Source organism: Salvelinus alpinus, chromosome 29 (genome assembly GCF_045679555.1).
Source record: "Salvelinus alpinus chromosome 29, SLU_Salpinus.1, whole genome shotgun sequence".
In the NCBI taxonomy this organism is placed as follows: Eukaryota; Metazoa; Chordata; class Actinopteri; order Salmoniformes; family Salmonidae; genus Salvelinus; species Salvelinus alpinus.
The window spans coordinates 37,600,413-37,823,757 of record NC_092114.1 but is presented as its reverse complement, the minus strand read 5'-3'; the positions used below and the strand labels follow the sequence as shown (position 1 = coordinate 37,823,757).

The window sequence follows — 223,345 nt, the reverse complement described above, 5'->3', positions numbered from 1 at the left end:
GTTTTGTTTGACCCATTCATTGATTGTTCTGTTTACGGTGGTTTTTATGTTTATTAAACGACACCGTTGTAAATCAGTTTTCGCTCTCCTGCGCCTGACTTCTGCCGCCAGTATGCACCACGTTACACCTTGTGGGGTTTTCATTCAAAAGGGTTTTCAGTACATGTATCTTAAGCCATCCCTTTTAATACGGTGTCCCTTGTTAGATTGAATTTTGTCGACAGGATCAATAGAATTGAGAGAACGGGTTTAAAATATTAGGGATCAATGAAAGAAAGCGAACTATAGGCTATGCATAGGCCTATTCGTATCCTGTTGAAAAACAAATGATAGTCCCACTAAGCCCAAACCAGATGGGATGGAGTATCGCTACAGAATGCTGTGGTAGCCATGCTGGTTAAGTGTGCCTTGAATTCTAAATAAATCACAGACAGTGTCACCAGAAAAGCATCATCACACCTCCTCCTCCATGCTTCACGGTGGGAACCACACATGTGGAGATCATCCGTTCACCTACTGTGCGTCTCACAAAGACACAACGGTTGCAACCAAAAATATCAAATTTGGACTCATCAGACCAAAGACAGATTTCCACCGGTCTTATGTACATTGCTCGTGTTTCTTGGCCCAAGCTAGTCTCTTCTTATTGGTGTCCTTTAGCAGTGGTTTCTCTGAAGAATCTCAAATCTCAAATATATTTTGATTTATTTAACACTTTTTGCTTACTACATGATTCCATATGTGTTATTTCATAGTTTGTCTTGCCTATTATTCTACAGTAAAAATAAAGAAAAAACCCTGGAATGAGTAGGTGTGTCCGAACCTTTGACTGGTACTGTACCTGTTTAGGCTTCTTACAGTCAATTTCCAGTCTACAAATTATTTGTAATTATGTTCCGGCCCCCGACCAACCGCTCAAGAAGAAATCGGCCCCGGGCGGAATCTAGTTGATGATGCCTGTTGTAGCCTATACCAACTAAAGGGAACTAACAGTGAATTGGCAGTTTAATATGTATTATTAGGCCTACTGACGGTCGATACTGATAGAAATAGGAAACAGAGAAAGTCGGGGTAGCCTATAATTAAGAAATTTGAGAGTGCCCATCCCTGCAACTTCAAAGGCCATACAATTGAAATTCTGCATAATGGCACAGCATTTTATAAACTTTACTGTGGGAAAGGTGATGTGTTGATATGTTTGAGTTTGCTGCCATATGACTGGCTTCACATTTGTCTCCAGAAATGATAGGGTAAAATATATCCAAAACAAGTCATTTACAATGCCCTTATCCAAATGGATTACTAATTTACCTAGCTTTTATCATGTTGTAAATTACAGCGCATGTAGACTGGTGTTATTTCTATCTGAAAAATAAATAGGATTTTTGCACTTGGAACCGGTAGGTTCGCTAGACCATATTCATGGTTTCCTTGTGCGAAAGGTGGTGGAATTATTAGGGAATTAAGTCCAGGTCAGAATACGTCGTATTTGTACACACGTCCATTTATTCGATCGCCACCTGAACAAATAGCGGGTGAATGGCACGCGATTGTCATGCTTAAATTCAAGGTGTCACACCCTGATCTGTTTCACCGGTCTTTGTGATTGTCTCCACCACCCTCCAGGTGTCGCCCATCTTCCCCATTATCCCCTGTGTATTTATACCTGTGTTCTGTTTGTTGCCAGTTCGTCTTGCTTGTCAAGTCAACCAGCATTTTTTGTCAGCTCTTGCTTTTCCCCAGTCTCTCTTTTCTCGTCCTCCTGGTTTTTGACCCTTGCCTGGCCTGACCCTGTACCCGTCCACCTGACCACTCTGCCTGTCCCTGACCGCCGTCCTGTACCTTTGCCCCACCTCTGGATTACCGACCTCTGCCTGACCTGACCCTGAGCCTGCCTGCCGTCCTGTACCTTTGCCCCTGTTGCTGTAATAAACATTGTTACTTCGACACGGTCTGCATCTGGGTCTTACCTTGATACAAGGTCAGAATACGCATAGAGAGAAAAGGGCATAAAAAGGAATTACGTTCCAACTCAGGTCGGAATTGGGCCCCTAATAACTTGGTTTACGTACGACAGGTGCCACACAGTTGTATGAAGTATTTGACACACATACAACATGCATTTGAAGATCATTTTATTAGATATCTTTAATTGTAGCGGACATACAGCTGTGTTTAATAGAACTCAGGAGCATCTGGGGCATAGTCCACTTGTAAAAATAAATGAAATCACCATGGAGATGCAAGTGACTGCTGGTTTGCTATATTTACAAAAAAAGTAAACCTCATTGGTCAAGTGAGTGAGGGGTATGATACATTAATAAGATTTTAGATGCATGTCAGAGAGCATTCTTCGAAGGGATTTTTATAGCAATTGAAAACGCATACATTGCATATAAACTCAATATTGGCATTCAGTACTCAAATGTAACCAGTTTACATTAATCTATTCTAGCGCCCGACTCAACTTTTTTCTGTCAAGGTGGCCAGATGAGGGGATATAGATAACGTGGTTTTAGTGTTGTAGGCATTTCATGACGTGTCTTGCAATTGACATTAGCATTGAATTATTTGATATTTCTGTTCAACTTGAGGCAGAGAAGGTGCCAGTGCTGTGCACACACTCAATCAACTCACTTGTTAACCTCAACGTAAAACAAAGTCTTGGTTCCTTGCACACACAGACGCTGCAGGTGCTATTTCTCTATTTAAAGGAAAATTCCACCCCAAAACTAGCTTTTGGTATTTGTTTCATTAGTCCATTGGTGACATATGCAAACATTTTGGGACTGTCAGCAATCAAGTTAAGCTATAACTTTAAAAACACAGAAATACAGCCGTATGAACTTGATTGCTGACATGCAAAACATTTTGGGGACTAGATCAACAATAGACTAATGAAACAAATACCAAAAGATAGTTTTGGGGTGGAATTTTGCTTTTACAGTAATAGCAAAGAAATAACTAAACCTATGGGCACTGTTAGCTCACTGTAGGCATCACTTCAGGCATCTTCAGACACCTACAATCCTGAGCTTCATTTGAATAGCATACTTGTTGGACCAGGCAATCATCAACCATCCAGCCCTTCTTGCTGCATTTTCATTTGCAAGTCCCTCAGCCAGCCTCTTTCGCCCCACACTTGGGGCTATATTTAATCCGCATTGCGAAATTCTGCTTTACAGCGTGATTGAAATTTAAAAGGCAATATTCCCGCTTTAGCAGACACTGCATTCACGCTGCGCATGTCGGCTCAACGGGAAATTACCTTAACAACTCTATCGGAATCGGTAACGCTTCAGCTTTACAGACTGAATAGAGCCCTTATTAAATACAATTTCTTTGTAAAGCAGAGTCATGCCTCAGCCTATGTCCATACCATTTCAAACATATTTGAGAGCTCTTTCAGAAACATGACACTGACCTAACATGGCTGATATACTTTCAGATCTACTCATCTTTTCCATCTAGCTCCTTTGTCATTAAATATACAGTATATAAAGAAGCCTAAAGAGCATGAAACAAAAAAAAGACGAATGCATTTAAAAAAACAAACAAACAACTGTCAGCAGAAATAGAACCTCTGATATGGAGTCCGTGCAGGAGGACAGATTTTAAATGAATTTGTAATGACAACAGAACGATGGAGACAAAAACATACTTTTTTCCCCCTTTTCCACACCACATTATTAAATAAGGCACACATTAACACATACAAATCAAAGTTTGGCTAGTATTATTCCACAGATGCCTTTATTTACAACAACATCCACAATGTTAATAGCAATATGGTAAACATAATTACTGACTTTATTACACAGTTATTAAGGGCTTGTCCATAAGAGGGCGCTATGTGCCCGTGAGTGATTTCTTGGGGCTCTGCTTTAAGACTTGACTTTTTAAATATAATTTTATGTTGCTAATATAATACATAGCCTGAATGATTGCACCTCAATGTGGAACCAATTCTCACTAAGTGTTAAGGATGAAACTAATTATTTTCGAGGTTGCAGTGCACTGCATCCTCTTCTTGAATGACAATGACAATCATATAGAGGGCTTGTTAAATTCCTCTGGAGTTATCCTAGCATTTATGTCCAAAAAGTAAAAATTCCAAATGCAGGGCAACGATTCTCCTAACTCATCAGGCCCCGAGGCGGCCTCCTATCACAGGCCAGCCGAGCCCCCATCCACCAGTGACAAACATAATAGTAACGCTGTGATGCATGATGGGTCTATACTGACGCCATGTGTCTCGTTCCTCAGCATCATTCCACTAATACAGAATTAATAATTTTCCAAGCATTATCAAAGTGGTCTTTTCTTATGGTATGCTGCAAGAAGTATAATACTTACCCTTATATCAAGGGGTACAGTTGATACTTAACTACACAACGGTAAGTTATTGCTTAATCCCTTGTCGAGGGATGTTTATACCGAATGTGTGTACTGAGTGGGGCCTCCATGGTATCTCTGTCATAAGACGGTTAAGAAATGGCTAGGAGTTGACCGTCTCACCACAGTCAATGTAGCTGCTTCATGGTTCTGCCCTCTGGTATCTTAACATGAAGTGCATATACATGTATACACACACGCATACAGTATACATACATTACAGGCAGGATGAGCACTGTTTGTGTCGTGAGGTGCTCTCTTAAGTTGAGGCCTTGGGTCCAAGCTAAAGCAGGCATTGTTCCCAGCTTTGGTGGCCGACTTGCGATCTGTCCTTTACATTGAGTTTTGGGCCCGTTACTTTATTCTTTGGCCTCAAACGAGGGTACAGATCCTCCAAGTCAATTTAATACTACCACATGTTCTATATGCTGTTAATCCATCACTGTCCTGTGATCAAGTAGCATTGCAATAATACCAATATGGTATAAGGACATTCATCAGGTGTGGAGGCTATTGTCGGCAGTCTCGTCAAAAGATATGCCAGTCCCGGTTGTTGCCCCCTCGAACCCCACTCAATCGCCCCCGTCGCCGGGAGTTGCCCTAACTCTGAGAGGAGCGCGGTTACATCGTCTGTCGTTTCGGAGCCTCTCGGTCCGACTCCTAGCTCTCAGTAGTTATAATTGCCTTGCTCGTTTACAGGCGAAGTGGCGGGCAGGAAGAGGGGCTTGGGGGGTACCTGGGGCTTGAGGGAGGCCGTGCGGCGTACGATGGCGGCGCGGTGGAGGTGGGGCGGTTCGCTGTAGCTGTGCTGCCGTGTCAGGCAGGCACTGGGGATGAGTGGCCGGTGGGCCTCAAAGCCAACCCCTCCCCCGCCACCACCTCCAGAGTTCATCCGGGTGAGCAGCTGGTGGGGTGGTGGCCCAACCCCGCCCTGTCTGAAGCTGTGCTGGCGCGGGACGGCCCCTCCGTTGCCCATCTTGATCATTAAATGCCTCTGGGAGTGGTGGCGAGTCACTGAGCTCCGCTCGGGGATGGACTGCTGCTGCAGCGGGGTGGCGCCAGCTGAGGAGGTGGCAGCAGTGTCTGGGGGCACGTCCAGGCGGCGGGTCAGACTGTCCCTGGGCAGGGTGGAGGAGCTGTAGTACGGGGCCAACTCCGTCTCGGGGATCTGGGGCTGGGATCTGAAGCTGCTCTGGCTGTGACTGTGGTTATGGCTGGAGCTGGAGCTACCCGGCAGGGGAGCACACGGTGAGGTCAGCACAGTGATGCTGTGGCTGCCTGAGGCGCTGACCTCGTGGATGTGCTTGAGGAGCTCGTCCAGGGCCGCCACATCCACCACCGTCTGCGGGTAGCAGGAGGAGGACTGGGAGGCCGAAGCCCCCTTTGCACGCTCGTCGTTGGGGATCTTCCTCTCCTCGGGCAGGTGCCCGAGGGCTTGGCCATTGGTCAGGCTGTGGGAGAAGGGGAACACCTGCTGGGTGACCCCCGAGCTGGACCTCGACGAACCCAGGCCGAAACCAGTGCCAGGCGGTGCCTTAGACTCCTTTGCGTTGTTGCAGTTCTGGTTCCTCTCCCACTCGTTCCGGAAGGCCTTCATGTTCTTGATGGGCAGCTCCGGGGTGGAGTCCGGGGTGGGCAGGCCCGAGAGGTTCTCCCCCTGGGAGAGGTTAAGGTCCGGGTCTCCCAGGGACATCCCGTGCCTGCCCGGAGTGTGCTCCTTCCCGTTGGGAACGAAGGAGCTGTACATCTTGGGCGTAGACACGTCCAGCTTTTCCTCTTTCAGCTGGCCGTCCAGCAGGCCATTTAGCTTGGCCAGGCTGCGCAGCGAGAGGGCGGGGTGGAGGGATGCCTCAGGGTCCTTGCCAAGCCGGTGGGCACGGCGGGCGTTGTGACTGCAGTAGCATGACACCAGGAAGCCGGAGAGGATGGCGCCGAGGAAGAAGGCCACCAGGACACAGGCGATCAGGAGCGTGTAGTGGATGCTGGGGCTGGGGCTGGACTTCTCCATGTCAGGTAGCCTTCGGACACCTAAAGGAGAAAAAGAAAGATAGTGAGGTCACGACTTAGCCCATACGAAAATAAAACCGTTACCTTGTCAGATCCTGTCACGACATAAAAAGCATTTCACATTCAACCGTCCCCCCTGTTGTGACTGTAACAGCATGACTCATCCTAAATCAAGTTCCATCCGTATTGCAGAAGTACTGTGGAAGATCCGCATTAACACGTAAAGGTAATTTCCGATTGAGATGACATACGCAGCATTACCGTGATTGCAGTCTCTGCGAACGCGGGAAGATTGCCGTTAAATTTAAATCGAGCTATAACGCGGAACTTCCGCGATACGGATTGAATCCAGCCTCAAGTCAGCGCTTCTTCCCTCCGTCAAACACGGAGCACTATCCTGCCAAGTACTCTGCTGCCACTCTCTCAGGAGGCTGTGACAGAGAAGACAGTCTACTCATTCATCATAGCAAACACCCAAATAAGCCCAGACTCTAAACACAGAGCACAAATAGCTTAGAAGACCCCGGGAAAGAGAGAGTTTGAGTTCATACTTCACTGCAGGTGCATCTGGCTTCTCACACTAGCCAAGATCAACACTTAGATATCCAGAAGCTTATCAGGGCTCAAACTGGCACACTGCAGCCAAGTATTGAGGCTCGGTTATGGGGAGGCTAAATGAGAACGGTGCCCTGGCATATTCAGCATAGCAGCAGCTGGAGTTGGGTTTAGCCCAACAGAGGTAATGGTCTGTGTGTACTCTCTGTGTACTCTGGGGAGCTCCATTAAAATGTCATCAGAGGGATTAGGAGGGGTGGATGAACGTGCTGGACTGAGGTAACTAAAGAAATCGTAGCTTGCTGCTTCCTGAGAAAGGTTGTGGTCAGTCACTTTTCATTAAGGTACCATGTAGGTTCATGTAATTTTGATTCCTTTGAGTAATTGCACAGTGTTAAAGTGTAAAGTATGAAATAGTACTTGGCCCGTGTCCTTGCATCATATCAACAGATTTGTATAACTGAAAGTTCGAGGTAGAACCATACATAATAATGATGTACTTTATGCAAAATAATACCGAAATAGAATGCACACATCCACCCACCACTAATATCATCTGCCCCTGGTGAGCAGCAACATGTTCCGCTTATTTTCATCTCATCGTTCTCTTTTTTTCTCCAACATTAGTTAAAAATAGGATGGGGCGAGAGACACAGATATGGTAATTCGACTCAAACAAAGCGACTGTCTTTCTCTCGAAAGCCCTGTCGAGTAAAGGCCCTCCCATGTGGTTCTCATATAGACGCAGAAGTAGGTCACAGAGTTGCAGAAAGAGTGATGTTCCCAGAGGACTCCTTGCCTCTAATGGGAACCAAATGCATGGTAAGCCTCAGATTTCACTACCGGTTTGAGATCCTGTGCTCCGAGCGATTATGATGGCACTGCCTGCCAACTAACCTTAGAGTAGCAATCAAGGGTTAAAACGTTGGGATCTGCTAAGTGAGTTATGACTTTTGTTGTTGTCAAAACAGTGCTGTATGTGTGCGGTACCTACCAACTCCAGTAAACAGCTATTACACGGAAAATGATTGGCTTGGATATGCTCCAGATACCATTTGACAACAAAGAAAAGTCAATATACTGTACAATATGTCTTCTGCTCGTCACTAACTCAGAGTACAAATTACTTCTATTAGAAACCAAGCTATCACAAAATCAAAGACATGAAGCCATTTTATGAGAATGATTCAGGGGAAAGAACAGAGGAAGGAATATTCAGGGACTGAATATGTAAGCAGGTACAGGGACTCCAGCACCGGCATTAGAATCCACTCATAGGCCGATGCATTGGCATTCACGCACTGCGAGACAAGGGATGTTGACATTGCCTATGTTGCGGCACCCACTGTCCGTTGATAGTCTTCCTTAAAGGTCACGAGCAGCTGACAGAAATGAGAAACTGTTACCTTAGGCCTAAGAGAGTGTGGTAGTGGTGGGTGATGGGTTAGGAGTGTGACACACACACACACCGACTTGTGTTTTGAATTGATCTGAGACACTCTACAGAATAATAATCTGTGCATACTCCTTAAATTCCTTTCAGCGACCAACTGTCTTGGCCATTAGCCAAGTTTGATAGATACACAGTCCCAAGTAACGTGCACTTTATTTTGCCTTTTATCACTGACCATAACAGTTATGTAAAGCATAGACTGGTTAATATTTCAACCAATCAAAATTGACCGTTTGATGCTTCACTGCAGTGTTACTTCTGTTGGCAGGACAGCAATGCTACTGTATGTAAAGACAAGAGATACTTACACGTTTATGAAGCATTCATCTTGGCGGGATTTTGACACGATATGGCACAAAGTGTAAGCATTATGGCTAGTGCTAAAAAAGGTTGTGATCATCCCACTGTATTTGGCTTGAATGAACAGGACATATGCATATCTGCAGGGAGTGTGAGGTTTCCAGATTTCTCTGCTTAGTGCCAATGGAGGCTAGACCAGGCCTCAGGACATGGCAGGTTGTGCCTTTTGAAGGATTATGGAACTGCCAGTGAGCAAAACATGCATCAGAATGTCTACCCTGCCTTGATGTGTTTTTGTGAACAAACACCCTCTGGCAGATACAGGTAACTGCCAAAATAATGGAAACACGTGAGTAAACGAGGGATACAAAGCACAGTATATTGGAAGCAGGTGCTTCTACACAGTTGTGGTTCCTGAGGTAATTAAGCAATTAACATCCCATCAGGATTAGGGTCATGCATAAAAATACTAGGCAGACCATTATTTTGGCTACCATGGCTACGCCCCCATAGGATGACAATGGACCCACACACAGGGCACTGAATGGGTAGATGAGCATGAAAACGATGTAAACCATATGCCATGGCCGTCTCAGTCACAGAATCTCAATCCAACTGAACACTTAAGGGAGATTCTGGAGCGGCGCCTGAGACAGCGTTTTCCACCAGCATCAACAAACCACCAAATGATGGAATTTGGCATGGAAGAACGACACTTGTAGAAGCTATACCAAGGTGCATTGAAGCTGCTCTGGCTCGTGGTGACTCAACATCCTATTAAGACACTTTGTTGGTGTTTCCTTTATTTTGGCAGTTACCTATATATACATATTGTTGTAGCCTATATTGCATACATTGTTGTATACATCCCAGTCAAAAAGGTCATAAACGGTCATTTAACAGTAGCACAGATAGAGATAAATCAGGCAGACGAATAAACATTTAGCACTGGGTGGAATTGGAGTTCCCATCTCTTTACTGAACTCCAGATATTATTGTTCCGAGTGTTATTAAAACGGTGTATATGCACGTTGCCTTAACATATTTAAGGCATTTTGGGATTAGTGGTTGAGGGGAAAGGCATTATCACTAGAGCCCGCCAGGGAACATAATCGGAAAAGTCAAACAGTTTGCATAGTATAATACGTTTCCTAGTTATATAACTAGAAAATAGTGCATTTTCACGTATCCAATTCAAATGGGGAGCATCTGGTATTTTCAGCAGGTCTTTAGGTTCAGCAGAGCTCTACTTCTGGTTGCCAGTAATGTATTTCTGCCTGGGTTTATAGTCACACATTTATCTTCTGAACTTGGTTTTATGAGTACCCTTGAGCCAGGACAATTGGAACATTAAGTAATACAGAAAAATGCTGTATGCTGGAGAAGCTTGTGATTTGTTAAAATAATCCACATTTTAATAAGAGTATTGGGGAATCTCTTTAATAAATCTTCTATGAAGACAGGTCTGTAAAGCCTTTTAGTGAGAATGCTAAAAATGCAATAACTAAAGCTTTAGTGAAAGGTAATTCTTTGTCATTCTTGTTTTTACTAAATATATGAATATATATATATATATATATATATAGTAAAAACAAGAATGACCTTGAAAATGAAAATATTTTCAGTTAAAATCTCCACCATCCCATTATTAAAGTGAATTCACCCCCAGTCCGGCAAATCTCTGCTTCCGACCATGACACATTGATGTTGGGTCTGTACAACGCCTCGCCTATCTGTAGGATAGATGCCACTGGAATCATTGGCTTTCCCATATGCACACTTCGCTTGACGGGCAGGAAATTCATTATCTTGTTTTGCCCGTTTCATGCGGCGCACCCTCATGGCTGCAATGGGGGCTGCCAAGCCTAACACGACAGCGCTTCCCTTCAGGATTGATGTTACCTTCATGAATGTGCCTGGGAAATAACTGCGTCAACAAGTAAAGCCACTAGGCACCCCCAAGAGAAGCTGAATACATGAAAACCTGAGCGTGATAAGCAGCTATAATGACTCACTCACTCTCAGGGGTTAATGGAGGTCTGTGTTGTTCTTAGTGGTAAGAAAAATTCTATTCAGCCTGGTCTCAAAAGACCAATCTTCTCTTTGGCTGACTCAATCTGAACGTCAACACCAACTGACGATTCAATCATTTCCCCAGCCTTTTCATTTATTTACACATAGGCTTTTCAATACGGCGTAACACCTACTACAATATGATTCTCTTTATGCCGTGGATTTCCGCTAGGTGAAGACGTGTGTGTCGTGTGCGAGTGTTATTGATAGGGCCCCGCGTGGTGTATACTGTTACAAGGTGATAATAAGCCACAGGAAATACACGTTAAGCTGTTGTAAAAGTAATTAGGAGGTCGGCGTACCACGTGGACGTCCACATAATGCATGCACATGAGACAATCTGTTGTGATTTCTGCTACGTCTCGGCCCCATAATTGCATACCACCACCCGAGCGGACGATCCAACGCGAGTTCCTAAAGTGTTTTTAACGAGTTGAAGCACTTACAAATGGAGTGTCTCTGTGTTATCTTCCATGCATTAAAAAGGGAAGGTCTATGGCATCGGTTACTGCCAAATAAGTCAAATTGCAGGTAATTATGTTCATTTGCGCAGCGTTCGACTGCAAGACCTTTTCGAAGGCCTTATACGGGGCTCTTGTTCCTTTTAAAGACCTTGTCGGGCTTTCGGAACAAACCAAAGCCAATTTATGGACCGGACTGTTCGAGCCAGCTGGCAAAGTCAACAGAGATTTGTTCAATGTTCTACAGCCGCAGGACCAATCTCTTAGAACACTGCGGTCCACTTTGTTGAGTAATCATAGATGGGCACAAGGCCACTGTCATTTATTATATGAGCTGCAGTTCGATAACTAACTCTGCATTCACTATGTCCTATTGATGCACTGTATGTCTCTACATTATGTATAAAGTATCCATTTTAGAAATAAAGCTAATATGAAACAAGAAGTCAAAGATTTGGGCAGGATTCATCCTCATAACTTATGTAGGATAAATCTACAATGGAGATGATATACTCAACTATTCTAGAATCAAAGTCATAATCTATTAAATACTAGTGTCATGGAAAGTTGTCATATGATATTTCCATCCCCCGGCTCTTAACTAGGATCAGTAAAGCATTGCCTTCATTAAATGGATTTGTTCCAATGTTTGTTTCAAAGGCATTCGGAAATGACAAACAGTCACTATGTCCATTACCTGGCAAAATTTTGGCATGCTCCCTACGCCTGTTCAGTCACTGGAGTCCCGACGTTTCTGCGTATTCATCAAGACCGTTTCAAGGTCTTTGGCATTGCCAGTGTTTCTGAGGGGTTTCAGTGACCTCCGCTATGTTCCCTGTGCTCGTGGAGGGCCACCTTGAACCCTGTGTGCTGCTGCATGATGGGATTGATTGCTAATGAGGCTGCGGAGGCGATACTGCCATGATTTTCCACACAGATTGCACCTGGGGGCTAGTTGAAAAGTTCACTCACTGGAACATGTTGTTCCGTCAACATGCCATCTGTGTTGACTTGATTGTACAGTTCATTGCAGCCACAAGATCCAAGGGGGAAATGTGCCCTAATATAAATGTGTTTTAAATGTTACTTTTTAACTAAGCCACTATTCCCAATTTGAAACTAAATTGGCATTACCAAAATGGCAGTATCCAGTAGGAATTGGGCTCTTCCACCAATTGAGAAATCACTCCTCTGACATGGACCTTCACGCTTGGCTGGCCTGCGCCAGGAGGTTAATGCCCAACGTGCCTGTTGGCAGCTGAGGCTAGAGTCTCCATTAGCCTCTAATAGTGTAATTTACTCCATGGGTTCATCACAGTGAACGGCTAAGGCTGGGATTATATTACATAATGAGGGTCTTCCCTGGTGTGAGGCTCGCTCTGCGATTAACAATTACGACGCTCAAGTATTATTAGGCCTACCTGAGGGGTTTATTGACTTGGGCATGCCCAGTCATGAATTGTGAGATTAAAAGAACATCACCTATCGGTTACCCAAGGAGATCCATTTCATCTTGATCTCTTGGTTTAAAAAGTGTAACTGATCTTACTCATGAGCTTCCATTTCCAAAAGCAGCAACATATGTTTAATCTTCTCTACAACATGTGGAACTAGAGTAATGTTTGTAGCTCTTAATGAGCGAACCGAACCTGTTCAAAACAAACAATACTTTGAATTACAAGTAACCCAAAACCTATAATGGTATGTATGGTCTCCAAGTCAAAAGGTTTAACAGACACCGAAAAGATTTGTCTATTCTTTCATTTTCAAGTTGTCTAGTGTGAAACCTTATGTGAAACTACAAATTGCCAATAGATAATGCAAATTCATTGCATGTAACTTAATTAAAAGTGTTTATGCTCAGTCATACTGCAATAAAACAATGTGGAACCCAACACAGGGAGAAAGGAGGGAGAGAGACTGGGGGAAAAATGGAAACTGACCGTAGGCTGAGTCTGCCGCGGAGTTCTGGTTTCGCTTGGTCGCCAGAACATCTGCTGATGGGAGCAAAACACAGCATTACTACCGAAAACAAAAGACGGAGTGAATTACAATACCGCTCACAAAGACATAAGAAAACAAATGGGTTTTTACGGTCGCGTGACATGCAAGTAGCTTGGACTGCTCTGGATATTTCCAAACTGTGACCCAGTTGTGGATTCAAGTGTCATAAAATACTTTTTAGATGTGCTGTTTTCTCCCCAACAATACTTTTCTCCTCATATTCTTGTAGTGTAGTAAAATTGTTGATATAACTTTCGTGTGTACCTTAAGAACATACTACTTCAATGTTAGCTGGCAGATTGACAGGTAGCAAATGAAACATTGTTACATCAATTAAATCCATAACAGAGCAAACAAAAGGGGAGAAGGTATTTGGTATTACACCATGGAAGCCTGTGAAATCCATTCTTCCATGTACGGAAAGTATTTAGAGCCCTTGACTTTTTCCACATTTTGTTATGTTACAGCCTTATTCTTAAATTGATTTTTTTTTTTTATCCCCCTCAATCCCTACACAATACCCCATAATGACAAAGCAAAAACAGGTTTTTAGACGTTTTTGCAATTCTCCCCAGAGATGTTCGATTGGGTTCAAGTCCGGGCTCTGGCTGGGCCACTCAAGAACATTCAGAGACTCGTCCTGAAGCCACTCCTACGTTGTCTTGGCTGAGCTTTCATCAAGGATCTCTTGGTACTTTGCTCTGTTCATCTTTCCCTCGATTCTGACTAATCTCCCAGCCGCTGCAGCTGAAAAACATCCCCAAAGCATGATGCTGCCACCACCATGCTTCACCGTAGGGATGGTGCCAGGTTTCCTCCAGACGTAACGCTTGGCATTCAGGCCAAAGAGTTCAATCTTGGTTTCATCAGACCAGAGAATCTTGTTTCTCATGGACTGAGAGTCTTTTTGGCAAACTCCAAGCGGGCTGTCATGTGCCTTTTACTGAGGAGTGGCTTCTGTCTGGCAACTTTACCATAAAGGCCTGATTGGGAGTGCTGGAGAGATGTTTGTCCTTCTGGAAGGTTCTCCTATCTCCACAGAGGAACTACGGAGCTCTGTCAGAGTGCCCATCGGGTTCTTGGTCACTTATCTGACCATGGCCCTTCTCCCCCGATTACTCAGTTTGGCCGGGAGGCCAGCTCTAGGAAGAGTCTTGGTGGTTCCAAAGGCCACTGTGTTCTTGGGGACCTTCAATGCTGCATACATTTTTCTTCCCAGATCTGTGCCAACACAATCCCGTCGCTGAGCTCTACGGACAAACCCTTCAACCTCATGGCTTGGTTTTTGCTCTGATATGCACCGTGGACCTTATATAGACAGGTGTCTGCCTTTCCAAATCAATCATATGTTGTTTTTTAAAATAAATTTGCAGAAATTTCTAAAAAACCTTTTTCATTATGGGGTATTGTGTGTAGATTGATGAGGACTTAAACATTTTTTATTTATTTTTAGAATAAGGCTGTAACGTAACAAAATGTGGAAAAAGGGAAGGGGTCTGAATTCTTTCTGAATGCACTGTACTTCCATGAAGGAATAGACTCTCTTTTTACAGGGCTTATATTTAGATGACTAGCCTGTTGCTACTGTATGGGGAAGTTGATGATCGCTCACCATGGCAGTTCTCAGGGTACAGTGAGTGGTCTCCCTCGATGTCCTGCTCAAAGCCAGCCCTGGAGAGAGCAAAAGAGAAAGAGTAAAAAAGGTTCATCACCTGTTTTCCTATTTGCTGCCACAAGCAGCCACCTACCCAACTGTAATTGGGACTTGTGTCATTTTTTATTTCACCTTTATTTAACCAGGTAGGCCAATTGAGAACAAGTTCTCAATTACAACTGCGACCTGGCCAAGATTGAGAAAAACAGTGCGACACAAACAACACAGAGTTACACATGGGATAAACAAAAGTACAGTCAATAACACAATAGAAAAGTCTATATACAGAGTGTGCAAATGTAGTAAGATTAGGGAGGTAAGGCAATAAACAGGCCATAGTGACGAAATAATTACAATTCAGCAATTAAACACTGGAGTGATAGATGTGCAGAAGATGAATGTGCAAGTAGAGATACTGGGGTGCAAAGTAGAAGAAAAAAAATAACATGGGGATGAGGTAGTTGAGTGGGCTATTTACAGATGGGCTATGTACAGCTGCAATGATCGGTAAGCTGCTCTGACAGCTGATGCTTAAAGTTAGTGAGGGAGATATACAGTTGAAGTCGGAAGTTTACATACACCTAAGCCAAATACATTTAAACTCAGTTTTTCACAATTCCTGACTGATTTAATCCAAGTAAAAATTCCCTGTCTTAGGTCAGTTAGGATCACCACTATATTTTAAGAATGTGAAATGTCAGAATAATAGTAGAGATAATTATGTATTTCAGCTTTTATTTCTTTCATCACATTCACAGTGGGTCAGAAGTTTACATACACTCAATTAGTATTTGGTAGCATTGCCTTTAAATTGTTTAACTTGGGTCAAACGTTTTGGGTAGCCTTCCACAAGCTTCCCACAATAAATTGGGTGAATTTTGGCCCATTCCTCCTGACAGAGCTGGTGTAACTGAGTCTAGTTTGTAGACCTCCTTGCTCGCACAAGTTTTTTCAGTTCTGCCCACAAATTTTCTATAGGATTGAGGTCAGGGCTTTGTGATGGCCAGTCCAATACCTTGACTTTGTTGTCTTTAAGCCATTTTGCCACAACTTTGGAAGTATGCTTGGGGTCATTGTCCATTTGGAAGACTCATTTGCGACAAAGCTTTAACCTCCTGACTGATGTCTTGAGATGTTGTTTCAATATATCCACATAATTTTCCTGCCTCATGATGCCATCTATTTTGTGAAGTGCACCAGTCCCTCCTGCAGCAAAGCACCCCCACAACATGATGCTGCTACCCCCATGCTTCATGGTTGGGATTGTGTTCTTCCTCTTGCAAGCCTCCCCATTTTTCCTCCAAACATAACGATGGTCATTATGGCCAAACAGTTCTATTTTTGTTTCATCAGACCTGAGGACCAAAAAGTATGATCTTTGTCCCCGTGTGCAGTTGCAAACCGTAGTCTGGCTTTTATATGGTGGTTTTGGAGCAGTGGCTTCTTCCTTGCTGAGCGGCCTTTCAGTTTATGTCGATATAGGACTCGTTTTACTGTGGATATAGATACTTTTGTACCTGTTTCCTCCAGCATCTTCACAAGGTCCTTTGCTGTTGTTCTGGGATTGATTTGCACTTTTTGCATCAAAGTACGCTCATCTCTAGGAGACAGAACACGTCTCTTTCCTGAGCGGTATGACGGCTGCGTGGTCCCATGGTGTTTATACATGTGTACTATTGTTTGTGCAGATGAACGTGGTACCTTCAGGTGTTTGGAAATTGCTCCCAAGGATGAACCAGACTTGTGGAGGTCTGCAATTTTTTTCCTGAGGTCTTGGCTGATTTCTTTTGATTTCCCCATAATGTCAAGCAAAGAGGCACTGAGTTTGAAGGTAGACCTTGAAATACATCCACAGGTACACCTCCAATTGACTCAAATGATGTCAATTAGCCTATCAGAAGCTTCTAAAGCCATTACATAATTTTCTGGAATTTTCCAAGTTATTTAAAGGCACAGTCAACTTAGTGTATGTAAACTTCTGACCCACTGGAATTGTGATACAGTGAATTATAAGTGAAATAATCTGTCTGTAAACAATTGTTGGAAAAATTACTTGTGCCATGCACAAAGTAGATGTCCTAACAGACTTGCCAAAACTATAGTTTGTTAACAAGACATTTGTGGAGTGAGGGGCCTACCGGGTGGCGCAGTGGTCTAGGGCACTGCATCGCAGCGCTAGCTGTGCCACCAGAGTCTCTGGGTTCGCGCCCAGGCTCTGTCGCAGCCGGCCGCGACCGGGAGGTCCGTGGGGCGACGCACAATTGGCCTAGCCTCGTCCGGGTTAGGGAGGGTTTGGCCGGTAGGGATATCCTTGTCTCATCGCGCTCCAGCGACTCCTGTGGCGGGCCGGGCGCAGTGCGCGCTAACCAAGGGGGCCAGGTGCACGGTGTTTCCTCCGACATATTGGTGCGGCTGGCTTCCGGGTTGGAGGCGCGCTGTGTTAAGAAGCAGTGCGGCTTGGTTGGGTTGTGCTTCGGAGGACGCATGGCTTTTGACCTTCGTCTCTCCCGAGCCCGTATGGGAGTTGTAGCGATGAGACAAGATAGTAATTACTAGCGATTGGATACCACGAAAATTGGGGAGAAAAGGGGGTCAAATTTATTTAAAAAAAAACAATAAAAAAAAAAAACTATTGTGGAGTGGTTGAAAAATTTGTTTTAATGACTCAAACCTAAGTGTATGTAAACTTCCGACTTCAACTGTTTAATCTCCAGCTTCAGTGATTTTTGCAATTCGTTCCAGTCATTGGTATCAGAGAACTGTAAGGAAAGGCGGCCAAAGGAGTAGTTGGCTCTGGAGGTGACCAGTGAAATATACCTGCTGGAGCGCGTGCTACGGGTGAGTGCTGCTATGGTGACCAGTGAGCTGAGATAAGGCGGGGCTTTACCTAGCAAAGACTTATAGATAACCTGGAGCCAGTTGGTTTGGCGACGAATATGAAGCGAGGGCCAGCCAACGAGAGCATACAGGTCGCAGTGGTGGGTAGTATATGGGGCTTTGGTGACAAAACGGATGGCACTGTGATAGACTGCATCCAATTTATTGAGTAGGGTATTGGAAGCTATTTTGTAAATGACATCGCCGAAGTCAAGGATAGGTAGGATAGTCAGTTTTACGAGGGTATGTTTGGCAGCATGAGTGAAGGATGCTTTGTTGTGAAAAAGGAAGCCGATTCTAGAATTAATTTTGGATTGGAGATGCTTAATGTGAGTCTGGAAGGAGAGTTTACAGTCTAACCAGACATCTAGGTATTTGTTGTTGTCCACATATTCTAAGTCAGAACCGTCCAGAGTAGTGATGCTGGACGGGCGGGCGGGTGTGGACAGCGATCGGTTGAAGAGCATGCATTTAGTTTTACTTGCATTTAAGAGCAGTTGGAGGCCACGGAAGGAGTGTTGCATGGCATTGAAGCTCGTCTGGAGGTTTGTTAACACAGTGTCCAAAGATGGGCCAGAAGTATACAGAATGGTGTAGTCTGCGTAGAGGTGGATCAGAGAATCACCAGCAGCACGAGCGACATCATTGATGTATACAGAGAAAAGAATTGGCCCGAGAATTGAACCCTGTGGCACCCCCATAGAGACTGCCAAAGGTCCAGGCCCTCTGATTTGACACACTGAACTCTGTCTGAGACGTAGTTGGTGAACCAGGCGAGGCAGTCATTTGAGAAACCAAGGCAGTTGAGTCTGCCGCTAAGAATGCGGTGATTGACAGAGTCGAAAGCCTTGGCCAGGTCGATGAATACGGCTGCACAGTATTGTCTTTTATCGATGGCGGTTATGATATCATTTAGGACCTTGAGCGTGGCTAAGGTGCACCCATGACCAGCTCGGAAACAAGATTGCATAGCGGAGAAGGTACGGTGGGATTCGAAATGTTCGGTCATCTGTTTGTTAACTTGGCTTTCGAAGACTTTAGAAAGGCAGGGTAGGATAGATATAGGTCTGTAACAGTTTGGGTCTAGAGTGTCACCCCGTTTGAAGAGGGGGATGACCGCGGCAGCTTTCCAATCTTTAGGGATCTAAGACGATTTGAAAGAGAGGTTGAACAGGCTAGTAATAGGGGTTGCAACAATTGCGGCGGATAATTTTAGAAAGAGAGGGTCCAGATTGTCTAGCCCGGCTGATTTGTAGGGGTCCAGATTTTGCAGCTCTTTCAGAACATCAGCTATCTGGATTTGGGTGAAGGAGAAATGGGGAAGGTTTGGGCAAGTTGCTGTGGGAGGTGCAGAGCTGTTGACTGGGGTAGGGGTAGCCAGCCGTAGAAAAATGCTTATTGAAATTCTCGATTATTGTAGATTTATTGGTGGTGACAGTGTTTCCTAGCCTCAGTGCAGTGGGCAGCTGGGAGGAGGTGCTCTTATTCTCCATGGACTTTACAGTGTCCCAGAACTTTCTGGAGTTTGTGCTACAGGATGCAAATTTCTGTTTGAAAAAGCTAGCCTCATTCACCTACAGCTCAAAGCCCATTTACCGCCATCCTAATACAGAACTTGCCCAACCTGCCAGTCGTCGATGAGAGAAGATTTTTCTTAGCCAGTACATTCACAAGCTGAGAGACACATCCTGCACATGGATATGACGTCACCATCCACAGACAAGGTGGTCTAATCAGGAAAATGCCATGAATGGAGAGAACATAAATTTTGCTGGCACCCTAACAAAGTTGGTCTGTTCTCCCCTTGTACGCTGTCCAATTAGAAACCAGCGTCACGACTGATAAAAGGTCAGATGATAATCTTCCTATCAAGTGACAGGGGGAGCAGAAGTGGCCAGGATAGCCTGCATCAGTTAGGAGAAAAAGGTAGCAAGGACTAAAGCCAAGGTCATTATCCAGACCCTATTCAAACAAAATATGGAGCCAGACCTAGTGTTTTGCTTGTGCATATTCATTTTACATTTACGCTATTTAGCAGACACTCTTATCCAGAGCGTACATATTCATACTAGTCCCCCGTGGGAAATCGAACCCACAACCCTGGCTTTGCAAGCGCCATGCTCTACCAACTGAGCTACAAGGGACTACTATATTCCAGAACACTTTTGAGGGATGTGAAACACACGAGTGCAGGTTTAACTATTGGGGGCTGTATTTAGGGCCACTCTCCCCTCCTACCCATGGAGAAAAGGGGGGTTTCAGTATTCATTCTCATTAGGACTTTTCAATCAGTGCATGCCACTTGCACAGACAGCCATCGATAGATTTAGATCCAGAACGCCCGTGAATGAGAGAAAGGTCCATACACAACCAGATACATTTAGAGTGGCTGGAAGCTAATGGAATGTGGGGTTTGAAGGCGGCACACAAGTGTCCATTAAGGGAAGGGGAATGAATATGATTAAATTGGATCCCACTTCTGACACCAACGGGAGCTCATTCTCATTCACCCTTCAGCCCTTTCCGTCTCTGTGCTGCGGCGTCCTTGCTTTGTGTACATTTGTTTATTTTCGCTTTTTCTCTCCTCTCTCCATTTCTCATTCACTCACTCTCCGTGTATCCATTTTCAAAAGTGTGGGATGCGTGAGTGCTATTCATTTCCCTCACTCAGAAACTTTAACGCTCTTCTATTTACTAGCAATGAATGAGGGGAAAGGACTAGGAGACATACATATGAAAATATGAAAATGCTCAGAAATAGTCTCACTGACAAACGCAAACTCGAAAAAAACGACCTACCAGAGATGCATACAGGCAGTGAGACTGATATAAGTACGTTTATACAAATGCTTGCTAATTAAAAATCATAAGAAAATAGTCACCCACTCACATCCAAATAAGGAGGATTCAGTTTAGGAGAAGGCCTAATTAGAGGTTTGAGTTTAAGAAGACAAACATCATATTTTAAACAGTGGTGGGCCAGGCTGCAGAGTTGCTTCGGGACTGGCAAAGCACTTCAGCTCCATTTTGTTTTTCACCGGTCGCCTCACTTGGGAGCTCTTTAGAGCATTTTGCCAAGATGGCCCGGTCTGCCAAAACGTCTGTCGCATTCACCTCTGGTCTGGATCAACCCGTTCGTCTCCAGGGAAACCACTGACTCGCTGCCACAACAACAAGGCCCATCTGCTGCTCATCTTCGGGAAGTGGCTGAACCACAGTGTTCTGGATAAGGTGTTTCCAGAACATTCTTCCTCGTCCACTGAACTCTAACTCTCTAACCAAAACAGAGATATTTCACTGAGATTTATACTTTTGGAGGTGGAACTTTATGGAACTTGCAATAGTCTCTCAAAGTTCATGAATCCCCGTCTTAAACCACCAATTCCTGTCCTGCTGGGATTAGGAATGTCCCCCAAAATCCCATAACTATATAGATTACCGTGTGTGCCATTGGATCCATATCGACAACTTTGACATTTAAACTGCAAAATGACTTTTTTCAGCATCTAAAAGATTTAATCAAGGCCTTCTACTGCGGACACAGCATGACAAATCGCGCTAAACCGCCAACCCTGGAAGCGCCATGTCGAAAGTCACAGGATGGAAACTCAATTCTGCAGCAGTTAAAACAGACTGCTTTCCGCTATTCTCCTTGGTTCCACAAATCTAAGGCCTTCGCTTTTTCCCCCCTCGACACTCTGGGAGATTTAGGGAGATGTCACATATCAGCGAAAGAACGACGGGCAAATGAGTAGGAGAGGAGACAGGAGAGGGAGGAGAGAGATGGGGACCCACTTTGGCAGCTTGCCAAAAGAGAGGTGTGAGAGTATGTGTGAGCCACAACCTTGTTCTTTAGCACCACTTCACCAAAGGGGGGGGGGGGTGCTAGCCCTACACGTGCAGAGCCGCAGTACTGCTGGTTTCTGTCCCCGACTCTGCAATGAAACACCGGATTCAGCTAATCAAGGTGTTGACAATTTGTTTGATTAGTTGAATCGGGTGTGATGGCACTAGGCCGGGACAGAAACCATGAGCAGGATAATTAATCACTGCTAGGGAATGGGTGGGGTTGTAGAACAAAGTGAACTGGTGGCGTGGCCAAGTGAATCCCAGTAAGCTCTTACACAGCAACCTTTTCCATAGCACTGGAGAGCAATGATCATGAGTCAGTGTCAAATGACCCCTCTTCAGGTCATGAGAACTGATCGATGGCAACCAATCAGTTGTTCAGTCATTTCCTTTGTTCCAGAGAATTGAAGAGACTATATTCATTTTCAGGAGGTCTGGGGTGACAACATTTTTTATTCCTGAGAGATTGCAGTATCTGTCAGCTCATAAATAAATCAATGGACTCAAGCCATTGTGGCTCAAGTGGTTGATTGTTCCTTTCACTTAAAGTGCATTACAAAAGTGGAAGCTGGCCCAAAGCCAGCAGATATAAAGAAACAAATGGATGCATATTAGCATTAACTGCACAAACCGAGTTCCAAAGTGTATAATTTGCTGGTGTAAAGAAACTGACTAGCGGGAAAACTCATCTTTGAAGAGCGGTCCTCATCTGCAGTACAATGATGTCACTTACTCAATACATTCTTCCTTAATATGACTTTCAAAGAGTTTCGAGATTTATTTCCCTTATATCTCCTTATACACTCTCTACTCTCCTCTGCTTTTATGGGGGCCAATACTGATGGCAGATATACGATCACGCTCTCAAACCTTTATTACCTTTCAGATTGATGCCTTTCAGCGCGACAGGAAGGAAAGTGACACTTACTTGAACCCTGGCGCCATGTTGGCACAGCTCCCGGTCCGGAGCCAGATGCAGTATGGGTCGCGGGAGGACAGACAACTCCTAGAAAATGACGAGGCAAGAGACGGTTAAATCCCTGTATGATATTGCTCCTTGGCGTGGAGGCAATGGGCGCCCGACTGTGTCTACGTTGACAAAGTGACACGCCACACACACACTTGAGGCAAGGACACTGCTGCGGTCTAGTGGAGCGCGGTCTGTTAGGGCTATTCCCCATCTGGTGTCTGCAGAGCGAAACTGGCCTGCGTGTGAACACAGAGAGGTGAATGTGTCTGACAGTGTTTTAGCTCATTCTCCAAGATGACAAGTATGCCTGTGAAAGACCTCATAAAGGACAGGTGTGTGCATCTGTTTCTAAATATTTCTGTGTGTGTCATGACGGGCAGCCTGGAGGAGTGAAGCCAGTTATCTTAGTGACAGGTGCCCCTCAGTCTCTCTCCCCCAGCCGTGGAGACACGCTGACAGCCAGGACCACGGGGACTGAGGGGGTGCTCCGAGGGGAGGAATAGGGGAGGGGAGGGGGGGGACTGTCATACACTCGCCTAGGGAAGGAGGAAGAGAGGGGGTTGTCTTCTTTGGATTTCTCACTTGTCAATCAGTGCTCTATGTTTTCATGAAACCCTGCCTCCCTCACGTCCCACTAGTAGGAGTTTATGCACCCGGCCTCTCAAAAGGTATTGTGGGCTGACCCAGACTGTGTTTGTATGCATGCACATGCGAGTGTGTGTCCGACTATGAAGGAGGCAGTGAGTTTTTTTGTTGTTGTTTGAATGTTGATAAATTCCAATGGCAGGATCAGTCAACTATAATGATATTCTTGATGAGGTATTCTGTGCTAATGATATCCTGAAACATTTCCAACATTTACGGGCTGTTAAAATATTGATTCCAGGGGCAATTAAGCGCCCATTTTTTTGGTTGTTTGCCAAAATATTCAAACAGGCTCTTTTAGAAGCTGTGCCAAATACATTTGGACAATTTGGTAATTTCCTCATGGCTTCCCTGTTCTCTCCTGCTCAATTATCTGACAAATGACTAGAACAAATATAAATATTTGTTGATACTGAAATCACTTGACCACAATTTGACATTTAAAGAGCTTGGTATACAGAGACTAAGTATTTGTTATAACACATTAGAGTAAACAATTTTGAGCAGTGCAAAAGCACAAAAAAATGCCAGGCCCCATTTTTTTCTAGGTCACGTAGTCAGGGAAAACTCGGCCCTAACAATACTGTATATCCTCCCATGTGTATTTTCACACAATCGTTTCCGACCTTGTTGTAACTCACTTTTTACAGGCGCCGTGCTCAGTGCAGCGGCTGAGTGGTACTCTGATGACACAGCTGGTGAAGGCCACGAACAAGGCATGATGGTCCTTATCCAGCTCCATTCCCAGAATCCTCCGGTCCTCCTGCCCCTGAATGTTACACCTGTGGGAAAACATGGTCACATGACACGTGAGAACACTTAAAGCACAACCATACTAACGGATTAGAGTTAGACCATAGACATGTGAAACACAGTACAATGAATCAGTCACAGATAGAAATGGGAGCCCCAATTAAAGCCTATCTCTGTAAGAAATGTTCATTTAGGAAGTTGATATACCATTTGAACCCCTAATATAGTGTGGAAAATAAAATTACTCTGCTTGTGAACTACCATAGTAAAGATTTGGACCATTTGGTGGAAGTAATAGCATTATAATGTAGGTTACAGCTTTAAAGCAGGTATAGACATTCATTTGGAGATTTTCCAGTCTGATATTACAGTACTGTCACAATGGGATGCTTATACAGCAGTCAGGTTTTCATGCCATAACCAACTTTTGCTTTTATTATGACCTATTCAAAAGTGGTTACACACTTACTTAAGAGGGGTTATAGACTGACTTATAGAGGTTTTGTGCTCACATTGAGGGGTTATAGACATCTATGTCCTCCAGGAGCTGGGAGCCAAAGGAGGCGTTAGGATGAGTGCTGGACAACACCTTCAGGACCCTGCCATCCTCCGAGCCCAGGAAGACCACAGTGCGGTCTTTAGACGGCCCGGCAGAGGTGTCCACCGCAATCTGAGTCAGCTTGTACCTGGAGAAGTGAAAAACACAGTTAGTGCTGATTGTACATCCGGAACTGGTAACTCGTCAGCCATAATGGGTCAGTCATTCAGAACAAGTGAACCGCCATGCCTGGCATTGAGAGACACAGGGTTATAAATGAAGAATTTTTCATCCCTTAAAAAAATATTTTTGCTCAGCCTTTTTTGTGCTTTTCCTGATTTTAACCAGTGTGATTTTGTAATTTTCTGTGCACCAAAAGATGGAGTGGAGAGTCCACTCAAATGGGGAAAACAGAAGAGCTAGAGTGCAGCTGCTCTGAGAATTCACTTCTGCTTTAGGCTACTTTCTGGGTGAGATTTGGCCCTTTCCGAATGGCTTGTGTTGGTTCCCTAGCAGCATAGCAGCTGTCAAGGAAGGTTTTGTAAATGTACCATGATTGTCTCCAGAATGTACATGTTCTCATCTTTGTGTGTTTACACATGCATATCTAACGCCAGTCATCTCAACTGGCTGCTGAAGACTGAATCATAACCCCTGCATGTCATTTTCAGTTTAATAATAACCACTACGCTATAAAATGTTATTTCCTCGGGTTCATGAATGCAACACAATCGATGAGAACATCCTATGATTTAAACCCCATTTTACCGCCAATATTTCCATGACTTCACTAGGACTTCGGGATATTTCACTAGGAGGTTTCGTCTCAGGATGTTTCGAGCAGTGTGAAATAACATGTTCCCTGTGCCCCCCTGGCTTCTGTTGTCATTTACCAGAGTATCACATCAGCTTCCTGTGGTGAGAAGCAGCAGGCCGGGCACCCAGGGGGTACGGCAGGCAGACTCAAACACCTCATATCACCTCTGCACCGCCAGTAAATGTCAAGCTTTGTGGATGAAGCCACAGTCTCCGGTCAAACAGAGAAGCAGTAGCTAGGCTGAGGCAATTTCTGAGTTTAGCTTCTGAGCGAGGACTCCAGTTGCCTGGTTTGAGTAAAGTGTCATTCATTGAGTCATTTGACTTACTGTACATGGTTGCACAAAAACTTTGCTGTCATTTTTCATACTGCTGATATGTCAGATTTGTATAACATTGTATACTACAGTGGGGAGAACAAGTATTTGATACACTGCCGATTTTGCAGGTTTTCCTACTTACAAAGCATGTAGAGGTCTGTAATTTTTATCATAGGTACACTTCAACTGTGAGAGACGGAATTTAAAACAAAAATCCAGAAAATCACATTGTATGATTTTTAAGTAATTAATTCGCATTTTATTGCATGACATAAGTATTTGATCACCTACCAACCAGTAAGAATTCCGGCTCTCACAGACCTGTTAATTTTTCTTTAAGAAGCCCTCCTGTTCTCCACTCATTACCTGTATTAACTGCACCTGTTTGAAGTCGTTACCTGTATAAAAGACACCTGTCCACCCACTCAATCAAACAGACTCCAACCTCTCCACAATGGCCAAGACCAGAGAGCTGTGTAAGGACATCAGGGATAAAATTGTAGACCTGCACAAGGCTGGGATGGGCTACAGGACAATAGGTAAGCAGCTTGGTGAGAAGGCAACAACTGTTGGCGCAATTATTAGAAAATGGAAGAAGTTCAAGATGACGGTCAATCACCCTCGGTCTGGGGCTCCATGCAAGATCTCACCTCGTGGGGCATCAATGATCATGAGGAAGGTCAGGGATCAGCCCAGAACTACACGGCAGGACCTGGTTAATGACCTGAAGAGAGCTGGGACCACAGTCTCAAAGAAAACCATTAGTAACACACTACGCCGTCATGGATTAAAATCCTGCAGCGCACGCAAGGTCCCCCTGCTCAAGCCAGCGCATGTCCAGGCCCGTCTGAAGTTTGCCAATGACCATCTGGATGATCCAGAGGAGGAATTGGAGAAGGTCATGTGGTCTGATGAGACAAAAATAGAGCTTTTTGGTCTAAAGTCCACTCGCCGTGTTTGGAGGAAGAAGAAGGATTAGTACAACCCCAAGAACACCATCCTAACCGTGAAGCTTGGAGGTGGAAAAATCATTCTTTGGGGATGCTTTTCTGCAAAGGGGACAGGATGACTGCACCGTATTGAGGGGAGGATGGATGGGGCCATGTATCGCGAGATCTTGGCCAACAACCTCCTTCCCTCAGTAAGAGCATTGAAGATGGGTCGTGGCTGGGTCTTCCAGCATGACAACGACCCGAAACACACAGCCAGGGCAACTAGGGAGTTGCTCCGTAAGAAGCATCTCAAGGTCCTGGAGTGGCCTAGCCAGTCTCCAGACCTGAACCCAATAGAAAATCTTTGGAGGGAGCTGAAAGTCCGTATTGCCCAGCGACAGCCCCGAAACTTGAAGGATCTGGAGAAGGTCTGTATGGAGGAGTGGGCCAAAATCCCTGCTGCAGTGTGTGCAAACCTGGTCAAGAACTCCAGGAAACGTATGATGTCTGTAATTGCAAACAAAGGTTTCTGTACCAAATATTAAGTTGTGCTTTCCTGATGTATCAAATACTTATGTCATGCAATAAAATGCAAATTAATTACTTAAAAATCATACAATGTGATTTTCTGGATTTTTGTTTTAGATTCCGTCTCTCACAGTTGAAGTGTACCTATGATAAAAATTACAGACCTCTACATGCTTTGTAAGTAGGAAAACCTGCAAAATCGGCAGTGTATCAAATACTTGTTCTCCCCACTGTATATTGCATTATTGTATATTTGTCTATGGTGCCGTTTGTCCACACGAAGATAAATAATTATATTGTATTGCATGGTACTGCTCTACAGTACCTGCTGGTGGTGCGGGTGAAGCAGGGCCGGTCGTTGACGGAGGGCACCGCCTCGTCCATCAGAGGGTAAGACTTGATGAAGGTCAGCGTGTCGTCGGGGAAGGTGGTGGACGACTTGTAGGCAGAGGCCGGGCCGTCACCGGCACAGGAACCAGGTCTGAAGTAGAAAATAGAGATTTGAGAAATTACATTTGGCAACTCTTACTCAAACAAAACATGGGTATGTACTGTGCTAGCCTAGCTGGTCCCAGATCTGTTGGTGCTGTATGGCCAACTCATATGGTTGTTGTCATATGTAGGCTAGTGTTTCCCCCCTTTAGAAGGCAGTCTCATACCTAGGCTTGGGCACCTGTTCCTCTGGTACTGGGGTCCAGGCTGAGTCACTGGTTTTCTGCTCCTTAAACTTCCCATTAAAGGCCTTCTCTATGTCATCCATGTAGAAGGCACACACTGCTGAGCCAGGGATACTGACGAGGGAGACAGACGCAAAGAGCGTGTTCAAAAAAGAGCCTTGTGGGATTGAGTTACTGAAAAGGTTTGTTGAAACATGGTTGGCTGGTCAAACAAGGCAAACATTTTTTTATCCGATTTCTATCTGGTGAGTGTAGAGCTCTGTGTATAATTCCAAATCAATATCAAGAAGTTTGAGGTAAAACTAAAATGTTCCTGTGCAGTGTGTGAGTGAATATCCAGTTTTTCTAGTTTTAGTGATGTTGCATATTCTTGCAGTGTAATACCCATTTCAGACAGAAGATGTGGTATATTACCAGTAAAACTGTATAAGGCAATGTTTATATGACCCCCTTTCATACATATCAGTGGGTAACTGGCAAATTAGGAGAGGTAGGGGATATAGTTAAAACATTAGGGTAGGGATGGGTTATACTGTATATTGATTTCATTTAAATGTATGTTTTAGCGCGACGTTCCAGATGCCTCTAGGTTTTTAGTTTATTTTTTACTAGCGTTCTGTCTTTGGTCTTGCCTCCTTCGCTCCTTACGTGCTATGCGCACAGTGCAACTTCCCACTCGCACATAGACGCCAAGCCCCTCCCCCTGCCGCTCATAACAACAAAAGACGAAAGATAACTTCTTCCTCTCTGACAACAAGCAGTTTAAAAACTCGCCATTTCCATTTGAGGTTTGGTCCAACAGAATCGGTCATATGGACACCGAAACGCGTACAAACATTATTTTACTGTAATAGACAAGAAAGTTAACTTTCTAGCGATACCCTTTTTTTAACTCCCAAAATGTAAAAAAGATAAGACCCTACTGAAACGAGAGTATCAATGAACTTGATTGGGGAAGAGGTATGCTCAGTTTTTAACGTGCGCAGCATTGTGGTACCACGCACAGCTAGCAGCATTTTAGAGACAGAATGTCACGCGCTAGCTTTCTAGTCTGTGTTTTATAAATGTGCAATGAGCATAAAAATACACATGTATATAAGGAATTGGAACCTCTCATTCTGAGAAATAAGCATATTATCCAGGTCGGCCACTTGATTTCAATATCTAAACAAAGTAAACAGTTCAAACAGTTGGACAGGAGGGTGTGTTCATAACAGTTCAACTGTTCTACCGCGTTAGCAAGCAAATGCAAGTTGGCTAGACTTCAAACATAAAGATGAACTGGTTACTCACTAGCACGTGGGCTTGTGCTTGAGAGATTGTTCATGAGACCTGTATTAATTTTCTATAATGTCTGTTACAAGACGTTGGTAATTATTGGTGGATGTGCATGGTTCTGGTACATTTTTTAACAAAAAGGGCATTTTCATAGACAGACTTGGAAGTCAGATCAGTGATTATTGCAAAAAATAGCAGGTTAAACTATTTTGATAAAATAATGTAATTTATTAGTGGGTCATATGGTTGTGGAAGGCTTATATTTAGTCTAGGTATAATGTTACAAGCCCTGAATTCATTAGATTATTCCTGACTGTTTGAAATGCGGTGTATTTACCTTTAATTGTGCAACAAAGCTTATTTAGACAAAATCGAGATATATATCATGAGTCGCCCATAAGTTTGAAATAAATCGATATATGATTTTTAGGCCATATCAACCCAGCCCTCTGTTTGCATTTCAAATTAGGGAAGTGTTGAACAATGGAAGTGTTAATGAATTTACCTGCAAAAAAGCTGAGAACTATTCACACTGACCTAATAGGTGTATTTTGGTTACAGGGTCTGTGAAAATGCAGGAATCATGACTAGGTCTTTAGGTGGGTTTAAATTGTCCATGTTTTTTACCCCCTACCCTTTTCAGAAGTACAACAAAGCAGGTAAAATGAAGCAGGCACGGTAAAATCGTAGGAACTTTGTCTGTGTATGAAAGGGGTATAAGAAATGTATGGATATTGGCTTTGATGGAATAGTGCCCAGTCATTCACCACTACTTTCTTGGCCACTAGGCTAACCTGTTAGCTTGCGTAGTAAACACTCCCACCACCGTGGGGCGCTGGTTGATCTGTAGCACGTTGGTGAGCGACTGCAGCACGTCGAAGTAAAAGAACGAGTCGCCGGGCACCGAGCAGTTGAGCCGCGCCTTCAGGAAGGAGGTCCAGTAGCGCTCCAGCACCCGAGGAGAGCCGCCGTTGTCGTTCTTACACACCCGTGCCACACGAGAGAACACCACCTTGGAGCAGAACCAGAAAATTATACAATATTATAGAATGGTGCTTTATTATCCTTGGCACTCTTCTCCCGACCCCTTGAGACAACAAACATGACTTAATAGGCTTGAAGCAGCACAGGATCAGCCACAGTGCTGGCTGTCTGGGGTTAATACGTGCCTTGCTCAAGGACACAACGGTAGTAGTGAGTACTGGAGATTCTGTCACCAGCTGCCCTCCGGTTGTCATCTCATTTTCAACTTCTCGATGCTTCACCATAGGATTTCAATCCGCAACCCTCTGGATGCACTTACGCCTATCTAACCTCCAGACTAACCACCACAAATGGATGTTATTTCCCATTCGTCATAGCTCAGTGGTTCTGGGACATGAGGCTGCAGACCTGTCATTATAGCTCATATCCTATGTCCAACCATAATGGTGCCTTCATCTTGTCAGAATAAATCGATCACCCATCTCAACTAGTCATGATACATCTGATAAGAGTACATAGAACATCAGTTGTTTAATCTTTTTTTTCTTTATGATTTTGTTCAGTTTTGAAGAGAACAAAAAGACCACCAGGAATTCAGCTAAAACTTTGATTAATTTAGGAAATTTGTTCCCAAGTATTCTCACAAATAAAAAAGTGACACGTGACTGTGTCTCAACGTAATCAAGGTATGAAATGACTGTTATTTTTCAATACAATCTCTTTTTGGGCTTAGTTGTGGTCAATTTGCAGTGTACAAATTATTAGAATTATGTTCTGGGCCTCCGACCATCCGCTCCGACAAAAATCAGCCTCTGGCTGAATCTAGTTGCCTACCCCGTCATACATCAATCTTACATAAGTGACACCCTCTTACCTTTCCCAGGGTGGTGTACTCCACTGCAATCTCACTGAGGAAAAAGTAGACATAATTCCCATACTCGATCGCATGGTGGAAATGGGGCTCTGGGGAGGCAAGGAGACACACACAAGAGGGGAAAAGTGAGAGTTGAGATTGAATTAAAGTCATTATGGTGAGTCATACTTTTCTGGAGTGTATCAGGGATGGAGTCACTGCTGTTCAGGCATTTGTTCCAACCCAGTACTAACACCTGATCCAACTAATTAAGGACTTGATGACGCAGTGATTGGTTGAATCGGGTGTCTGGGCTGAAAGAGCTACACATCCCCAACCAGGACACTGATCGACACAAAAGTCATGTGACCAACCTCGGAGCCACTTGGAGTCGTACTTGACGGTCCGCAGGACGGGGCTGTCGTCGCCAAGACTACGATAGATGACAGCGTCGCTGGCCAGGAAGTCGGTCATGGTGGCAGAGTAGAAATCACCGCCTGAAAAATAAAGTAAGTAGAGAAAATATAGTAATTAATAAGTACGATAGTATAGTAGTAATACATAAAGTCATAGTAAAATACTAGAATTCATATGGACAAGCTTTATATATATATATAAAAAAAACATTTTCATAAATAATGCTATAAGAATGCTCAACTGATTAAGCTAATATTTACTATAAGCTAGGTACAGACTTATGACTCATCGATTTAGCCATAAGACTAGGCTTCCGTCTAGACCTGCCTAAAAGGTCTTACATTCAGTCTTTGGACAACATTTTATTTGCTAATGGACTACGGACAAAACCATTTCATTTCAAATTCTACATTTACAAATTGAGCCACTCACCAGCAAAGAGGCCGAGGTTGGATTGGCCCGACTCGAAGGGACAGCGCGCCTGACCCACCACCTCTTCGCCAACCTGCTCCAGGGTGGTCATCTGTGGGAAGGAGAGGAGACTGTTAGTTCTCTGTTGCCATTGTGGCTCTGGGCATGGACTGAAACCAGCACTGCACGAACCGCTTTACTCCTTTACCTCTGCTGCAACATTAGCTGAATTGCTAACACAGCCATTGCTATTGCTAGCACGGCTGTGGACGTTTAGCCCCTCGCTGGCGCTCATAAATTACCTGGCTGCCTCTCCAGTCCCTCTTGGGACGGTCTCCTATTTGTGGCTAAGCAGGAGTTGGACTCCCTGCTCCCCCACACACACACACACACACACACACACACTAGGAAAAACAAAACAACATCTGTCTGGTTGGCTTCACCTCTCTGCCTTCAATGAGCTCCAATTAAGTAGTTTCTAATGTTAAATGACAAGTCCTCTTTCTTGCCTTTTCAACATAACTTCACACTATTGCATGTATGCAAATTGAAATGGTAATTGTATTGAATGCGAAAAACAGACAAATGTGTAATGTCATCTTGACTTTTATTCAATTGTGAGTCATGAGTGAACAAACCGACTGCTCGGAAGCAATTATACCTTCTCAATGCAAGAGGATGGAACACACAAAGGCTTAGCACTCAAGAGGAGGTCAATGAAGAGCCAAACTGTGGCATTGTGATAATGACTAGCTCGTTGTCTCTGCATGCCCGCCAATCAGCAATCACAGCTTTATAATTGGAGTGACATTAACAAACGTCAATCATGGCTCTCTCGAATCTAAAGGTTTGATGAAAGAAATTAACAGCACACATCAACACCTAAACTCACACAATTGGCTCATTCATCCCCCTCCTCTCCCCTGTAACTATTCCCCAGGTCGTTGCTGCAAATGAGAACGTGTTCTCAGTCAACTTACCTGGTAAAATAACGGTAAAAAAAAATAAAAAAAAATAAATAAAAAATAAAAAACACGTACCTTGTAGTTACGGCAGGTGGGGTTGAAGGCATTAGTGCCGCAAGCAAACAGGGTCTCGTCGTTCCGCGGTACCAGCACTTTGACATAGTTGTAGCATTCATCCTGGAAAAACACATAGGCTCATTCAGTATCACTGGGAACTCATGTACTATAAATACATTTGGAATAAGAACAGGCTGCCATAATAAAATAGCGCTGATGCATTACTCGGCCTCACAAGAGAATTATGGTGCCTTTGAAACCATCCAATTATGTTATAGGATGCACTTACATTGTTTTTATTTAACCATTATTTATCTAGGCAAGTCAGTTAAGAACAAATGATTATCTACAATGACGGCCTACCCCGGCCAAACCCTAACCCGGACGACGCTGGGCCAATTGTGCGCCGCCCTATGGGACTCCTAATTGAGGCCGGTTGTGATACAGCCTGGAATCAAACCAGGGTCTGTAGCGACGCCTCTAACGCTGAGATGCAGTGCCTTAGACCGCTGCGCCAATCGGGAGCCCCCCATTTATGCTGCTAGGGAGAGTCGACTCTACCACTGAAGAACGCCAAGCGGTAGCTAGTGTGTTCTCCCCTGACCTTAACGTAGACACACATAGAACATGGTGGAGAAAGATACTCACGCTGTTTCTACCCCTCACGGTACACTTGGCAACATCCTTGGACCTCCATGTCAGCTTCTGCAATACATGAAAGGGGGGGAAACTAAATATGACACCACACCATGCTCTAGACCAGGGGTGTAGAACTAATTTTGCCCCGGGTGGCCGCATTCGGTCTTCAATAAGGCCCGCATTGAAAATTGGTTGTACTTCCTCGCCGTCAATTTGCTAAAAATGTTCCTTTGTCCCATAGCTTTCATTTTGGTGATTATTAGCGAGCTGGACACAGTCAAGAAACGGTATGAATATAGGTCCATTATCATTTATACACAGTTTCCATTTGGTTTTAGTCATTTTAAAGTATTATGAAAAATCACCGGATTGGAACCCCAAATGCCGGATTTGGCCCGCATGTTTGACACCCCTGCTCTAGAGAAAGCGCCACCACACCACACACAGAGTTACATGAAAGAGCCTGATGCAATCGCAGAGTGCGTTCATGTGGCCATAACCGGTCAGAGGCCTCTCTGTGACCTTTGGGTAATCTTTGGATCTGCCTGCTGAGAGCTTCACTCGACTTCGCAACCCCATCCGGAGAAGTTGTTTCTGGGAAGCTGATATGAAAAGGGGCTTCCGTGTAGAACTACTGGACCTCTGCCATATTGGGGTTATGCTCGAGGGTCCTCCAGGGTGGGGAGCAGCCAAGCTAAGGGCCATTGTTCGCAGGCTAGTCCATTAGTGAAGAAAACTCAGAAGAGGCCAGGCTACGGTACTTCTAAAAACAGATATAATTCACATTGCAAATAAATGATGGGTACTTTGGTGTTTAGAAGAGAATAAATGGATCAAAAGTATGCAGTAATAAACCACATGGTCATGTTAGTTCCTGCTTGTATTATGTTGTATTACATCTTGCATAGCCATGTGAGGTTTGATCGAGTGTTTGATTATGTAACTTACCAGCTGGGGGACGAAGTCGTCACCAGCTGTGGTCAGGTTTACTGCAAAAACATGGTCCCTGTGGGGTAAAGATTAAGATTTAGTGTCATGGTGTTCTGTGCACAGTCTCATAAATAAAAGCAAACTATGGGTTGGTTTCCCAGATTCTGCATTGAAAAACCTTCAGTGTCTGGGAAACAGACCCTAGTTTAGTCAGTCTGGTAGTGATGTTTTATTGGTTGTGATTGTTAACATGTGGACCAGAACGGAGGCAGTGAATTGGCTGACTGACCTGGCAGCGATGTAGAGCATGTGGTTGATCCTCAGCATCCTCTGGAAGTCCAGGCCTAGTCTGAATGTGTCGTTGTCCGACACCAGCCCCTGGAACCCTGGGTACAGGTAGGAGTCTACAAAAAGAGAGAGACGTTGAATATAAGAGTAGCTGAATTATCACATACATGTCAAGATTTTTCCAATTCATGACCCCAACTCCTAGACTGCACAGCTTTACGGGAATGACTACTATTTCTAGTTGTCATTTATAATTGGTAATCCTGCTTGGTAATCCTAATTGGTCCTGAAAGGCCTCATTCTGGTGTTTAAATCTTTAACTACGTAGTATTTGTTGTATTTTCAGTTGCTTGTGGCAATAAATGGATACAGTGTAGGTTTGCAGTCGCTAAACTAAACCAGTCACTCTCTGGTCAGACACGCTCCCATTCTAGTCATATCCTGTTCTTCCTGTGAACTGTATCCAGGTTCAGGAGGCCTGGCCTGTTTCTAAAAGGTCAGACTAGGGGGAAGTTAATGAACAGAAACCTCTGCTAGTCCCTGCTCTCCTGCTCTAGCCGTCTGTGTCCAGTCCTGGGTCTTGTTCATTAAGGCACGAAAGAGAAAACGTGAGGGTTTCTTATATTGTCTGTTTTCTTCCGTTTGGTGCCCAATGAACACAACCCTGCTGAAGGGTAAATAGAGGTTTGATAGAGGCATAGTATATTTGGCTTGGGATGAGTGAGCTAAGATAAAAAGTGTCTGCTATTGTATTTCTGTCGTAAGCAATTTGCATAATGGCAATTATTAAAGCATATACTGTAGCTGTACGATTAAACTCAATTCATCTGCCGAAAGGCTTTGTTTGGACAATACAACAGCAAATCTGATGACTAGGCAAAAGTGTTCATTAAATGATAAGACTGTTGGCATTTCGTCAATGGCAAAGAAGGCGTCAGCTCGCAACCTGCAGAGTGAGGAGCCAAATACGCTCTAACACTAAACAAAATGCCCTTGAGAAGTCAACTCTCACAGTTAGTCTAGGTAGGTCTGATGGTGTCGTTTCCACTGTTCGATATGACAGGAGATATATCCGCAATGGATCTGTTTCAAGGTGTTACCTACTACATTCAACAAAAATGAGATGATATCAGTCTGAAATGTTCAGCATTTTACCTCGACTTTGATTTGTGCATACCGGTAGCACACTGTAAACTCCCTTTCGTTCTTTGTCCCCCTCTCTTTCCGAGATTCCAAGCTGTTGACCTAGCAAACCAACACCCATTTAATGCCATGGTGCCAATGCCTCAGCGACTCCTTCTCCTTCGCCGCTCTTTATCCTCCTTTCTCACACCAATAATGTATTAGACCTGTCCGGCTCATTAACTATCATGTAAACCATACCTCCTGTAGCCGATAGACCCACATATAGTTGATTACTTTAGTTGAACAATGCCCAACACCCACTCAAAAATCAATGATGGCCATTTTGAGTGTACATCTCTGTTCATAATCTTATATTGTGTTTAATTTGCACAAGACCATTCATCCACACTCATCTCCTGTGCAGGCCAACTCTACAGACTGAATTCCTGACTTTGGTCCATCAATATTTTAACAAGGTAGCATTAGGGCTCTGAGCCAGCCTTAGGCAACGCAAATAGGGAATCTGTTTCCTTGCGTGCTGCTGGAGACAAATACCACAGCAGTCTTCCTCCCCTAACTCAGTGGTAGATCTATATGTCACATCATATTAGTGCACTCTAACTACCAGTCTCGCGCTACTAAATGAATCCCCTTATATCACTGAGGAAAAATATGCAACATGGCACCACTTGGCCTTTTAAATCATTCTAAGCCAATCAGGGGGCTGGTGGGACTACTCACGCTCCCATCGGACAACATTGATTGGCTCCAGGTCTTTGGGGAAGGGCGGGGCCGTGGCTGAGGTGGACAGTAGACAGGAAGTGAGTGTGAGGACTGCCAGCAGGAGGCGCCACCTTGTCCGTTCCGGAGGGACCATCTTCAATGAGGAGAAGGGGGGTGGGTGGGTAGCAGCAAGGGGGGCTTCAGCAAGTCATGGTGTGTGGCTCAGATCCACGGGAGCCCTGTCTGTGGAGGGTAAGATGGAAGGAGAAGAGAGGAATTCAGTTCAGTCAAATGAAAAGGGGTCAGAATACAAATACATGTTATCAAAAAGAAAGGAGGACCAAGGCACTCTTCATATAGTTAAAATGCCTTTATTAGTATGGCATGTTCAATAGAAACAAAGTTTTAAAAATCCAACGTGTTTCGGCTGCATGGCCTTCGTCAGGGAGTACAAAAAAAATAATACAATGTCCTCTTTTGAACAGCTTTTCCAATTAGCCCTAATTATAAGAGGGAGTGGTTACAAAATTGATTGGACACACCTAGTAAGCAATACTATACCCATTAAAAAGTGAAATACCGTAGCTATGTTATCATAAAAATACAACTCCAAGCTAGAAGTATCAGGACACTTAGAAAGGTAGTTCTAACCTTAAATATGACTGGGAGAAGTGTCTAGAATAAGAAAGCAATATATTCCATAGTACACTAGAACACAGCAAAACATGAACAACAACAGTCTAAACATAGCTGAGGGCAATTGAGCAAAATGTCCACGAGATGACAGCAAATGGACCTATCACAATCCTACAGGAAGGGTGAGAAATCCATATCTTCATTTAAACCAGGGTATTTAGTGGCCTGTAGTCTGTAAATCCCAAAACGTTCCCTTTGGTTTAACTGTTTAAGACGGTCCCCTTTTCTAATAGAGGCCGAAATATGATCAATACCCATAGCTTGTAGGGAGGCAGGGTTGCCATGGTGTAAGGACTTGTAGTGCCTTGCCATGCGGTAGTCTTCATTGCCTACCCGTATGGCGTACTTGTGTTCCGCTAAGCGGTCTTGAAGGCGTCTCTTTGTCCGTCCAATGTAGAACACCTTGCACTGTGGACATTCCAATCTATAGATGACATGAGTGGTTTTGCAGTTACTTGAATGCTTGACGTAATACTCCATTTAGGAAGCTGTGTCAACAAAATACTTATTCTGTGCAATATTTCTGCAATGGTTACAATGGTTACATTTAAGTGAGCCCTTGGTTTTGTGGTCAAGCCAAGTTTTTTGAGAGTCACCCGGAAGATAACTGTGGACTAATTTGTCATTCAGGGTAGGACATCTCTTAAAGCTTATGACTGGTGGCTCAGGAAAGACTTGGCGTAGTAGCGTATCACTTTGGATGATTCCCCAATTATTTTTAATGATTCATTAACATAAACATTAAAAGAATCATTAAAAATAATTGGGGAATCATCCAAAGTGATACGCTACTACGCCAAGTCTTTCCTGAGCCACCAGTCATAAGCTTTAAGAGATGTCCTACCCTAAATGACAAATTAGTCCACAGTTATCTTCCGGGTGACTCTCAAAAAACTTGAGAGTCCTTACACCATGGCAACCCTGCCTCCCTACAAGCTATGGGTATTGATCATATTTCGGCCTCTATTAGAAAAGTGGACCATCTTAAACAGTTAAACCAAAGGGAAAGTTTTTGGATTTACAGACTACAGGCTACTAAATACCCTGGTTTAAATGAAGATATGGATTTCTCACCCTTCCTGTAGGATTGTGATAGGTCCATTTGCTGTCATCTAGTGGACATTTTGCTCAATTGCCCTCAGCTATGTTTAGACTGTTGTTGTTCATGTTTTGCTGTGTTCTAGTATACTATGGAATATATTGCTTTCTTATTCTAGACACTTCTCCCAGTCATATTTAAGGTTAGAACTACCTTTCTAAGTGTCCTGATACTTCTAGCTTGGAGTTGTATTTTTATGATAACATAGCTACAGTATTTCACTTTTTAATGTGTATAGTATTGCTTACTAGGTGTGTCCAATCAATTTTGTAACCACTCCCTCTTATAATTAGGGCTAATTGGAAAAGCTGTTCAAAAGAGGACATTGTATAATTTTTTTGTACTCCCGGACGAAGGCCATGCAGCCGAAACACGTCGGATTTTTAAAACTTTGTTTCTATTGAACATGCCATACTAATAAAGGCATTTTAATTAATTATATGAAGAGTGCCTTGGTTCTCCTTTCTTTTTGATGACCAATTTACCCCTTTTACCAAAGAGCACCTTCTGTCTACCAAAACGTACTATTGTGTACCTTAGTAGAAAGAGGAGGAAGGGAAGCGCTACTAACACATGTTGTTTGACTCTACATGATGAAAACCCATTTCATATCTCATACAGCAGATATGTAAATGTTCTGTCAAATCTGTAATTGCTCAACTTAGGACATTTTCTCAAATGGCTAGTGGTTTTCACATATTCATCGACTTGATTTAATGAACACATTGAGGAATCGATGTCTATTAATTGAATGATACAATTTCAGGACAAAATATGCATTTTTAGCGTGCAATATCTAAGCAAAAAGTTACCATTATGATTCATCATAGCCTAATGGCATTTAAAGGTAACACATGAGCTCAGATCTGGGCGCAAAACAAAATGGATTCATCATTACAATTTGGAAAGTAATGCACAAATATAAATCTCACAGGACAATTGATTCATGTGATTGTGTCTATGTTCTGGTCTATCAACTCCTGACACCGGCAGCAGTCCAGAACTCGTCAAACTAAATTAAATGTTAACACTAATAAGTAAAAAAAGATATCCAAGGTCAGACTGACACCAGGCTGTTTTGGTCAGAAATATTAACGATCGACTTCAGGCTGTCTGCTTTCGTCAAAACGATATCAATGAGGAACGAACGGTTCGGGCTGGAATCCAGATGGTCTTAACGGCTGCTAATGTCAACATCTGCCTCTTAGAGCGCTAACACACTAAGACACACAACCAGAGTGATGGTGGGAAAGGTCATTCTGTCGGAGATACAGTACACATCAGTCCAATGGACCATAGAGATGCATTCATCTACATTTTGAATGAGTCAGTTCCACATTAAAAACCAAGTAGATTTCACAGAGCGAGATATACATGTTTTACAATTACTAGGGTAACGTACTTGGGTAGCATCCTGATTCTCTGACTCTTTCATGAGGAATACTGGGAGGAATGCTGCGAGCAAGAGGAAATGAATCCTTAAGTTAGACCTGACTCTACACACACTAGAGACAGGAGGTTAGCATGCCGCGCTAACTACATACCCTCCCAAAGTCAACAAACAACAGGAGCACTCGCCATCAATATCAATTAGCCTACGCCATTCTTGTTTAGATTCCGAGCAGGTGTTGTGCTTAGCCGCGAGGTCAGCCAGTCATGGCCCCCCGTTATAAATTATAAAGATTAGCGTCTAGTCGTGTTTACAGTGTGGCTCGCGGTAGCCTCTCTACTCTAAAGGATTACACCCACTCAGACACTAAATACCTACTGCTTCACTACTGTCAGACTGTAGAGAACGTAATGGATGATGAGGCAACCTGAGTTGTCATTCAATCGATGTTTGGAGGAAGTAACATGGGAAAGTAAGTCTGAGGTAATTTTTGTGATCACATTACACATTCCCCCTGACTAGCATAATCAGTACGATACATCACAGGTACTGTAGTAACTGGAATGTTGTTTTCCAGACCAATATCATTTTACCTGGGTAAGCCAAAGGTCATATAGGGCTCCCGAGTGTCGCAGCAGTCTAAGGCTCTGCATCTCAGTGCTAGAGGCGTCACTACAGACCCTGGTTCGATCCTGGGCTATATCACAACCGGCCGTGATCGGGAGTCCCATAGTGCGGCGCACAACTGGCTCAGCATCATCCGGGTTAGGGGAGGGTTTGGCCGGGGTAGGCCGTCATTGTAAATAAGAATTTGTTCTTAACTGACTTGCCTAGTTCAATAAAGGTTAAATAAAAAATATATAGTATGACTGTGTGAGCTAAGGCCCAGCTGCTTTCAGTCCACCTTCAGCTGACCTCGCCAGCGACTCGAGGAGCTAAAAGTGAGAACATACATTCCCATCTTCTCCAATAGAGTGGTTGTTACAGCGCTGTTAAGAGCTCCCAGCTGGGAGAAATAGACCCCGGAGACAAAAACTCACTCTAGCTCTTCAACTGGTTCTCTATTGTGGTGGCGCCTGCCTGGGTTGTGGCAGTCACAACTGTGGGGAGATATTGCTGTCAAGAGGCAAGAGATCAGAAGTACTGTATGAAGCCGCAACAGGAGACGGCCGAAGCCATCTTGGATTGATTTAAGCGGTTTGCTTCTGTTTGGTATGCTAAGTGTTCTAAATGTATAAAAGACCTGTCACCAGAGATTAAGAATCAAAAGTTTAGTATTTGGTCCATATTCCTGACTAAATAAACTTTGTGACTCTACAAACTCTACAAATATAGGACCAAATACTACAGTTTTGACTACTTTAATACACTAAGTAAATTTGTTCAAATACGAGATACACCATATATACAAAAGTATGTGGACACCCCTTCAAATTAGTGGATTCGGCTATTTCAGCCACACCCGTTGCTGACAAGTGTGTAAAATCGAGCACATAGCCATGCAATCTCCATAGACAAGCATTGGCAGTACAATGGCCTTACTGAAGAGCTCAGTGACTTTCAACGTGGCACCGTCATAGGATGCCATGACGTGGTAGGCTACACAAGCTCACAGAACCGGACTGCTGAGTGCTGAAACTCGTAAAAATCGTCTGTTCTCGGTTGCAACACTTACCACCGAGTTCCAAACTGCCTCTGGAAGCAACGTCAGCACAAGAACTGTTCGTCGGGAACTTAATGAAATGGGTTTCCATGTCCGAGCAGCCACATACAAGCCTAAAATCACCATGCGCAATGCCAAGTGTCGGCTGGAGCAGTGTAAAGCTTGCCGACATTTGGCTCTGGAGCAGTGGAAACGCATTCTTGGAGTAATGAATCACGCTTCACCATCTGGCAGTCCGACGGACAAATCTGGCTTTGGTGGATGCCAGGAGAACTCTACCTGTCCCAATGCATAGTGCCAACTGTAGAGTTTGGTGGAGGAGGAATAATGGACAAAGCGAGGTCCATACAGAAATGGTTTGTCGAGATCGGTATGGAAGAACTTGGCCTGCACAGAGCCCTGACCTCAACCCCATCGAACACCTTTTGGATGAATTGGAACGCCAACTGCGAAACAGGCTTAATTGCCCAAACTTAGTGCCGACCTCACAAATGCTCTTGTGGCTGAATGGAAGCAAGTCTCCGCAGCAATGTTCCAACATCTAGTGGAAAGCCTTCCCAGAAGAGTGGAGGCTGTTATAGCAGCAAAGGGGGACCAACTCCATATTAATGCCCATGATTTAGGAATGAGATGTGGTGTACTTTTGGCCATGTAGCGTACATAAAAGTGCTTTCATTCCTAAACAGTAAAACAGATATGTATGAAAATACCCTCAAATAAAAGGTGACATTCTGTACCTCACATGAAACATTTTTTATAGATTTAGTTTCTTTGGTACTTTTACCCTTTTTCTTCCCAATGTCGCGGTATCCAATTGGTAGTTACAGTATTGTCTCATCGCTGCAACTCCCGTACGGACTCGGGAGATGCGAAGGTCGAGAGCCGTGCATCCTCTGAACCGCAAACCAACCAAGCCGCACTGCTTCTTGACACAATGCCCACTTAACCCCAGCCAGCCGCACCAATATGTCGGAGGAAACACTGTGCACCTGGCGCCCGTGTCAGCATGCACTGTGCCTGGCCCGCCACAGGAGTCGCTAGTCCGTGATGGGACAAGGACATCCCTGCCGGGCAAACCCTCCCCTAACCCGGACGACGCTGGGCCAATTGTGCGCCGCCCCATGGGTCTACCGTTCGCAGCCGGCTACGACAGAGCCTGGACTCGAACCCAGAATCTGTAGTAGCACAGCTAGCACTGAGATGCAGTGCCTTAGACCACTGCGCCACTCGGGAGGCCCGAAACATTTGATCTCAAATCCAAAATGCTGGAGTATAAAGTTAAATGTTTTGCTTCACTGTCCAAATGCATATGGAGGGGAGTGTAACTAGAGGTTCTTCTTTTCAAGCAAGACGTTATCTCCCCTATGTGGAAAAGGGACCAACTGCAGGAATGAACTATGAAGCAAAATCCTGGAAGGATGTGCAGGCTTTAAACAGGAAGAGGAGATATGGCTCTCCCCCTGACATTCCACAAGAGGCATGGGTGTCAGTCACCCTACCGCTCAACTTCTCAACCCTCTCACTGTGGTCACCGGCGCACACCAGGGGTTTTGGAGCAATCGGAAAACGCCACTTAAGCTGAGACTGATTTTGGTCCATGAAAATCACTCCGCACGCATCCACCAGCTTCACAACTACCGAAACACATCATCTCTGTTAAGTACATCATAGTCCCAAAACCCCATGCACTTTTGGTTTGTCAATGCATGGGAATGTGGCTCCTCAAACAGTGTGTCATTTCTTTCGAGGGACCAGTCCAACTTGTTTTCAGATTTTTTTTACTGTACTCTCTGCTCTGTGAAAAAAAACGATGGAATTTGGGGAATAAATAAAGGATCGTTTCCCGCAGACTAAAACGGTGCCTTGGTTAAAAAAAGTTACAATGACCCACAGACAAACAGTCTCCAATATACAGACCACAACACGGGTCGATGCCCTCATGTTTGTTATTAGATCTAGAGACTTTAGAGTTTAGTGAATTGCTTCATTTCCTCTCATTTGCGACCCATATTACTGCAAAGGCTGAGGGTAACACCTGGTTTGAAGTCAAAGGCAAAAATTATAGTAGGGGAGGGCATCATGTGACCACACTTCATGAAGGAGTCACGGCATTTGTGAGTTTGTTAGTTAGTTAGAGAGGGGAAGAGACAAATTTGAGATCCGCATCCGGCAAAAACAAAGACAAACTTCGGGACAGGCAGTCTTCCTATTTGACTAGCTTGCCTACGGTGGGTGTGTGTCATTCCATAGCATTAGATTACTCCCTGCTTTGACAGCAAATGTTCATTCACACGTACATTCTTCACTGTTATTCACTCGTCAGCTGCAGTTTTTCTATGCAAACTCTACAAAACCCTAGAACACCCCACATATCTAAGCTAGCGTAAACAAAGCACCTCAGCACATGCAATGCTATCTATACCTAGAGGGTCCACAATGAAGTTCTGTAAGCACAACACCAAGACTAACTCTTCACTGCTTGAATAGATTCAGGCGAGCTTGAAAAAAACATTTGTAATTCAATTTCTGGGACCTCTGGGTTGTAGTGAATTGAGGGGGTGAAAGGTTCTTACAATGCAGGAGCAAAGGAAGGAGAATGTGGGGGCTTTGCCACTCTATTGGCTTAAAGACCTTGGGGAAAAGCTACATGCGTAAGTAAGGTAAATCTTAAATCTGATTTGTGGTGATCAGGGCTTAAGTACATAATCTTAAGTGGGAGAGGGACAGCTTGAGGGTACTGTAAAGTGTAAACAGAATACCTGTCACTATCACTGGTTGGAAAGACCACCTTGAGGCTTAACGTAATCATTGACCTTCAATTGGCCAATTTGCACCTAATGCCGTGACCTATTTTAATACTACCAAGGCCTAAATGCTCCTTATCTTCTAGTCACAAAGCATGTCGCCCAAGCCTAGCTTATACAGTTGAAGTCGGAAGTTTACATACACCTTAGCCAAATACATTTAAACTCAGTTTTTCACAATTCCTGACATTTGATCCGAGTAAAATTCCCTGTCTTAGGTCAGTTAGGATCACCACTTTATTTTAAGAATGTTAAACATCAGAATAATAGTAGAGAGAATGATTTATTTCAGATTTTATTTATTTCATCACATTCCCAGTGGGTTAGAAGTTTACATACACTCAATTAGTATTTGGTAGCATTGCCTTTAAATGGTTTAACTTGGGTCAAACTTTTCAGGTAGCCTTCCACAAGCATCCCACAATAAGTTGGGTGAATTTTGTCCCATTCCTCCTGACAGAGCTGGTGTAACTGAGTCAGGTTTCTAGGCCTCCTTGCTCGCACACATTTTTTCAGTTCTGCTCACAAATGTTCTATAGGATTGAGGTCAGGGCTTTGGATGGCCACTCCAATACCTTGACTTTGTTGTCCTTAAGCCATTTTGCCACAACTTTGGAAGTATGCTTGGGGTCATTGTCCATTTGGAAGACCCATTTGTGACCAAGCTTTAACTTCCTGACTGATGTCTTGAGATGTTGCGTCAATATATCCACATAATTTTCCTCCCTCATGATGCCATCTATTTTGTGAAGTACACCAGTCCCTCCTGCAGCAAAGCACCCCCACAACATGATGCTGCCACCCCTGTGCTTCACGGTTGGGATGGTGTTCTTCAGATTGCAAGCCTCCCCCTTTTTCCTCCAAACATATCGATGGTCATTATGGCCAAACAATTCTATTTTTGTTTTATCAGACCAGAGGACATTTCTCCAAAAAGTATGATCTTTGTCCCCATGTGCAGTTGCAAACTGTAGTCTGGCTTTTTTATGGTGGTTTTGGAGCAGTGGCTTCTTCCTTGCTGAGCGGCCTTTCAGGTTAGGTCGATATAGGACTTGTTTTACTGTGGATATAAATACTTTTGTACCTGTTTCCTCCAGCATCTTCACAAGGTCCTTTGCTGTTGTTCTGGGATTGATTTGCACTTTTCACACCAAAGTACGCTCATCTCTAGGAGACAGAACGCGTCTCCTTCCTGAGCGGTCTGACAGTTGCGTGGTCCCATGGTGTTTATACTTGCGTACTATTGTTTGTACAGATGAGCATGGTACCTTCAGGCGTTTGGAAATTGCCCCCAAGGATGAACCAGACTTGTGGAGGTCTACAATTGTTTTTCTGAGGTCTTGGCTGATTTCTTTGGATTTTCCCATGATGTCAAGCAAAGAGGCACTGAGTTTGAAGGTAGGCCTTGAAATACATCCACAGGTACACCTCCAATTGACTCAAATTATGTCAATTATCCTATCAGAAACTTCTAAAGCCATGACATAATTTTCTGGAATTTTCCAAGCTGTTTAAAGGCACAGTCAACTTAGTGTATGTAAACTTCTGACCTACTGGAATTGTGATATAGTGAATTCTAAGTGAAATAATCTGTCTGTAAACAATTGTTGGAAAAATAACTTGTGTCATGCACAAAGTAGATGTCCTAACCGACTTGCCAAAACTATAGTTTGTTAACAAGACATTTGTGGAATGGTTGAAAAACGAGTTAATGACTCCAAGCTAAGTGTATGTAAACTTCCGACTTCAACTGTACGTACGGTCAATCGAGAGCAGGGGTTGGAAGCAAAAATATTTTCCAAATAGTTTTGTTCTGAACAGAACAAAACTATTTAATTTCACTGTTCCGACCAGCAAAATAAAGTTCTGAACAGGCCCAAACAACAAAAAATTTACATTTTATTTATATAGTTCCTCTGTTTGTTTTTTAAACCTCAAATCTTTCTTTTTACATTAAGATTGACATTACATTTATTCACGAATCAGTGTGGATAGACACAAGCTATAGCCTAGTTGTTTATATGCGTGATGGACAGACAAGTGTACGGCGCGAGATGTGACTGAAATTTTGCGGTTGGGGAGAGAGCAAGAGAGGGTGAATGAGGAGGCTTGGCTTGAAGCGTTAGGCATCTTGTTATGACATGCATTATCTAAATTAGGCCAACAATATTATACAATATTATACCTACGGAGGAGCGGCTTCTATGGACAAACTTTGAATGTCTTTGTATTCCCGAGAGTTGGCTTAACATTAGACCAGAGCTAACGATAACAAGCTTGTGTGTGCAGAGCAGCACCAGAATTAAAAATATGTCTTATCTTTTTGTAGTTAATAAATCCAATGTCAAACGTGATAACTATAGTATCCTTAACTAGCATTGAAAAAGTGAATCCATTCTTCTCTAATTAAAAATCTCTCCCTAATGTCTTAATCACGCTTGTAACGTCGCCAGTAGGCTATAGTAACCGTTGCTTCTGAGGGGGAGGGGCAGGTAAAATATACACACTAGCAAAGATTTCCAGCTGGCAGGTAGACACTGGAATAGATTTCTGAGTGAGAGTGAGGGCTTTGCATAGGCACTTTGTTGCGTATTTTGTGGGACTGAAAAAAAATGCCCGGAATGTACATTTTTTATATTAACCGGTTCAACTGATTTTAAAATCACGGTTCTGTTCCGTAACAGTACAGATCACTCTCGGTTCTGATTCTGTTCGTCAAACAATTTTGTTCTTTTACGGTTTTCTGTTCTGTTCCCTGAAACGGTTCCAACCCCTAGTCGAGATTTTTTTTTTTTTATCTCACAAAGCAATAGTTGGGATAAAGCAGAAAGACAGAATCTGTGTCATGTGACAAAACAAAGTAATCTTCTAATACGGTCTGGTGTATTTCTCTTGCCCTTAGTTCCCTGTGGCAGAAAGTCCAAGGAAATCTTTCAACAGCCTAAAGGTTCTGTGAAAAGCTGTGGTGGGCCCCTAATGGTGCTGGTGGCTGCTAACATGAGTGAACTTTACGGGACCCTGGCAGACACTGTGGCTCACAGATTAGCAGAGACGGGGGTGTGTTGACAAGACTCTACCCGAGCAAAACGCAAATTAGCCTTGGAATGGTCAGATCTCAACTGGCAGAGACATAAATGAAAGGATAGGAAGGATAGCATTGGAATGGTGCTGTTAGCAACAGACTCTTACGGAGTATGAAGAGGAGTTTTAGTCTGTTCCCAAAGATGTCTAATTATCTTATCTAGTCCTGTGTGTGCGGACATATCAAAGCATTTCGCTAAATTAACGTAATGTCCTGTAAACGGTTGAGAATATCAGTGGAAAATCTGAAGCGAGCATTAACATATTACACTCAGGGCTTATCAAACACGCACACAGCAAAGCAGCAAGTGTGTGAGAAACTTGGCAATCATTCAAATACACGTTTGCAACTGTACTGGGACCTGTAAACCCTAAGTGCACCAAAAGAAAGTGTGCCATTGACATATTGACTGAAATATCCAAGATCCAGGCATATAAACATCATGTTTAACATGTCTAAATTGCATGGGTACATTTAACGATGGGTTTAATGAACCTGAGCCTGAAAATTAAACAAATGCTGTACACGTGCCCTGTGATGTCATCTAAATGCACACAGTTGCATTATGAGTGGTCATTAAAATAACTGATGGTATTTCATACGTCAATTGCTGCATGTTCTATGCAAAACAAAAAGTATTCTTTCGACAGGAATACTGATTAGATGGTATTGACCATTGCTCGTGTTGAACTTGAGTAACCTTCATGAATGAAGCTTGAAGTACCTATTTACTGCTATAGGTCAGTTTTTGTGTGTGAATTGATGCAAGGGGCAGCTATCTGTGTGTGTGTTACATGTCAGTGTTCAGCTCCATGTGTGTGTAATTTCCATGTGTGTGTCTTGCACTGCTTGCACTGCTCTTTCCCGGTCTCTGATGATCCGTAGGACATGGCTATCCCCTTCGCTAAGCAAGTCAGCTGCCAATCTACTCCTAGCCAGTCACCACCCACCTGCCAAAATCCAAGTATCTGCTTTGGCGGCAGAAACAAGATCTGTCACGGAACCCTGGCACGACCTGGGAATATCCCAGTGGTCAGCGGCTTTGGTGGGCGGCGTCTCCTTTTGTGCTAATTCCTCCGTTTCCTCCCCACAGAGGGCCGGTACCCAGCCAGGCAGCCTTCAGGGATCATTCGGAGGCCCTTTAAAAAGATGAGCGCCAGCGTTTTCCTCGGAGCATCACAGCGTCAGCTCCACCACGCACACCTGAAACCGCCAGGTCCAGACAGGATCGTTTTAGGATAATGTGATGTCTGTGTTTTGTCTTGTGCGTGTGTTTTGTTTTTCTCTCCGGGTCTCGCTTTCTCTTTCTTTGTTTTTCTCAACGGGTCTGTTTCTCTCATTCTGTCGCTCTCTTGTGTTATCCTTGTTTTTCCATAAACACTTAAAGCTCAAACAAACACTGAGCGATTATAAATGCATATTTTCTCGGCTTCTCTTTCTCAGCCATGCTTGTTTGGTGTTTCACACTTAACAACGCAAGGCTTTTGTGCTCGGCAACAGAGGTATTTGCCTGTTCTGTCATAGAAATAAATAGCCTTGAAACCAAATCTAGTAAAACATGAGATGAAAGAGGGAAGCCCATAAAACACATTATGTTTCAAAAGATGGATAATCACTTTTTGCCACACATTAAAATAGAGAAATGGCCTGACCACTGATCTAACAGAGAATGTGAGAGCAGGGAGGGTATGGAGGAATCAAAGACCAGCCATGGCTGAGTCTGTAGTAATGTACTTTCACAAAGAGGCTTTGGAGAATCTCAAAGGCGCCATTAAACATCTGTACAGACCGCACTACCTTTCCTCCAGGATAAAGAGGTAAAGCAGAAAGGAGAGGGTTAGGTACAAAGCAGAGCTCCCTGCTTCCTGATATCCTCCTGACACAATAGAATGATCGCTTTGTACGAGTGCTTTTCCATTTTACCGCAGTCTATGCAAATTCACGTTATGAATCAATGGGATTTATCTGTGCACTTCTTAAGCCCTCCATTTTGAATACGGCGCTAGGCAGCGTAAAATGCCACGGCCTCGCCTGCTCGCTTCCTCGCGCTCTCCGCTGTGATGAAATACTTCATCATTGTGTCTGCTCTTACATTGTTGTAGCATCTTACAGACTTTACAGGGTACCAACTGGCAAGGCATGTTGTTAACCCGAAACGCATAAGACTGTTTATCACGAATGGTCTCTAGGTGAGAGGAAAGCCAGGTAAAAATGGCTGATCAGAGTTAAACCTGATTAAAAAATGCAAGATCATCCCTCTGGCTCAATAGGCCTAAAATGAATTTGAATTTGGTGGAGCCTACAGATATTCAAATTCAAATTGCTTAATTTGCATGAGAAACATTGCATAAATATTGCCAAAGCTTCAATGTATACAATATAAAAACAAGAAAGTTAACACAAATCATATCAGTTCAGTTGTCTTGATATACAACAAAGGAATGCACTTTTCTTTGTGAATGCTCGCTCTTAAAAGTCCTTCACAGAGAGAGAAAGTGTTAACTTTCTTGTTTTTATATTGTATACGTTGAAGCTTTGGCAATATTTATGCAATGTTTCTCATGCAAATAAAGCAATTTGAATTTGAAAGTGTGTGTGTGTGTGAGAAAGAAAGAGAGATAATGTGTTCACTCTAAAATAGAGAGTGCCTTGAAACACAGCACTGGACCGTGAGAGAAAAACTGGGATAAGCTTTCATCATGATAGCTAATCCAGCAGCCATCTTTCACTGCGTGTGCTTGGTGTCACGCTGAAGGACAAACACCAAAAGAACCTTCTCTTCTAGAAAAGAGACACAGAGAGGAAAATGGGAGAGAAAGGAGGGATGGAGAGATGGATGACGAGGATATAAAGAAAGAGGAGTGCATTGGAGAGAGACCACATGAGAAAGAGAGAGAGTGATCATCAACAATGAAGACAGTACACTCCCAACCACACACACAGCTGCAGAGAGACGGCGGAGATAAACAGTCCTGTTTGTAGCGGGCGGCTAGCAGGCGTGGCGCTAAGCCTTGGCAGAGGGACCATTAAGTGTGAGCATGTGATAAATGCACTCGGCTCCACAGACCTGAAGTTCTCATTACTCTGTGTGCAGTAGAGAGCTGCAGAGGCATCGCTCATGAAGGATGGGGGATCCATTGGCTGTGTGTGTGTGTGTTTCTGAGTGCATGCGTATGTGTGTCTGTGTGCATGCGTAGGCGTATGTGTGTGTGTGTGTGTGTGTGCGCGTGTCCACCTGTGTCCAACACAATGCTATTCATATCAGTCATTGACTCCCATTCATATTTCTTCGGCACCGGAGGGCGTAGCCTTTAGGGCAATAGGGTACAGTGAGAGGGGAGGTGGCGTGGTAACATTAGCCTTCTGTTATCGGGCCTCTTGGAAACACACTTTATGGTCTTAGCGTCTCATTCCATTGCCCCTCCTGAACTCTATTTCTGCCCTTCTCGTCTCTCTTGGCTGCCATCTGTGGAATTTCCACAGGCGACTCCAAAGTCGCCAAGTAGAACCACTTTGGGGACCAGGGAAGGCTGCATCAGACAAATAGCTAGCGGAAAGAAAGAGCCTACGTTGCCTGGAGGAAGGAGGCGAGGGGGGTTTTGACATTATATGAATTAAATATTTGTAGCCAGTTGCCCTCAAGAGAGCCAAGTTAGAAGCGAAAGGGGATACCTCGTCAGTTACACAACTGAATGCATTCAACCGAAATGTGTCTTCCGCATTTAACCCAACCCTCTGAATCAGAGATATGCGGGGGGCTTCCTTAATCGACGTCCATGTCCTTGGCGCACTAAAGACACTCTAAAGTGTCTTCCATGCAAATGTAAGAACAGTGCGAGAGCAGGGCCCAAGAAACGATCAAGTCACTATGATTCAGATTTATCATTTCATGATTATTTTATGAACTTTGTTTGGGGAAGAGAGAAATAATTCCATTTTGGAAATAAAAGGGGGACCTCTTTTTGCATCGCATCAGTCATTCCCCTCTTCGCTTGTCACAGAGAAAACATAAAAAAGGGAGGGCAAGAGACTGTTAGTAAACTGTTTGAAAGAGAGAGAAACTCAATGAAAACAAGGATGCCGAACAACGAGTGATGGTCGCTAAAGACAAAGAGGCGAAAGATGAACGCCAGAACTCCGAGGAATGATTAGACAGATGAAGGGTTTTAAAAATAGCCCCTCACTCATCAGGGAGAGATGAAAAGCAGGACTGGAGGGGCCCTCGTTCTCCCCCTCCCTCCTCTTATTTTCCCACTTTCAGCTTCTCTGACATTTTTCTACCTCCCCCCTCTCCCACTGCTATTTCTTCTGCTTCTCTCTCTTCAATCATCCTTCTTTCAAATTCGGATCATTCCTCAACGTCTCTTGAACACAAATTGCCAGTCTTTTTGGCTGTACTTCTGTTGTTTTTCTCTCTTCTCCCCATGTCACTTTGCTTTCTCCCCTCTCATTTTGACCTACAGCCTGCTGCTTTGGTCCACTTCGTTTGATGCCTTTGTACTCAGAACAGCCTATAACACCACGCATGTCATACAATGTTATGTTATACAACCCTGGCTTCTGATCCCAGGACAGTTCTAAACACATTGATCCTCCTCAGAGGAGCCAGCTACTGTACCAGTCTCATCTAGGGCATATTAACTCTGCCAACAAAGGATGACATTGTCTTTCTGTACTCAGCCAAGCCTCTAACCACGAGTCCATAAAACACTGTCTGTGATAGTAGAGCTATCATAGATAGGTAGAAAGGATTGAACGTCCTCATTCTCTTGAAACGACCGACACCCAACCGATTCTGCAACCTTCCTGAAAGTGCACGTCTCTGAGCCTTACTGTTTGTGAGAAAGTGTGTGTGTATCGCTTTGTGTATAGCAAGTGTGTGTTTGTGTGAGCCCATAGATTGCTCCATTTTCGTATAACTTTCCGCATTCATCAGTCTCCTTTCACAGTTTGTCAGCGTGTGTCTGCAAGCAGATAGGGACAGAAGCTGTGGCCCCATTTGTTCTAAAAATAGACCAGTCTTTAGTGTCCCTAACACTCGGCTGGACCGGCTGACGCAGCGATAATTGGGGGGAGCTGAAGGCAACAGTGAGACATGGGAGTGATTACCGAGCAAGAGGGCTTTGAATCACAGAAGTGCTTTTCTTTCTGGGCTCTGCTCCCTGGTGGACATGCCACCTAACAACAAGCCCTGTCAGACTTTAGCAAGATTTCAAGTGATTGGTGTGTGTCAGTGTGTGTTTGTGTCAGAGCAAGTGGATGTATGCATTTGTGTGTGTATGTATGCATGGTGTGTGTGTGAGGGTTAGTGTGGTTGAGAGCCTCAGTCCCTCTTCTGCGGCACTTTGAGAAAAAGGTTGTGTCATGCCCCGTGGTGAGGACATCCCAGAGCTGGGTTTCTGTGGTTACTCTCTCCCTGGACAGCCGGCTGTTGGGGAATCGATACTTTGACCTCCAGTGCTGTTCTGTGCCAACGTAGAAGTGCATAATGGGAGTGCTCCAGGTGCTAGAGTGTGAGAGCTAAGTGCCTGTTATCACCAGAGATGTCATCTTGCCACCTGCATTGGAAGCCGAAACGTGACTGCTCTCTTCTCCTTTATCGCTATACTATTGTATAGTCTCGTTCTTTTTCTCTTTCGGCCTTTTCCACTGTAAGTCATCCTCCTCTTTTACGCATTGCTATTTTGTGTTAGCTCTGCTTACCATGGGCCGGATTCACAAAACATTCTTATGGAAAAAAATAAGAAGTTCATAAGATAGTAAGTGCAATTCCTCAAAATGTTCTTAGGAATTCATTGTTTTCTTAGGAACTTCGGAAATATCTTTCCTAAGAACTTTGGAAATATCTTCTTATGTGGCATTGACATTAATGACATGCTTGAAACCAATAAATAAGCCTTTTTGACAGAGATGATAGGATTTGGCCCACTATAATAAAGTGTTGATATTTACATTTTATTACATTTATTTATCTGCTTTATGTCTCAAGATTTTTTTCTCTCACACATTATAGCCATCAGACTAGCTATATCAAAAACAAAAATGGATAACCAAGGAAAGCGCAATAAAAACTTCAGCAAACAAGAGCTTGAAGTGAGCTTGAAGAAAAAGATTGCTGTTGGGGACACTCGAAAACTGCGGGGTCCCTGCAGTGACCAAAAAGAGAGGATGGGAGAGTCTGTCTTTGACGTCGGGGGTATGGCAAGGGACAGTGACTCCGCCGTAAAGAATAGTGGTCCGACATTAAGTCGGCAGCTAAGAAGGGAGCTGAGAAACCATTCATGTGAACCAGCTGGAGTAGAAGGTGTTGTCCATGATAGGAGAGAAGGTGGTAGACTGTACGACTGGTAAGTTACGTACAGTAGCTACGTTAGCTATTGTAACGATATTATAGCCAACATAACTACGATATATCGGTGAACATATCGGAATTGGCTGATATTAGATAAAAATGCCAACATCGGTATCTGCCCGATGTCTAGTTTAACGTTAAATTATTATGTGACGTGCAGTCATATTCAGGTCCTGATTGGTCAACAAGCTTATTTGACACGTCAAATAGTGTTATTTGACGTGTATCTATTTTGACACGTAAAGACCCAAACGGAGTTCCATAGAAATCCTGGTTGAGAATGAAACGACTGAACAACGAAACAGCACAGCATATACGTGAAAGAAATAGGTTTTGATGATGTTTTACTTGTGATGGGGACATATGTAAATGCCAACAAAATAACTTTTTGGTCAGTGTGATGTGTGTGTGTGTCTGTAACCTTTATTTAACTTGACAAGTCAGTTAAGAACAAATTCTTATTTACAACCCGGACGACGCTGGGCCAATTGTGCGCCGTCCTATGGGACTCCCAATCACGGCCGGATGTGGTACAGCCTGGATTCGAACCAGGGACTGTAGTGATGCCTCTTGCACTGAGATGCAGTGCCTTAGACAGCTGCGTCCGTGTGTGTGTGTGTGTGTGTGTGTGTTAACTATTTAACTGTACTAGAATGCTTAAAAGGCCGGTAAAATGTTAAATATCAGTTATCGGTATCAGGTTTTTTGGCAAGGAAAATATCGGATATCGGCCAAAAATGCCATATCGGTGCATCACTATTTAAAACTGACTCTATGTTAACCACTCAACTGGTTGTTAGTGAGGAAAAGCTACCCCTGCAATTACATTTGAGAATCATCTCACGGGCTTTTCCAGTGGCCTGATTTAGCGTCAGCACAGCTAAAAATTCAGGTGAGCCAACATTCTATCCAAATACTGACAAAAATTAATTGCTGTGGCACAATGGCTGACAACTCGTCAACACTCTGGCCCAAAACTAACAGGGTTTCCCCACACTTGGGCTGAATGGTCTACCCATGACTCTGTTGAGTGTTACCGTGTCTATTTTCACCTTTACTCTCAGCGACCTTCCCTGTACAAAGCTGACCTCGGCACACCTATAAGTGCAGCAGTCTCATTCAAACCCACACAAAGGGTTCTGCCAACATGGCTGATAGGAGGACAAGAGCCGCGAAGAGACCCGTCTGTCCGCAAAAAGAACCTCTCCACAGCCCGTTAGCTAACCAAGGCCGTCTAGTCACTCAAACGGACTTAACGAAGGTTGAGGGCAATGGCGTAGTAGAGCTGACATTGAAGTGTGCTGCTTTGTGTGCCTGTGTCATTGGGCAGCCACGTCCCTGCGTGTGCAAACTAGTGATGGGGGGGGGGGGGGAATCTATAGTTACATGTCAGGATATAATTTTTTACGATATACCGTATCATTTTGACAATAATCGCAATATTATTGTGCGCTAGTTGGTTGCACCAAAACTCCAATATTTTTCTTTCATAGCTTGTTCTCCATCTTCTTTTTAAATAAGGCGGCAATTTGTTTTAAGCACTTTTATTCCCATGGCTGATAAAAACTCGTTTTCTCATGGCTCTCTCTTTTCCCTCCGCAGCAGACGCATGGTGAGCAATATGTTTGGAACATCGAATCGCAATAAAATCACAGTATCAAATCGCAATACATACAGAATCATGAGAATCGCAATACATATCGTATTGACCCCTAAGTATTGTGATAATATCGTATCGTGAGGTCCCTAGGCAATTCCCAGCCCTAGTGCCAACTTTGAGAGAGATCAGAGTAATATCGTTAGGGCCACACACAATGGACTTAGCTAACCATGTCTCCAGAGCTTATACAAGTACTACCACTTTAGATATTGTGCCAGTAACTAGATCACGGTTGTGATCGACGTTGCTATAGAGGGATTACAATACTTTGGCTTTGGGACTTTGCTGATCGAATAAAGTGCATTATGAAATCAAAATTGCTAGGCTGAGAACAGAAGTGCTCAAAGTGAAATCTAACCATGTCCTGCAATAGGAGATACACTAGTTGATACTCACAGTCTAGAATCAGCTGAGACTGGCAGGTGCAGTGTCCAATCAGTCACTATCGTCGAAGTTCACAATGGTTCAGGATGAAGAGAGGGAGGTGGGGGTGGACCCCCGCAGAGTGGTCCTCAGCAAAGTCCTGTGATAACAAGAACAACATTTAAATCAGAAACGTTGACTTTTATAAACACACAACAAAATGGCCCCATCTTGTTTTCGCTTCACCCCTCTGACTGTCCAATCCAGGGTTTGCGATTGTGGTTAGGGAGACAGAGTGGGAGTGAGAGGGCCTGCTAATGTAGCATATAAACATCCTGATAAACAGATAACCGGGAGACATTAACAAATCCATCTGTTTGAGGTGCAATGGAGGCCAAGAGTAGGGCTGGGCGGTATACTGTATTTTACGATATACCAGTATTGATGCACGGACCGGTTTGGGTTTTACTTTACCTTCTATAACGGTATTTGAATGTTTGGTTTATTAAATGTGATGCACCATGTTTAATGTAAATTTTTATACTTTACTTCGCTACTTGAGTCATCTCCCTCCGCTCTCTCCCTCGCCATGCTGCTTTCAACAGACCTAGCCCCGCCCCCTGTCACTCAAGGAGCGCATTTGTTGTTCCTCTACCACGAGACGCTTGCGTTCAGTCTGCATGGTCAATGCAGCACATGCAACAATGTTGATGACAACGATGCTGTTTTCACTTTGCTTCTTAATATAAATTCACTAGCGTTCTATAATTACACTGTTAGTTTGTGTTTCTTACATCTGAAAAGAGCTGGTTTGTCTTTTCTTAGCAAGTTGGGCCTAAATCTTGTTAGCCACTAATGCTAATCGCTAACGTTAGTCTACTGGCTAGCTAGCTAATAAATGTCAGAGCAAACGTAATTTGCTATACCGACTCATAATACCAATGATGGTGTAGACATAAATCAGCATTTTCAAAATCAAAGAGGAATACTGTACATGAAGCATAAATATGTAAGCTACATGTAGTCAAAGATTCTAGGGTCCTCTAGGACAGATTTAACACTTTGGTTCCTACCCTGACACAATAACTCCTCCCTGGCATTTTCATTCGTTGTCATGTCAACCACCGTATTCAAGTGCCCACTATTATATTCTAACTATAGAATTAAAATAATAGTTATATTTCCATGATTCCACAGTTCACCCAAGTGTTTTTCTCTAAATCGCAAGTCAAATTGAAATGTCAACATTCGGTTAAAAATAAGGCCTAGATTGTTTGCCAATCTGTGCAGCCCTGCGTGGCAGTGTGGAAATGATCTCAAGTGAGTGCAGAAAATGCTGAAAATTACTTTCGGTTGAAGTTGAATTGAACAGTATAAAACAATCAGAATGGACAAAGATCCATTGAAATCACTTAGAATGTACGTGTTGTCACCGTATGGTCACACACTACTCAGAAAGCAAATTTGGAATTTTTACTATTAAAAACATAAAACACCGTCAAATAGCATCATTTTTGGGGTAAATACTGTGACATGATATTTTAGCCATATCGCACAGCCCTAGCCAAGAGTGGATGACAGTCAAAACCTCAATGGTGACCTCAACATGGTCCACTATTAGTAGGGAATGGCGGTCAGTGGCATTAGGTTTGACTGACGACATCCAAGTAAATAGATCTGTATCATAAAATGATGCCACAATCTGGTTGTTGGCAAATTGAACTATTTTAATTCCAAAAAAGATAAGGAACTATCATTAGAATAACATAATTGCTTACTGAGCTATTAGATGACCCTCTTAAACAAAAACAATCAATGTTAAAAGTAGCCTATTTCCTGGATTTGACATACTAACTTTTTACTGGAGGGAACTTTTTTGTTGAATAACCTTTACTAATCAGATGTTTTAAAGGAAGTCTTGGTCCAATTATAATTGAACTTGACTAACGAGTGTGAGCTCAAGAGTTAAACACACAACGAAGACCCACAGGAGACTGGCTGAGGCTCTCTAATCTAATTTTACCAGAGGGAAACATGACCACTGAGGTGAGTCCAGAGAAAACCTGCTACCGTAGCAACCTGCTAGCAACGGCAACCTAGAGAGACCACCTGGCCAATAGGAAGCCGAATAAGAGACGAATCCAAAGGCTCTAAGCCCTCAGGCCTGTAATGGCCCCATTGTTATGATCAGGCATCCAGCTGTATTATCCTGTCACTGGCTTTTTATCTTGTACTTTCTCCAACAAAACAATGTTTTGGAAGGTTTTATCCTGATTTGACCTGCCATTGTTTTGGCGTTTTGCCCATGTCACCCTTTGCTGCCTTTCCCATTCTCAATCGGTCCGTCAGCTCGACTTCCTCTGAGTCAGGATTTGTAATACCATTTAAAAAAATATATATTTCACAACGAGCCTAGTTGTTGCCTTTCTGTTGATCTACCATTTCTTTATCAATCAGTCTTTCACCCAAAGTACACACTCTTTCTTCGTTCCGGTGCCCTTTCATTTCAGAAATGCCGTTGTTTATATCGCTTGTCCAACAATAATGGCGTTCTCTTTATGATCTTTTTACACTGCCAATGGGTTTTTAGTACAGCATGTCAAAACTTAATTGAGTGTTTGATGCATGTTTAAACAAGTTGTCTACAGTATCTGTCTTGTTGTTTGATTACTGGATGAATTGATTGTTTGGCTGTCGCCGGGCAGTTGTCCAGAACTGGGCTTTCAATGGCTTAATGTGTTTGGCCAATGAATTACTCCACTGATGTATTTTGGAGATTTATTGAGAGTGGTTTGACTTTGGGAGAAAAATAATGGCATGCTAAGACAGAGATCAATGCAGCTTGCTTGGTCATATCTCCAGCCATTCCAAAGACATTCTGCCTGTCCTCATAGACGGAACGTTTGGGTAATGGAGAGATTGTTCCTGTTGATTCCCAGTTTCACTCTAGGCAAGGCAGTAGAAAATCCTCTACAATAGGTCACCAATCTGAGAGCGGGATTGTGTAAAAGGGTGTGCCTGTGACATCTACCTCTCATGGACAACATGCCTAGAGTGAATCTATCTGTATTTTTCCATGAGCTGAGACAAAGACCAATAAATAAAGGAAGAGCGGGAGAGAGGCAGAGAATAAGAGCAGGCAGCAATGGGTTGATGCAGAGGTAAAGAAAATGGAAATATGAAAAAATTATGCAATGGACTTAAAGCAGCCTTTCTTAAAGTATGGGTCACAAACCACTTGGACCTGTTAATGGTGGGTTGCGACGTGTCAGAGTAAATGTATAATATTTCAATAATTACTGGAATTGATTTGGCCAAGTGCATCTGCACTCTCTGTTTAGCAGCGGCCTCTGCTCAGTTTGGCAGCTGCGCGAGAGGGAAATGCACGTGTACTTTGCAATTCACCGGAGTTTTCTTGAAGATCACTCCGCGACACACGATGTAGCGCTGTCGTTCAGCAGCAGAGGATGCGCTGTCAGCCACTGACTTGTCATTCCCACTCGCCATCACTCACCGCTGTCATCAAATTGACTCATGTTAGCCCCAAGTTCTGACTGAGCTCAATTGTCATGAAACCCAAACACAGGGATGAGTTTCTCTCTCTTTCATACAAAAAGTACTCATTTGTATTCTGAACTGGATTCAACTGATTGAACCAAGATGCTTTTTGAGGCAAACACACTCACACAGTCCTGAGTTGCTCATCTACAGCAGGAAGCGGTCTCCTGCCTGACTGAGAAAGCAATAGATGTTTTGATCCAGTTTGGCACCACATACCTATGCGAGTCAGGGTTCTCAACTCTGACATACTTACAAAACAAGTACAGAAACCGTCCATGCTGAGTATGACCTCAGTGTTGTACAGTCAAAAAACTGAGCCCAGAATAGACATGTTTGTTGAAAACTTCAACCAGCCACACACACACACACACCTCTCATTAGGATTGTGTTTGTGTGTGTTTTCTGGTCTACATCTGTATGATGTGATCAATCAGTTTATTTCAGTTCAGAATGTATTGAACAGTTCCAACCTAGACTTTCTTTTAACAATCATTTCTACAGTAAGATGTACAGTAGGCCTGATCATTTTTCATCTGTACTGTTACTTAGGGTTGCACTAAACAACAACATTTCTAATTTAGGTCCCAGGCTGAAACAGTTTAAGAACCCTTGACTTAAAGAGAGATGTGAGGAAGGGGGGGGGGCAAGAAAGACTGGAAAAAATAAGACGAGACAGAGAAGTTGAAGAAAAGTTCAACTGAAAGAGGGCAAATAGAAAGACAAAGACAATCTACATACAATAAAGTTCTGAGAAAGGAGGCTGCAGTCCTAGAATGGGTTTACAATTGGCTGATGCAGTGACAGGTGTGTGTAGGTGTGTGTGTGTTTAATACTTTGCTGCAAAGTCACTACAGAGAGTTCAGAGAGGGTTCATCTGATCTTGGGTTTTTAAGCCAAATCATAAATCAGCACAAAGAGATGGCGTAGCCCAACACAGACAGCATCTCTTTGCGTAGACCCTGGACACACTCCAGCTGACTAAACTGAGCCATACAAGATTTTTCATCAGCTATCAGTACAAAATACAACTATCCAGGTAATAGCAATGTGTGTAATGACATTGTCTTTGTTCAATTGTTTTGTTCATCTCCATTTAACTAACGCATTTCAAGTTTGATATGATAGCGCTCGATGCTGTGTATACCATCAGAATAATACTTTTTTAAAAGGCTACAAGATGGAGAAGTTTTCGTCAAGTGAGCCCTTAGAGACATTTTTAATAGTGGAAGTCTGTCAGACTTGAGTGCTCCAAAGACGAATGAGTGCTCCAGATGATGTACTCTGGATTAGTCCAATGTTCAGAAGTGACCTGGCTGGGTGTATGAGCACCTATCTTTCCCACTAGTTTGAGTTCCTAGTAACGAGGTGCCCATTTTCTCATTCATCTTCGAGCCCATCTTCTCTTCAGTCGGACTTAAACCACAGGTACACTTCTCTCAATATGTCCCTCAAGAACAAAAATGGCTCCTCAAGGAGATTGGGCCTGAACGCTAGCAGACATGATTACGTGACCAATGATAAATGAGTTCTAACGAGTATCCCAGCCTGCCTTAACAGAGTCCCTTTTCTCAATCCGTCCCCGTAGCAACACTGGGTCGTAATGAGGCTCATCCTCGTTAGGCCATGATTCATTGACTCCACTCCTTCTCCGACTTAATGAACCTCCGCTTCCTTCCTCCTCTCTTTTCCTTTCCACTCAACTCCCCTCTAAATGTCCATCCCTCTTTCTCAAGCACGCCCTCCTTGCTGATCCTTCTGTTTGTATTAGGCCTCCTGACTTTCTTCCTGTCTCCCCGTCTCACTTTCTCTCCAGTGTTCTGTCTATTCTTTCATTCTTTCACTACTTTATTCCCCTCTTTTTTCCTCTCTCTGCCTGTTCGGTCTCGTCATGTTTTCTGTCATTTCTCATCCATCTCTGTCCAACAGCCTGACAGTTAGGTCGGAACCGTCACTTGTGATCAATGGGTGTGACCTCACTTCCTGTTAAGAAATTAAATTATTCACTTCTTCCTGTCGCCGAACCAATCAGGCCATTTCCAGTCTGACACAGAAGACATTAGTTCCGACTGAAGAGTGCTGAACATCCTTGCGGAATAACCATAAACAATCCCAATGACTCACAAAACCATGGCAGAGAGCGTTTTATCATGGGAGGAATGTTACAACTTTACACTAGACAGTTCTAATGATACAATACCGCTGATATTTTGTGGATGTGTGTGTGTGTCCCCAATGGAGATGATGCATCTCAGTCCCTGTTGAAGCCATTTGCTTGTTGCCCTTGGTAACAGGTGGTGAGGGACCTCTGCTTAACAGGGTGTAATAAGAAATCAAAGTCATCACCGCACACCGGGTGGAATGATCGATACGCCCTCCACCAGCCATACTGGAAGGACACGGACACACACACACACACGTCAGAGCCCCCCCCCCCCCCCCCGTCGCACAGAGCACTTCTACTATAACCTCATCGTAACAGATGTCGTGCTCAGCTAGGGTCAATGAGGGGAATACAAGCTGATTGTAATCCAATCAGTGATTCAGCCAATCATAGTAAAGGTGGAGAGCAGAAAGGGCACGATTTACCCTCCCATGAACCTACAGAGCTTTTGGGGGTCGTCTTGAGGTTGAAACGATGGTGGGTGGGTTATTCGAGTGGTTGGGCTTGAGCAAAAAATGTTGTCGACATACATTTTTTGCTTGTCTACTTTTCAACTCACATGCTGACCAAACCGGACAAGCGCCTGCATGCGCCATCGCGCGCATGTTGATTTTGTACCCCCACACCAGACACAATCAGGACACGCAGGTTGAAATATCAAAACAAACTCTGAACCAATTATATTAAATTTGGGGGCAGGTCGAAAAGCATTAAACATTTATGGCAATTTAGCTAGCTAGCTTGCTGTTGGTAGCTAATTTGTCCTGGTATATAAACATTGGGTTGTTATTTTACATGAAATGCACAAGGTCTTCTACTCCGACAATTAATCCACAGATAAAACGGTAAACCGAATTCCTTTCTCTTGTCATCTCTCCTCCTTCCTCAGGCTTCTTATTTACTTCTTTGGACTTTATATGGCGGTTAGCAACCAACTTTACGGTGCATTACTACAACCGACTGGAGTGTAGACGTCAGTTCATCTTTCAATCACCCACGTGGATATATGCTCCTAAACACCAATGAGGAGATGGCACATGCTCCTAAAAACCAATAAGGAGATGGGAGAGGACGGACTTGCAGCGCATTGAGCGTCACAAATAGAATATTTTTCTATTTCAGCGCCTGGCCACGCAGATGCGAAGCGAGCGGTGTGGTCAGCATGTCACACATAGACAAGTCAGTCCTCATATTCTCTGCCCCAGTTCTAAAGGGTCGAAGACTAAAAATACATTCCTATATATACACCAACATCAATAAAGCCTGTTTTCATACACAATTTAGCAACGATATGCCACAGGGGTTAATCTAGGGACCCCTCTGTTTTCCACGGGCTTGTCTGTCTGTGTGTTACCATTTTGGGACGTCGCAGGAGATACTGTAGCGATGAGACAAAGATGATGAGATGCGCTTTCACTGTGATTTTGCACTTATCGTCAGCTGGGTAATCAGAATGGCTTATTGCCTGATAACAAACAATGGCCGGGAGAACAGAGACACAATGTAATGGAGAGGTTACACTTGATTTTTGTGAGGCAGATTACGGGAGTGTTGCAGAGGGAATGAAAATAAACAACAATTTGTGGCTGTAAAGTGTTTGTGAGTGTACACGTGTATGACCTTGGGCCTCCCATTCCCGAATTTGCAACCCTTTTTCTAAGAAACTGCACAGTAGCTGATAGGAAGAAAACAACATCACGGGTTGTACGATACAAGTGTGACATTTTTTTTATGTGTGTGTGTTCCCATCTAAGTACAGAGCAATACCATGGTGTCTTACTGAGAAACGAGACTTCTACAAGATCAAAGTGAGGTAAAAGCCAGACACGACTGAGTCTGACACGTTTAGAATCAAGCGTTTACATTTAGCTCAACATAGATTGTGGATACACTTTGGAAGGATTTCTTTTATCAGCCTTTGAAGTGTTGTGTTCAAAAGGAGGGAAAGGGATTTTTTTTTCTTCTGAGGCGCGCAAAGGGGGAATTTTAAAGATATGTTAAAGCAGTGTAAAGAGCGTCCATCTCAGGTGCCCCCCGTGGTTCACACACCCCATAGTGACCTGCAAATATTTTATGTCAATGTCACACAGACATTGACATAGACACAGAGACAGGCAGGCAGACAGGCAGGCAGGCACTCACAGCCCATCCATTTCTCCTATAAGCATAACTGTTTTTCTTCCATTGGAGCAGACTTAAAGGTACATGCATTCCAACAGTAAGGGCTTGAACAAGATGTCAATCAGGATTGAGCAATTAACCCCATTTATGGGGCAAATTGTGATAAGGGGATGAACAAAGCAAGGTCTCATAGCTCTTTTGTTGCCACCTGTCTCTCCATAGCTCTCATACACCGCAGTCCAATAGAGGAGGAAAAAAACGATGTGAAGAGAGGATGAACAAAGATGTCATGAGAAGAAAGAGGGAAGATAAAGATAAGAGCGAGTGTAAAGAAAGGAGAGAATACTGAGAGAGGGGTGGAAAAGTGCAGAGACTTAGAGATGAAGAGGAAGAAGAGTGATAGAGAAGAAGAGATAGGGGGATAAAGAGAGAGAACGAGGGAGAGTGGAGAGGGAGCGAGGCAGAGCGAGAGAGTGAGAGAAACAGAGCAATAGAGCAGCCAGCCAGAACTAATTGAAGACCTACCGCTGAGGCAGAGTGGGCGTGGGTGCCTCTGTGTTGCCGGGAGCGACTGCTCAAGGTGGTTGTTGCCCACACAACACCCCACCCCCCTCTCTCCCCCTCTATGGCTGTTGATGGAATGTGCTAATTGGATCAAACGGATTACAGATGTCTACAGGCGCTGGCTAAGTGTGTGTGTGTGTGTGTGTGTGTGTGTGTGTGTGTGTGTGTGTGTGTGTGTGTGTGTGTGTGTGTGTGTGCGCGCGCGCCTATGGGTGGTTTTGTGACTTTTGGAAAATTGTGTGTCTAATTCTCAGAGAACGGTTTCAGATGTAACCACTACTCACAAGAGGGACATTGTGTATCATGCGATATTGTGAATATTTGTGTGTGGGTAGGCATGCATACCATGTCTGAACATTGGAGCAAGTCTCATAATAAAGTATTGTATTAAAAGAGTTGGTGCGTGCCAGTGTACCCAATGTGTACACCAGTATAACATTACAGCTCACACACACATTCATGGTCCATAACAATTTATATCCTATGAAAAAACAAATTATCCTCAGTGTTTCACCATATAGTTCATTGAATGTTACCATAAGCCACATTTAAAATCCATAGCTCATTAAACCAATGCTCCTGCACACTATGTGTGCTAGCCAAAGCCTCTCACCCCTGCAACTATGTGCATGGGCAGCAAACCCACAGGAAAAACGACACTTCCCTTATAGTAGTTCCACATCTGTTGGCCAGATGACAGTCATACTACAGAAAGAACTCTATCCCATTAGCTTTCATCACTCCAACTCGCTGCCATATTTAACATTTCAGCAACGAGTATTTGAATAACAGTTAGCACTCAGCTGATATGAATAAACAAAGCTCTGTTCAGTTGGCCACTCTAAACATCAGCTGTGACTGTGCTCTGTGAGCTCTTTGTGCAAGAGCTTGGTCCGGCCAACCCTAACACTTCCACAGGATCTTTGTCTTTACCATTTTCAGTTGAGTTATAAGCTAATGGCTGTACGTCCTACATAAGATCCTCGTCGTTAAAATAGCTGAATAACACAGAAAATCATGGGTATAGAAATCCCAAAAAGACATAACGTGAGATAATGTGAATACCTAATCCAGTTCACACATTGTGTCATCTTAGCATCTCAACCCTCTAAGCCCTCCCATTAACAAATACACAACTACATTGCTATTATCAGCTCCGTGTATAATTGGCCCTTATGCACAGATCTAAGATCAGTTTACCCTTTCCACATCCTAATCTTAATAAATTAGTGATCTAAGGTCAGTTGTGCATTTGATCACTAATTTGTTAAGATTAGGATGTGGAAAGGGAAAGGGTAAACTGATCTTAGACCAACTGCCTATGGCTATTATGATGTTGTGAAAGATTTAGGTCTACTTCCTGGTAAACGACTGAGGATATATCAGACTTTAGTAAATCTCTATACAAGACTATAGCAGAGATTATGGCCTGTAGTGAATTGAAGGGGATGAGGGGAAACTATCACTGAGATTTGAGTCTGTCTCAGAAAGCCTATATTTAATGCTGTTGTGATGTTTCTTAAAGAGATATGGAGATGTTTATGCATGCATTTAGTGAATGAATGACAGTTACTCATGATACTTAATCTGTGTATGTGTTGTTACTTAAAGGACATTCATGTTCTACAGTACATTAAAGACATACTGAATGAATGCACATTTACACGCAGACATGCAGGTAAAGATACCGGTCTACATTGTAAATACATCATTTACAATGTCCATATGTGCACTCACAACCATAAAGAAGACAACTGGTCTTGCACCTTTAAATGAATCTGCCACAAACCATGATGCATCTTCCACAGGTGAATCCAAGATGTCAGAGAACCATAACGAAGTGAGCCTGGAGTTCTAAATCGTCATGTCCTCTCTTGACACACACACACACTCTCACACACAGCCTCAAGCCTCACTGCTTCCAAAACATCCCAAAACAATTGTCACCAACCAACACAACCCATAATAATAAGCGCCCTCTTTTAATTGGCTCCTCAGGAGTTTGAGGCATTTTCTAAATTGGCTGAGAGAGTAGGTGTGAACTGTCTTGAAGAAAAGGCCCCCCTAGCAACCCCATTAAAGAAATGCTGCCGGCTGACAAGAAGACTTGCCACTGCTGTTGACAAGGCTTGTTTGTCGGTGTCTGGAGTTTATTGGACGAAGAAAATGAAAAGAACAATAACATCCGCTTTGCTTGACGTCACAAGCAGCGTGTGTCAAATAAACTTTTCAGACACAATGCCATGTTTTGACAGGGTCCACTTTATGGCTGCTTTGTCAAGGGGCCCTGTCATGCCAAATAGTGTCCCCCGGCCAAATAGTGTCGGTGAGTTCTAGCATCTGTTGCTAGGGCTGTTGCTAGAACTTGCAACATTCTGACCGGATTACGTAATGAACCAAAGCGTCCGTTGCTATGCTGGTTGCTTGGCTCTATTTTACCTCGTAGCGGTCGCGAAGGAAGCAAGGAGGACGCCGGCAGTTCTAGTTCTATTTCACCTCGTAAGGGCTCGCTCAGTCCGCGCAAAATTATTACCTCAGAATTGCTCTCCAAGGATGGTGTTTTTGACGGTGACCACCTGCTGACTACCTGCTGCTTCAGAGGACCGAAAAGACTGGAAAGAGAACATTCGTTCTTAACCATATACGTGTCTTTATATAAGAAACTATTGTTAAATATTAATAAATAATTTAAGCTATGAATAAATAATTTAAGCTGTTTTCAGATTGACGTTGCTAGCTTCTGTACTTATAGCGTTAACGTTTCCAACGAGGTGAAGTACTATGAAGGCACCACTGATCTCGACAAGAGGTACAACATTCAGAGAAATTCACAATTCAGGGTAACAGTTAGTCTATTAGATAACTGGACGGATTTAGCTTTCATTATTCCGGCGCCGGAAAGAGATGGCTGCCTCGCTTCGCGTTCCTTGGAAAATATGCAGTATTTTGTTTTTTTACGTGTTATTTCTTACATCGGTACCCCGGGTAATCTTAGGTTTCATTACATACAGTCGGGAGGAACTACTGAATATACGATTAACGTCAACTCATCATCGTTCCTACCAGGAATATGACTTTCCCGAAACGGATCCAGTGTCTTGCCTTCCACACAATACAATGGATCTGATCCCAGCCGGCGACCCTGTGCGACGCCGAAAAAGGGGAAAACGTGGCGGTCTCGTGGTCAGGCTTCGGAGACGGGCACATCGCGCTCCACTCCCTAGCATACTACTCGCCAATGTCCAGTCTCTTGACAATAAGGTTGATGAAATCCGAGCACGGGTAGCATTCCAGAGAGACATCAGGGATTGCAACGTGCTCTGCTTCACGGAAACATGGCTAACTCAAGGGACGCTAACGGAGTCGGTGCAGCCAGCTGGTTTCTCCATGCATCGCGCCGACAGAAACAAACATCTTTCCGGTAAGAAGAGGGGCGGGGGGGTATGCCTTATGATTAACGAGAAGTGGTGTGATCATCATAACAACACACAAGAACTCAAGTCGTTCTGTTCACCTGATCTAGAACTCCTCACAATCAAATGTCGACCGCATTATCTACCAAGGGAATTCTCGTCAATCATAATCACAGCCGTATACATTCCCCCCCAAGCAGACACATCGATGGCCCTGAACGAACTTTATCTGACTCTTTGTAAACTGGAAACCACACACCCTGAGGCTGCATTCATCGTAGCTGGGGATTTTAACAAGGCTAATCTAAAAACAAAACTCCCTAAATTCTATCAGCATATCGATTGTGCTACCAGGGCTGGAAAAACACTAGACCATTGTTACACTAATTTCCGCGACGCTTATAAGGCCCTCCCCCGCCCCCCTTTCGGAAAAGCTGACCACGACTCCATTTTGTTGATTCCAGCCTACAAACAAAAACTCAAACAACAAGCTCCCGCGCTCAGGTCTGTTCAACGCTGGTCCGACCAATCTGAATCCACGCTTCAAGACTGCTTCGATCACGCAGATTGGAATATGTTCCGCATCGCGTCCAACAACAATATTGACGAATATGCTGATTCGGTGAGCGAGTTCATTAGGAAGTGCATTGACGATGTCGTACCCACAGCAACGATAAAAACATTCCCAAACCAGAAACCGTGGATTGACGGCAGCATTCGCGTGAAACTGAAAGCGCGAACCACTGCTTTTAACCAGGGCAAGGTGACCGGAAGCATGACCGAATACAAACAGTGTAGCTATTCTCTCCGCAAGGCAATCAAACAGGCCAAGTCTCAGTACAGAGACAAAATCGAGTCGAAATTCAACAGCTCAGACACAAGAGGTATGTGGCAGGGTCTACAGTCAATCACGGATTACAAAAAGAAAACCAGCCCCGTCGAGGACCAGGATGTCTTGCTCCCAGACAGGCTAAACAACTTTTTTGCCCGCTTTGAGGACAATACAGTGCCACTGACACGGCCCCCTACCAAAACCTGCGGGCTCTCCTTCACTGCAGCCGAGGTGAGTAAAACATTTAAACGTGTTAACCCTCGCAAGGCTGCAGGCCCAGACGGCATTCCCAGCCGCGTCCTCAGAGCATGCGCAGACCAGCTGGCTGGTGTGTTTACGGACATATTCAATCAATCCTTATCCCAGTCTGCTGTTCCCACATGCTTCAAGAGGGCCACCATTGTTCCTGTTCCCAAGAAAGCTAAGGTAACTAAGCTAAACGACTACCGCCCCGTAGCACTCACTTCCGTCATCATGAAGTGCTTTGAGAGACTAGTCAAGGACCATATCACCTCCACCCTACCGGACACCCTAGACCCACTCCAATTTGCTTACCGACCCAATAGGTCCACAGACGACGCAATCGCAACCACACTGCACACTGCCCTAACCCATCTGGACAAGAGGAATACCCATGTGAGAATGCTGTTCATCGATTACAGCTCAGCATTTAACACCATAGTACCCTCCAAACTCGTCATCAAGCTCGAGACCCTGGGTCTCGACCCCGCCCTGTGCAACTGGGTCCTGGACTTCCTGACGGGCCGCCCCCAGGTGGTGAGGGTAGGTAACAACATCTCCACCCCGCTGATCCTCAACACTGGGGCCCCACAAGGGTGCGTTCTGAGCCCTCTCCTGTACTCCCTGTTCACCCACGACTGCGTGGCCATGCACGCCTCCAACTCAATCATCAAGTTTGCGGATGACACTACAGTGGTAGGCTTGATCACCAACAACGACGAGACGGCCTACAGGGAGGAGGTGAGGGCCCTCGGAGTGTGGTGTCAGGAAAATAACCTCATACTCAACGTCAACAAAACAAAGGAGATGATTGTGGACTTCAGGAAACAGCAGAGGGAGCACCCCCCTATCCACATCGACGGGTCAGTAGTAGAGAAGGTGGAAAGTTTTAAGTTCCTCGGTGTACACATCACGGACAAACTGAACTGGTCCACCCACACAGACAGCGTTGTGAAGAAGGCGCAGCAGCGCCTCTTCAACCTCAGGAGGCTGAAGAAATTCGGCTTGTCACCAAAAGCACTCACAAACTTCTACAGATGCACAATCGAGAGCATCCTGTCGGGCTGTATCACCGCCTGGTACGGCAACTGCTCCGCCCACAACCGTAAGGCTCTCCAGAGGGTAGTGAGGTCTGCAGAACGCATCACCAGGGGCAAACTACCTGCCCTCCAGGACACCTACACCACCCGATGTCACAGGAAGGCCATAAAGATCATCAAGGACAACAACCACCCAAGCCACTGCCTGTTCACCCCGCTATCATCCAGAAGGCGAGGTCAGTACAGGTGCATCAAAGCAGGGACCGAGAGACTGAAAAACAGCTTCTATCTCAAGGCCATCAGACTGTTAAACAGCCACCACTAACATTTAGCGGCCGCTGCCAACATACTGACTCAACTCCAGCCACTTTAAAAATGGGAATTGATGGAAATTATGTAAAAATGTACCACTAGCCACTTTAAGCAATGCCACTTAATACAATGTTTACATACCCTACATTACCCATCTCATATGTATATATACTGTACTCTATATCATCTACTGCATCTTGCCATCTTTATGCAATACATGTACCACTAGCCACTTTAAACTATGCCACTTTATGTTTACATACCCTACAGTACTCATCTCATATGTATATACCGTACTCTATACCATCTACTGCATCTGCCATGCCGTTCTGTACCACCACTCATCCATATATCTTTATGTACATATTCTTTATCCCTTACACTTGTGTGTGTGTGTAAGGTAGTAGTGTGGAATTGTTAGGTTAGATTACTGTTGGTTATTACTGCATTGTCGGAACTAGAAGCACAAGCATTTCGCTACACTCGCATTAACATCTGCTAACCATGTGTATGTGACTAATAAAATTTGATTTGATTTGATTTGATTTGATTTATGCACAACCATTTTCAACAACAATTTTCCATCTAGCTAGCTAGTCATCTACATGATGCTAGCTATACATAGTTCAGTGCTGGCTGCTGAGGGGAGTACAGCTCATAATAATGTTTGGAATGGAGTAAATGGAATGGTATCAAACACATGGTATGTGGTTGATATCATTCCATTCGCTCCATTCCAGCCATTATTATGAGCCGTACTCCCCTCAGCAACCTCCACTGATATAGTTATATGTCTGTCATATTGAGGTTTCTAGCTATAAGTTAAACCTGATCGATCAAATGGATAGGTGTAAGCAATTATGGTAATTCCAAATTCCCATTAACTAGGTTTCTTCGCTAGACTGACACAGAGACGGGGTGGGGGTAGGGGGTGAAAGTGAGAAAGAAAATATGAACGTGAGAGAGGGAGAGAAAGACAGCAGTGGAAATGTACTTAGACTTGAGTATTTCAACAACTCTTCTCTTCCAACTTGTTAGGCAATCATATGTACCTCCGGGGATAGATGGCCAGCCACACAGGAGGGTGATTTTTACTAAGGAGGAGAAAGAGGCTGTGCTGACTGAGATGCATGCTGGTCATTTCGGAGTGAAGCGCATGACTACCAAAATCAACCTACGCTTCTTCTGACTGGGAATTGTCAAGGAGGTGGACAGCTGGGCAAGTGAAATAACCTTTTGTCTATCAATCACATTCTATTATATCAGAAATGATTATGATTTCAATGAATGCCATATCAGAGAGCACACAATGTTTACATCGGTTACTTTCTGTTTAAAAGGTCAGTAGCCTGTCTAGCCTGCCAGAAACGTGAGAGGGCAAGACTGTGGCGCCGGAGGTGAAGCCCATCTGTAACGATGTGCGCTGAGAGTCGGGAAGCAAGTTCATGGGAGTGAGTGTTTTAATAAAATAAACACAATACAAAACAAGAAACGCTAACAGCACACAGACATGAAACAGAAACAAAAAACGCCTGGGGTCGGAATCAAAGAGAGTGACATATATAAGGAAGGTAATCAGGGAGGTGAGTCCAGGTGAATCTGATGATGCGCAGGTGCGCACAACGATGGTGACAGGTGTGCGCCATAATGAGCAGCCTGGTGACCTCGAGGCCGGAGAGGGAGCACATGTGACACCATCAAAGTTGTTTCACCATGGCACATGAACGGTAAATGTCCCAATTCAAATTTCGCCCTAATAAGTTGTTTTGTAATGGTTTCTTTATTTGACCACAGCAGAGTTCAATATTACAGAATGTGTGTGTGTCAGTATCCTTACAAATATGACAGTTTGCATACTGTATGACACAGATACGGGTAAGAATAAAATGATCTTCTCTCTAACACTTTAAATGTCAAGGGTGGACCTCAGACTCTTCACGAAATCCAGGAATGGCAACAGCTGGTGTCTGACAGTGACCGATCACTTTACCAAGTGGGTGGAGGAAATACCCATTAAGGTCAGTAAATGAAGAGTATGTGGTTAACCCTAAATTCCATTCTGTAACCCATTAAAAAGGGTGCTTGGAACCAAAAATAGATTTTCGTTTTGTATGATACCCATCAAGGACGAGACTGGCGAGGCCACCCACGGTTCTCCTGAGGTCATCGTGAGTGACTGAGGTCATGAACGCTGGAACAAGATACGGATGTTATGGGATAATGGATAAATGGATAATGCGATGTTATATTATGTCACCAATGGTTTGTTTTATTTATTTTTTACAATTTGTTTTTGTTTTTCCACGGCACATAATCAGACATATTTCAATATCTTACATTGTCAATAGATATTGCTTTCCTACCCCCTCCAGGTTTGGTGTATGGACCGACCAGACCCACCTTCAGACACGGACTGAGAAGGATGGGGTTTTTGACCAGGTAAAAATGATTGTCCGCTGTTAATTTCTTTTCTGGCCCTCCAAGAGATATGTAAGAAATGTATTTGTAATATGAAACATAATTGCATTTATTCCTGTTATCAATCAAGGTGAGACTGAACATCAACAAGGCGCAGGATAAACAGAAGGAGAGCTACCGGAGCAGAATCAAGAAGGGGACCAAGTGCTACGACATCCGGGCGAATTACTTGGTTTGGAAGAAGGACGAAAGGAAGTCGAGACCTGGGAAACCTCGCTGCTCTTTCACTTCTAGTTGTGGTCACCATCCCTTAAGGTGAATATAAAAATCTCAGATAATAACTATTTGCATTTGCACACAAAATAAATTGAAGCTAGTTTTAGTTTCACTAACACTGATTTTCTCTTTGTCTTTCTAGGGTTACCTCGGTGGAAGCCAACACTCTTCTCCAGTTGGAGCAGTTGCACGGTCAACCACTGAAAGCACTGACGCCCTACACTTCGGTGAAGCCCAATAGACAAAGTATGCTAGGCTTTGGTTGACATTCGAGAAAGCAAGAAATTGTAGTTTTTTTAACTAGGCAAGTCAGACAAGAACAAATTCTTATTTAGAATGACGGCCTACCCCGGCCAAACCCTACCCTAACCCGGATGACGCTGGACCAATTGTGCGCCGCCCTATGGGACTCCCGATCACGGCCGGTTGTGATACAGCCCGGGATCAAACCAGGGTCTGTAGTGACGCCTCTAGCACTGAGCTGCAGTGCCCTAGACTGCTGCGCCTGAAAGGGCTAATTAGGTGTAGACCCCATACCTTTTAATGGGTTAATAACTTGTTATTAACAAACTGTGAAGTCTCCTTATGAGACGTGTGTGTTAACCTGCTTTGAGTGATGTGCCCTGCAGACACTGTCAGAAGGCGGAAACCGCCTACGCTCATACTCTTCCTGTCTGGGTCCCACCGTGGCTGGCTGAGAAGACGACTGGTTTTCTGAGAATACAAAGCCACCGCAGGCCTGATGGAATTCACACCTGTCAGAAGATGCTTAAAGACTCGCCTGTTGTGATTGTCACCTTGTTGTGACCCTGTGTCTGTGGTGAAGTGTTGGATTTCGGTCGAGCATGCTTTATAAGTGGCAAGATGTCTTAGACACCATGCAGAAGCTGGGGAGACCTATCATATACTGTACTCTGTACCAACTTCTGCCTACAATTTATTTACTAAAGGAGAATTTTAATACTTAAACAAAGAGTCTGTGTTTCCTTTCTACTACTAATATATATCCGTTTAATAATTATATAGACCTGATCATCTGTTGAAGAAATTGACCAACACACCACTCGGGAGGCCTAAAAGCTGAGCTTATAAAAATGTACCTCTTCAATTTACCTCTCCAAATGAATTTATCTCTCCTGTGATTTGAATGAGCAATACCCATTGCGTTATCAGCAGCACAATTTCCCAGATCAAGACTAAATAAATCCAGCTACATTTGGCATTGGCCTGCACCGCTCTCTGTGTAAGTGTTCCATTTTGAAGTGCCGAAGTGTTCCATTGTCAACAGTCAATGGTCCCCAGGAGGTATCCCATCCACCAGAACCAGTGAGTTCAGACCAGTCTAATTCTCTGTGCTCTGAGTCAGAAGGGGACCAGCTTGAGGAAGGCTATGCCTTCCAAAAGGGTTGAAAAGTACACGTCTCCCATTTATAACACTGCACTAATCCATCAAATTCTCACAGAAAAGTGTAACCTGTGTGTTTGCTTGTTTACGTCTCTTGTCTCCTACCCTGTTCCCTTTAACTCTGCTCCTGTTCTCCACGACCTATGGAGTCTGTCCAACACCCAGACGTGGATCCACCTGATGTCCTCCATTACCAACCATCCTCCAACTTTTCATTGAATCAGCTACCGTCATTGTCATGTTGTAGTTATCTGCTAAGCAATGTTCTTGCTCTGTCATACTGGGCACATAATATGTGAGATACACAGATTAATCAAAAACACTAGCACTGCAAACACTCAGTCTCCCTCTTCAAGTCCCCCTTCCCAACTGGCTGTCTGTTGAGAACAACCTCCCACCCACACAGCAACCACCTCCTCAATATTCCACACACCAGAACTCGGTATTTTAGTCTGATTGCCATGTGAGTGTACAAAAAATATATATATTTACAGTGGGGCAAAAAAGTATTTAGTCAGCCACCAATTGTGCAAGTTCTCCCACTTAAAAAGATGAGAGGCCTGTAATTTTCATCATAGGTACACTTCAACTATGACAGACAAAATAAGAAAAAAAAATCCAGAAAATCACATTGTAGGATTTTTTATGAATTTATTTGCAAATTATGATGTAAAATAAGTATTTGGTCAATAACAAAAGTTTATCTCAATACTTTGTTATATACCCTTTGTTGGCAATGACAGAGGTCAAATGTTTTCTGTAAGTCTTCACAAGGTTTTCACACACTGTTGCTGGTATTTTGGCCCATTCCTCCATACAGATCACCTCTAGAGCAGTGATGTTTTGGGGCTGTTGCTGGGCAACACGGACTTTCAACTCCCTCCAAAGATTTTCTATGGGGTTGAGATCTGGAGACTGGCTAGGCCACTCCAGGACCTTGAAATGCTTCTTACGAAGCCACTCCTTCGTTGCCCGGGCGGTGTGTTTGGGATCATTGTCATACTGAAAGACCCAGCCACGTTTCATCTTCAATGCCCTTGCTGGTGGAAGGAGGTTTTCACTCAAAATCTCACAATACATGGCCCCATTCATTCTTTCCTTTACACGGATCAGTCGTCCTGGTCCCTTTGCAGAAAAACAGCCCCAAAGCATGATGTTTCCACCCCCATGCTTCACAGTAGGTATGGTGTTCTTTGGATGCAACTCAGCATTCTTTGTCCTCCAAACACGACGAGTTGAGTTTTTACCAAAAAGTTCTATTTTGGTTTCATCTGACCATATGACATTCTCCCAATCTTCTTCTGGATCATCCAAATTCTCTCTAGCAAACTTCAGACGGGCCTGGACATGTACTGGCTTAAGCAGGGGGACACGTCTGGCACTGCAGGATTTGAGTCCCTGGCGGCGTAGTGTGTTACTGATGGTAGGCTTTGTTACTTTGGTCCCAGCTCTCTGCAGGTCATTCACTAGGTCCCCCCGTGTGGTTCTGGGATTTTTGCTCACCGTTCTTGTGATCATTTTGACCCCACGGGGTGAGATCTTGCGTGGAGCCCCAGATCGAGGGAGATTATCAGTGGTCTTGTATGTCTTCCATTTCCTAATAATTTCTCCCACAGTTGATTTCTTCAAACCAAGCTGCTTACCTATTGCAGATTCAGTCTTCCCAGCCTGGTGCAGGTCTACAATTTTGTTTCTGGTGTCCTTTGACAGCTCTTTGGTCTTGGCCATAGTGGAGTTTGGAGTGTGACTGTTTGAGGTTGTGGACAGGTGTCTTTTATACTGATAACAAGTTCAAACAGGTGCCATTAATACAGGTAACGAGTGGAGGACAGAGGAGCCTCTTGTCAATAGGGGGGCGCTGTTTTCACTTTGGAAAAAATCGTGCCCAAATTAAACGGCCTCGTACTCTGTTCTAGATCATACAATATGCATATTATTATTACTATCGGATAGAAAACACTCTGAAGTTTCTAAAACTGTTTGAATTATATCTTTGAGTAAAACAGAACTCATTTGGCAGCAAACTTCCATACAGGAAGTGAAAAATCTGAAAACGAGGCTCTGTTTCAGGGCCTGCCTATTCAACTGGCTTTTATTTATCTATATGTATGCACTTCATACGCCTTCCACTAGATGTCCACAGGCAGTGGAAGGTTGAATGGGGTGTCTAGCTTGATCTGAGGTCGAATAAGAGCTTTTGGAGTGACAGGTCAGCCATTTTGTCAGTTTTCCACTGCGCGCGAAGGAGCTCCACAATGTCTTCTGAAAAGCGTTCGGTATACACGCCGAATATCTCTGGCTCTGATTTTATTTGATACATATGAGAAAAACATCATAAAGTAGGATTTTTCAACCGAGTTTTATCAGTTTATTCAACGTTTATTGTGACTTTTGGAATTTTCCGTTCTTTGCACCAAGAGAAGATGGGCATGTTCGCGCCACATGGCTAGCCAAGGTTGCTAATTCGACAGAAGAAATTGACATTCTAAAACCAAACAACGATTTATTCTGGACCAAGGACTCCTTGCACAACATTCTGATGGAAGCTCAGCAAAAGTAAGAAACAATTTATGATGTTATTTCGTATTTCTGTGGAATATGTTCACTCCAACAGGGGGTAGAATATGTGAGCGCTGTCTAACAATAATGCTTTTTGTATGTTGTAGTAAAGTTATTTAAAAAAATCTAACATAGCGGTTGCATTAAGAACCAGTGTATCTTTCATTTGCTGTACAAAATGTATTTTTTAGTAAAATTTATGATGAGTTATTTGATTAGATTAGGTGACTTTCCAAAATATCTCTGGAGATTTTGGTGAATTGTTGCTACATATTCACAATGTATAACCACGATTTGCAGCTCTAAATATGCACATTTTCGAACAAAACATAAATGTATTGTATAACATGATGTTATAAGACTGTCATATGATGAAGTTGTCCAAAGGTTAGTGATTAGTTTTATCTATATTGCTGTTTTTGTGAAATCTATGCTGGCGGTGGATAAATAGCTTTGTGTGTTTGGCTATTGTGGTAAGCTAATAGAAATATATATTGTGTTTTCGCTGTAAAACACTTTTTTAAAAAATCGGAAATATTGGCTGATTTCACAAGATGTTTATCTTTCATTTGCTGTACACCATGTATTTTTCATAAATGTCTTATGATGAGTATTTAAGTATTTCACGTTGCTCTCTGTAATTATTCTGGCTGCTTTGGTGCTATTTGGTGCTATTTGTGATGGTTTTACAATGTAAAACCAGGATTTGTAGCTATAAATATGCACATTTTCGAACAAAACATAAGTGTATTGTATAACATGATGTTATAACACTGTCATCTGATGAAGTTGTTCTAGGTTAGTGATTAATTTTATCTCTATTTGTGGGTTTTGTGAAGGCTACCTATGCGGTGGAAACATGGTGAAAATATGCCGTTGTGTGTTTGGCTATTGTGGTTAGCTAATATAAATACATATTGTGTTTTCGCTGTAAAACATTTTAAAAATCGGAAATGATGGCTGGATTCACAAGATGTTTATCTTTCATTTGCTGTATTGGACTTGTGATTTCATGAAATTATATTATATGATATCCCTGTCCCGTTAGGCTAGGCTATGCTAGTCAGCTTTTTTGATGAGGATGCTCCCGGATCCGGGATGGGTATGAAGTAAAGGTTAAAGAAGAAGTTACAGGTCTGTGAGAGCCAGAAATCTTGCTTGTTTGTAGGTGACCAAATACTTATTTTCAAATAAATTCATTAAAAATCCTACAATGTGATTTTCTGGATTTTTTGAAAATGATGAAAATTACAGGCCTCTCTCATCTTTTTAACTTGCACAATTGGTGGCTGACTAAATACTTTTTTGCCCCACTGTATATTAAATGACTGTACAAAAAAATATAAAAGTTTTTGTATTAAAATCTTAAATATTAAAATTGTAACGGAAATCAGCCTTGTTTGCATAGCGATGATGAAAATAACATAATTTAGGCTGTAATGATCTGTAATGATCTCCAAAATTCGAATCATTAGGTCATCACACCGTTCGCTATAGCAACAGACCCTAATAGTTTATTGAATCCCATTGTGATGTAGAGGGGGACACTATTTGGCCGGGGAACATTATTTGGCATGACAGGCCCTCTCAGTACTGATACAGTATGGTGGCAGATACGAGATTGAAACCAGAGCCCCCTGTGTGTGTGTGTTTCTGTTAACTGTATGCCCTCAGTGAATATTCACACCCACGCGTTGATATTTACTCAAACTCCTGCCGATGCATCCCATTACCCTTCTAAAAAGCCCCTCACTGTCACCCGGCAGTCACCTGTATAAACAGACAGTGCAGGCGCCAATGCAAACACACACACACACACACACACACACAAAAAGTCACACACACAAGCAACAAAAACACCGCCACCTATCTGTACCACTGACTACACGTAGGGCTCTTGGCTACATTACAGAGACAGAGATGAACTGATGCTCACTGGAACACAATACATCATCACGATAGGTCATTTAAAAGTGCCTGCTAAATGATGGTAACATATATTTAGAACTATTCTTGTGGAATAGTGTGGAATCTTTAACTCACTACCCTCCCTGCTAGCACCTAACCTACTGAGCCATATGATCCATAATAGTTCCACAAAAGACTCACAATAGATTTCAGTTATAATGGTCTGAGGAGAGCAGTTATATTGTTTCCCAAACTCATTACTTAGGAGGTGTAGTGGATTCCGCCAAGACAAAATGTACTGTTGTGACCACTTGAAGTGCTCAATTGGTTTCAGTTGAACATTTATCCCACCCTCCAACAAGGTGTAGAACACACAGTAACAACCGCTCTCTTCTGGTTTCAACTGAACATGTTTCCTCGATGTGGGTTTGGGGGCCAATTTGAGCAAAAAGTCTACATGGAAGTAAAAAGACAAGTAAAGTATACGTTCCCATTTAGGACACGTTACCCCATACCTTCCTCCCTAAAACAACCCTGCAATTGCCACTGTACTTGCTCTCTGTCCAGACTCCAGACAAAGCTAAGATAAGATAGTTGGCCAAAACAATCTTAGGCAGTGCGTGTGTTTGTGTCGGCAGTGTGTGTGTATATAAACAGATAGGTAGATATGTGGCAATATGCTCCTGCAGTCAATGTCCTTCGGCTTGAGACAGTTCATCTCCCCGTTGTGTCTTCTATCTCTGCAAACTTCATAAACATGCAACACTCTCTCTCTTCCTCCTCGCAGAGACTCCTACCGGTCTCTGCTTCTTTTCCTCCTCCCTCTCGGTCCGTCTCTGCCCTCCCACTCACCTTGACATCTCTCTATCCATCTCTCCGTTACCTTCCTCCTGTTCCCTCCCTATCCCTGCCCCAATCTTTCCCATAGACACACTCCAATCTCCCTGTAAACATGGCTGAGCCAGAGACAAAGCTCCCTATAATCCTCTCTCCATCTACACTGACTGCATGAGATAGATATGGTCTGTCTTGTTTTGGCATTTGAGATGGAGATCTTCACTTTCGCAATCACTGATGGCTTACAGTACCTAAGCTGAGACATGAATGCCAACAAGCTTGACAAATCTCTATAAGCAAGGCCCAGAGGTTCAAAGGTAACAGGATGACCCAGGACACCCTGTAGTGTGGACGTAAGTGTCATTCTTCTCAGTCCGTGTAGGAAAGCGATATCTATTGACAATGTAAGATATTGAAATATGTCTGATTATGTACCATGGAAAAACAAAAACGTAACATTCCGTTACATTACAGCCTTATTTTAAAATGGATTAAAACTTTTTTGAATTCTCATCAATCTACACACAATACCCCATAATGACAAGGCGAAAAAACAGATATTTAGAAATGTTTGCAAATGTTTTAAATATAAAAAGAGAAATAACTTATTTACATAAGCATTCAGACCCTTTGCTATGAGAATCGAAATTGAGCTCAGGTGCATCCTGTTCCAATTGATCATCTTTCAGATGTTTCTACAACTTGATTGGAGTCCACCGGTGGTAAATTCAATTGATTGGACATGATTTGGAAAGGCACACACCTTTCCAAATTCCACAGTTGATAGTGCATGTCAGAGAAAAAACTAAGCCATGAGGTCGAAGGAATTGTCCGTAAAGCGCAGAGACAGGATTATGTCGTGGCACAGATCTGGGGAAGGGTACCAAAACATTTCTGCAGCATTGAAGGTCCCAAGAACACATGGGCCTCCATCATTCTTAAATGGAATAAGTTTGGAATCACCAAGACTCTTCCTAGAGCTGGCTGCCTGGCCAAACTGAGCAATCGGGGGAGAAGGGCTTTGGTCAGGGAGGTGACCAAGAACGTGACGGTCACTCTGACAGAGCTCCAGAGTTCCAGAAGGACAACCATCTCTGCAGCACTCCACCAATCAGGCCTTTATAGTAGAGTGGCCAGACGGATGCCACTCCTTAGTAAAAGGCACATGACAGCCCACTTGGAGTTCGCCAAAAGGCACCTAAAGGACTCTTAGAAACAAGATTCTCTGGTCTGATGAAACCAAGATTAAACTCTTTGGCCTGAATGCCAAGCATCATGTCTGAAGGAAACCTGGCACCATCCCTACGGTGAAGCATGGTGGTGGCAGCATCATCATGCTACGGGGATGTTTTTTAGTGGCAGGGACTGGGAGACTAGTCACGATCAAGGGAAATATGAACGGAGCAAGGTAAAGAGAGATCCTTGATGAAAACCTGCTCCAGGGTGTTCAGGACCCCAGACTGGGGCGAATGTTCACCTTCCAACAGGACAATGACCCTAAGCACACAGCCAAGACAACGCAGGAGTGCCTTCGGGACAAGACTCTGAATGTCCTTGAGTGGCCCAGCCAGAGTCCGGACTTGAACCCAATCTAACATCTCTGGAGAGACCGAAAATAGCTGCTCAGCGACGCTCCCCATCCAACTTGACAGAGCTTGAGAGGATCTGCAGAGAAGAATGGGAGAAACTCCTCAAATACAGGTCTGCCAAGCTTTTAGCATCATACCCAAGGCTGTAATCGCTACCAAAGATGCGTCAACAAAGTAATGAGTAAAAGGTCTGAATACTTATGTAAATGTGATATTTCCATTTTTTAGTTTTTTATACATTTGCAAAAATGTCTAAAAACCTGATTTTGCTTCGTCATTATGGGGTATTGTGTGTAGATTGATGAAAAAAACAACAACAATTTAAAACATTTTAGAATAAGGCTGTAAATTAACAAAATTTGGAAAAAGTCAAGGGGTCTACTTTCAAAATGCACTGTATGTCTGCCTATTTCTCTGTGTGTGTGTGGCAGGCCACATCTGTCTGTAGGCGTGAAGAGAAACACAAATAGAAACATTCCAACACACACACTGCTTTCTCAGAGGTGGGGAATGTAATGTTAAAAGGCAGCCTTGGCATGTGTAGCATTTAGCCAGGTTCCAGGAGGAACCGAAAGCAATGGGGCCCTCGTTCCACCCTAACACAAGTCACATGGACACCGTGACATTTCCTGCATTGCGGCATTCTTTGTCTTCCTGTCAACAAGATGTGCCACCTCCACGAAATCCAATACAACAACAACTATGTAAGGTGGAACAAGGTTCATAACACCACAAAAGGTGTGGTGACGTGAGGAGGCCTGTGCGGTTTCTGATAGGGTTTGTGAGAGTCTTGGATGCGTTTTAATTGAAAATGTTATCTGCTGGTCATCTTGGACCGAGGATCAACTCTTCTGGCGACTTTTTGACATTGATAAAATGCTCCGAGATGTGCAGAAACCTCTACTACTCACAGCACTGAACATGTCAATCGATCTTTTTACGCTGTCCATGAGGGGCTGATTCAAAGTGAACAGTACATAAACAATGAATACACAATGTGCATGTGATAAAATCACAACCTCGTATTCCGAACTCAGTGTGTCATCCATTAAGTAGTTTATCATAGCATGGAAATAAACAGGTGTCAAATTCCCCATTTTCATTGTACGACTAGATGAGCGTTCAAGTGTTAAGTAGGATAGCCACCAGAACTCTTTAAATCCCTTTCAAAATGTCATCAAAGGTCATCCTCGTGTTCAACTTGAACAGCTGATCCGAGATATTTTGTTTAAAAAAGGTCCATATCTGCCTTTAACAGAGCTCCCAGTCATGTTTTAAATTGAATAAGCGAGTAGCCGACCATAGAGCCGATGCCACATTTGGAAAGCTCCATTACTTTGGGCTTCCTATAAATGTCAGCTTTAGAGCCTCTTAACTACTGGATCAGTGTCCCGAAATAGGGACAGTTGCTGCTCAATATGCGATATTTGACTAGAATGGCGTTGTAAACAAAAAACACATTTCTGGGACATAGACATGTCTTATATGGTCAGAAAGCTTAAATGATTGTTAATCTAAGTGCAGTGTCCAATTTACAGTAGCTATTACAGCGAAAGAATACCATGCTATTGTTTGAGGGTAGTGCACAACAAAACACTTAAGGCAGCTGGTTTGATACATTCACCTCATTCACCTGACAGTATATAATGTACTTACATTCAGTAACCTTGCTCTAATTTGTCATCATGAGGGTACCAGATAATTTTTTGGGGGGTAGTTTTGTTTGATAAAATCTATTTTTATAACCCCTCACGATCCATGTTGTACACAGCGTTTCGCATGATTTCCGATTATTTCAACAAAACAAATCAATGAAATCTATCCGGCTAAACATTGTTTCATCCGGTCAAGTTTGGTTTCTGTGCAATCCTCAGACACTCTAGAAGGCAACCAAACTTTGTTTCATAATTTTACATTACGTATTGGCTACACAACACGTCAATTATCCCACAAAGGACAGCCATCATTATGCACCATTGAGTTGGGCAGTGTTCACTTGATTGACAGTCTCTTGGTCCAATGACCACCTATCGTTTTGAAACATAGCTAGCTAGATAGCCAATGAGCTGGGCTTTACATGAGTATGTGATGGTCCTTTGTAGGACTAGCGGCCATTTTCCTATGGCTGCGCGCGCAATGCGATTCATTCTCCATTGAAAATCCAAAGCACGCAGGGGAGCTTACGTTACGCAGCGCTCGCTTTCTTCTACAAAGTTTTCTCAAAACGTAAAAAGTACGACATGGCTACTAAGAGTATAAACATTGAATCGAACTTCAAGTATATACATTTGGATGAGATTATTGCAGAAATTTAACAGGAGAGGACACGAGGAGTCCTGCGAGCAAAGAAAGATTGTAAGGAGAAAGTAATGTTACTTTTAGATCAGTAAGTAAAATACGTTTTTTGCTTCTCGTGCTAATCCAGTTGTTTAAATGGTTGCATATTCATATAAGATATGTCTTTGATTTCTATATATGTATATATAATATATAGACCTGAGGCATACAATATATTAGTATAGTCTGTGTCTTATTGCCTATTTATCCACATTTTATTATAGTGATTGTGTTCCCTATACTCACATACATACATATGTATATATTTATAGATAAGGTTTGTGTATTTAATGTATTGATGCAGTGCTCACCCCCAGCCAAAATAAAGGTGAAATAAAATAAGTAATAGTAAACTTGAGTTCTAACTGATTTTTAAATCCCCAATAGTGGTAGAGAGTCAGATGACCTGTGGGAGCCAACTTCAAAGACACCACAGTCAAGCCCTCCACCCCCCACTCATTCAAATGTAGGAATTGGTACCTCCAAGGTTAGTACCTTTTATGGAGGGAAGCTAATGCTCCATCATGTATGACATTCCTGGGAGTGTGTAAACTTACATTTTTTATTACCTTAGCATTTTTGTATGTTCTCTATAGTTATGTACTTGGAAATGTATCAATTGACCAATTCAGCCACTTGGGTACATTTGAGCAAACTCGTGAGGAACACTACAAAATATATATATTTTTAATAGAAAACACATGTTCTTTTGTTTGTTTTATCTTTTACCAGATCTAATGTGTTATATTCTCCTACATTAATGTCACATCCCCACAAACTTCAAAATGTTTCCTTTCAAATAGTGTCAAAAATATGCATATCCTTCATTCAGGTCCTGAGCTACAGGCAGTTAGATTTGGGTATGTCATTTTAGGCGGAAAATTAGTTAGCTCCTACTAGCCCATATATAACCCCCTGTCCTAATACCACACACATATGTTATAAATATGTGCCACACACACACACACGTGTGGAACATACACAGTGGACACACACGCAATTACACACGCACACACACCCATGCAAACACACGTAAACAAAATAATTCACTCTGCCCAGCTATTTGTCATACCAACAGCTGCATACACTACAAGCGTCACTTGTGTCGCTATAACCTTACAAACTTAAACACTAACCCATTTCCACTATGTCTGTTATTGATATCTGAAAACCAGAAATTCCCACACTCACACCCGAGGCTATATCGTTTTCACAGTTCATGGAACTATTGCAATGTCCGGTGAATATTGTTCAGAACCTAGAATTCATCAAGAGGACTCATGCAAGCTCTGCTGTTAATCTGTGAAGACAAGAAACTCAAACACGTGTGCTCATGGACGTTCTCGCAGATACATGAGCGAGAAGCATGGGAGAGGTCAGGACCAAATATGGTCCTATGAACAAGAGGTTGCAAAAATAGCGATTATATGCAATTGTTGTACATTCTTAAAAAGAGACAATGCCGTGCTGTGGGACTCATAAAATGAAGTGATAAAAAAGTTGATTACAGTCTATGTTTTTCATACATGATCCTAGGTTGAATACAGAGAAAGAGCATGCTAACCATATCTGGCCCTCATTCATTCACCCATCCATCCATTAACCCACCCACCTGGCACGGCTGCCATCTGATCTGGGATCTGCCCCTGTGGCACATAAAAAGAGCCGGCCAGTAGTCTGTATGGTTGGCACCTCTGTCCTAAAGATAAAGCTGAGCCCCATAAGGGTGAATGGGGGTGAGACTGAGAGAACGCCTCTATGGGATGAATCTGATAAGGGCTTCTCACTAGGTTATGACTTGGCTCTCCGTATAGTCCAGGATTAGACACAGGCGAGACAGTGTTAGAATAGTCTAGTGCTGACTGATTCAACAACATTTCTGGGGTTATTAAACAACTAATTGACCTACATCGGTTCAATTACTTGAATTTCTTTCAGTTTTGTTTTTTTGTGAAGGGAGTTGCAGTTTCATGAAGCAAATATTCAACCTAGTTCTGCGCAGAAACGTGGTAATTAACTACAATGACCATAATCCATTGCGCCTGTTCTTTCCGGCTCGGATAGAGATGGATACACTTTTATGCCTGCTATGTTAGGTTAGCTACACAAAGACCACATAAGAGAGGAATGTACACAACAACGACAAGAAGGATAGAATTTTTTTGTAAAAGTATGCCTTATCTACTTTGAAGAACTAGTAAAATGATTTTGTCAGACAGCTCTGTAGCATACTTAGGAAGGCTAGCCTAGCTAAATAGGATGACTAAAGACAGTATAGTATGGGGAGCAGTGGCAGAGATAACAGAAGGCCTGGCTGGCTGGCTGTTCCTCCTTGGTCAGAGATGAGGCTTTAAGCAATGAAAAATAATAAAGTTATCAAATAAAAAAAGTTGATATACACACACACATCTGAAATATTTTATAATTTCAAAGTAATTTCCTATTTTTATATTGATGTCTACCCGATGTGGACGAGACAATGGAATTGAATGTTCACTATTTGTGGCTTTGGAATTTCCAATAAAAAGCTCTAAAATTATGTTGTCATTATTTAATGATGCATTTAATGTGAAAATAATAATAATTGAAACCTAAAATTGATCATCGAACTGAAACTGACCTCATAAAGCACTCATAAAGCCGCTTTGCGGCTTGGCAGGGTCGTGTTTCGGAGGACGCACGGCTCTCGACCTTCGCCTCTCCCAAGTCCGTACGGAAGTTGCAGCAATGAGACAAGACTGTAACTACCAATTGGATACCACAAAATTGGGGGGTAAAAGTAAAATAATACCCTCAGCACTAGAATAGTCTCATCTAGACAGGAGTAAATCTCTTATTGAGATGAGACGGTTAGCTTGATAGGGCTTGTCGAGCGGCTCAAGATGAATCGGACGGAGACTGGGCTTTTGGAGGTGTGAGAAATGAGGAGGATATGTATGGGCATGTGCACAAGTACACTCATGAACGGACACTCACCTATGAAGACACACACACACACACAACCTCCTTCGGTGGGGAAACCTCTATCTGTGTCCCGTGTGAAGTGATTTCCTCCCTGCATAGCCACTGGATAACCCAGCCTGATATTTATCGACTTTCTCATTGTGTTCTCGTCAGAGGATCAATGTCCTCTACCTTGGCTTGGGTACTGCAGAAAAGTCCTCAGAACCTCACCCAGCCACCTTATCTCAAAGACTGAAGCTTCAAAGGATTCCTACAGACACTACTCCCTGTACAACAAAGTTAAGTTTAAACTGAGATCTTGTTTAGTTGGATAAGCCCAACTAAGTATGTACAGTTTGCACATACGAAGTAGTTTACAGTGTCGTTGATCACCAAATGATCTACTAATGAAGCTTTTGCATTCTCTGAACTCTTGAAATCACATGGTCTCAACACAATTCACCTGTGTTTGTATTTGCATTTATTATGGATCCCCATTAGCTGCTGCCAAGGCAGGTCCAACAAGGTCCAGGTCCTGAGGTCCAGCAAAATTAAGGCAGTTAAATAATTTAAAAAATATTACAATACATTCAGAATAGATTTTACAACACACTAAGTGTGTGCTCTCAGGCCCCAACTCCACTACCACATATCTACAACACAAAATCCATGTGTTTGTGTGCATAATGCGTATGTTATCATGGGTGTGTATGCATGTGTCTGTATCTATGCTTGAATGTGCGTGCATGGGTAAGTATGTGTGCAAGGATGTGTGGGTGCATGCAAGTGAGTATAAATGTGAATTTGTGTGCGCAAAAAAGTGTGTGTGTGCGCACATTTAAATGTGTATGTTTGCGGGTGTGCCCTCGCGTGGGGCATCCCTCCCGTTGCTCCCTGAAAAACAACGAGCCAAGAGGACGGAGAGACACACCCCGGGAATCTGATTGCGAGGGCTCGGAAAAGCAGCAGGAATAGGCTTTTTGGAAGGATATTTCCTGTTGCCTAATCCGCTCTTCACCTCCCCAATGTGGGATTAGGCAGGAATTCTGAGATCCGGTAGGAATAAGTAGCCAAACTCTCCGGGCTCACATGACCGCCGTTTACCCAACCTGTCGCCATGTTTCTGATCCAAATTGACCACACACACACACACAGAGTGCTAAAACAATTCCAAGCAATGAGCTTCGTTGTACAATAGTTCTGTTAATTGCTCAATTACATTTTCTAATTGCCTTAGACAAAAGGATCAGGGGTCTAGATACACAGACGGCATATTTGACGACTACATAAACAGTTTACGACACTTCTTCAATATGAACTACAGTCAGCGAATTTGGATTGAACTGAGACTTTATCTACAGAGAAGCATCAGGAAACTAGTATGCCAATTTAAAGAGTATTTTGTTCTTAAATGATATTGTAAATTGGAATGGTAGAGTTATGTCCTTCATGGAGTTATCAGAATTGTACGGGAAGGTCTGCTCAAGAAGAGTACAACCAATTGATTACAGCATTGCCCCAAAAATGGAGGAGGCAGATGGCAGCGGGAGGAGGTAGGGAACTGGTCTGTCTGCCCAATATAAAGGATCAAGGATCATATGCAGTTGGCACTGCTGTCATGATTTGAGTTGTCCTTGATGTCTTTTGTTTTAAAATGTATTAATTTTGTATAATTTTTTTTTTTTTGCATTGTTGTTTGCTGTTTTCTTCTGTCTTTCTTTTTTCTCTTTAGTTCATAATCTTGGTTGTTGGTGCATTGGGTGGTTCTTGGGGGTGGGGAATGGAATTAACTGTATTTTTTATTTTTCTTCTTGGGGGGGGAGGGGGGGGGGTGGACTCGAATGGTTGAGGGACAGCTATTGGGGAACTGTGGGGGGATCTTGGAGGGTTCGGGTTCACGTTTTTTGGCCTGGTGGGAGATCTCTCAACGTGCCCTTGAGCAGGGCATTGACCCTGGATGCTTCTGTGTCTCGCTCTGAATGGGAGTTTGTTGGATGACTGGTGGGATGTAGTTGTTGAGCGGCATCACTGCAAGTATATTGTGTGTTTCGGATATTCAATAAAAAAACATTTAAATGATTTTTTTTTTTTAAGTATGCCAATTAACATTAGTGCTTGGGGTTTCGTAATACTGTACTTCAGTTATCAAGTGGGGCAATAAAGTTACAGGTAATAGACCTATTACGTGCTATCTGGGCTCGGTCAGTAGGGCACAACGTTACGGAACATTCATATGTAGTTAACCCTGCAGCTTTCCAACTCTCTTGCAAAAGAGAGTTTATAAATTAAAGGTCCAAGTTATCTAGTGAATAAGTGAAAAGGGCAAAGATAACTTGTGAGTCATGAAATCATTGCAGTATTCCACCCTGATGCACCATCTGTCAGATTAGCCTTAGCCAGCAGGCTAGCAGGCATACCTCCACCAAATAAATATGCCCTTTTCTTTCTAAATACTCAGCCTTATACTATCTTAGTTAGCCGGTCCTTGACTGCCATCAAAAAGTACCCTCTAAATATAACCAAATAAAAACCTCCTATATTATCGCTGATGTCAGTGATAATGGGTGAATGCACTTATCCTTGCTTCCTTAATGGCTGAAGGGGTTTGTGGGTAGCTGCTACCGCAAAAGCTGCTGAGCCACAGCCCCCCGTTGAGAACCTGATCCCATGTGCACTCTGCACTCCTTCTCCGCAAGACTCCCCTCGTGGGGACCATATGAGCGCGGCCCCCTGTCGAGAGCCTGCCGGTGTGGCTGGAGCGCACGGTATCCTTACAGACAATTTCAGACATATGATAACACACACATTCAGAAACTAATAGTGCAGAAAGTGAAGTAGAAAGGATTGTAACCTGTGAGAGGAGAGACCAGGGCCACAGGAGAGACCAGGGCTACAGGTGATTCATCAGAAAGAAAGAGAAAAGTCTAAATTAGTCAAGAGAAAGAATTCCATGATACTGTACAGATATTCACATGAAAACAAACCCACTCCCTTTTTCCGGGATAAATAACTGCGAGAATCCGGCAAATTATTATAAATGATTTCTATCAATGTGAAATGGAACTGTTAAATTATATGTGATGTCTAAATCTGGCTTCTCTATGGCCATCTCTCTGCATGATCAATTATCAACGCTCAGGGTGGGGACAGACAGCGCATCACAGTAGAAGAGCAGTTTACAATGCATGCATCTCATCATGGTAACTTTTTTTTCCTGAGACAGGTAGGCCTACATTTGCTGCAGCATAGCCTATGTTACTGTAATATAAATGACTGAATGCGAGTCCAATTTACACATCTCCATCTGCCTTACAGGTTTCACTTTTTAATGTTATTATAAATATGTTTTTTATTGCAGCTGCAGAGATTTAAAACAGCCCATCACTCGAATATTGTTGCTTTAAAATCAGTGCATTTGCAAGCACTCTCTCGCCATCTTTCTCTCGCTCCATCAATTCCATTCAAATTGCATCCAAAATAGATAATTCTGTTCAAGATTCTCACACACACACACACACTTCAGAAAGTATTCATACCCCTTGACTTTTTCCACATTTTGTTGTGTTACATAAGTATTCACACCCCTGAGTCAATACCTTGTAGAAGCACCTTTGGCAGCTCTGTCTTTCTGGGTAAGTCTCTAAGAGCTTTCCACACCTGGATTGTGCAACATTTGCCCATTACTATTTTCAAAATTGGTTGTTGATCATTGCTAGACAACCATTTTTCAGGTCTTGCCATAGATTTCCAAGTAGATTTAAGTCAAAACTGAAACTCGGCCAACATTCACTGTCTTCTTGGTAAGTACATCCAGTGTAGATTTGGCCGTATGTTTTAGGTTATTCTCCAGCTGAAATGTGAATTAATCTCCCAGTGTCTGGTGAAAAGCAAACTGAACCAGATTTTTACAGTTCCATTCCATAATTTTTTTTATCTTGAAAAACTCCCCAGTCCTTAAAAATGTCAAGCATACCCAACACATGATGCAGCCACCACTATGCTTAAAAATATGGAGAGTGGTACTCAGTAATTAGTTGTATTGGATTTGCCCCAAACATAACACTTTGTATTCAGGACAAAAAGTTAATTGCTTTGCCAAAGCTTTTGCAGTATTACTTTAGTGCCTTGTTGCAAACAGGATGATTGTTTTGGAATATTTTTATTCTGCACAGACTTCCTTCTTTTCACTCTGTCAATTAGGTTAGTTTTGTGAACAACTGCAATGTTCTTGATCCATTCAATCACAGCCATTAAACAAACTGTTTTAAAGTCACCATTGGCCTCTGTCCTCGCTTGCAACACTGTCTACGAGTTCCAAACTGCCTCTGGAAGCAACGTCAGCACAAGAACTGTTCGTCGGGAGCTTCATGAAATGGGTTTCCATGGCCGAGCAGCCTAAGATAAGCCTAAGATAACAATGCGCAATGCTAAGCGTCGGCTGGAGTGGTGTAAAGCTCACCATCATTGGACTCTGGAGCAGTGGAAACGAGTTCTCTGGAGTGATGAATCACGTTTCACCATCTGGCAGTCCAATGGACAAATCTGGGTTTGGCGAATGTCAGGAGAACGCTACCTGCCCCAATGCATAGTGCCAGCTGTAAAGTTTGGTGGAGGAGGAATAAATTGTCTGGGGCTGTTTTTCATTGTTTGATCTAAGCCCCTTAGTTCCAGTGAAGGGAAATCTTAACGCTACAGCATACAATGACATTCTAGACTATTCTGTGCTTCCAACTTTGTGGCAACAGTTTGGTGAAGGCCCTTTCTCCTTTCAGCATGACAATGCCCCTGTGCACAAAGCGAGGTCCATAAGAGAAGGTTTGTTGAGATCGGTGTGGAAGAACTTGACTGGCCTGCACATAGCCCTGAACTCAACTCCATCAAACACCTTTAGGATGAATTGGAACGCCAACAGCGAGCCAGGCCTATCGCCCAACATCAGTGCCCGACCTCACTAATGCCCGTGGCTGAATGGAAGCAAGACATAACGATGGTCATTATGGCCAAACAGTTCTATTTTTGTTTCATCAGACCAGAGGACATTTCTCCAAAAAGTACAATCTTTGTCCCCATGTGCAGTTGCAAACCGTAGTCTGGCTTTTTTATGGCGGTTTTGGAGCAGTGGCTTCTTCCTTGCTGAGCGGCCTTTCAGGTTATGTTGATTTAGGACTCTTTTACCTGTGGATATAGATACTTTTGTACCTGTTTCCTCCAGCATCTTCACAAGGTCCTTTGGTGTTGTTCTGGGATTGATTTGCACATTTCGCACCAAAGTACGTTCATCTCTAGGAGACAGAACACATCTCCTTCCTGAGTGGTATGACAGCTGCCTAGTCCCATGGTGTTTATACTTGTGTACTATTGTTTGTACAGATGAACGTGGTACCTTCAGGCGTTTGGAAATTGCTCCCAAGGATGAACCATACTTGTGGGGGTCTACCATTTTTTGCTGAGGTCTTGGCTGATTTCTTTTGATTTTCCCATGATGTCAAGCAAAGAGGCACTGAGTTTGAAGGTAGGCCTTGAAATACATCCACAGGTACACCTCCAATCAGAAGCTTCTAAAGCCATAACATCATTTTCTGGAATTTTCCAAGCTGTTTAAAGGCACAGTCAACTTAGCGTATGTAAACTTATAATTCACTGTATCACAATTCCAGTGGGTCAGAAGTGAAATAATCTGTCTGTAAATAATTGTTGGAAAAATAACTTGCACAAAGTAGATGTCCTAACCGACTTGCCAAAAGTATAGTTGGTTAACAAAAAATTTGTGGAGTGGTTGAAAAACGAGTTTTAATGACTCCAATATAAGTGTATGTAAACTTCCTACTTCAACTGTATATGCATTCATAAATCAAGACCTTTCTTGAGTTGGGCTCTGGGATGTTGCAACTGTTGAGAATCGTAGTCTATGGTTGTTGTGGGGGAAAGGGGTTGAGTGTGTATGAGTGTGTGGGTGTGTGTGTATCCCACAACTGTTGCGAGGGAGTAAAAGATGTTAGGGACAATATAGGATGATTCACAATAATTCTGTATTCACAACCTAAGTGTATGTAAACTTCCGACTTCAACTGTATATATAAAACACACGCACACACACACACACACACACACACACACACACACACACACAGTATACGAAAGATTAAAAACACCTGCTTTTTTCCATGACATAGACTGACCAGGTGAATCCAGGTGAAAGCTATGATCCCATATTGATTTCCCCTGTTAAATCCACTTCAAATCAGTGTATATGAAGGGGAGGAGACAGGTTAAAGAAGGATTTTTAAGCTTAGAGACAATTGAGACATTGATTGTGTACGTGTGCCATTCATAGGGTGAATGGCCGAGATAAAAGATTTAAGTGCCTTCGAACAGGGTATGGTAGTAGGTGCCAGGGGTACCGGTTTGTTTCAAGAAGAGTCCATGCCCCGACTAATTGAGGGCAAAGACTTTTCGAAGAGGGATGTGAGTTTGAAAGAAGAGAGAACGTGCGATGGCGGTAGGCTATAGCAGTTATTTATTCAGATCAGTCACCCATAACCATTCAATCTTCATGAAGAGAAGTGAAAGCCATCTACATCTTATTCTAGTCCCATATTACTCAAGCATGTCATTACAATGATGAAGAGGGATGCCAGCTCTTGTTTGCTGATGTTAAAATACAGCAGCCAATTGAACTCACAGGACGTTTGAATTAAGAAAGAACACGCGATGGCAGTAGACTAGCAGTTATTTATTCAGACCAGTCACCCATAACCATTCAATCTTCGTGAAGAAAAGTGAAAGCTGTCTACATTATTATAATCCTATATCCCAACTTGTAAGTCGCTCTGGATAAGAGCGTCTGCTAAATGACTTAAATGTAAATGTAAATGTATTCTAGTCCTAATGTTGAAAGCAAGGAAGAACAGGAGGCTAATATGCACGTCGCACAACTTTAGGGGAAATATTGTGAAAGATAGCCTATGCTTCAGACTAACTATACTACTATTATATTTCAAAAATTAAAGTCAGATTTGCTAGCCTATAATTGTAACTTTGTAGGACACAAGTCCTGCACCAGCGTCCCATGTTCTCTCCCATCTTCATGGTTTGAATGAGGTACGTAATTCCAGTCATATAATACAATACAGTAATACATTCCACATTCAAAAAGATTAGCCTATTGGAGCTTGTTTCATTTATTTCCTAAAAGAGCATAGCTACATCTATGGACTTTTATGTTTTTCTTTCATGAGTAATTTGTGGTTGCTTATACAGTATATTTTATATATGCCGTATTGGATAACGGCACTGTCATTTGGGCTTTTTGGGGCTTGGGATCATAACATGTATTTAATGTATGGCTCATCAGGCTCAGGTAGCATCAGGCTTGAATTTTCATGCTGATCAACGCTCTAATCAAATCCAGAGATATTCATATGCTTTATAATGCTTTAGAATGACACTTCCGGTTTTGGCGGGACATACTGGTTACCCGGGAGAAAAGTGATTTTTTTCCCGTGAAGAAATATTTGCAAAAAATATTCAACCCAAGTCACAATGCTGGTTGAAAAACACACCGACACTGATTAGGGGGTAAACCACATTGCTGGGGCCTGTGCAACTGGCTAGGCTGCTTTTCAGTGACTGTGTTTAGTGGAAATACATGGGGCAAAACATAGATAGTGTAATGTTTGGTATGTGCTTTGCACACCGAACTGACTCCTATTACAGATACACAAAGCAACCCCTCCGAGTTTGGTCAGCAAATAGGCCTCGTGTTGGAGACAGAAGACAGCCTTGACGCCTTCCCATTTCTAAAGCGCTAGAAGAAAGTTGCTCCTAATTACTGATGCAGGGTAAGATATTTTTTCGTGTCCTAATGGTTTATGTTAAAATTGTGGGTAGGAATGTCTGATCCTAGATCTGGTTATGTGCAACATCTACAAAGTCAAGCCATTTTCGCACCCCTTTAAATAACGCCAAATAAATGAAAAGGCCAATCAAATGTCTCCCATTACAGAGTGCCAATGCGCCGTGCCAGCTATAATGACCCTCCAACAGAAAAGTAATTATGCTAATGAGCCATGTTCAACCCTAATGGCAGCCCCAGCCCCAACACTTGAAGTGTCAGAAGAGTGACAAAAGAGATACACATACACACGTACACACTCATGCCCATAGGGAATGAGAACAGCCTCTGGGCAAACATGGCAGTTCCCACAATGAACGGACCTAGCCACGCAAGCGAGAGTAAAACGAGAGACGGAAAAAGAAGAGATGCAGGGAGAAAGGAAGGTCTTTCAAGTTTAAGCTGCAAGAGAGTCACTTTGTCTGAGACCTAAAGATGTATCTTCACCTCTAGGTCCCAATCTAACCATTTAGCTAACTGGGTAAAATAAAATTGGCTCACATGTAGTCTTTGTACTTCCATTGCTGTTTCATTTCTTGTTTTGCAAACAGTGACGGTGTGAGAGTGGGCATCCAGAATTAAATCAAATAGACTCTCTCTCTATGGGGGCTTCTTAAATGACCCTTATTCACCCTAGTTCACCTCACATACACTCCTATTCCCTGAGATGAGCCCGAGGGCACTGCCTCACAGAACACTACCAACTACAAGGTTGCTCCTGTTAACTGGGTAACATCACTCCCATCCCGTCAAGTGACATGGCTACACCAAACAAAGTCAAGGGATAAGAAAAATATTCAGAAGCTGCACGTTAAATAGGGAGAAAAACATTCTATAAGTAATCTCTAGCATCTACCATCCCTCCTTCTAGGCACAGTCTAACATCACTCGCTCCCACTAGCCTCTAAACAATCTCCCATCCATATCTCCTCCAATCCAGAAGCTTCTAAACTATATATCTTGCACTATATTCTCTCCCTCAAGTTTCTTTCAACAATCTTATTTTGCTCTTCTATTGCTACTTTTAGCTTTTCCCTCCCTCCCTCCCTCCCTCCCTCCCTCCCTCCCTCCCTCCCTCTTCATCTTTGGTCTCTTTCAACGACTGATCATCACTCCCACGCTGTACCCAGCCACAACAAGCTTCATCTAACTGTACCCTCTGGTCATTCCAAACTACTGTACAGTATTTCTCTCAGACCACTCACTCCATCCAGCTTCTTTCAACGATCAAGCACTACAACTATTTCGCACAGCTCTTTCTCAAGTCACTTTCAATTATGTGTCATTCTGGATATAGATTGCCTAAATGACTGCAATATAGTGTAATACGATGTAATGCTATGTCAACCAGCTAAGTTAACTATCAAATAAGGTGACATCTTCTCTATTCAGGCCATCAAAGAGCTCCTCTCAGCGGAGGCTTGTCTTTCAGTCAAGCCAAACTCCAAAAGAGTCATGAGAAAAGTTTTGAGAATAGGATCGGACTTGTGAGTATGTTTCTTAGTACCCAGTTTAGATATCAAAGCCAGTATGCTAGCAGTGGTCCAACAATACAGCCTTTAAGCAACTTTCAGTGGGAAATTAAGCGTTGAAGCAAGCATTTGCTTTCTTGTTCTGTATCATAGGCTATATTTTTCCTAGAGTTACAGTTCTGTATTTTGATATACTGTGACTGTATGTTACTCCGTTTTCTCAACCGAACCCCCAACTTGTCATATAGAAATATTTAGACCTAACATGCATTTTCTCTCCGGTTTTTGATCTGACAAAAGTTCCACAGCAAAAGTTTGCGTTTGAAATATAACAAATTAGCTAATTTAGGAGATTTCCGCTTCGAACTCGAGTTGCCGCTTGCTGTTGCTCTCCCTTGAGGCCGTTAAATGAAAAATTGAAAGGTTTTCAGTTAATATCTTAAGAGCATCCTTACATGTACTGTAGTGAAAAAAACCTGCTAAATCACTTCATCTGTTACGTTTTTTCATAAAACAGTATTTTCCCTTACCCTCCAAGATTTTTGCAATCATCTCCCTAGCTTCCTCTGACTTTTCAGTTTCCTACATTTCCCACAAAGCCTCAACATTCCGTTCTCTCATCCCTCCTCTCCTTTCTGAATATGGGGCATGTATATTTGAGGTGGGTTGTGGAGTCGCAGGCAAAGTTTGTTGTCATCCTACTGCTTGCTGAGTGAAGATGCAAAGTTGTTAGCACTGCCGTGGCGTGCAGTTCCCGGGTGTGAGAAGTTTTGATGTATTTATTTTATTTAACCTTTATTTAACTAGGCAAGTCAGTTAAGAACAAATTCTTATTTAAAATGACGGCCTACCAAAAGGCGAAAAGACTCATGCGGGGACTGGGGCCTGGGATTAAAAATAAAAATAAATAAAATATAAATATAGGACAAAACACACATCACGACAAGAGAGACAACACAACACTACATAAAGAGAGACCTAAGACAACAACATAGCAAGGCAGCAACACATGACAACACAGCATGGTAGCAACACAACATAACAACAACATAATAGCAACACAACATGGTAGCAGCACAAAACATGGTACAAACATTATTAGGCACAGACAACAGTACAAAAGGCAAGAAGGTAGAGACAACAATACATCACTCAAAGTAGCCAAAGCAAAGTCGAAAGGAGTAATATTTCATAGTTTGACGGAATCGGACATTCCAAGATGAATGCAATAATTAGTTGCAATATGACGTGAATACACCTACGCCTACGCCATTAATACAGGTAACGAGTGGAGGACAGAGGAGCCTCTTAAAGAAGAAGTTACAGGTCTGTGAGAGCCAGAAATCTTGCTTGTTTGTAGGTGACCAAATACTTATTTTCCACCATAATTTGCAAATAAATTCATAAAAAATCCTACAATGTGATTTTCTGGATGTTTTTTTCTCATTTTGTCTGTCATAGTCGAAGTGTAACTATGATGAAAATTACAGGCCTCTCTCATCTTTTTAAGTTGGAGAACTTGCACAATTGGTGGCTGACTAAATACTTTTTTGCCCCACTGTACTATTTATCTACCCTACTAATACCACCTAGCCATATAGCTAAAAAAGCTAGCATGTCTTCAGGCTACTAAAAAGCCATATGGCGTGTGCAAGTTATCAAAGCTGTACCTAAACTAGTCAAAATGCTCATAAAACCCTCCATTTTCCTTTGGTAATCATGGATGGAGATTATTGAGAAGGATGTAGCTAACTAGCTAGATAAATGTCTCGCTCTGTTTCCACCTTTAGTATTTGCAAAGTGTGACCACCACCTCTACATTATCGCCAACAAAATCACCACTACACCTGAGAGTAAATAATGTTATGCAATTTGTCACCACAGTTACCTTTGATTTCTCTTGCTATGATTTGTACCACTTATCTCCATAAGAATACACAGCTTTATCACATGCATTTGCTACTTGAGTCATAATATTATTGTAAGTTGCCATTTAGCTCTTAGAATGTTTGATAGTGGAATAATCAAGCTAGTGTCCATTTCTATTATTGAGTTGTCTTATGCACTGTATCACACGGGACCAACCTGAACCCAGTTCAGCCCAGCCAATGACGTCAACACCCTCCAAAGAAGTGGACTCCAGATTTTGCCGTGAGGAAGAGGCTCCAGACCCCCGCGATACAAGCTATAGGTCTGGAAAAAGTTCAAGCTCGTCTTCAGACTGACAGTGAAGATGGCTATCTGCTCCCAGCAATAGAGGAGGAGTACAATCTCCAGAGGAACATTTTGCTGGCAAGGCTGTCCACCCAACAAGGACAAGATGACCAAAATATTAAAAACGTTGTAAATAAAACTGGCTCGCAGCAGAGCTTGGAACAAAAACATAACGTGTAAAGGCGTCCGCATACATAGGTTCAGTTTACTCCTAGCAGGACTCGGCTAGGCCACGTGAACGTCTGTGCTTGCATACTCCCTAAAGACCTTCGCTTGAGAAAGGAGGAAAAAAGCAGCAATATTACTATTTGTTCCTCTTGAGCCACCGTAGCAACAACAACAGTCATAACACTTCCTCAAAATAGTCAGAATTCATAAAGAAATCTGTAATTAATTTTGACATTTTTGCAGAGGAAGTCTTAGATGTAGAATTGAGCAACTAAGATATTTGGTGGAGTATTTCAGTGAAAAAAATGTACATTGAAAACTAGTCGTCTCTCGCTGAATGACAACATGTAATTGAAGAATCCCGTCCATAGTTCCCACTCCTACTAGGAGTAGTACTGTTGACCAAACACAGAAGGGGCGTAGACTTTGACTACTGAACTTCGACTTGCCTCAAGAAAAAAGGTTGTACAAAAAAAACCTGCTGAACAACAAAACTAACAAAAAAACGTCATAACATTTTCATAATATACGCGCAAACTGTTTTGACTGGGAAGCAGGCGACAGGCTTTATATAGAAACAGATTTCCCACAAATCCATCAAGAGCCTGTGTAATGTACACGCTGCAGCAAACCACCAACAGCAATTTTTCGAAAGATAAACATCGACTCGCTTGCATGTGCGTGCCTGTTTCAATGAGACCGTTTCTGCATTCCAGCCCCTCTGAAGATAAACAGACACATTAAACATGCAATTAATAGGGACGTGCTCATGTAACAACCCCTCTTAAAGGAGGGAGAGAGAGGGGAAGGGGGAAGAGATGGAGGGCTGAGGGTTGGAATAAAAGACCTGAGCTCTAACCCGGCTGACAGGGCTAATTTGAATATCAAAACATGATGTAAAACGGTGATTAAAAGTCAATTAGGGAGGGGGACAGGGTGGGGGGAAAGGGGGGCACAGAGGGAGGCAGAGAAGCAAAGGATGATCATATGATATGATGACAGAAAGACGAGAGAAGAAGATAGAGGAATGTAGAAAGAAAGAGTGAGAGAAGTGAAAGAGAGTGGGGAAGAACAGTGAGGAAGAGAGGGGGGAGAGATCGATGGACAGGGCGGCGACTGCAATCAAAATTGAGACTCATATTGCACAGACCATGGACTCAAATCAATACAATCACGAGTTCAAATGACAAAAACCTTTATCATCAAATCAACCCTAACCGATACACAGCCATGGGGCATTCTTCAGAAGCACAGACTGTCACAGGACCTTCATAGGATGGTGTGTGGGTCCTCTAAGTGGTCCCTGAACACCATATTCAAATAGTTCCATAATGCGGTTGGCCCCGCCGTGATCCAAAGCCAGTCGTCCGACGCCCATTGATCCAGTTTTACTTATTTCTGCAGGCATAATGAGGGCTGAATATCAATTCTCACAGTGTGTGTGTGTGTGTAGGTCTGTGTGAGACAGAGAGGAAGAGAGAGAATGAGAGAATTTGAGTGGGTGTGTGTGTGACAGTGAGAGAGAGAGAACGCAGGTGTGTGTGTATGTGACAAAGCCTGTGTGTGTGTGTCTGTCTACACAAGCAACTGTGGGTCTGAATACAGAAGCTTTATTATGGAAGCCACTGGGGAGAAAAGCTCCGAAACGCACATCACGACAGCGTCGGGCACCGCGGGAGACTGAAATGTGGATTTTAAAACGCCAGAGAGAGAAGCTTTTCCTGACAGGCAGGCAAGCAGGCAGCCATCAGCCAAACATGCACAGGTTCACTAGCGCATACATGCACACACCCAGTCACATGCACACACCCAGTCACATGCACACACCCAGTCACATGCACACACATGAACACACACACACCTGTCTCCTAAGCTGCCCGCCACCAAGGACACCCAAAAATGCTGTTAACCCCCCTTGCATTATTTATTGACAGTCATCCTGAAGGGACACATATGAATAATACAAAAACGTCACAGTGCCTGGCAGCCCCCAGGCCACATGAAAGGAAAGCGCACTGCGCTAAACTAGCATTTTACCCAGAGTCTATTTGAAGCCCCTGTCCCACAACAGAGTGGCTCCACTTAGAACTCAGAGACATAGGATGCAGGTTTTGTCTTGACTCGAGTCAAGTCGGTTGGCAATAGATGAGGGTGGAGAAAATGTAAAAAATGTAAACCTCAGTGGGTAAATATATCCAGAAATACCTAACAGAAAAGAGGAAGGACTATAGTGGCTCCAGAAATAGTCATTTTTAATGTTCTTACTGAGGAATGTGTAGCTAAAACCCTCTGTGAATGCTGACGAAGGGCTGGTCAACCGAAACTGGAGAAAACCCAACAAACAAACAAGAGAGCGGTATGTTTGTTGTTTACCATCTGCGTTTACCCTGGTCCTCGGGAACACAAGAGAGGGGGTTGCTGGGTATCTGGACGGCCCTTATCTGTTTGAAAGGCTGTCCCTGGAAGCCTGCAACAAATCAACAGTCTTCGCAATGATCCCCTATATAAGGAAGAAGAGAGGGTACTGATTCTGCTGAAGAATACATTTAGGGTGCTGGTAGGGAGCCTCAGCAGAAAGCGTTTGATGGCTCTCTGTTGTGTTCAAAGCACAGCAACTTTTGCCAGCTTAGCTATCTCTGTTGGGAGTTTTTATTTTGAAGCTTTGTTTCTTAAGTTCTTAAGTGCTTTTTAAGTGTTCATGAAGCAGCCCCTGTGAGGGAAGGCTAAATGTGCCTTTGCGCCGTCTCATCGTAGCGGGAGACTTCGGAAGATTTTAGTCACAGCTCAGGGACACGGCTGCAGAGGCAGGCTAGGATGGACGGCCATATTTGGTTAGCGTTTGTGTCGGTTTCACACGGAGAGACCGTTGGAGGAGGGATGTGGGTGGGAGGAGGAGGGAGGGAGGAGGTAGCTGACCCAACGGCTAGGGGTCGTTATGATTGGTTCTCAGACTCATTCCAGCAATTAACATTTGATTATTTATTTCTTCCCCTGAGGTGATTGGACTAGCCTAGTTTTTGTTGGGCACTGTGTGTGTGCACGCATGTGTGCATTGATGCGAGCGTGTACTAGTGGCCTAACAAACTACCGTAACCACACCACACACACTCATATCCTTCCCATGCGCACACAGACCACACACTTTCACCGGTCCTCACTGCTCAGTCATCCCACAAACAACTGCACTTCCTCGTAGAGATGAGACGATAAACAGGAAATGATCGACATTGACCAAACCAACCACTTATCGTGGACCTTTAACTGATATCGTTCATTACGATAAATAACCTATAGGGTCTTACTGGAGACCTGTTTTCTTAGCGGTCACGTGTGTAATACTTTCATACACCCGGACCCTCCTCCCACCACCAATCACCAAACACCCCCTCAGCAGTACACCACACAGCCCTCTGCCAGAGAACAGTTGGTAGACTTTCGACAATAGAAAACAGAAACATAGATGGTGATATTATCATTGTGACAGATAGTTCTTACTTTGATTGCCAAAGACTATAGTACCTTCTATGGCTGGGTGATATAAAGGCTATTGTCTTTGCAACACGGATGAAGCAATATGGCATATCACCAGTTTTCAGCACGATGTTGGCACACTTTTGCAGGGGTGACGTGAACTAAATGCTGTTCTCACACACTGCAGCCAAAGCCACAATTTCAATAGCTTCCAAATTAGAAGGTGTGGAACTTGGATGTTGTCCAATTGGAAAAGAGCATTTATGTGTCGATATCATATTTCATGGGCATATGATATCCTCATTAATGTTGTCATATACTGCTCTAAAAATCACTTTTCTTTAAAAGTATTGATATTTGTCAATACCAGTCAGCCTTACAAAGATTCTCGGAGTAGGAGGGATCAGTTATACCTTTCAGATCCTAATGATGAATAAGATCTTTTTGACAGGAGGGAGCTGGTTCTAGATCAACACACTTGCTCAGAGATGCTTTTTGAAGAGGCATCCTAGTTTTTCTCTTCTTCTCTCATTCTCTAATCTCTGCCATAGCGCAGACCAGCACACAGTGTCCGGAATCCAGCTATGCAACCCCAGTGTGACGTCTGCCTCAGTATTCCTGGGTTGTATCGACTTATCAAGATCGTATTACAGACAGCGTACCGCGCTGGTTCACTCTGACATCCTTGTTGAGATGTCTGATGTGATGCATGTGATGGTTGTGTAGGCTCATGTGTTACGTGAAGCTAATATCCACTCCAAGTATGTACAGTACAGTAAATGTGTGCATTCACACGTGAGTTTTTGTGAGGACTTGGTTCAGGGTAAGACGAGACGTCGTCCTACCTGTAGACGATAAGACAGAATTAACATAACCTAAAAAAACATTGACAGGTGTGGCCGTAATAACAAGATAAGAGGTAGTAACAACAAGACCGTCACTGTCACACCTGTCATCATGGGAGGGGCTGTCAGACAGGTCGGGCCACATGTAGTGCGCGGAAAGAGGAGAGAGGGAGAGAATGAAGAGGTAGGACAAGAAGAAAGGGTGAGCAGAAAGAGGAGATAAGCAAAAGAGAGGAGAAAGACCATTAAGGACGGAAAGAGCGAGGGAGTGAGAGCAAGCGAGAGAGAGAGAGAGCAAATATCAAGAATGCACCCAAAGCTGAAGAGAAGCGAAAATGCCAAGGAAGAGGCATTCTTTTTAGGAGAACAGACATCACGTGCAAAAGGAGGGAAGAAAGGAGAGCTAAAGAGGCCCCTCCGGTGAGAGAGGGGGATGAAGAAATGGAGAAGAATGAGACGGGGGAGCAGGAGAAGGAGCAGGGAAGAGGTACTCTCTGAAAAGAGGCAGTGAACAGGTGAAAAGGGGAGGAGGGGGGGTACAGGGACAATCTTTGGAGTTGACGAGGACAAACGGGTTCTTGCTGAGTTCTGCTCAACCCAGTAAAACCCCACACCACCCCCTTCCTCTCTACCTGCCCCTTCTCCCTGGCTTTGCCTCCGGTCTGTCCTTTCAGCTCCACTCGCAAAGGTGCAGACATTCACTCCAAAGCAGAATCATACAGACATATAGTGACACACACACACACACACACACACACACACACACACACACACACACACACACACACACACACACACACACACACACACACACACACACACACACACACACACACACACACACACACACACACACACACACAGACACAGACACAGACAGAGAGAGAGACGCACAGTCACAGACACACACACACACGCACAGAGACACACACAGACAGGCACAGAGGGAGGGGAGCTGGCCCCATTGTAAGGGAAGATGAAGATGTATGTGTCTCAGCCACATGCATAGCGAGTGAACTGCACAGGCTCCCCAATGCTGTAGAATAGGTGACTGTGGGTGTTTACTAACAATGCTCCACAGTTTAACACTGCAAACAGGGTGGCTAAAACTGTACAGTCAGACCGGGACTGCAGCAGAACCAACAGGTCCTTGTTGCAAAGTAATTGGCTCTCTGTGTGTGTGTGCGCGCGCACGTCCGACCTGCGCATGCCTGTGTGTACACGAGTGGATTGTAAATGAAAGATACACACAGGCAATACACTTCTTTTGAGGGGCATTATGTCCTTGAGATATGGGAATATTATATGTGACAGCAAAAAATGGTAGCCAATGGGATTGTGTGTGCATGCAGAAGAAAGGGAAAGTAGGAGACCCTCATATCTGCCTTGAATGTCAATTAGCTTGAGGAATATCCCCAGGAAAGCTTGCCATCTCTATTTGTAAGGTCATTATTTCGCTAATTGCATTCCAACCCTCATCTGTTGAAGCTTTGTTCGTGGAGACACTTTGAGGAATGAACCCCATAAAGTGTTGGCCCTTAGGACACAGACTCAGACAGATAAGGGATGTTTAGTTATGAATTAACCCAAAAGATATGGCACAGTATCTTACATTTGCTTGCTGCTATCATCACATGGGACATACTGAGAGAAAGTCCTTTGAAAGTCCTTTTAATAAGCTCAGTCATTGTAAATGTCAATTGTCTTGTGTTAAGGACAATGCAATAAGACAAATCCCTTATACGTGTGTCTCTCTCTATACACGCCTGTGTGCACCTACAGTCTAAGGAGCCAAGACACAACTCCAATCTACACCTTCCTAACTATTCCTGACATTACATTTACATTTACATTTAAGTCATTTAGCAGACGCTCTTATCCAGAGCGACTTACAAATTGGTGCATTCACCTTATGATATCCAGTGGAACAACCACTTTACAATAGTGCATCTAACTCTTTTAAGGGGGGGGGGGGGTTAGAAGGATTACTTTATCCTATCCTAGGTATTCCTTAAAGAGGTGGGGTTTCAGGTGTCTCCGGAAGGTGGTGATTGACTCCGCTGACCTGGCGTCGTGAGGGAGTTTGTTCCACCATTGGGGTGCCAGAGCAGCGAACAGTTTTGACTGGGCTGAGCGGGAACTGTACTTCCTCAGAGGTAGGGAGGCGAGCAGGCCAGAGGTGGATGAACGCAGTGCCCTTGTTTGGGTGTAGGGCCTGATCAGAGCCTGAAGGTACGGAGGTGCCGTTCCCCTCACAGCTCCGTAGGCAAGCACCATGGTCTTGTAGCGGATGCGAGCTTCAACTGGAAGCCAGTGGAGAGAGCGGAGGAGCGGGGTGACGTGAGAGAACCTGGGAAAGTTGAACACCAGACGGGCTGCGGCGTTCTGGATGAGTTGTAGGGGTTTAATGGCACAGGCAGGGAGCCCAGCCAACAGCGAGTTGCAGTAATCCAGACGGGAGATGACAAGTGCCTGGATTAGGACCTGCGCCGCTTCCTGCGTGAGGCAGGGTCGTACTCTGCGAATGTTGTAGAGCATGAACCTACAATCCAAAAAATGAATGCAACATGTGCAGTTTGATATCTGCGCTGCTTTTCTGCACTGTCAGTACATTGACAACATTATAGCCAAAAGCGCACAACCAGACAACGAGCAATGTGGTCACTTACGTTCCTGGAGGAAGGGGTGGAGAGGAAAAGAGTCCGGAACCCTGAGGGTCCACTTAAGCTAATGAATGGCTTTTGAGGGAGCTCTAAGTCGTCTTCCATTAGACAAATGAGCAGGCGGTACCCTTCACGTGGCTGCCACACCGTAATCACTCTTTCATTCTAATCAGGATTTCTTTAATGAACAAGCAATCTCTTGTGCTCAGGAAACAGAATAGCTGTATTTCATTAAAATAACTTAAATGAATAGCTAGGGAAGATGGACAATAGGTCTGAGATCAGGTAATAGAGTAGGGCTGTCCTTGAACCCTCTTTTCTTGGAAATCAAAATTTGTCTTAGTCAACTGCTTAATGTTGTGTAATTTGCATATACTGAATTGAAAAGCTTTATCAAATTCAAATTCGGCAGACCCATGACATTTCTTGTGTGGGCATTGGGCAAAGTTCAAGAGCGAAAAATGTATATTCACGAGTCAAGGTTCAGAGGTCAGCCATTTTGTGCCATGATCCAAACATGCTTATCCAATCATATTAATTGCAGAGTGTAAATATTGCATAGGCGTTGCCTTAGCCAATGCACTGCTGGTACGTTTTAACCATGAGAGTGACTCTTGGCAGAGATGGCACTGTATCACGTGTCAGTGCAGAGATTCCCGGAGGATATTGTAGCTCAAAAAGGGATACATAAAAAAAGGGTTGCACAATAAGTTACGCTGGTGACGTCAATCAGTGCATCGTCTTGTATCAGTCATGCTCTACTTGATTGGAGGAGAACACTACCAGAACTAATGTCAAATGTCTGGGAAAATCCTGCAGGGAGAATAAGGATGGTGAGGCTGCAAGGACTATAGGTTAGAGGTCATGGTGCATTGCCATGGCAAACCAGGGAAACGTGAGATGTCTGAGGAGTCTGATGAGATGGAGATTGGTTCAAGCTCATAGCCCAATCCAAAAGAATCGAGTAAAAACGTACTGGTTGAACAACGAAGCGAGTTTTTTTTGTTGAGTTTTTTTAAAATGAATGCAACATGTGCAGTTTGATATCTGCGCTGCTTTTCTGCACTGTCAAAATGTCATCCCAAAACTCCAAAGTAAAAAGCCCCATATCCTCTAAGGTTCACAGGATCAAGAAGGGCTCGGCTACGTTTGGAGAGGGAAAAGTTCTAGCTGGTGCTTGATACAGTATCTGGCATAACACGGTGATGTGTACTGTACGAAGCTAAGAGCCATAGACTATACTATGCCATGGCACATTAAGAACTACCAACTATAAACTACAAACTACTGAATCGCTAAAGGACGCAAAGGTACGTGACACAGGATTAAATGGGAAGCTTACTTGAGGTTGTAAAAGCCAGAAAAGACTGTGGTATTTTTGGAGTATTTTAGAAATACACTACATAACCAAAGGTATGTGGACACCTGCTCGTTGAACATCTCATTAAAAAATCATGGGCATTAATATGGAGTTGGTCCGCGTTTGCTGCTATAACAGCCTCTAGTCTTCTGGGAAGGCTTTCCACTCGATAGAACATTACTGCGGCTACTTGCTTCCATTCAGCCACAAAATAATTAGTGAGGTCGGGCACTGATGTTGGTTGATGAGGCCTGGCTCGCTGTCGGCATTCCAATTCATCCTAAAGGTGTTTGATGGGGTTTAGGTCAGGGCTCTGTGCAGGCCAGTCAAGTTCCTGCACACCAATCTCGACAAACCATTTCTTAATTGACCTCGCTTTGTGCACGGGAGCATTTTCATGCTGAAACAGGAAAGGGCCTTCCCCAAACGTGTTTCCACTGCTCCGGAGTCCAATGGCGGCGAGCTTTACAACACTCCAGCTGACGCTTGGCATTCCGCATGGTGATCTTAGGCTTGTGTACGGCTGCCCGGCCACGGAAACCCATTTCATGACGCTCCCGACGAACAGTTCTCGTGCTGACGTTTCTTCCAGAGGCAGTTTGAAACTCGGGAGTGAGTGTTGCAACAGAGGACAAACAATTTTTACACGCTACGTGCTTCAGCAAGTGGCTGAGCCATTGTAGCTCCTAGACGTTGACTGTGGCAGCTCTAGCAGGGCAGAAACTTGATGAACATTCTATGACGGTGCCACATTGAAAGTCACTGAGCTCTTCAGAAAGGCCATTCTACTGCCAATGTTTGTCTATTCCCCCCCCCCCCCCCCCAATAGATTTAAAAATCCCTTGACGTTATATATCAAGGGCTCTAGCTTTAAGGAATGGAGAACGCTTCCCAAAAATGGTTTGTAGGGGGATCAAAGACTTGTTTGCCTTCTTTCACTTGCCAAAAAAGAAATAAGGTGTTCAAAAGTGTAAGGTTTACCCGAACATAACTTTCTGGAACACCCTCAAACTGGTCAATGATCTGGTCACATACTTTTGACCTTCATCTATACCTCAGAACATGTGTATCCCTCCCTAGCGCACTTTCTTCATGCCACCAAACAGGGCAGTCTCCAAGTAAGGCTAAAATCAGGCCGACCCAGGACAAGTACACCATCACCCCCATTGTCTATGCCACCACAACTTGACAGTGCCTGTTTAAATGAGGGGAAATACCTTCACATGGCAACAGTCCATCTGCCGTTCTGGGCTCAAGGAGGCGGGGCTTAGAGCACTTTACAGGGGGGCACTGATCTGATCCGGTTTAATCCACAGACAGAAGTAGACCTGACAACTGGACTGAGCAGCTCAAGCTTCTATCTCCCCCTTCCCCAAGTCAAGCCCCGCCCAGGGAGCCAGACCAGTCAGCTTAACCCCCTCCTCTACCCGACTTCCACCATTAAAGACTTTTAGATCAGGCCTTTACCCACCATGTGCTTTCAAAAGGTTTGGAGAAAACAACATGGAGACAATGGGCGGTTGATGGCTTCCCCTGATAATACATGCTTTTACCAAATAGAAATGGTAGATTGATATGTAAGTATGAGAAGGCACACCGGAAACAACTTGACTACTTGCGGTTAAACCCATGCAACATTATAATAAGTGTAATGTCCTCTCTGACTCCCCACCCTGTGGTTCACAATTCCCCAAGCCCCTTCTCACACAGGTGAGAGGTCACATGACATGGTAGGAGGCTTGTTGCCATGGACACCAGGCTCTCCCTGACATTACCTAAATGATACTTCCAACCCATCTAAACACAACAGTCATTTCTGAGAGAAACAACACAGAAGGATTCTTTGTTGCATTTCCACCACAAATACTAATTTGTGAGTGAGCTATATCTTATCAACTAGTCACTCAATGGACACCCTTCAAAAGTCTTGGAAAAATAAATAACAAGGATGCACTTAATGTGCAAAAAGCCAAATTAAAGAGTTGTGGACTGACAAGTTGACTGACATTTGAAGAATCACAAGCAACAACACATCTCAGTTCTGTAGTGAGGTTAATGGTTTCTTCTATCTCCACTGAGTAATGGTCAAAATGGCCGTCCAACTGAGGCGTATTAGGCCTATCTACCCCTGACTGGAGTTCAAAAGGCTTAGCAGCGTTCGTCTCCGTTTCCCTGTGTGCATCATCTCACCCCAATTATGCAGCTGATGCCTCTCCCTCTGCGCCTCCCCTCTCCCAAATCTCCCCTCTCCCACTCGCCCCTTCTTCCCTCGACCCCGCTAAATCAGATTAGCTCACAGCGGGCAGGGCTAGCTTTTCACCCCCACATTTTTGATGGATATGACTAGTCTGAAAATATCAACAAAGCGTACCCCCCTTAACCCACCACTCCCTGCTTGTCCGTTACGAGAGCTAGGCGCTGAGCAGAAGTGGAGAAGAAATTAGCGACAGGAGGTCAAAGGTCAATGGATTTGAACTGTCCCCCCAGGGGAGGATGACTTCCAAAGGCTAGCACTATATTGACCTGCAGGCCAATAGATATGGCACTTAATGCCTGCAATGTATTCAATTTTATGAATACTTTTACCTGAAATGTAAAATATCAGACTATTTTGTTTTGTCCTGAGTTGTCGCTAAAATGATGTAGAGTATGAGGTAAACCTGAAATTCACAGAATAAATTCTAGGACATCCTGAAGTGTGCAGTCATCCAAATCCCATTAGGAAAGTAATGCACATGGAGAGATGAACATTTTGTGCTAATAACTGTAAAATAGGCAGCAGCGATTGACAGTAATGGTTCCAGACGATAATGGCTCCACAGCATAAAGCCACAATGCTTCAGCCCTTTCATCTGTGAGAGGAAATTAGGAAATGGCGCGTTACCTGTGGAGCTGCTAGGAAAGAGAACATCTACAAAACGGCACAAATAATGGGTCTAAAAGACATCTAGTTAGGCAAGTTAGATTCAAAGGAATCGGTTAAAAAGGATCCCTGACACTTTGGTTCCTATGTTATTTAACCATTATCATAAATTGTACAGCAATTAGGCCTATATTCTACAAGTCGTACATTCGGAATAATCTGAATTTAACCAAAAAGGTTTGCAGTAAGGGACGTTCCATTTGATTTCAATCCCTTTTTAACCGCACCCCTTTTGATTTAAATGAAAGCTTCTATAAATATTTGCCAATGATAGTAGTCAGAAAGTAACTTTTTGGATCTGAATGCCAAAACATTTAGGAGATAGAGGTGCTCAAAGTTGAGCCATTTCGCACACCCTATCCTACCATGAGACATCCATGTCTTCATCATTGGAAAATATAAACGGTTGAGTTTGATGTGATTTAAAAGCTTACAAACAGGGTTGTCAAACTTTTTATAATTTCTTTAAAAAAATGTGTTTTAATAAAAATTATCCTTTTTTTTTTTTACCTTCAATGTAAATTTTCTTAAAACTCGTAAACTCTGATTATTCAGCATTTTTGCATATGTTGTAGTCTAGACCCGATTTTACATCTTCTGAGGTTTTTATGTTGTGCCCACCATCAGTTAATTGTATTTATTTTTATTTAACCTTTATTTAACTAGGCATGTCAGTTAAGAACAAATTCTTATTTACAATGATGGCCTATCCCGGACAAACCTGCGCCGCCCTATGGAACTCCCAATCACGGCCGGATGTGATACAGCCTGGTTAAGAGAGAGCATGCTATTGAAACCAGGGTAGGGTGGGTGTCATGTTTTGGCTGATAAATGTACTCTCTTTCAAATGGAAGCGCAAAGATGGTTGAAGGATCACACACCAGAGAATGTTGACAAATGGGAACATCAGTTGCTTAAAATTATACTGTCAGTCTTCCTATTAAAATCATAGAAATATAGATAATACAATAGACATTCCCATTTAAATTGACATCTGACAGTGGGTGCCATCTTTGTGGAGTAACTGAAAGTGAACATTTCAATTAAATTAAAATGTAAAAGATGTACCAGCTAAATAGCAGTGCTCTGAAGGGATATGTCCATTCTATGAATTATATTTCTATGATTGCACGACACAAACACATCAGGTTATGTAAAATAGGGTCTACACTACAACATATGCGAAAATGAAAAACATTGGAGATTACGCGTATTTAGAAAGGATCATTTTTTCCCTCACTTTTTATTTTAAAAAGTATTTGCAAGACATTATCAAATAGTTTGACAACCCTGTTAAATTATATAAAACTTAACCGTAGGGTTGGGTGATATCATTTAACAGGGTTGTCACACTATTTAATAATGTCATGCAAATACTTTTAAAAATAAAAAGTGAGAAAAATAATAATAATTCCTTTCTAAATGCCGTAAACTCCGATATCATATCACAGTATTTAAACAAAAATGGACGGTATTTGACGTTTTTTTTAATAACACAATTTTTTTTTAAATCTTAATGAGTAGTGTGTGACCCTAGAGTGATAAATACATTCTCAGTGATTTCAATGGGTCTTCCTCCATTCTAGATGTTCAACTTCAACCAAAAGTAATTTTTCAGCATTTTCATTAATTTCTGCACTCATTTAAAAGCATTTCCACACTGCCACATAGGTCTGCACGAGGTATTGGCAAACAATCTAGGCCTTATTTTTAACCAAATATTGTAATTGCGATTTGACTTGCAATTTACAGCAAAACAATTGGGTGAACTGTTGGAGTCATATGGAATGATTATTCTAATTCTATAGTTAGAATTTAATAGCGGGCACAGCTACTTTTTATTTTCTTAGCAAGTTGGGCCTAAATCGTGTTAGTAATACTAATCGCTAGTTAATTGGCTAGCTAATAAATGTACTGAATCAGAGCAAACATAATTAGCTATACAGCTGTTTGACATGATAATGAATTAAAATGCCAGGGAAGAGTTATTGTGACAGGGTAGGAACCAAAGTGTTGATAAGTGTTTCCTAGGGGACCCTATAATCTTTGGGTACATCAAATGTTTTCTCTTAGCTACTTCATGTAGCTTTCATAATCATGCCTCATGTATTCCTCTTTGATTCTGAAGATACTTTTGCCCATACGACATGCTGATTTAGGTCTACACCATCACTGGTGTTATGAAGCTGTATAGCTAATTATGTTTGCTCTGATTCAGTATATTTATTAGCTAGCCAATTAACTAGTGATTACTATTACTAACACGATTTAGGCCCAACTTGGTAAGAAAATAAAAACCAGCTGTTTGCAGATGTAAGAAACAAACTAATAGTGCAATTATAGAACGCAAGTGGATTTATAATAAGAAGCGAAGAGAAAAACAGCATCGTGTCATCAACATTGTTGCATGTGCTGCATTGACCATGCAGACTGAACGCAAGTGGCTCGTGGTAGAGGAACAACAAATGCGCTCCTTGAGTGACAGGGGGCGGGGCTAGGTCTGTTGAAAGCGGCATGGAGAGAGAAAGCGGAGAGATGACTCAAGTAGCGAAGTAAACTATAAAAATGGACGTTAAACACAGCCTATCACATTTAACAAACCAAACACTCAAATACTGTTATAGAAGGTAAAGTAAAAACCCAAACCGATCCATGCATCAATACCAATACCAGCCCTACTCAACCATTTATATTTTCCAGTGACGAAGACATGGATGTCTCATGGTTGGGTAGGGTATGCTAAATGGCTCAACTTTGAGTACCTCTATCTCCTAAATGTTTTGGCATTCAGGTCCAAAAGTAACTGTCTGACCACTTCCACCATGGGCAAACGTACGGAAGGTTTCGTTCAAATCTAAAGGGGTGCGGTCAAAGGTATTGAAAATGAACGACCCGTAACAGATTTGGAACAGTTTATGGTTGTAATATGGGAATTGTTGCTTGACTTGATGTGACCACACTCTGCACCTGAGAGGCACTTCACATGGTTAACACGGTTCACATCAGGAAAATGGCCCGACAGCAGAAAAACAAAAATGTGCAATTTTTTTTAAATCCGAAATCCGATGCCCTAGATAAGGGTCCCTTGCTTAACCAACAAATGTTGCTGGATGTGTTCCAATGCTCTCACTCAAAACAGGTCAGAGCCTTTCCCATGGGATCCTCGTTGCGTCCTGAGGCAACCTCAGAGATGCAGCACAAGTTCAACCCAATTACAGGAGAAAAGAGGCTTGTTGAGACAAACATTTTTATCAAAACACAAGTTATTGGGTGGCCGCATCAAACAAATAGGCCAGCTTCGTACTTGGACCGATTAATCTGGCTGCCACAGGGCACATTTGTACAAAGAAACCCCACAGAGGACTCTAAAAGTACACTAAGCCTCAAGTCTCCACTAGTAGGCCTATTTTTTCAGCATCTCCTCAGATTTCCTTCACTATGTCACATTAGCATTCTCGCTGTCATTCTCTATTCCTTCAAGGACAAAGAATTACTTACCTCAGCTTCTGAATCGTCCAACAACGGCGGCGGGATTCGATGAGCCAATCGGTACAGAGTGAACATCCAGTAGGAATCCCAAATCAGAGGACAGGACAGGATTCTGAATGGTTCTGAATTTAAGAGGTATGGGCTGAATTCTTCCTCCCAACTGACTGATTACCTGTGAGGAACAAAAGTAAAGAAAACAGAGTGAGCATTAGAGAGTGCTTGAGCATGCCAAGCATGCCACTCCACATTTATCCTTATCCTAACTCATTAAGAGGTTTTCAGTAGCCCTGTTGTAGCGGAGTCAGATTCCTCCAAGGTTGTTTATATACCAGCCCAGCAGCGGTCACTTTTACCATCGTCCTACTAAAAAGCCAGACGCCTTTAGGAACCATAGTCCAGGTAAACACTGAGCTCAGAAGTGGGAAATTCTGCCCCTGAATGGACTCCCTGTCTTGTTTTTTGGATTGCATTAGGTCAGTTGCAAAGATGTAGGTGAATGAGTTCCTATTAGTGATGTGCGGGTTGACTCATAACCCATAATCCCTGGGGCGGACGGGTTTAGGGTCATTAAATATTGTGTTGCTGAAGGGCGGGAAGGGTGGCTAGCGGGCGGGTTGAAGAAAGAGAAACAATACCTTTAAAAAATCCATCAATGTATAATTCTTGTGTCATTTATATAGGCTACATTAAGGTTTTTCTTTCATTATTTTGGGCTATCTGGTATTAGTACATGAACCTAAAATTTAGGGCTTAACTCTACGTGCACCAAATAGCCCACACAGCGAATCGTGTGTGATATGTGTGATGATTGTGAGGCGCTATACAAATTTGACAGTCACAAGATGAGACTTCAAATACTATAGGCCTATGACACGTCATGGGAACTGTAACCTACTATTTAGATGGGTTCAATGGAAACTGAAATCTGGGCACTGACTGTAGGTTTATAACCCCTCACATAGCTTTAAAAAATAACTCCTACAGAATTAAGCATTTCTTGCAGTAAAATTATACACCAAATGTAGGTAAAACTTGGACAAGGACAGGACTGGGGAAATATGATTTCTTTCTTTCTGCATCTTGAGAGAATGCAATGCTCAAAGGTGCTGTCTTTATCATAAAAGCTGACAGTATTTCAACCACATAAAATATGCATCGAAGCCGAACTGAAATCTTATCAGAAACACCTTGGGTTGTTTTCACAGCTTTCTTTTTCTATACAACCGGTCAACCTGATGTCATTTTGACAATTTGCACAGCAAATCTTTCCCGTTTTTTTATTGTATTTTCTCCCCAGTCCCTAAACGTCTTTGCTCCGTGAAAGATGACATAGAAAACTTTACCGATGTCAACTACTATAGATTGAAGCATTCATTCTATCGATCTATTACATTATTCTGTTAAAAAAAAAAAAATTTATCGTCTTCTAGGGAAACATATAATGACAAAAGAAGTCGCTCTGGATAAGAGCGTCTGCTAAATGACTTAAATGTAAATGTAAATGTAAAAGAGAAGCTACATGCATTTAATTATAAACAAGTTGACTAATATCCTTACCAAAATGTCCGAAATTATAAGCAGAAACATATCTAAATCAGGCAACAACAAAAAATTCTGCAGTCTGACTGTAGCCTATAGCGCATTTCCTGTATTTGTAGGTTGGGTACGGGCCTCAGATTCCCACTTTATCACATACAGTCAGGAGGTTGCGGATGGGTTATTAGCAATTGCAGGCGGGTGCGGATGCACAAACAGCTGACCCGCAGACCACTAGTTCCTCTATTGAGAGTAGCCCCCCCAGGAGCACAGCTACATATCAGCCAAAAAGGCAGAACGTCTTCATGTTCTGAAGAGAATGAGGGGGAATTGGGGCAATCGGCAGGTCAGTGTATCTTTTGGATCAGATACATTTGTGCTGGAATCCAACCGACTATGTCTTTCCAAAGTGAACCAGATCTGCTTTATACAGCATGGGCCACTTTTCCTGGCTAAACCGCCGCTAATTAACAATACACACAAAGACAGAGGCCTATTTCCATGCGCGGCCCGGGCCAAGTGAAATGCAGCTAACTGCCATCTGGTGTCAGGGGGGCAGGGCCGCCCACGTTTGAAGTTTCCAGAGGGTCTTTCAAATGTGCCGTGGCGTTTGCCTTCGCCCTGCCAAAAACACGCTGCCTCCCCCGTCGACTTCCTGATCGTGTTTAGCACAGGCTTTCAGCACAGCTGCTTGGGGAGTTTTTTTTCTCTCCCTCGAATGCAGCTCAACACAACATGCTTACTGAGCGCAAGGGGAAATCATTCTCTGAGCAGGGCACCCCAGCCAGACTCGGATATCAGGCGGTTGGCCCCAACCCACGGTTGTTAAGAGTTGAAGCCAGCCAATATGTCATGGTCTCTTTCTACAAAGAGGAAATGTTGGAAAAGGGCATTCTGAACACATTTGGGTGACACTGATAGTGTCATCATTGTTCAGGGTGGAGCCATGCTTCAGATAAGTGCCACTAGTAGGGGGTCTATACGTCAGGCCTTTGAAAATGAGCCCATTGGTTGGTATGCGATCTAAAATGGAAAGCTGCTGGGAAATTGTGGAGGCCAAAATACATCCTCTGCAATCAGAAAACACCACAGCCGGAATAACCAAAGTGGTAGAGTACAGAGAGAGATGATTAAAAAAAATTGTACTGAGGAGAAGGGTGCGGGCAGCTGAACGCTGAACGTGTACTCTCTGAACAGTAGAGCTTGGCAACCTGTGCCCCAAGACACAAACCAGAGCCTTTGAGCTCAGCTGAGATTTATCAAAACCATGCCTTTGTGTTCTGTGCTAACAGTTGAACGAACCTCAACTCTCCCCCAGTTTTAGAGGTTAAGGGGAGACACAGCAAACCTTTAGCAGGAGAAATTAGCTATTGTCATGACTTTAGGAAACCTACTTCCACTACCCCAAAATCCTTGTTTTCCCCCTTAAACCCTTTTCCAAAGAAACCATTTCTCCTGTCATGGCTTGTTACCTTGTCAGTAGGGGGTTTCTTGTTTCCCTCCTAAAGTAGCTTGCCCATCAACAAAGGATCTGTCATTGGGAATTAGCCTGGGGCAGGACGTTTCTAGTTTAACTGAATCCGGCCCTTGTTCTGGGTCCTAAGTGTGCCCATTGTGGTTCGGATCACCACAGAAAACCAAAAACGAGATTAAATCTCAAAACCCGACCACTCCTCCCTCGCTATAAGACCAAAGCATGTTTTGCTGTGGGCAGACTGGGCAGGAGGTCAGCCAAGCAGGTCCGGGGTTTAAGAGCATTTCAGATCTGTGTTGTGACCAAATTGCCTACTCATAACACTCTAGGACTAGTCAGATGTTTGCCAAAAAAGCATGTTCAACAATGGGTGGGATTACAGTCTAAAATAACAGAACAGTGAAGAATAAATTCAAGATTTCTGTGCACCAGGTTTGAAAGTCTTTGACAAACCTTTTTAATTAAATACTTGAAGATTCTGATTACAAAGCCAAATATAAAATGGCTAATTATTTCATTAACATTCAAATAAAGCTGGAACTGGTTGAGAGAATGCCAAGAGTGTGCAAAGCCGTCATCAAGGCAAAGGGTGCCTACTTTAAAGAATCTCAAATATATTGATATGTTTAACACTTTTTTGGTTACCACATGATTCCATATATGTTATTTCATAGTTTTGATGTCTTCACTATTATTCTACAATGTAGAAAATAGTAAAAATAATGAAAAACTGGAATGAGTAGGTGTCCAAACTTTTGACTGGTACTGTATATATATATATTTATTTATGTATTATTATAGCTTCTAATCATCAAATTGTTATGTATATCACTTCGCTTTGGCAACATTGACCTTGTCATTCATATATAAAGCATATTGAATTAGAATTTAAGCGAGAGCGAGAGAGAAAAGATGCATTGCTTTGACCATGCTTGACTGGAGGACTGTGAAGTGCTTCAGGGCAAAGCAGCTTGTTTTCTACAGACACTTCTTACCCCATCCCAAAGAATTGTGATATAATGAACAGCATAACCCTGCTTCATGTGAACAATCCACCTCTCTCACCACCAGTCCAATCTAATACCTGACTAGAGATATCTAGAGGCTCTTCAGATTTTCAACATGCCAACCTCCTCTCGCCTAGACAAGAGTTGACCTAGGTGTGCCCTAAGATAGTGTGTGAGAGAGAAAGGGAGCGAGAGAAGCAGAGAGAGAGTGGTAGAAAAGGAGAGAGCGAGAGAGACGTCAGGGCAAATCAGCAGCTGGTCCAACGATACACCCACACAGTTGACTTATGGGCCCGACAGAGCCTCCAGACAGAAATGGGCCCCATAGGAACTAGTGTTGTCATGATACCAGAATTTTCACTAACACCGATACCAGGTTTAGTATCACGATACTTTATACCATCACGATACAACAATGAAAAAAAGGAGGCATATTAGCCAAAGTCACAGAATGGCATTTGATCCAGACAGAAAAACACAGCTACTGCTCTGTTCAATCGTTGGGCATCTTTTGAGTTCAATGTCATTCGATTTGAACATTTCCATGCCAAATAATTTTTGCCAGCTATGCATTAATGAATCAATAAATATGACTTTTTACCAATCCAATTTCAAACCTACAAATGGTAATAATTGATTTTGTATGGTGCATCTCTATTGATAAACTGGGTAAATAAAGATGTAGTCTAGGTCTATTCACAATCCAGGTGAATGCATATTATTTCAACAGGAGTGTGTGCATGCATTGTCTTGAGTTTGTTTTAGCTACGAAGCAGAAGACAAACAATGCCTTCCATTTTACGATGTATTTTATTAGTAACTTGGGCGGTATATTGTATATACCGTATACCGGGGTATTTGGAAAAAGCCACGACATGGTTTTTCAATACCGCCAATACTATTTGAAGTAAAAAAAAATAATAAAAAAAAATAATATATGTAGGTACTTCTTAAGTAAATACCTGCTGTCAACTTTTACAATGCCTTAGGAGATAAAGAACATTGCGTTCCTCATTTCAGCTGTCACATTATTATGAATCTTATGGTAGTCCCCAGTCACGTGTCACATGGTGTTTGTTTACATGCATACAACTACGAGAGACCGGAGCCTTGTGAGTCACTCACTGTTGTGCAGCATGTGCTAGGCGATCAAATTAAAGTATGGAATTCACAGCTAGATATCTTAGAACTATTAAGTTAACTGTTTAAGATGTGTTAAATGCTGTGCATGGCGGGCAGGTAACCTAGCGAGCCAGTTACTGAAAGGTTGCTGGTTGGAATCCCAGAGCTGACCAGGTGATAAATCTAACAATGTGCCCTTGAGCGAGGCACTTAACCATAATTGCTCTTGTAAGTCGCTATGGATAAGAGAATCTGTTAAAAAATAAATGTAAACATTTGGTTTCCTTATTTAGTAGCTAGTTAGCTATCTAGCTAAGTGGCTAGCTTCTTCAAAAATCATGCATTCACTTGGTAACAGAAGGGAATCCCCTCCAGGATCAAGAGCCTGGCTAGCTAATAATTGTTTTGAGCTTGCAGCAAACTGGGAATAGCATTGTTGAGCTACTTGTATAGTTTAGGTCAGAAACTGTACCAAAATGTTTGTAATGCGCTCGATAGCATTTAGCTAGCATTCTCTATGGGATAGTAGTCTAAAGTGGCTTCATCTCCCTGACTCCAGTTTTCTTTTTTTTTTTGATAAGTGCAGATTAAGGATGCCTAGTTAAATAAAGGTTAAATAAAAAATAAATTAAATAAAAAGGAATGAGACAAGAACAAGCCACCTTAGAGTACTGTCCATTCTGGTTCATATTAGGCCAAACCAGACTCATTTCAGTCTACTTCAGAGTCAGACAAATATGAGCCCAGACCCACTCCACATGCTCTTAAGCGATCAGCCTCAATAGATGTTATAGAAAAACACAGCGGGTAACAGCATATAGCGGTTTAAGGCAGTCCATCATATGCTCTCCATCTCTGCTTACCCCGCACTGTTCCATTTCTGATACATCTTTCCAAGAAACTAGTTAAAATAATTGAAGGGTGAGGGATTGGTGGAATATCATTCCCACTAATGGTGTGTTTCGTATGATAATAGCTGCACGAGCACTGCGAGAATCTGATTAGCTACTCTGACATTATCATGTTAATCTAGGCCTTAAAGAAACTGGGCCTGTTGAACATTGATTTTCATACTTGCAGGGAAATGAATGCTCTGCTAACCCAATATCTACCCGAGTGACTCGGAACAGCCGGAGTATATGGAAAGACGAAGACATTAGTGCTAACTGTTAATTAAGAACATTACTCTCCGTGAATGGAAGGATGGAGACATGATTTGGACCACCGTTTCCACTACAGCCAGGCAAAATGATAGGTTGCGTGACTGGAACCACTTTCTTAGTGGAGTGGATTTAGGTCTACTTCGACAACAAATTATTTTTCAAAGTGTATTCTGTTGCAATTCAATAGGCTAATACAATGAACAAAAATATAAAACGCAACATACAACAATTTCAAAGATTTTACTAAGTTACAGTTCATATAAGAAAATCAGTCAATTGAAAAACATTTATTAGGCCCTAATCTATGGATTTCACAAAATGGGAATACAGATATGCATCTGTTGGTCACAGATACCTTAAAAAAGTAGGGGTGTGGATCAGAAAACCAGTCAGCATCTGGTGTGACCACCATTTGCCTCATGCAGTGAGACACATCTCCTTCGCATAGAGTTAAACAGGCTGTTGACCGTGGCCTGTGGAATGTTGTCCCACTCTTTAATGGCTGTGTGAAGTTGCTGGATATTGGCGGGAACTGAAACATACTGTGTCGTACAGTACACGTCAATTCAGCACATCCTAAACATGCTCAATGGGTGACATGTCTGGTGAGAATGCAGGCCATAGAAAAACTGGGACATTTTCAGCTTCCAGGAATTGTGTACTGATCCTTGCAACATGGGACCGTCATTATCACGCTGAACCATGAGGTGGTGGTGGTGGATGAATGGCACGACAATGGGCCTCAGGATTTCATCACTGTATCTCTGGGCATTAAAATTGGCATCAAAAAATGTGTTCGTTGTCCGTAGTTTATGCCTGCCCATACCATAACCCCACCATGGGGCACTCTGTTCACAACATTGACATCAGCAAACCGCTCGCCCACACAACACCCATGCTGTCTGCCATAAACATTTTTTTACTTTTTTTATTTAACCTTTATTTATCTAGACAAGTCAGTTAAGAACAAACTCATATTTACAATGACGGCCTACCCCGGCCAAACCCGGATGACGCTGGGCCAATTGTGCGACGCCCTATGGGACTCCCAATCACGGCCGGATGTGATACAGCCTGGAATCGAACCAGGGACTGTAGTGATGCCTATTGCACAGTGAGATGCAGTGCCTTAGACCGATGCGCCACTCGGGAGTCATCTGCCTGGTACAGTTGAAACCCGGATTCATCCGTTAAGAGCACACCTCTCCAGCGTGCCAGGGGCCATCAAAGGTGAGTATTTGCACACTGAAGTCGGTTACAAGGCTGAATTGCAGTCAGGTCAAGACCCCGTTGAAGACGACGAGCACACAGATAAGCTTCCCTGAGATGGTTTCTGACAGTTTGTGCAGAAATTCTTCGGTTGTGTAAACCGACATTTTCATCAGCTCTCCGGGTGGCTGGTCTCAGACAATCCCGCAGGTGAAGAAGCCGGATGTGGGCTGGCGTGGTTACACGAGGTCTGCGGTTGTGAGGCCGGTTGGACGTACTGCCAAATTCTCTAAAATGACGTTGGAGGCATCAAATAAAAGATGGGATCAACACTTTACATGTTGAGTTTATATTTTTATATTTTCCATCAAGACCTTTTGACGTAAACAAATGAAACGTGACAATGGCCGATGTGGCTAAACCCCACATTGTAACTCCCATACCTACCTTGACACTTCAAAGGGCAGTCACCTAACGAGTAAAGTCGTTACTTTTATCTCTTATTCTTATCTGTATTTTTTTAACTGCATTGTTGATTAGGGGCTCGTAAGTAAACATTTCACTGTAACCTGTTGTATTCGGCGCATGTGCATGTGCATGTGACTAATAAAATTTGATTTGATTTAAAGTTTGATTGCCTGTTGCATTTCCCTATTCCCAAGGGTAGTTTGTTTTTATGGCCTTTTACTGCCCCTTGTGATGTGGGTGTGAGGTATTTCTCCTTGTTCAAATGATTTCCTGGATGCACCCTAAGTACAATTTTAAAGACGAGCCATTTTATTAAAGGTGCCACATGCAAAGACATGCAAAGACTTTTGGTCAGAGGGCAACATTTTAGTAAAAGGTGAGAGTTTATTCTGGATGCACCGTTTTAGGAAGGACAAAAACAAACAAAGTGAATCACACACACACACACACTTAAAACGGCTCAATATAGCTCCAGCCAGATAAAATGCACTATTGCTCTTTGAGACCTACAAGCTGCTTCAGGTTTAAGAGAGGCAATGATGTTTACAATCCTTATAATCCAGAGTTAGCAACATAGCCAGTTATCTTCCTCCATCAGCGCTCTCCCTCTTAGGAGGCGAGGTTTGGGTACAGGCAGTGCTTCAACCTCATTGCAACCTCTCTGCACCCCCTGACCCTCTGTCCCCTTCACACACTCCCAGGTTTAAACATAACCCCTTTTCCAAACCGAAGCCCGAACACCAGTCAAACCCCTCTCTCCGCATAAACCAAGTCCTAAGACACAAACCAGATGTTTGGTTCTGGTCCAGCATGAGTTAGAGAGAGAAAGGGTGGAGGATGAGCGAGAGCGAAGAGAGAGAGCGAGAAGAGGACATGGAACACTCCATCTTTGTCACCTGCTTCCTGTCCTCCTTCCAGTCGCCAGGCTGTCAACTGCCGTTCCATCTCTTACTGGTGACGCCATTGTTGGCCAAAGCCAGATAGACTGAATGTGGATCAGTGAATTAAACATCTAAGCTAGGTCCTGGTGTAAACTATTTGTACACAAGAGGTAATTGAGGACTTTAAGAATAATGGGAGTCATGTGCAACACATGCTGGTAGGGATTGAGGAGATAGGGGAGCAATTAATGAATATGAAACCCACTGAACAGCTCTGAAGTGCAGAAATCCAATCTCTGGCTCCTTCCATTTTACGCATCATTTCATCTCTCAACCTGATTACAGAATATATTTTTTTAATGGCATCAGCTGGCAATTTAACCACACCAAATCATCTGTTGTGTGTATTCTGACAAAGTCAAATTTATCTGTTGTCTAACCGCGCTACTGTAATTATTGTTACATTAATTGCCATAGAGAGGCCTTGGAACACTTACAGAGACCATCTTTTCCACTAAGCTCCATGTGTTGCAAAAAGGCGTTGTTTCTGCAACGTTTCAAGTGCTTGGAAGAGACAGCTTGCAGCTGTACATTTTGGAGAGCTCTTTCTTCTCCTTTTTTGGACTTTTCTCAATCCTCATCAGACTGGGACAAAGTTAAAGATCTTGAGCGTCCGTGGCCTCTCAATCTTTCCTCAGTGCGGCTCCTCCCCTCCCCCGCTCCCTCCCTCCCTCTCTCTCTCACTTTCCCTCTCTTCCTTCGCCTTGCTTGTTAACTCTCTTTCCTCCTCCTCTCCTCCTCCTCCTCCTCCCCTCTTTCGGAACACTAAGGAATTCTGCAGGATTAAAAAAAATTATGTTTTATTCCCCCTCACGCCTCTCTTCACCCCATTTTGCTTGCTTCTACTTTCACATTCCTGGAACGCTTGTGCTAAGGAGTTTTGAATGTTGTGTTTGTCAGCCCCTGCACTTCGACTTCAAGCAAGCAAGTGAGCAAACAAGCAATGAGGCAACAAAAAAACAGAGTAGGAGCAAGAAAGAGGAAAAAAAGAGGGCACGAAAGAAGCAAGAAGTTGATAAAAACTGGCAAGCCTGCATCCGCAAAACTCCCCCTACAGAATAGGCCTTCCTCCATGCAATGACTTGTGTTATCTCCACGCTTCACCAATAAAGCTCATAAAACAGTCTCTGTGCTGCATATCAGCAGACACCATCAACCGTAAAACTGATTTAGCTACCCCCGATCTCCCTTTGAAGCAGGCCAGTCGCAGAAAGGACTCTTCAGCCATTTTATTTGCCAACAGCTAATCAATGAAGCAGGAAAGAGATACACAATCATTAAGTGAATAAGAGTAGAGATCATTTGGCACAAGCACCCCCAAGCCCCTTTGAACCTTATTTATAATTTAAACCTGTCCCCGGCTTTAAAAGTCGGCCAGTTTTTAAAAGGAGCAAAGCAAATAAGCTGGTATTTAAAAAATAAATAAAAAATACATATTTAACCTTTATTTAACTAGGCAAGTCAGTTAATAAACAAATTATTTTTTACAATGATGGCCTACCTTGTATGGAGGGGATGTGTTGACAATTAACCCTTTGACGTGTACGATCACATATTTGTGGTCATTGTTGAGTAGTCCCTGCAGCGTACCATCTCAAATATGTGATTCGAACAGTAGAAACAGAACGTAAAGTGCATTCAGAAAGTATTCAGACCCCTTGACTTTTTCCACATTTTGTTATGTTACATCCTTCTTCTAAAATGGATTAAATATCAATCTACACACAATATCCCATAATGACAAAGCGAAAACAGGTTTTTAGAAATACGTTATTTACATAATATTCAGACCCTTTGCTATGAGACTCGAAATTGAGCTTGGGTGAATCCTGTTTCCATTGATCATCCTTGAGATGTTTCTACAACTTGATTGGAGTAAATTGATTGGACATGATTTGGAAAGGCACACGCATGTCTATATAAGGGCTCACAGTTGACAGTGCATGTCAGAGCAAATACCAAGCCATGAAGTTGAAGGAATTATCTGTAGAACTCAGACAGGATTGTGTCGAGGCACAGATCTGGGGAAGGCTACCAAAAAATGTCTGCAGCATTGAAGGTTCCCAAGAACTTAGTGGCCTCCATCATTCTTAAATGGAAGAAGTTTGGAAGCACCAAGATTCTTCCTAGAGCTGTCCGCCCGGCCAAACTGAGCAATCGGGGGAGAAGGGCTTGGTCAGGGAGGTGACCAAGGACCTGATCTGAGCTCTGAAAGAGCTCCAGACTTCCTCTGTGGAGATGGAAGAACCTTCCAGAAGGACAGCCATCTCTGCAGCACTTCGTCAATCAGGCCTTTATGGTAGAGTGGCCAGGCGGAAGCCACTCCTCTGTAAAAAGGCACATAACAGCCCACTTGGAGTTAGCCAAAAGGCACCTAAAGGACTCAGACCAGGAGAAACAAGATTATTGGTCTGATGAAACCAAGACTGAACTCTTTGGCCTGAATGCCAAGCGTCACATCTGGAGGAAACCTGGCACCATTCCTATGGTGAAGCATGGTGGTGGCATACTGGGAGACTAGTCAGGATTGAGCCAAAGATGAATGGAGCAAAGTACAGACAGATCCTTGATGAAAACCTGCTTCAGAGCGCACAGGACCTCAGACTGGGGCGAAGGTTCACCTTCCAACAGGACAACGACCCTTAGCACACAGCAAAGACAACACTGGAGTGACTTCGGGAGTAGTCTCTGAATGCCCAGCCAGAGCCCGGACTTGCTGTGCAGTGACGCTCCCCATCCAACCTGACAGAGCTTGAGGGGATCTGCAGAGAAGAATGGGAGAAACTCCCCAAATACAGGTGTGCCAAACTTTTAACGTCATACCCAAGAAGACTTGAGGCTGTAAACGCTGCCAAAGGTGCTTCAACAAAGTACTGAGTAAAGGGTCTGAATACTTATGTAAATGTGATATTTCTAAAAACCTGTTTTGCTTTGTCATTATGGGGTATTGTGTGTACATTGATGAGGGGGAAGACTATTTAATCCATTTTACAATAAGGCTGGAACATAACAAAATGTGGAAAAAGTCAAGGGTTCTGAATACTTCCCGAATGCACTGTATGATGCAACAAACAGCATTGTTGTCTGAAAAGCATCTAAACAATGTTTTGTACTGATGGGAAATGTCTTCACAACTTTATTCCACAATCTCACCTTTTATTGTAAAAGATAAATGCGAACGTCATCATCTAAGCATCACACGGAACATCCACAGCCAAACTAATTTCATAAACCAGTCTAAATAACAGGCTGCGCCGACAAAAAAAACATTGGCGACCTAACAGCTAACAACTTGTTTACAATGTACCACAGCTCTTATGAGCCCAAGGGAGAAATGTAATATTGTTTAGAAAATAAGTGTGTGTCAGCTAAGCTAACAGCAGCTAAATGCTTTATGATGGCAGCCATGTTTGTTTATGTTTGACAAGCAAAAACTCCCTAAACCCAGAATGCCATTCACTATAAGATGCAAATAAACAAAGTCAAAGTTGGTTGCGCCTATTGCCCAGAAAATAGTTAGTTTGGCCACTTTTCACCATATTACAAATCTTCAATGTACTTGTTACATGACTTGACAAGTCGTTTACAGTTGGACAAATCACAAAGCAAATAAAATGTTGTCACCTCACAGATCACCCCCCCAAATACAAGCCTATTGCCTAGCCTAACCGTAGAGTGAAAGCTACGGGGGTTTGTTGGGGATTTCAAGTCCATAGGGGGTAGAAATGGGGGAAGTTATCGTGGGGGTATATGATGCAGTAAATATTAATATGACGGGGGATTTATCAATAAATGGGTGGCAAACACAGGAGAAGTTTATAAGTTAAATAAAAATAAAACACCTGGAAAGGGGTGTCTAAAAACTGGCAACCCTGAGTAACGATAGTTACAATCTAAGTCAGTCGGGTGAACCATCCCCTTTACCTCATTTTGTTATAACATCTTTGGTCTGACAGACGACAACCAGAATGCATTGTATGATGTCAACAAACATGGCGCCACAAATAGCTGCCATTTTGCTTAGCATTGGCTCATCATGAATCAGTACAACCTTCCAAAAAGTATTTTACACACATCATATTACAATCTATGCAAGAATCAGAATGCATGATTTGTCAACAGTACTTGAAAACATGTGAATGAAACAGTAACTACAGTATGCTCCATACATACTTACGGTGTGCTACAGTAGAAACAACAACACGATATACAGAAACTATAATGATAACATAATAAGGTACTTACTTTGATAGGAACACACTAATGTCCAAAGTTATTATTAGCAAGGAAAACAACAAGAAGGCACCAGCCAGAAAATGTGCCAGGGGGAAAAAGTTTGTGCAAGTTATGTTCTGACTGGAGATGCCCAAATGTCTGCGTACTTGATCTGGGGAAACACTGGGGAAGTGCTTGGGCTCTCGTCGAAGACAGCTCAGTAAAGCCTCAAACATAAATTGTCCGCAATAGGTAAATAGGCTACTTCTGTGAGAATTAATGAGGAGGCGGAACACACCTCAAACTGTTGTTCGAAAATAAAACATATTCGAAAATAATTTGTAACATAGCCTATAGATCATTTTGCAGGCAGCGTACCTTGGTTTTGGAACAGTGAGTGCATTCTGACATCAAGCGCATAAAAACTCACGCTGGGGCGACCGTTAGAGATATTTGAAACTCATACGTGAAAAGGTTAATTAAGTCATTTGGGGAGAGTGTGCTGGGTTCGTGGATCGCGGCATTAGGTCAAAGCTAGCTAGTGAGTGGCAAACTGTGAAAGGAGTCTTCCGATAGATTTGCAGAAATGTTTTCATCGCATGCAGCAGGGAGGATCATGGGGAGTCTACACAGGCATGCGGAGATTACCGCTGAGCTACAACACTAGGCGTCAACCAAAATGCCCCGACCATGACGACGGAGCAGCATTTCACAGATCCTTAATTTCTACAGGAGGCAATTGCTTCATGGTATTTATATACTCTGACATGACTTTACACTGGGCAGAGACCCGTTGCTGCCGAATTGGACAAACTATCATCTCTTACCAAATGCAGGCCTATAGCAATGCTAAAAGCAAAACACTATAAAGACCTGGCTTTATGTTCCTCCCAGGTAATGCAATAAAAATAGTGTTATGAATCTGTGTGGATAGAACCAATAACAGGGCAATAGAATAGAGTGGAAGAAATTAGGAAATTGTGGGATAAATTTGGAGATAGATTGAAAAGCTGGTGGGACAAGAGAAGAAGAGGAGAGATAAAAGTTTATGGTGTGAGAAGAGGTAGGGCTGTCAGTCAATAAATAATATAATAATACTCGTTGGAAAGGTTTTCATCTTCAGCTCACAATCTGTGGATAATATACGATTAGAAAGGTTCAAACTTTGTCAAACATCACAGCACAAATTGAAAAATATATGGCACATGGAACCCAAACGAGGGTGGTCTATGGTGATAGGTGGGATGGTCTGAGAGTGGCTGAGGGTTGGGATTAAAGAGCTTATGTTTGGTAATGTATTATTGTTATGTGATTGCTTTATATAAAGTACCATGTATGTAAAATCAAGTCGGAAATTTACATACACTTAGGTTGGAGTCATTAAAACTCATTTTTCAACCCCTCCACAAATTTATTGTTAACTTCTTTCAGCTAGGGGGCAGAATTGTTATGTTTGTAAAAATAACGTTCCCAAGGTAAACTGACTATTTCTCAGGCTCAGATATTAGAATATGCATATAATTGACAGATTAGGATAGAAAACTCTAAAGTTTCCAAAACTGTCAAAATATTGTCTGTGAGTATAACAGAACTGATTTTGCAGGCAAAAACCTGAGGAACTCCAACCTGGAAACGCATCAGGTGTCCTTTGATTAGTTCCTGCGCAGGAGAGATGTGGCTCGACATTTTCTTTCTCTGTAGTATTGAACAGTTTACCGTCCGGTTGAAATATGATCGATTATGTATGTTAAAAACAACCTGAGGATTGATTATAAAAAACCTTTGACATGTCTCTACGAACATTACGGATACTTTTTGGAATTTTCGTCTGCCCTTCAGTAACGGAACGAGCTTGTGGTTTTCTGAACATAACGCGCAAACCAAATGGCGGTTTTTTGTTATAAAACTAATCTTTATCGAACAAAAATAACATTTATTGTGTAACTGGGAGTCTCGTGAGTGCAAACATCCGAAGATTATCAAAGGTAAGCGATTCATTTTATTGCTTTTCTGACTTTCGTGACCAAGCTAATTTAAGGCTAGCTGTTCTAGCAGTGATTGATACACTCACAAACGCTTGGATTGCTTTCGCTGTAAAGCAAATTTTCAAAATCTGACACGATAGGTGGATTAACAACAAGCTAAGCTGTGTTTTGGTATATTTAACTTGTGAATCCATGATTATAAATATTTTTAGTATTATTTTTGAATTTGGCGCTCTGTAATTCAGCGGTTGTTTACGAAAATGATCCCGTAAAAGGGATCCGTGCGGCAAGAAGTTAACAAACTATAGTTTTGGCAAGTCGATTAGGACATCTACTTTGTGCATGACAAGTAATTTTTCCAACAATTGTTTACAGACAAATTATTTCACTTATAATTCACTGTATCACAATTCCAGTGGGTCAGAAGTTTACATACACTAAGTTGACTGTGCCTTTAAACAGCTTGGAAAATTCCAGAAAATTATGACATGGCTTTAGAAGCTTCTGATAGGCTAATTGACATTATTTGAGTCAATTGGAGGTGTACCTGTGGATGCATTTCAAGGCCTACCTTCAAACTCAGTGCCTCTTGGCTTGACATCATGGGAAAATCAAAAGAAATCAGCCAAAAAATTGTAGACCTGCACAACATCTGAAGGTACCACGTTCATCTGTACAAACAATAGTACGCAAGTATAAACACCATGGGACCACGCAGCCGTCATACCGCTCAGGAAGGAAGTGCGTTCTGTCTCCTAGAGATGAACGTACTTTGTTGCGAAAAGTGCAAGTCAATCCCAGAACAACAGCAAAGGACCTTGTGAAGATGCTGGAGTAAACCGGTACAAAAGTATCTATATCCACAGTAAAACAAGTCCTGTATCGACATAACCTGAAAGGCCGCTCAGCAAGGAAGAAGCCACTGCTCCAAAACCACCATAAAAAAGCCAGAATACGGTTTGCAACTGCACATGGGGACAAAGATCGTACTTTTTGGAGAAATGTCCTCTGGTCTGATGAAACAAAAGTAGAACTGTTTGGCCATAATGACCATCGTTACATTTGGAGGAAAAAGGGGGATGCTTGCAAGCCGAAGAACACCATCCCAACCGTGAAGCCCGGGGGTGGCAGCATCATGTTGTTTTTTGCTACATATACATACATTTTACATATACATTTTACATACATGGTACTTTTTTTTCATACATGGTGTACTTCACAAAATAGATGGCATCATGAGGAAGGACAATTATGTGGATATATTGAAGCAACATCTCAAGACATCAGTCAGGAAGTTAAAGCTTTGTCGCAAATGGGTCTTCCAAATGGACAATGACCCCAAGCATACTTCCAAAGTTGTGGCACAATGGCTTAAGGACAACAAAGTTCAGGTATTGGAGTGAACATCACAAAGCCCTGACCACAATTCTATAGAAAATGTGTGCAGAACTGAAAAAGTGTGTGCGAGCAAGGAGGCCAACAAACCTGACTCAGTTACACCTGCTCTGTCAGGAGGAATGGGACAGAATTCACCCAACTTATTGTGGGAAGCTTGTGGAGGCTACCCGAAACGTTTGACCCAAGTTAAACAATTTAAAGGCAATGCTACCAAATACTAATTGAGTGTATGTAAACTTCTGACCCAATGGGAATGTGATGAAAGAAACAAAAGTTGAAATAAATCATTCTCTACTATTATTCTGACATTTCACATTCTTAAAATAAAGTGGTGATCCTAACTGACGTAAGACAGGGAATTTTTACTTGGATTATATGTCAGGAATTGTGAAAAACCCACTAAATGTATTTGGCTAAGGTGTATGTAAACTTCCGACTTCAACTGTATGTTTCAACAGGACAATGACCCCAAGCATACAGCCAAAGCAATGCTGGAATGGCTTTAGAACAAGAATGTGAAATCTCTTGAGTGACCCAGCCAAAGCCCATACTTGAATCCCATTTCAAATCTGTGGAAAGACTTGAAGATTGCTGTTCACCACCGCTACCCATGAAATGTAAGAGCTTGAGAAAATCCCCAAATCCAGATGTGCAAAGCTGATACAAACATACCCAAGACAACTCAAAGCTGCAATCGCCACCAAAGGTGCTTCTACAAAGTATTGACTCGGGTGTGAATACTTATGTAAATTAGATCTGCAATTCTTCTAAAATAAAATTGACTAAAAACATGTTTTCACTTTGTCATTATGGGGTATTGTGTGTAGATGGGTAAGAAAACATATATTTAATCCATTTTGAATTCAGGCTGTAACACAACAAAATGTGGAGTAAGTCAAGGCGTATGAGTGCACTGTTACTGTATCGATTTACCCCCATCTTTAGAGAAAAGAGGGAAAGGAGACAAAGAGAGGAGAAAACATGAAGTAAGATAAGAACGAGGAGCAGATACTTGAAGGGGAAAGCTATTTCAGCACTCATTACCTCTGGGGGCATTAGGAGCGATGGACCTTTGAGGACCTCTCCACCGGCGACACAATTCAGCAGCCAAAATCTGGAAAAGAGACAGCCAGGAAATAAAAATCACACCCTCGACAAAACAGCCCATTTCTCAGGGTGCTTCTGCGTCTGCTGGCCCATCAGTGAGCGGGACACAATCTTTGGATGAAATGGAAAAAAGCTACGATGGCGGGGTCATTTTTAGGCATCAGGGGCTGGCGAGCAGAACCCAACTCGGCTGGTTAATGGAGAGGCTACTAATGACAAACAGAGGAAGTCGGACTTTTACAGATCCTCTGGAGCTACAGAGTGGAGCAACATACTAGACGTAACAGATTGATACAGATACTAGGCCAAAAAGACCCGTGTGCACAAAGCAACTGTACATCAGGCGGAATGACAATCACACAGGCCTATGCTCACTTCTTAGTGACCACACTATAATAGTTGTGGCTGCTTCGCGTGATGTATTGTTGTCTCTACCTTCTTGCAGTTGTCTGTGCCCAATAATGTTTGTACCATGTTTTGTGCTGCTACCATGTTGTGCTGCTGCCATGTTGTCTTGCTACCAAGTTGTTGTCATGTTGTGTTGCTGCCATGCTATGTTGTCGTCTTAGGTCTCTCTTTATGTAGTGTTGTGTTGTCTCTCTTGTCATGATGTGTGTTTAGTCCTATATTTTTTGTTTATTTTTAATCCCAGCCCCGATCCCAACAGGAGGCCTTTTGCCTTCTGGTAGGTCGTCATTGTAAATAAGAATTTGTTCTTAACTGACTTGCCTAGTAAAAAAAAAATATATATATATATATATATACACACACACACACACACACACACACACACACACACACACACACAAGCTACTCATCCAAGCTACACACGCCATAAATCAAATACAACACAAGCATTGTTATATCTTTCACCCTCACACACAAATACATAGACTCACAGAACACATACACAAAATCTCACCAGAAGCGTCCTCAGCTTCCCACTCTGAGAACATCCCACATCCTGCTCTGCTAATTTACTCATCTCAAATCGGCAACCGCCATGTCTACAACGCAACTGGCTAGATCCAGTTCCCCTGTCATTGTGCTACGGCTCTCCAGCCGTAACCTCACCACTCCCACTGTGTCACCCTCAGTCACAGCAGAGGGACGGGGAGAGGGCACTGCACTCAGAGGGGTGGTTTCACATCCAAGCTGAGATAAGCCTGTTTAAGTTGTGTGTTGGAAATTCAGGCAGGCAGATACAACTGTGCATGTTAATGCTTTTATAACCACGCAGACAAAACACTGTAGGGGTTCCATGCTGATTAGGCCTAGACTTTGTGTACGTGCAAACACATTCAATGCAGTACTGATGTTTTTCAAACTTTGCCGGAGCCATGTTTAAACATTAGCGAAGACAGAATATGGCATGATCCGTGTGCTGAAATACAGCCACATACGCAACACCGATTTCCAGCTACATTAAATGATCTGTCAACAAAAGCCCACTAAATAGATGCAAACATTACACACAAGCAGAGGTATAATAGCTCGAGCCATCTGGAAACCTATTAATTGCCAGCGAGATAGAGATGTTGAAATTAATGAAGCCACACGCTAAAGAGACAACTCTCACTAAGGGGGAAAGGGATCGACGTAACACCAACTACAGACAACTCTCACGTACTCTCTCTTTTAATTTTTTACCCCTTTTTCTCCCCAATTTAGTGATATCCAATTTGTAGTTACAGTCTTGTCCCGTCGCTGCAACTCCTGTACGGACTCGGGAGAAGCGAAGGTCGAGAGCCATGCGTCCTCCGAAACACGGCCTTGCCAAGGCGAACTGCTTCTCGACACACTGCTCACTTAACCCGGAAGCCAGCCGCAAAAATGTGTCTGAGGAAACACCGTACAACTGGCAACCAAAGTCAGATACAGTAGCAGGTGCCCGGCCCACCACAAGGAGTCTCTAGAGCGAGATGGGACAAGGAAATCACAGCAGGCCAAACACTCCCCTAACCCGTGCGACGCTGGGCCAAATTGTGCGCCGCCTCATGGGTCTACCAGTCACAGCCTTAGACCATTGCGCCACGAGAGAGGCCTTGAATTCTCTTTTAAGTGAGGTAAAAGCTTTGAGGCCCATTTTCCTTTATAACAAAAAAAAAGAAGAGATGTGTTTCGATGATGCAACGACACCGAGGGTTTTGTTGTGGCGCCAGTTAACGACACCCTTGAGGTTGTGAACCCAAACTCCTAATTACCAGTTAGCCAATTAAGGCTGTCGCCAAAACCTGGAGCGCGTGCCAGAAAACTGGCTTCAGTTCAGTCAGATCAGCTGTTTACTGATTCACTGATCTACAAATCAACTGCCTGAGCACCTGAGGTCTACCGTGATGGTGCTGAGGTGTAGGGTAGAGACCTGGTAAGGGAGAGATTTGTGGTAGGCCCACCTACATGCTGTGGCAGTGATGGAGGGATCTTAGTAGAGCCTGGCCACCTATTCACAGCATCAGTAACTTCATCAGTCATGCAGCAGGTGACACGCACACAGTGAATACATATGCACACACATGCATGCCAAAAATGAAACTGTGCCTTCATTGACACGCGCACACACACACAGTGCATATTACAGGCGGCCTAAACCCCCTGAGTCTAAATGCAACAAAAGTCAATCTTTGGGGGGTCTCTAAATAATGCAATTTACTGCGACAGTGGTAAATATAAAAAATAAAAGCTTATTCTAAATTAACAAACACCCCCACAACTCTGACATGGTTTAAACAAATACATTTCCCATGTGGCTGCACTTGTCATTCTGGGACAGTCCCGTATTTCAGCCCCTTTTCAGGTTTCTCAACTTTACTCTTTACAAAAACATATCAACTAATTCGGGCTACATGAGTGTAGGTCTAATGAAAATCGCAGAATGTCACTTGACTTGGTGTTTTGTAACCAATGTCTCTTTCTAGTCATCAAATGGGCGTGTGCCCAGTACACTGTTCGGATGCTGGAAGTATTTTGGAGTGGACGAACTTGTGCAGGTGGTGATTTGTTTGACAATCAGATGAAAACATCATGACTGGTAGTGTTCATGCCACATGTTTACCATTTAATGACATGCCTTTCCTATTAGGCCCAAATAGGATGGTCCCATGAAAAAAATGAAGTCCCCCCCGGGACGTCACGGTATAATTCACACACAAACACACACACAGCACAGGCTGCTGGCTCCAACACAGCATCCTGCTGAGGTGAGATATGATGGCTGAGGTGAGATATGATGGCTACATTTAGGTGAGATATGATGGCTAAGCATGGGGTTGACACATGATTGCGCTCTCCTCCGGAGAATGGGCAGTGTGGTCCATTACAGTAGCCTGAGTGCATTGAAGCCTAGAAGATCTTATACAATTTTAACAGTGCATAAATGTTTCAGATAGCTCTGTCCGAAGAAAACATTTCTCTTCTGCTTCAGGTTGCCAACTGCAGAATTCTGTGTAAGTGAGCATTCATTTAGTAGCCTGCTGTCTACTTCATTTACACTGAACTTTGTTGAGCTTGTAATACGTCTTTCCATGTTACAATTGCATAATATATCTATGTAGGCCTATGCCCAAAATACAAAAGACAGAGGATTTGAAGCATTGGCATAATAGCATGAAGACAAAATATGCTAAAAATATTTGAGGGAAAGACAATGCGCAAGTCAATTAACCACCTGAAGAGAGCAAGCAAATTCGATTATATTGCCCCTTATCTGCCAAAACAATTGTCATACAATCTGTTACGCGTGAAGGCATTGTTTGAATACATGCATAAAAACGTGCTGATTTGGACTGTGTTTTCGCAGGCAATTGCAGATGGCCAGACGTTACGGAGTACTAAACCGCTAAATCCGGTATTTTGATTGTGAACCAGCACGGTGAGGGAAACGGATTAGGACAAAAGGCGAGTCCCGCGGCAGAGATTTCAGGGGAAATAATAGGCGGGTGGCAACCGGGGGTTCAGCAGAAAATCTTTCCTATGGTTGTCATATGTAATAACATTATTGTTACCACCCGTCTGTGTGTTTAAACATGATTTTTATAAAAAAAAAATATCAAGTTAGGTTTTTTTTAAATGGTAGGCGTATGACTAGATTATATAAATATATATATACAAAAAACATGATCGTTTTTTTAAAGATACAACTACAACATCATTTACATAACCTGCACAAAGCATTTCATAACTAATATGATCGACTTTGAAAGCCTCAAAATAAGGAATGGTTATTGGCTACAATTCACTAAAACGATAGGTAAGCTTTGAAAGCCTCAATATAAGGAATTATTATTGTCTACAATTCACTAAAATGATAGGTAGGTCTATACGTCACTTCAAGTTGACGACTTTATAGGCTAAGCAACATTACACAGCTGATGCTTTCGATATTGTGTCAATTCTATTTATCGTGCACTGACAGCCCTGTGAAGTTGTCCCCATCGATATTCATTGATGACTTGGGGTAGAATGATGCGACGAACCTTTATGGGCAACTATGACCATGATCCCGCACCCTTTAAAGTAGCTGGAGAAATAATTTGACATAAATTATAATCACAAACTACAATAGTGACCATCAATCTGGCAAGTTATCAAGTGCCTTAGAAATATATATATATACAACCTGGAAAATACTAACCTAATAAAATAGGCTACCATGTAGCATAAAAATAAAGGATGCAAGCTACAAAACGATCACTAGAATAAATACAATGTTTTTCTCATTCAAATGTTTAATTTGACACCTTGTGTGACAGCTCTTTAATTGAGATCTCAGACCTGTCAAACCAGAAAGTCGCAGTCATGCCAAAGTCGTGGGATGAAGGTTTTCGACATTTAGTTCGTAAATTCAGTTCAGTGGGTTTGCAAAGACCGAGAACCCAGAACATACAACATAATGGTCCGCATGAGGACCGACTTTTCAAACATTTGAACCAAACCAAATGTACAGAGGGAGCAGATGCAGATTGTAGGCAACATATACCGCACAGGGGCGACAACACGGAATTTACCTTGTCTCCAAAATTAATTCCTCGAGATATTTCCGAGGGAAATAGTCCAAAATTCAGCAAGTGTATTGACGAAGAGGTAACAGTATGAAAATAATCACTATTTCAATCCTTGAACGTCGTAATTCCCAGGACGCACGCTGTTGAGTTTGCATTGACTATACACTGAAGCAGGCGGAGATCTACCCAGGCGCGCGACTGTCGTCTCGTTCAGGACACACCCTCCTCGTTTGCATGAAAGACCCTTACGGCCAATTAAGGGTCGCAGCACGGTAGACTACGCAGCTGGCACCTCCCACACCGTTCAAACCATGGTCCAGACTTCAGACCCGAGTCCAGACTGTAAACATTAAATGGTTCTCAGAATCTCAGAATGGTTTTCCCCTTTCTTTTTAACACTGTTTCGAATTATCTCTCTCTCTCTCTCTGTGTGTGTGTGTGTGTGTGTGTGTGTGTGCGCACGCGTGCGCGTGCGTGCGTGAAATCAACAATAGGGTAAATAATTAACTCGAACATGAAGCATCTTATTATGATAAGCATGAACTATGATATACCATGTCATCTTATTATGATATGATAAGAATAAGGATAGTTGCAAGCAAGTAGGAATAACCAGCAACAATATTAGGTAAAAGAAAAATGTCTAATTGTGCATTGCATAGTGTTTGACATGGCTTCCTCGCTTCTCTTTTGATCAAATGCAAATCCAGTCTACTTTGACCATAACACATTCTCTCCCTATGGCATTAATATATGTGAGGCCTTGCACAGTCTCACTTGGAGGGTTATTATCGTACACTAGGCACACACCTTGAGAACTAAGTCATTAAGTGGTATTATTCATTTTAAACTATAGTCCCAAACCTTGTTTTGCCAGCAATCAAAGCATTTAGAGCCCACCGCTCAACTCCAAATTCAATCTCAGGGATCAATGTCCCCGGCTGATTTTCCTGACTCCTCCATTTTCCATTTCCCAACAACCTCTGGTGAAACAGCAAGAAATTACGTGCCCTTTAGCCCCATGCTGAACCCACTTTGTGTCATTCAAAGTCAGACGATAATTTCAACAAAAGTGAATCATTCAAATGACATTGTGTTTTCTCCAGAGTAATTACATGTAAAGACGCGGCGGGTTTATCCAGAGTGAGACAAAATACCTCTGTTTTTTTTTTTTTTTACCAGAGCCACACTATGTAGAAAAGAAAAAAAATGATAGGCCTATTTATTATGAGAAATGTTGTATCCTGGGAAATATTGGTTTATTTGTCGAAGTCAAAGCTACTGTTAAATGATTATACCGTAGTCTTATGATGTTGATTTCCCCTTCCTCTCTCCATGGTGCTGTCTATTCATAAAAAGGTAATGTTGTTATGTGGACCACGATGCAGTGTTTGTACTGCTTTGTTAACCCAAGCATGTAGGATCAGCGTCCATTTCATAATTGAGTTATCCAGACTGATGGACATGTTTGTGAATGTAAATTTAACACAAGTGCCAATAAGGTAGGAGAGCCATTTGCAGGCGCCGCTAATGGTATCAGTGGCAGGAGAGAGATGACTGTGTTTTGTCAAAGCCACCAGACCATAAACTATCAGCAGCAGCCGGAGAGGGGGGGGAGAGAGAGAGAGAGAGAGAGAGAGAGAGAGAGAGAGAGAGAGAGAGAGAGAGAGAGAGAGAGAGAGAGGGAGAGAGAGAGAGAGAGAGAGAGAGAGAGAGAGAGAGAGAGAGAGAGAGAGAGAGAGAGAGAGAGAGAGAGAGAGAGAGAGAGAGAGAGAGAGAGAGAGAAAGAGAGAGAGGGGGAGAGAGAGAGAGAAAGAGAGAGAGGGGGGAGAGAGAGAGAAAGAGAGGGGGGAGAGAGAGAGGGGGGAGAGAGAGAGAGAGGAGAGAGAGAAAGAGTAAATATCTATGTGATGATCTGAATGCACTCTGAAAATGACAAACTGAAACCTTGTAGTGTCCATTGGTATTTACAAATTGCCTGTATTTTAACAATGAAAGTGAGATAATTGGATAGCCTATTTATACGAAAACTATGTCATATGAGGGAAGCTATTACCAGGGTTAGAATTGCAGACTTGCCTGGGGGAGCCGATGGACACTCCTACAACAAATCAGGACATTCCAATAAGCAAAAGAATATTAAATACATCCTCATATTCTAATAAGCATTATAAACTGGGTGGTTCGAGCCCTGAATGCTGATTGGCTGACAGCCGTGGTATATCAGACCGTATACCATGAGTATGACAAAACATTTATTTTTACTGTTCTGATTACATTGCTAACCAGTTTATAATAGCAATAAGGCACCTCGGGGGTTTGTGGTATATGGCCAATACACCACGGCTAAGGGCTGTATCCAGGCACACTGCATTGCGTCGTGCATAAGAACAGCCCGTAGCCGTGGTATATTGACCATATACCACACCCCTTCATGCCTTATTGCTTAATTAGAGCACCTCAAGAGTCAATGATACATCAACACATTAGTTAATGGTTAGTGTCACTGAGGTGGTTCGGTGAACTATGCTCATGTGATGATGAGTAACCTTGCTTGACGAGAAGACGTGTGTTAGCTCCCTGAGCTAAATCCTTTGCTTTAGTTCAGCATGCTAACACAGTCTAGTGGTGCATTGGCCACATTAGCCCACATTAGATCATGAATGTTGATTCAGTAAGTAAATGAAATGCTCTCAACATTCATTGAGTGCATTCTGTTCTGCTCCAAGTGGGGCTCAACCAGCTGCACAACAATGCACACTACTCAAAGCCAACTGTCTAAGCCAACAGTGTAAGAGACTATTCTGTCACTCCATGAATGACAGTTGGCTTTAGGTCCCAGGGAAGGTGACATCACCAATGTACTCCAGCCAACATGCTACAGACAAGTTTCATATCCATCACACATGATCACTGGGCACCAGAATCTGGCAGCACAAATAACATCCCATTGCATTTTGACAAGGCAAACAGCTAGAGGGACTTGATCATTATGAGCCAAACAACTTTCTAACTTCACTGTCTCTAGTTTCTGGGATTGTTAAAGCGATAGAGATGGTGATTATTTGATGGTGATTATTATATCTCTCCCTGACCAGTGGGTCTCTCAGTCAGCATTTCTCTGGACCATCAACATAATTAATCAAGACACATACGTTTATTGATCAAATAAAAGAAGATGTATGGTCACAAACACCACATAAGTGCAGTGAAACATTAATAGATGACTATGTGATCAACATGATTTGGAATAAATCAATGGTTTACGGTTTATGCAGTTGATTTTAACCCTAATGAAGGACTTTAGCAAGTGTTGACTAACACAAGTCAGCAAACTCTAGGACCCTACAGGAACTTGAATTTCCATCAACTTTTCTCCAAGGTCCTGCTACATGGAGATTAATGTTCTCAGTTATATTTTTATTTTATTTAACCTTTATTTAACTAGTCATGTCAGTTAAGAACAAATTATTATTTACAATGATGGCCTACCCCGGCCAAACACTAACCTGGACGACGTGGGGCCAATTGTGCGCCGCCCTATGGGACTCCCAATCACGGCCGGTTGTGATACAGCCTGGAATTGAACCAGGTTCTGTAGTGAGGCCTCTAGCACTGAGATACAGTGCCTTAGACCGCTGTGCCACTCGGGTGCCCAATATCAGGCCCCTGTATGAATGTTCTCAATTATAACCCCCCCCGTACACCGAGACCCTAGATGGGCTGCAAATGACTCCCTATGTTTTTAAGAAAGCAATCACTAAATATTTCAGGGGTGCCTTGGTTTGTCCTGTGGGAGGCGGGAGGAGGCCAGGAACAGCAGGCAGAGACGGTACAAATTCATTTTCGGGAAGGTCACCCAATCCAAATAAGACAAGTTGACACCCAACTCCCAGATGGATTACAATGAAATCCAAATTGATTGGCCTCATGTCCCAACCAAAAGGTAGTGGAGAGGAGTCAAGGGCGTAAACATAATGTCACTTTCGTCATCCTCCTCATCTGAGGAGGAGTAGTAAGAAGGATCGGAGGACTAATGCGCAGCGTGATATGAATACATCGTTACTTTTAATAACGAAGAACACTGAATAAACTTACAAAACAATAAACGGACAAACGACCGAAACCGCAACAGTCCCGTATGGTGACATACACAAAGAAACAGGAACAGTCACCCACAACCCACAATACAAAACAGGCTACCTAAATATGGTTCCCAATCAGAGACAACGACTAACACCTGCCTCTGATTGAGATCCATATCAGGCCAAACACATAGAAATAGACAAACTAGACATACAACATAAAATGCCCACTCAGATCACACCCTGACCAAACAAAACATAGAAACATACAAAGCAAACTATGGTCAGGGCGTAAACATAACTGTTTTAGAGAAGATACAACACATTTCTACGTGTAGAGTAGACAGACAGAAACACACACATGTTATCTGTAGCCTTTAGACTTCCGTGCAAGACTGACTTGGGACATCACTTTGTTCGATAACCGACCTCAAATCTTTTTATAACCACTTTAACCCAATGAAGTCTGTATGTTTTCTCACTTGTAGGCTTATAGATAAATAAGACACACAGTCAGACACTAGAGCGAGGAAGGGAACTGGGCGCCCCAGAATAACATCAGACAGGCCGCAGACAGAGGGTGACACCGTGTTAATTAAAACACACCGGCCAATGACCCCCCTTTGTCCCTAATCCACAAATCAGAGGGGCAGGACCGCTGTCTCGCCCCCCACCCCCGGGGTCTCACCCCTTCACCCTAGCAGAGATGTCACAGTGTGCTTGGGTGTTGTTAGCCGTTCTGAGCTAAATAAGGCTAAAGAAGCTGTCACTGCTTTTTCCTATGTACTGTATTTTAGCTTCACTCTTACAGTCTTACAGTTTCGCACCCCTTGACTATTTCCACATGTTGTGTTACCGCCTGAATTTAAAATGGATAAAATTGAGATTTTTTGGTCACTGGCCTACACACAATAACCCATAATGTAAAAATGGAATTATGTTTACAAATTAATAAAAAAATTAAAAGCTAAAATATCTTGAGTCAATACGTCTTCAACCTAAATATGTTCAGGAGTAATAATTTGCTTGACATGTCACATAGTAAGTTGCATGGACTTACTCTGTGTGCAATAATAGTGTTTAACATGACTTTATAATGACTTCCTCATCTCTGTACCCCACACATACAATAATCTGTAAGGTCCCTCAGTCGAGCAGTGAATTTCAAACACATATTCAACCACAAATACCAGGGAGGTTTTCCAATGCCTCACAAAGAAGGGCACCTATTGGTAGATGGGTAAAAAAATACAAAAGCAGACATTGAATATATCCCTTTGAGCATGGTGAAGTTACTCATTTCACTTTGGATGGTGTATCAATACACCCAGTCACTACAAAGGTACAGGCGTCCGGAGAGGAAGGAAACCGCTCAGGGATTTCACCATGAGGCCGATGGTGACAGGGTATAATGGCTGTGATTGTCACGTTCGTCGTATTGATGAGACCAAGGCGCAGCATGGTATGCGTACATTCTATTTATTAAACGAATGAACACTAAACAAACTAAACAAAATAACAAAACGACCGTGAAGCTATATAAACGAGTGCTGAACAGGCACCTACACATAGACAAGAACCCATGAAACCAAAAGGGAAAATGGCAACCTAAATAGGATCCCCAATCAGAGACAACGATAAACACCTGCCTCTGATTGGGAACCAATTCAGGCCACCAATATGCCTAGACATACAAAAACCCTAGACAATACAAAAACACGCATACCCACCCTCGTCACACCCTGACCTGACCAAAATAATACAGAAAACATAGATAACTAAGGTCAGGGCGTGACAGTGATAGGAGAAAACTGAGGATGGATCAACAACATTGTAGTTACTCGACAATACTAACCTAATTGACAGAGTGAGAAGAAAGAAGCCTGTACATAATAAAAATATTCAAAAAAATGCATCCTGTTAGGAACAAGGCGCTAAAGTAATACTGCAAAAAATGTGGCAAAGCAATTCACTTTTTGCCCTGAATACAAAATGTTATATTTGGGGGGAATCCAATACAATACATTGCTGAGTACCACTCTCCATATTTTCAAGCATAGTGGTGGCTGCATCATGTTATGGGTATGCTTGTAATCATTAAGGACTGGGAAGTTTTTCCAGGATAAAAAATAAATGTAATGGAGCTAAGCACAGGCAAAATCCTAGAGGAAAACCTTGTTCAGTATGCTTTCCACCAGACACTGGGAAATTAATTCACCTTTCAGCAGAACAATAACCTAAAACACAAGGCCAAATATACAGTAGAGTTGCTTACCAAGAAGAGAGTGAATGTTTCTGTGTGGCTGAGTTAGTTTTGACTTAAATCTACTTGAAAATCAATGGCAAGATCTTAAAATGGTTGTCTAGCAATGATCAAGAACAAATTTGACAGAGCTTGAAGAATTTTGAAAAGAATAATAGGCAAATGTTGCACAATCCAGGGGTGGAAAGCTCTTAGAGACTTACCCTGAAAGACTCACAGCTGTAATCATTGCCAAAGGTGCTTCTATAAAGTATTGACTCAAGATTGTGAATACTTATGTAAATTACATAATATCATTATTTAATATTCAATACATTTGCAAAAATGTCCCACTTTTTTTTACTTTGTCATTATGGGATGGGGTGGGGTGAATACTTACACTACTGTTCAAAAGTTTGGGGTCACTTAGAAATGTCCTTGTTTTTGAAAGAAAAGCTTTTTTTTGTCCATTAAAATAACATCAAATTGATCAGAAATACAGTGTAGACATTGTTAATGTTGTAAATGACTATTGTAGCTGGAAACAGCTGATTTTTAATAGAATATCTACATAGGCGTACAGAGTGTAACGCTCGTTGTATGAAGTAGAAGAAGACCAAGGTGCAGCGTGAACACTGAAAAAAACTAAACAAAACAGTTCTGTCAGGTGCAGACACAAAACAGAAAACAACTGTTACAAAACACAGGTGGGAAAAAGGCTGCCTAAGTATGATTCCCAATCAGAGACAACGATAGACAGCTGCCTCTGATTGGGAACCACACTCAGCCAAAAACAAAGAAATAGAAACATAGAATGCCCACCCTAATCACACCCTGGCCTAACCAAAATAGAGAATAAAAACCTCTCTGTGGCCAGGGCGTGACACAGAGGCCCATTATCAACAACGATCACTCCTGTTTTCCAATGGCACGTTGTGTTAGCTCATCAGTTGTACTGATTAAAGAAGCAATAAAACTGTCCTTCTTTAGACTAATTGAGTATCTGGAGCATCAGCATTTGTGGGTTTGATTACAGGCTCAAAATGGTCAGAAACAAAGACCTTTCTTCTTTTACTTCCAGTTTTGCACACCAGTTTCAAACAGCTGAAAATACAATATTTTTGGTTATGGAAAATATATTTCACAGCGGTTTAGATGGTACAATGATTCTCTACACTATACTTATTTGTCTTGTCATTAGGCAAACTATTATAAATTTAGCAACCAGGAAATGGCGGAGCAATTTCTGCATAGTGCATCTTTAATCCATTTTGAATTCAGACTATAACACAACAAAATGTGGAATAAGTCAATACTTTCTGCAGGCACTGTATATGTTACATTTGGCATGGTGTCTGCATTCCTTTATGTTTTACAGTTGTTCACAACAAATATATTGGATTGATAAAGTATACATTGGAGAAGTGCAAAAACTCACATTTGGCTCCATGTATCTTTCTCGCAATGTCATTATATTCCCCATGTGTTGTTTGACATCCATTGATAGTGAAATTATACTGTGAAAAACATGAGTATAATTTCAAAATGTACTGTTACACAAAAAGTAGTTTGGTGGACCTCTGTGGTATAGTTGCTCCCTTGATCCCATATTCCTTTTTCAACATTCACAGTGTGTGAGTACCCTTGTATGTGGATCAGTTAACTGTCCATAGAATCCTTTGAGAGCTCTATGCAGTTACAAGCATCATTCATGGGTCCCTGTATCTGACCAAAAAGATACTTAAGAACTCACTGGCTCACATGCACACCATTACTTCCTCACAGAAATAGAATGCCATTGCTCACACCCACAATGACACAAACGTCCTTCTTCTTGCATATGTACAGCGATATATTCTCCTGCTTTCATGTGCCGAGCTTCTCGTGCACGCGCACCTGCACTCTCATTCTCTCTTAGACATGTCCAGCCATGATTTGGACCACCGTTTTCATTACAGCCAGCCAGGTTGCGTGTCTGGAACCACTTTCTGACTGAAGTGAACTTAGGCCTACTTCTACCACAAATAATTTTTCTAAGTGTATTCTGTTGCAGTTCAATAGGCAAAATATTTTTCTCTCTCTCTCTCTCTCTCTCTCTCTCTCTCTCTCTCTCTCTCTCTCTCTCTCTCTCTCTCTCTCTCTCAATTTTAACATTTTGACGTAAACAAATGAAACGTGGCATTGTTGATTAGGGGCTCGTAAGTAAACATTTCACTGTAAGGTCTACACCTGTTGTATTCGGCGCATGTGACTAATAAAGTTTGATTTGATTTAAAGTTTGATTGCCTGTTGCATTTCCCTATTCCCAAGGGTAGTTTGTTTTTATGGCCTTTTACTGCCACTTGTGATGTGGGTGTGAGGTATTTCTCCTTGCTCAAATTATTTCCTGGATGCACCCTTTAAGTACAATTTAAAAAATGAGACACCTTTTATTAATCTGCCAACTTCCTGGTTTAGTAAAAGGACAAAAACAAAGTGAATTCTCTGTTCTCTCTCTCTCTCTCTCTCTCTCTCTCTCTCTCTCTCTCTCTCTCTCTCTCTCTCTCAATTTCAATTCAATTCAATTTCAATTCAAGGGGCTTTATTGGCATGGGAAACATGTGTTAACATTGCCAAAGCAAGTGAGGTAGATATTATACAAATGGTTAAAGCACACAAGTTAAAATAAATAGGCATAAATATGGGTTGTATTTACAATGGTGTTTGTTCTTCACTGGTTGCCCTTTTCTTGTGGCAACAGGTCACAAATCTTGCTGCTGTGATGGCACACTGTGGAATTTCTCCCAGTAGATATGGGAGTTTATCAAAATTGGATCTCTCTCTCTCTCTCTCTCTCTCTCTCTCTCTCTCGCAGTGCATGCTGGGTGTTTTTGGAGTTTGAGTGTTTGGTGTGGAAAGCTCTATCCTAACTAACTTTCTTGATTCCTTTCTTTACATGTTATTTTCTATGGTGGAGGGTTAATGCAATATTTGTTTTAGCGGTATCCAAAGTTTTTTTTCAAAGTTAGGGTGGAAGAGGACAGAGAAACTTTCCTGGGGTTTGGAAGTTGTGGTGTGCGTGATGGCTTCTCAGCCTAGCGCGGAGGAGACGCTGTCTATACAGCATGGATTCAGGTGTGTTCCTGAGAACGGAGTTAAGGTGGAGGAGGTTCTGCTCGCGGTCGGTGAACAGGTAGGAGCTGAGTTTATACATTCTGCTTCTAGAATGAACAAAGCTGTGGTTGTGTTCATGAAAAGGGCTAATTTGGTTGGTAGGCTAATTGCTAGCGGAATATTTGTAAGGGATGTGTTGGTGTCAATTTCACCTCTCTCTACCCCTTCAACAAGAGTTGTAGTGGCAAATTTGCCTCCGTTTATTACGGATGATCAAATTAGGAAAGAGCTGAGTCGTTTTGGTAAGTTTGCTAGCGGTTTCCGTGTACTGTCAGCAGGGTTTCAGGCAGATGCCGTTAAACACGTTGTTTCGTTCCGGAGGCAAGTGTTTATGTTTCTGAACAACAACGAGCAACAGCTAAATGTGCACTTTAAAGTGAGACATGGGGAGGGGCTCTATGCAGGTTTTGCCAGCACAGATAGTCTACGGTGTTTTGAATGTGGGGATTTGGGGCACAAGAGTTTTGCGTGCCCACACAAAGGCCGTAGAAAAGGTGAGGGTACAAGCGCCAGTGGGGGAAATCGAGGTCAAAGTGCAGGGGGTAAGGAGATGCAGACAGCAGAGGCTGGACCTAGTCAGGTTAGAGATGGTGGGGTAGATGAGGCTGGGCCTAGTCAGGCTAGAGATGGTGGGGTAGCTGTAGCTGAGTTTAGTCAGGCTAGAGATGGTGGGGTAGTGGAGGATGGGTCTAGTCAGGCTAGAGATGGTGGGGAAGCAGAGGCCGGGTCTAGTCAGGCTAGAGATGGTGGGGTAGCTGAGGCTGGGCCTAGTTATGCTATGGAGGGTGCTGGGTCTAGGCAGGATATGGATGGTGGTATAGCAGAGGCTGAGTCTAGTCAGGCTATGGATGGTGGGGTAGCTGAGGCTGGCCCTAGTCATGCTATGGAGGGTGGGGTAGCTGAGGCTGGCCCTAGTCATGCTATGGAGGGTGGTGTAGATGATACTGGGTCTAGTCAGGTTATTCTAGTGGATGAGGAGAGTATAGTGGGTAAGTGTAAGAGATTAGGGGGGGAGGAGGAGGGTGTCAAGCGGAAAAGGAAAAAGGGTGTGGACAAAGGCACCATGGAAATGTTGCCTGTTGCTGTGGGTGAGGCCCTAACCAGAGAGAAAGAGCAGGTGGTCAGGGTGGGAGATAGAGAAGAGGAGGAAAGTGAGTCTGAGGAAGAGGATGAGGAGTTATTTTTTTCAGACTCCTCTTCAATTGGCCCGGAGCTGACAGCCAGTCAACCAGAGGGGTCTAAGTACACGTTGAGAGAACTGACAAGGTTCCTGAATGAGACTAAGGGGAAAAAAGTTAATCTTGAGGCTTTTTTTCCTGATCCTAGAAAGTTTGTAAGATCAGTACAACATGCTATGAGAAATGAGGGGCATGGTGTCCTCTCACCCAAGAAACGGTTTAGGTTGAGGAAGTGGGTCACAACAGTGCGTAAAGGTTTACCTTCAGACACTGTTTAAATGTTTAATTTCTTTCTGACACTGGGGCTTTTTGAGCTTTGCTATTGGTCTATTTCTCTGCTGGCTTTTCTCCCACTTCTTATGGAGACTCTTCGGGTAGGCTCGCTTAATATAAATGGCGCCAGAGATGCGGGAAAGAGGAGTGTGTTGGGTGAATATGTAAAACAAAAAAAAGTACATGTGTTATTTCTGCAGGAGACGCATAGTGATGTGGTGAATGAAGTTGATTGGGGGCTCTGGTGGAAAGGGGCAAGTGTGTTGAGCCATGGGACAAATCTTAGTGCAGGGGTGGCAGTCCTTTTTGCACCGGGTCTGTCTGTAAAAATTTGCTCCTCAAAGGAAGTGTGTAAGGGTAGGTTGCTTGTTGTTAAAGCAGAAATTAACAGCATGGGTTTTGTTTTTATAAATGTGTATGCGCCTAACACAGGGAGAGAAAGAGGGGTTCTATTTGGGAGTCTTAGACAGGAACTCTCACAAGTAGCGCCTGAGGAGACGCTGGTGATCGGAGGTGACTGGAACTGTACAATGGATTTTACAAAAGACAGAAATGGGGAAGAGCCTCATTCAGTGTCAGTGGGAGTGTTAGGGGACATCATTAATCAGTTTGACCTAGTGGATGTTTGGAGAACTAAACATCCAAACACAAGACAGTATACATGGGTGAAGGTTTTTGGGGCTAGGGTGAGTGCAGCCCGACTTGATCGTTTTTACATATCTAGGAATCAGAGCAATAGGCTGCTGGGTGCTACCATTCTCCCAGTGGGGTTTTCGGACCATCACATAACCATGGCTCGGCTGTCTATTTCACCAGGGCCCCGGCAGGCATCTTATTGGAAGTTCAATGTAAAGCTCTTACAAGATGCCACTTTTTGCTCAGTTTTCCAGACCTTTTGGGAAAGGTGGGGGCAGCGAAGAGAGGAGTATGAGTCTCTGAGTCAATGGTGGGATGTGGGGAAAGTGCAGATTCGGCTTTTCTGTCAACAGTACACAGCTCTCTCATCATCAGAGGCTAGGAGAGTATTGGGGGAACTAGAGCGGTGTATTAGTGAGATGGAGGTAGAGATGGTGGGGCAAGGCAATGTAGGCCTCCAGGCTAATTTAGCCGAATTACGTAGGGACCTGGGCAGTTTTTTCCAGGTTAAAGCAAAGGGAGCACTTGTAAGAGCTAGGTTCTCCATGCTCAAGGAGATGGATGCTCCCAGCTCCTTCTTCTTTGGTTTGGAAAGACAGAGCAGTGAAGCCAAGGGTATCCATTGTCTACGGCTGTCTGATGGGCGGGTGACCTCTGTGGTGGGGGAGATGCGGGAGCGGACTGTGGAGTTTTATACTGAATTGTATAGGGCAGAAATGTGTGATCCTATGTGTGCTCAGGTCTTGTTCGCAGGACTCCCTAAGCTCTCTCGGGCACAGAGGGATGAAATGGACATTCCTCTGTTGTCACATGAACTGGCAGAGGCCGTAACCCAGATGTCCCCCGGTCGTGCACCGGGGGTCGATGGACTCCCAGTGGAGTTTTACAAAAAATTCTGGGGAATAATTGGACAGGACTTCTTTTGCGTCTTGCGTGAATGCATCGGGGTAGGAGAGTTGCCGATGAGCTGCCGTCGGGCGGCTCTGACTCTCCTGCCCAAAAAAGGGGACTTGTGTGAACTTAAGAACTGGAGGCCTGTGGCATTACTCTGTGCGGACTACAAGATTTTTGCCAAGGTCCTCTCTAACAGACTGAAGTCCCATCTGGACTCTATAATACACAAGGACCAGACATATTGTGTACCGGGACGCTCAATCACGGACAACTTGTTCTTGATTAGGGACATGTTGGAATTGTCGAGAGGTTCTAATGTGAACTTTGGACTGGTCTCTTTAGATCAAGAGAAGGCTTTTGATAGAGTGGATCATGAGTATCTGTTTAATGTGATGTCTTTGTTTGGGTTTGGGAAGAGTTTTGTGACCTGTGTGAAGCTGTTGTATGCTGGGGTGTCATGTATGGTTAAGGTGGGAGGGGGGCTCAGTAGGCCAGTCTGGGTGAGACGGGGCATTAGACAAGGATGCCCTCTATCTGGGCAGCTATACACACTAGCCATTGAGCCTTTTTTAGGACTGCTACGCAGGAGACTGCAGGGAGTGTGCTGGACAGGCATGGGTGTGGTGACAGGAATAGCAGTCTCAGCATACGCAGATGATGTTTCTGTGATGGTCAGGGATGGGCAAGATATGCAGGAACTAGAGACCAGTCTGAAGGTGTACGAGGGAGCTTCATCAGCTAAGGTAAACTGGGGAAAGAGCAAAGCTCTGTTATGTGGGGCATGGGGGGATAGGGCTCCTCCTCTGCTTCCAGGGGGTTTGCAGTGGGGTTGTGAAGGGCTTAAAGTGTTGGGGGTGTACCTGGGCTCGGAGAGGTGGGTCAGGAAGAACTGGGAGGGGCTGTCACAGGCAGTGGTGTCAAGACTGGCCAGGTGGAGGTGGCTCCTATCCCAAGTGTCATATAGAGGGAGGGTGCTGATAATTAACAACCTGGTGGCATCTTCCTTGTGGCATAAACTGGCTGTCCTCAACCCCCCCGCCGGTCTGCTTGCAGACCTGCAACGCAAGCTGGTGGATTTCTTTTGGTCGGGACATCACTGGCTGAAGGCAGCAGTGTTGTACATGACCGTCCACGAAGGAGGACAGGGCCTGGTGGAACTGGAGAGCAGGATGGCTGCTTTCCGGCTAAAGGCGGTGCAGAGACTGCTGTATCATACCGATGTTGGCTGGAGGGAACCAGCATGCGCACTGCTGAGGAGAGCTGGTGGATTAGGGTTGGACCGGCAGCTGTTCCTCATGAAGCTGGAGAGGCTGAGTACAGCAGGTCTCTCAGAGTTTTACTCTGCGGTGCTGAGGGCCTGGCAGCTGCTAAGGCCCATACGAGAAGGGGGTGTGGAGCCTGGGCAGTGGGTGTGGGAGGAGCCTATTTTCCACAACCCAGCCATCCCTTTGAGATCGGTTCAGTCTGCCACCCTGCAGAGGCAACTGATGGCAGGGGGTTTACGAAGGCTAGGTGACCTGAGACTGCTGGGAGAGGAGGGGTGGAAAACCCCGGAGGTCTTGGCGCAACAAACAGGAATAACGTCTCTTAGACTGTTGGAGAGATTCCTGGAGGAGGTCCAGGAGGCACTGTCTGAGCAGGTAAGGGGGGTGTTTGAGAGGCCAAAGGGAGAGGGGCCACCAATGTTTCCGCCACTGCAGGTGACGGCAGAGACTGGAGACTGGCAAGGGGGTCTGGAGGACTTGTTAGATTTTAACACTCCGAGCCTGGGGGAATTTGAGGGGGTGGGAGGTAAAGCTCTCTACAACCTCTGCGTTAAGGTTAGGAACATTAGAAGTCTAACAGGAGTGAAGGCACATCAGTGGCAGGGGGTATGTGGGGCGGAGAGTATGGTGGGTTTTAGATGGAGGGCGCTCTACAAACCCCCAGTACCAAAGAGGTCAGGGGACCTCCAGTGGAGGGTTCTTCATGGAGCCCTGGCCACTAACAGCTGGTTGGCACGTGTTGATCCGGGAATTGGGCAGGGGTGTCCTTTCTGTCAAATGAATGAAACTGTGATTCATGTGTTTTCTGTGTGCACCAGGTTAATGCCATTAATGTCTCTGTTGGAATGTCTGTGTGAGAGGTTGGGGGTGGTTTTTGCTGTTGGGATGTTTATAATGGGATACAGGTATTCGAGTAAGGAGAAAGAAAAATGTGTTTTGTTGAATTTTCTGTTTGCTCAGGCAAAGTTAGCTATTTGGCTAACAAGGAGAAACAGGGTCAAAGGTGGGGGGATAACAGACCCTTTACTATTGTTTAATGGGATGGTCTCTGCGCGCCTTAGGGTTGAGTTTGAGTTCTATAAACTGATCAAATGTGTGGAGATGTTTGAGGAGATATGGTGTGTTGGGGGGGCTGTCTGTATTGCTGGGGAAGATGTTTTGGATATACGGTTGTAGGAGAGGGTATTGTTTTTGTGTATGGTGATGTTGGTTTGTATCATGTGGTAGATGGAAAGGTGAGTATGGTACATGTATGCAGTACAGGATATATTTTTGTTTTTTTATTTTTAGGGGGGGTGAGTGTTAAATGAAATGAGAATGTTTCAATAAAGAAAGACAAAAAGTCAAAAGTCTCTCTCTCTCTCTCTCTCTCTCTCTCTCTCTCTCTCTCTCTCTCTCTCAATTCTCTCTCTCTCTCTCTCTCTCTCTCTCTCTCTCTCTCTCTCTCTCTCTCAATTCTCTCTCTCTCTCTCTCTCTCTCTCTCTCTCAATTCTCTCTCTCTCTCTCTCTCAATTCTCTCTCTCTCTCTCTCTCTCTCTCTCTCTCAATTCTCTCTCTCTCTCTCAATTCTCTCTCTCTCTCTCAATTCTCTCTCTCTCTCTCACTTCTCTCTCTCTCTCTCTCTCTCTCTCTCTCTCTCTCTCGGCCCAGAGTGGTGACATCACAAAGACATTAGACAAAACCAGGAACAAACATGTCTGTCTGCAGCACCTTACCCATAGAAATGCAAGGCATGCTGATTTGCTGTCCTTGTTAGTACACTCATTAACACTTATGACTTAAACCTGCTCATTATAGCTCCAGCCAGATAAAATGCACTATTGGTCTTTGAGACCTACAAGCTGCTTCAGGTTTAAGAGAGGCAATGATGTTTACAATCCTTATAATCCAGAGTTAGCAACATAGCCAGTTATCTTCCTCCATCAGCGCTCTCCCTCTTAGGAGGCGAGGTTTGGGTACAGGCAGTGCTTCAACCTCATTGCAACCTCTCTGCACCCCCTGACCCTCTGTCCCCTTCACACACTCCCAGGTTTAAACATAACCCCTTTTCCAAACCGAAGCCCGAACACCAGTCAAACCCCTCTCTCCGCATAAACCAAGTCCCCGCCACCAAGTCCTAAGACACAAACCAGATGTATGGTTCTGGTCCAGCATGAGTTAGACAGAGAAAGGGAACAGGGGGTGGGGGAGAGAGCGAAGAGAGAGAGAAGAGGACATGGAACACTCCATCTTTGTCACCTGCTTCCTGTCCTCCTTCCAGTCGCCACGCTGTCAACTGCCGTTCATTCTCTTACTGGTGATGCTATTGTTTGCTAAAGCTAGATAGGCTGAATGTGAACCAACTTCCTGGTTTAGTAAAAGGTGAGAGCTTGTTCTGGATGCACCTTCTTAGGAAAGACAAAAACAAACAAACAAACTCTCTCTGTCTCTGTCTCTGTCTCTGTCTCTGTCTCTGTCTCTGTCTCTGTCTCTCTACCTCTCCCTCTCTCTCACACACACGCCAAATCCAATTTTGTTTTAATATCTCACAGATGCTCATATGCAATAACCCCCCCCCCCCCGGTTTCCCTCAGGTTCTCCCTGTTCATTGCGAATAAGGCCATTTATTGGTTCTTTATTGTAATTCTAATCAGATTCCAGATCAGTTGGTCTACTTGCTGACTTTCTCATTATCACTGCACCATGAACCGAAAGCGGGCCTCAAATGGAACAAACACTTGACAAAAAGAAAAGGTTTTCAGATGGCATTTAAGGTGACGATGACTGGGGTTTGTCATCTGCATTTGGTCTGGGGGTGGAGGTGGGTGGCTGCATGGGAGTTGTGTCAGACCCAATATTATGAAATACAGCACAGCTCAAAGCATTCTGAAATAGGTTAGAATGACTTGCAGTAATATGATTCTGTACGATCCCTAGCTGGCTCTCAGTATTTCTCCTAAGAGAGAATGTCGCTCCCTCTGCCAATATGATATGGGCTAAAGGCTGAATCCCAACTTGAGATGCATGCGCTTAACTCAGATTTGAGCATAAATCATGCATTGATGTCAATGGAAGACCTGATCTCCAGTTAGGATTGAGGCCTATGTGATTAGCTAAGGGAGGGGTGGCAACAGAATGGAGGGTAGTCAGGAATGGGGTTAGGGTTGTCGTTTTGACCCTCGGTGTTGACCTAACCCTTTGACCCACTGCTGCCCCTGACAGGACAGGAGGTGAAGCAAAACATAACCAATGCCTGGACATGTCTAAAATAATTAGGGGAGATTTGTACGCTGAATCTGTGTGTGCGTGTGTTTGTATGGCTATGTGAAACTGTCTGTTTTTCCGCCCTACAAACCTCGACCGAGCGTGAAGGAGGGGATTGGAAGGCATGCCCGGTCTATGACTGTTAAGAATGGAGAGACATGCGGTACCCCAATGAACGCAAACACACTCATGTGTGACGTGTGTGTGTATATGTGAGAGAGGGAGGGAGAGAAGTGGACTCCTCTAACCAAAGTAGTCCCCTTGGTATTCACACAGAGATGCATCGCTCAAGGGATTCACTATTTCAGTGCACCTTATTTAACTTCAAGAGGACATGCGATGGAGGTACCTTAGCATATTTCCATCTCAAGGGTCAAAAGTCAGAGGCATTTTTACCTGAATCAGCAGCATATTGTGCAGTAGTACTTGCTATCTCCCACTATTCAACTGTCTTCCTTTTGGTCACACTTTCAACATTATGTATGATATGGAAAATATCAGAAAACAGCAACAAATAAATACATGTGTTCACCAAAGATGACCTTGACAACATCATCGTCAGATTGTGATAGGTGGGATGACACTCCACCACCCTTCCCTGAAGGCTAGGGATTCTTGCCAGCACACCAAGCAAAATTAATTACGGCACAGTAATCTACCACATCTGACCAGACCACAGCCAACCGCTTGACCAGTGACCACCCACCACCATTTGAGACTTCACAGGTGACCGGTTGAGGCTTAACTGGCCAAATCTTATTTGACTTTTCCAGAACATTACAAATATCTCCAACATCTTACACAGAACCAGCCTGGTTTCAGAGATAAACCGTTAAAGTATATGAGCTTGGGGAAGTTTATGCTAAAAGGGTCAGAGTTTACAAATGGGTCGGGGGACTAATGACCGAAGGTTAAAATAACACCTTAAGCTGACAAGTCTCCAGTATTAGGAAGTAATCATTTCAAAACATGTACAAACTTTTCGACTAACAAAACCACTATTCTCTCTCTAATTACCCTAAAGCTGGGAGGATTGGAGTATTGATAAGGGACCTGATCATTTGAGCTAAACACGCTGCACATCTCTGAAGTGCCCAGTTTTTAACGGCTTAGCTGGACTTTGCTAATGTGTCCAACTCCAAAATGAGCACAGCGGTTAGGATTAGAGTGATAGCTGAAAGGTAGATTCAACAAGAGGGCATAAAAAGAAAACACTGAACCCTTAAACAGGGTATACCATTCACCTCCTCTCAGGGTCTGCCTGTCCATCATCCTCCTCGTCCATTTTTCATTTCATTTTCATCACTCATTCATTTTAGTTTTTTTAAAGAGGGGGAGAGTAGCAATTTAGTGGGATTTATAGGTTAACCTCACCTAAAGTCCAGTGGCTGAAAGTGGATGTGACTACTCCACAATGACACAGAAGGACTCATGGGTAATTTACGGGAGCCACTGTAGGGAGAAGAGAGAGAGAGAGGGAGTGAGAGAGAGAGAGACAGAGACAGACAGGGACAGAGAGATTGGAAGAATTGGTTATTAAGGAAAACAAGGGAACAGAAATGGAAATGGAGTTAATGATGACTGAACAGAGGGGAAGTGGGAAGGTGATGAGAGAAGCATATAGCAGATATCAGATAGAAAGTGTTTGGGGGAGGCTGTTGGGCACAGAACGCAAAGGGAGAAATTAGGTGTGGTAACATCAGTATAAATTATCCATTCAGGCTTACATGAGATTACAAACTTCACATGAGGTATAACCCTAATTATAAGGACTTCCCGGTGTGTTGCCATGTCAGCTACAGTCGCATGAGCACACACACACACACACACACACACACACACACACACACACACACACACACACACACACACACACACACACACACACACACACTCTCTCAAGAGGACAGTTCAGGGAATATCACTAGTGGAAAATCATTTCGAAACACTGTGATGCTGCCATAACAATACCATAACCCAAGACTGAGAAGCCAGGGAACTCACTCTATCCTAATTAAGGGCGACGTAATAAGGAGAATTGTTCTTTCAGCAGTAAGAAGAATGATAATTAGTCCTATTTTGCATTTCTGGTCTCAGAGTAATGAGGCCCCACATGGCTAGCTTCTATGGTAACCAGACAGAGGGGGTGAACTTCAAAACAGATAAACTTTTCAAGGTGAGGCAGAATGGAAGGCACAGGCCCTCTCCCAACAGTTATCCATAAGGTGTGATGCGGGTGCAGGAACAGTTGGGTGGAGGGAGGATCCCTGAAGGGAATCTGGCTTTCTTCCTTTCATTTTCAACTCCATGTTTTACTTTCTTTTCTTTCTTTTGTACAGGGGATATTGCAAATTCAACCCCTTTCAAGATTCTTCCCACATATGGGCAAGTAGCACGGGTCACTGTAGAAAATAGCTGAACTAGGGCTACGTTACAGTATCCACACATGCCACTTGATGCAATGTATTGGGCATGGATTATAAGTGGTGTGCTATTATGGAAATTGGAACTCAGCCTATGTCTTGAGTCAACCGCCATCTTGCTCAAGAGGTAGGCTAGTAAAAATGCTCAGTTTGTAAAACAAATTGATAGCATCACTTTAGGGATTGGTAAACAAAATACTGCCTATATAATCTACTACTGTGCATCTTCTGACATTGAATGACTCCAACAACCATTCATAGCGTCGCTGCATATGTCCAAAAAGCCCTAAGGGTGATTGATTATACTCTGTGTGAAGCCTTTCTAATATGAATATATCATGAAAACGACACAAAAAGTGCCATAATGAGTCATGGCAGCCATCTTGTCATTTTACGACATCAAACACCCCCCAGTACTAAAGCACAAAGTGATTGTGGTGACACCCGCGTTAGATAGTCTTTATGTTTGAGGCCTCTAAGCGAAGAGTTACTGAATGATTTAATTCAGTCTTACATGGGGCAGTAGCATACCGGCTAGCAGACTAACGGCTCATTTTAAGCCTTAAACATACAACTAACCCATAATGAGATAGGTGAGTAGCTTTCCCACTGACCATTAAGTTAATGTAGGTACATTTAGTAAGGTCTCAGAGTGAGAGAAAGCAGGAGGCAACCGACCCCATTTGTAACCATTGATTACCCCACCATTACTGCATGTTCGCACAAGCCCATTCAACTTGCCGCCATGCAGGACACTCAGCGGTGCACAGAACGGGAGGCACTAAGGGTTAACAACCTGGCTTAACTTTCGTCATCATCTCAGCAACGCTTCAGGGGTAGGAGTTTACAATTCTTGTGGAATTCAGTCTTAAGTATAGTTGTGTGTGCTGTTCTTCTCATGACCACTAATCACAGGCTATAGGGGTTTAGAGGAAACACACAAATTGTTCTTGTAGCCTATAGTAGCTAAAATGGTTAAAAGTTCTAAACCAAACTGGATTTCTCAATGAACATAAATATTACGGAACATACTTACTGCTCACAAACACCCTATTATTCATTGGATTAGCGTTAGCAATTAGTGTTAACATACACAACTCTCATCAAAACCTCGGTTCTACCTTCGCATGTTTTGGTATCTGAATTAGGTTGGAAATTCTTAATGACATTTCATTATTCATTAGTAGGCACTCAGTGTTGTTTTTAGTTATGGTAATGGCCTCTTCGGTTTACGAGAACGCTCAATGACAAACCACTCTGTGCGCTAATATAACTCCACAGATGGTTAGCAGTGGGCTATTAACCATATACTCTATAAAACGGTGGATGGTTTTTGGCGGTTCCCTCCCTCCCACTGCCTTGGGGTAGGGTCTCATTAAATACAAAGCTGTGGGACCACGCTAACCAAACATGCCCCTGAATTCACATAGCGTGGATTATTTATACGCAACAAACACTGGCATGATGCGCCTCACACATGGAGAACTGATGTAAAGTATGTTTTATGTATGCAATGTGGGATCAGCAATTGGGTTACAGTACATGTGCATTAATGCAGAAGGACAGAGGCTGGTGATCAGCCATATACAGTAACCGAACAACATGTCACTAGGGAAGTCGACAATGACAAGCGAAGAGTGGGGGAGGGGTATTGTGTCCAAGCAATACCCTTGAGGGGAAATACACCATCATCATCATCTAATGATAACGACATGAGACATTCGTTTATACACATTATAAGATGTTTTTTCTCTCTCTCCCTTTTCTCTCTCTTGAGATGTGTCACTTGTCTCAGGGCCTCTCAAACATATGCAAATGTCTCCTCTCAACTGTTCAGGCATCTTTTTCATTCACGGAGTTTGCACTTTTTCATTCTGAAGCCTCTCTCTCTGGCAGTGATTTTCAATTGTGTCTTTCCAGACAATTGCACAAACACACACACACAGAAACACCATACTGTTTCATCTCTCTCTCCTCCTAATTTAGACATGTTCTCAAACAACAGCTTTTTGTGCTCCACTCTGCAGTTTGTTCGTGACCTTCCAACCTCCTCTTTTCTTCACATCAAATTGTTGCTCTCTGTAGCTGTGCTCAGAGCCACATTGTTGGAGGGGTGTCTGATCTTGAGCTACATTCACTGAAACTAGAGGAGAAAGACACTCGAATGGAAATTCACATTCAAATGTATTGCTTCCGTGTTTATGGCAGAAGGGGTACCAGAAAGGATGTGATGTAGACACAGGTCGGGACTTCCGTTGCAAAACTCACTCAATAATGCACCTCAAGTCTTCGCAAGGAATGATATGGCGCATTAACATTTTCAGGTAGTTCAAAGGTAAGTCGAAATGCCGGAGCATATTAAAAGCAGCCCTTTTATGGCGAAAAACAACATTGCGACACTTCCTTACGCTCCGAACCTTCCGTCTCCGCGGAGTATACATCAGCCTTTAGAGGGTGTCTGAGGATCTGATCTTGAGGTTTATTCACTGAAACTAGGGGACACAATACTCAAATGGAGATTCACATTTATTGCCAGTATTCTCCCTCATCAAAAATGAAACAGTTATAAAAGTATTCATAACGTAAATTATTAAAAAGGGTGGGTATGAGGGAGAGAAAGTCAGAGGAATGTCGATGTCATTAAATACAATTGTACGATAATGTCCACAAGGTCAGGAAAGATCTTAAAGGACAATTCCACCCAAAAACGATATTTTGATATTTGTTTCATTAGTCCATTGTTGACAGTCCCAAAATGTTTTGCTTGTCGGCACTCAAGTTTTCAAGATAATGTAACTTTCAAAATACGGAAATCATCCCCATATGATACATTTAGCCTCAATCCTTACAGAAAATCCACATGATTTCACATGTGGAAAATCACATATTTCAGATGTGAAATTTCATATGAAATCATGTTTTTGGAAAACTTGTGTAGTTTCATGTTATCACATGTTGCATTACATGTTGCCACATGTAATCACATTAACGTCACATAAGATCACGTGATCACATGAAAACATGTGTTTTTGGAACACTTTATGTGAAATTCATGTGAAATTCATGTGTTTTGTCCGTAAAGGAAATTTTGTTTTTACTTAACATGGGGTGAACCCCTCTTAGTTTCAACCAAGTGACATTTCATAATTCATGAAAACAGTTTGAATTATACATTGCACAACATCCCTGGAAAATGATGCATTTTGTTTACCAGTGCAGTGTGCAGAACCACAATAGAGTTTGAAAATAAAGGTTTTGATTCTGAGAAATGCTCTCTCAACTCTTTTTGTGATTCATGGAAGAGAAAGAGAAAACCCATGTTCTTTTACCAAGTATTTGTGGTGAAGAAGACAGAGCAAACTGACCATCTTTCGGAATTAAGATAATGGGCGCCTCAAATCAGTGTCATCTCACAGTGCTTCTCTTTGTCAGCTTAAACACGCCATACAGTATGGGCAAGTAAAAAAGGTGGAACACCAGCACTCAATGGCACAGTGTAAAGACAGTATTAAGGAGCAATACATTTTATGGGTACATAATGGGAACATGCAGTACACAGTCATATTCCCAAATGTACAGAATCATGAACAGAACAAAATAATAATGTACAGACTTAAATGTACAATGTACAGAAGAAAATAACAGACCACACAAGATGTTTTGCCGAGTAGTCCTCCACAGCCGTAAATACACTACCGTTCAAAAGTTTGGTGTCACTTAGAAATGTCCTTGTCTTTGAAAGAAAAGCAAATTTATTGTCCATTAAAATAACAGTAAGCCAATGTAGATATTCCATTAAAAAATCTGCCGTTTCCAAATACAATAGTCATTTACAACATTAACAATGTCTACACTGTATTTCTGATCAGTTTGATGTCATTTTAATGGACAAAAAATTAGCTTTTCTTTCAAAAACAAGGACATTTCTAAGTGACCCCAAACGTTTGAATGGTAGTGTACAATGTGAAAACCACACTTTGAGCAGACAGAGAGTATGTCTTCGCCTTTGGTGTCGGTGTGTGTCCCATGTTGTTCATCTATCTCTATTCATAAAGTGCAACTCTATTTTTTTCATTCTCTCTCGTTTTCTCTCTCTCCCTCAAAAGCTCATTCAAATTCAAAAGGCACTTTGCTAATTGAATGTCATTTGCAATTATAGGACATGTCAAGCATAATCTATCCGAAGAACAACAAAATGAGACGGTGACAGGTAGGTAATAAGGGCAAAAACAATATTTCCTCCCTTTCCCTCCTTCCCCTACCCCCTATTTACCCCTCACTCTGTCCCCTGCAGTATCACCCTATTAGCTACTGCCCCAGGCAGTCTGGTAAATGATAATGAATTATGAAATTCAGAGGGATCTGGAGGGTACAAAACTGTGTTCATGGAGCGAGAGATGAAGGGAGAGGGAGAAGGGATGGAGAGAGAAGGGAGGAGGAGGAGGAATGTAATGTGATCTAGCCTCCCATCACCATTAGGAAAGGGGATGGTGGGGTTTGGGATGAACTGGGAACAGAGAAAGACACAAAGGGGAATTCCCATAACATTGTCTCCTAAGGGAGATTATACGCTAGATCAGAGGTATTCAAAACCAGGGTCGTGAGTACAGATTATTGTTTGGGACTAATTTTAAAAAACGTTTTTGAGAAAGATAATTTGAGAAATACAATTTCATTGAGTAAATGTATTAATTGGTTCTCTTAATTTTGATTAGTGAGATGAAAATTGAATGACTTGAAGGTTATTTCTTAATGTTTAAATCTAAATTGACAGATTTTAGTTGTTTCATTCAATTTAAGGTGGGGTAGGTGTCGCCAGAATTTCTGGCCCCAAAAAATTGGGTCCCTGCTGAAAAAGTTTGAATACCACTGCACTAGATATTAGATAATAGGATGGGCACAAAAAATCTGAACTCATGTTCAGAAATCCAAGAATACAAATTCCTCTCCTTCCCTGCCTAAGCAAGTTCTGTCTGACTCTGGCATCATAACTGAGAAGAATGGGATAAGTGATGCTTTTAATCATCATTTTATCTCGGCAGGCTTTTTATTTGACAAAACGGTGGTTTAATTGACCCTGGTCAGTCAATCGACAGCTCTTTCCTCTGCCAGCCTCTAGCTGATGCGACACTTAACCTGTCAACTTCTAGTCAATCTTTGTTTTCATTTCAACAATTTACTACCTGTGATGTGCTAGATCCCTTGCTTAAGATTGATGTAAAAAAAAAAATAATAATTCCACTGGGACTGATATGCTTGATCCATTTTGGCTGCAGCTCTCTGCCCCCCCCTAAATGCTGAACTATTAACTGACAATTATATCTGGTACTATCCCCAAGGTTTGGAAGGTGGCCCATGTAATCCCATTTCACAAATTATCAGCCTATTTCTAAGCTTTCTTGCCTAGCTAAAATATTAGAATCCTTGATTTATTATCAGCTAAGATTCTTAAGATTTCTTATATTTGAAATGTATTCTAAATGTACATCAGTCGGGTTTTAGACCAGGTCATAGCACATTCCTAGTTATAAGGGACGGCAGGTAGCCTAGTGGTTAGAGCATTGGCCTAGTAACCGAAAGGTTGCTAGATCGAATCCCTGAGCTGACAAGGTAAGAATCTGTTGTTCTGCCCCTGAACAAGGCAGTTAACCCACTGTTCCTAGGCTGTCATTGTAACTCAGAATTTGTTCCTAACCTAGTTAAGGTTAAATAACAAAAATAATAAATGTAGCAGTTAACTGTATGGATAAAAGGCAACATTGTGCTGCCCTCTGTGTTGACCTGTCAAAGGCCTTCTATACTGTTGATCACTCACTGCTAATTCAGAGGCTTTCCTCAATTGGCCTAGACCAGGCTGCATGTAACTGGTTTAAAAATGACTTGACAGATATAACTCAATGTGTATCTACTGATGGTGTTAAATCTGGTTTTCTGGACATAACGAAAGGTGTCCCGCAATTCTGGGTCCTGTACTTTTTACTGTTTATATTAACAATATTGACTTGTCTGTAAACAATTGTAACCTGCACTTGTATGCTGATGATACTGTTGTGTATGCTACTGCCCCTACGGTTAACCAGCCTTTATCTGAACTACAGTCTACCTTCATTGAATTTATTGACCTGAATAAATTCTACAGACCTCTCTACAGTGCATAACATTTTTTAAGGATATGCACTTTGGATGGTGTCCATATTGATCGTGTCCCTGCTTACAAATATCTGGGCATCTGGATAGATGAAAAGCTGCCTTTTAAAAAGCATATTGATGAGTTAGTTATTTAAGCTGAGAACACAAATGGTCTTCTTCTATAGACATAGGTCATGCCTCTCGCTAAATAGTCGAAAGCAGATTATTCAGTAGACATACCTATTGGTCATACAATGGCGACATCATCGATATGAACACAGCTGCCCCTTCATCAAAATCCATTAGATGCAGTTTGTCATATCTCACTGTACTTTATTACGAGCGACAGTTTTAATACTCATCACTATTGTGGAAAAATCTTCAAAATGTTCTTAAATTTGATGTTTTGGTGGCTGAAGGGAAATTCAGAAAGCTAATTGAGGATCTTATTACTGATGAATGTTTTCTTTCTTTCTGCTTGCATTTTGTATTTATATTTTAATATGTTTATTTTCTGTGATTTCTGTAATTCAGGGCTCATCTGTAAAAGAGACCTTGGTCTCAGTATGACTCCCAGATAAAATAAAGGTGAAATAAAAATAAAATAAATAATGGGCCGTGGCGGATCACGGGTCTGCATATGCACCCACCCACTGTAAGGGGTGCGTACTGGCGGCAGAGAAGTCAGGCGCAGGAGAGCAAAAACTGTGTTACAACGGCGCAGTTTAATAATAAAAATCACCGTAAACAGAATAATCAATACAATGGGTACAAAACCCGTCGCACACCAGCATAACGTGCACAAGCACTTACAATAAACAATTCCGGACAAGGACATGGGGGGAACGGAGGGTTAAATACACAACATGTAATGATGGAATTGTAACCAGGTGTGTGGGAAGACAAGACAAAACAAATGGAAAATGAAAAGTGGATCAGTGATGGCTAGACGTAGCCGACTGCCGAGCGCCGCCCGAACAAGGAGAGGAACCAACTTCGGCGGAAGTCGTGACACCCACCTTGCCAGCAAAACATTTTAGCAGCCCCCCTCTTGACAGCAGAGAGAGTTAATTCTACACATTTTGCCACAGGGTGTAGAGAAAATTTTACTGTTTTAAAGCAAGTTTTCTGACATTCTACACATTTTGCATGGACGGAGAGAAGATTTTAGCAATTCTATAACTCATTTCATGCAATTCTACTCATTTTGTCCATATGTTGGAGATACATGTTTGCAGTTTTTAATAAGATATCAGAGTGAGAGTGAATAACAAAATCAATGGTGGCCCCCCAGTCGGTAATTCGACCATGATTAGTACAAGTTTAGATAACTGGTTAGACTAATTTACCAATCAATAAACGTTTTGCTGACATGGGCTAATTGAGTGAATGTCAGTGACTGAAATAACAAGAGAAAAACTGCTGATGTACAACCAATTTTCAAAATTACAGTAAGTTGAGACCCCGACTGGGTTCCCCCCTGTAGTAGACTGTGGACTCCACCAGGGTTGCCCTGTATTGCCCCCTGTAAACACTAAACACTATCTAACACCAGCTTGAAATGTTCTTTACAAGGTGCCATAAATAATCTATAAACAGTCAATTTTCTGCCTCTTAAATTTAATGGGAGTTGAAGAGATGGCGAGAGGCTATTAATATGAATGGTGTTGATCGTCTGCACGAGGGCACTGTGTCTGGTCGTTATGAATGTATAAACTAGCATTGATTGTATCGACTCCCTTGTACAATATGACAGGGTGCAATGGAGGGAGAGCTCCTCAAAGGGTTGTAAAGAAAGGCAGCCATTTTGGATGTAGACAAACTCAACGGCTCTCACAAAGGTCCAGTGACATACAGCGGTGGGATGAATAACCTTGCCTGATACCTAAGGACTTGCATAAGCTCCCAGACCTAATGCCTACTTGGGCTTTAGCCCTGTGGGCCAACACAGCCCTGTGGCATTTAGGAGACCCTGGTTCAAACCATCAGCCGGTGATATATTTACAACCCAAAGCGGGGAGAAAGCAATATCTAAAATAATTAGGATTCTATGACACTAAAATAGCAGTAGGCCTAACATAATACATTAATCAAACAGACATGTACATCTTTCAAAACATTGTACGCCCTATGTCGATACATCACCCTCCATCAACAAAAATAACCAAAAGCCTATCTTACTTCTTTACAGCTCCCCGTGGGGTAGTTGTAAGAAGCTTGGTTACATTTATACCTGATATACAGTATCTAATGCTTACTGACTTCTAGTCAAAAAGAGACACACTGTATCCCCTGAGCCTTCTTTGGTTGTGCTTCATTGCCCCCACCGAGGGAGAGCTCTCACAGCAAGAGAAAGAGCTCCAGAAATGGGAATTTACTGGGGAGCTCAAGCACCTTGGTGGGTCTCACTCTCATCCAAAATGCAAGAAATCTAATTACAACAATAAACTTCTGCAATTTGTTTGAAGCTCAGAGGCTTTGAAAAGTTACCAACATAAAAGCATATATTATTGTCCTCATTAAAAAAATACAAACAGAGAGCACCATTTTGTCTCTCATCTTGTTTACTTTTTAATTACGGATTCATTTACTAGGTAGGGGAAATAAAGTATAATCTACTTTTATGTATTTTTCTGATTTCTTACTGATCTTGTTTGCTTTTACGGTTGATATGTGCACCATATTCCCTAAGGTTTTATTTAGCGTAACACAAAGTTAGTAGGAGTGTAATATAATAAGCCAGTCAGTTGTTTTATGTATCCAGTGTCCCTTATGAAACCTGTACACTAAGGAATGAAAACATTTGAAAATGAACCTGGTAAGTGAAACATAATTGTCAGGTAGGCATCACTTCCCTTTTGCCATATATCCTTATTTTTTTTATGTCAGAAATAGTTTATTTTATAATCTGGCAGACAAAATTCCAGAGAAACTGACAAGCAGGTAGGGAGCAACGAGTCAAACGACCTTTGAATATGAGGCATACACTAAGCAGACACCGTAAACCCCATAAGCCTACATTATATTTTGTAAAAAGACAATTCCATGTACCAAAGACAAACAGAGACAACATTCCTTCTTGAATATGCATGGGAAAAGTATGTTTCAATATTCATCTGTAAAATGTAGACAAAACAAGGGACGCCACGCCATCTTTGGAAGCATGTTTTTGATACATCAGGGTTAGGGTATCGGCCCAGCTAACTAGTGTAAGAGAAGTTGCTAACTAACTAAATGAATTTAACGACCAAAAATTGGCAGCCGTGCCTATATAGATTGCAAAATAGTTGTGAAGAGATTTTTGACGTACCTATTCCATGGCACATGGTTTATGAACTGATACGCAAAACGACGCCGGATTCAAAACTTCATGGAGCTGAAGGTTGGGACTAATAACAGCAAAAGAACTCTTGTAAAAAATGCTGTGCCCGTAAAACATATATAAGTTAATTAAGAACTTTTTTGAAAGAGCACAGTTTGAAAGGTAATGGCAAATAGAAATCAAACTGGATGGACATCATAAATATATGGGAGAGGTTGAGAGTAGAGGAAGGAAAATAGTTCAAATAAAACTATTATAAAATAGACTGTGTCCATAAAATGTATATAGTATGTATAAACTGGAAATACAGGCCTCTGCATTGTTGTTCACTAGTTTGTTCCGATTGGGGGAGGGGTGGTAGGGTTGGAGGGTAATAAAGGATTTTAAAGATGTATATATATATATATATGTATGTACTGTATGTATCTGTATGTAGGTGTATGTATGTATATGTTTATATATATATATATATATACATTTGCCCAAAAATATATGGGGGATTGGAATTGATGCAGACAATTACATTGATGGAAGCTACAATTTCTCTGCAGTATTAAAGCTGATCTACCCCCTAAAAAAACGAACTAGATGTAAAGAACTTTAGCTAGCTATCTAACCATCTTGGTTAACTATCGGGCGAAACATCAGTTATTTACAGTTACTTTACAACCACACCACTGTTTGCTAGTAAACGTAACTATGCCTCCAAAACTGAAAGTGGCTCCACTAATGACATTATTACATTCGGGACGAATCCTCTTTCCAAGCGTATTCATAACTCATCCTATTCTCCCATTTCCTAAATACTTAGTCTACAAAATAAAATTCTATCACACCCTTTCCCAATTTTGTGAAGTGGGAACACGTCCAGCTACTCATCAAAGGCGACTTTTCCCATTCTCTATGGATCATTGAAGTTGAACAACGTGAGGCTCGTTGTCTCTGACAACACTGCAGATCGGACCGCCGCTTCTCCTGTAATTAAGTGCAGTGCTCCGTCCCTTTTCCCAGGATGTTCCTGCCTCGACATCAAATGAGCAGGAAAATTAAAACCCTGCATCAGATGACAGCCCCAAAGAGAGCCTGGTCGTCTCTTTTTCTGTCTCGTTCCCTTTCTGTCTCTCCTTCTCTAAAAGATAGCTAGCCTTGAAGGTTAATTAAAACCGATGGAAGACGCAGAGAGGTGTGAAACTTCCATGACGACAAGGGACAGGGAGGGACTGTCTGGATCTCCTCTTCTCTTGGTAAAATAGCTGTGGGTTTTTTAAACAAGTGTATCAGATATTAACATTTCCTTTGGCTTTATGTCTATCCACATGGACATGGGTGTTGTTATTGGACTATTGATTGGATGTCTGGAGAGGACCGTGTAGTCTTACCTTATCAGGGTGTACCTCCCACCTTATCGGGGGTGCCTTTCAGGCACCAGTATTAAATGTTGACTGATTTGTACAGCCATAGAATAAAGGCTCTAACCTATAGTGCATTGAGGGCTACAAGGTCCTGTAAAAACAGAAAGAATCATTCTTAAAACCTCTTACATGTAAACTCCCCGTATTTGCAGAGGGTATTTCATTTTCTTTATTCAATACAGCTTGGTTTGAGAACGGTAGCCCCTATCTGCAAAAGCAGGGTGTCTGCGGAAAGCTGAGTATCTTGGCTATTGACCGGTGCCTTCATAGCTTTGGTATGACCTACTACCAAATATGGGCATACACATTTATAAGGGCAGGCTGAGCCGATGACCTAATTTCAAGATGGCTGATACCTACATTCCGGTTAGCGTTGTGAAGCATAAAGGAATTAAACACAAATTGCGTTGATACATACCTAAAGCCGACACTCCACAGATCATGAGGATATCTTATTTGTCTGTCTGTGATTGATCACCAGCCCCGAGAGTCAAAATGTTTATTTTACACAATGTTTTCACCAAACAGCAAACATCTTACAAGGGTAAGCGTCCATTTGGTCTGTGTTTGAGCTATAGCTACATGGGTGGTATCAAATCAAATTTTATTCGTCACATGCGCTGAATACAACAGGTGTAGCTTGTTGTTCACCTTACAGTGAAATGCTAACTTACGAGCCACTAACCAACAATGCAGTTTAAAAAAATCTAAATAAAACATGAATAAGAATAAGAAATAAAGGTAACAAGTAATTAAAGAGCAGCAGTAAAATAACAATAGTGAGACTATATACAGTGGGGTACCGGTACAGAGTCAATGTGCGGGGACACTTGTTAGTCGAGGTAATTGAGGTAATATGTACATGTAGGTAGAGTTATTAAAGTGACTATGCATAGATGATAACAACAGAGAGTAGAAGAGGCGTAAAAGAGGGGGGCAATGCAAATAGTCTGGGTAGCCATTTGATTAGATGTTCAGGAGTCTTAAGGCTTGGGGGTAGAAGCTGTTTAGAAGCCTCTTGGACCTAGACTTGGTGCTCCAGTACCACTTGCCGTGCGGTAGCAGAGAGAACAGTCTATGACTAGGGTAGATGGAGTATTTGACCATTTTTAGGGCCTTCCTCTGACACCGCCTGGTATAGAGGTCCTGGATGGCAGGAAGCTTTGCCCCAGTGATGTACTGGGCCGTACGCATTACCCTCTGTAGTGCCTTGCAGTCGGAGGCCGAGCAGTTGCCATACCAGGTAGTGATGCAACCAGTCAGTATGCTCTCGATGGTAAAGCTGTAGAACCTTTTGAGGATCTGAGGACCCATGACAAATCTTTTCAGTCTCCTGAGGGGGAATAGGTTTTGTCGTGCCCTCTTCACTCACGATTGTCTTGGTGTGCTTGGACCATGTTAGTTTGTTGGTGATTTGGACACCAAGGAACTTGAAGCTCTCAACCTGCTCCACTACAGTCCTGTCGATGAGAATGAGGGCGTGCTCGGTCCTCTTTTTCCTGTAGTCCACAATCATCTCCTCTGTCTTGATCACATTGAGGGAGAGGTTGTTGTCCTGTCACCACACGGCCAGGTCTCTGACCTCCTCTCTATAGGCTGTCTCGTTGTTGTCGTGATCAGGCCTACTACTGTTGTGTCATCAGCAAACGTAATGATGGTGTTGGAGTCGTGCCTGGCCGTGCAGTCACGAGTGAACAGGGAGTACAGGAGGGGACTGAGCACGCACCCCTGAGGGGCCCTTGTGTTGAGGATCAACGTGGCTGATGTGTTGTTACCTACCCTTACCACCTGGAGGTGGCCTGTCAGGAAGTCCAGGATCCAGTTGCAGAGAGAGGTGTTTAGTCCCAGGGTCCTTAGCTTATTGATGAGGTTTGAGGGCACTATGGTATTGAACGCTGAGCTGTAGTCAAAGAATAGCATTCTCACATAGGTGTTCCTTTCGTCCAGGTGGGAAAGGGCAGTGTGGAGTGCAATAGAGACGGCATCATCTGTATCTGTATGCTTATTAGAGTGGGTCTTGGGTTTCTGGGATAATGATGTTGATGTGAGCCATGACCAGCCTTTCAAAGCACTTCATGGCTGCAGATGTGAGTGCTGCAGGTCTGTAGTCATTTAGGCAGGTTACCTTAGTGTTCTTGGGTACAGGGACTATGGTGGTCTACTTAAAACATGTTGGTATTACAGACTCGGACAGGAAGAGGTTGAAAATGTCAGTGAAGCACTTGCCAGTTGGTCAGCGCCTGCTCGCAGTACACGTCCTGGTAATCCGTCTGGCCCTGCGGCCTTGTGAATGTTGACCTGTTTAAAGGTCTTACTCACATCGGCTGCACAAAGCGTGATCACACAAGCTTCCGAAACAGCTGGTGCTCTTATGCATGTTTCAGTGTTATTTGCCTCGAAGCGAGCATAGAAGTAGTTTAGCTCGTCTGGTATGCTCGTGTCACTGGGCAGCTTGCGGCTGTGCTTCCCTTTGTAGTCTGTAATGGTTGGCAAGCCCTTGATCTTGTGTATTCTGAACTATGTAACTCCTATCTATCTTCTGACCATTTCCTCATAATCTCCCAGATGTCTTCTTTCCAAATATAAACGTTTTTGCACGTCAGAATCATGTGACTACACATGAATAGCAGTTACCTTTGGGTATGTCTATTTAGGCAGAAATCTACATTTTGCCATTACATTTGAGAGGTTGTTTAATAACATTTAGGTAATCCAGGCAAAAGGTCCTGTCACAGAGTGCAAATTATACTGTGTCATTCGAGGGTCTTTTTTTATGGGCCTAATAGTAAAGACAATTTAACCCTAAATAAAATGTATTACCTTTTAATTTGGCATGAACACAACCAGTCATGATGTTATCATCCTTTTGTCAACCAAATTACTTAAAAAAGTAGGCTGCCTGCGCATGTCCGTCCACTCCAAAATAACTCCAACATCTAAACAGTGGACTGTGCACTCGCGCCATTTGATGAATGGAAAGAGACATTTCTTACAAAACACCAAAAAGTGTAATGACATTCTTGAACCTTTGGATGCCGTCTTCCATCGCCTCCATTCGCTTTATCACAGGTGACAGCTTTAATACTCACCACTGCATCCTGTATCAAAACGTTGGCTGGTCCTCATTAAAGTCCCGTATGTCACTTCATTATTCCCCTTTTGTTTACCAAGCTCTACTACACAAGCTTCCAATTTACCAAAATTCGCTATTAAAATATAAAAACATGAGATACCAAATCCATTCACAAGGTTGGTTAACTCCGGTTCCCCCTGTCTCCACCAAACTAAATCCACTTTTAGTTTTAAAGCACTTCATTGCTGAAACCAACTACAAAATGCATTACAGTTCTGATTCCGCTGAGGCAATTTAAAATATTGATTGAGGACCTTCTTATTGAGGAATGTAATAGTTTTTCTTGAATATTTGTGTTGTGCTGTATGTTACTTGTTTTATATGGTATTTGATTTAGATTTTGACTTATGGAATTGTATATGCATGGCTCCATTTGTGAAAGAGACCCTGGTATCAATGGTGACTCCCTGCTTAAATAAAGGTTTAAAAAAATTGGTCTACACTCTTGTAGCCTGAATTAATTGAATTAATAGTCTTTTGTAGAAGGAAAAGTTGGGACACATGAAAAGGGACTGAGATACAGGACTGTCCCAGCATAACAAGTGCAGCCACATAGGAATTTTCTATTTTGAACCATGACACAGAGGTGGGGGTGTTGATATAATATGGAATAAGCTTTCATTTTAATATATACCACTGTAGCAGTTCAAATTGCATTTGAAACAAATAGGAGAATGGTTAAAGGGAAGATTGCAGAACTAGGATGCTGTTAAACATTCTGATTGGTTTCACCCTTCCAACTAAAAGTCCTTAAAAGACAGATCACTTTACATTTGTATTTTGGGAGAAGTTAAAAAATGTTCCCAATTTGACCGAAGTCATGTCGGAAAAGCGTTTGGAAAAGTCACGTCAAGAGAAGAACACACAAGTGAATACACAGCAGGAGTGAAGCCACTGTCCACATAAGATGACATCATTCAAAGTCCTCATTATAAAAAAATAATGCCACTCTGCATAAAGTAAATTTATCATCTGACCATATCCTGTGATTTCTTTATTCTGTATCAGCCAAATATTTTTTTATCACTTAAAACAGTGCGCAGGCTTTTAACATAACCCCTTTTACACCCCTGCTAGCTTACCCTTACTAGCTAACCACGAGCAGCCTTGAAACACATAACTTACACTGCATTCGGAAAGTATTCAGAGTCCTTGACAATTTGTTACGTTACAGCATTATTCTAAAATGTATTAAATCGTTTTTTCCCTCATCAATCTACACACATTTTTGAAAATTTTAAATAAATAAATAAATATCACATTTACATAAGTATTCAGTCCCTTGACTCAGCACCTTTTGCAGCGATTACAGCCTCAAATTTTCTTCGGTATGACGCTACAAGCTTGGTACGCCTGTGTTTGGGGATTTTCTCCCATTCTTCCTTGCAGATGCTCTCAAGCTATTTTCAGGTCTCTCCAAAGATTTTCGATCAGGTTCAAGTCCGGACTCTCAAGGACATTCAGAGACTTGTCCCGAAGCCACTCCTGCATTCTCTTGTCTGTGTGCTTAGGGTCGTTGTCCTGTTGGAAGGTGAACCTTCGCCCCAGTCTGAGGTCCTGACCGCTCTGGAGCAAGATCTCTCTGTACTTTGCTCCATTAATCTTTCCCTCAATCCTGACTTGTCTCCCAGTCCTTGCCGCTGAAAAACATCCCCTCAACATGATTCTGCCACCACCATGCTTCACTGTAGGGATGGTGCCAGGTTTCCTCCAGACGTGACGCTTGGCATTCGTGCCAAAGAGTTCAATCTTGGTTTCATCAGACCAGAGAATCTTGTTTCTCATGGTCTGAGTCCTTAGGGTGCCTTTTGGCAAACTCCAAGCGGGCTGTCATGTGCCTTTTACTGAGGAGTGGCTTCCGTCAGGCCACTCTACCATAAAGGCCTGATTTGTGGAGTGCTGCAGAGATGGTTGTCCTTTTGGAAGATTCTCTCATCTCCACAGAGGAAGTCTGGAGAACTATCAGAGCGACCATCGGGTTCTTGGTCCCCTCCCTGATCAAGGCCTTTCTCCCCTGATTGCTCAGTTTGGCTGGGTAGCCAGCTCCAAGAAGAGCCTTGGTGGTTCCAAACTTATTCCATTTAAAAATGATGGAGGCCAATGTGTTCTTGGGGACCTTCAATGCTGCAGACATTTTTTGGCATCCTTCCCCAGATCTGTGCCTCGACACAATCCTGTCTCAGAGCTCTACAAACAATTCCTTCGACCTCATGGCTTGGTTTTTGCTCTAACATGCACTGTCAACTGTGGGACCTTGAATAGACAGGTGTGTGTCTTTCCAAATCATGTCCAATCAATTGAATTGACCATAGGTGGACTCCAATCAAGTTGTAGAAACATCTCAAGGATGATTAATGGAAACAGGATGCACCTGAGCTCAATTTTGAGTCTCTTAGCAGAGAGTTTGAATAATTATGTAAATAATTTTACATTTGCAAACATTTCTAAAAACCTGTTTTCACATGGTCATTATGGGGTATTGTGTGTAGATTGATGAGGACAAAATGTAATTTAATCCAATGTAGAATAAGGCTGTAATGTAACAGAATGTGGAAAAGGGGAAGGGGTCTGAATACTTTCCGAATGCACTGTATTAGCCGTTCAGCACATCAGCATTTCTCGTACTGTTACACAAAATAAAGATAAACCTTTACCATCATAGTAGACATTGAAAGTCTATAACCAAACTGGCTAAAACTCTGTTGTTAGCCGATGGTAGCCATAGCTAGCCATATGCTAACCTGAGTGCTGATGTTAATAACGTTACTAGCAGCAGTAACAGTAAATCCAGGTATAATGCCTAACACAAACATTGGCTCCCATGATATCCTGCAAGTTATATTTGCCAATAAACATCAGGCAGTTCAGCAAAAATGAAGAAATACTTTACCTTGAAATAAGCAGTGACATTACTCCGATTGGTATTTGACCATTCATTTCTGCAAAACATGCAGTGTTGATGGAGCTGTTGTAGCTTGCTTGCTAAATAATAGCTAGCTTATTGCATCCCCAAACACCATGTGGCCAGTTCGATTTGCATGGCCCGGTCCACTTAGATAGCTGGCTATATACTAGCAACATAACATGACAAAACACTTTGGGCACTTTAGTACCTACTTACCTGATAGTGCCTCCATCATTCTGTTCCTTTCTTGACGTCAAAGCCACAATGTATTGTTGGTGTATGAGTTTTAGATAAATGTAATTCAAATTGTGACAATAGAAGTGTATAATTATAATATTTTGTAAAAATGTTTTGCATAAAGACCGTTTAGATAGATTATTATTCCATCTATATTATTAGATTTGTGGAATATATATTGTTTATATTCCCTCTCAATTAGCATTATTTAGAGCCCCCCCCCAAACTTTGACTTTGTTGCATCTAGGGGGACTCATGTCTCTTTTAGGGTGTCTCTAAATAATGCTAATTAAACCATTCTCCCATTTGTTTAAAATGCTACAGGGATAAATATTAAAATACAAGCTTATTTCAAATGAAATGAACACCCTGTGTCATAGGGGTTCATAGGACCCCAATGGAAATAAGTCTCTGACTTTATTGTGCTATCCTGGTAACGTTTTCCAAATGTTTGTACTATGTATACATGTTGTTTTTTTGACTGGCAAATAAAATCAATCAATAGATCAATCAGTTCATGCAGAGGTAGGTTCAAATGGTGTTTGCTTTCTTTCAAATACTTTAGCTGCACTTGATAGAGCTTGCCTGGCAAAATGGAAAACATTGGGATAGCCTCAAAAGATCAGCATCTTAATTGTCATCATCATCATCATCATTTATGGAGAGTGTGAAAACAACATCATTTTTAATAGGGTGTCAAACAGTATGCAGTACACACAGAATAATTGCATCACTTGTCAATCATGCTTGTCTAACACAAGATAATTATTCACATTATCTCCACTTCAAAATAGAAAATTAGCTGCTCTTGTGTTGGACCACATCAGGAAACACTTTTTCCCCCATGAGAATTATCCCTTCAATGCTTGTCTGGGCTTTAACAACATATGTAGGGGCTATAGGCAGTATGGACGTTTCCACCTGTTTGGACCCTACTGTACATGACCCTGTTGCCCAAATTACAAAATAATATTTTGCTTCCTTATCTTCAAAACAGTCTATGCACAAGGAGAGACTGTGTTCCACACTTTTGTTTATGTAGCATTTTCTATCCAGAAACCGGTACAAGTCAATGTAGCCCAACATAGGATGCTTTGAATGCTATGCCCAAGTCTTTGAAAGGAATTTGTGCAGTTACATTGTCATGACTCAGGGCACCACATGATACTAAGTAGAGAATGTGTAGTTTATGTAGCGTAGAAAGTTAAACCGTGAAATGGCTGCCTAAAGCTGTGTGAACGGCGCTAATGTAAATGGGTGCTCATGACGCCACGGCAACAACAACAGAAAATAGACCTCTCTAATAGACTCATTAGACAGATTGCTCATTAGTGTCACGGAGAGCAACAGATTTAATATAACCCATTATTTCCCCCACCAACAGAAAGAACCCACAAATGGCATGGAACAAAAAGTTGTTTGCGACCCTGAAAAAAAATAAAAAATGATGACAAAACATGTTCATAATCATGACAACCATATTTTGTATCTTGGAGCTTGTATCCATTTGGGTGTTTCTTTTACAGATGATGAAAGAGTGTGATCGGAATAGAAATCACTGACTTAGAAGATTACCCCAGACAGAGAGAGTTAGTTTTTTTGGACCACCTCCATGTTATTTGTCTCAGGGTTTGATTGACTGTGTGTGACAACATTTTCACTTCAGATGTGTCATAAAACACATCATTTATCATGGCATGGATCAGCTCATGAGAAATTATGTGACAAAATCCTGTCATTAACTAGTTTGGTTGCAATTTAATTATTCAAACTAATAAATAACACAAATATTGTCATTCATTTGTTTGGACAGTCTCTCCACTATCCTTTCCTTCGAGGACACCAATGGCTTGAAAATTCTCTCAAGATTACATAAAACATCACATGATCTCCAGCAATGTCTGACATACCAATACATTGCAGAGTTCTAAAGTTTCCATTTGAACCAAAAATATTACTCATAATCCTTTTATGCCATCAATGATTGAAATGTTTGCTTTATAGAGCTGCGGGCTGACAAAAACACAAACCGAAATAGCTTCCCCTATACGGTGGCTTTATGACGGCCATTGAAAGCTTTTGAGAGGGGCGCTGGCTTGGCCTAATGTTTTCCACCTTTTACATGTTCAATTATTCAGTGACCATTGTTCTGCTCACCTGGAGGAGAGTATGCCTTGACATGAGCTGGACCTGTTGGCCTAGTGGGTAATCCAACCCTGGCCCTGGCTCAGAGAAGAAGTCACATGTTTGTCCTGCCAGAGTGGTGGCACCTAAGCTAGCTTGGTCGGCTACGCTAACGAAACAAAATAACTATGCTATACTGACTGGGTTAGGATCAGTGAACCAGACACCACAGTTATTAGAGTCAATTAGCGCAAGCTAAGCTAGCTGTACATGCCTATCCAGGGGTGCGTGAATTATTCTCAATGGGGGAAGAAAAGCCTAAAACCTGAGACGCCAAGCTATTATGCCACCCGTTTTTTCAAGGACTGTTACCCTCTTTCCACCCATGAAGTGGCTATTGTGAACCCTTCCACTATGCGTGCCAGCTGTTGCCATGCCGCAGTGTAATAATAGACATCTCCTGCCTGTTTGCCTGTGCGGTTGACATTACTGGCAACACAAAGATAGGATAGGCAGGCTCCTCTGCCAAGTTGACATCATTCTGTCCTAGAAGAAATCTATAGCAGCTTGTTCTTTGTACAGCAGAACCAGCTTCTGAATAATATATATTATGCTGCGGATATTGAAGGCGACCTGTTGTTGTTTTAGCACTGACCCAATTTCAGCCAGAGAGATTAGAGATCAAAGGTCAGGCTCAAGTTTTTCCACATAACAACTAGTTGTTTTTTTTCTTCCCTTTTTGACACAAATTCTTCAACAAACCCACCATAGGGGATATGCTGTAGAGTGATATGACATCAAATCAAATCAAATTTTATTTGTCACATAGACATGTTTAGCAGATGTTATTGCGGTTATAGCGAAATGCTTGTGTTTCTAGCTCCAACAGTGCAGTAATATCTAACAATGCACAACAATACACACAATACCCACAACCTAAAAGTAAAAAAAGGGAATTAAGGAATATATAAATATTAGGATGAGCAAAGTCGGAGTTGCATAGTCTAAAATACAGTAGAATAGAATACAGTATATACATATGAGATGAGTAAAGCAAAAATATGTAAACATTATTAAAGTGACTAGTGTTCCATTATTAAAGTGGCCAGTGATTTCAAGTCTATGTATATAGGGCAGCAGCCTCTAAGGTGCAGGGTTACGTAACCGGGTGGAAGTTTTTCAGTCTCTCTGTCCGAGCTTTGATGCACCTGTATTGACCTCACCTTCTGGATGATAGCTGGGTGAACAGGCAGTGGCTTGGGTGGTTGTTGTCCTGGAGGGCAGGTAGTTTGCCCCCGGTGATGCGGTGGGCAGACTGCACCACCCTCTGGAGAGCCCTGCGGTTGCGGGCGGTGCAGTTGCCGTACCAGGAAGTGATACAGCCCGACAGGATGCTCTCAATTGTGCATCTATAGAAGTTTGTGAGGGTTTGAGGTGCCAAGCCACACTTCAGCCTCCTGAGGTTCTTGACCACACTGTCTGTGTGGGTGGACTATTTCAGATCATCAGTGACGTGTACGCCGAGCTTGAAGCTTTCCACCTTCCCCACAGCGGTCCCGTCAATGTGGATAGGGGCCTGCTCCCTCTGCTGTATCCTGAAGTCCAAGATCAGCTCCTTTGTTTTGTTGACATTGAGTGAGAGGTTATTTTCCTGGCACCACACACCAGGGCCCTCACCTCCTCTCTGTAGGCTGTCTCGACATTGTTGGTAATCAGGCCTGCTACTGTTGTGTCGTCTGCAAACTTGATGATTGAGTTAGAGGCATGCATGGCCACGCAGTCATGGGTGAACAGGGCGTACAGGAAGGGGCTGAGCACGCACCCCTGTGGGGCCCCTGTGTTGAGGATCATTGAAGTGGAGGTGTTTCCTACCTTCACCACTTCACCACCTGGGGGTGGCCCGTCAGGAAGTCCAGGACCCAGTTGCACAGGGCGGGGTTCAGACCCTGGGCCCCGAGCTTACTGATGAGCTTGGAGGGTACTATGGTGTTGAAGGCTGAGCTATAGTCAATGAACAGCATTCTTACATAGGTATTCCTCTTGTCCAGATGAGATACGGCAGTGTCCAATGCGATTGCGTCATCTGTGGGTCTATTGGTGCGGTAAGCAAATTTAAGTGGGTCTAGGGTGTCAGGTAAGGTAGAGGTGATATGATCCTTAACTAGCCTCTCAAAGCACTTCATGATGACAGAAGTGAGTGCAATGGGGCGATAGTCATTTAGTTAATTTACCTTTGCTTTCTTGGGTTCAGGAACATTGGTGGACATCATGGAGCAAGTGGGAATAGCAGACTGGGATAGGGAGAGATTGAATATGTCTGTAAACACTCCAGCCAGCTGGTCTGCGCATGCTCTGAGGATGCGGCTAGGGATGCCGTCTGGGCCAGTAGCCTTGCGAGGGTTAACACGCTTAAATGTCTTACTCACGTCAGCCACAGAGAAGGAGAGCCCACAGTCTTGGTAGCGGTCTGAGTTGGTGGCACTGTGTTATCCTCAAAGCTGGCAAAGGTGTTTAGCTTGTCTGGTAGCAAGATGTCGCTGTCCGCGACTTGGCTGGTTTTCCCTTTGTAGTCCGTGATTGTCTGTAGACCTTGCCACGTGTCTGAGTTGTTGAATTTGGACTCCACTTTGTCTCTATACTGACGTTTTGTCTGTTTGATTGCCTTACGGAGGGAATAACTGCACTGTTGGTATTCGGCTATTTTCCCAGTCAGCTTGTCATGGTTAAATGCGGTGATTCGCACTTTCAGTTTTGCGCAAATGCTGCCATCTATCCACGGTTTCTGGTTAGAGTAGGTTTTAATAGTCACAGTGGGTACAACATCTCCTATACACTTCCTGAGGAACTCAGTGACTGTATCCGTGTATTCGTCAATGTTGTTCTTGGAGGCTACTCGCAACATATCCCAGTCCGAGTGAACAAAACAATCTTGAATCATGGATTCCAAAATGGAGTCGTGATCAGATTTACCGAATTGAGGGTGAGGGAGGGCCTTGTGGGCATCCCGGAAGTTGGAGTAGCAGTGGTCGAGTGTTTTAGCAGCGCGAGTACTACAGTCGATATGTTGATAGAACTTCGCTTTGTTAAAATTCCAGCTCCAATAAATGCGGCCTCAGGATATATGGTTTCCAGTTTGCATAAAGTCCAGTGAAGTTCTTTGAGGGCCGTTGTGGTATCGGCTTGAGGGGTGATATACACGGCCGTGACTATAACCGAAGAGAATTCTCTTGGGAGGTAATACGGTCGGCATTTGATTTTGAGGTATTCTAGGTCGGGTGAACAAAAGGACTTGAGTTTCGGTATGTTATCACAATCACACCATGAGTGGTTCATCATGAAACATACACCCCCGCCTTTCTTCTTCCCGGAGAGTTCTTTATTCCTGTCTGCGCGATATACTGAGAACCCAGATGGCTGTATGGACAAAGACAGTATATCCCGAGAGTGCCATGTTTCCGTGAAACAGAGTATGTTATAATCCCTGATGTCTCCCTGGAAGGAGATTCTTGCCCTGAGCTCGTCTACTTTATTATCCAGAGACTGAACATTAGCGAGTAATATACTCGGAAGCAGTGGATGGTGTGCGCTCCTCCTGAGTCGGACTAGAAGTCCACTCCAAATACCTCTTCTCCGCCGGCGGTGGTTGGGAGCAACCTCTGGAATCAGTTCTATTGCCCAGGGGGGTACGAACAAAGGATCCAATTCGGGAAAGTCGTTTTCCCGGTCGTAATGCTGGTGAGTTAGCGCCGCTCTGATATCCAAAAGTTCTTTCCAGCTGTATGTAATAACACAAAACATTTCCTGGGCTAATAATGTAAGAAATAACACAACAACAAAAAAATACTGCAAAGTTGCTTGGGAGCTAGAAGCAGAGCGGCCCTATCTGTCGGCGCCATCTTGCTACTGTAAGATCAAAACACTCACAGCTAAAGGTTAGTCATATCAGGCATTTTGCATCTTCTTTTTTTGATCTTTTCAGGTTTTTTTCCCAGCTTTCCATCTGATTCTGCAGCTAGACTTGGGTATGCTGTCACATCATGCCATAAAAAAAGAATACTTAGCATGTTTCAAAGTAAATGATGACATTTCATGCTTCTGTACAGCGAAACAAGAACAAGACAATTTTACGCCATTAGGATCCCACGGCGAACCACCTCAGAGTGAACATTCCTGAAAACACAGCCATATGTGCACACACAACATCTCCTCACTCCATCAGCAATACATCTCTCCTGAATGAGAGATGAGAGGTGATATATGACAAATTGGCAACAAAGAGCCTGATAATAGCTTCCCCTCTGATAAGCAGAAAATAGAACCTCCTGGAAAAAGAACCTCCTGGAAAAAAGAGTTCATTATTTGGTAATTAGGCGTAATGAACTAATTATGGTACTCAGGGATGGTTGGGGTGGGTTAACGGCTGCAAGACAGAATCAGGGAAAGGGGAAATCTGGATAAAAGTATAAACTTTGATTTCAACATAATCCTTGTTGTTGTTTTGTTGGTACCCTGAACTTGGGGGGTGGTGTGTGTGTGTGTGTGTGTGTGTGTGTGTGTGTGTGTGTGTGTGTGTGTGTGTGTGTGTGTGTGTGTGTGTGCGTTCCTCAGACCTTCAAGTGGATTGGATGATGAAAAGTAGACCACAGACGTATTGGATGGTCTCCCGTAGACCACAGATGTATTGTCGTACATATTGAGTTACAACACTTGAACAATGACATTTAAAAACGTGTGTGTCTGTACCATAAACATCAGACACACTCGTGCCTTTGATGCCATGTCATTACCTCTGCATGGCTGTTGCGTGTCGGTGGCATCTTACATAATGCACCACACTTGAACATCGCTCAATAATAAATGAACACTGTCTTTTATTTGTGATTGTATTCTCTGTCAAATTTTCATGAACACATGAGCGAAGTGCACCATACACAAGGCAACACTGTCATCAATTGACAAGGAGCAAGGCCACATCCATTTCAATTCACAGTCCCTACTCATTCTCTACTCACCATCAGCATATGAGCATTCAAAATGAACACACGTGGATCTGAGTTCATTCTCTCCTTTTCAGCTTATGATGGACTAGTTGTCAAATATTTGACTTTCTCTTCACATTGGTTTAGTGTTTGTGAGGGAAGTTAAACAGGCTACAGTACATGCACTAGTCTAGCAAAAAACATTGTACTGGAATTCACTGTATATCAAAGGTTAACTTTGTCGTTAAAACGAAGTAACTCCTACTCGGTTGTCTCGGTTAAATGTTTGCTTCTCTACCTAACTCTGTAGATGATTGTGTCTTTGCTCTATCTTTTTACCTGTCATGGCTGCGTTCAACTACGAGAGAATGCATCTCCTTTGATGAAACATTATTGTCTGTGCATTCGCATTTTAGAGACTTCTTTTGATTGGGTGCGGAGAAGAGGTTGAGTGTTCATTTTTCTCCATTTGCTCTAAACAACTGGAACACTTGCAATGAGCATGTTATGTGGTTGTTTTTTTATTTTCCCTTTCCCTATTGAATGCAGTCTGGTAAATGATTGGAAGAATAAATTACCTGTAAAAATAGATGGTCAGTCAATGCCCACAATCATTTTTCCATATACTCCTACAGTGCATTCGGAAAGTATTCAGACCCTTTGACTTTTTTTGCACATTCTGTTATGTTACAGCCTTACTCTAAAATGGATTAAATCCAGGTTTGGCCGGGGTAGGCCGTCATTGTAAATAAGAATTTGTTCTTAACTGACTTGCCTAGTTAAATAAAGGTTAAATACAAAATAAATAAATAAACCCTTTTCACACTGCTGAGCTGGGCCAGTTATACTGCACTGGCCTGGTTACACATCCACCATTGTGGTACCTTTCTGGAAAGGACGATGTGAAAGGAAACATATCAGAGCCAACAAGGCACGGTTCAGGTCTTCATACAAGTGTGAAAAGGTTCCAACTGAATTTAGAGGGAAGGTCAGATAAGGTCAAACATGTGACACACCAGCTATTTTGGCAGCAGCATCATCTAAAGTCCCTAAGGATGGCTGTGTATTTTCAATTCCCCATTCCAATATGCCCCTTTGTTTTCATTTGGATAGTAACTGTAGAAACAGTGCAGTGGTGTAGATAATAATGAATGCGAGTTAGGAAAGGATTCCTTCAGGGTTTAAACCTATCTAAGGCTTACACTGACTGATAAAAGGGATGTTCCTCTGATCCCATACTTTGGGTCATTGTGTTCATACAAGAGGAAATCACAGACAGAAAAGAGAGGAAAAAGACTGTTGATGGGTGCCAATTCAATCAAAGTCTCTACAGAGAGCAGTGTCCTGAATTGTTATATTTGTGTGTGTGTGTGTGTGTGTGTGTGTGTGTGTGTGTGTGTGTGTGTGTGTGTGTGTGTGTATGTATGCGTGTTTGAGAGAGAGATCATGTTGTCATTACTTAATCAACGGACAGATAAACAAACCATCCTATAATGCAGGGCAAACTAGATAGTTATGATTGTTATCAGGTATGATGTCACAATGGTGTTACTTCATAGATGCGGTAAAGAGGTCAATGGAACGCAGACCGTGGGGGATAGAACATGGAAGACATCCATACAAGCATTATACACAGATTTCTACCTCAACATGAAATTCACATATAAACAATATCCTAAATTTAGGCTGGGGGGCAATGAGGAGATTTGGCATCTTTCCCCCCACTTTTTCCATTGCTTTGGTAGAATAAGAATTCTAATTTCAAAGTTTGTGTAGAGTTCCAGCGAAGAATATTGGCGATAGCAACAAGGGATGTCACAATAATGGACACCAGAAGGGAGTTCTAAAACAGAATTAATTTCAACGAGAGAGAGAGAGAGAGAGAGATGCGCAAAGATTAATTCAAGACATAAGAGACTGCAGGTAAAACCTTTTAAATAAAAAAAGAAGTAAATGTTTTACTATTACTGTTAGTATGCATGTGTTCATTATTGTGCTTTTCTTGTACTTGTAATGTTAGGTGTACTGTATGGGCCTAAAGACCTTAAAAATACTTTTATTAAAAATACATTGAATAGTGAAGGCTAACAATGATTTGTCCCTCCCTCCCTCAGTTGGAGAGTTACGATGTGGGAGATGGGTAGGAAGGCGGAGGAGTGGAGGTTGTACATGGATGAGAGGATGAAGACGCAACAGATTAAGGAGAGAAAGTGGCTGAATGAGAAGCTGGACAGAATGCACGAGTACAACACGAGAGAGATAGAGCTCAGGATCAATGAGCTTAAAGAGGAGAGGAGAAAGGAGATGGAGAGAATTGGATGAAGGAGAGAGCAAGAGAGAGAAGGAAGGGGAGAGGAGAGGTCATGGGCGACGGGGTGAGGAGAGGAGAGGGGAGGGGAGGAGGGGGATGATGGAGGGAACAGATGGAATGGCACAAAAAAAGAGAGGAGTTGGGGATGGAGTTGGTTGAAGAGCAGAGGAAGTTGGGGGAAAGAGAGAGGGAGAGATTGAGGAATTTGAGGAAGAAAGATAATGAGGAGATTGAGGAAGAAAGGAGCATGCTTAGGGAGAAAGAGAGAGAACTGGACGCTGAAAAGGTGGAAGTGGAGATGCAGAGGAAAGGACGAGAAACAGAGGATGTGTCTGGAAGAGAAAGAAAGGCAGAGAGAGGAGGAAAGAAGGAGACAGAGGCCATTGAGAAGATCAGGGAGACCGAATGCCCCGAGATGGAGAGAGAGAAAACAGAAAGGGAGGCGGAGATGTGGAGCGAGAAAAAGAGACAGGTGGAGAAGTTCAGAAAGCAGCTTGAGGTAGAAATGACCGTGATGGAGCAGGAGATGAGAAAGATGAAAGAGGTAATGGTGAAAGAGGGAGAGAGGCTCAGGCTGGACATGGAGGTAAGATTGGTTGAGGCACTGAAGCGAGAGAGGGATGTGAGGAAGGTGAAAGACAGGAGCATCCGAGAAAGAGCAACAAGGAGGAGAGTGCAGAACCTTGATACCAATGAGACTGACCTGAGTTACCCAGACCTCGTGTGTAGGAACAGAGCAAAATGGATGAAGAAAGAGACAAGTGAGAGGATGAAGGAGAGGAGGAAGTCTGAGGAAAGCAAGAGAGGCAAAAAGGAAGAGTAGAGAAATGGAGGAAGAGAGGCTGAGAAGAGGAAAGGGCAGCAGAAAAAGTGAGAGCAGTGAGGCAAGGCAACGGTTTGAGAGGAGGAAGGACAGTGACTTGAAAACTGCCTTGGAAAGTTCTGGACGTACCAAGCTGTCTAGCAGCACTGAGATGCAAAGCAAAGGGAAGGGCAAGTAAGGGAATCTGTTCTTCAAGTGGTTTGCCAAAAATAATTGAGAAAAGATGGGAATAAGAGTGATGGCTTTGTCAGACAATAGATTGTTTCATGAATTTAGATGAATTTAAAGGCCTGGTGCAGTCCAAAATGTGATTTTCCTGTGTTGTATATACACACTGAGTGTACAAAACATTAGGAACACCTTCCTAATATTGAGTTTCACACCCTTTTGCCCTCAGAACTGTTATGCTGATGAATGAGGACCCAAAAGCGACGTAATAGTAACAGAGTCTTTATTCCAGTATTAAACAAATAATGATTCTCCTGGATATAATCAATGGTAATCCAAAACAGGAAACTGAAATCCTCTCGTCAATAGAGAGGAACGCCTGGAGACGCGACCACAGACTGCAGGTCGCTTCGGGAAGGCACTGGCCGTAGCTGACATAGACACCTGCTCACACGCAGCATCTGAAGAAGGCAAAGAACACGACAGGGCGAAACAAGGACACAGGAACAGCAAACATCAAACAAGAATCCGACAAGGACAGGAGCGGAAAACAGAGGAAGAAATAGGGACTCTAATCAGAGGGCAAAACAGGGGACAGGTGTGAAAGAGTAAATGAGGTCGTAGGGAGAATGAGAAACAGCTGGGAGCAGGAACGGAACGATAGAGAGAGAGAAAGAGAAAGAACCTAATAAGACCAGCAGAGGGAAGCACAGGGACAAGACATGATCAAAGACAAAACATGACAGTACCCCCCCACTCACCGAGCGCCTCCTGGCGCACTCGAGGAGGAACCCTGGCGGCAACGAAGGAAATCATCAATCAACGAACGGTCCAGCACGTCCCGAGATGGAACCCAACTCCTCTCCTCAGGACCGTAACCCTCCCAATCCACTAAGTACTGGTGACCACGTCCCCGAGAACGCATGTCCATGATCTTCCGTACCTTGTAAATAGGAGCGCCCTCGACAAGGACGGGGGGGGGGGAGGGAAGACGAACGGGGGCGCGAAGAAAAGGCTTGACACAGGAGACATGGAAGACAGGGTGGACGCGACGAAGATGTTGCGGAAGAAGCAGTCGCACAGCGACAGGATTGACGACCTGAGAGACACGGAACGGACCAATGAACCGCGGAGTCAACTTGCGAGAAGCTGTCGTAAGGGGAAGGTTACGAGTGGAAAGCCACACTCTCTGACCGCGACAATACCTAGGACTCTTAATCCTACGTTTATTGGCGGCTCTCACAGTCTGCGCCCTGTAACGGCAAAGTGCAGACCTGACCCTCCTCCAGGTGCGCTCACAACGTTGGACAAAAGCCTGAGCGGAGGGAACGCTGGACTCGGCGAGCTGGGACGAAAACAGAGGAGGCTGGTAGCCAAGACTACTCTGAAACGGGGACAGCCCGGTAGCAGACGAAGGAAGCGAGTTGTGAGCGTACTCAGCCCAGGGGAGCTGTTCTGCCCAAGACGCAGGGTTTCGAAACGAAAGGCTGCGTAAAATGCGACCAATCGACTGATTGGCCCTTTCTGCTTGACCGTTAGACTGGGGATGAAACCCGGAAGAGAGACTGACGGAAGCACCAATCAAACGACAGAACTCCCTCCAAAACTGTGACGTGAATTGCGGACCTCTGTCTGAAACGGCGTCTAACGGGAGGCCATGAATTCTAAACACATTCTCAATGATGATTTGTGCCGTCTCCTTAGCGGAAGGAAGCTTAGCGAGGGGAATGAAATGTGCCGCCTTAGAGAACCTATCGATAACCGTAAGAATCACAGTCTTCCCCGCAGACGAAGGCAGACCGGTAATAAAGTCTAAGGCGATGTGAGACCATGGTCGAGAAGGAATGGGAAGCGGTCTGAGACGACCGGCAGGAGGAGAGTTACCTGACTTAGTCTGCGCGCAGTCCGAACAAGCAGCCACGAAACGACGCGTGTCCCGCTCCTGAGTAGGCCACCAAAACCGCTGGCGAATAGAAGCAAGCGTACCCCGAACGCCGGGGTGGCCAGCTAACTTGGCAGAGTGAGCCCACTGAAGAACAGCCAGACGAGTAGAGACAGGAACGAACAGAAGGTTACTAGGACAAGCGCGCGGCGACGCAGTGTGAGTGAGTGCTTGCTTTACCTGTCTCTCAATTCCCCAGACAGTCAACCCGACAACACGCCCTTCAGGGAGAATCCCCTCGGGGTCGGTAGAAGCCACAGAAGAACTAAAGAGACGGGATAAGGCATCAGGCTTGGTGTTCTTATTTCCCGGACGATAGGAAATCACGAACTCGAAACGAGCGAAAAACAACGCCCAACGAGCTTGACGTGCATTAAGTCGTTTGGCCGAACGGATGTACTCAAGGTTCTTATGGTCAGTCCAAACGACAAAAGGGACGGTCGCCCCCTCCAACCACTGTCGCCATTCGCCTATGGCTAAGCGGATGGCGAGCAGTTCGCGGTTACCCACATCATAGTTGCGTTCCGATGGCGACAGGCGATGAGAAAAGTAAGCGCAAGGATGGACCTTATCGTCAGACTGGAAGCGCTGAGACAGAATGGCTCCCACGCCCACCTCTGAAGCGTCAACCTCGACAATGAATTGTTTAGTGACGTCAGGAGTAACAAGGATAGGGGCGGATGTAAAACGCTTCTTGAGGAGATCAAAAGCTCCCTGGGCGGAACCGGACCACTTAAAGCAAGTCTTGACAGAAGTCAGAGCTGTGAGAGGGGCAGCCACTTGACCGAAATTACGAATGAAACGCCGATAGAAATTAGCGAAACCGAGAAAGCGCTGCAACTCGACACGTGACTTAGGGACGGGCCAATCGCTGACAGCCTGGACCTTAGCGGGATCCATCTGAATGCCTTCAGCGGAAATAACAGAACCGAGAAAAGTGACAGAGGAGACATGAAAGGCGCACTTCTCAGCCTTCACGTAGAGACAATTCTCTAAAAGGCGCTGGAGTACACGTCGAACGTGCTGAACATGAATCTCGAGTGACGGTGAAAAAATCAGGATATCGTCAAGGTAAACGAAAACAAAAATGTTCAGCATGTCTCTCAGTACATCATTAACTAATGCCTGAAAGACAGCTGGAGCATTAGCGAGACCGAACGGCAGAACCCGGTATTCAAAATGCCCTAACGGAGTGTTAAACGCCGTTTTCCACTCATCCCCCTCTCTGATGCGTACGAGATGGTAAGCGTTACGAAGGTCCAACTTAGTAAAGCACCTGGCTCCCTGCAAAATCTCGAAGGCTGACGACATAAGGGGAAGCGGATAACGATTCTTAACCGTTATGTCATTCAGCCCTCGATAATCCACGCAGGGGCGCAGAGTACCGTCCTTCTTCTTAACAAAGAAAAATCCCGCTCCGGCGGGAGAGGAAGAAGGCACCACGGTACCGGCGTCGAGAGAAACAGACAGATAATCCTCGAGAGCCTTACGTTCGGGAGCCGACAGAGAGTATAGTCTACCCCGAGGGGGAGTGGTCCCCGGAAGGAGATCAATACAACAATCATACGACCGGTGAGGAGGAAGGGAGCTGGCTCTGGACCGACTGAAGACCGTGCGCAGATCATGATATTCCTCCGGCACTCCTGTCAAATCACCAGGTTCCTCCTGAGTAGAGGGGACAGAAGACACAGGAGGGATAGCAGACATTAAACACTTCACATGACAAGAAACGTTCCAAGATAGGATAGAATTACTAGACCAATTAATAGAAGGATTATGACATACTAGCCAGGGATGACCCAAAACAACAGGTGTAAAAGGTGAACGAAAAATCAAAAAGGAAATGGTCTCACTGTGGTTACCAGATACTGTGAGGGTTAAAGGTAGTGTCTCACATCTGATACTGGGGAGAAGACTACCATCTAAGGCGAACATGGGCGTGGGCTTCCCTAACTGTCTGAGAGGAATGTCATGTTTCCGAGCCCATGCTTCGTCCATAAAACAACCCTCAGCCCCTGAGTCTATCAAGGCACTGCAGGAAGCAGCCGAACCGGTCCAGCGTAGATGGACCGACAAGGTAGTACAGGATCTTGATGGAGAGACCTGAGTAGTAGCGCTCACCAGTAGCCCTCCGCTTACTGATGAGCTCTGGCTTTTACTGGACATGACATGACAAAATGTCCAGCAGAACCGCAATAGAGGCAAAGGCGGTTGGTGATTCTCCGTTCCCTCTCCTTAGTCGAGATGCGAATACCTCCCAGCTGCATGGGCTCAGTCTCTGAGCCGGTGGGAGGAGATGGTTGAGATGCGGAGAGGGGAAGCACCGTTAACGCGAGCTCTCTTCCACGAGCTCGATGACGAAGATCTATCCGTCGTTCTATGCGGATGGCGAGTGCAATCAAAGAGTCCACGCTGGAAGGAACCTCCCGGGAGAGAATCTCATCCTTAACCTCAGCGTGAAGTCCCTCCAGAAAACGAGCGAGCAACGCCGGCTCGTTCCAGTCACTGGAGGCAGCAAGAGTGCGAAACTCTATAGAGTAATCCGTTATGGATCGATCACCTTGACATAGGGAAGCCAGGGCCCTGGAAGCCTCCTTCCCAAAAACTGAACGATCAAAAACCCGTATCATCTCCTCTTTAAAGTTCTGATAATCGTTAGAACACTCAGCCCTTGCCTCCCAGATAGCTGTGCCCCACTCCCGAGCCCGACCAGTAAGGAGTGATATGACGTAAGCGATCCGAGCTCTCTCTCTTGAGTACGTGTTGGGCTGGAGAGAGAACACAATATCACACTGGGTGAGAAAGGAGCGACACTCAGTGGGCTGCCCAGAGTAACATGGTGGGTTATTAACCCTAGGTTCCGGAGACTCGGAAGACCAGGAAGTAGCTGGTGGCACGAGACGAAGACTCTGAAACTGTCCAGAGAGATCGGAGACCTGAGCGGCCAGGGTCTCAACGGCATGACGAGCAGCAAACAATTCCTGCTCGTGTCTGCCGAGCATTGCTCCCTGGAACTCGACGGCAGTGTTGAGAGAATCCATAGTCGCTGGGTCCATCTTGGTCGGATTCTTCTGTTATGCTGATGAATGAGGACCCAAAAGCGACGTAATAGTAACAGAGTCTTTATTCCAGTATTAAACAAATAATGATTCTCCTGGATATAATCAATGGTAATCCAAAACAGGAAACTGAAATCCTCTCGTCAATAGAGAGGAACGCCTGGAGACGCGACCACAGACTGCAGGTCGCTTCGGGAAGGCACTGGCCGTAGCTGACATAGACACCTGCTCACACGCAGCATCTGAAGAAGGCAAAGAACACGACAGGGCGAAACAAGGACACAGGAACAGCAAACATCAAACAAGAATCCGACAAGGACAGGAGCGGAAAACAGAGGAAGAAATAGGGACTCTAATCAGAGGGCAAAACAGGGGACAGGTGTGAAAGAGTAAATGAGGTCGTAGGGAGAATGAGAAACAGCTGGGAGCAGGAACGGAACGATAGAGAGAGAGAAAGAGAAAGAACCTAATAAGACCAGCAGAGGGAAGCACAGGGACAAGACATGATCAAAGACAAAACATGACAAGAACAGCCTCAATTCGTCGGCATGGACTACAAGGTGTCGAAAGCGTTCCACAGGGATGCTGGCTCATGTTGACTCCAATGCTTACCACATTTGTGTCAAGTTGGCTAGTTGTCCTTTTTGTGGTGGACAATTCTCGATACAGTGTTGTTCTTGACACACTCAAACCGGTGTGCCTGGCATCTACTGCCATACCCTGTTCAAAGGCACAAATCTTTTATCTTGCCCATTCACTCTCTGAATGGCAAACATACACAATCCATGTGTCAATTGACTCCAGGCTTAAAAATCTTGATTGGAGTGGATTGAACAAGTGGATCATAGCTATCACCTGGATTCACCTGGTCAGCAGGTGTGCCTAATGGTTTGTACACCCAGTGTATATTTCCACACTATGAGGTTGGAATAATTGTGAAAGTTATGATAATGCACTTTTAGTGTAAGAGCTGTTTGAAAAGACCGGCTGAAATGTCAATCTCTTTTGGTGGGATGTTTTTGCCTGCCTGGTGTAATAAAGATACATTCAGCATTAAAACATCTTCCTGTGCTTTTTCATTTTTGCACTATACGCAGAGTAGAGCATTTTCAGTTGAATTGTTGAATGGGGAAGCTCAATACTTATGAATACAATTTTGTTCAATAGTGTTTTTACATTTCAATCTGGGTTTGACCTGCTTTCCATTCTTGTAAATATTCTCTGAAGACATTTCCTACCTGTCCTGTGGTCGGGTAATGTATCAGTCACACACAAACTTATTCAGAACGTCATTCAAATTCATGTCTGAGTCAATAAAAAGGCCATTGGCTTCCTTATTGAAGTGTTATGGCTTGGATCAATAGTTCATCAGGGTTATGTTCATAAAGGCACACCAAAGCAAAACAATTTTCAAAAGAAAAGAAACGAGCATTCCTTATTGCTTCTACATCTGCAGCGCTTGCTGTTTGGGGGTTTAACCTGGGTTTCTGTAGAAGCACTTTGTGACATCTGCTGATGTAAAAAGGGCTTTATAAATACATTTGATTTGACTTAAAACACAGGAAAATCGAGTTTATATATATTTCCACACTATGAGGTTGGAATGATGCTGTGAAATTGTGAAAATTATGATAATGCCCTTTTAGTGTAAGAGTTGTTTGAAAAGACTGCCTGAAATGTCTGCCTGTTGTGGTGGGATGGAGTTTTGGCCTGCCTGATGACATCACCAGGCGGTAAATTAGTTAATAGACCAATAATAAAGAGAGTTCCCAACCTTTCTGCCAATAACAGGTCGTTTTCCCCTCCCCACTCAGACCACTCCCAGATAGTCCTAGCAAAATTCTTACTTGAAAATTGTTCTTAGGTGAAAGCTATTTTTCTTTTTAATTGAAAGCAAATACAATAATGTACTTAATTGTTACCCAGAAACGATTTGATATTGAGCTAAAAAATGGATGCATTGAACCTTTAAGTTCAGCCTTTCCTGTCAACTGAACACGACCCACTTCCTTTCTGTTTTGATCAACCAATCAACTGAGAGGAATATGCCAGTGGAAAAGCGAATCAACAGACCGAATCATGGACTTGGCTAGCAGAACAAACTCAGTGGCTTCCATCATAGAGCATACATTGTATTCCCCCGACTATGTCTGCAAACATGGCCGTATCGTTGCCAGCAGAAGCATCACGCTGTATGTTTAATCAAATGGGCCTAGTTGATAGTCACGTAATAATAAGGAATTCCCCTCGACCATGGCCACATTCTTTCTCATTGACCTCCAGTGTAAAAGAGCTAACATCGTTTTCCATTTTTTGTTAGACAGAAATGTAAAAAAACATGCAGAAAAGCTGCTGTGTTGTTCAATGTACATGTAACCAGGTCAAAAATCCCAACCTACGGTTCGCAATGCTCCCACGTAGGGAGAGCCCTGAGGCTTCAGACTATTTGGCGTGGAAGAGTAGGAAATGTGGGGCTCTCGGTGTCCAAGTAGGCTACACGTGGCTGTGTGTGGAAAACATTTAATCACAGGTAAGACATTTAACTTGTTTAGGATAGTTTGTTTGTAACTCAACTCACTACTTGTAGCTGTACATTCTGTTTGTTTGTGTTGTTGGTCTCGGCTAGCTTAATGTTCCGGTCGGTAGCTTGCTAGCACTCACGTCATTCACTCCTCACTCACGTGCCTGCTAGCACCGTCATGAAAAGGGGCATGAGGGAAGCCCTACAATATTACATTTTTACTAGTGAGAACGCCCAGCGTTAAGCAATGTTAAAAAGTCATCTTTAGACATGTACTTTTCTTAAATATAGTTTTGTAATTGACTAAAACAAGCAGACAATAGCGTTTGAAAAAGGTCAAGTTTTTGCTGTGAGCCAATGGGGTAACCTAGGTAACCACAGGTTGTTTTTCCCACAAGCAGGCCGGCTGTGAAGTTCTATCTAATACCGTCTGGGACTATGGTAAGCTTGTGTGTGGGAGTGCGTGTATGTGTGGTAGGTCCAAACCCAGACACACACACCAATAACACATGGAGAGGGAGCAGGGAGGCTCTCTTCCCTCCTAACCTCAGGCAGACAAAACTACCATGGCAGCCATCTGGAGGTGATTCGCTGACTTTTCCAAGTATTCTCTCCGTTTATCTCTGCGGACACGGCCCAGACTGCTGTTCTCATTTCAGTTCCTCCAGGCTCTCTAGACCTACAAGTGGACAAAATTTCACTCAAGTTCAACGTTGAGTATCTCCTGTAGACAACTCTGAAGAGAGAGAGAGAGAGAGGGAGAGAGAGGGAGAGAGAGAGAACCGGCAGCCACTCTTCCTGGGGTCCACACAGAACATAAAACATGACATAATTTAGAACATTAATAGACAAGAACAGAACAACATAAATTACAAGTAAATGTGTTATGGTTATGTTTGTGAGTATGAAAGTATGTGGGCAGCGTTTTTGTGTGTGTGTGATTATGCTTGAGAGTGTGCGTTGTAGCACTGGGGGTGGTTAGATAGATGAAGTTTAGTGTGAGGTCATGGGAAAGGTGTCTATCTGTGATTGTTAAGCCTGTGGCTGAAAAAGCTGTCTGCTCTCACAGCAGACTGCTTTTTGTATTCTATTTGTGTTACCGCCTACACACCCTGAGACCAGCTAAACACAGACCCTCAGAGACACACACACACGTACTGTAAGCACAATGATGTGCATGTACGTGCACACACAGAGAGGTGTGCACACACACACATTCAAGGCTATATCTCAGAAGTAAACACAGGGAGGGCATTTGTGATTTGACAATGCTTCGCTCTTCTATGGGGTTAAATAAATATGCGCATAATATTAATTTATTGGATTTAACTGTAAAGTATGCTGCTTTGGAGGCACATCTATGGATATCTGTCACGTTAAAGCAACTGCAAGCATGACAATAGTGTTAGTACTTTGTCATAAACTTTGTTGTGGGGGGTTTAGTGTAGCTCTGCATGTTATGGCATGCCTATTAAGCCCTAAGTAATTTCAAGTGAATTATCATTTCTAAGTGGAAACACATTCATGTGAGAATTCTTGTGAACGCCATCCACACCTACAGCTCAGGCCTCCAGGTCAATCTGGTAGCCCTATTAACGCAAGCTCTCAAATAAAACTGCACTTTTCTCATGATCAGGTACAGTGGGGCAAAAAAGTATTTAGTCAGCCACCAATTGTGCAAGTTCTCCCACTTAAAAAGATGAAAGAGGCCTGTAATTTTCATCATAGGTACACTTCAACTATGACAGACAAAATGAGAAAAGAAAATCCAGAAAATCACATTGTAGGATTTTTAATGAATTTATTTGCAAATTATGGTGGAAAATAAGTATTTGGTCAATAACAAAAGTTTCTCAATACTTTGTTATATACCCTTTGTTGGCAATGACAGAGGTCAAACGTTTTCTGTAAGTCTTCACAAGGTTTTCACACACTGTTGCTGGTATTTTGGCCCATTCCTCCATGCAGATCTCCTCTAGAGCAGTGATGTTTTGGGGCTGTTGCTGGGCAACACGGACTTTCAACTCCCTCCAAAGATTTTCTATGGGGTTGAGATCTGGAGACTGGCTAGGCCACTCCAGGACCTTGAAATGATTCTTACGAAGCCACTCCTTCGTTGCCCGGGCGGTGTGTTTGGGATCATTGTCATGCTGAAAGACCCAGCCACGTTTCATCTTCAATGCCCTTGCTGATGGAAGGAGGTTTTCACTCAAAATCTCACGATACATGGCCCCATTCATTCTGTCCTTTACACGGATCAGTCGTCCTGGTCCCTTTGCAGAAAAACAGCCCCAAAGCATGATGTTTCCACCCCCATGCATCACAGTAGGTATGGTGTTCTTTGGATGCAACTCAGCATTCTTTGTCCTCCAAACACGACGAGTTGAGTTTTTACCAAAAAGTTCTATTTTGGTTTCATCTGACCATATGACATTCTCCCAATCTTCTTCTGGATCATCCAAATGCTCTCTAGCAAACTTCAGACGGGCCTGGACATGTACTGGCTTAAGCAGGGGGACACGTCTGGCACTGCAGGATTTGAGTCCCTGGCGGCGTAGTGTGTTACTGATGGTAGGCTTTGTTACTTTGGTCCCAGCTCTCTGCAGGTCATTCACTAGGTCCCCCCGTGTGGTTCTGGGATTTTTGCTTGTGATCATTTTGACCCCACGGGGTGAGATCTTGCGTGGAGCCCCAGATCGAGGGAGATTATCAGTGGTCTTGTATGTCTTCCATTTCCTAATAATTGCTCCCACAGTTGATTTCTTCATACCAAGCTGCTTACCTATTGCAGATTCAGTCTTCCCAGCCTGATGCAGGTCTACAATTTTGTTTCTGGTGTCCTTTGACAGCTCTTTGGTCTTGGCCATAGTGGAGTTTGGAGTGTGACTGTTTGAGGTTGTGGACAGGTGTCTTTTATACTGATAACAAGTTCAAACAGGTGCCATTAATACAGGTAACGAGTGGAGGACAGAGGAGCCTCTTAAAGAAGAAGTTACAGGTCTGTGAGAGCCAGAAATCTTGCTTGTTTGTAGGTGACCAAATACTTATTTTCCACCATAATTTGCAAATAAATTCATAAAAAATTCTACAATGTGATTTTTTGGATTTTTTTTTCTCATTTTGTCTGTCATAGTTGAAGTGTACCTATGATGAAAATTACAGGCCTCTCATCTTTTTAAGTGGGAGAACTTGCACAATTGGTGGCTGACTAAATACTTTTTTGCCCCACTGTACAGTATTACAGGCCCTATAATCTTATGCTATTAGAAGGGTCCCTGTATAAATTCCAGTCTGGGGCAACTTATGGTGGCCCTGACCACTGCCTGTGTTAAAAAACGGACTAAAATGTAATCATGGTTTGGGTAATGATGTGGTTTTGTGGACCTTGGAAATGACCACCAACAGTTGACTGCTGTCCCCGCCATGTTTTTGGACCATATGGAGTGAATCTGTCTATCTCCCTCTCTCTCTCTTTCTCTGCGACAGAAGCAATGGACGGAGCCTCAGTTATTGGAACTGCTAATGGCCCATATGGACGGATCATATGCTGCCAATGAATTTTAACGACAGGACATTGGCCATCACTCACCATGCGCCGCATGCATTTTTAAAGACGCCAGTGAATGTCATCTCCATTGTGTTGTCTCAACTTGGCCCGAATCACAAATCTGATCTGAAATTGCATTTGCATATGTCAAAAGCCCCGTGCGCACACACACACAAACACTGACTAATATTGCTTTGATGGAGAGGCTCAATATGCATTTATGAGCGATGCTAGCTGGCAGTTCTTAGTACCCTACTGTACATTTATTTTTATAATTTCATGAGCCATGGTGCTAGCCATATGGCCGCTTGGAGAGAGTGAATACAGAACAGCGATGGCTTCCCAGACTGTCTATTATTATTCTTGACATCAGCGGATGAATTATTCAACAAGGACACTCAAAGATAAGAGAATTAGTCCTTTGTCTTTACTGTACTTGCTGCCTAACTTTGAACTTAATGTCACTGTAAGCTTTAAGTAAATGTCGTAGTCAATGTGCTTCTCAGACTTTTGGACTAATGGAAACCTTAATTACTATACTGAGCAACAATATAAATGCAGCATGCAACATTTAACAATTTTACTGAGTTACAGTTCATATAAGGAAGTCAATCAATTGTAATAAATACATTAGGCCCTAATCTATGGATTTCACATGACTGTGCAGGGGCAGGCAACCAGCCAATCTGAATTAGTTTTCCCCCACAAAATGGCTTTATTACAGACAGAAATACTCCTTAGTTTCATAAGCTGTCTGGGTGGCTGGTCTCATACGATCCCGCAGGTGAAGAAGCTGGATGTGGAGGTCCTGGGCTAGCGTGGTGACATGTGGTCTGCGGTTGTGAGGCCGGTTGGATGTACTGCCAAATTCTTTAAAAACGATGTTGGAGACGGCTTATGGTACATAAATTAACATTCAATTCTCTATCAACAGCTCTGGTGGACATTCCTGCAGTCAGCATGCCAATTGCATGCTCCCTCAAAACTTGAGACAGCTGTGGCATTGTGTTGTGTGACAAAACTGCACATTTTAGAGTGGCCTTTTCTTGTCCCCAGCACAAGGTACACCTGTGTAATGATCATGCTGTTTAATCAGTTTCTTGATATGCCACACCTGTCAGGTGATGTCAGAGAAATGCTCATTAACAGGGATGGGGCGGCAGGTAGCCTTGTGGTTAGAGCTTTGGGCCAGTAATCAAAAGGTTGCAGGATCGAATCCCCAAGCTGACAAGATAAAAATCTGTCCTTCTGCTCCTGAACAAGGCAGTTAACCTCAGGATTCAGGGCAGAGAAAACCCTTGGTTTACTAAGGAACTTACAAAAAACATAAGGGGGCTATGTGGGCTAAAGCAAGAGGGACTGGTTTGGCAGATGATTGGATGGCTTTTAAACATCTTCGAAATATGGATCCGTAAATTGAAAGCAGACCACTACCTGAAATCTACTTCACAAAATGTAAATAATCCATCCAAATTTTGGCAAGGAGTGAAGGGTTTGGAGTGCAAAAAAGATACACAGCTTCCCAAACAATTGTTGGTCGATACACAGAAAATTCTGAAAGCCTTGAATACGCATTTTTTAGGCTGTCATTGTAAATAAGGATTTGTTCTTAACATGGGATAAACACTTTACATGGTACGTTTATATTTTTGTTCAGTATACATCAAAACAGAAATACATAATGATACATCAATGGAATCTCTACAAAGTCAAGTTTTTTTTAACACCTCTATCTTTTCCCATACCCATTCCATTTAAACATGGCTGACCTTGACACTGACTTCACTGAGCAAAATCCTCTTATTCAAGGCAGGAAGTTGATGGGATGGGAGCATCCCCTATCTACATGCCATGTAAATCAGCACTAATCCCACCCCTGTAATGACAGCTCTCTTTTCAGTAATGCTGACAGCAGGCCGCAAATTGTTCCCTCTGTAATTGGGAGGCAATTTCCTTTCTTTTTCATCTCCCAGGGAGCGATAATGAGGGGGAGGCGGCCTACCATCTGTGCTGCAGGTAGGTGCTGTGAGCATACTGCACCAGAGACGGATGGATTTTAAACAAACTCACTGGGCGAGGGAAAGATACCATTTTCACATTTATTGTTGTAGACCCATAACTGTAGTAGATATGACCAAAAGTTATAGTGCCTTCAGAAAGTATTCAAACCCCTTGACTTATTCCAGATGTGTTACAGCCTGAATTAAAAATGTTCTCACCCATATACACAAATTATTCCATAATGACAAAGTAAAAAAAATGGTGGGACATTTTCCAAATGTATTTAATATTAAATAATGAATTATGTAATAACTGAAATATTCAGGATTAAGGGCAGAGAGAACCCTTGGTTTACAAAGGAACTTACAAAAATCATAAGGGAACGAAATGCTATGTGGGCTAAAGCAAGAGGGACTGGTTTGGGAGATGATTGGATGGCTTTTAAACATCTTCGAAATATGGGTGTGGCTATGATCCGTAAATTGAAAGCAGACCACTACCTGAAATCTACTTCACAAAATGTAAATAATCCATCCAAATTTTGGCAAGGAGTGAAGGGTTTGGAGTGAAGAAAAGATACAGCTTCCCAAACAATTGTTGGTCGATACACAGATTGTAACGGAGAGAACCTCCATTCTGAAAGCCTTGAATACGCATTTTTTAGATGCAGGCAGTTTATTTGAAAAGGTCAAAGGTATATTTGAGACCCCTACGAATTTACCTGAAACCCCTGTGCACTCCTTCACCAGGTTCTTGTTTTCATCCTTCTGTTTCAGAAGTGTGTAAAGCCCTAAAAAAAAAAAAATAAAAAAAAAATCGATAAATAAAAATCCCCTGGTCCTGATGAACTAGACCACACCTAGCTGAGCTGCAGACATCATTGCTCCTTCTTAACATGTATTTTTAACCTCACGCTTGATGTTAAGGAAATCCCCAAGTTATGGAAATCTGCTTTGGTACTGCCTCTCCTGAAAGGTGGAGATCCTTCGCTACTTGACAACTATCGACCCATATCAAAATTGTCTGTACTGTCAAAGGTACTGGAGTCCTTAGTAGGCAGTTAAAGGTCTACTTCTAAAGAAAACAACATCTTAAATGGAATGCCATCAGGTTTTAGGTCTGGCCACAGCACTGTTTCAGCAACATTGAAGGTTTTAAATGACATCCACTGTGCTCTTGATAAGAAGTTACATTGTGTGTCTTTTTTTATTGATTTGTCGAAGGCTTTTGACACCGTGGACCATGCTGTGTTAGTGCAAAGGTTAAAATGTTGTGGAATTACTGGTCATGCTCTAGATTGGTTTATAAATTACCTATCAAATCGTACACAATGTGTAATGGCGGATGGTTGTAAATCTGAGTCCATAGAGGTGTGCTCAGGTGTTCCGCAAGGTTCTATTTTGGGCCCACTGTTGTTCATTTTGTATATCAACAACATTGGGGATCTTATTGAAACAGCGGATGTTCATTTTTATGCAGATGATACTGTTCTTTAGTCAAGTGGTAGTAGTTTATCTTTAGCTTTTGAAAATGCCCAAAGAGTATTTAACATCATACAAAATAATCTGTATGATTTAAAGCTGATTCTAAATTCGGGTAAAACAAAATGCATGGTATTGTCAAATACCAGGCATGTTACAAATCATGTCATTGCTACATTGGCTGGACATACTATAGAGCAAGTTAAAGTGTACAAATATTTGGGTGTGTGGGTTGATGATAAGCTGAGCTTCACTGTGCATGTAAAGAACTTGATAAGGAAGCTCAAGCTGAAAATAGGATTTTATTTCCGCATAAGGCTTGTTTTACTTTTGAGGCCAGTAAGGAGCTGGTACAATGTACATTACTGTCGGTTTTAGATTTTAGTGATGTTATATATATATGCAGGCCTCAGCCACTACCCTGAGAGCACTTGATTCAGTGTATCATGCAGCCCTCAGGTTAATTTCAAATCAGAAATGTCTAACACATCATTGTGATCTCTACAGCGCTGTTGGCTGGTCGTCATTGACCTTGCGTAGGCTTAAACACTGGGATACACTGATTTATAAGGCCATATTGGGTAAAATGCCATTTTATCTCTATTCTTTTTTAATCAGGTCAGTAAATAAATATAAATTACAGTCCAAGTCTGATTTGCTTCTAAACAGTACCAAAAATTAGAACAGGACATGGTAGAAAGTTTTAGTTACTTAGCTCCGTGGTCCTGGAATTCTGTCATGAACATTTTAAAATGTGATGATCTAGTTTCGTTGGTGGAGTTTAAACACTTGATCAATGTATATATCATAGAAGAGTGTAATTGTTTTTAGGCCAGCTGTTTTTAGTCAAGACGTTTGTGTTTTTGTTGTACTGTACGTGTGTTTATAGTTTTGTTTAATGTTGTGTTAGTGTATGTAAATAGTTTTGTCTGAAACGTTGTTCCCTCTGCTGCTATTGGACCAGGTCTCTCTTGGAAAAGAGATGTTATCTCAATGAGAAAAAACCTGTATAAATAAAAGGTAAAATATATATATTTTTTCACAATCTTTCACAATCACAATCTTGAGTCAATACTTTGTAGAAGCGCCTTTGGCAGTGATTACAGCTGTGAGTCTTTCTGGGTAAGTCACTAAGAGCTTCCCACCCCTGGATTGTGCAACATTTGCCCATTCTTTTTTTCAAAATTCCTATTGGTTGTTGATAATTGCTAGACAACTATTTTCAAGAATTGCCATAGAGTTTCAAGTAGATTTAAGTCAAAACTCTAACTTGGTCACTCAGGAACTTTCACTGTCTTCTTGGTAAGCAACTTCAGTGTAGATTTGGCCTCATGTTTTATCTTATTGACCTGTTGAAAGGTGAATTGATCTCCCAGTGTCTGGTGGAAAGCAGACTGAACAAGGTTTTCCTATAGGATTTTGCCTGTGCTTAGCTCAATTCCATTTATTTTTATCCGGAAAAATGCCCCAGTCCTTAACGGTTACAAGCATACCCATAACATGATGCAGCAACCAAAATATGAAGAGTGGTACACAATAATGTGTTGTATTGGATTTCCCCCATACATAACACTGTTTTCAGGACAAAAAGTAATTGCTTTGCCGCATTTGTTACAGTATTACTTTAGTGCCTTGTTGAAAACAGGATACATGTTTGGGATAATTGTATTCTGTACAGGCTTCCTTATTTTCACTCTGTCATTTAGGTTAGTATTGTGGAGTAAATACAATTTTGTTGATCCATCACAGCTATTAAACTGTTTTAAAGTGGGAATATGTAACATTTTGGGCGACCTGGCCAAATTCACATAGAAATAGTGAATTACAGATTTATTATTCTATTTGAAAGCAAGTCCAAGAAGCGTTAGATCTGTTCTATGTGCACAATTTCTATGCTTCCGGTTCTTAAGTTTTGTTTTTGCGTCTTTTACTTTCAGTTTTGTAAACCAGCTTCAAACAACAATATTTCTGGTTATGGAAAATATATTTCACAGCAGTTTAGAAGGTATAATGATTCTTTACACTGTTAGTTATTTTGTCACATAAACTGAAATTAAGCAAACTATTAAAGAGCAATTTCTGCACAGTGCAACTTTAAAGTCAGCCTTGGCCTCATGGTGAAATCCCTGAGTGGTTTCCTTCCTCTCCAGCAAATGAGTTAGGAAGGAGGCTTGTATCTTTGTAGTGACTGGGTGTATTGATACACCATCCAAAGTGTAATTAATAACGTCACCATGCTCAAAGGGATATTCAAAGGGATATTTTTTTACCCATTGGCCTATAGGTGCCCTTCTTTCCGAGGCATTGGAAAACCTCCCTAGTCTTTGTGGTTGAGTCTGTGTTTGAAATTCACTGCTCGACTGAGGGAATTTAGAGATAATTTAACATGTGGGGTATAGAGATGACGTAGTCATTAAAAAATTATGTTCAACACTGATTTTGTGACTTAAGCAATTTTTTACTCCTGAACTGATTTAGGCTTGCAATAACAAAGGGGTTGAATACTTATTGACTCAAGACATTTCAGCTCTTCATTTTTAATTAATTAGTAACATTTTTTGAAAAACCTAATTCCACTTTGACATTATGGGGTATTGTATGTAGGCCAATGACATACAATCTACATTTAAAAATTCAGGCTGTAACACAACAAATGTGGAAAAGTAAAGGGGTGTGAATAATTTCTGAAGGCACTGATCATTAACCTTTATTTATACAGGTTATTCTCATTAAGATAAATCTATTTAGCAAGAGAGACTTGTTCAAATATGTGGTTACATGGTGGTTGATAAGGCAATTCTTTCACGCCATCATTTACCTAAAGATGTGTTTTTTTCCTTCCATTTTATGAGAAAATGAAACTGAATGAATATAATCCATAGACATGATGGTGATCATATCGATCGTCAGCCTCTTCTCACAATTGACGTATCATGACCCCCTGCTGTTGCAATAATTCAAGTGTATCGTGATCCTACACAGTATTTTTGCTATAATGACTGCTCTTCCACATAATAACAGATACTTATCCTGTACATATGACACCGCCTGTTCAGTTATTGTTCCTCCACTAATGGGAGTCATAAAGCATGTATAAAGCAATACATACGCATACCATTACCGCATTGGTGGCATTGAGCATGATGCGCAATGCACGATGCCACCTACAACCCTTGGCATTTGGAGTCCTGTATTACAGTGTCACAATCACACTCCTATCTGAGTATGCTAATTGTTTCATTTGTCTGCTCTCTCGCAGTCAACCTCCTGCCACTGAGGCAGATGACATCGCAACATTTTGGCTGACTACAAATGAAAATGACAGCTAAGCTCCCATTATGCTCATATTGAAGAGACAGTCAATGCATGCAATCAACGACATGCCGCCTACTGAAAAATACATTTCAATTATATATCGTTTTTTGTTGTTCCGTGGTATTTTTATGTGAAATGTCTCCAAAAACATTTTATACTGAAACTATCCTAACGGTAAATAGTTAGACCCATGTCTAACTAGATGTCCATTATGGTTGTGGTTAATATATTGCTTATAGCAAACAAGCCTGGAGATGATGCTAAACAGATCTTGAAATGCGAATTGCTATATTTGATGTTTGACAGAAATGTGGATTTTGTATTACAATGTGGTTCTGTCAGTCTGGCTCTATGAATGATTGATATCTCTCTAAAAGTGTTCATAACTAAATGACACGTCTATTAAAACCTACCATTCACCTTTACAGTGTCTATAATAACACAGACTCACACATCCGAACCATGAATGTTAGAATCACTAGGAGTTGTTTTCTTGGTTGACTGGTATGAGAATTAACAGAGTGGTTGTACTCTGCTCATATTGACTAACACTGTCAGCAAACTGTAATCACTTGCTAATTGGCAAAAATATAAAATAGCCAAGTTAGCATAACATGACCTACAACGCGGCTAATTAGCAAAAGCTCTATCTTCTATCTAATTTTGAAGGGGAAGATTTCTTAGCTCCCCACCATCCAGCATTCCTTTAACAATGTAAACACTTGTATCAACAACTTATGCAATAGATTCTGGGATGTTTCAGGCTAAAGCTCATTTTTGGCCTAGTTATTTAAAGGCAGTCCTCATATATGAGGTGAACATTTAATTACTTATTATCCCATTCATTTCTAAAGTTCAATAATATCTGCAGATTATCCGCCCATTTTGCTACATTAACATTTGTCATATTCTTCAGGGAGAAATGTATTTTCATCTTTTCCCTTCATTTTGGGTTCATATTGTGATGACGTCTATGGCATATCCTTATGATAAGAAACATTTACAGATGAATGAAGCAAACGAGCGATTATGGCAGCAGGTGGTAAAGAACGAGTGATTAAAAGAGTGAAAAGATTTGGAAACAGATTAAATAAAGAATTGCAGAAGAGAGGTGGGTCGACGAGGAGAAAACAAGGGAGCAAAGAGAAGGGGAAAGGGGGCGAGAAAACATACCATTCACAAGACCATTGTGCTTATTTCAGGCACCATTGGTGAGGTGCCTGGCCGCTGCATCCCTCCTATAAAACCAGTGGGCTGACAGATCATAAAACTAGAGGGGATTTTTACTGGGGCCTCTCCAGATAAGGACATTTGAACCTAATAAATGAAACACAAAGGAGGACTGTGTATTCCACCAGGGGCCTTTTCCTCCTCCAGTACATTTCTCATTCTGTATTTCTCCCTTTTTATCCCTTCTAGTTATATGAGGTTATGTGTGGCATAACAGAACACTTCTCCATAACATAACATTTCAAAATGCATATACACAGTCTTAGTAAGATCTTAGAACTTGGGGGCTAGAGCTCTGTATCTTAGGCAGTGGTGGCTTCTGGGGGACCAAAGCTCAAAACCAAGGTTTAAAGAAACAACGGTTTAAAAATGTGAGCCAACAAAATGGCAGTTCAGAGGACGTAAGGCCCAAGTCTCCAATCACGTTACATGGGGTGATCTGCTCAGTGTCATTCCCTTGTCATCCGCTTCTGTCCCTCAAAACGTCCATTCAGTCACACCCACTTTGAAATGGGCCACTGTTTCCCCCCTTGGGGTTGATGGTACATACACACATGGGACAGGAAATAAAGCACCAACCTAGCATGAGGTTTCCCAACAGTAGGGGAGAAAGAGAGGTTTGACTGTTCCCCTTGATCGGCCACCCGGCGGGGTCAGGGTGCGTGGAGAGGAGGATGAGGTCTGTAACGGGAGTTGCAGAGGCATCCTGGGAACGGGAAAGAGTTTCCCACACTGATAGCAACAAACAGGCGTGTGCATCTGACACAAGCCCAGCATGAGGTTGCGATGGTGACTTCCTCGGCTGATATTGGGAAACACTACAGAAACCTGATATTGTGTATGTTACGTTAACTTGTAGTTTACATTTTCAAAAGAGGGTAAAAATCATTTATAATAATGCTATCAGGTCACTATATAAACATTTATTAACTAGCTAATATAAGGTAAGTCATGGATCTCCAACAGGTAGATCGCGAGCTACCAGTAGTTCGCTGCCCACCTATGAGTAGCTTGCCAAGCAATTCTGAAGGTACATGGATTTTTTTCATGTGTTCCATCGCAACTGTCATGAACATAAAGTTCCCGGCTACTATCCAATCAAAGCCACATCGACATTATCCCACTCCTGGTTAGCCACTATTGGCTTAAGAAATTGACTTAAATTGGCTTAAAAAAACAAAACGTCCCAATTAATTTCCAGCAATTTTGCCCCAGTCTGCTTGGTGTGCTGATCTTTCTAGCACTCCGTATGTAGCCAGTTAGCGATGCTAATGATAACCGTCTTCTCAAAACTCTTCTCAATTAAATGTTAACAACAAGGTAGGCTTACCTGACAGAAACATTTTGATTATTTGTATCAGTTGACGGGACATTTCTTTTTTCTAACTCTGCCATGATGTGCTGCAGCAGTAGGCCTAACAGCAGAAACATCACTAGGTGTAACGCTTGTCGTCTGGAGGCGAAGAAGAGGACCAAGGTGCAGCGTGGTAAGTACTCATAATTACTATTAATGAAATACTAATAACAAAATAACAAACACGACAAACTAACAGTCCAGAAAGGTGAAACAAACACTAAACCGGAAACAACCACCCACAAACACAAGAGGGAACAGGCTACCTAAATATGATTCTCAATCAGAGACAATGAATGACAGCTGCCTCTGATTGAGAACCATATTTACATTTACATTTAAGTCATTTAGCAGACGCTCTTATCCAGAGCGACTTACAAATTGGTGCATTCACCTTATGATATCCAGTGGAACAACCACTTTACAATAGTGCATCTAACTCTTTTAAGGGGGGGGGGGGGGGTTAGAAGGATTACTTTATCCTTTCCTAGGTATTCCTTAAAGAGGTGGGGTTTCAGGTGTCTCCGGAAGGTGGTGATTGACTCCGCTGACCTGGCGTCGTGAGGGAGTTTGTTCCACCATTGGGGTGCCAGAGCAGCGAACAGTTTTGACTGGGCTGAGCGGGAACTGTACTTCCTCAGAGGTAGGGAGGCGAGCAGGCCAGAGGTGGATGAACGCAGTGCCCTTGTTTGGGTGTAGGGCCTGATCAGAGCCTGAAGGTACGGAGGTGCCGTTCCCCTCACAGCTCCGTAGGCAAGCACCATGGTCTTGTAGCGGATGCGAGCTTCAACTGGAAGCCAGTGGAGAGAGCGGAGGAGCGGGGTGACGTGAAAGAACTTGGGAAAGTTGAACACCAGACGGGCTGCGGCGTTCTGGATGAGTTGTAGGGGTTTAATGGCACAGGCAGGGAGCCCAGCCAACAGCGAGTTGCAGTAATCCAGACGGGAGATGACAAGTGCCTGGATTAGGACCTGCGCCGCTTCCTGCGTGAGGCAGGGTCGTACTCTGCGAATGTTGTAGAGCATGAACCTACAGGAACGGGTCACCGCCTTGATGTTAGTTGAGAACGACAGGGTGTTGTCCAGGATCACGCCAAGGTTCTTAGCACTCTGGGAGGAGGACACAATGGAGTTGTCAACCGTGATGGCGAGATCATGGAACGGGCAGTCCTTCCCCGGGAGGAAGAGCAGCTCCGTCTTGCCGAGGTTCAGCTTGAGGTGGTGATCCGTCATCCACACTGATATGTCTGCCAGACATGCAGAGATGCGATTCACCACCTGGTTATCAGAGGGGGGAAAGGAGAAGATTAATTGTGTGTCGTCTGCATAGCAATGATAGGAGAGACCATGTGAGGATATGACAGAGCCAAGTGACTTGGTGTATAGCGAGAATAGGAGAGGGCCTAGAACAGAGCCCTGGGGGACACCAGTGGTGAGAGCACGTGGTGCGGAGACAGATTCTCGCCACGCCACCTGGTAGGAGCGACCTGTCAGGTAGGACGCAATCCAAGCGTGGGCCGCGCCGGAGATGCCCAGCTCGGAGAGGGTGGAGAGGAGGATCTGATGGTTCACAGTATCAAAGGCAGCCGATAGGTCTAGAAGGATGAGAGCAGAGGAGAGAGAGTTAGCTTTAGCAGTGCGGAGCGCCTCCGTGACACAGAGAAGAGCAGTCTCAGTTGAATGACTAGTCTTGAAACCTGACTGATTTGGATCAAGAAGGTCATTCTGAGAGAGATAACAGGAGAGCTGGCCAAGGACGGCACGTTCAAGAGTTTTGGAGAGAAAAGAAAGAAGGGATACTGGTCTGTAGTTGTTGACATCGGAGGGATCGAGTGTAGGTTTTTTCAGAAGGGGTGCAACTCTCGCTCTCTTGAAGACGGAAGGGACGTAGCCAGCGGTCAAGGATGAGTTGATGAGCGAGGTGAGGTAAGGGAGAAGGTCTCCGGAAATGGTCTGGAGAAGAGAGGAGGGGATAGGGTCAAGCGGGCAGGTTGTTGGGCGGCCGGCCGTCACAAGACGCGAGATTTCATCTGGAGAGAGTGGGGAGAAAGAGGTCAAAGCACAGGGTAGGGCAGTGTGAGCAGAACCAGCGGTGTCGTTTGACTTAGCAAACGAGGATCGGATGTCGTCGACCTTCTTTTCAAAATGGTTGACAAAGTCATCAGCAGAGAGGGAGGAGGGGGGAGGAGGGGGAGGAGGATTCAGGAGGGAGGAGAAGGTGGCAAAGAGCTTCCTAGGGTTAGAGGCAGATGCTTGGAATTTAGAGTGGTAGAAATTGGCTTTAGCAGCAGAGACAGAAGAGGAGAATGTAGAGAGGAGGGAGTGAAAGGATGCCAGGTCCGCAGGGAGGCGAGTTTTCCCTCATTTCCGCTCGGCTGCCCGGAGCCCTGTTCTGTGAGCTCGCAATGAGTCGTCGAGCCACGGAGCAGGAGGGGAGGACCGAGCCGGCCTGGAGGATAGGGGACATAGAGAGTCAAAGGATGCAGAAAGGGAGGAGAGGAGGGTTGAGGAGGCAGAATCAGGAGATAGGTTGGAGAAGGTTTGAGCAGAGGGAAGAGATGATAGGATGGAAGAGGAGAGAGTAGCGGGGGAGAGAGAGCGAAGGTTGGGACGGCGCGATACCATCCGAGTAGGGGCAGTGTGGGAAGTGTTGGATGAGAGCGAGAGGGAAAAGGATACAAGGTAGTGGTCGGAGACTTGGAGGGGAGTTGCAATGAGATTAGTGGAAGAACAGCATCTAGTAAAGATGAGGTCAAGCGTATTGCCTGCCTTGTGAGTAGGGGGGGAAGGTGAGAGGGTGAGGTCAAAAGAGGAGAGGAGTGGAAAGAAGGAGGCAGAGAGGAATGAGTCAAAGGTAGACGTGGGGAGGTTAAAGTCACCCAGAACTGTGAGAGGTGAGCCATCCTCAGGAAAGGAACTTATCAGGGCGTCAAGCTCATTGATGAACTCTCCAACGGAACCTGGAGGGCGATAAATGATAAGGATGTTAAGCTTGAAAGGGCTGGTAACTGTGACAGCATGGAATTCAAAGGAGGCGATAGACAGATGGGTCAGGGGAGAAAGAGAGAATGACCACTTGGGAGAGATGAGGATCCCAGTGCCACCACCCCGCTGACCAGAAGCTCTCGGGGTGTGCGAGAACACGTGGGCAGACGAGGAGAGAGCAGTAGGAGTAGCAGTGTTATCAGTGGTAATCCATGTTTCCGTCAGTGCCAAGAAGTCGAGGGACTGGAGGGAAGCATAGGCTGAGATGAACTCTGCCTTGTTGGCCGCAGATCGGCAGTTCCAGAGGCTGCCTGAGACCTGGAACTCCACGTGGGTCGTGCGCGCTGGGACCACCAGGTTAGAGTAGCAGCGGCCACGCGGTGTGAAGCGTTTGTATGGTCTGTGCAGAGAGGAGAGAACAGGGATAGACAGACACATAGTTGACAGGCTACAGAAGAGGCTACGCTAATGCAAAGGAGATTGGAATGACAAGTGGACTACACGTCTCGAATGTTCAGAAAGTTAAGCTTACGTTGCAAAAAATCTTATTGACTAAAATGATATAGTACTGCTGGCTGGTGAAATAGGCTAGCTAGCAGTGGCTGCGTTGTTGACTTTGTTTGAAAGTGTAGCTGGCTAGGTAACCTCTAACTGGCTAGGTAACCTCGACAATTACTCTAGACTACACAATTATCTTGGATACAAAGACGGCTATGTAGCCAGCTAAGATCAAACAAATCAAACTGTTGTACTGTAATGAAATGAAATGTAATACTACCTGTAATACTACCTGTGGAGCAAAGCGGAATGCAACTACTCGCTCCAAACCAAACCGGAAGTGCGTATCGTAGAGGGAGAGGCAATAGAAGTGTTGTTTCTTGTATTATTGTCTTTTGTGTCTTTAGAGGACTGCTTAACCTTCACCTTAATGTCCCCTTTCCCTTTTCTTCTGTCCTTATTTTGTCCCACTTTATCCCTTCTTTGTCCCTTCTTCTCTTCTGCCAACTAGACACTCCTTGTTAGCTAGCTAGCTTCTTTTCAGGAATGTCCCTAGCAACTGCCTAGCAACAGGTAAACAACTTAGCTAGCTAAGAAAACGGTATAATTTTATGAAAAATTGTTACTTTTTCAAAAGCCTTTCTTCTTTGTTTGCTGCTTGTTTGGTCTCCTATTCAGTTTGCAGTTTTCTTTTGATTTTTTTCGATGTACTTTACTCTAAAAAAACATTTAAATTTCAATATTTGTAGGAGCTCATCTTTTCAGCTGCTGCTGCTTAATTTGGAACTCCGGAAACATATCAGGCCAGACATAGAAATACAACACAAGGACAACATAGAACACCAGACATAGAATGCCAACCCAAACTCACGCCCTGACCAACCAAAACAGAGACATAAAAAGGATCTCTAAGGTCAGGACGTGACACTAGGCCAACATTCCTCTCTTGCTTAACTGAGAACAGAATTCCGTAAAATACAAAAGCACATTTTATGGGGCTCCATGGAGATGTTTATTAACCATTATTTTACCAGGTATATTGACAAAAAACACATATCTCGTACACCAACGACCCAGAGAAGAGTTGCGGGGCACAGCAGAAGAGAAGAATGTGCCTATTTGAAAGCTATATAAAAAAAAATGTAACTCACAACATGTTTCATTTTTTAAAAGTAGCTCTCATGCCAGAAAAGGTTGGAGACCCATGAGGTAAGTTAATATTTTGCTAAGATAAGTTGTCAGAATCGATGGCAAACTACTCATCAACATTCACATCTAATATTCTAATTCTGACACATTTGTGTGGTTTATTTCCTTTCCTAGGAAATCTGCCAAGCAATTATTGGACATTTGCCAGTAAAACAAACCACCTTTTGATTTGCATATTAATATTAATTAAATCATCACAGAGGAACCTTCTGTCCCGAGAAAACAGCTTCCAAACTGTTCAAGTTAATTTGCCATTCTAATTATGTATTTTACGATATACATCATCATTCACATCTGTCAGAGATATATCACAATTCATATGACTTTCATAGAGTAGAGATACAGTATATCATGACAAGGTCTGACAAGGGGATAATCATCACAAGATAGATATTAAAATATCTGTCACAATATCCTACAGATAAGTTCAAGGTCGATATTTCTCTCTGGAATCCATCATAAAGACTGTTCAAGAAACAATCCGAATGTTGATATTTACGATACATGGACTGCAATAGTTAGAAGGTTAGTGGCGAGCAACTACTTTGAACTTTTTTCCGACACTCATTCACAAGCTTAGTGGACGACTACACCGTTGAAGCGAAATTGGCACATCTCTTCTAGTTTATATGCATCCGTCCACAGCCCTACGGATCCTTTGGTGCCTTCATTCCTTGACTGAAATGGGAAATGTTATGTTACAAATTCCACCCTTTCCTGTATCTCTGTGGCGGTGTGCCCACCCTCCCACACGCAGACACCTGGCTGGCTGCCATTGAGAGGAGCCCAAAGCTCTGCCAGCTTCTGCCAGCTGTGCCAGCCGACCAGAGACACACTCTTCCCACCGTGCAATACCATCTGCCCAGCCATATGTCTCAGAGCCCGGCTGGAGACACGTACACACACATACAAAGCAAACATACACATCTACCGCTGTATCACTAGTTCTGCTGGAAGAGTACGACTTCATGCCCGCAGACAGTCGTATAGAGGGTGTACTCCACTCAAGTTTTTTAGATATTGGTTGAAGAACATTGTACTGTAAGAGCACAAATGCAAAGTATATGATACGTGTTCTATACTGTTTATAGTCTCCAAAATTATTTTAGGGGGAATGGCGTGGGAAGTGTGTGTTTCTTCTAGATAATTAACCAGAGACTTGATAGTGCAAATTGTTCTCCAATTCACCAAACAAGAGCCAACTTTGCTATCTAGAGTTAATCTTTTCACATTGGCACTATTATACTTCAGTCTATTCATTTAGTATTTCCTGGCATCATACACTCTTATCTATATATTTGAATAAGAATCCGGAACATGTCGAGTGGCTGATGAAGTGCTGAAAAAAAGAGACATAAAAAAAACTGTACTAACATCGACAAAATACTATATTATGTCATGTGCGTGTTTGATGTTTGTCTGTGAGGAATTCATTCACAAGCCTATCATCCAATAGGCTAAGACGCGGCATCCACAGCACATGGGGAATGTGTGCACTGTCATTTGAACATAATACCGTTTTGTTTGATGTCCCATTTCTCCACAGTGGAGTTGGCTTGTTTTTTCTTCTGTGTGTGATTTCACATCTTCCCGTCGTTCCCAGGGCCCCGGAAAGGGGAGCAAAGCATATTTTCAGAGTGAATAAGAAAACCAGGGATTTTAATGAAATATACATGCCAGGCGCCATTTGTTGTGGGAGCTTGACGATTTCGGCGAGGGAGAGATACCGATTGCAACAAACGCTTCCTTCAAATCTTGATGAGATACAACACACAACGGAAAGCAATTTAATTATTTCCCTTCCTGTTGTCGTTTGAGGGCCTCTGCCCCTAATTTACCCTGACCCTAAATTTCTGATGCTTCTCTCACAGAATTGGTTTCACCGATCTGTGCAACCTTTTCTATAATCTATGGTGGAGTCATTTCCCGCTCTGTTTGTTATCCGGTTAGCATTTAATTAATACGGATCATTTGTAGCTGAGATAATCCCAGATAGAACAAGACAATGACTTATTGTCTGAGATGCAACCCTCTGAACTTTACTGAACTGAACTTTACTGAGCCAGCCTCTGAAAGTACATGGCTGTGTGGGAAGTCAAAGTCTTGATAGGAGAACTGCTCTCATTGTCAATGGTAACCTCATACAGTACATAGCTGTGCAGACTCAAAGGTGTGCTGTGCGGGGTTCAAGGGCTTTTCGGTTGTACAAAAGGTAATCCCACCAGTTACAATTTCCCAGGAATTTCAATGGGCAAACGTAGGTACAAAGACAGCCTTTCCCTCACAACATATTCTAGTTTAGGCCAAGATAACACTTCGGAAATGTTTTGGGCCGTTTTCACTAGTTTGACATTTCTGGGGCAGTTTGATGAGCACACACAACTGAGTGGTAATATATTATACTTTATCAAAAATCTCCACATTCAAGTGTTAAATCTGGTGAAATGCAAGAGCTTCTGAGGCTAAGCACTTGCTGGACCATATCAGCCATTGTCCTTTGTTGAATCATAGCAATGCTATGACAATGAGCCACAGAAGACGGTTCTGATGCTAACTATGATCTTCACATTCCAGTGACTCTCTGGGATTTGAACTGGTGATTACAGTGCATTGTCTATACAATCATAATAACATAGTAACTACTTTTTGGCTCTTGGGGCAACGCTACTGCCTGAGAGTGGACACCAGAAGTAATGCCTTGTAACAGACATTAACAAGAGGTCCCCAACTTTTTTAGTCTTGTACCCCTTCAAACATTCAACCTCCAGCTGCGTAGCACCAGGGTCAGCGCACTCTCAAATGTAGTTTTTTGCCATCATTGTAAGCCTGCCACACACACACACACTATACGATACATTTATTAAACATAAGAATGTGTGTGAGTTTTTGTCACAACCCGGCTCGTGGAAAGTGACAAAGAGCTCTTATAGGACCAGAGCACAAATAATAATATAATAATAATCAATAATGTTGCTCTTTATTTAGCCATCTTACATATAAACCTTATTTGTTCAACAAAAATTGTAAATAACTCACCACATGTTAATGAGAAGGGTGTGCTTGAAAGGATGCACATAACTCTGCAATGTTGGGTTGTATTGGAAAAAGTCTCAGTCTTTAATCATTTTCCACACACAGTCTGTGCCTGTATTTAGTTCATGCTAGTGAGGGCCGAGAATCCACTCTCACTTAGGTACGTGGTTGCAAAGGGCATCAGTGTCTAAACAGAGCAATTTGCCAAGGCAGGATACTCTGAACGCAGCCCAATACAGAAATCTGGCAGTGGCTTCTGATTTAAATTCAATTTTCATAGAACCGCTTGTTTCAATTTCGAAGAGGCTCTCTTGTTCAGATATTGGTAAGTGGACTGGAGGCAGGGCATGAAAGGGATAATGAATCCAGTTGTTTGTGTCATCTGTTTCGGGAAAGTACCTGCGTAATTGCGCACTCAACTCACACAGGTGCTTCGCTATATCACATTTGACATTATCCGTAAGCTTGAGTTCATTTGCACACAAAAAATCATACAATGATGGAAAGACCTGTATGTTGTCCTTGGTAACGCAGACAGAGAAGAGCTCCAACTTCTTAATCAATTTTGTCCCACACATTGAATATAGTTGCGGAGAGTCCCTGTAATCCTAGATTCAGATCATTCAGGCAAGAAAAAACATCACCCAGATAGGCCAGTCGTGTGAGAAACTCGTCATCATGCAAGCGGTCAGACAAGTGAAAATGATGGTCAGTTAAGAAAACTTTAAGCTTGTCTCTCAATTTTAAAAAACGTGTCAATACTTTGCCCCTTGATAACCAGCGCACTTCTGTATGTTGTAAAACCGTTACATGGTCGCTGCCCATATCATTGCATAGAGCAGAAAATACACGAGAGTTCAGGGGTCTTGCTTTAACAAAGTTAACCATTTTCACTGTCGTGTCCAAAACGTCTTTCAAACTGTCAGGCATTCCCTTGGCAGCAAGAGCCTCTCGGTGGATGCTGCAGTGTACCCAAGTGGCAACTGCTTGCATGTGCGTTACCACTCCACTATGTCTCTCTGTCATGGCTTTTGCATCATCAGTACAGACATGAGCAGCAGCTACATTTGGCTACATATGGACCATTACTGGAATTCCTGTGAGAGGGTAACGGTTAATGTGATTGGATGTTAATTATTTGAATAGGCTACCTGTATTTGACATTGTGTTGTTATTTTGCTGAAAACTAGATGGTTTAATTTTATTTTTGGCAGTGAAACGAGGCTACTCAGGCGAGAAAAAAACCTCACCCAAATGTATAGCCCCGTTGGAAAATATAAATGGAATGTTTGAAAATGTGTACCCCTGACGGCATTGCGCTAACTCCTGGGGGTACCTGCCTTAGACAAAGGTGTTAATTTCTCGGCTATTACGTCACTGTTTATCCCTATATTTGTGTTAATGACTTGAGTCATTGGAGTAAAAGACTGCAGTTTGTAGCAAATGATAAGTAAACATGGCATGGCACTTGAAGTAAATGTCTTCTAAGCCATTCACATCATGTAAACTGTACTGGAAATGGATAATGCAGTGGGAATGGATCACGCATTGGGGCTGAATGAACAATACACTCTAATTAAACTTAATGGGAAAAATGTGCAACAGCCCAACAACCAAAAAACACCAAATTGAATATTTTCAGAGAGCCCTTGGGTTTACAACACAAGATGGTCCTAATGAAATGTTCTCAAAGGGACGAAGCAATAGGTAGCAGGTACTACAAGCAACCATACAATACAGAGTGATTGGTTCGATGAGATGCGTTAAACATGAACACACACTATGCGGCTGAGCACATGAACACAGGTACAGGCTAAACAAAGAAACAAAATATTCACAGGCAAGAGGTTTGCTTCGATCAACCCTCACAAGGCCAATCTTCTCAAATCTTGTGCTCTATTAGTATTTTTTTCAGACTATTCCTCAAACCTCATGTATTCCACACTCATTGTATTTCTGCAGTAGCCTACAGCAAAGAGACTTATGATCAAAGGTTTTTGGTTGATAGTATAGAGACTGAACTCACAGCTGTGGATACCTTCACTATTTTAAGACATACCTGTATTGTTCCACTTGCCCTGAAAGTAGTCTATTAAACCCAAGACCCACTCCAATTTGCATACCGCTCAAACAGATCCACAGATGATGCAATCTCTATTGCACTCCCCACTGCCCTTTCCCACCTGGACAAAAGGAACGCCTATGTGGGAATGCTATTCTTTGACTACAGCTCAGCGTTCAACACCATAGTGCCATCAAAGCTCATCACTAAGCTAAGGATCCTGGGTCTAAACACCTCCCTCTGCAACTGGATCCTGGACTTCCTGACGGGCCGCACCCAGGTGGTAAGGGTAGATAACAACACATCAGCCACTCTGATCCTCAATACTGGAGCCCCTCAGGGGTGCATGCTCAGTCCCCTCCTGTAATCCCTGTTCACCCACGACTGCATGGCCAGGCACGACTCCAACACCATCATTAAGTTTGCTGACGACACAACAGTGGTAGGCCTGATCACTGACAACGACAAGACAGCCTATAGGGAGGAGGTCAGAGACTTGGCCGGGTGGTGCCAAAATAACAACCTATCCCTCAACGTAACCAAGACTAAGGAGATGATTGTGGACTACAGGAAAAGGAGGACCGAGCATGCGCCCATTCTCATCGACAGGGCTGTAGTGGAGCAGGTTCCTTCAAGTTCCTTGGTGTCCACATCACCAACAAACAAGAATGGTCCAAACACACCAAGACCAAGTGAAGAGGGCACGACAAAGCCTATTGCCCGTCAGGAAACTTAAAAGATTTGGCATGGGTCCTCAGATCCTCAACAGGTTCTACAACTGCAACATCGAGAGCATCCTGACTGGTTGCATCACTGCCTGGTACGGTTAACTGCTCAGCCTCCGACCGCAATGCACTACAGAGGGTAGTGCGTACGGCCCAGTACATCACTGGGGCTAAGCTGCCTGCCATCCAGGACCTCTATACCAGGCGGTGTCAGAGGAAGGCCCTAAAAATTGTCAAAGACCCCAGCCACCCCAGTCATAGACTGTTCTCTCTGCTACCGCATGGCAAGCGGTACCAGAGTGCCAAGTCTAGGACCAAAAGGCTTCTCAACAGCATTTATCCAGAAGCGATAAGACTCCTGAACAGCTAATCAATGGCTACCCGGACGATGCATTGTGTCATCCCCCCCGTGCATTGTGTGCCCCCCCCCCCCCCTCTCCCAAGTAAGCATTTCACTATAAGGTTGTATTCGGCACACGTGACAAATAAACTTTGATTTGAGTAGATTATGAGTCTGTCTTTGTAATTGTTTGAATAGCTTGTGCTAATCAAAAACTTAACAAAGGGAATGATAGGGGCAAGCTCACTGTTCAACATTTTATGACCAAGTCAACAAAATAGAGTCATTAAAGATATCATTTAAGATAATGTTTCAAACCCAATAGCAAGTATCTAGTAATATACATGTAGCTTCCACCTAAGGACTGTCGTGGTGCAGCGCCCTTTATGACATTGCAACAAAAACAGGGCGACTTGGTCACGTTGACCTGTGCTGAGTGTGACACTTGAATGAGGTGACATTTAAGCGAGAGGCAATAAGCAATCAAGAAAGCCTAGACCCAGACAAGTAGGTAGCTCCTATATATAGACAACCAGAGGGAGTAAGAAATGAAAATCCTAATGGATTCAACATGAGTCATGATTAATAGTGCTTTGTTCCTCGCTGTGTGTACTATGCTATAAATATGATGGATGAAAAACTGATAATCCGCCATTTTGTCTTCATCACTAATATCTATTTTCATGTAAATCAGAGAGATGTGTTCAAAAGATCATCATGATACTTTGGGCATTAGGTTACTAAAAGCAATGTGTCATGAAATCTAGCATTGTGACATTTGTGGGATTGTATCAAATGTGGACTAATGAAGAATATATGAAAATAATATTATTGAGTAACATATTATAAGGCACACCTTCATTGAATTTACATATATGCATTTGGTAGACACTTTACTTTTACTCCCTTGACATAATTGCCATATTTGTGAGACGTCCTCACATCTGTACGGCTAGTTGACAAATTGTCCCCTCCCGAAAGCATTTCTAGCTATGCATCAGTGAAGCCCAAAATCAATTATGCTATTGAATACGTGACTACAGTGAATCCTTGGGCCACAGATATAAGTATTCCTTGGCAGCAGCTCTAGAGTTACTCAGGAGAACAGCATTTTTAGGAGGGAAAGATAAAAAAGTGTGTGCAATAAGTCTGAAGTAGTGGGAAAATGAAGCGGGTAGTATTCAATTAGAGGCAGCATGAGAATTATTGGAGCGTTACCTCTTCAGAAAGGGAGGCAGACAAAGTCGTAAGCTCCCCTTATAATGGGGTGCACACTCAACTAGAGCCTGCCTTGGCTGCTTTACTGTCTGCCTGCCTGGCAGAAATATTATCCACCAAAGAACTGATCCTGGACCAGTGTCTACATATAACTTCCTATTATGTGGGGTTTGCATAGATTCAGGAGCTGGATTAAAGGGTAGAAAAAATATTCAATATCGAATTTCCATAACAACTGAGAGTTGTTAGGAAATTGACTCATTACATTTACATTTCAGCTCATTAAAACAGGTGCTTCCACACAGGTGTGGATCCTGAGGTAATTAAGCAAATAACATCCCATCATGCTTAGGGTGTATAAAAATGCTCAGTTGCCCATTATTTTGGTTATCATGGCTAGAAGAAGAGATCTCAGTGACTTTGAAAGAGGGGTCTCAAAGGAGCATAGGGGGTTTAAAGTGTGTGTCTCAGTCGCCAGATTTCAACCCAATTGAACACTTATGGGAGATTCTGGAGCAGCGCCTGAGACAGCAGTAAACAAGTTGTAGCAGGGGGATTTTTCAGATATTTTCTGAATTCTTTTCCTAGCTACATTACATCTATTTAATGACTCCCTAACTGGACTGAGATGTAACATTGACTTGGGTGGGAATTAAGCCAGCACTGAAAGCTCCTCATAGTGCTGAGAAGAACATCAGGAGGTTCCTTAGCTCCAACTGGGCAAACCACTTACAGTGCCGTGAAAAAGTATTTGCCTTTCAGATTTTCTCTATTTGTGCATATTTTTGATACTGAATGTTATCAAATCTTCAAACAAAACCTAATATTAGATAAATGGAACCTGAGTTTACAAACAACAACAAAAATTATACTTATTTTATTTACTGAATTAACAAAGTTATGCAACACCCAATTCCCCTGTGTGAAAATGTAATTGCCCCCTTACACTCAATAACTGGTTGTTCCCCCTTTAGCTGCAATGACTGCAACCAAATGCTTCCTGTAGTTGTTGATCAGTCTCTCACATCACTGTGGAGGAATTCTGGCCCACTCTTGCATGCAGACCTGCTTTAACTCAGCGACATTTGTGAGGTTTCGTTCATGAACTGCTCTTTTCAAGTTCTGCCACAACATCTCAATTTGGGATTAGGTCTTGACTAGGCCTATTCCAAAACTTCAAATGTGTTGCTTTTTAACCCTTTTCATGTACACCTGATTGTGTGTTTTGGATCATTGTCTTGCTGCATGACCCAGCTGCGCTTTAGCTTCAGCTCACAGACGGCTGGCTTAACATTCTCCTGTAGAATTCATGGTTCCTTCTATTAAGGCAAGTTGTTCAGGTCCAGAGGCAGCAAAGCATCCCCAAAGCATCACACTACCACCACCATGCTTGACTGTCGGTATCAGGTTCTTACTGTTGAATGCAGTGTTTGGTTTTCGCCATACATGATGAGACCCGTCTCGTCCAAAAATTTGACTCAAGTTTGCTAAAAAAGCACCTGGAAGCACCTGGATGATCATCAAGACTCTTGGAAGAATGTTCTATGGACAGATGAGTCAAAAGTATAACTTTTTGGATGACATAGGTCCCATTATGCCAACTAAAAGACGGTTTGAGTGAAACTATAAATCTTCATCACAGTATAACAAATGTATGAACGCTGAGTACATTTCTAATTTAATTCTCTCATGGGAATGCGAACGAAAATGTAACAACGGGCGTGTATCCAAGGTGAAGTTGGGAGACAAATCTCCAGCGATGTGCTCTTTTAATCGAATAGCGGGCGAAATTGAAATTGCTCTTCCGTCTTAGTATGCAAGATGGCACCAGCATGAACCCAGAGGATTACAAATGTCTCACAGTAATATTCAAACAAATCCTCATTACATTTTATTACTGAGATAATAGACATAACCAATAGAGTTGCAGCCTTACACTACACTGGCAGAGAAGGTAATTGGTAATCACTAGTGTGGCAGCTGAGAGACTTCCTGTTAATAAACCTCCAACAGTGTCTACAACATAAGCAGGGTTTGGCTTGGAAAGTTACAGAGCGTGCTGAATTTCGACGTGCCGTTTCAAATCTCTGAGGATGGTCTCGGTGGATTGGGAGGTCTAGTTTGGGTAATAATATCATCAAATCGATTCATACATGAGTACACATTTGCGCGTGATATAGCACATGCATAACATACTATAATTATCCATCATAGATGAGCACACTGTGGAAAGTAAAAATATTAACAAATGCTAAAGAGGGTACAGGGAAACATAATGAGCAATATCCAGTATATTGCTGTAAAGAATATCATTGCTACTAAATCTAATTGCGTCATTTAAAATTATATATTATATGTAGCGACCATCCATGTGTACAATATAGATGAATGATGCTCAACTACGGGCCCCATTCAAACAAAAGCGATTAACTGGCATCCCAGGATAAGTTCAAAACAGCATTTTTCATATGTTGCAAGCACGCACATTTTGTTTCATGTACTCAACTCAACAAAAAATGTAGTTTGGAACAAAAACAAGCACAACAAACACAGTTTTTCACTATGCAGGAAGAATTTGGTTTTGACCTTTTCAGGAAACCCGGATATCCATTTTGATTGAATAAGGTTGAACGTCTCAGTGAACGCGTCATGCTCTGTTCCAAATGATAAAACCCCATCCACCCCTCCACTTTGACAGCCAAGGGAGTACTGTCACGCTCTTCCGAGGGACCGAAGACACATGACAAACTGTGATTGATGGGGCGTGACCAACCACCCCTGCTCTGTTGTGGTACAATCTGAGACCCAATGAGCTGGAAAGGGGATAGACAGCCAACATGTGTGAAAAGAGGCGTAGTCAGATGGGTTCAAATGACAGACTCAAAGAAAAAAATAACACTTACCACAATCCATAGGTGTTTACATGGTAACATATAAGACCACCAGGTATTAGGATCAAGTGGACTTACTCAGAATCTGCTCATCATAGATCCTCCTGGGTAAATTATAGGATCTATCATTCTGAAAATCAAATCAGATTTTGTGTTGCTTCAGTGTGCTCGGAGCAATTAATTTCTCACTTAAATCAAACAACTTTTTTCTCTGCTTCAGAGGCTTCAGTCATATCCTTCCAACGACAACGAGAGAGGACACCATAGTTACCTGAGTAACTGAATCCACATGTAGCCGTCAGCTGGACATTTGACCTTCAATCATCCTCCTCCGGGATGTTGCCTCTATTGATGCAAGCAGGCGGCTAGATTAGATTAGCCTGGTGATTGCGGGGCCGTACATAATTAGGGATTATTGGCGTGTCAAGATCACAGGAGGACGGCAAATGGTGAATGTCTGATTGAGCCTGGCCCCTAGGTTGATGAGCTCTGTTTTGGGATTAAAATAATGACAATCTCCTCTCTCACTCTATCTATTTCTATCTCTCTGTTTCTCTTTGCTTCTTCTCCATTTGGTCGTTCACTTTCTCACTAGCTCATCCCCGGGGATAGTGCTCTACAAAAGGCAGGAAACAGAGTCGAAATGAACCATGACTAAACACCTCCTATAACGTCAGGCGCCAGACAGCTGAATTACTTCAAGCTCAAAAAGACTTTCACACTACAAACTGGTTGGTGCGCGACTGACTGTCGCTCCCTCTTCCATGAAAGTGAAAGGTAATTCACCCAATTGGGTTACCATGGAGTCCGTGCCAGACTTTTGTGCCATTTCAAATTGTTTCAAATTGCTTACAAATTGTACGTTTCCTGTACAGGGATGTACAGTATTTAGTGCAGGTTTTTTTCTTAAAGAAACATTGATGATGGGAAAAGGTTTATTTTCTCCATCTGTATTGTTATTGTTATGTTTTGAGGACACAAAAACAGGTTTGCCCTCTGTTATAAACTCTATATACGAAAGTATTTGGAGACCCTTACAAATTAGTAGATTTGGCTATTTCAGCCACACCTGTTGCTGACAGGTGTATAAAATCAAGCACACAGCCATGCAATCTCCATAAACAAACATTGGCACTAGATTGGCCTTACTGAAGAACTGTAACTTTCAATGTGGCACCGTCATAAGATGCCACCTTTCCAACAAGTCAGTTCGTCAAACTTCTGCCCTGCTAGATCTGCACCGGTCAACTGCTGTTATTGTGAAGTGGAAATGTCTAGGAACAACAACGGCTCAGAAAGGAAGTGGTAGGCCACACAAGCTCACAGAACGGGACCACAGAGTACTGTAGTGCGTAAAAATCTGTCCTTGGTTGTAACACTCACTACCGAGTTCCAAACTGCCTCTGGAAGCAACGTCAGCACAATAACTGTTCGTCAGGAGCTTCCTGTAATGGATTTCTATGGCCGAGCAGCCTTACACAAGCCTAAGATCACTATGCACAATGCCACGCGTCTGCTGGAGTGCTGTAAAGCTTGCCACAATTGGACTCTCAAATCAAATCAAGCATTATTTGTCACATGCGCCGAATACAACAGGTGTAGACCTTACCGTGAAATACTTACTTACAAGCCCATAAAAATGCAGTTCAATAAATAGTTAAGGAAATATTTACCAAATAAACTAAAGTCAAAAATAATAAAAAGTAACACAATAAAATAACAATAATGTGGCTACTGTATATACAGGGGGTACCGGTACCGAGTCAATGTGCAGGGGTACAGGTTAGTCGAGGTAGGTAGGTAGGGGTAAAGTGACTATGCATAGATATTAAACAGCGAGTAGCAGCAGTGTAAAAACAAATGGGTGGGGGGGGGGGGGTCAATGTAAATAGTCCGGGTGGCCATTTGATGAATTGTTCAGCAGTCTTATGGCTTGGGGGTAGAAGCTGTTAAGGAGCCTTTTGGTCCTAGACTTGGTGCTCCGGTACTGCTTGCCGTGCGGTAGCAGAGAGAAGAGTCTATGACTTGGGTGACTGGAGTCTTTGACAATTTTTGAGGATTTCTGACACCACCTACTATATAGATCCTGGATGTCAGGAAGCTTGGCCCCAGTGATGTACTGGGCCGTACGCACTAGCCTCTGTAGCGCCTTACGGTCAGATGCCGAGCAGTTGCCATACCAGGCGGTGATGCAACCGGTCAGGATGCTCTCGATGGTGCAGGTGTAGAACTTTTTGAGGATCTAGGAACCCATTGTCAGGTTTTGGCCAGGACTGTTTAGGTTTTGTTCACTAGATGTCCCCCTTGCACCTTTTTTGTACCTTTTGTTTTTCTTGCTCCAATTATTGTTTGCACCTGTAAGTCATTCCCTTGTTAGTATTTAAACCCTGTATGTTCCTTAGTTCATTGCTCAGTGTTTGTAAGTTAGCACCCAGCCCCAGCCCAAGCCTTGTTTTATATAGACTTTTCTCTTGTTGGATTTTCCAGAGGTTCTCTGGTTTTGTTCTTGTTTATTATTTGAGTAGTCTTTTGAGGTTTGTTTTTTCCCTGCTGTTTTTTACCACTTTGTGGATTTTTCGTTGTATTTTGGAGGATATCCATTTTTCATTAAACCACCATCTCTAGTACTGCTGTGTCTGCCTCATCTTCTGGGTTCTGCCAATTATTAAGTGACTGTTTCTCGCACCGGGTCCTGACAGAAACACTGAGCCATTAATATGAACCCAGAGGCAGCCAGTACCCAGGACTTTTTTCCCATGCTGTCCCACCACGAGGGGACTGTCCAACGTCACGAAGCTGCTCTGGTTCAGCAAGAGGCCTTACTGGCTGGACATTCTCAACTTCTGTCGGAGATGATGACTTCCATAAAGCAGATTTCTGATCAACTTTCTCCTGCAACCGCTTCTGCTCCAGTTCATCAGATTCAAGTGCCCGTGGCAGTTAACCCCCTGGCTGAACCTCGTCTGCCGCCTCCCCAACGGTTCTCAGGTGATCCGAGTGTTTGTAAGGGGTTTTTCACCCAATGTTCTCTCTCCTTCGAGCTGCAACCCTCGTCGTTTCCCACCGACCGGTCCAAGATAGCATATATCATCACCCTGCTGTCGGAAAAAGCCCTAGCCTGGGCTACTGCTGTGTGGGATGCCCAAAGTCCCTGCTGTGCCAGCTACTCTACCTTTGCTGAAGAATTCAAGCGAGTGTTTCAAGGTCCTACCAGCGGTCCTGACTCAGCCAAACAGCTCCTGACTCTCCGCCAAGGTCGGCGCAGCGTGACGGACTATGCCATCCAGTTCCACACGGTGGCAGCAGCGAGTGGCTGGAACGACGAGGCGCTCACAGTGTGCTTTTTGAAGGGTCTTTCCGACACCATCCAAGATGAACTGGCCACTCGGGAACCACCAGACAACCTCGAGTCCCTGATCAAGTTGGCTTCACGCATAGACCAGCGTCTGAGAGAGAGAGAGCTCAACCGTAGATCTCTCACCCTAGCTCCTATCGGTCCCAGCTCCGAGTCTCCACCTTTATCCTCGCTGACTCCACCGGAACCCATGCAGGTTGGACGCATCTCCCAGGCTGAGAGAGACTGCCGGATGAGGGAGCGATGCTGTCTATATTGCGACAAACCGGGCCATTTCCTCTCCACGTGTTCCGGGCTCCAGGGAAAATGCACTCTCCCGTGCAGGCCTGGGAGGACTGTAACGGGAAACATAACCTCCTCCCATCCATCCAACTCCCGCCTGCTCATTCCAGTTACCCTTTCCTGGGACAACCACGAGCTTCCCCTTCAAGCCTTGGTAGACTCTGGAGCCGCAGGTAACTTCATGGATGGTGTCTGGGCGAAGGAGAATGGCGTTCCCTCTGAACCTCTAAGTGACCCCATAAGGGTTACTACGTTGGATGGAAGCCCTTTGGGATCTGGACTTGTCACTTGTGTCACTACCCCCTTGCGACTTTCAGTTTCCCAACACCAGGAAGTGATGAACTTTCATCTGACCTCGTGTTCCGAGTTCCCTCTCGTCCTTGGATACCCCTGGCTTCACAGCCATAACCCTCACATCGACTGGTCTGTGGGCACTATCAAGCAGTGGGGTCCTACGTGCCAAGCCACTTGTATCTTCCCAAGTTCCCCGAGTTCCCCTCCCGAGTCTCTAGAATCCATCGACCTGTCCCGAGTTCCCGAGTGTTACCATGACCTCAAACCGGTATTTAGCAAACAGAGGGCCACCAAACTACCACCCCATAGACCTTACGATTGCCCCATCGACCTGTTTCCGGGCACCTGCCCCCCCAGGGGTCGGATCTTTTCCCTATCTCCTCCCGAACGAGCTGCTATGGATACCTACATCAAGGACTCTCTGGCAGCAGGCCTCATGCGTCCATCCACCTCGCCAGCGGGAGCAGGGTTTTTCTTTGTGGCCAAGAAAGACGGGGGATTACGTCCTTGCATCGACTACCGGGGACTTAATGCCATAACCGTCCGTAACCGCTACCCGCTACCCCTTATGGCCACAGCCTTTGAGCTGCTCCAGGAAGCAGTGGTCTTCACTAAGCTTGACCTGCGGAACGCATACCATCTTGTGCGGATCAAACCCGGTGACGAGTGGAAGACCGCTTTCAACACGCCTACTGGTCACTACGAATACTTGGTGATGCCCTTCGGCCTGACCAACGCCCCGGCTGTGTTCCAAGCGCTCATAAACGATGTGCTTAGGGATATGCTTAACATTTTCGTGTTTGTTTACTTGGATGACATCCTCATCTTTTCGAGCTCCCTTCAAGAACACACCAAGCATGTCAGACAAGTGCTCAAACGCCTCCTAGACAGCCATTTGTACGTTAAGCCGGAAAAGTGTGAATTCCATTCCTCTCGAGTACAATTCCTGGGATTTATAGTGGAACCCGGTCGAGTCCAGATGGACCCCAAGAAGGTAGGGGCGGTAGCGGATTGGCCCACCCCCAAGTCCGTTAAGGAAGTTCAGCGTTTCCTGGGCTTCACCAACTTTTACCGTAAGTTCATCAAGAACTTCAGCTCGGTGGCAGCCCCTCTCTCAGCTGTAACCAAGGGTGGCAACACAAGGTTTCTGTGGGGAAGAGAAGCTGAGACGGCCTTCCAGGGACTCAAGCAGCGCATCCTCTCTGCTCCCATCCTGACACTACCAACGGCGGATGAACCTTTTGTGGTGGAGGTAGACGCATCAGAGGTTGGGGTTGGAGCTGTCCTGTCTCAGAGGGGTGAAGACAAGAAGCTTCATCCTTGCGCCTTCTTCTCTCACCGGCTTACCCCGGCCGAGAGGAATTACGATGTGGGGGATCGTGAACTCCTAGCAGTTAAGATGGCATTGAAGGAATGGAGACACTGGCTCGAGGGGGCTTCTCAACCGTTTCAAGTGCTTACGGACCACAAAAATCTGGAGTATATCCAGCAGGCGAAGCGGTTGAACTCCAGACAAGCTCGATGGTCTCTTTTCTTCAGCCGATTTCAGTTTATCCTCACCTATAGACCCGGGTCGAAGAATCTCAAACCGGACGCCTTGTCACGAATCTACTCTCCTGCCATTCGAGAAGATACTGACATGACTGTCCTTCCGGCCGCTAAGATCGTGGCTCCGATCTCGTGGCAAGTGGAGGATACCGTGAAACAAGCTCAAGCCATCGAACCGGGCCCTGGAGGAGGTCCTGCTAATCGGTTGTTTGTTCCCAAGGCAGCAAGATCCCAAGTCCTTCTGTGGGGGCACTCCTCTCGCCTCACCTGTCACCCGGGCGTAGGTCGCACCTT

At 43.1% G+C, this 223,345-nt stretch overlaps 1 protein-coding gene across 5 annotated transcripts; it reads right to left on the bottom strand.

Moving 5' to 3' along the window:
- Nucleotides 1–2,118: 2,118 nt before the first annotated feature.
- Nucleotides 2,119–135,453, bottom strand: LOC139558668 (semaphorin-6D-like). Of its 5 annotated transcripts, none has more exons than XM_071373963.1 (21): nt 135,230–135,453; nt 130,164–130,233; nt 112,611–112,773; nt 55,620–55,746; nt 36,496–36,720; nt 34,631–34,745; nt 34,360–34,417; nt 33,421–33,477; nt 32,791–32,892; nt 31,772–31,862; nt 31,297–31,419; nt 30,944–31,032; nt 29,880–30,097; nt 27,790–27,921; nt 27,456–27,611; nt 24,509–24,682; nt 23,885–24,025; nt 22,557–22,634; nt 14,861–14,919; nt 13,188–13,238; nt 2,119–6,423 (listed from the first exon to the last, which is right to left on the bottom strand). In XM_071373963.1, exons 5-21 carry the CDS (start codon nt 36,629–36,631, stop codon nt 5,063–5,065), a joined length of 3,141 nt encoding a protein of 1,046 aa, XP_071230064.1. In that variant the 5' UTR covers nt 36,632–36,720; nt 55,620–55,746; nt 112,611–112,773; nt 130,164–130,233; nt 135,230–135,453; the 3' UTR covers nt 2,119–5,062. The 5 variants fall into 5 exon arrangements, with proteins under 5 accessions (XP_071230064.1, XP_071230059.1, XP_071230060.1 ...); XM_071373958.1 differs by having other exon boundaries at nt 13,188–13,241; nt 135,230–135,452; XM_071373959.1 differs by lacking the exon at nt 130,164–130,233 and having other exon boundaries at nt 13,188–13,241; nt 135,230–135,452.
- Between the last annotated feature and the right edge of the window lie 87,892 nt (nt 135,454–223,345).

Coding starts and splice junctions, on each gene's coding strand:
- LOC139558668 (XM_071373958.1), bottom strand. CDS start 36,631: ATGGTCCCTCCGGAACGGACAAGGTGGCGCCTCCTGCTGGCAGTCCTC. Junction 34,746..36,495: donor CAATGTTGTCCGATGGGAGC/GTGAGTAGTCCC, acceptor CTCTTTTTGTAG/ACTCCTACCTGTACCCAGGG. Junction 24,683..27,455: donor TTCACCCGCACCACCAGCAG/GTACTGTAGAGC, acceptor TCACTTCTCCAG/GTACAAGCTGACTCAGATTG.